The sequence below is a fragment of the Tetrao urogallus genome (genome assembly GCF_951394365.1).
Source record: "Tetrao urogallus genome assembly, chromosome: 10".
Lineage (NCBI taxonomy): Eukaryota > Metazoa > Chordata > Aves > Galliformes > Phasianidae > Tetrao > Tetrao urogallus.
Window position 1 is genome coordinate 11,746,754 of NC_136823.1, and position 224,001 is coordinate 11,970,754.

At 52.8% G+C, this 224,001-nt stretch overlaps 17 protein-coding genes across 23 annotated transcripts; 12 read left to right on the forward strand and 5 right to left on the reverse strand.

The window, feature by feature from the left end:
- Nucleotides 1-1,703: 1,703 nt before the first annotated feature.
- Nucleotides 1,704-19,452, reverse strand: IHO1 (interactor of HORMAD1 1; the record flags this gene model as incomplete). The annotated part of the gene is made up of 7 exons (XM_079540195.1): nt 1,704-2,945; nt 3,447-3,550; nt 8,658-8,745; nt 9,382-9,430; nt 11,230-11,387; nt 12,626-12,782; nt 19,397-19,452. 7 exons carry the CDS (start codon nt 19,450-19,452, stop codon nt 1,704-1,706), a joined length of 1,854 nt encoding a protein of 617 aa, XP_079396321.1.
- Nucleotides 19,453-23,123: 3,671 nt separating this feature from the next.
- KLHDC8B (kelch domain containing 8B) lies at nt 23,124-25,242 on the reverse strand (the record flags this gene model as incomplete). Its single annotated transcript, XM_079540201.1, has 5 exons — nt 23,124-23,419; nt 23,798-23,899; nt 23,975-24,199; nt 24,342-24,506; nt 24,867-25,242. 5 exons carry the CDS (start codon nt 25,240-25,242, stop codon nt 23,223-23,225), a joined length of 1,065 nt encoding a protein of 354 aa, XP_079396327.1. The 3' UTR covers nt 23,124-23,222.
- Nucleotides 25,243-33,115: 7,873 nt separating this feature from the next.
- CCDC71 (coiled-coil domain containing 71) lies at nt 33,116-34,315 on the forward strand (the record flags this gene model as incomplete). The annotated part of the gene is made up of 1 exon (XM_079540203.1): nt 33,116-34,315. The coding sequence occupies exon 1, from the start codon at nt 33,119-33,121 to the stop codon at nt 34,313-34,315; it is 1,197 nt and encodes a 398-aa protein (XP_079396329.1). The 5' UTR covers nt 33,116-33,118.
- Nucleotides 34,316-41,321: 7,006 nt separating this feature from the next.
- On the forward strand, nt 41,322-54,315 carry LOC306950135 (laminin subunit beta-2-like; the record flags this gene model as incomplete). The annotated part of the gene is made up of 36 exons (XM_079540292.1): nt 41,322-41,554; nt 41,699-41,939; nt 42,745-42,790; nt 43,273-43,448; nt 43,528-43,651; nt 43,727-43,800; nt 43,889-44,077; nt 44,148-44,211; nt 44,289-44,491; nt 44,560-44,680; nt 44,797-44,985; nt 45,065-45,244; nt 46,094-46,206; nt 46,323-46,402; nt 46,634-46,790; nt 46,936-47,088; nt 47,166-47,324; nt 47,400-47,521; nt 48,089-48,209; nt 48,490-48,682; nt 48,861-49,004; nt 49,149-49,380; nt 49,818-49,981; nt 50,063-50,287; nt 50,378-50,592; nt 50,668-50,764; nt 51,239-51,614; nt 51,685-51,869; nt 52,175-52,404; nt 52,533-52,736; nt 52,884-53,028; nt 53,112-53,319; nt 53,393-53,534; nt 53,703-53,879; nt 53,951-54,107; nt 54,182-54,315. The coding sequence occupies 36 exons, from the start codon at nt 41,322-41,324 to the stop codon at nt 54,313-54,315; spliced, it is 5,973 nt and encodes a 1,990-aa protein (XP_079396418.1).
- Nucleotides 54,316-54,680: 365 nt separating this feature from the next.
- LAMB2 (laminin subunit beta 2) lies at nt 54,681-63,523 on the forward strand (the record flags this gene model as incomplete). Its single annotated transcript, XM_079540171.1, has 32 exons — nt 54,681-54,753; nt 54,914-55,089; nt 55,162-55,297; nt 55,416-55,489; nt 55,590-55,778; nt 55,852-55,915; nt 56,419-56,621; nt 56,716-56,836; nt 56,953-57,141; nt 57,238-57,417; nt 57,485-57,597; nt 57,673-57,752; nt 57,830-57,965; nt 58,135-58,290; nt 58,378-58,505; nt 58,582-58,699; nt 58,783-58,975; nt 59,043-59,186; nt 59,276-59,507; nt 59,586-59,749; nt 59,824-60,048; nt 60,483-60,697; nt 60,778-60,874; nt 60,940-61,312; nt 61,390-61,574; nt 61,651-61,892; nt 61,957-62,160; nt 62,231-62,375; nt 62,461-62,668; nt 62,741-62,882; nt 62,969-63,305; nt 63,387-63,523. 32 exons carry the CDS (start codon nt 54,681-54,683, stop codon nt 63,521-63,523), a joined length of 5,379 nt encoding a protein of 1,792 aa, XP_079396297.1.
- Nucleotides 63,524-67,091: 3,568 nt separating this feature from the next.
- On the forward strand, nt 67,092-83,396 carry USP19 (ubiquitin specific peptidase 19; the record flags this gene model as incomplete). Its single annotated transcript, XM_079540293.1, has 26 exons — nt 67,092-67,200; nt 68,811-68,867; nt 69,967-70,095; nt 70,660-70,793; nt 71,249-71,656; nt 71,738-72,005; nt 72,134-72,290; nt 72,393-72,464; nt 72,938-73,053; nt 73,342-73,556; nt 73,850-74,051; nt 74,134-74,267; nt 74,417-74,575; nt 74,676-74,786; nt 74,954-75,064; nt 75,214-75,315; nt 75,651-75,791; nt 76,085-76,203; nt 76,440-76,577; nt 76,689-77,053; nt 77,726-77,836; nt 78,325-78,541; nt 78,830-78,982; nt 79,069-79,232; nt 79,305-79,483; nt 83,256-83,396. 26 exons carry the CDS (start codon nt 67,092-67,094, stop codon nt 83,394-83,396), a joined length of 4,212 nt encoding a protein of 1,403 aa, XP_079396419.1.
- Nucleotides 83,397-84,370: 974 nt separating this feature from the next.
- SLC6A8 (solute carrier family 6 member 8) lies at nt 84,371-89,021 on the forward strand (the record flags this gene model as incomplete). 3 transcript variants are annotated; one of them, XM_079540192.1, is made up of 14 exons in its annotated part: nt 84,371-84,490; nt 84,816-85,014; nt 85,241-85,372; nt 85,661-85,934; nt 86,007-86,139; nt 86,289-86,423; nt 86,505-86,608; nt 86,677-86,801; nt 86,873-86,985; nt 87,053-87,190; nt 87,631-87,733; nt 87,807-87,907; nt 88,112-88,282; nt 88,748-89,021. In XM_079540192.1, the coding sequence occupies 14 exons, from the start codon at nt 84,371-84,373 to the stop codon at nt 88,877-88,879; spliced, it is 1,980 nt and encodes a 659-aa protein (XP_079396318.1). In that variant the 3' UTR covers nt 88,880-89,021. The 3 variants fall into 3 exon arrangements, with proteins under 3 accessions (XP_079396318.1, XP_079396319.1, XP_079396320.1); XM_079540193.1 differs by having other exon boundaries at nt 84,371-84,473; nt 84,814-85,014; XM_079540194.1 differs by having other exon boundaries at nt 84,371-84,452; nt 84,814-85,014.
- A 1,180-nt stretch (nt 89,022-90,201) lies between these two features.
- On the forward strand, nt 90,202-91,317 carry LOC306950137 (epidermal differentiation-specific protein-like; the record flags this gene model as incomplete). Its single annotated transcript, XM_079540294.1, has 1 exon — nt 90,202-91,317. One exon carries the CDS (start codon nt 90,202-90,204, stop codon nt 91,315-91,317), a length of 1,116 nt encoding a protein of 371 aa, XP_079396420.1.
- Nucleotides 91,318-92,024: 707 nt separating this feature from the next.
- QARS1 (glutaminyl-tRNA synthetase 1) lies at nt 92,025-96,453 on the forward strand (the record flags this gene model as incomplete). The annotated part of the gene is made up of 23 exons (XM_079540479.1): nt 92,025-92,304; nt 92,401-92,510; nt 92,597-92,672; nt 92,759-92,823; nt 92,912-92,965; nt 93,105-93,162; nt 93,306-93,377; nt 93,465-93,550; nt 93,672-93,758; nt 93,848-93,947; nt 94,060-94,138; nt 94,229-94,337; nt 94,408-94,538; nt 94,659-94,751; nt 94,825-94,962; nt 95,035-95,122; nt 95,199-95,342; nt 95,412-95,516; nt 95,641-95,733; nt 95,804-95,931; nt 96,032-96,098; nt 96,201-96,326; nt 96,403-96,453. The coding sequence occupies 23 exons, from the start codon at nt 92,025-92,027 to the stop codon at nt 96,451-96,453; spliced, it is 2,340 nt and encodes a 779-aa protein (XP_079396605.1).
- Nucleotides 96,454-101,768: 5,315 nt separating this feature from the next.
- QRICH1 (glutamine rich 1) lies at nt 101,769-118,583 on the forward strand (the record flags this gene model as incomplete). Its single annotated transcript, XM_079540608.1, has 9 exons — nt 101,769-102,077; nt 109,429-110,448; nt 113,175-113,352; nt 113,975-114,129; nt 114,916-115,030; nt 116,306-116,414; nt 116,738-116,889; nt 117,530-117,620; nt 118,391-118,583. 9 exons carry the CDS (start codon nt 101,769-101,771, stop codon nt 118,581-118,583), a joined length of 2,322 nt encoding a protein of 773 aa, XP_079396734.1.
- Nucleotides 118,584-124,367: 5,784 nt separating this feature from the next.
- IMPDH2 (inosine monophosphate dehydrogenase 2) lies at nt 124,368-135,543 on the forward strand (the record flags this gene model as incomplete). Of its 4 annotated transcripts, XM_079540337.1 has the most annotated exons (15): nt 124,368-124,465; nt 124,548-124,596; nt 124,667-124,768; nt 125,115-125,189; nt 125,657-125,863; nt 127,815-127,902; nt 128,824-129,023; nt 129,719-129,809; nt 130,632-130,727; nt 132,069-132,140; nt 134,299-134,442; nt 134,642-134,786; nt 134,869-135,012; nt 135,339-135,422; nt 135,522-135,543. In XM_079540337.1, 15 exons carry the CDS (start codon nt 124,368-124,370, stop codon nt 135,541-135,543), a joined length of 1,617 nt encoding a protein of 538 aa, XP_079396463.1. The 4 variants fall into 4 exon arrangements, with proteins under 4 accessions (XP_079396463.1, XP_079396464.1, XP_079396465.1 ...); XM_079540338.1 differs by lacking the exon at nt 132,069-132,140; XM_079540339.1 differs by lacking the exon at nt 125,115-125,189.
- A 5,525-nt stretch (nt 135,544-141,068) lies between these two features.
- Nucleotides 141,069-144,879, forward strand: DALRD3 (DALR anticodon binding domain containing 3; the record flags this gene model as incomplete). Its single annotated transcript, XM_079540472.1, has 13 exons — nt 141,069-141,254; nt 141,329-141,618; nt 141,691-141,965; nt 142,185-142,243; nt 142,323-142,445; nt 142,804-142,874; nt 143,170-143,228; nt 143,399-143,481; nt 143,859-143,982; nt 144,086-144,144; nt 144,243-144,356; nt 144,545-144,613; nt 144,760-144,879. Exons 1-13 carry the CDS (start codon nt 141,084-141,086, stop codon nt 144,877-144,879), a joined length of 1,617 nt encoding a protein of 538 aa, XP_079396598.1. The 5' UTR covers nt 141,069-141,083.
- A 902-nt stretch (nt 144,880-145,781) lies between these two features.
- Nucleotides 145,782-149,677, reverse strand: WDR6 (WD repeat domain 6; the record flags this gene model as incomplete). Its single annotated transcript, XM_079540295.1, has 6 exons — nt 145,782-146,281; nt 146,358-146,476; nt 146,650-146,766; nt 146,886-146,981; nt 147,160-149,515; nt 149,611-149,677. 6 exons carry the CDS (start codon nt 149,675-149,677, stop codon nt 145,782-145,784), a joined length of 3,255 nt encoding a protein of 1,084 aa, XP_079396421.1.
- A 121-nt stretch (nt 149,678-149,798) lies between these two features.
- On the reverse strand, nt 149,799-163,106 carry P4HTM (prolyl 4-hydroxylase, transmembrane; the record flags this gene model as incomplete). The annotated part of the gene is made up of 9 exons (XM_079540454.1): nt 149,799-150,016; nt 151,111-151,234; nt 151,627-151,717; nt 151,894-152,079; nt 153,604-153,766; nt 155,271-155,367; nt 155,857-156,047; nt 162,676-162,757; nt 162,828-163,106. 9 exons carry the CDS (start codon nt 163,104-163,106, stop codon nt 149,799-149,801), a joined length of 1,431 nt encoding a protein of 476 aa, XP_079396580.1.
- On the forward strand, nt 157,858-160,018 carry LOC306950122 (secreted frizzled-related protein 5-like; the record flags this gene model as incomplete). The annotated part of the gene is made up of 4 exons (XM_079540277.1): nt 157,858-158,186; nt 158,410-158,582; nt 159,178-159,267; nt 159,684-160,018. 4 exons carry the CDS (start codon nt 157,858-157,860, stop codon nt 160,016-160,018), a joined length of 927 nt encoding a protein of 308 aa, XP_079396403.1.
- Nucleotides 163,107-166,756: 3,650 nt separating the features above from the next.
- ARIH2 (ariadne RBR E3 ubiquitin protein ligase 2) lies at nt 166,757-190,679 on the reverse strand (the record flags this gene model as incomplete). Of its 2 annotated transcripts, none has more annotated exons than XM_079540343.1 (14): nt 166,757-166,828; nt 167,295-167,378; nt 168,325-168,393; nt 168,595-168,738; nt 169,817-169,968; nt 171,467-171,488; nt 171,583-171,633; nt 172,970-173,087; nt 173,832-173,941; nt 174,840-174,961; nt 175,661-175,808; nt 177,843-177,906; nt 179,259-179,326; nt 190,431-190,679. In XM_079540343.1, 14 exons carry the CDS (start codon nt 190,677-190,679, stop codon nt 166,757-166,759), a joined length of 1,473 nt encoding a protein of 490 aa, XP_079396469.1. The 2 variants fall into 2 exon arrangements, with proteins under 2 accessions (XP_079396469.1, XP_079396468.1); XM_079540342.1 differs by having other exon boundaries at nt 169,817-170,022.
- Nucleotides 190,680-194,864: 4,185 nt separating this feature from the next.
- Nucleotides 194,865-204,422, forward strand: SLC25A20 (solute carrier family 25 member 20; the record flags this gene model as incomplete). The annotated part of the gene is made up of 9 exons (XM_079540492.1): nt 194,865-194,969; nt 195,481-195,573; nt 197,456-197,583; nt 199,773-199,863; nt 200,493-200,610; nt 201,732-201,804; nt 202,285-202,394; nt 203,811-203,935; nt 204,360-204,422. The coding sequence occupies 9 exons, from the start codon at nt 194,865-194,867 to the stop codon at nt 204,420-204,422; spliced, it is 906 nt and encodes a 301-aa protein (XP_079396618.1).
- Nucleotides 204,423-224,001: the final 19,579 nt, after the last annotated feature.

The window sequence follows — 224,001 nt, forward strand, 5'->3', positions numbered from 1 at the left end:
CGGGGCAGTGCCGGCCTCACCCTGCGCACGGGCGGGCTGCGCCCTCCGCCCCCGGTATCTCAGCCGCCGCGGTTCCTCCGGCTCCACGCAGCTCCCGCATCCCCGTGCCGCCGGCGCTCTCCCGCTCTGCCCGGTGCCACCGCACCCCGGCGCATCACCCCCACGTCTCCACGGAGGCCAGCGCGGGGGGAGCACCGCTCACTGCTCTGCATCCCGAAACGCTGCTCACGACCCCTCCGTGCCCGTGGGATCCCCAGCACGACCCCGCTGCACTTAGGCCTGGGGCTGTGCCGTCCTTGGGGCTCGCAGCAGAGGTCCCTCCAAGCTCAGCAGTGTGCTGCCGGGCTGGCAGCAGTGCAGAATGGAGAGCACCAAGCCCTCCTATCCCCAAAACGCAGTGAGAACCTCAGCCCCCCTGCAGCGGGTTTCACCCACCGCAAATTGCTGCACTCTGGGGAGAGCAGCTGCAGAGGTGAAATGTAAAAGGAAGAAGGGCTGCGGGCAGCTGTCACGTTGTCTGTTCACCTGCTGAAATGGGATATCACCTCCCCTGAAAAAAAAACCAACCAGTACAGAGAAATGAGACATTTGCAAAGAAACAACGTGTTTATTAAAGCCAGGCAAACGATCCCAGCCCTCCCCTGCAGGATGAGAGCGCTGCGCCATGTGGGTTCGTGGCAACAGACTGCTCTGTCAATATTGAAACGCTTCTTCCATCAGCAGCAGCTCAGATCAAAGATCAAAAGGGCAAAAACATTTGAAGCTGTGGAAACAGATCCACGGCTGGTGACCCAGCAAGATCTGCTCTGTTTGCTCCTGAGGTTGCCGAGGGCTCGAGCTGCCATTTATCCCAGGCTGGTGCTGAGGTGGTCCCTTCTCACTCAACATCTGCACAGCTGGGATGACCCTGAGCCAAAGAACTACATCTAAAAGATGAGAAATATCCATCAGTTACTGAAGGTGTTGAATTTCGACTTTGCTTCTTTGGGCTTCTGTCCAAAGCCGTCCTTGAAAAGTTTAAGATGGACACGTCCTTTATTCATAGGAGAGACATGAGGCTACTGTGATAGAAACTAAACAACATCCTGAATTTCCTGAAACAAAGTTCGGCCTCAAGGGAGAAGAAGCACAGCAGTCCATGCACCGGGTTGCTGGGACTTTGCTTTCCTCAGCCGAGCCCTTATCCACCAAAGCTCAGAAACAGCTCTTGGGGCAAATCTTAACCTTACCAAAAACAGTCAGAAAAAGACCCCTACTTTCTAGAGAGCCAAAAGTCAGAACTTGCAGACATGCAAACCAAAACAGAGACTACAAGTAAGAGAGGAGTGAAAGCCTCCAGCTACAAAGATGTTATTAGAGGCGTAGGGCTGAAAGTCTCAGCGGAGTGCAGGCACTTCTCTGCTGTGTGAACACAACAGTAAGCAGAGCCCGGGGCACTTCTGGTGGGGGTAAAATAACGCAGACCCACGCAGCTTCCCAAGCCTCAGATCCTAAGCTGTCTCTGAAGATGGATGTGAGCAGGCAGTGACATGCTTGGGGCCAGGCAGGAGCCCTGCCTGTTTTCAAGGGGCTGTGCTCACACTCGGCCCTTCTCAGCAGTCCCAACAGGAGCTCCCAGCATCAGCTGTAGGAGACTAAACAGGAGGAGTAAACAGCAACACAGACAGCCATGTCTGCACTGGAGGCTCTGAAAACAAAACCCCTCAATCTGAATAATCACTATCAAAAACTAAGGAGCAACATTCTGTGCCCTGCACGTTGCCAGGACACGGGTTGGTGGGGCCTGTGGAGCAGCTCGCCTGCTTTTCACCTGTTCTGCACAGGGAGAACAGACTCTCCTGGGGAGAGGAGTCCCAGAAATCTCTTCTCACACTGGCAGCTATGGCTCTTTTTCTGTTTTCCAAACTTCTCTTTCTTTGGTCTGCAAGTTGGAGCATGCTTTTATTGGAGCACGACACTGGGAGGAAACTCTTTGTAAGCCTGGGCTGAGCACTGCTGAGCATCTGTTGATGGGGAGCTGCAGGAATTGGGTTAGAGCTTGCTAAACTGAGAGCAACTGTATATCTGGGAAAGCAATTTTTTCTTGTGCTTCCCAACCCGATAATCCTGTTTGCTCTTACTTGCTTCAGCCCACCATCAGCACACCTGGCGAGCTCCCCTTTTCTCTTGCTGGGCTGTGTTTTCTTCCTCTCCATTACTTTATTCCAGGGGATCCTTCCCAGCTTCAGCTTTGCCTTGTTCCCTACGGCTATGTTCTCCAGCTCCTGGTCCGTGGACGAGCTCCCATCTCTCTGCCCAGACACGTTGCTTTGCACAAAGAGATGGCACGCTCGAGGCTGCCTCTGCTGTGATGGTGTCACGGGTTTAAATCCACTGGTACCTCTGCGGACTGCCTTCCTCAGAGGGGTGACTGGGGATATCTCCTGCAGTACGGGAATGGGCTTTTTCCGACCGCCCCCCAGAAACTGGCTGTTAGCACTGCACGCACACGGATGGTGAGAGCAGCTCTGTGCTACCAAAGCAGATTCCACCTCCCCGCCATACGCAGCTGTAGCAACGGGGCTGACTTTGCTTTCAGAAGGTGTATCGAGGCCACCCCGAGGTGTCACGTCCCCGCTGACGCTGTGCTGCTTCCCCGCAGCAGACAGACCCGAGGAACTGCAGCCCCCTGTACCATGGCAGCACGGCCAGTGTGCTTTCTGCTGACGTGGGGCACAGTCCTGGCACGTGCCAGGCGAGGTCTGGGAGGAGTTATCCACCATCCTGGGGGGGACTTTGGCACTGGTCATGAAGGTCTGCAGCTCAGCTAAGGCACTGGGGAGCTTCAGGGAGCGTAATTCTTCACATAGCTTCAGGTGGTGGTCGCTGAGCTGAGCTGGCAGTGACTCCAGACCCTCCTTCAGCTGCAGGACACTGGATTTCACATCCGAAATATCCACATCTTTCTGGGGGAGCAGTGAGCAGAAGCAGTAAACAATGCATTACAAAGTACAATAATAGGATTCAAAGAGGAAACTTTGGTACCACGCATCAGTGTGACACTTTAAGACCCAATCTTAGCGATTTGTATCACTCTGTGTAAAATGTATTTATTGTGACCCAAAGGTGGGCATGCACTGCACCACCTCCTCCAGCAAAGGCGTGTGACAGAGCAAGAAAGCAGTGCTTCACCGTGCGCCTGCCACCACAGGGCACTGTTGGGCTCCCTTCTCTCTGACCACGATTCCATCAGTGCTGACAGCACTGTGTATGGGCTCCTGGGTAAGCATCAGCCAGTACGTGGCCCAGAATTTGCATTTTAATATGCTTTCCCCATTCAATACAATAGAAACAGTCTGGTTTGTAATCCTCTGTCTGAAGACAATTTAATATTCAGTTAATATTTTGAAGAAATTGGAGAAATTCGGAATGAAGATTCAGAATGAAAGATTAATTTCCCCACTTACAGCCGCCAGTCTCCTCTCCATCTCCAGCAGCGCCTGCTCCATTTGGCTTTTATCTTCCAGGGCTTTCAGCACCACGTCACTGTGACTTTGAAGAGCATCTTGCACTAAACAGGCAAATCAATAAAAGACACATTTGGTCTTTCATTTGTAAATGTGAATGAAGCACTATCAATACTATCGCTGCTTCCGCCACGGCCTGCATGAAATACTTCACTGTGCTGTGCAACCACAGCTGAGCTCTCCCCAAGGACCAAACAATGGACAGTGGGGTACATGCTTAATGCAGAGCATTTGGAATTTATAAGATGCTGAGTGCAGGCCAAATCTCATTTACTGTGCTCTATTAATATGGCAGCTGGAGATGAAAGGCTGCGTGAAGCTGGAACACTTGGTTAGCTCAGTGCAAGGAAGGCTGAGGTGAACAAAGATTGCACTGGGAGAGGGACCACAATGTGCCTGGTTTACAGCTTACGTGGAGGGGGGAAGATCCTTAGCAATCTTACAGAATCATAGAATCATTCAGGTTGGAAAAGACCTCTGTGATCACCCAGTGCAACTGTCCACCCATCACCAACGCTGCCCACTAACCATGTCCTTAAGTAACAATCTCCCCTTTCCTTGAACCCCTCCAGAGACACTGACTTCACCACTCCCTGTGCAGCCTGTGCCAGTGCATCTTTCTGGGAAGAAATTCTTCCTAATATCCAACCTGAAGTCTTCCTTTAGAACCATAAATGATGAAACAGAGGAAGAGATGCTCTCTAGCCATGTCTGCTCTTCCCTTTGAACAGCATAGGAAGGTGTGGATGTGTGGCTGGGGCAGAGCCTTCGGTTCTCCCAAAACAGGATTCAGGGCCCTCCTGAAACAAAGTGTTCCCAAGCCAGCTGGGTGGGATAACCAAAAATCAGGAATGCTGCTGTGTGCCCAAGAGAAAGATCAGTGTAGAGCAATCTTCCAACAAGTGGCTGCAAGAGCTCTGCAGTCAATTAATCCTCTTTTCCTGCAGATCCAATATGTTTGATTGACTGTGGTGTCTGCAGAGCTGAGAGCCCTGCTGAAGAGGCTCCTGCACGTGGTGTATTTATCTCAGCTCCTCAGGGCAGCTCCTCTCACCCCAGGGATGCTGCTCCCCTGCTGCAGCACCGCATGGTTCTCGGCATCACTTCTCCTGCTCTGCTATTTTCATTAAGCTCGCGAGGACTTAATTATCTTGGTGGCTCTGCCCTTCTGTCAAACTCGTGATGGAATTGGCCAGAGTTAAAAACTATTAAGGAGAGACAGGCAGAAGGGATCGTACACGTTTGGGTTCCGTGAAAAAACGGAGACTTTTGAAAAGGTACATTTGGAAGGGAGAAAAGAATGAGATGTGAGCAATTATGGGCTGGCGGGTTTGTTCTCATGCTGCCCAAGGTTTTAACTAGACCTTAAAGGAAAGAGCAGTCAAAGATACAGAGGAAAATGGAACAGAACAGAACAAGACTTCATGAAAGGCAGATTGTGCCTGACTGATGCAATACCCGATGATAAGAGAGGTGAGCAGTTAGACAAAGGCAGTGCAGTGGCCTTTGTGTAGACTCAAACAAAGCTTTTCACTGGAAATCATGTCATATGAAAAAAGCTGAGAAAAACCGTGAGGTGCATAAAGGCTCTGGAGAGTGGTGGCAGGAGGGGACCTGGGTGCAGGCGAGGCAATGGGCAGCCAGCCTGTGACACAAGGCTGTGTGCTGGGGCACGGAGCAGCGAGGTACGGCTTGTGGAATAGGTTTGTAACGATGGAAGAAGTGTTTCAGTGGCTCCTTTCAGAGTCTGCATCTCCCTGGTTAGACCCAAGTGCTACTTGCACTGTTTCTGGGAGGCTGCTGGGCCCCTGCAGGCCTGCAGCCCCACCGAGGAGAGGAAGGCAGCAGCAACTGAGCGAGGAAAGCCCCTCACGTCACTCCATCCCATTCCAGCTGTACACAACGAGGGCTTACCTCGGCTTGCTGCTCTTCCCCATGTGCTTTCTTTTGATTCTGAATTATTTTTAAGGCTTTCTGATTCCCCCGTCTATCTGTTCCTCAACATGGATCCTCGGTTTATAAATAGCGCTGCATCCTCGGGGCTTGTGATCTGCACATACGTTTGACTCAGCACAGCGTGCTGCGGGCAGGCTCCCAGCAGCCTGTGGAACGTGCTCCATTTGTACATGTGGGAGTGCTCTGCAGAAAAACCTCAGTACAGAGGAGGGGCACTTTCCTCCCTCGCTGCCTTCCGCACCAAGGAGCGTTCAGACTTGTCAAACATTATTAAACACAACAGAGATGGGTGTTGATCTACGCCGAGAAAAAACGGCATTGAGATGGCTGAGGTACATCAGATCAAGGATCCTGCTAGTCAAACCTCTTGGCTTTGAAAATGATCAAGAATAGCTGCCTCAGAGAAAGTCTTCTTCAAATAAACCCTGCAGTGGGTGGTTATTGAGTAACTCAATCACAGAGGAAAAACCTTTACTCGGTTAATGAGTGGATTATGCACGGGCTTGTGCCTCTCTTCAGGTATTTCACTCCAAGCCAAGCAGCTTTTTCCAACCTGGAATGTTGCTACGGTTGGGTTTGCTGTACCATTGTCTTTGAATGCTGCTGGTTTCCATTAATAACATAAGGAATGTGAAATCCATCAGGAGAGAGAATGCTGCAGGTCCTCAGGGCCGGCGGTAGGTGAGCTCATCCAGTAAGCCCACCCTGCTGCCCAGTGCTGGGTTCTGTCAGAGATTTGCACTGGCTCGTCCTCTCTAAGAGAAATATTGCCCATCATTCACCATCTTTGCTGGCAGGAGGGGCAGACTGTCAGCAGTGCGCTCGCCGGGAAGATGCTAAGAAGTGTTGCAGAGGATAGGGCTGCTGTGAGTTGTCACAGCTGGAACTGCCAGATACCAGAAAAGCAAGGCAGTTCAGAGAGGGCTGAGCTGTGAATATGAGGATTTATATATATGTGTGTAAGAAAGCTTTGATATAAATGTGAGTATATAAATGAAAATGAGGAAAATAGAAAAAGAAATGAGTTACAGCGGCTGAGACCAGAAAGAGCGAGCAAATGGTAAGCCAGCAAGTCAACCAGAGCAACTCTGAGAACACAGCTCTGCTTCCTTCTTTACATCCCAGTGCACAGCACACTGAGATGTGTTCAAGGAACAGAGCAGCTGTGCTTCTGTGAAAGCTGCTCAGGCAAATGCTATCTCACTGATGGTGCCAGACGCAGCTCTATTCGCTGTGTGTGCACATATGAACAAATGCACACAAGAGAACAGTTTTTATCTCACTGCAAGGAGCGTGCTAGCACAGCAGCATTTGCAAGGATATTTTGAAAAATATTTTCTGTTTTCTTCTCACACTGTGGCTGTGCAGACTCTGCCAAAGGTCCGTGCTGCTCACTGCTGTAAACGAGGCCTGTGACACTCCTGAAACGCTCCTAATGAGAATGGACTTAATTTCAAGTGATTTCTTTACTTTGCAGCATTGTTTGAATGCCCTGTTGTACAACCTGTGTCTCTGAAGAGAGCCTCATCATCTTCTGCATTCAGCTCCTCACGTCAAATCCTCCGCCACCATTTGCTTAACACCTCTACCATGTCACCATGTCACCACATCCCACGGTGCTGCATCATCAACCACTGCCATTCAGTGCTTCCTTGGCTCTGAATTTGGTTCTTTGTCAGCTGAGTTTAGGAATTTTAGATGGCCTTTTTGAAGGAATTACCTCAGCTGGGATCTTTTCAAGGCACAAGTGTGGGCATTTATGTGGTGGGAACTTAATTATCCATCACTGTGACACCAGTCAAATGGCAGTGTTTATCAGCAATTAACCAGTGACAGATGAACCTCCCAGAAATATAAAAAGAACAACATTGTGGAGTGATGATTTTCATTATGTATTCAACATTCTGCAGCATGATACATTACAGAAAGTGCCAATTTCTCTTTTCAATTGCTTTGAAAATCTAGCAGCAGGCACCTCTGGGAGGTTTCTCATTTCATTCAAGGCACAGTTATTTAAAATGGTTACTGAGAAAAAACAGGGCAGATGAGCAAATGGCAGAGAAGGACGAGGGGGACTCATGAACAATAGATTTAATTTTCAGTGCCATGACAACAATTTCTGTGCTAGAGGTGTATGAAATTAGGCAAAGTCCTGCCTCAGAGTGGACAAGCTGACACTGAAGCAACTAGGGATGGGCAAATGCAAATAGGAAGCTTGCTGTGCTGGCCAAAGCAGGCAGATACTTGCTTGCATTGAGGACCCACAAAGAGCACTTGCCAAGCAAGGGAGTGCTCTTGCTACACCACTGATATTTGGAACACACGTGCTACCACAGCCTTGTGAAGAATGCATCAGACTCCACTGCTCTTGCCTGAGAGGGCTGTGTTGATTTAAAGGGCAACTGTCAAAGCTGCGTGTCTCAGAAGCCACATTTTGCTGCACAGATAAGATTCGACTGCTCTTGTGAGGGTCTTTTCCATTGAACTCAGGAGGTGTATCACACATTCTGCACGTGTTTTGAAGCCGGTTCCTTGTTCTTGCACAGAGCACAGTCCTGACACAGTGCTGATAAAAAATAATGACACAATTAAAAACCACTGCACTCTCAAAAGCTCAGATCCAAGTCAAATTAGAAACAACTTCAGCAGTCCCCCTCAATAAAGACTGCTGTGACGAGCTACTTGCTGTTCACAAGAGTTTTACATTATTGGCTCTTCTGGGAGATCATCCTTTCATCACAGTACAAGTGCACCTCATGACCTGCTTTTTACCTCAGAAGAAAAGTACCAGAGATAGAAAACTGCAAACTACTGTGAAAACTTGAGAAATCCTTAAAACCTGGATGTGGAAACATACGATATAAGTATCAACAGTATTTTTAGTGAGTACTTCAGTAGTGTATCAGATACAGCCTAAAAATGAGTGAGAGCACAAAGCATAGAGGTGCCTTTATCTATACACACATAGTGTCTGACCATACAGCACCTAAATTCTTTGACAAAAGAGAGCAGAGAAACGGTAAGTATAACAAGAATGGAAAAACCAAACCCCTGCTGTGACTAAGCCTTTCTTGGCCCTTCACCCTTACGAGGAGCAGCTGTGAATGGCATGAGTCGCCTATTTCAGCCCAGCTTGGAGACTTTCAGTAGTTTGATTGTGCCCTCTACTGTTAACAGAAGCACAGAAAGACTCACGTGTCTTGGAAATGGTCTCCAGGTGAACAGAAATTGATTTGTTTCTTGAATTGAACTCTTTTTCAATGTTGTCCAAGCATGCTTGCAGCTGCAAGAGTGAAGGTAAGTGAGAAAATTAAATGCTGTCTTTCATTTGTTTGCAAAACATAGCCTTAAAAGCTACAGAATAATGGGTAACTTCAGTTTGTCCATCCATTGGTTGCAACCCCAAAAGAGACCTGGAATGGCTCAAAAGACAGCTGAAGGATTGCAGAAGTCTTGAATTACTTTACGATAGAGATATTAATCTGTTTAAGAAACAAAACAAACACTAAGGATAGCAGTTAAATTATTTATAAAAAGTAGGGGGGAGAAGAGACTTTCATCTTCAGACTGCGAGACTACACTGGATTCCTTGTTCCTGAGAGAAAGGTACTGTCTTCAAGCAGAAGGAAAGAAGCCTTTGTATTTGCAGACAGCCATTACAACCTGTTCTTGCTCCCAAGCCCCAGAGAAATTCCATTGCTGACTTTGAGACAAGGCCCTAAGGCCTGTAACCTTAAGGATTGGCCACAAAGAGCATGGTATGTGTAAAAAGCATTGACATTTGGTGGTCTGAGCATTTGTGTGCTCACAGCAAACAGTAAGCTAAGTCAAATATCAGTGAAGAAAGTGAGAGAAGATGAATGTTGGGTAGCATTTCTAATTCTTCCTTCTCCTGAGCTCTGAATTTGAATTAACTTACCCCTTGAAGCCTGTTGTTGATGCTGGAAATAAAGGTGCTTAACACTTCTCTAAAATGAAAAAAACAAAAACAGAACAGTTTATACTTGCTGTGTTTCTGGCTTTTAAGACAGACATGTAAGATACTGAAGTGGTCAGAAATTGAAAATATCACAGTAAAAAAAGTTATATATGTGTGTATATATATATATATATATATATATATATACACACACACACACACACACACACATATACATCACACACATGAATATATATATACATTTTGTGTGTGTGTGTGTGTGTGATTCTCCTGATCCTGGCCCAGCATTTCTGCCTCCTATGGAAGTTCCAGGCATGTTGGCTGCTGGGTGCTGCTGCTGTGCTGTCGGTCCAGAAGGACCCAGTCTGGGTGGAGGTGACGTGCCAGCTGCTGAGGTACATATACAAATACATATTGTATTTGGGCAAAAATAGCTGTGGGGGGAAATAGGGAAAAGCTGCAGCACCAACAAAGGAAGAACATACAGCACAAGTCCTTTTCTCCTGAGATGAAGCCTGTGGTTTCTGTTATCCGTCCTTTGGAGCGGAGTGAAGAAAGGAATCAAGAACCAGGCTATATTCATGATTAACCTATCAAGCCAAAATGCACGGACTGTTGCTAAGCACAGTGCTAGCCTATTTCCTCTCTGGAGTTTTGGGTCATTTTAAATTGATCATTTAGTCATCCGAATTACAGCAATCAGAAAGGTGGAGGCCAGGTAGAGTGTAGCAGTGAGAAGTAGGCAGGGCTGCTGGAATTCTTTTCAGCTTTATGAAAAGAATAAGTTCATTTTGATCATCAAACATGCAGGAGATACAAATGGATAAAGGATATATATATATCCTTTAATATATATATATTTTAGAGATAATACAGTTACTTCTATAAGCATGCTTCAAATCTGAGAATGCATCTGTAGTATGGAAAGAAGCATAATTAATTTAAAGAAGAGATAGAGGATAATTAAGAGTTCTGTCTGAACATTTAAAAATGTATCTTAATTCCTCACAATTTGGTCACAAATACAAAAATCCTCCACTTTTCCAATAAGCACCAGAGCATCACATTTCTGCAGTATCAGAATCACTGGTACTGTTGTAGTGCCTGCTGCAGGAGAGGAAGTGCAGTCTGATCTGATTAAAGGCTTTTAACAAAGATGTGTTTCACTTTGAATGTTACTTTACAAAATGTACAGAATGAAGAATTATTTATGGGTGCACTGGGAAGGTTGCCATCGTTCATTTCTGAGACTGAAAATATTGGCTTAATCCTTAAGTCCTAGAGGTCTGACAGCTACATTTAATTCTTAATGCTTGACAGAGGGCTCATCATCAAATTACACGTCCTATAAAAAAACACAGAAAAATCCTGTACATAAGTAAAATTATAGGGATTTGTGCGGGTTTATGTTACAATCATCACATCTTCCTCTGCACACAAGTGTGCTTGGCGTTCTCCTCACCTGTCTCAAAGGTAAATGTCACACCAGGAGTCCCTTTGATCAGTCCCAATACAGCCTATCAATTTTTTAGAACCACAGGCTTTCACAGAGAATCAACACAGGAGAGAAAAACCAACAAACCCCTGCTGACTAGAGAAAGAAGACAAAGGTAAATTCAGGTTATGGTTTTGTTGTTCCTTGTGGCTTATGGCTGGAAGCGTTACACAACTCTCACTGCAAATAAACCCTATTCTCTTATCCTGCCACTCTTTGCAGTGAGAGATTATCTGAAACCTGAAATATGCAGCTATGCCACGTCTAACTTTTAAAGAGGAGCTGCAGGGAGCGATAACAGACTTCACAGGAAGTTTGCAGTGTGTACATACCGATCGTATTTGTCCTTTATTTTGTTGTTATTTGCTTTAAAGTTTTCCAGGACTCTCTTCCCTTGTCCTGCACCAAAATTAAGCAACCCTTTTTCTCTTGTATCTTCATCGAATAGCTGTGGTTTTGCTTGGTATTTGGTAAAAATACTGGGCTCGCTCTGTTGCACAAAGGAAAGAAAAAATGTTGAGGTATAAAAATAATCAGAATGTTAATTAGCAAAAACCATTTTGCATAGCAAGCACTTTTTAGAGGCATGGTTCACAGTGATTGGATGTTATGCATTGGATGAGGATGTTAAGTATTCTGAGGTTATTGCTCACTGAGCGTGTGCTGTTAGATGGGCTCAATGGGTTGATGGTTGGACTGGATGATCTTAGTGGTCTTTTCCAACCTTAATGGTTTTAGCATTGTTTGGCTCCCAGTGGATCTGAAACCCAGCCTGAATTTCTTCAGATTTGGGCTTTTTCCTCATCCTGACTCCTTTCAGTTGATTGCAGTCATCGGGTGCATTGATATTTTTCCCTTATGTTTAACACATAGACTATAAAACAATTTCAGGGAGCTCCCTGTACATTAACCTACAAAAAATCCTATTGAATTTCCTGTAGGTGACAGCCTTTGCTGCCTACCATCATCAGACTGTAGCTCAGTTTTTCACACGTTTCAATGCTCTTTCATCTTGAAGAGTGAATTTTCTTTCCTGCGTCTGATGAAAAGCTACACAGTTAAAGGACAAGCTCTTCAGCAAAGTGCAGGGGACGGTGGATAGGATCTGGGATTGAATGGCTGCCTAGGGCTATGGAGCTGGCATGACTATTTTTTTCTAATCTTTGCTCCCAGGTGTCTTTATTTGGATCTGGCACTATCTGCTAGTGATGCAGGAGTTATTTTAGTGAGGCTGGTAACATCAGAAGCCACGTGCTACAGGAAGAACATTTTGAGCATAGAAGCTTTTCATCCACAAGCATTCAGGGATCTGCTGCAACAACAGTACTGAAAGGTAACTTTCTGTCAGTGGAACTGAACACCTCTGAATACCTCTGTTGCTCTTGTGGAAAGCTAATCATGATAACACAGAACTGTTGAAAGAACAGATGACTTATTCTGCCTTACCTAGGGAGTCTAAAGACTTTAGCTTGAGACTAACTTCCCGTTATGTTGGTAATCAGAAAGAATCAAAGCAAATAATGCTTATCTCAATAGTGGTCATTGATTAGAAATGATAGGTTTTTTTAGCTAGCCGGGCTGCTGCCTGGTAGCTGTAAATATCTACTCTTCTTACAGTATCAGAAGGTAACTGGGCTTGGCAAACGTTAGCGCCTATTTCAGTATTACCGCTAATTTGGGATGGTGGCTGTGTGCCTGGGCAGGGCTGAAGGGGGGAGCAAAACTCACGTCCTGGGAGTTGTGCTGGCCCAGCTGCATTCCCAGCTCCAGCGGTGCTGCTGACTGCGTGTTCTCTGGGCAGAACTGGGAGCCGAAGAGCACCTGGGAGTCGCTCAGACTCGAGTAGTCGCTCAGAGCGCCGCTGCGGGCAAAGAGCTTGTTCGGCCTGAGATGGAGGAGAGAGCCTTGTGAGTGTGAATAGCAAGTAAGCAGGCAGTGTGTGGCTGGACACGTTGATCTGACTGTTGGAAATACTGCACATGTAATGATGCTACTCAAAAGATGTACTGGTGCTGTTTCTCCCTAGCAGTGGATGAAATCTGTTCTTCCACTCCTTCCAACTGTGTCACTGTGCAAAGACCCCAGCCTGCCCACGAGAACAAAAATCTCACCATATAACATCCCTAAAATGGGTCAAGGACAAACTGCAATGGGTCAAGGACAAACAAACTGAATTAGTTCAAAGCAAAATGCTGATAAATCACAAAGGCTTTCTTCTGATCAAGCCTGGCAAAACAAGGATAAACGAACTGAGAATTACAGATCAAAATTAATGATGTAGGCTCTTAGGCAGGGTTTTCCTTCTATATCAAATTGTATAACCTAAGGAAAAAAAGAACAGGAGACTAAATTTTGTTTCTAACAAAAGATCATCACCCCAGCATTTATTAGCAGTGACGTCTTCAGTTAATCTCCACTTTTGGAAGGATCCCAAACACCATACATACAACAGAAAGAGCGTTAACTGGGAGTCTGCTCAACCTCCTCCATATAGCAGTGTTAGTGACAATATTATCTTAATGCCTTTGGCTTTGAGCTCACTGTGTACTCTGAGCTGCAGGACTTTGGCTGGCAGTGTAAGTATCACATCTCCTGCACTGTTTTTCTAAACATCCATCTTTTAGCCGAAAAAGCTCCTCCTTAGTTTGAGGAAGGGTTTTTATATTCTTTATATATTGACAGTAAAGCACTTAGTTCCATAATCCCCTTTCAAAGTGTCTGGTACAACTGGAGCATGTCACATCCCGTAACCTGCTCCTCTGCTCAGTCCCTTTGCATTACCTAACGTCTGAATTACAAGATTCCAACACAAAGAGTTCTACTGCTGACATTCTGAGGAAGCTCAGAGGACTTTATGAGCCATGTAACTCCCCATGCTCACTCTGTGCTGATGCTATGACCAAAGAAGGCTATTGGCAGCCATGAAGCCTCATTTTTCCGTTTTTAGTCTGCTCTCTTGGTGGTCAGTTTAGGAACGATGACACTTTTTGCAAACTATGGGGGGAGATGAAACAGATGCCTCTTGGAGCACACTCACCCCCCTGAGCAGCGGAGTTCTTTCTCCCCTGCTTAGCACTGCTGGCAATGAATTTACTAACGAGGCCATCTGGACAAGGCATCAGCCTGGCCACACGTGGCCCAGAACTCTCTGTGATGGTAAAATCAGACAGCCACCTGACTGTTTCCTTCAGGATGCCTGAGCTTCATGGATGCATGATCTGCTCTAAATATAAACCCTTCCTTGCAAACAGCAAGAAAACATCCCAGCCATTTAATCCTGGTTAGCAGTCCCTCTTAGGTGATGCAGTAGTTAATCCAGAGAACTTTCAGCCTTCTGCTAAAACGAGCCATTCCTGTGTTGTTCATGCATTTGTGCCAGGAGCTCTCCTAAAGCACTACTGTATGCATTCAAAGGAAGAAAAGATTTAGATGTGTAAGATAGGCACCATCACAAGCTCCTGTCAGCTCCAAAATTGCTCAGTCATACTCTGTTGACCCATGGAATGGTTTCTTCTTCCCACCTAACTTTACGCGAGGTCCTGTGATATTGGCAACCCCGACATTTACTGTAATATGAGCATGACCTAAAAAATCTGCAGCCCTCTGCATAGCTGGGGAGTCAGCTGGTCCTCTGCTGTCTCAGTTTCATTGCCACCTATGGGAATTCCTCCTCCCTGTCCCTCAAGATAAGTTGGATCTTTTTGGACCTTCTTGCTTGTTCCCAAGTTGCAGTTAGCACATCCAGATACTTCAGCATGGCCACACACAAACATATCGCCTTTCGTTTAAAGGTTCTGCCTTGCCCCAAAATAGCTGTCAGATGCAACACACAGAGACATGTAGCGTGCAGTAAATCTTCTCTTCTTGTGTTCTGTAGGTGTTTCTAGAATCACCGTGCCAAATCTTATAAATTGTCCTAGGCCTTATTGGTCTGTGAAAACAATTCTGTTATTGGGTCCAACACCAAATGCTAAGAGTCAGCTGGAAAAGCAAACAGAGTCTTCTACAGTTTCCAAAACAACATTTATTTGTGGTGCTGCTGGGATTGTATTTAGCCCCATCATCCACACCAAACCTGAGCCGATGTCCCTCCTCTTCCACAGCTCTGTGGGTGAAGCTCACTTATGCCTTCCTGACATATTTGAAGTGCAGTGCTTTCCTGAAGAGATCTTTCTCTCCTGGTAGTAATCTCTAGTAGTATCAGTGCAGTACTGTTCCTTTCCTCCTGCTTTCTATCCAAAAACCTCCCTGCCCCTTCTGCTCCCTCTCATTCAGCGGCTAGGACTGCATCACAACAAATCCAGCTGAAGAGCTGCGAGCTGCTTTTCACCTGCCCTTCCTCATAGCTTTAGTCTGCATCTGTAGGAACTGTCTCTACCTCTGCCGTGCTGCTCTTGTCGTTACTTTTTGCTGCCTGCCAAAGTGTTCATCAAACAAGCAAAGATCAGCGTTTGCTTTGGGTGCAGAGGAGGGACATCAGCATCCAGGGAGCTTGGAGGAGCTTAAATCAAGGAGGTTTAGCTGCTATTTCTGCTCCCAGCCATTTACCGTCTCTGTTGGAGACTGCCAAAGCATAACATTATTTTTCTGTTCTCTATCCTTTGGAACTCAGTGACCTGCTTGCTGCAAATCATTTGTTTCATTTCTGCATTCATATCCTAAAAGGAATTTCTACAAAGAGATTTTGGCAGTGGCCCCAACCACAACAGGATCCCTTACAGCCGCCGCCTCCAGTTTCCAGGTATCAGGCTGAAAGTCTTTCTGCTCTTGCTTTAATTCTTCAAGGTCATTTTTACTTTCTATGAGCGACTCCATTATTCATTCCAACGCGATTCAATACCACCCAAACATTCCTCACCTTGGAAACCGTGTCGGCTCTTTTGTCCTGAGCGAGGAGCCAGCAGGCAGAGATTGCTGCGGCACAGCCGCGTTTACTCACGCATTTATCCTTGGCCATATTAGGAATTAGACCTCTGGAGACAGAAACTGTCCCCCGGTCTGAAGCCGTCTTCCAGTCTGCAGAGTCCTGTAAGGCTCAGGATTTGTTTTGAGCCGCTCTCTCAGTCATTGTCTTGTCTGTCTCTGTCACTTTCTGCTAATTCTTGGACCTTGGATTCTTAAAGCATAAGGAATTTGTGGTTCTGCTATATGGAATGGAATGGAATGAAATAACAGGTTGAATGAGGCTGTTAAACTCAAAAGTCTTTTCTCAAAGCAGAAATATGCCACGGAGAATAAGTGGTACAAGTAGACTTCATGTTACAGCATCTTTTTTTAATTTAATATTTCTCTTCAGTATTTTCATCATGTATTGGCCTTACCCACCCTCTGGCAGGCTTTCTGCTCCTGATAGCTTTTGAAATTGGTTTATTAGTAGTTATTATGCCTTTAGCAAGTTACTGCCTTTCACGTGGAACAAGAAAATTATGGTAACTTCAATTTAAAATTGTAATACTTTGCTTCCCATTTTTACATTTTTAATGCTCTTTAATTTCTTAAAGGGTGCCCTCTTGTTTTCTTTACCATGCTATTTAACCGTGTCAGTCTGGTACTGGTCCTGCTCACTCTGCTCTGATGGCTGCTCTGCATTTGTTCTGTGTTTCAGCTCAAGGTCTACATAATCTCTATTCCTCAGGCGAACCTACAGCCCTTTCTGCCACCTCTTTAAATTCCTTTCTAACAAGCTTCTTTATTTCTACGTAAATGTCTTTTTGGAAATTAAACATCTCTGTAGTGGATTTTTGGCTCCCATTTCTCCGCAGAGATGCTGACTCCAGTTCATTACTGTCACTTCTATGGCAGTGCAACAAGAATGATGCAGTAATGCTCCAAACGAGGGCCTTGTGCCCAACCCAGGACCAAAGCAAGATGCGATTCTTCCCTGGGACATCTGTCGCTGAGCAGGTCTTACTGGTGCTGAAAATCTGGTTTCAGCACTGTGAGTTGATAGAAGGCTAATTGAAGCATCGCTGCTTTTGTGACCGCTGTGCTCAGGTGCCCTGTGATCTTCCTCTGTGTGCCCTTCTGGCCGGGCAGGCAGCAGCGCAGCTCTAATGCGACACATTCCCTAATTGTGTCTGGCATTTCAATCCCCCAAAATCGTGTTGTTTGTTGGTACACTTAAATTGACTCTTAGCTTTCTCCACAGCATAGCTGTCACTTTATCAGCATGACCTCTTCTTACCTTCTCAAATAATTGGCAGCCTGATATTACAGTGTCCAACTAGATAATCTTCTTTCTGATGAGTCTGTATGATCTCTGCTATGCCAATATTCATATATAAGAACAGGTGAAGTGGGGACTTTGGCTCCCCCGTCCTATTTCTCAGGCAGCCAGCAGTTGCAGATGAGAACACACATGCTTGATGGATTATGACCCCAAGCCCCCGGTCTGTTCTGAGGCGCAGGTGGAAAGGAAGCACAAGAGGTAATGGAGCAGGGCAACATTGGGCTTCTCTGCTGTGGCCTTATTACATCACTGGAGTCCTGCATTGCTCATGGACCTGGCGGCAGCTGCTCTCAGAAGTAACACTTTTCCTTAAATGTGCAAAGAATGAACACGCTGAGGCACACCTGTCAATATTATGTGCTGATTTTGTTTCATCTTGGAAGCTTTCTGAAAGGCAGCACTATGCAGTCTGTGTATCATATCCTGCTGTAGTGAGAAAAGGATCTAGTAACAGGAGAAGTGAGCTGGGTGAAGTTATTAACAGCTTTTCTCATCTCTCAGTTTTGTGCACACACTCCTAACTTTTTTTTTCCTTTAAAAGAAGTTAATTTGCCTTCTGAGTTCTCCTTTTAACTCCTCTAAAAGCTCAGCTTCATTCTCAGTATTGTTTCATGCCCTACTTGACCCTCTCAACTCATCTGCCAAAAAAGTGGAATGCTGAGGAGCAGGTGATAAAATCTCACCTGTGTTTCAATCGTGTGTTATTAGATTAGTTAAGAGGCAAGGCTTTAATAAAAGCAGAGAAAAAAAATCAAGACAATAGAATGATGCAATGCATATTTATGAAGGCTAAATCGTGACAGGTATAAACATACTTTTCTCTGAATTGGGTCCTCTTTGACCCCTGCATCTGTGCAAAACTCAATTAATTCATACCTATGCGACAAGTACTTTTATAATGGGGAAGGAACCTGCGATTATATTTTCATTATCATCCATCATCATTGTAACATCAGGCCACATCGGAGACACTATGACTAAAACTGTGAATTTGAACAGTTAGTTATGTAAGTGGTTATTTAACTACCAGAGGATCAGAGGACAAAAGTAATCAATTAGCTTCTCCAGAGTTAAATGAGGGATAAATCTGGCACTGTTTTTAAGCCAAGTGATGCAAAGGTTGATACTCTGCTGTTAATTTAAAAAAGAAAAAAAGGAAAAAAAAAGGCATTTTATGTGTTTGTTCTCTAGATGTTCAATACAAATAATATTTGTTATTTCATTATATATTGTAGATGTGGGGAGTTATAGCTGCTCTTTGACTTCTACTGGGGAAAGAAATCATCCATGTGTATAAATGCAGTATATGGAATAATGTTAGAGTTACATAACATGTAATGATATTGCAAATCGTGATTCATTCTATCTATCTTCTACGCAAGGCAAGAAGGGAGCATTTAACTTATCTAATTAGACGTGTTGCATAAGATAGGCCATAGGACTCCTGAATAAATTCCTGCTCAAAGCACAGAATAGCTTTCAGCAGAGCTGCCAGTGTTGATTTTAAAATTCCCTACAATGGTAAATCTATCACAGTACTTAGTAGGCTGAGAGTAATGTAGACAGAAACAGAATCACAGAGTAGGCTAATTAGCCATAATTCAACAGACCATGATTAACCGCAGATTAATTTTAGACATATTTCTTGTCACTCCTGCAGTCATTCCCTGCTTTGGCAGTACAGTGACCATGTAATTATGGCAGTTTCTCCAACAATTTCCAAAAGTAGGGAGCTATAACAAAAAAAATGGTGGTGCCTCCTGTTCCAGGTGACCCTGCTGGATCACCTCCTAGCTTGTATCCCTATCATACAGCTTATAACCTTATACAGGCAAAGTTCCTGCCTGTTCCTATCCTAGGCCAAGCCAAGAGAACAGTCTGAAAGCCACCCAAAAGCTGGGCAGGCACAGCATATTTTCCTCTTTCCATATTTCACTCTATTACACCACATTTACAGGAGTATTCACTCAGGTAATATAACCTGCTGCTCACCACAATCCCTCTGCTTATACATCTTGAATTCAATAAGTGGACCACTAAAATGTTTTTGAGTAAATGCTCTTAAACACTCAGAATGTTGCCAGTTCTAGGAATGCTGTATGTTAGCAGTGCAAGACCTCCCAACTATTTGGTACTCTAACCAACCACACATCAGGAAGGAGCTTTTTGAATTTATAACATCCTCATCATCTCAATTCCTGAGAGAGGCTGTTGCACTTAAAGGCTCTGAGGGCTGCAGTGTGACGGGTGTGAAAACACACGGCACTTACCCAGAGGCTGTGGGAGTGCTGAGCATCTCCTTGATATTCCAGACGTTGAAATTCATTTTTTTTTTCCCCTCAAGATTAACTGTTAGAAAGGAAAAATACAAGAGCTACTGATCCTGCATGCAGCCACCTGTGGGGCTGCTGGCTGCACTGCAATGGCAGCAGCCAACCTGCAGCCTGGTCACCCTGCAGCCTGGTCACCCTGCAGCCACTGTGTTTTTGGGGCTGGGGTGAGGAACGCTTCTGCCAGGCTCTGTCCCCAGGAAACTCATGTACTGCCTGAGCCGGGGGCAGTTTGTGAGCGTTGCAGAGTTAAGGCTCTCTTGGGACACAGCACAGCTGCTGCAAGGGGAGCACGGCCCAGCGTGGGGCCCGGTGAGGCCTGGCCAACATGGCTGCCACAGCCAACATGGCTGCCACGGCCAACATGGCTGCCACGGCCAACATGGCTGCCACGGCCAGTGTGGCTGCCGGAGCTGGGCTTGCAGGCTCCTCACGGAGCTGGGTTCTCTCAGGCTGTCCCCACACAGGCGGGACCAACCCCAGTGCTGTGTGAAGGAGGTGCTTGAGCCTGGGGACCCTTGGCTGTCTATGCAGCACACTGGGGCGCTTTGTGCCCAAGGGCTGTGCAGTCTCCAGTGTCAACAACGCTCTCGGAAATGCAGAACGGCTTAATTTTACTTGCTAGTCTGACAGAAATAACCCATGATCTAAACGTGCCCTGCAGAAATACTCTCAAATATGGTTTCTCTGGAATTTTTATGCTCCTCATCTTCAGGCATGGAAAATGGGCACGCTTGCTTGCCTATTTTTTCCCCCTTTAACTCAAGGCAATTTTAATGCCTGTTAAGCTGTTTGTTTGCAAGTTCTGAAGGTGTTCTGTAAGCAACAAACTGCTGCAGAAATAAAGCTGCTTTTAATTTGAAGATAGATTAGAGGGGTTCATCACATCCCCTTCAAGCCCCTCTTGCCTGGAGGGAAGTTTTAGCATTAATACAGCCTGGAGCTCTGAGGTGTCAAAACAGTAACTATGCTGTGTTTCCTTAACAAATCTTGAAGAACTGAAGGCTTGACCTAAAGAATTACGGACTTTTACCCTTCACAAACAATTTGGAGCAGCTCTGCTGCATTGTTTTTGCTCGTAACAACAAAGCTATGTCTGTATAAATAACTCAATTTTATCTCCATGACTTCTTAACTCTTGCCTGTGCGATGATTCGGTGGTAGGAAGCTTTTCTAAGACTGAAGCAGAGGCTGTGCTCCCACAGATGATAGTAATATGATAGTCAGCCACCTGAGGATGGAAGCCCAACCTTCCTCCAGAGAGCACTGCTGCAGGGATATCCATGGTTATGGCACCATTTGAGTAAAGGAAGGCTTTGGTCTGCTGCTGTGCTCTGTACAGCTTGGGTGTGCAGGCCAATGCCCAGTGCTGCTATTGCTGTATTGAGGTCCAATGTGGTCCTACATCACAAACAGTGTTTTTCCATCCTTTTATTGGAAAATCTAGAACTCCATTCATAGGAGCCCACAGGGCCTTCTACCCATTACAGCACTGTTATTTGGAAAGGATTTCCTGGCACTTTGTGCGTGAGCTATAGGATTCAGGGCGTTATTTTAAGTTATTATGCAGAACTATTCATGTTTCTGATGTGGCTGGAGCTTTCTGGTTTGAATGTCTACTGAATTTGTGGAATATGATAAATGAGATTTTGTATTCCTTCTCTCCTGACAACAGAAAGAAATTCTATAAGAAAACACATTTTTTTAATTATAGGTTTGACAGCTACCTCCAGTCCCAGTCTCCCTCATCCATAACGCAGCTCTGTGGAGATCAGAAGTGTTGCCAGGTGCTGGCTTGTAGAATTCCTTCTATCTGGAGTAACAGACTGTGCTTCTAGCATTAGGGAGTCCAGCCAGACACTTGAAGCCTTTCATTTAGTAAAAATTAGAAGAACATACCAGGAGATAGACAACAATATATCTTGTACGACCCTCAAGTGTTTTTCTTCAATTTGTTAGCATTTAATTAGCAACTCACATGAGCTCTTAAACGAATAATGTGTCAGTCTTATGTGTCAGTCTTAAGCACCGTCAGGGTCATCATTTATTTTGCCCTTTTGCCTGAAGATTTCTCCATCCATCCCAAGACATTCTTGGCTCTTGTCTTTGAGGCTTTCTTCCCCTCATTTGGTTGGGATCCTGCTCCAATGCCCAAAAGTGGAGAGAGAAAAGAATGAGCAATCCAGACTTTTAGGAAAGGTCACAGATACTTCTCAATTGAAACAGTCAAGTGGTGCTGCAGTCAGTGGATGCACCCCAGATTTCCCAGTCACATGCAGGAGACTTGGATGCTAATGAAAGACGCAAGCTGACTGTAGGCAACAAAGAGGCAACAGCTGTAGAGCTGTTGGAAATGTCTCCGCAGTGGGGACACACGACAGCAAGGTGCTGAGGTGCAGCTGGCACGGCCTTGCGTTTGGAAAGGGCAGTTCCAAGCACCAGCACCCACTCTGCAGCCCGCCACGTTGGAAGGGAATGTTGCAGAGGAGTGTCAGCCTGCCGGTGACTCAGTGCCTGATCTATTCTGTCCGTGCCATGCTCCCATGGGATGTGTTCGTTAATCAGGTCTGCGTTTCCAGTGCAACTCTGTGATTTAGGGTTGCGCACGACAAAAGCTGTGGTGAGTGAAGTTCTTAGGAGCCTCGGTGGCTTCTGGAAAGGGCTGGCAGGCTGTAGAGGGGTACCATACCTGTCCCACCAAAGCATTTCAGGGGAGCATTGTGAAAGTGCAGGTTGCTGCAATATTCACAGCAGTGTGCCAGAGCCCTGCATGTGCTGTGCTTGGAGCACAGGATCCCTCTTTCCAGCCCCCTGACCTCTCAGCACAGCACAAGTCACTAATGTCCTGCTGATGGCGAGTCCCTCCAGCTGCTTCACCTCAATTCCCAGTTTGGGGCCCCATGTTGATGCTGGCTCCAGCACAGGAGTGTTTCTATGGCAACTCCAGAGGTGAATGCAAGGATGCTTCAAGCAACAGAGGTACCGCCAGCCCAAGGATCCCAGAATATTCCTCCCAAAATGCAGCAAGTGGCTCTTCTCTGAACCATGCCCAACTTTTTCCATGCAATGCCCTGGCATGTGCAAAGCCTGATGCAGCAGCAGCACACTGGCCACCCTCTCTGAAAGGTCAGATGCTCACGTTTGATATTTACCCCGGCCCATGAGATTTTTTCTAATGTCATCTCATTAAAAGACTGAATCTCTCACCTGCATCTGTTCTGACCTGTCTGTGCTTTAAAGTGTGTGACTTTGCATGAAGCTAAAACCAATAAGGCTCAAGCAAGTGCTAAGCAAGCTGGGGCAACCCTTGTCCCCCCCACAGCAGGATGACATGACTGCAGTAAGCTAAAACTTCACGTTTCATTTATTTGAGGTGCTACATCACCTCCTAGGCACTGGGCTACAGGGCACCTCTGCGCTACATGAGACATCGACTGGGTCTACAACGACACAGCACTCACTGCTACACACACGGCACGGACACGGGGCTGGATGGGGCAGCATGGCCAGCGACAGCCCTACCTCCATGGCTCCCCATGCCAGCAGCCTTGTCCCACCCTGGGCACCAGGTTTTGCCCCTGGACTCCGCTGCTGTGGGAGCCTGGAGGGGTTTCTGGTGCGTTGCAAGAAACCGTGGCTGCTGCAGTACGCTGCTGCAGTACTTGGTATCATGGGACGGCTGCTTCTTGGAGCCCTACACACCCTGTCCCCGTCTTCAGGCACTTGATGCTCTGCTGGGGCTGCTCCCCAGGCTGAAGAGCCATTGTCAGGGTGCATCACGCAGGCAGAGAGCCTCAACAGCTCCACTGGGGCCCTGGGCCACTCCACCGATGACGAAGAGCAGGTCAGGGGCTGGGCAGCTGGAGCAGGAGCAGCGGCCAGTGGGCATGGGGGGCAGCAGCTCCCACCTCTTCCGTGTGAGGCTGAACCCTTCCACTGAGTCCAGCGGGCACGACTGGTTCCCTGCAAGAGATGGCATGGCCTCAGCCCTCTCCATGCACCCTGGGTTCTGCTGTACTGAAGTAACGATGCAGGGGTTCAGCAGGATTAACAGCATCCCCTGGGAGAGGGCTGCTGGCAACAATGCTGCACCATGGTGCTGCCCCTGGCTGGCACTGTGGCATCTCAAGTGTGGCCAGAGCCCACGAGGCTGGGGTGCTGCAGCTGCCCTGGGAGCCCTCTCCACAGTTTTCCTGTTGCTGAGCAGCAGTGCTGACCTTTCCCCAGCTCTCCTGGGAGCAGGTTGCAATGCTGCAGCTCTGTGCAGATGGAGCCCAGGAAGGACAGGTTTTCATGCACTGAGCGCCCATTCCCCACCACAGCCACAGCAGTCAGCATTACCAAGGCCACCCATGGCGACCACGTATCTTCCCAGACAGCCAGCAACGAAGTCAGCTCTCTTCTCCCTCATGCGGATGGCACGGCTGGGCTTGCTCCACGCACCTGCCAGGAAGAGACTGTCAGCATCACCATGGACCTCACAACACAGGCAGCACTCTTTCCCCATCTGGGCCTCACCCTGCGCGGGGTCGAACATCTCCACGGTGTTAACGAAATGTGGTCGGGAGTAGAAGTTGTGTGGCCCTGGCTGCTGCAGCCCCCCTAGGCTGAAGAAGACGCTGTCAGCCATGGCGCAGGAGGCGAAGGCGCGGCGGCTGGGCACACTGGGGTAGCGCGTCCAGCTCTTTGTCTCCAGGTCAAAAGCCTCAAAGGCGGTGACGGGCAGCTTGCCCTGCCGGCCCCCTGTGTGTGGATGAGATGCAAGGGCTGGTGGCACCTGAGAGGCAGCCGGTACCACCAGTGATGCCCAGCAGAAGGGTCCTCATGAAGCAACCCTGGGCCTTGATGCACCCATCGGGGCAGGCTTCTGGGCTCGCCTACCTACCCAAGACGAAGATCTTGTTGCCCTGCAGGAAAGCAGAGGCCCCATAGCATGGTGTGGGCATGGAGGGCAGCGGCTGCCAGTGGTCCTTCGCCGGCTCATAGACGCGAACCAGCGCCTGCGGAGAGGTATCTGCTCCCATTCCCCCCAGAACATAGACGGCACCATCTGTGGAACCAGCAGGGGTGAGGGGAATACAGCTAGCACAGCTGGGCAGTGCCCTGACCCCGCTTGGACCCTCGCCCGCCCCATCCACCCTGTGTGGAGCAGAGCACCAGGGCCATCGGCTCTAATTATTCCCGGCAGCACCATCTCCCTGGAGACACCATGGCAACGCTGCCATGCTGCCAAATCCTGCTCCGCTGCCGGCACCCCTGCCTGCGCCCATCACAGCCCCACCGGCTTCTGCCCCAGGGTGATGCCACCGCATCCCCAGCCCAGAGCAAACGCACGCATCCTCCATGGGACTCCCACACAAAGGCTGTGCTGAGGCTCGGAGGCAAAGTTTGGGCAGGACGTGTCACCTACCTCTCTGCACGGCCGCGATGCCCATGGAGGGCTGTGCCAGCGCTGCCGCCTTCTCCCACCTGCCCTCATCCACATGGTAGATCTCGACAGAGGCGAGGGGGCTCTGCGAGGCATCCACACCGCCCACCGCCAGGATCTGTTTGCCCACAGCAAGGGTGGCAGCACCAGCCCGTGGCGTGGGCAGCGGAGGGAGCGCGGTCCAGCGCTGGGCCTGGAGGTCAAGCACCTCGGCTGCTCCCAGGGCTCTCCCGCTGCCTCCACAGCCACCCAGCACGAAGAGCTGCCCGTCGTGGTGCGCCGCGCTGCAGTACACGCGCCGCGTGGGCATGGAGGGGAAGGAGACCCACGCAAAGGCACCCGCACTTGATGCCGCCATGGGATGGTTCAGCCACCCTGGGGGTCCCCGGGCCCAAGCCCCACCGTGCCACCCATCCGGCCCACGGCAGTGGTGGGACTTGACTCGGCTGCCGCCCAGCTCCTGCAAAGAGAGCAGTAGGGTCAGCACTGGGCACCAACTGCTGCTTCGGTCCCTGCGAGCCACAGCCTCCGGTTCGGCGTGACAGCATGCTGCTGTGCTCCCAATGCAGCACCCGCATCCACTGGGGCTCCCACACCTGGAGGATCCCAGCGGTCATCCCTCACACCCAGCCATCTCACGCCCCTGGGCTCCAGTGCCCAGCCCATCTCCGCAGGGCACCAGCTCCCCGTGGCTCTGCTCGTCCCGTGGGGCATCTGCTCCCGGCTCATCTCCCGCACTCTCTGATGCTCTCGCTCCCCAGGGCTGCCGGTGCACATCTCGGACTCCCAGTGCTCCCTCTCCGCACCCTCTCCTGGCTCCCCGTCCGCATCCCGCACTCCCGGATCTGTCCCGCCCCATACCGGTCCCGCCGCCCGGGAGCGGGACAGGCACCGCACCGCGCTCACCTCGCCGCCCGTTCCGCCGCTCTCCGCTCAGCGCCGCCGCTTCGCTCCGCGCGGGGCCCGCCCGCTGCCGGTGGAGGCGGTGCCGCGCCCGCCCGGCCCCCCCGGATCTGTTCCCGGGCCCCGATTCCCGATGCCCCCGACGTCCTGCGCGGATCACCAGGTGGAGGCACGAGAGGGCAGGGCGTGGAGCCCACCCTGAGCACCGGGGTTCGCCCGCAGGAGACCCGGGGCCGGTGTCGCTCGGCGGCGGCTGGTGCCTGCCGATGCCACGCTGCTCATCCCTTTGCTCCTCGCTTTGCCAAACTCTGAGCAAGTGAACGCGGAGGGCAAGGCACTTCCCCCGTGCTTGCACAGCCCGAGTGAGAGCAGAAAGGGAACTCGCACCGGAAACAAGGTAGAAAGATTTGCTTTAAAACCAGGCGGAAGTGGTATGGAACCAGCTCTGCTAGGGAGCACACCGTACCCATGGTGCCAGCTCTAGGCCGGCTGCCTCTGTGGGATGTGGGAGTGGGAATGGAGACAAACACTGGCATGGCTGCACGTAGCTGCAGGATCAGAGGGCACAGAGAGCCCCAGCCCCATGGCAGGAGCAGGCACAAGGTACAGCTCTGCCTGCTGAGGGGCTCCAGCTCCCTACACTGCTGCTGAGGAAAGGAAAGCGATTTCCTTAGGGGATGCCATCACACAAGCTCCCAGGACAGTTGTGTTTGGGCCTGGCGGCTCTCAGTGGGACAGGGTGGGCACATCGCATGCTGGAGAAGTGACAGCTCAGAGTAAAACCCACTTGGGACTTTTTGTGCAGCAGGAAGGAAGCATTGGGGTACCCTCGTTCTGAGCTCCTTGGCCCCAGCCCAGCCTGCCCAGTGGTATCACTGTCCATCACTCTGCTGGCTCAGAGAGCCGCTCTCCATGCGGGCCAGGTGACCATCATAGTTCTCTTCACACCTCCTCACGCAGCGGAGGAAATAGTCCTCATTGGCGATGGCCTCCAGGAGGTCGGTCTGCACCAGGCAAACATCATACAGCTCCGAGGTAGGAGCACACCTGGGGCTGCTGCTGCCTCGCTCCGAAAACACCTGTGGGAGAAAGCAGAGTATGGAAGCACTCATCCTGTGTGGACAACAGTGCCAGGGCTGTGCCCGGCCCAAGTGCAAAGCCTGGCAGCAGTGCATGCATCCCAGTGTGCATCACAATGCCTCCCTCAGCCAGGTGCTGACAGCTAACTGAGCATCTCCTGCTGAGCGAGCCGATGGCAGCAGGAAAGGGCTCCCATTTTCACTCTAGCGGTAGAAGATTAAGTTTCTCCAGATTTCCCTCCCCTCCCAGACGGCCCCTTTGGATCAGAACCAGCTTGTCACAACGTGTGGCTGGGGCTCCCCTAAGGAAAGGGCCACACTGGGCTGCTGGAAGAAAAACTGTGCTGTGATCAGCCAACCCCAGGAAAACTTCTGCCGCCAGCTCTGCCGTTGCTGCCCCAGCCTGCTGCCAGAACTGGTGCAGCCACACGGCACAGGAAGGGTCAACAGCTTCACCATGCTTTTGCCTAAGGCTGCCTGATAACCTGCTTCCTTCCCAGCACAGCCGTGCAGCACTCTGTCACTGTCACTGACACAGGGGATGGCCCTGCAGAGCTAGTGACACAAAAGAGGAAGATGGTGTCTAAGCGACCTATCCAGGCTACAGAGCGAGGCCAGACAGCAGCACTGAGCCCTGCTGGAAAACTGCTCAGCTGCCATCCAAACCCCTACTGGGTCTGCTGCCAAGACAACTCGATCCCACCTGTCTGATCTGGTGCCAGGGGAACCTTGAGGTTATCTTCACAGCTGTCCCAAGACAAGCTGAGCAGCCCAACTGACCCAGCTGTGCTGGCTACAGATGGTGACAGGCAGAGCTCCTTGATCAGGGAAACAGCCCAGGGCTGAAATGCAGCAAGTGGAGCTGCATGAGTCGTGCTCTGGCTGCTCTAGACATGCAGGGAGCAGCTGCTGCAGAGAAACGTCTGGGTTTTGCTCTGAGCTGCAGAGAAACGTTGGGCTCTCAGCAGAGCCTTCTGCATTCATTCACTTCAATCAGCCCAGGCACAGAGCAAACCTTTCCTGTAGCAGGTCTGCTCTGTGCAGTGACAACTCCTGTCACCAGCTACAAATCTGAGAGTGCTTGTGTAGAAGTGAATATCTTTGCTATGCTCCAGGTGCCCTGCACACCACTGCAGGCTTCTTCATGTGCTGACTCCTCCTGGATGGAACCCAGCCAGGGCTAAGACTCATCTGTGGAGCTGCAGCTCTTGTTTGATCACTGATAGTTTGTCCAGTTGCTGAGTGCATTTCGGTCTGCATCAGTGTTCCCAGGCTCCACCACAAATGCTGCCCTTTAAATACAGTGCCACCGGACGCTGCAGCCACACAGTGAGGCTGGCTGGCTGCCGTGCTGGCAGGGAGCAGGGATGACTCACCCCAGTGGAGCACAGGAGCTTGGCAGCACGCACAGGCATTGAACGCCTGCTGTTCTGTGCTGACAGCCAATTCCAGCCTCCCCACCGACAGCCCCAGTCACCTGGGGACCAGCGACACCAGGACAAAGCCTTGGTCCCTCTCTGCACACTCATGCTGACACAAAGTGAACAGAACATGTCTGCCTAAGCAGGGACACCCCAGCTAGCAGTAGGGGATGTTCGGCCACCTACCTGAGGGTGGACAATGGTGTCTGCATCATCCAGCCGGATGTTGTCGTCAATGAAGATGTGGTGAATGCTGGGATCATGGGGGTCTATCCACAGGGGCTTCCCACCCTGGGAAGAGAATTGATTTCTGGCCCACCTGAAACAAAAGGTGGTGCAATGCATTGTCAGAGAAAGGACAGGGCGATGGCTTGCATGTAAGGGCTGTCGAGTCAGCACCAAATTACTACTAAGAGCCAGGGAAATGGAACAGTAGGCAGAGAGAGTCCTGTCTCTCTTCTTAATATTGCCTCCTATGAAAGAGAAACACTTTGCAGCCAGGAGACAAATTAGAGGGTGTTTAGAAAAAAGCAAGAATTACAGCAGGGGATGGAGATGCAACAGAAAATGCAAGAGTACCATCAGCCTGCCTACAAGCAAAATGGTGAGCACAAAAGCTATTGGAGCCGCAACAATGTAAAGGCATCAAAACTAGGAGCTATCTCAAACCAGGAGAATCACAGAGGAGGATAAAATGCCCAATCTGCTTTCTCAGTGCCCTAGTTCTCACCAGTCAAAGTGGTCTTGGAAGCCTCCAATTCCCTCCAAAGAGCTGAAGTAATCGTACAGCTTTCTTCCATCCTCCCTGGTGGTGAGTCGTTCTGATCCTCGTTTCAGCACAACCTCTCGCTTACTGCAGCGTATTTGGCCAGGAGTGAGGACCACAGGGAGCTGCAGTATTATTGAAAGCAGGAGATGAGAGGTTTCCAAAGCAAGCAGATTGTTTACTGCATTGTAACAGACAACAAACAGCAGGGTGGTAACCTTTCATGACAGTGTGGGAGGACAGCACTAGGGAAAACGAGATGTGAAAGCACTAGGGAAAACGAGATGTGAAACCCACACAACCCAAAAAGCTTTCTGTCTGCTGGGGAATGGAAAAAGAGACCATCTAGCTACACCTTTCCATCCTTTCTGTGCCCAGTTGTTGTCAGCTCACTGAGAAACAATTGAAGTGACTTCTGATGGTTGGACTAGATAATCTTAATGGTCATTTCCAACCTCAGTGACTCTGTGATTCTATGACACTTGCTACTAGTGCTCCTGCCCTGCCTCCTGGTGGGGCCAGCTTTGGGTAAAGGTCCTGTTGTGCTGTAGAGGCCGCTCCATACCCAGCTCAGCCACCCTGCCTGCAGATCCCCCACCAGCACATGGGGACACACTCACCGCCAGGTCCCGCAGGGCAGGGAACTGGGGGTGCTGCCCAGCCAGGGCCGAGCGCAGGGCCAACAGTGTGCGGGGCAAGTCGGTACCAAAGGTCCTAAAGATAATAGTGAAATCCCTGCCATCCCGGTGCAGGGCATCCAGCAGGCGGAAGAAGGAGGGCAGGATGAAGTGGTAGTGCTTGCCGTGCCCATCCTGCACGGAGAGCTCCTGGTGGGGCTCACCCGGCCACTCCAGCAGCCGCAGGTGCTGCGCGTGGAGGCTGCTGAAGCACTGGCCGGGGCCGGATTCGGTGAAGGCCTGGTCACGGCCATAGCGACAGTAGTAGCTGACGGCTCCGGGGCAGGGGGCTCGCAGCGAGGGGCGGTCACTCATCCACTGCCATTCACCTGCAAGAGAGAAAGCCGCTCACTGGCTGCCCACCGACCCCGCGCAGGCACGGCCCGAATTCCCCGGCTCCTGTCCGGCCCCGGCTCCCCGATCCCGGCCCCAGCTCCAGCCCCGACCCCTCAGTTCCGTCCCTGCCCCCGGCCCCCGGCCCTCGAGCCCGGCGCTCACCGTCAGCCCCCTCCCGGCCCCAGGTGGCGGTGCTGAGGAAGATGTTCAGCGCCTCCCGCGGGCCCAGCCCCGACACCGCGTCCGCCGCCACCACCGTGTTGTTCAGGTCCACGTGCAGCACCAACCGCCGCCGCCCCGCCCGCCCGCTCATGGTCCCGCTGTCGGCACCGGAACCGGCGACACGGAGCCCGTTGCCTGGAAACGGCGCCGCTTCCGCCCTCCGCAGCCGCCCCGGCGGCGCCCCCTGCCGAGCCCTCCCGGGGCCGCGGTTGCCGCGCTCAAGGGTCGGGAGGGGCGTGGCCGATAGAGGGGGGGGGCGGGAGCGGCTCGATGTGGTGGGCGTGGCCAAGAAGCCGGAAGCGGAACTAGGCGGTATTTCCGGCGCTCTGCGGGCGGCCATGTTGGAGCGGAGAGTGCGGCGCAGAGGCGGGTGCGGGTCTGGCGGCGGCCGGTAGGTTGGGGCCGGCGGTGCCCGAGTCCCGCGCTCCCGGGCGGGGGCACTGCCGAGCCGCCCCGGCGGGGAGCGCCTTCCGGGTGCTGGAGGCGGAGCCGCAGCTCTGCGGGCCCCGCCCCGGTCTCCGCCCCCTCCGGGTGCCGGGAGCCGGCGCGGGGCCGCACCCGCTGTCTGCACCAATCACCTCCCCGCAGCCCCCCCGGGGAGAGCACCGAGACCCGGCGGGGCTGTCCGCACCGGGCTCCTCCGGTCGGTGGGGCCGAAAGCGCACGGTCCCGGGTCCCGCCAGGCCGAGGGAGGATGTGAGGAAGCGAGGGTCGGGCCCGGGGAAGGGGCATCGTCTCGCTACCGAAGGGAGGCGGCGCCGTGAGCCTGCCCGCCCTATGAACGTTCCCTGGTCGGCCCTGCAGAGCTCCTGGGGCGCAGCCTGGCCTGGTCTTGTCCTACTGACAGCCGCCCCCGGGCTCCTCGAGCCCTCTGGCTTTGCTACCGATCTGCTCCTGGGATAGCAGAGCACCTTGCTTGCAAGGCGGCCACACCAGCAGCTGTGGCCATCGGGCACTTTTGCTAGGACTTGTTCCTGAGTAGGGCACCAGTTGAACAGCCTTGCTTTTGGGTGGGCCTTTGTGCACACTGCAACTTGCACTGCACGAAGCAAGGCTGTGTGTCTGGATGCTGGGATGTTCTGTCCATGTGGCAATGCACACTGGACCACACACTGCTGTTGGACACCAAAATACCTGCCCAGGTGTCCTGGCTGCCCCTGGGCTCTGTGCAGCCTGAAATTCTCAGTGGAAGATTATGAATTTTGCAACCTACTAAGAGTGTGTTGTTAGTTGTGCTTCTCTGCTGGCTTCTCACTCTCTACCACATCAGGATTAAGCTCTCTGTGCTTGCTGGCTTCACAGTGCCCGCTGCTGCTCGATCATTATGGAGATGGCAAACCTGGCTGCTGGGCACGGGCACCAGCCTCAGTCCTGTCCAAGCGCTTCCCTCCTCACCCGTGGGAGGTACCCTGGGTGTTGCAAAGCGACTGCATGATCCTCCTTCAAATCCCTCTTCTGCTGTGACGTCTGCAGAACACTTGACATGGATTAGTCTGTCATGTGGCAGCTCTTAGCCCCTCGCTGACCTGTGCTTCCCTCTGTCTACTTTTGGCTGATATTAAACTGTGGGCTTGTGTATTTTCCCTGTCTGCGGGAGCTGCCCAGCCCTGCGGTGCAGCTGCACTTTGGGAGGAATCCAGGCTATGAGCAGTTCCTCTCTCTGCCGCCTCAAGTGCTCACTTTTCCAGCTCTCTTATCTGCACACTGCCCACTCCTCTGGTGCCTGCCACACCTTCAGCATGTCCCTGAAAAGATTGTTCTTTTGATTCCTCTTCGCTATTTTGAGAACGGTGCTACAGATTTTTGCTTCCAGCTGAGGTGTTGGCTGGGCAGCCAAATCAGCGTGAGAGTTTGAGTTCTCCCAGTCGCACCACGAAATCCCACCCTGCTCTTTGGTATCTTTTTGTTTTTGTTTTGTGAGCCAAAATTGGTGCTCTTGTTGCAGCTGCTTTGTGCCGCTGAGTGAGATCTGAGTGTTGTACTTCTAACCATTGTGCACATGGCCTGCTGATGCCCATTTCCTGCCTGCCACTCCACTTGAACTTCTCACTTCCTCACTTGGCAGCGAACGTCCTTGGATCGACAGCAGTTTGCTGGAACAGCAAGTTGTAGACTGTGGCTGAAACACGGGGACAGCAAGGAGTGGCGTTGTGTTGCCCTGATGTTCAGCATCACTGGAGCATGGCTGAAATAGCCTCCAGTTCTGCTGTCAGTGTTTCAGAAGGATGCTGCAGATGTGGAAAGGACTCGGAATCCTTTTTTGAGCAGAATCAATTCAAAGCTGAAAAAATTGAATGTGACAGAGCAGTAGAATTGAGCTGCTTGAGCTGCTTAGTTCATCAGTGAGAGTGCTGACATGGTGTGATCATGTTGTCCTCAGTATGTGCACAGGGAAAGGCTTAAATGAAATGTTGCTTTGCAAAGGCAAAATGAGATCTGGGTTCCAGATGCTGGGGCCTATCAAACTCAAACCGGAACAAAGCTGTGGATGTCACTAAGTTAACGACTGGAACTGTTCATCCTGGGATGGGTTGGATGGGATTGTCTGAAATCTTTGTTTAGGTCTGAGTGTATTTCTGTGAGGTATGTTTTAGTTTTGCTGCAGAGATAAATCAGTGATGGAGTGTTTGTTTTTTGCTGCTAGCTGGAGTTGTGCACAGATTCCAACCTGATGCCTGTGAGTAGCAAAAGTGTAGGCTTAATGGTTTCAGGTCCCCACTTAAAAATGTGAGATGATTTCAGTTGCTGTAAGCTAACTATCTTCTCTCTCCCTTTGAGGTGCCTAGGGTTGTTTTTCCAGTAATTTTGAAGCACCCGATTGCCTAATGCCATGAATATTGCAGTGAACAATGTGGAAGAAAAAGCTGTCCATTCCTGGTCGAGAATTTACTCTGCAGGACAAAAAGTGCTGGAGGAAGCCCTCCGAGTCTTCAATCCCATGTCGAAGGACCTTTCAGACACAGAAACCCAGCTGGTGGCCTTCATTCAGGGCCTCAAGGAAGAGGGCTTCCAGCCCACAATTCTGAGGAGCAAAGATGTGTATGGGTACAGCTCGTGCACAGCAGACACACCTAGCCAGGCAAAAGGGAGCACGCCGCACAGCTGTGCTGCTGCCACCACCTCCAGCCCCCCTAAGACTCCAGCTAGAAGCACTGCAGCCATGGCGAGGGCATCTGCTTCCCCCACCAGCATTTCTGTGAACTCTTCGAGAGTCCCTCCGCCGGTCTCTAAAGGTGATTCCACAAATCTGCTGCTGAACTCCTTTAAGCAGACCAGGTCGGGGAAGTCCAAGGCCCCAGCAGTGGGCTTTCCTGCAAGCATGTATCCTGATGTGTATCCGGCAGTGAGGCTCTCTGTGGTTCTGGAAGCTCTGGTGCCACTGAAAACCCCCACATCCTGTTTGAAATCCAAGTACGGACGTGGGCCTCTTGGGGTATCACCCTCGGACCTTAAACTCCTTAAGGTTTCAAGCCAGACAAGGCAATTTTCTTCAGGCAAGACCACTAAAATAAGAGAAGGCAAGCGATGTAAGCGTGTGGGAAAGAAAGCACCGGATTCTGCCACCCTCGCTTTAAATCTTCTGAAGGGACTAAAGGGTGGAGTGCTGCAGGAGAGCAATGCTTGCAAAGCCTCAGGAGTCCTGAACGGAAGAATTGCAGGCAGCTCCTCCCAAGGCTGCACCACAGCACCGCAGTCCAAGGCCTTGAAAATCAAAGCTAAGGAAGCTCCGGTGGGGAAAGCGGAGTGGAAAGATAGCAGCACTTACCAGGAGACTGTTGGGAAGAAGAGGAAAAGAGTTGCAGAGGCGAGAGATGCGCCGCAGAGAAAAAAATCAAAATCCATTCCTGTCCAAAATAAGACTCGACGAGCTCGGAGCACTTTGAACCTGCTGAAATTTTGGGCCATCAAGGTGGGCAACTCTTCTTCCGACGATGAAGTGAGAAGAAGAGCACAGAAGATTCTTAGAGTCAACCTGTCCCCTGTGATCCGAATTCAGCCCTTGTCCCACTCTCACAGCGTCCCCTGAGTTTCTTCACTTGGTCACTTTTTGTAAGTAAATATGATCCTGGCACCGGAGCGTGGTGAAGTTTGAGAGCAACTTTGGATTTCTGGTGTCTGGTGACTGTACATCGACTAACCTGCAGACGGAGCGGCCTGCTCTTGTGCTGCTTCTGGCTGTCCACCACCACCACTGTGCAGAACTGGCTGCACGAGTACAGAACCATGTTTAGGAACACGGGATGGTGCCTTTGGCCCACCGTGAGCCGAGCAGGTCAGAGCGCCCGCCTTCTCTGGTCTCTCTTCTAAATGTGGCAGGCTGTGCTCTCACTGCAGGGTCAGAACACATGACTTTCTCATGACATGGATGCACTGTGATATTGCTCTTTTTCAAGCTGTACATTTACTGGTTTTATTTTGATCAAATTTTATAACTTTATATATCCATATATGTGCATATAGCCCAGGAACTGTGGGAAGATGCACTTCCTCCATCCCTCTGGGATTGGGTTCGATAGCTTTTGTTCCCCCTTCCCGTCAGCCAGTCTTTTGTTGAAGGTGCTGGGATTTCGTTGTGTTTCAGTGTTGTGGCAGTCTGATCTGGGTGCTCTTGGAACAGCTCAGAAGCAGGCAGAGTTATAACCACTTGAAAATGCCAAGCAGTCTGGAGAATTACCAGCTGGTAGTTGGTACTATCATGCCTTTTTTATCCTCGAGATCATACTTTTGGTATTGCCTCTGCCTGAAAGTGGGGGAGTGCTACTGCGCTGTCGCTTGCAATTTTGCTGGATGCTTCTGGGTGCTTCCTCTATTAATTGTAACAGGAGCTCTGAACTCATCTAGGGGGTTTGCCTCCAAAGAGCAATCCTACTGGAGCCCAGTGTTGTTCCCCCCTCTCGTACCTCTGTTGCAAAGGTAGAAAATGAGCTGTGACTGTTACAGCCTTAGGGCTGGAGTTGCTGATTGGAGTTGCTTGAAGTGCCCTGCCCATGATGTAGCTGCTGTTGCTGGACACGTCAGGAGCAGGTTCTAGATGTTGGTAGAGAAGATGCCCGCTGAGTCTGAATGTATTAGATAAAGCTCACCTGTCTCAGAGTTCAGTGGCATCTGTGAGTCTGAATCACTGAAGAGATGGATTACTGAAAGGTATATACCAGCACTTACGTGTGGAGAGTTTGTGGGGATGTCTGTCAGTTTGTGGGGATGAAGCAATAGGAGGGGAGAATCACTGCATAATGATGGATAGCAGCTTTGCCAACCTCTGGGATGTTGGGAGAAGGTATGAGGCAGGCGTGACAGCTCAGCAAAGGCTCTGCTGGTCCCCAGGAGCACCACGTGCCACTGCAGCGGGCTGTGCTGCTGCCTGTGCCGGGGCAGGCTTGGGTCGAAGCTGAGTGAGCAGCACACAGCAGCTGTAGGGACGGCACACGGGCATGTACACATGGCTGTGATGGGATGTCAGTGGGGTATGGCAGTCTGGCAGCTTGGGGAGAGGGAGCAGTGCCTGGCTGTTTGCCGTGCTGCGTTCAGGTCTCTGCAGCAGCGGGCTGGTAATCCACTCATTCTCTCACCAGCTCAAAATACTGATTGTCTGACCTAGTAATCTCTGGGGACATTGGTGGAAGGGATGAGCTCTCCAGGGAAGCCACAGCTTCTTACGTGTCAGCTCTTCTCTAGCACCAGTCTGGATTTCAGTGCTTAATAAAAGGGGTTGGTGTCAGATCGCCAGCTCAGAGAGCAAAGCTGAGGTGGGGAGAGGAGAAAGGAGTTTCACTAGGGAGTGAGAGGGCAGAGGAGCTGGTGTTCTGGGGCACAGCTCGGGCTCAGCTCTCACCCTCGGGAGATAATGGCTGGCCCTGCATCACACGCTCTGCTTCTGGGCAGTTTGACTGTGTGCAGCTGACCTGCTGTCAGACATCATAACTTGCAGTGTTCAGGACTGACCTGTGAATGCCGCTGGTTGGCTGCAGAGCAGGAGGAATGTTTTCTTCTCCTGTGTTTTAAAATGCCCTGGCAGAGAATCCCCTTTCCTGACATGTTCTGGATGAACAAGAACCCTCCATCACTGCTAACTGGCCAGAAATTACTTTGTCCCTTTTGTTCCCACCCCTTCAGACCTTTCTCATTCCCACGCTCTCAAATGCCAGGTCTCAAAGTCCTGTGCTGGAGTTTCTCTTTCTGGCAGTGTCCCAGGGAGGGCTCTGTGGTATCGCTGCTCTCGTGGCTCCTCCGTTCCCAGCCCCATATAAGGGCACCAAGAGCTGTCCTGGAGCTTCTTTGTGCAGCACGAGACCTCCCAGCAGTGTGCCTGGGTTCCACTGGGAAAAGCAGTTGCTCATCCACAGGGTTGAATTTAGGGTGACATTGTTTTTCCTCCAGTGTGAGCAGGAAGCTGAGCACCTGAAGCCAGCTGTCTGTTGCATCCCTCACTTTCCTTCTGTTTCTTTGCTGCACTGCTCTCTGCTTCCCTGCTCTTCTGTCACCTCTTATTTCATGCTTTGACTCTGTGCCAGCTGAGGACTTGCCTTGTGCTGCGTTGCACATTGTGCAGAGCACAGTGCCTCAGCTCCACCTTTCCAGGCACTGTGCTGGATAGAGATATTATCTTGCCCAGCATCCTTCCCCGGCCACCAGTGCGAGCTCTGCTCTGATAGAAATGCTTTGTGCTAGGGCTGCATCACAGAATCCTGCAGGAACGGGAGCACCCTGTAATGCTGTGCTCAGGGACCTGCAGGTGGTCAGTCCTGCCTCTGTCAGCATTTCTGTGGCACAGAGCAGCAGGCCTTGAGCTTGCAGGGCCGTGCTGGAGCTCTCAGGCTTGCTTTGCGTTTGCTGAATTCACATTGTTAACACCGGGTCTCTGCCATCCTGACGTCTCCTTTTCCCCATCACAGATGAATTTGGAACCTGGCTGGAAGAATGGCAGCTCATTTTTCATGGAGGGGCTTTGTGGCCTCTGGTGCCAGTGTCAGCCAGTGCAGCCTCGCTGTGACGCCCTGGCAGAGGCGGCGTTGCCTGCAGGCTCTCCACAGCCCGTCTGTGCTTGGTTCTGCCATCCTTTGTCTCACGCTGTTCTCACGGCTGCCTGGAGCTCTGGGAAGGTCGGGGGATATCAAACCCCTTGGCCCTACCAGAGATCTCCTGAGGTCACTTCCACCCTGTTTGTTCAGTGACAGTGTTGGATCGTATGCCTTCCAGGGACTTGCAGCAGCGCTGGCCGCGCAGCGTGTGGAAAACACATTGCCTGCAGTGTCCTGGTCTCTCCTGACATGCCGTATGCAGGTTGCTCAGACCTGCTTCTGTGTTAGTCTCTTTGAATTCATCCAAGTGCCTAACCTGGCCTGTGCTGTTCCTGGGCACCGTGACAGCCAAGGGCTGTGGAGACTCTCTAAGGAATGCTTTTACTGTGTGGGTTTCTGCCACTGTCACTTCTAGTAACAATTCAGGCAGCGGTCAAAGGGCTGTTCTTCAGACTGAGTTTGTGGAAATCATTTTTCTTTTATTCGGCTGCCAAGAAGCAAGAGTTTATGCTTCGCTTCCACCAGACGAGGTCTGTGAGCTTCCTGCATGCTTCAGATGTCTGTCAGTGAGGTCCTTGGGGAGAGCGGCTTGTACAGCGGGGAGCACACATCAGACACCAGGCTGAAATCACAGTGTTAATTGGTAGAAATGTTTTAAAGCTCGTGTGCGCTGTGATCAGATTTCACCTTCTGCTGCTGCTTTCAACTGGAGAAGTTTCTCCTTGGCCTTTTTCCTGCAAGCCATGTAGCATGGCACTGCTGCTTCCAAACTGTTTGCTTTCCCCCCAAGTGCCAGCTGCAGTAGTGTCCTTGTACAGAATTTTGTAAGCACTTTTCTGTGAGATAAGGGATTATTATTATTACAGAACTCCTGTTTTGTAGCCCACTGGTGGTGTTTTAGCATGGAGAGCTGTGCTTGGGAGTCCTTAGAGCTGCACTGGGTTGGATGGGGATGGCCCTTTGCCTTGTCAGCTGTGCAGGCTGGGACCATCTGAGGACAGAGCTCCTGAGCTGTGTGTGCGGCAGTGCTGATGGCTGTCAGCCATGGCTGAGCATCTGTGGATGTGACGTTCTTGCGCTGTACTGCCTGCAGAGCAGTAGTGCTGAGGTTGGACCCCTCAACTTGCCTGGGAAGGCAGAGGATCCCTTAGGCAGAAGCAGAAGCTGGGATTTGGGGAAAACGAAGATCCAGCAGTGCCTGGCCAGCCAGCTTCTGCTGCCAGAAGAGATCTTCAGGGCAAGGGAGCCGCGCATGCAGTGTCCCCAAAGCAGAGCTTCCACTTACCAGCCAGTAGCATGATGCTGGGCACAGGAGCTGTGGTTCTGCAGGACCTTGTGGGGGTGAAACCAGCACTCATCCTTGTCCTTCATGAGCTGCTGAGCTGTGGGGCCACAAGGAAGGCACAGCTGCGCCACAAGTTCCCCTGGCGCCTATTGCCTGCCGCCCTCTGGAAGAACTGGGGAGGAGAGTGAGCATCTGAAATGACTTCCCCCCGTGGGGATGATTAGGCCTTGCCCCCAGGGAGTCCCTTAAAGGCCTTATTATCCTCTGGGACTCTCTCCTTGTCTTAATTAGCCCTTCTGGTTCCTGTTGCTAACGGCAGCCCCTGTGCGAGTTTGGTGATTCCCACGGACAGTGAGGCACGTGGTGCTGCTGTAAAAGTGGGTGCTGCAGAGCTACTGCCAAAACCTGTCATTCCCAGGGCACAGCCTGCAAAGCAGGGCATTGGGAGCGTGCCCCCATCCCCATCAAGGCCTGGGACGGGATGAAGTCAGGGAAGACACTGTGTGGTGTGTAGTGACATTCCCTCCTTGCGGTTCCCAGTGCAGCATTGCTGGGAAACATTGCTCCTGGAGCAGGGCACGGCAGGGATGCGGGGGTCTGTCTCAGCGCAGCCTGGCTGCAGCAGCTCCTTCTCCAGCCATCACCTCTGAGAGAACCACCTCCACAGCTCAGCACGACCACCCTGCCCTGGCCAGGACTGGTGCCACCAGCGCAGCCACCAACGGTCCCCAACATTTGGGAACCCCAAGTGACACTGGGAGCAGCGATGTGCCGTGCCCAGGCTGCCGGTGCCGCTGCCTCGTCCCCATGGCTGGGCACACAACAAACTTTTGTATGGTGAATTCACAACAGCCGACCATCTTGTTCTCGAGTGAACCTTATACTGTTTCATTTGTTTGTGTAGAATGTTTCTGAAGGTATATTTAATGTTTAATATGAGGCTGGGCTGTTCCACACTCAGTGTTGTATATTTTGGAATGGCATTGTTTAGTGAAAAGACAGCGTTAGTATTATTCCACTCTTAGGAGGGAACAGGACGAAAAACAGACTGTCTTTTTTCTTAAATGAAATGAACTTTTGTTATGAAGTCCTAGCAGTTGTCCAGCCCTTCAGTAAATGGTGCTCAGAACCACTCAGCGTGTCCGGCTCTTCTTTAGTCCCTGCCAGACGGTGCTGCAGCTCCGAGCCCGTGGGGATGCTGCATGGGGACTGTGCTGTGCCTGCAGTGTGCCACAGCTGCTCTGTCCCACTCAGGCACACCCGTGCACCCCAGTGAGCTGTGGGGTCGCCCAGCTGCTATGAAGGAATGCCTGGCTCAGGATGGGAGATGCTCCGGACGAGCAGCACTGGTGCCATGCTGGTACAACTGGCACCAATCTGCATTCCAGGTTAGTTCCCGGGTCGGCGCTGCGCTGTTGGCGCTCCGCCAGGCCCCGCTTGCCTGCCCCCCTCCCTCTTCCCTCGGGATCCCTTTCTGCTGGCTAATTCAACAGCAATGCCATTGTTTGCTGCTGTGTGATCTGGCTCCGTTTGTCCTGCCGGGCCATCGGTGCGCTGACCTGGCACTAACAGTGGTGGGACTGCGGCCCCAGCCGAGCGCCTGCTCCTCCCGGTGCACCAGGAACAGCTGGGAACTGCCCCAGAGCGGCAAGCTGCAGCACCCTGGTGAGTCAGCCCCTGTGGCACGCAGGGTGCCCGAGCAAAGTCCTCAGGCAGGAAAGAGGATAAGCAGCTCTGCTTGTTGAGGATGTTCAGGGAAGCGTCAGCCGCCCGCTGGGCGCACTGAAGTTGGTCCAGCAGGGCTGGCCAGGCGTGGGAGGCTGCTCTGCACACCAGCTGCGTGCTGCGGGAGTGGAGCTGAGCCCACTGCCCCCACCTGTGTCATCCGCCAGGCTCAAGCTGCTCTGGGTGGGAAGCCAGCAGCCTTTGGGAGGCAGGGGATGTGGCCTAGGAGCACTGCTGGCTGCTCAGATCCTCAGAAGGATCTGAGGATTCCTCCCTCTTGCTTTTCCAAGGCCAGAGATCCTATTACAGCCACCTTTATCGGGCCACTGGCGATCTCCCCAGAGCAAATAAGATGTGCTTGGCAAGATCCTGTCAGACTTGCTGGCCCGTGCTAATGGCTCTTTATCAGCTCATCTCCTCCCAGCTCTCCCATTACCTCACCAGAGCCAAGGTCGGTGCCCGGTCAGTGCCGTGGGAGCCTTGCTGAGCACGGCCCTTCCCTTCCTCTGGGCTTCCCCTGCACAGTGTCTGGCCACTGAGCTGCACATCCACCCTGCCCTAAGCTCTGGCATCCCTCGCCCAGGGGATGAGCAGCACTGGGACACGCTGAGTGCTGCCGGGCCCTGGGGGCTGCGTTACCTTCCTGCCTCCCTGCTCCGCGGCATGCAGCCAGAGCACGGCCTTGGTGCAAGCACGCGGGTCCTCTTCCTTCCTTCAGCCTTGGCTAATAAAAGGCACCATGTGACAGTGAGGACTTTGTTGGGCTCCAGCATTCTCGGGGATCCCAGGCAGCGCCGGCGGGCACGGGGTGAGTGAGGCCTCTTAGGGCACGGCAGCACCTGCGGAGCAGGGTTTGTGGTGCAGGGAGGCGTGGGGAAGCGTGCCGCCCCAGGGCGCGCGTTGTGCTCCTGGAGACGCGCCCTGTGTAGGCATGGGGTGCCCACGGGCCGCACGGCGACTCGCAGCCATGGCTGATGTGTGCTGACGGTGCCACGCGACCGGCCATGGCTGTGCCGTGCGGGGCAACCACCGCCTGGCACCCGGCCTGCGCCTCACCTTGCTGCACCTCGGCGCAGGCAGGGCCCTCCCTCCCTGGCACAGTGCACGGAGGAGGAGACAGCCGCTGGCCGCCCTCCTCCAGGAACAAGCGGCCGAGCGCAGCGGGGCCGTGCCGGCTCAGCTCGTGGCCCCCAGAGGGCACGGCCACCTGCCCGGCCCGCCGGCCCCACGTGCACAGGTAGGAGCGGCTGCAGGGTCCCGGGGCGCGGCGTGGCCTTACGGCTGGGCGCGGGCAGCCAGCACGGCACAGCGTGTGAGGAACGGGGCCGGGGTCCTCGTGAGGAGGGGCTGCATCCTCCCACGGCCACCGGGTGCTCCCCAGGGTGGGTGCGGGTCGGACGTTGCCCGGCGAGCCCCGTGTGTGCCTGGAGGGCCGCGTGCCTGCCCACACCCAGCACGGCCCCAGTGCTGAGCCCGGGCGGTGCCGCGCGGCATCCCCAGGCGGGGAGGTCATGGGGCCTTGGCTTGGCCCCGTGGAGGATGAGCCGGCGGCCTCTCGAGGCGTCTTTGTTGGCACCGGGGCGTGCCTGGGCTGCCGACGCCTGGCTGGGCCGCACTGCCAGGCCTGGCCCCACAGCCCCACGGGCGGGCGGCGAGGGCCTCCAGGCAGAAGGAATCGGCAGTGACATTCCCGTAGCCTGGAGACCGCCGTCCCATTCAGTGGGCAGCGCATTTGAATAAGAATCGTGTGTGTCTGTGTGTGTGCGGGGGGGCCGGACGGCCGCCCGCTTTCCCATCGCCTCCCATCGCCCCGCTCAGTTCTGCACGCCTGGACTGGGGCGGTGGGCCCTCACCTCCGGCCTCACACATCGCTGCACTACCCAGGTACTGCCGGGCCGGGGTCGGGGCTAGGGAAGCGCTCGGTGTTGCCTCTCCAGCCCATTGGCACTGCGCTGAGCGGGACCGGCGCCGGGCAGAGCGCGGGTGTCCGGCTGGGATGGGCCTGTGGTGTCCTCCAGCCCCGGGTGGCTGCATGCGGGGACAGGAAGGCTGTGCTGGGGCGGCGTGGAGTCAGGCTTTGATCCGGTGATTGCAGGAGGCGGTGATGGCTGAGGAGAGAGCGCAACAGGAGCCTAAATTTAACAGCAGGACCCCGGCCAGCTGCAGGACGTCCTTGCCTGGCCTGCTCCAGCCCTGCTGACTCTTGTCCCCAGGTGTCCTGGTCCAGTGCTTGGACCCAATGGACACTAGTACCAGTGCTGGACACGGAGGCAGGGATGGGTGCTCTCTGACTGCAGGATGGGGTGTGGGGATGCAGCCATGGGGCTGGGGACATGGTTGAGAGATGGGTGATGCGTGTGTGGGGCTGCGAGAGGCCCAGGCAGTGCTGCCCCATGCTGTAGCCCCATCTCTGTGCCCCACAGGTAGGGCCCGTGGCTGCCCATGGATGTCCTGGTCCTCGCTCTCCTCCTGGGTAAGTGCTGCTCCCACAGTTCCCGGGGCTGCAGTGGCCCCAGGACCACTGCCCTGTGCAGGAGCTGTGGGTCGCAGGGCCATATTAATGCGGTGAGGGCCTGGGTACTGCAAATCCCAGCGAGGAATCTGGGCTGCATTGAGCCCTGCAGGATTAGCAAGCACCTGACCTGGCTCCCAGCTCCCCCTGGCACCACTCTATGAGCCGAGTGCTTGCAACACCCACACTCTCCCCCTCCCCATCCCTTCCTGCCAGCAGCCCGCAGCCCAGCGTCCCACTTGCTGGTGCTGCCCTCCCGGCCCTCACCCTTCCCCCCGGTCATGAGGCCACAGCCACACTGCCAGCATCTTTCCGGGTCACGGAGCTTTGTGCTGCATCAGTGGGTCAGGATGTGGGGATGGGGCAGGATGGGGGTAGGGTAGCACAGGGCTATGGGCTGTGGGTTTGTGGCGCAGCCCTCCCAACCCCTGCGCTCTGTGCAGCGGGGGTGCCAGCAGCAGGGAGCCGGGAGGAGCCAGATCCATCCCAGGGCTGTGCCTGTGGCAGCTGCTACCCGGCCACCGGCAACCTGCTGGTGGGGAGAGCTCGGCAGCTCAGCGCCTCGTCCACCTGCGGGCTGCAGGGGCCCCAGGAGTACTGCATCGTCAGCCATCTCCAGGTGAGCCTATGGCACGGCACAGCACAGCATGGCGAAGTGCGCCGGTGCAGCCCCAGAGTGATTGATGCTCCCCGTGCAGGACTCTGAGAAATGCTTCACCTGTGACTCACGAAACCCGGCCCTGCGTGAGAGCCACCGCATCGAGAACGTCATCTACCTGCACGGCCCCCACAGCGAGAGGAGCTGGTGGCAGTCGGAGAATGGTGAGAGCATGGCCACGCCATGCGTGTGTCCCCACGTGGGCTGCATGCCTCAGCCAAGACCATCCGTCCCTGCAGGCGTGGAGCACGTCAGCATCCAGCTGGACCTGGAAGGCGAGTTCCACTTCACACACCTCATCATGAAGTTCAAGGTGGGTGCACGGGGCACAGTGGGATGGTCCCCATGACCTGCCGGTCCCTATCCCACCGTGTGCCCCCATCTGACTGTGTGCCCGGCAGACCTTCCGCCCCGCAGCCATGCTGGTGGAGCGCTCGGCTGACTTTGGCCGCAGCTGGAAGACGTACCGCTACTTTGCCTACAACTGCTCCAAGCTCTTCCCCAGCATCCCCACACATCCCTCGGGGCACATAGGCGAGGTGCTGTGTGAGCAGCGCTACTCTGAGATCGAGCCCTCCAGCCACGGCGAGGTGCGTACAGCTGGGTGGTGTGGGGAGATGGGGCCGGGGAATGCGCTGACATGCTACATCCCACCTCCAGGTCATCTTCAAGGTGCTGGATCCCTCCATCCCAGTGGTGGACCCATACAGTCCCAGCATCCAGGGTGAGCGTCCATAGGGACGGGATGCGGTGCTCTGAGGCAGCGCAGTGAGCACTGACGATGCCACCTGTGCTACCCAGAGCTGCTGCGTGTCACCAACCTGCGTGTGAACCTCACCAAGCTGCACACGCTGGGGGACAACCTGCTCGACTCACGGCAGGAAGTGCTGCACAAATACTACTATGCTGTGGATGAGCTGGTGATGCGTGGGAGCTGCTTCTGCCACGGCCACGCTGCTGAGTGTGCCCCTGCACCTGGTGCTCCGCCATCTGTCCCTGGCATGGTGAGATGCGGCGTGGAACGGCGTGGCACAGGGTGACCGCCTGGGCTGATCCAGATGCTCTCCCCCAGATCCACGGGCGCTGTGTCTGCAAGCACCACACGCAGGGGCTGAACTGTGAGCGCTGCGAGGACTTCTACCACGAGCTGCCCTGGCGCCCGGCTGAGGGCTCCAGCACCAACGCCTGCCGCCGTGAGTGCCACGCGCCCGCAGCCGGCGTGGTGTGGGGCCATGGGGTCCTGCAGCACATGCTGGGGTTTGGGGTCCTGCATGTGGCGGGTCGGGTAGCAGGGGTGCCGTCCTCACAGGGTGCGACTGCAACGAGCACTCACGGCGCTGCCACTTCGACATGGCCGTGTTCCTGGCCACCGGGAACACCAGCGGGGCCGTGTGTGATGGCTGCCAGCACAACACCATGGGGCGCCGCTGCCATCTCTGCAAGCCCTTCTACTACCGGCACCCGCGCTCCGATATCCGCGCTCCCACTGCCTGCATCCGTGAGTGCCCCCAGCTCTGTCGCCCCCAACCCCGTGTCCCCCACTGCCACCTGCCCCAGCTGCCACGATGTCCCCACAGCGTGTGACTGCGACCCTGCGGGATCGCTGGATGGCGGCGCCTGTGATGCACACACGGACGTGGCGCTGGGCATGATCGCGGGGCAGTGCCGCTGCAAGGAGAACGTGGCCGGGCCACGCTGCGACCGCTGCCGGCACGGAGCCTACGGCCTCAGCCAGGGAGACCCTCAGGGCTGCCAGCGTGAGCTGGGGCTGGGGTGGGCATGGGCTGTGGGGATGGAGGGTTTGTGTGGGGACGGAAAGGGAGGAACATGGATGAAGGAGTGGGGATGAAAAGATGGAATGAAGGAATGGGGATGGGGGTGGAGGAATGGGGATGGAAGGATGGGGATGAAGGAATGAGAATGCGGAAAGAGGGATGGGGATGGAGGGATAAAAATGAGGGGATAGGTTTGGGAAAGGAGATGGAGGGCAGAGCTGAATGAGTGAGTGATGAAGCAGTAAGGATGGAGGGATGGGGATGAAGGAATGGAAAAGATGGGGATGGGGATGAAGATGGAGGAATGGGAATGGAGATACAGGGATAGGGAGGGGAGTAGAGGAGTGTGAATGAGAATAGAAGAGTGGGGATGGGGAATGAAGGAAGGGGTATAGAAGGCCTGAGTTGGAGGGTTGAGGCCAGAGATGGAAGTGTGGAGATGGATGGGTTAGGGATGAAGCAATGTAGGAGGAGTGGGGATTGAAGAAGAATGGAAATGAACAGATGAGGTGGGAAGATATGGATGAAGGGACAAGGGATGCAGGGATGGGGATGGAAGGATTAGGCTGGAGGGCAGGGATGGAAGGGTGGAGCTGGATGAGTAGGTGATGAAGCAATGGGAGGGGATGATGGAGATGGAAGTAGGATTGGCATGGAGGGTTGGAGATGGAAAGAGGGAGGGAGGGTAAGGAAAGGTGGGATGAGCAAGTCCCCCATGGGGGACTCAGGGCCGTGGGGCTGCTGTTTGAACATCACAGGGTGCACTGGGGGCTGTGGTGGGTGGCAGTGCTCTGTGGCAGCCCACCATGTGTGTGTTTGTGCACGGGGCAGCGTGCCGGTGTGACCCACGGGGCACGGTGGCGGGCAGCTCCCCCTGTGACCCCATCAGCGGGGACTGCTACTGCAAGCGCTTCGTGGCCGGGCGCTCCTGCAGCCAGTGCGTGGTAAGTGCCCCAGCTCCACACCGTGCTCCATTGCCTTGGCTCTCCCCAGCCCCATGGCATTCCCCAGGGCTGGGCTGGCCCCACACCTACTCCCTATCTCTCCCATCTTACTGCAGCCTGAGTTCTGGGGCCTGAGCTATGATGTAGGGGGCTGCCGGCCCTGCTCCTGTGACTTCGGGGGAGCTTACAGCAACCGGTGAGGACCCACGGTACTGCCCAGCTGGGCACGGGGACACAGGGATGGGTGTGGGGACAGGGTGGAATGGAAGTGGTGGGACCACTGCTGGAGGGATGGGGACAGGGCTTCACAGTGGAGACAGAGTGGTGTGGAAGGAGGGATCTCTGTGCCTGAAGGTGGAGGGCTGGGGACAGGAAGGGATGGGTGAGGCACGGTCGGACAGAAAGATGGACGACGGCCATTCCCCAGGTGCTCCATGGAGGACGGGGCCTGTCCCTGCCGCCCCCACCTCATGGGCCGGCAGTGTGACCAGGTGCAGCCCGGCTTCTTCTGCGCACCCCTTGACCACTACACCTACGAGGCTGAGCAAGCCGTGGGCCACGGGCCCAGCCATCCCCAGCTCCCAGTGAGTGTCCCCATCTGGGCTTCCACAGTGCCCCATACCTTGTGTATGGCCATCCCCGTGCTCCGTGCATGGCTATCTCCACGCATGGCCGTCCCCATGCTCCACGCGTCACCGTCCCCATGCATGGCCATCCCCATCCCTGCAGGGCGCCGTGCGGGCAGAGGTGCCCCAGGACTGCCCCCAGCACCGCAATGGGGACCCAGCGGGGCGGAAGGCACGTGCTCGGCCCCAGCGCAGCCCTCCCCGCTCCCCCCAGCCCCGCGCAGCCCCGCGCCACAGCCTCCAGCAGCCCCCCAAGGTGAGCCCTGGGTTGAGGAGGGGGCACGGCGGGGCACAGCCTTGGGCTGGGGCTGAGCCATGCGGTGCCATGCCCAGCCCGACGTGGAGCCGGTGCTGCGAGATGGGGACGGGCGCATGGTGACGTGGACTGGACTGGGGTTTGCCCGTGTGCGGGATGGAGCTGGGCTGACATTCCATGTAGACAACGTGCCCTACCCCATGGAGTACGAGCTGCTGCTGCGTTACGAGCCTGAGGTGAGTGGCTGCAGGATGGCCCCAGTGTGCACCGTGTGGCACCGCCGGTGCTGATGGCCTCGCATCCCATTGCAGTCAGCCGAGGACTGGGAGGCTGTGGTGAGCATCAGCTCCCGGGCGCTGCCCACCGGACCACGCTGTGGGAACCTGCTGCCCTCAGAGCAGATGTACCACGAAGGCCTGCCCCACAGCCAGAGGTGGGATGGGGTGGGGGTGGATTGGACAAGGATGGAGGTGGAGACAGGGAAAGGGTGGGATGGGATGAGAGGGAATGGGATAGGTGTGGAAAGAAGATGGAGATGGGGATGGGGTAGGATGGGTAGAGGGAGCAGGTTGAGGATATGGATGGGGATGGGAATGAGGACAGGGATGGGGGTGTAGACAGATTGTGCTTGAGAATGGGCATGAGTTTGGGGATAGAGATGGGAATGAGACTGGCATAGAGATGAGAATGGGAATGCAGACAGGATAAAGGTGGAAATGTGCATGAGAGGATGTGGTGGGATGAAATAAAGAGAGAGAATGAAGATGGAACTGGGAATGGGGTGGGATAGGATAGGGATGAGGATGAAGGTAGGATCAGGACAGGGAGATGGACAACACTACCATACTTCTAGAATTGAGGGATGGGCATAGGATGTGGCTGGTATGGGAAGGGGGATAGTCCTACCACACAGGTCGGGGAATCAGGGTGATGAATGTGGCCAGGTCCTGCTACATTCTTCTGGCCATCTCTCTGTGACCTGACGCCTTCCTTTCTGCAGGTATGTGCTGCTGTCCCGGCCCTTCTGCTTCGAGCCCAGTACCCCATACGAGGTAACTGTGCGGCTGCAGAGAGCCAGCGTCACCCAGCGCCACCCCAGTGCCTTCATCCTCATCGACTCAGTAAGGGGATCCCAACACACCCCGGTGGGGAGATGGGCAGGGGTGGGCAAACCACACATAGAGTGGTGGACAGAGATGGGACAGGGTGGAGAGGGAGATGAAAGGGGTATAGATGGAGGCGGCAATGGGACTGGTGTTGCAGCTGGGTCTGGAGCAGAGAATGAGGATGGAGATGTCGGTGGGATGGGGCCACGCATGGGGACATCGGTGGGGCTGGGGATGTTGATGGAGTTGGGACTGGTCCCGGGGACAGCCCCACCACCTCCCCGCTGCCCCACAGCTGGTGCTGCTGCCACGTGTGCCGGAGCTGCCGGGCTTCCACGGGGCAGCAGTGGAAGCGGTGCAGCGGCTGGAGGAGCTGGAGCGCTACCGATGCCTGGAGGCTTTCCATATGGCCCCACCGCACACCCTGGCCGAAGCCTGCGCCCGCCTCATCTGCAGCGTCTCAGCCGTGCTGCACGATGGAGCTCTGCGTGAGTCGGGGGCTGCAGGGATGAGGGGCCATGAGTGGGTGGGTGGGTGAGTGGGCTATGATAGAGCCATGCTCGGCACAGCAAGGCCGGATAGTAGCTGGTGTGGAAGAGGCCAGGGGTTGGTGGCAGTGTGTGGCATGGCATTCCCATCCCCAGCTACAACCCTGTTGCCCCACAGCCTGCCAGTGTGACCCACAAGGCTCCCGCAGCAGCGTGTGCCAGGTGCTGTCAGGGCAGTGTGAGTGCAAGCCCCACGTCCTCGGCCGACGCTGTGACCGCTGCGCACCCGGCAGCTACGGCTTTGGACCCCTGGGGTGCAGCCGTGAGTAACAGGGTCTGCTGGTGTGTCAGGCATGCCAGGATGGGACCCCCCTGTCTGTGTGTCTGTCTGTCTGTCGGTCCATCCCACTGGGATGATTATTCTCTGGTTTGAGGTCACCCTGACGTGAGCTGTGCCATTCCACAGCCTGCGCCTGCTCCCCGGAGGGCTCTGTGTCGCAGCTGTGTGATGCGGGCAGTGGGCAGTGCCGCTGCCAGCCGGGCATTATGGGCCGGCAATGCGACCGCTGCCAGCCGGGACACTGGGGCTTCCCCAGCTGCCGGCCCTGCCAGTGCAACGGGCACGCCGAGGAGTGCGACCTGCGGACGGGCAGCTGCCTGCACTGCCGAGACCACACCACCGGCCGGCACTGCGAGAGGTGAGCATGCTTGGGTGAGACGGTTCGGCACGGCATGGCATGGCATAGCATACTTACAGCACTGATGAGGTGGGGTAGGACGGGATGAATGGGATTGAACAGGTTTAGATTGTATGAGATGGGATGGGACGAGAAAAGATGAGATGGGATGGGATCGGGTGGGGTTAAAATAGATGGATGGGACGAGAAAAGATGAGATGGGATGGGATCGGGTGGGGTTAAAATAGATGGATGGGATGAGATGAGATGAGATGGTGTAGGGTACGGTAGGGTAGCTTGGGATGGGATAGGATGAGGATGGGATAAGAAAAGACGGGATGAGATGGAATAAAACGGGATGGTGGAACTGGATGGGACAGGTTAGGATTAATGGGATGGGATGGGATTTGATGAAATAGATGGGATGGACACCTGAGACCTCACTCCTGCCCTTGCAGATGCCAAGACGGTTATTATGGAGACCCGGTGCTGGGCTCAGGGCAGCAGTGCCGCCCTTGTCCCTGCCCTGGCTACCCCGGCACACGGCACTACCACGGGAGCGCCTGCCATGCCGACGAGGAGACCCACCACATCGTGTGCCTCTGCGCACCTGGATACACCGGTGAGGGGCAGACGGGCACCATGCTGCAGGACCCCAGCAAGAGGGCTGAGATTCCATCAGCCACACCGCACGTCCCCACAGGGCCCCGCTGCGACCGCTGCTCCCCGGGCTACTTTGGGACACCGGAGATGGAGGGAGGAGTGTGCCGGCCCTGCCAGTGCAACAACAACATCGACACCAGCGACCTGGGGGCCTGTGACCCGCACACAGGGCACTGCCGCCGCTGCCTGTACCACACTGCCGGGCCCCGCTGCGCCCAGTGCCAGCCCGGCTATTTCGGCAATGCCCTGCAGCGCAGCTGTCGCCGTGAGTTGGGCCGGGGGCTGTGGGCGTGCGAGGTCTTGGGGTGGCGTGAGGCTGAGCCCCCTGCCCCACATGGCTGCCCACCACCCGTAGGCTGCAGCTGTGACCCGCGGGGAACGCTGTCTGCCCACTGCACCGCTGGCACCTGCAGCTGTGACCGCGCTACGGGAGCCTGCGCCTGCAGAGCCAATGTGGTGGGCAGGAGCTGCGACCGCTGTGCACCCAACTTCTGGAACCTGGGGGGGACGGAGGGCTGCCAGCCTTGTGGATGCCATGCCATGCACGCCACGCACCCCGCTTGCGACGAGGTGAGCATCCCAGTGTGGGTCCTGCGTCCTCTGGGGGTGAGAATGAGTGGGCTGAGCACCTTGCTCTCGCTGCAGGTCACAGGGCAGTGCCACTGCCACCTCGGCTTTGGTGGCCGTGTCTGTTCCCAGTGCCAGGAGAATCACTGGGGAGACCCCGAGCTGCAGTGCCGAGGTGAGAGCTTTACCCACGGACTGGCAGTGGGGTGTATGGGGACATGGGAACCCTGAGAAAAGAGGGGTCTTGGGGATACAGGGTGCCGTTGGGACAAAGGCTGTGCTTTGGGGTACATGGGGGCTCCTGGGAATATGGGAACCTTGGGGAAGGGGGAGTCTTGGGGACACAGGGGGTCCTGGGGACATAGGGTGAGATTTTGGCTACCTGGGGATTCCTGGGAACATGGAGAGAATCCTGTGGATGTGAAGGGCCTCGGGGACATAACGAGCTCCTGAGGATGTGGTGGGACCCTGGTGATAGGGATGAACCATGTGCCACAGCATGATGCTGGGGACATGGGATAGGGACACAGTGAGTCTCCGGGTATGTGATGGGACCCTGGAACCACGGGTGACCCAGGAGACACAGTGCCACTCTGAGGACACAGAGGCCTCTGGAGAGTTCAGGCAGTGACAGTGCTCATCTCCACAGCCTGCGAGTGTGAGCCACTGGGTGCTGAGAGCCCGCAGTGCGACCGAGCCAGTGGACAGTGCCAGTGCCGGCCAGGCTTTGGGGGGCTGCGCTGCGACCGCTGCCAGCGGGGCTACCAGGCCGCCTTCCCTCGCTGCTCTCCATGCCACCCCTGCTTTGGGCACTGGGATGCAGTGCTGGGCAGCCTGCAGGATGGGCTGCAGCACCTTGGGGCACGGGTACGGGCGCTGCGTGAGGGAGGGTCTGCAGCCCCGCTCAGCCCCCGCCTGCGAGCACTGGAGGAGGCCCTGAAGCATGCAGAGCGGCTGCTGGGTGAGGGGAGCAGCCCCAGTAGCCCCCTCCTGCAGGAGCTGGCCGGGCAGCTGGATGGCAGCAGGCAAGTGCACACGGTGGGCTGGGGGGGGCTTTAGGCATCCAGAGGTGTTTGAGAGCTCTCTGCCCCATAGGACAGAGCTGGACAACTTCTGGAAGAGGCTTCAAGAGCTGGAGCAACACGTGGATCAGCTGGAGCAGGCTGATGTGCTGCATCGCAGCCGGCTGGCCAGGCTGAGCCATGAGTTGGGTGGGCTCAACCAAACCACCTCCCGCCTGCAAGCTGTCCTCGGCACCGTGACAGCAGCGGGATTCAGGGGTAAGGGCATCCAGTGAGGGCTTCTGGGGGTATGGGGGCTGGGAGAGCCGTGCCCCAGTGCTGGATATGTAGCTGGGACTGGGAGAACTGTGCCCTAATTCTGAGTGCGTGGTAGAACTCTGGGTTGTGGTGGGGTCCTAGGAACAGAGGGACCTTGGGAAAGTGGTGGGACTCCGAATATAGAGAGACAGTGGATACTTAGGAGATCCTGGGACATGGAAAGACACAAGGGATATGGCTGATCCTGGAGCCATAACAGGATGCTGGGGACATGGTGGGACTCGAGGGACACTCTGTACTCGCAGAGTCATACCAGAGCATCGTGGTGGCAGCACGGGACTCACGGCAGGCAGAGGTGGTGGCCAATGGCACGGCAGGTGAGCTGAGTGCAGCACGGGCCACGCAGTGGGCAGCTGAGCAGGCCCTGCAGCAGCGGGGTGATGCGTTCCGCCGGAGCATGGCTGCACAGCGGAAATCCCTGCGGGAGACACAGAAACGGGTGTCAGGGCTCAGCGTGACCGGGATCAATGAGAAGGTGAGAGTGGGACGGGGGAAAAAGGGCTCGGGGTGATCACATCACAGGTGACACGCAGGTTGCTTGGCTCTTGTGCCAATTGGGATGAGGGTCTGCCCATTCAAACTCCACCTTTTGGATCCCTGCAGATTTGTGGGGCTCCTGGAGACCGGAGCTGTGCAGAATCACTGTGTGGAGGAGCTCTGTGCCGGGACAGCGTGGGGATGAGGCACTGCGGGGGTGTGGGGTGCACAGGGGCCCTGCCCGTGTCAGCTCAAGCCCTGAGCAGTGCCCGCAATGCCTCACAGCAGCTGGAGGTGGCCCTGGGACAGCTGAGTGCTGTGACACAGAAGGTAGGGATGGCGTCCCCATGTGCTGGGTTCTCATGCGAGGCCCTTTGTGCCCACTTGAACACCACACCTGTGCCCACTCCTGGGTCAGTGCCGGCCCCTTGCATATCCCAACTGTAAGCTCCTTGGTGCCCCTTGGTTACACCCCAGATGCAGGAGGTTCAGGACCTGGCACGGGGTGCCCGCAGCCGTGCAGAGGAGGCGTTGGAACGCTCACAGGCTGCCCGCAGCCGCACAGAGAAGGCGACAGCACAGTTGCGGGACTTCATCCGCCGCATCAAAGCCTTCCTGTCGGGTAGGGCCAGCAGTGTGTGGGCACCAGGCATGGTGCGGGGCATGGAGCCCACCCTGAGCCCACCCCGCTCCGATGTCCTGCAGAGGAGGGTGCAGATCCAGGCAGCATCGAGCTGGTGGCGCGGCAGGTGCTGAACATCTCCCTGCCCAGCAGCCCTGCACACATCCAGGAGCTGCTGCGGGAGATGCAGGAGAGCATCAGCCAGCTGGATGGGGTGGACGCGGTGCTCAACGGCACGGCACAGGGGCTGGAGGCTGCACAGGGGCTGCTAGCACAGGGACAGGATGCCAGGTGAGTGGTGACAAGCTGGATGGGGAGGGCGACAGAGCCCTGAGCAGAGCTGGAGATGTCTGCATCGCCACAGGGAGCGAGCAGAGGGCATGAGGGACGAGCTGGCGGGGACGCAGCTCGCACTGCAGATGGCACAGGCACAGGTGATGGCGGCTGGGAGCACCCTGCAGAGAGCCAAGGATGGCATCCGGGCTGCTGAGGGCAAAGCCAGGGAGGTGAGAGGTGATATTGGGGATGGGGACCCTAGCACACCCCTGGGCCCTGTGGGTAATGGAGTGGGGACACATGGGGAGCAAAGCCGATGCTATGGTGTGGTGTGGGCACGCCACGGGTACCCGATGGGCACCCGGTGCCCACCCGCCACCTATGTCCTATGCACCCAGGCGGAGCGCAGGCTGCAGGCGCTGCAGGGGAAGGAGTCACGGCTGCAGCGGCGGCTGCGGGAGCTGGCACAGCGCGTCACCGCCCTGCAGCAGCGCGGACAGGACGCCCGGCGCCTGGCACAGGATGCCAAGGATGGGGCGCAGCGTGCCACCGCCGCCTCGAGGACGCTCAGCCAGGTGAGCCCCGGCCTCGCAGCAGGCGGGGGGCGATGCGGGGAGTTCGGCCTCACCGTGCCGTGTGCCCCCAGGACCTGGCGCAGGTGACTCGGCGCTACGTGGTGCTCAAGGACCGGGTGAGCGGGATGGCGGGGATGGCCGGCGGGGCCCTGCAGCGCGTGACGCGGCTGACGGCCGAGGCCAGGGACCTGCTGGATAAAGCCAACAGCAGCAAGAAGCGGCTGGAAGGTAAGAGGCGGCGTGGGACAGGGGCCGCCCGCTCGGTGCCCGCAGCCCACCCTGCACCCCGTGCCTTCCCGCAGAGCTGGAGCAGCACTTCGGGGCCAACGAGCAGGCGATGGCGGCCAAGGCGACGCGGCTGCAGGCGCTGGAGCGGCAGGTGTCGGGGCTGCTGCAGGAGATCCGCGAGCGGGCCAACGCGTACGCCACCTGCTAGGGAGTCCGACCCGCTCGGGACGCGGCCCCGCGCGGCGAGGAAGAAACCCGCGGGGTGTCTGTAGCGCCTGCAAATAAAGCGCTGAGCAGCGGCTGCCCGTGTCCGGCCTCTCACTGTCACGCGTGGCCGAGTCCCGCGCGTCCCCCCGCGGTACCCCCGGCCTCCGGCGGGGCGGTGCTGGCCCTTCCCGGCCCGGCGTGGGCCGCCGTGCGAAGGGACCGCCCCGCGAGTTCCGCGCAGCCCCGAGCGCCGCCACAACTTTGCGGAGGGGCGGCGAGAGGGAACCCCCCCCCTCGGCAACGCGCGCCTACCCACGCGAGACCGGACCCCACGCGGCGGCACCCCGAGTCCCGCGCGCCGCCGCGATGCGCGGCCCCGCAGCCTTCCTCCCCCCGCTTCTCCTCCTCCTCCTCTCCCTCCTCGTCCCGCTGCCGTCCGGTGAGTGCGCGGCCCCCGCTTGCGGAACGCTCTCGGGTTGGGGTCCGGACCCGCGGGGCATTTCCGGGCGGATCGCGGAAGGGCCCCCGCTTCGGGGCCGTACGGGACGGGGACGGAGCTCCGCGTGGGGTCCGGCCTCATCCACCCGCTGCCCACGCAGGGCCGGGAGGGGCCGCGTGGGCCGTTTCTTCTCCCGACGCCCCCCATGGCTGCGCCCGCGGCAGCTGCTACCCGGCCACCGGGGACCTGCTGGTGGGGAGAGCCTCGCGGCTCAGCGCCTCGTCCACCTGCGGGCTGCGGCGGCCCCAGCCCTACTGCATCGTCAGCCACCTCCAGGTGAGAAGGGGGATGAGGGACGGGGGACGGGGACGTGGTGGGGTGGGGTGACCGTTGAGCCCCCGCCCGCAGGAGGAGAAGAAATGCTTCGTCTGTGACTCGCGGAGACCCTACGATGCCCGCAGCAATACCGACAGCCACCGCATCGAAAATGTGCTGACCACCTTTGCCCCCCGCCCCAAGAAGGCCTGGTGGCAGGCGGAGAACGGTGAGCAATAGAGCGTCCCTGGGGGGCTGCTCTTCCCGTCCTCCCACACTAAGGAAGCCGTGACTCAGCCCTGTGCTGCTGTGGCCAAGGCTGGAGTCACACGGGTGTCCCCCCCCAGGCGTGGAGCACGTCAGCATCCAGCTGGACTTGGAGGCTGAGTTCCACTTCACCCACCTCATCATGACCTTTAAGGTGAGCGCAGCAGGATGGCACAGACCCCATCATCCCGACTGCCATCCTGCCGCGTGTCCCAACCCTGCCGTGTGCCCCCACCCCTCCATGTGCCCCGCAGACCTTCCGCCCCGCAGCCATGCTGGTGGAGCGCTCGGCCGACTTTGGCCGCAGCTGGAAGACGTACCGCTACTTCGCCTACGACTGTGCTGCGTCCTTCCCCCACGTCCCCCGTGGGCCCCCGCGCCGCATTGACGATGTGATCTGTGAGTCGCGCTACTCTGACATCGAGCCCTCCACCGAGGGGGAGGTGAGGCTCCGACAGCACCGAGGGACACTTGGAGGACCCTGCTGTCCCCTCACCGCTCTCCTCCTTCCTGCAGGTGATCTACCGCGTGCTGGACCCCGCCATCCCCATCCGCGACCCCTACAGCCCCGCTATCCAGGGTGAGTCGCCCGCCCGTCTGCCGCCCTGCGGCTCTATTTTGGGTGCCACTATTTTGGCTGCTGTGTCCTCATGCTGAGCCCCACTGTGGGGCTGGATCCAGGAGTTTCCAGACCCATACAGCGGGGTGTGGATGAATGTGGGGCAGCATAGGATGCCAAGCAACGGGAGATGGGACCATGCCAGTGCCTGGTGCAGGGGCTGTAACCCCACAGCATGGAGCTGGTGGTGGGCAGATGAACGGTACAGGATGCAGCGGGTTAACAGCTGAGGCTAAATTTAGGCTGGGAGCAGGAGGGGAGGAATCTGCGGGGCCCGTCGGCTGCTGCTGGGAAGCTGCTGTCCCTGGAGAGCCGTCCTGCTGGCCCCATGTGCCATGCAGCACCGCCAGCACGGAGCAGTACATCCCCAGCCATGGCGCACCATGTGCGATGCGCTGCAGCTGGGCACAGCCGTGTTCAGCAGGTACGGGTGAGCAGAGCCAAGCTGCCAACTTTCTATGCAGAGCTGCTGCGTGTCACCAACCTGCGGGTGAACCTCACCAAGCTGCACACGCTGGGGGACAACCTGCTGGACTCACGGCGGGAGATCCGCGAGAAGTACTACTATGCACTGTATGAGATGGTGCTGCGTGGAAACTGCTTCTGCTACGGGCACGCCTCGGAGTGTGCGCCGCTCAGCGGGGCCACAGCCACTGTGAATGGCATGGTAGGTCCAGCCATAGCACAGACCCCTGTGCTGTACTGCATTGGGGTGACCGCAGCACCCAGTCCCACAGCTCCTCACCATGGCATCCCGGCAGGTGCACGGGCGCTGTGTCTGCAAGCACCACACGCAGGGGCTGAACTGTGAGCGCTGCGAGGACTTCTACCACGAGCTGCCCTGGCGCCCGGCTGAGGGCTCCAGCACCAACGCCTGCCGCCGTGAGTGCCATGCGCCCGCAGCCGGCGTGGTGTGGGGCCATGGGGTCCTGCAGCACATGCTGGGGTTTGGGGTCCTGCATGTGGCGGGTCGGGTAGCAGGGGTGCCGTCCTCGCAGGGTGCGACTGCAACGAGCACTCACGGCGCTGCCACTTCGACATGGCCGTGTTCCTGGCCACCGGGAACACCAGCGGGGCCGTGTGTGATGGCTGCCAGCACAACACCATGGGGCGCCGCTGCCATCTCTGCAAGCCCTTCTACTACAAGGACCCCAGCAAGGACCTGCGGGACCCTGCCGTGTGCCGAGGTCGGTGCTGGGACATGGGGTGGCACAGGGCTGCATCCGGCCCCGGTGCTGTGGGGCTGGCACGAGGGCTTTGGTGCTGACCCTGCCTGTCCCCAGCCTGCAACTGCGACCCTGAGGGCACCGTGGATGGAGGGCTGTGTGACGGTGCCGATGACCCGGAGCGGGGGCTGATCGCGGGGCAGTGCCGCTGCAAGGAGCATGTGCAGGGCCCTCGCTGCGACCGCTGCAAAGCCGGCTTCTTTGGGCTCAGTGCTGCCAACCCGCAGGGCTGCCAGCGTATGTATTGGGGCACTGGGTCACCCAGCGGTGTCGGGCACCACCACAGACCGCTGTCTGTGTGCAGGGTGTCGGTGTGACCCCCGTGGCACGGTGGCCGATGGCAGCCAGTGTGACCCTATCAGCGGTGACTGCCTCTGCAAGCGGCTGGTGACCGGGCGCAGCTGTGACCAGTGCCTGGTGAGTGGGACGTGCACGGTGCTCAGGGCTGTGGCACCACGGCTGGCCGCTCGCTGACCCCATTGCTCTCCACAGCCCGAGCACTGGGCTCTCAGCCACGATCTCCCTGGCTGCCGGCCTTGTGAGTGTGATGTGGGAGGTGCCCGCAACAACCGGTGAGTTTTGTGACAGCTCAGGGTGGAAGGGGCAATCCTTTAGCCCCGGGGGGCTGACGATGTGGTTGGGGTGCCAGGTGTGCTGCAGGAACGGGGCAGTGCCAGTGCCGCAGCCACATCGTGGGACGGCAATGTGAGCAGGTGGAGCCCGGCTTCTACCGCATCAACTTGGACCACTACACCTACGAGGCTGAGGATGCCCGGCTGCACAAGGTGAGGGACAGAGGTGTCCCTGGTGGGGCATGGGCTGAGCAGAGCACCGGGAAGGACATTTGCAGGGTCTCCAAGCCAGCTGGCACCAAGTGAGAGCAGTGAGGCTGAGATGCATGCTGACTGAGGCCTCTTTTGGGGTCCTCCTGCTCACCTCTGCCCCTTTCCCCAGGGCTCGGTGGTGGACCGTGAGCCTCACGCAGGTCACCCGGCCTCCTGGACAGGGTCAGGCTTTGCCCGCATGCAGGAGGGCGGCTGGGTAGAGTTCCACGTGAGCGACGTGCCCTTCTCCATGGAATACGATGTCATCATCCGCTATGAGCCCCAGGTGAGCCCCCTGGTTGGGGTGTTGCACCTCCAGAAGTGGCCTGCAGGACTTTTGGTCCACTGATTTCTGCCTGTTCTTTGCATGCAGCACCCAGAGCCCTGGAAGGAGGTGAGGGTGCAGGTGCTGCGCCCCAGCCTTGTGTCTGCCAGCAGCCCATGTGGGAACACCATCCCGGCCGATGACCAGCTTTCCACCAGCCTCCTGTCTGGCGCCCGGTGAGTGTCCCAGCAGGGCTCAGCTGAACAGGGCTGGCAGGAGGCATCCACTTCCCCTTGCTCCGCTTTGTCCCAGGTATGTGGTGCTGCCCCATCCCATCTGCCTGGAGCGGGGCGTCTCCTACACCATCCGCCTGGAGCTGGGCTGTGCCACAGGGCAGCAGGACCCCACCACCAGCGTGCTCATCGATTCGGTGAGGGGTCTGGGATGGGGCTGCATGCGTCAGGGGGCACAAAGGATGTGGAATTAAGATGACATCCTGCTGACCCCCCACAGCTGGTGCTCCTTCCACGTTACTCCTCCATGGAAATGTTCATTGCGGGTGACCCCGCTGCCATGGGACGTCGGGAGACCTTCGAGCGGTACCGCTGCGCTCAGCATTTCCACACTGTGGTGATGTCACCGGTGGCAGAGCCCTGCTCCCGACTCCTGCACAGCCTCTCAGCCATCCTGCACAACGGGGCACTGCGTGAGTATGGCCTTGCACGCCCCACACCCCATGCTGATGACCGGTGCTCACTGTGTCCTGCCCGCAGCCTGCCTCTGCGACCCACAGGGCTCGCTCAGCGCTGAGTGCCAACCCCAGGGTGGGCAGTGCCGCTGCAAGCCCAACGTCGTGGGACGGCGCTGTCACCGCTGCTCCCCAGGCACCTTCGGCTTCGGGCCCGGCGGGTGCCGACGTGAGTGCCTATCCAGAGCAGCGGATGCAGGGAAAGGTGCTCCCTGTTTGCCAGGGACTTCAACACATAGATTCTTTGATGCCTTGCAGCCTGCCAGTGCAGTGGTGAGGGATCGCTGAGTGCCGTCTGCGACACCGTCACAGGGCAGTGCCCCTGCCGCCAGGGTGCCCACGGCTCACGCTGCGACCGCTGCCAGCCGGGCCACTGGGGCTTCCCGACCTGCCAGCCCTGCCAGTGCAACGGGCACGCTGAGGAGTGCGACCCACAGACGGGCAGCTGCCTGCGCTGCCGCGACCACACGGACGGCGAGAGGTGCCAGCGGTAGGCAGGGTGCTCACTCGCCTGGAACGTGGCAGAGTGCCGCGGTCAGCCCTAACCCCGCTGACTGCCCACCCCCAGGTGTGCCGTCGGGCACTTTGGGAACCCGGCGCTGGGCTCCGGCCAGCACTGCCGGCCCTGCCCCTGCCCTGACGGACCTGGCGGCCCCCGGCACTTCGCTGCCTCCTGCTACCAGGATGGGCGCTCCCGGCAGGTTGTCTGCCACTGCAGCCCCGGGTACACAGGTGAGTGCTTGCTGTGGCTTGCTCGGTGTCCGCAGCCCTGTCCCCAGGCACTGCTCAGTACTTTGTGCCAACAGGTCCCCGCTGTGACGAGTGTGCGCCTGGGTACTACGGAGACCCTCTGCAACCCGGCGGGCGCTGCCTGCCCTGCCAGTGCCACAATAACATCGACATGACAGATCCAGAGGCGTGTGACCGGCGCACGGGGCAGTGCCTGCGCTGCCTCTACAACACGGCAGGGCCACACTGTGCCGAGTGCCAGCCTGGGTACTATGGGGATGCTATGCAACACAGCTGCAGGCGTGAGTATACACAGATGTGCTAGACGTGCCTCCTGCCCCGGCACTTCCAGGGCCCATGTGCACACCACTGTGGGGTCCCTGTCCTGCTGTGGCTGCCTCCTTTGCACAGCCCCAGCACTGCTGCCCTGTCCTGTCCCATCTACATCCTCATCTTGTGCCCATTCCTATCTTCTACCACTCATTCCCACCCTCACAGCCTCCTTGATTCTGTCTTTGACTTGTTCTTACTCCATCTCTATCTTGTCTCCATCCTATCCCTGTCCAGCGTATGTCTCTATTTTGCCCCATCCCATCCCTACCTGTACTCCTAGCCCACCTAACTGTAACCCTTACCCCATCCTAATTCTGATCTCCTCCCTATGCTATCCCTGTCTGCATCTTAACCCCATCTTTTCTGAAGCCTCCATCCCCACTCAGCTTCCCTCTGCTTCCAGGTTGCTCCTGCAATGCACTGGGCACCGACCCCAGCACCTGCGGGCCGCAGCAGTGCCACTGTGACCAGCGCAGTGGGCAGTGCCACTGCCTGCCCTACGTGGAGGGACAGAGCTGCGACCGCTGCAGCCCGAACTTCTGGAACCTGGGCAGTGGGCAGGGCTGCGAGCCCTGCGCCTGCCACCCCCAGCACTCCTTGTCACCTGCATGCAACCAGGTGAGATGCCCCAGGGATAGGGAGGCTGAGGGAATGGCGTGGGGATGGGGTGCCAGCTTTGGCTGCACTGTGTCTTTCAGTTCACAGGGCAGTGCTCGTGCCGGCCGGGCTTTGGGGGCCGGACCTGTGCCAACTGCGAGGAGCAGCACTGGGGTGATCCACGGCTGCAGTGCCGAGGTGAGAGCTGGGTGGGCAGGAGCTGTGCTGTGCCCTGAGGCACCCTAACTGCTTTCTCCCCACAGCCTGCGACTGTGACCCCCGTGGCATCACCAGCGCCCAGTGCCATCATGGCAGTGGGCACTGTGACTGCCGGCCTGGTGTCTCGGGCGTCCGCTGTGACCAATGCGCCCGGGGCTTTTCTGGCACCTTCCCATCCTGCCAGCCTTGCCACCCCTGCTTTGGGGACTGGGACCGCGTGGTGCAGGACCTGGCCTCCCGCACCCGGGCTCTGGCGCAGCGGGCCAGCCTCCTGCATCACACTGGGGCTGCCGGTGCCTTCGAGGGCACCTTCCGACGGCTAGAGGAGAGCCTGGCCACTGTGCGTGATGCAGTGGCCGCCCGCAATGCCACCGCCACCACCGCCACTTTCCTGACACGTGCCACAGAGGGGTTGCGGTGAGCACAGGGCGTGGGGCACAGCTCTGGGGGCATGGGGCAGAGCTCTGTGAGCATGGCACCTCCTTGTTTTGCAGGCAGCAGATTGGGGAAGCCACTGAGAAACTGACACAGCTGGAGAGCAAGCTGACAGCGGCACAGGATGCCAATTTCAATGCTAGCCACGTGCTGGGCATGGTGGACCGCGGAGCCCGCGCCCTCAACCACAGCCTGCAAGAGCTGGGGCAGCGGCTGCATACCCTTAAGACCTCAAATTTTCTTGGTAGGCATCACTGGGGTTCCCACAGCAGTGTTCCATAGTGGCAGACAGGGGTCTCATGTGGCTCCACTGCCTCCAGGTGCCTTCGACAGCATTCGCCAGTCCCACTGGGAATCACAGGATGCTGAGCGCCGAGCGGATTCCTCCACCCGTGTCATACCCAGCCCCGTCAGCGCTTCATCAGCCACACGGCACCACACCGAGCAGCTCCTGGCCAGCAGGAGGGATGCCTTCAACCGGCAGAACGCAGCCAGCCGGCGGGCGCTGACGGAGCTGGCGGCCAGGGCGCAGGAGCTGAGCCTGCACACAGTCAACAAGAAGGTGGGATATGGGATGGGAGTGGGGCATGACAACTGGGGATGGCTCAACTCCACCGGCCTTGCAGGTGTGTGGCGCTGCTGGGGATGTGCCCTGCGCTGAGAGCCCCTGCGGAGGAGCCGGCTGCCGGGATGAGGATGGGACACGACGCTGCGGGGGGCTGAGCTGTGGCGGGGCCGTCTCCACGGCTGACAGTGCGCTGGACCGTGCACGGCACGCACAGGAGGAGCTGCGGCGGGCGGCTGGCGAAGTGGCCCAGCTCTCCCATAGGGTGCGTGATGCAAGTGGAAGTGGGCAGCGTGGCCATGCGTGCTGGTACTGAGGGTCTCTGTTCTTCTCAGGTGGCTGAGGCCAAGGGGAAGGCGGACGAGGCTCGGCTGCAGGCACAAGCAGCCCTGGACAAGGCTAACCAGACCAGGGCCCGCGTGGAACACTCCAACAAGGAGCTGCGGGAGCTCATCAGCCACGTGAAGGCCTTCCTGAGCCGTGAGTACAGCATGCTGGAGGATCTACCCCCGCTGCCCCCTCTGCCCCAAGGCACAGGGGAGATGCTGATGGCTTCCACCTGCAGAGGAGGGGGCTGATCCCGAGAGCATTGAGGTGGTGGCCAGCCGTGTGCTGGAGCTGTCTCTGCCTGCCTCACCGGCCCAGATCCACCGCCTGGCCGAGGAGATCAAGGCACGGGTGCGCAGCCTGGCCAGTGTGGACGCCATCCTGGAGCAGACAGCTGGTGACGTGCGCCAGGCTGGGCAGCTGCTGCAGGATGCCCAGCGGGCCAAGTGAGTCTGAGGACATGGGGACACAGCCTTGCTGCAGTCTGAAGTACTGAGGCCATGCTGATTTGGCTGCAGGGCGCGGGCGGAGGGCGTGCGGGGCACAGCTGAAGCAGTGCAGCAGGCATTGGAGGAGGCACGGCAGGCACAGGGCACGGCCGGGCAGGCACTGCACAGCACTGCTGCTGACATCCAGCACAGCGAGCGCACCATCGGCACGGTAAGGGCACCCTGTGCTGCCATTGCACCCGGCAGCCCTGTTGCTTGTCCCCACCACGGAGACACCCCATCGCCACCTGTCTCCAGATGCGGATGCAGACGCTGGGTGCGGAGCAGCAGCTGGCTGCTGCCATGGAGCGGCTCGGTCTCCTGGAAGGACAGATGGACGCCTTGAAAGTGAAACGTGCCAACAACAGCCTGGCGGCAACACGTGCTCACGAGGCAGCTGGCATCGCGCGGGACCGTGCCAGTGAAGCCAAGCAGGTGCTGGAGGGGCCGCTGAGGGACCGGTACCGGGCCGCCCAGGAGCTGGTGCAGCACCGGGCACAGGGAGCGCAGCAGGCAGGCGGCCGGGCCCAGCAGCTGCGTGAGGAGGCCGCCGGGCTGCTGCAGGATGCCCAGGGCAAGCTGCAGAAGCTGCGAGGTGAGGCCAGGAAGGGTGCCAGGTTTGGGGGACGTGGTGTGGGGCTGTCCTCACCCACTCCTCCCGTCTTCCTCCCTGTAGCACTGGAGGAGGAGTATGAGCGGAACGAGCGGGTGCTGGATGCCAAGGTGGCCCAGCTGGATGGGCTGGAGGCCAGGATGAGGGAGGTGCTGGCCACCATCAACCAGCAGGTCCAGATCTACAACACCTGCCAGTGATGGCCGCCCTGCTGCCCACAGCCCCTCCTGCCCACCTTGCCTCTGCCGGCCCTGGGGGCGGCGGGGGCTCAGAGAGCCCTTGCGATGGGCACCCCGCGTGTGAATAAAGCTACCCAGCAAGATTCTTGTCTCCATATTACGGCTTCCATCCCCACCCTGCTGGTCTCGGGCGGGCTATAGGGCTGGGTCGCCACGCCGGGCCGCCATGGACGGTGACGGGGGCTAGGCCGACATGCTGCAGATGCGTGTGGTGGCCGGCCGGGAGCACAGGCGGAAAGACGGAGCGGTGGAGGCCGAGGGCTGGCCGACAAGGCGGGGCGGGGCGGGGACGGAGCGGAGCTCGGGACGCTGCGGACACACGGAAGGGCCGGGAACACAGCCGGACGAGGCAGGCCCGGCCCGTCGCCACGGAGACGCCCCGCCCGGGGCGCGCCCTTGCCCGCCCTCGGGGGCGGATCGGCGCCGCGGTGACGTCCCGCCGGGCGTCGTTGCCATGGGGACGCCCCGAGCCGGGCGCGGAGAAGAGCGGGGGCCGAACCGGCGGCCGGGCCCGGCTCGCGTCACGTGACCCAACCACGCTCCCGCGTCACGTGGGCCCGTTCGCCGGCTTCCGGAAGTGCGTCACGGGCTCGGGCCTGTCTCCGGAGTGGGCCCGCTCGGAACTTCGGCTCAGACCGGGGCAGCGCGGAGCGGCGGCCGGGCCGTGAGTGCGGGCGGGCGGCGGCCGGGGCCGGGCCGGGCCGGGCTCGGCCCCGGGGGCGCGGGGCGGGCGGCGCCATCTCCCCGCCGCGAGCCGGTCCGAACCGTGGGGCCGCCGGGCACGGCCGGAGGCTGCCGCCGGCACCGCGAGGGGCTGCGCTCCGCTCCGCCTCCTCCTCCCGAGGGCCCTCAGGCGGTGCTCGGTGGGAGAGCGCCGTGCGCGGGGCCGGGGCCGTACGGAGCGGCTCCGGACTCGCCCTGCGGTTGGAGCGCGGGCCGGGCCCGAGCCTAGAGGCTCTGAGCCCGCGGGGATAAGAGCGGCGATACCGAGAGCGTCCGTTCGCACGAGGGGAAACGTTGCTGCCGGCTGGGCTCGGGGTGTGTTGGCGGGGGAGGAAGCAAAGAGATGATGGGGGCGGGCTGCCCCCTCCTCACTGCTCCGTTAAAGGCTTCCGAAGGGCGGGTGCCGGGGGCTGGAGGCAGGGGGTGTTTCCCTGCCGACTGCTGAATGCAGCTCCGGCACCTGGGGCAACCCGCATCCCGTTGTGCACCTCCTGCTGTCGCTGCCCGAACGCTTACTGGCCCTGTGATGAGATGAGGTGGCCGTGCTGCCCAACTGCTTGCTGCTATTTCTGTATTCACACCTTACTGGGGTTGCTACGGACCGTTTGTGCAGCCTCAGGATGAGCTGGACTGTGGAGCTGATTTGGGTTGAAGTAAATTCAGCCATCCGGACTTCAGTCTGTGTGGCTTCTTGGTCTGATGCACCCTGCAGCACGTGGGTGCTCACACTGACACAACACATGAGGGAAGGAGAAGCACCTACTCTTATAACCACACTCTCCGTACTTGAAGCGCTCTGAATTGTGGCTCATGCACCCATCTGGTGCCTCCCAAAGGTTCAGCCCTGGTATTACCTCCCTCAGTATTGACCCCCTGGGAGCAGCAGCACCCAAAATGCTGTGCTCTGGACAGCTGGCTGCTGCCCCATTGCTGCACATTTCCTGCTTGTGGAGAGGGAAAGAGTCCAGGATTAGGATAAACCAGTGAGAGTAACTCGTGTTTATCTTATAGTTGGCTCAAACCCTGAGGCACCCACAATGGCCTGAGGCTGTGATCAGGATTCCGGCAGCCAAAGTCAGGCAGAGTCCCAGCCCTGCTCAGTTCCTGCCAGCTGTTAGGTGTAACCGGTGGCTGCAGACCCACAGAAGCCAAGCCCCAGCAGGCAGGGGAGTGCCCAGCTTCCTTGACAAAGCAGCTGCAAGCATGCCTGCCCTCCTTATTCTGTAGGACCTTACTCAGAGCTCCCTGTCTCCTTTTTCTTGGTGTTGCCCCTTTGGATGCAATGTGGCCTGGCTTGGCCATGCAGTAGAGCAGTATCTGCTTTTAATTTCCTGCTCCTCTGGAGTTTTCCCACTGGAGACAAAAGTAATTCAGCAAGCACAGCTTGCCCACATTGGCCAAGCTTTGCAGCAATGCCCAGTACAGTACATTCAGCAGCTCAGGGCTGGAGCTGCTGTTTTTCCACATCTGCTCTCTTCCCTTTCTGGGAGCTTACTACAGGGTCCTGCTCAGTATTCCCTTCCTGGGTTGGCTGGGGCCTTCCTGGTGTGAGTTCTGAGGGTTCCCGTGCTGGGCAGTCAGAGGCACTTGAGCTTTCCACTCTGTTCTGCTGGTTCTTGGTGACTGAGGCAGGTCAGCCTGATGAGAAGTGGTTTCAGTGTGGGCTTTGCCGTCGGGCTGGGCCTGCTGCTGCTGCACAAAGGGTGCCAGCACTTTTGATATGAGGTCTGCTGCAGTTTGTGGTCATTGGTTGCCATGTGCACTCCTGGAACACAGATGTGCTGGCACTGCTCAGCCCGGACTGGCGCTTTACCTGAAGTTGTCCTGCCCCTGACTGTGTCTGGGCAGAATGTTAGGTCTGTGCTGGTGCAAGGGTGACGGGGTGATGTGTGGCTCCTGCTGCTGGAAAGCCAGGCACAGCTGTGAGGGCTGCGGGGCCAAGATGCCGTTGAGCTCAAGGAAGCCGTTTTCAGCAGGTTGTGCCAGTTGTTCTCTGTTCTGAACATCTCAGGGCAAAACTGAGACCAGCTGCAGCCCTTGGGCCGGCGGTTCCCGGCACTGGCCTGGGTGGCAGTGGGAGGCCATGCCCAGCCTCCCCAGCACTCGGAGCAGGGGTGTCTTGTTTCCAGCCCGGCCCTGCTGGCGCTGTCTGTAAATCAGCGGGAGATGAATATGCAAGGTGCCGCTGTTCTGGTGGGTGGAGGGAGGAGCTTCCCTCGTGCCAGGGAGCTCTGCTGTTTCTGCTGTCACGGGAACCTCTCCCAGGCCTTCTCCTTCTCCTGCTGCTTCCTTCTTAGGGTGTTTCTCTCTTCCATTCCCACCCTCTTACATGGAGTGCTGTTTTGACCTGCCCAGTGCCCTGTGCTGTGGGGCCGGCTTGCGTGGGACAGGGACATCACTTTGCCCCCCTTTGCTCTGCCATTGGATGCCATTAGAGCCAGCAGTGGTTCTGGGTGACGCAGTGGGCGCCATGAGCATGAGAATTGCTTTCCAGGTTTGTGTGTTTTGGGAGCCCATGCTTTTGGTTGTTGTAAGGGGTCTGAGGGTTTCCTATAAAGGCTGCAGAGGAGGACATGTGAGGGCATTGGGAGCCTCGGGGCGGTAGCTCCTGATGCTGTTGGACCTTCTCCATCTACTCCTCCTGCCATGCTTGCTCTCTCCTCTCTTTAGGCCACTAGTTCCTTGCCAGAGAGTTTGAGCACAGAGAGTCGCCAAGATAGCTGGGCCAGGAAGAAAACGTCGCACCCCTGACCCAGACTCCATTACCGACCCTGGTGGGCCGTTTGTGTCGTCCAAACGGCTGAAAATGTCCAGCAGCACCAATGCCCCCGGCCAGAGGAGAGTGTCTCGGGGCTTGGATGATACCACCAACAAGAAGAAGCAGAAGGATCGAGCCAACCAGGAGAGCAAGGAAGGTGAGAGCCCCCAGGCAGTGCCGCACGGAGCAGGCCCAGCAGGATGGTTTCTTGGCTCTGCGGGTGGGAGCCTTGCAGCCATCTGTTGCAGGATAAGCAGATTTAACTAATCGCTTCCTGTGACTGATTGTAAACCATGCAGTGGGATCTTCTTTGGCACAGTGTCCTCCCTGGACCTGTAACCTCCTTTCTTTTGTGCTGCCTCGCCTCAGGGATATGAGGAAGGTCGGGTCCATTCCCTTGTTAGTTTAAGCCTGGCGCTGCTCACAGTGCCTGTTCACTGCTTTCATCTGGGCTGAGCTGCCTCACCCAGGGGGAGTAGGATCAAAGCCTGCAGGTGCTTTTGCACCTGGACTCACTTCTGTCTTTCGGCCTGTGTGCTGCAGGCTGGTACTGGAGGTGCTGACAGCACCCACGGGGTGCAGGGCCTGTGGATGGGGCTGTTGCTTCACGTCTTGTAGCAGGGCGAGGCGTGGCTCGAGTGACACATTGCTCTGTGGTAATTCTCTCCGTGCCGCTGTGTATCTGGTGACAAAAACATTGCTCCAGGTGTGGGCTGCTGTGCTGGGCAGGGAGTACCTGCAGGGAGGAGGCAAACACAACTTCCTGCTTCTGCAGCACAGTGTCCCTGGCAAATTGCTTGATTTCTGTGCCGGCTCTGTGCTGACTGTTGTAACCTCAAAATAACCCAGCCTTTTGTAAGCCAAGGTGAAATAGCATTTACTGATGTCTGCGCTTGAACCATAGGCTGCAACCCCCAATGCAAAACACCAAGGCGCAGAGAGTGTGGGTTTGCTGCACCATTACGCCTGTGACTGCAACACTCAACAGAGATTCCCTGCTGTTCTGTGGCCTGTTGAGGAGGGCTGCCCTGTAAGCTCTCTAGAGTGGAGATCACAGCTCCTTTTACCACTGGTTCTTTGCTTCAGGACAAGGTGCTGTTGCACTGACCCCTTTGCCTAGCGCAGCACATCTCCCTGTGGGGGTGGAGCTGACCCTGAAATGTTTCTGGCTCTTGGAGGTAATCCTGCAGGGAGCAGGGATTAGGTGTCAGGTCAGTTTGGTCCCCTGGTCTGATCTGGGAGGAAGTTTTATCTCTGGCAGGTTGCACAGTGATGGGAATGTTAAAGTGCAGCTGGGCTGCCTGGTTCTCTTGTTACAGCAGAATTGGTTTGAGCACAACCTAACATCATTTTCTCAGTGTAAGATCAAAACAGAGCCTCTCCTATGTGGGTGGAGGCTGGGAGCTAGCAGAGACTTGGCATACTGAGTGGGGCACACAGCCCAGTTACCACAAGCTCCACAGTGATTCAGGCCTTGAAGCAGCACTGTCTTTCTGGTGTATCAGTGTTATTTTGCTTTCACTGCTGAACTGGGGTGAGGAGTACACAGCACCCATCCTGGATTCTGGCTTGTTCTGCTGCTGTGGAAAAGGTCAAGGCAGCAAGGGAGGTGGGAGGAAGCTTGAGGGAAATGAGCAGCTCGTAAAAATGAAAAGGCTGGACAGAAGTTTGGTTTGACGTATAAAATTTTGGGTGTTGGAGCACCAGCCGGTGCTCCGAAGTGACTGAATGAGAGACCCACCTGTGCTCTGCTTCTCTGCCCACCAGTGTCTCGCCCTGAGCTCGAGCAGGCTGAGACCTCCCAGGAGAGGGACTTGGAGGAGGGTAAGTTGAGGTGTGCGCTAGCTGCCAGTGCATGGCCACCGAGCGCCCTCGCAAAGGATTTGAAGCTCTTGCCTTGTCATCCTGTGCTCTGGCAATCAGCGGAACTAACCTGAGTGCTCCCTTGCCCTTGTGCTCCTCTTAACAGGGTGCAGCCTTCCCAGAGAATGTTGCACCTGGTGGGGAACTACCCTCTGCGAGGGAGAGGTTTGAGGCACACAGCAGACTGCTTCTGGCCCAGGTGCACAGTGCCTATGAGCACAGCCCTGGGATATCTTGCCGCTGGCATCCTCCTGCTTGTTTCTTAGCAGGAAACCTGCCAGGCTGGGAAGATCCCAGGCCATGTCACCCATCAGGTGCTGGTTGGTTTCTGCCTTGGCTCCAGGTCCTCATTTTGAGAACAGATAGACAAAAATCCTGACAGTCGAGAAAGTAGAACTAAACCAACTGGAAATTAAGGAAACATCAAGTTTTTTCTGTAGGGATTTTAGGATGCTGCACGGGCAGACCTAGAGCCTGGTGGACACCTGATGGGGTTCTGTCTGCCGTGGCTTGACACCGCTGCTGTGTTTTTTCCCTGGATGAGATGTTCATGCCAGGCTGGCTGGCCCACCTGTTTTTCAGCTGTGTTAACTGTGCTTACCTATCAGGAATACAGTGCTCTTTGTGACTGTAGCTGAGCTATTCGTTTTGCATATGCAAAGGGGAAGTGGCAATTTCTGGTTGTGTTCAGAGTCCACTTGTATCCCCCTGAGTAATTCTGTGGCTTCCTTGTTCGCTGGGAAAGCAGCAATTGCTTTGTAGCTGGCAGGAGCCGCCCCTTCTTTCCAGCCCTGCTGCTGCACGTGACTGGGCCAAGCCTTTCTGCCTCATGATCTCTCTGGTTCCCACTGGGATTCACCTGACCTGCTGCAGCCTGCTCCTTGTCTGTGACCTGATAAGAGTAGATTATAATTGTTTCTCATTCACTGTCATGAGCTGTGTCCTCTGCCCTGATGTCCTCAACCAAATGCGCGTTTGGGCTCACGCTCCCCAGCTTGGGCGTGGGCACTGTGGCTGTGCACCCTGGGCAAATGGCTGACGCTTCCCTTCCTCTTCCTAGAGTTGCTGCTGGACTGGAAGCAGAATGCTGATGAGATCATTGTCAAGTTGAACTTGGGAAGTGGATCTCTGAAGGTGGAGGACGTGGATACTTTTTTCACTGATACTGACTGTGTGATCAAACTACCAGGTACAGGGAATGGAGTGACTGCTGCAAATGTTTCTCCAGCAGGGCTTGGCATGTCTCTGGACTAGATGTGAGCTGATCCAGACGAGCATAAAACCTTTCCTTCAGAGGCAATGCCCCGCTGTCAGCTGGCACAGCTTCAGCCAGCAGGCCAGGCTGATATGAGAGCAGTGTAAAAGAAGAAGGGTGTAGGGTTGGAGAGGACGGGAGCCGGCTTCTCTCTGCCAAGTGAACAGGTGCCCACTGCTGTGCTGGATGCATCTTTGCCCTGCCCTCTGGGATGATTGAGTTGGTGCTGGGTATCCCTTGAAAAAGTGTCCATGCCCCTGAGGGCAGGGAGACCCGGTGCCTTCCCTCTGGGAAGGAGGCCAGCCAGATGTACAAAGCAAACCCAATAAAGCTGGTGTCATCCTGGAGGCTCGTGGGATGTGGTGGCAGCCTGCCTGCAGCCTCTTTGGCTCTCAGACAAGAGCTTTCCTAGCCCCTGAGGCAGGTGAGGGAGGGCTATGGGTAGAGTAGATTGCTGCCTGCTGCACAGCCTGAGGTCCCATCCCTCTTTTCTTGCAGATGGGCGCCAGTGGAGCTGTCAGTTCTATGAGGAGATTGAGGGCTCCTGCAGCAAGATACAGTGCAAGAAGGGAAACTTTCTGCAGCTTGTGCTTCAGAAGAAGATCCCGCTCCACACCTGGTCTTCGCTTCTGGTGAGGGCAAGGGGACCTCTGCCTTTCAGGGGACTGTATGGAGCTTGACAGAGTTGGGTGAGGGTTTCACTCCCTGCTCTTGAGCTGCCCTGACCCAGGGAGCATCTTAGGACACATCCTATATCCCCATGCTGCATGGGGGCTGTTGAGCCAACCACCTCTGTCCAAGGGAGGGCATGTTGTTATGTCCCTGTCCTGCCTGCCACAGCCTCTGGGTTCTGGAATAGAACCCAGTCTCTGGACTCTGGACGTCTCTGGACTAGATGTGAGCTGATCCAGACGAGCATAAAACCTTTCCTTCAGAGGCAATGCCCCGCTGTCAGCTGGCACAGCTTCAGCCAGCAGAAGGGGGAGTTAAGGGGAAGAAAGGGGAGTTAAGGGTGAGGGGCTGGCAGGAAGCAAGACAGGTACTGCTGCCTGGCTGTCTTCTCACTGTGCTGCGCTACTTTTCACAGAAGAGAAAGAAAGATGGATCCAAAGAGCTGGGCAAGGGGGCCACGTGCTGGGAGAACGGGAAGGAGAAGGCTGCTTCTACAGAACTGACCCCTGAAGAGCCACGGACTGAAAGCGCCGAGCTGCCAAGAACCCGCCGAGAGCCCTCCAACCCCAAGCGCGCTCAGGGAAGAAGCGAGACCCTGGGAGGGAAAAGCCCAGCCAGCCCAGGGACGCAGAGTGGCCCCAGCGCCAAGCGGGCGGTATACCTCAAAGTGGCTCCTGCTGAAGAGGAGCCGAATGCCAGAGTCACCGGGAGCGTGGAGCCCAGCAAAGGGCATGGCGGGAGGTCAGGCAGCCGTCGCAACGGCAGAGCCAGCCAGGGCGATGCGCCTACAGCCCTGACTGACCTCGCACCGCCGCTAGAGAAGGTACGTCGCGATGGGGTGTTGCTGAAGAGGCGGCGCGGGGGGTCAAGTTATCTCTTTTTCACTGTCCTTCTGTCTTGAAAGGCTGTGATTATGGCCAAGGAGACTGTTCCTGTGGAGGTACCACCACTTGCTGCTACCACAGAGATGTTCCCCCACCGTGTTGCCACTTGTGTGGAGAAAAGAGTCCTGCAGCCAGGCAGCCCTGTTGAAGCCTCACGGGGTCGGGAGAGTGCACCTGTCCTGGGAGAGAGCTCTAAGACCATCCCATCAGCCACGCGTCCCCTGGGCAGAGACGGAGAGAAGAGGGACTGGTCCAAGGACGATGTGGCTCTGGAAGCAGCAGCTGACAGTGAGTGGCCCAGGGGTCAGTGGACTGGTTGGGAAAGACCCTCTGCTCGGGACCTCTCCTGGGCCAACCTGCAGTGCTGCCTTGGAGTGCAATGAAGGTGATCTCTTTTCATGTCTTTTCCTGTTCAGAGCCAGAGCCTTTTGTGAGCCTGACCTTTGTCAAGAATGACTCATATGAGAAGGGCAATGACCTGGTGGTGGTGCATGTATATGTGAAGGAGATTCATAAGGAGACTTCCAAGGTTTTCTTCCGGGAGCAGGACTTTACACTGGTGTTCCAGACAAGGTATAAATGCATTTTTGGATGGCATCAAACTGATGTGGAGCTTTTGGCTGCTGCCAGGCTACTTTGTTCATCTGTTCTCACTTGTTCTATATTTTTTTGCAGTGATATAAACTTCCTTCGCCTCCATCCTGGCTGCGGGCCCCACACAGTGTTCCGGTGGCAGGTGAAGCTCAGGTATGACTCCCATCCTGCCTGCTTACACTGAGATGAGGGAGCTGAGAGCAGGAGCCAGTTCCAGCTGGCTGGTTTGTGCAGGGCATACTCATATCTGCACCTGAGTGTCTCTATCACGCCATACTGCACTAACACCACGATCCTGGGACAATTGCAGAGAAGAAAACTTCGTTATCTGCAATCTTCGCCCAACCTGATCTAGAGCTCTTGGGGACAGAGCCAGACCAGGCTGCGTGTGCTTTAGCTGAGACATCCCACTAGAGTGGGTATGTGAAGCCAGGCAGAATGGATCCCCCAGAAGGCAGGTCTCCTGTGTGCTCAGTGTGGCTAAGCTTGAGGATGTCTGTTCTGCTTTGTGGAGTCCCCCTCAGGGTTGATGCTAACTGGGAGACTGTGGCCTGCCTTGCAGAATTCAGCATCTCTGAGGCTGCTGGGGGGACTGGGACAATCCTCACTTTCTGTGTGTTTTGCAGGAACCTTATTGAACCAGACCAGTGCACATACACCTTCACAGCGTCTCGCATTGATGTCTGCTTGAAGAAACGCCATAGCCAACGCTGGGGAGGGCTGGAGGCTCCAGCCACACGAGGTCTGCACCCTACCTTCTTTCTGTGTTGACTGCCTGCCTGTACCAAGTGCTTTCCTTGCCACCTGCAGTGGCTGGAAGGAATGGATCTTCTGGCATGGGATCTTGGGGAAGGAGGGGTGTGGGGCCGGCAATCTGGGCACTCGGGGAAAGGCACTGCTGCTCTCCTTCCTGCACTGGAAGGTGGGAGTAGGCAAGAGGCTGTGTGTGAGCATGGGCCGAGCAGCTCAGCCCCCCTGTGGGCAGTGCACGGTGCTGCTAACCACAGGCCCACCCTTCCCCCTTTTTAAGGTGCAGTGGGTGGTGCAAAGGTTGCCATGCCTACAGGCCCTACCCCTCTGGATAAGACCCCTCCAGGCAGTAACCAGCACCCCCTGTCCAGCAAAGAGGAGGCCCGAACCAGTGAGAAAGAGAAGCCACGTGTCGAGGATGGGAGTCTGGATGGCGTGGCAGCCCGTACAACCCAAGAGCATGTGGCAGTGAAGCAAGAGCCACACATCCCCTCAGTGAGTAGAGCTATATTGTGTTTGACCTGGCTGGGGGGAGGTGGGCGTCCACTTGTCCCTCTGGTTGGACTCCATCTCCTTGGTGCTGCTCTGGGGTCTGGCAGACTCTTCCTGGAGGAGGAGTCGGCAACGCTCCTCAGGCATAGCTGGCAGAACTGGGGCAGCGGTTGTCCTGGTGGATAATGGCTCCAGCCCAGTCCCACGTGAGGTGTGGCTTGGATAGTTGGGTTCCTCTGATGTTTCCAGAGACCCCCTAGTGCACAGCATCATCACATCTCGTTCTGCTTTGGCAGCCCAAACCAACCTGCATGGTGCCACCGATGACACACAGCCCAGTGAGTGCTGAGAGTGTGGAAGATGATGAGGATGAAGATGAGAAAAAGAAGGTGTGCCTGCCTGGCTTCACAGGGCTGGTGAATCTGGGCAATACCTGCTTCATGAACAGCGTCATCCAGTCATTGTCCAACACCCGGGAGCTACGTGACTACTTCCATGGTGAGCACATGCCTGGTGCTCAGCAGAGCTCTGCCACTCTGTGCAGCCAGCAGCCACCCTCACTCTCTTTCTTATCTTACAGATCGGTCCTTTGAGTCTGAAATCAACTACAACAACCCCCTAGGGACAGGGGGACGCCTGGCCATCGGCTTTGCCATGCTATTGCGAGCGCTGTGGAAAGGCACGCACCATGCCTTTCAGCCCTCTAAACTGAAGGTAGGTGCCAGTGTTCTGGGAGCTGTTCCACTGTCCTCAGCCATGGGTCTCAGCATTTCTTTGTGCTGCTCTGCTGCTTTGGGTGCAGCCAGGCTTTGGGCATGGGGCAAACAGTGTTGCTGGTGGGCTGATGACTGTGCTCCCCACAGGCAATTGTGGCCAGCAAGGCCAGCCAGTTCACTGGCTATGCCCAGCATGATGCTCAAGAGTTTATGGCCTTTCTGCTTGATGGCCTGCATGAAGATCTCAACCGCATCCAGAACAAACCCTACACAGAAACTGTTGACTCAGATGGGAGGCCTGATGAGGTGAGGATGTCTGTCTCCAAGGCTATTGTGAGCACTGGCTGCTAAAGAGCAGCCCTGGCCCGTGTGATTTAGTGTAGTGCTGAGCCCTTTCTCTCCACAGGTAGTAGCTGAGGAAGCCTGGCAGCGACACAAGATGAGGAATGATTCCTTCATTGTGGACCTATTCCAGGGCCAGTACAAATCCAAGTTGGTGTGCCCAGTCTGTTCCAAGGTAGAGCAGCCCTGGGGGCTGTGCCCCTGTGCTTCTTGTTCCGCAGGCTCCAGCCCCTAGAGCACAACACTCAGGATGTGGCTGGATCTCCAGTCTCACGAGACTGTTGTCTTGTTGATCTCAGACCCAAACAATTCCCAATACTGAGTGGGCTCTCTTGTCTGCAGGTATCCATCACCTTTGACCCCTTCCTGTATCTCCCTGTTCCACTCCCACAAAAGCAGAAGGTGCTTACTGTATACTACTTTGCAAAGGAGCCGCACAAGAAACCCATCAAGGTAAAGGACATTAATTACTCTGGGGAGGTAGCCTGAGAGGGCTCTTGGAGGTGCCACAGGCAGCTGGTCCTGTGCAAGTGGGCTTGTGTTAAGCCAGGGCCTGCGTGTCTTGATGTGGCATTACTAATGTGGCACTTACATTGTGGCAGTTCCTTGTGAGTATCAGCAAGGAGAACTCCAGCGCCATGGAGGTACTCGACTCGGTGGCCCACAGTGTGCATGTGAAACCAGACAACCTGCGCCTAGCAGAGGTGAGAATGCTAAAACTGACCACCAAGCTGTGGGTTGCTGATATGGATGCCCCTGGCTCCACACGTTGCCAGCAGCAGCCACTTGTCCATGGATGGTAGTGTCACGCACGAGGTGCTGCACGGCAGAACCCTGCTCAAGTGGGCTGAGCCTCTGCAGCGGGGCAGGCGGTGCTATCCTGGCAGGATGGCGGGCAGAGCACACAGTCTCTGTGATACTACTGCTGCCACAGCTCACCATGGGGCTCGTGTGGCTTCCTCAGGAGAGAAAGAGTTGGACAGCCCTCTGAGCACGAGGCAGCCCCTCACACAGTCTTGTTCCACTGCTTTCCTGGCAGGTAATTAAGAATCGCTTCCAACGCATGTTCTTGCCGTCCCAGTCTCTGGACACAGTCTCTCCCACAGACCTGCTGCTCTGCTTCGAGGTGCTGTCCCCAGAGCTGGCCAAGGAGCGGGTAGTGGAGCTGCAGGTCCAGCAGGTAAGTAGCAGGGATTGAGACTGCTAGGAGGCTGAACGAGATGAGGAGAGCAGTGCTAGAGCTTGCACAGAAGGGTGACACAAGGCTGGCATACTGGCTGATGTGTGCCCAGCGTATGGCCCTGGCAGCCCTCTGCCTGCAGGAAAGGGCTGCCCATCCTGGTGAGTGACTCCTACCAGCTGCAGCAAGCACAAGGGCTTGACAAGGCTACCTTATCTTGCTCAGGTGCCTTGCCATGCCCAATGATCTTGCTCAGGTGCCTTGCCATGCCCAATGGGTTCTTTCTCCTGCAGCGCCCCCAGGTACCCAGTGTCCCTGTCGCCAAGTGTGCAGCCTGCCAGAAGAAGCAGCTGTCAGAGGAAGAGAAGCTTAGGCGCTGCACAAGGTGCTATCGAGTCGGTTATTGCAACGTGTGAGTTGGCTTGGTGCCTCACAGGGAGGGAGGGTCTCCAGCTGTGGAGGGTTGAGTGGGAGCGCTCAGCCCATTAGCAGGAGGTGGGATGGGCTTGGCCTTTGGGAGGGAGCCAATTTGGCTTGCAGCACTCCTCTTGTTCCAAACACACCCCTTGAGCCCCACCAAACTCCTGCTGAGGTCCTGCCCGTTTGTGAACCCAGGCACTGGGTTCACTGGGGCTCTGTGTGTTACAGGACATGTCAGAAGACACACTGGCCAGACCACAAGGCTTTGTGCCGCCCTGAGAACATCGGTTTCCCCTTCCTCATCAGTGTGCCGGAATCCCGCCTCACTTACGCCCGCCTGGCCCAGCTGCTGGAGGGCTACGCAAGGTGAGTGTGCAGGGATGGGGGGTGCTTCTGTTGCAGCAGCAAGTGCAGCCAGGAGCTGAGCTGAGCCCAGCCCTGTGCCTGGCCTGCTGTGACTGACAACTCCTTGCCCAGGTACTCGGTCAGCGTGTTCCAGCCTCCTTTCCAGCTGGGACGGATGTCACCTGAGCAGGGGCTGCAGCCTCTTCTCCTAGACAAACTGGAGCCCCTGGCCAAAGGCAGCTGTGCTGCTGCCACCCCTGCTCCTGAGCTGGGGGATGGGGACAGGGCTTCTGGCCTCCTGCAGGAGCCTCCCCTCTCACCAGCTGTGCCTGAGCTGCACCCAGAGATGAGCGACACTGGCACTGTTCGGAGCAAGGTTCTGGCTGCCAGGAGTTCCCTGCTGAGCTTGGATTCGGGCTTCTCTGAGCACATGGATTCACAGGGCGACAGCTGTTGTGAGAAAGAGCCGTCCTATGAGAGAGCCCTCAAACCAGAAGGTAGGAGGTGCTGCGGTGCTAACCCTGTCTGTGCCAGGAACCCAGGCAGCCCCCAGGCAAGGCAGGGAGCAGTTTTCCCTCCTTGGCATCGCCTCTCACCACACTCTCTGTTTTCCCCGTGCGGTTTGATCTGGAGACCCCATTGGATATACGGGAAGCTCTGGGAGCCGTGTTTCAGAAGTGCAGCTCCACCTGAAATGCCTAACAGCCCACGCTCTGCCCTGCCCTGGCAGGGCCTGTGCAGCAGAGCAAAGACCTGACTTGGAAAGAGTTTGGGTTGTTGGAGGGTGGGGAGACAGGGTTGGCAGAAGCCTTGAGTCCCGTGGGAGGGCAGAGCCCAGCGTGGAGCCCCTCGGGGCTGTGAGCGCAATGTTTCCCTCACTCTGACTCAGCTGCACGGGAGCAGCCTCTTGCGCTCGGCCGCCCAGCTGTCACGTTTCCAGACACTTGTCTCAGGATGGCAGCAATGTGCAGTGAAGGGGCAATGCAGGCAGAGGAGCGTGGCTTGCCAGGGGCAGGCATCTGCTAAAAATAGTCAAGGACACTGGGCACGTGGTTGTGTCCCTGCAAGGCCGTAGCATGTGAGATGGGGGTGGGGGCACTGCAAATTCTTGGCCCCTACGCAGGGCAAACAGGCAGTGCCACCGAAGATATGTCCCTGCCTGTCCACAGCTGCCATCCCTGGGTACCAGCACACTCCAGACTCGCTGAGCGCCCGTGCCACACAGTTCTACATCAACAAGATCGATGCTGCCAACAAAGAGTATAAGCTGGAAGATAAAGGTGAGCCTGGAGCCCTGGGGAGATCAATTTCATCCCTCGCGGCCTCTAGCAGAGAGTGGATCTACGTGGCCAGGGTGTAAGAGGCTCCTAGGGCCAGAGCAAGCCCAGGTATGCCATTGGCACCAGGCAGAGCAGCAGAAGCTGTGTCTGGCGTGGGAGGGCAGGGCTGCACCATGCAGAGCTTGTGCCTGCTCCCTGGAAGCTCTTCTCAAGCTCCTAATCCCCTGAGCAAATAAACTGGTTCCTTTCAACCTCCCACACTCCTAGAGGAACGGAGATCTGTGTGGCTGGATCACCTCATATCTGAATAGATGCTGATTTTATTCCCCCCTGGGGCGGAGAACCTAGCTTCAGCAGTGAGGGTGCGTGGCAGGACCACTCGCATCCTCTTGGCCGTGCTGTGTTAAAACTGGGCTTGGCAAGACTGCTCCTAGTCCAGTAAGGGTGGACTTGGGGGCCAACTGCCTGAGGTGTGTGCCCCTCTGCAGGTGACACCCCCTTGGAGCTGACAGATGACTGTTCCCTTGCCCTGGTGTGGAAGAACAATGAGCGCCTCAAGGAATTTGTATTGGTGGAGTCCAAGGAGCTGGAGTGTGTGGAGGATCCGAGTTCAGCCAGTGAAGCAGCCCGAGCTGGCCACTTCACCCTGGAGCAGTGCCTCAATCTCTTCACCAAGCCCGAAGTCCTGGCCCCAGAGGAAGCATGGTGAGGAAGGCGACGTGGCGGGTTCCAGCCTGCGGGCGCAGGCAGCAGTGGGGGTTTCCCAGGAGCTGCCTGGTCCTGCCTGACATTTCTCCTGGCAGCCAGGAGCGCTGGGGAAGGAGGCCAGATGCCAGCAGGGAGCAATGCCAGAGCTTTGCGGGGCTGTGCTGTCCCGCCTCTGGCAGGGAGGCTGAGACCTCCTGTCTCTTCTGGCACATCCACACACTGGGGAGCTTAGGGCTGGGCTCAGAAACCCGGGGCTCTCTGATAATGAATACATATTTTTCCCAGGTACTGCCCCAAGTGCAAACAGCACCGTGAGGCCTCCAAGCAGTTGATGCTGTGGCGCCTGCCCAACGTCCTCATCATCCAGCTCAAGCGCTTCTCCTTCCGCAGCTTTATTTGGAGGGACAAGATCAACGATATGGTTGACTTCCCTGTCCGGTGAGAGCTCAGGGGATGGAGTGCTGAGGATAGTACAGCTTGTGCTGCCTTGGCCGTTCCCTGACCATCCCTGTGTCTGTACTCAGGAGCCTGGACCTAAGCAAATTCTGCATCGGCCGGAAGGGTGAGCAGCAGCTGCCCGTGTATGACCTGTACGCTGTAATCAATCACTATGGAGGCATGATTGGCGGGCACTACACGGCATACGCCCGCCTGCCCAACGACAAGAACAGCCAGCGCAGTGACGTGGGTGAGGATCCGCCGCCCTCCCCTCCCCTGCAGCTGTGGACAGTCTCCTTGCTTAACCCTTCTCTCCTCTCAGGCTGGCGGCTCTTCGATGACAGCACAGTCACCACCGTGGACGAGAGCCAGGTGGTAACCAGATACGCGTATGTCCTCTTCTACCGCCGGAGGAACTCTCCTGTGGAGAGACCCCTGCCAGGGCACCCCCCAGACCACCGAGCCGAGCGCACCCCCTCTGCCGAAGCTGCTGCCAGTCAGGTGAGAGCTTGTGTCCCTTCCAGCGTCAGAGCCACAGAGCTTTGAAATACGCGTGTGCCCACCTGCTGGACCCCACGGAGCCCAGCACCGCTGCGGGGCTGTGCCGCCTCTCTTTGAGACTAAGGAGCGTGTGCCAGCTGGGCTTTGGGGTCTGCCTTGCCTTGTTCTGGCTGTGAGCTTGGAACACTCCTGTCCCTAAGATGGTGGTGGAAGAGCGGGTTCCAGCCACTGGGCTGGGAGTGCTGGTGGGAGGGCGCAGAGCTGCTCTGGGGCGCAGGAATGGGCAGCAGGGGGCTGTGCCCTGCTAGGCTCTGTACTGAGGACAATGGAATGGGAGCTGGCTGTGCCAGGAGGTACGGCCTCCTGGGGATAGGGTGGGGATGTTTTCTGCTGTGGCCCAGTATGCAGAAAAGGTGAATGCAAGTACTGAGCCTGTGAGCTTCTGCGGGATGCTGATGGGAAACTCCCCCAGAGCACGTTGTGCTGCAGGAAAGGCGAGGAGGGTGTGCTGGCAGGAAGAGTACTTTCAGCACTCATCAGTAGGCAATGGTTGGACTGATCTTTGCAGAAATATCAGAAAAAAAGGCCTGGGCTGGTGTTGTAGCAAATCACCTGCCTGCCAGGCTCCCCTGAGTCCCCTCTGTGCTGGCCTGGTTGGATCTGAGGACAGTGTTTGGCTGTGGCATAGTTGAACACGTGTGCCCCATAGGGACCTTGTGGTTGGCCATACAAGCTGGCCTGGCTCACGTGGGCTGGGCGTCCTGGCTCTGCCTTCTCTGCTGGGAACTGCGCTGCTCCCATCACAAGGGTGTGTGTGTTAGAGCAGCCACAGCAAGGCTGCTCCGTTTGTCCTGCTCTGGACGTGGGATCCCTGCTGTGCTGGAGATCACTGTTTGCCCTGCAGCACCCGGCCTCACTGGATCCCCTGGGGCTCATCACGACCTCAGCAGCACTGTGTCCCACATGGTGATGGGATGTATTGGATGCCACTGGGGCGGAGTGGTATCCAAGTGCCAGGAATCACCTGCATCCTCCAGAGATCCCGCATCCTGATTGGCTGCCCTGCGTGATCACCGGCACAGGGAAAGGCTGGGCTGTGACTGGTGCCTGCAGATAATCCTCTTGGAAGCTGGGCTGTGATTGGCTCTCAAAGGATCCCAACCCACCAAAGGAGAGCTGGGACTGGTTGTGCTGCGACCGTGCCTCCTGCCATCCAAGCTGCTTCTGAATTGGCCGTCATCTGAACAGTCGCATTGGGATCACCAAACTTGAGCTGTGACGGGCTTACTACCTGCCCCCTCACCTGCATGGATCCGTCAGTGCCACAGAATCGACTCCAGAGGGATCCAGCCGCTGGCTCCTGCAAAGACACTGCTCTCCTGTTGCATCGCCTGAGCCCACCAGAGCAGCCCCGAGGAGCTGTGGGGGCGGGCGCGACCGTGCTGCATGGGGAGGCGGGCTGGTGGGGCACGGGACTGGGCTCGCAGGCAGCCGCCTGCCCCGGGGGATGGCGAGGGGTGTTGCCAGTTGTGTTCTCCAAGTGCTGACGCAGGTTTCCACATCGCAGGCTTCTCTGATCTGGCAGGAACTGGAGGCTGAAGAACAAGAGCTGCAGCTCGAGGCTCCCCAAAGGCCTGTGAGAAACTCCTGGAGGCCCCGTGGCCAGAAGAGGAGTCCGGGTACCCCCCAACACCCAGATGAAGGCTGCGTCAAATACTTCATCCTGGCCACCACGGCCGCAATCGTGGCTCTCTTCCTGAACGTGTTCTACCCGCTCATCTACCAAACCCGCTGGAGATAGGTGTGGGCACACAGCCAGCTGCAGAGCAGGGCTGCCGGGGCACGCGCTGTGCCAGAATGCTGCATGGTGAAGACGTCAGGGCTGCCAGGTGGCCAGACAGCACCCTCTGGGCAGCGGGACAGAACCCTGTGGGAAGGACGCACCTGCTGTGGGCACCAATGCTCTCCAAGGGAAGCGTGGGGCCGTCGGCTCCTGTCTGTCTGCTCTGGCATCTCCTATGCCAGCTGGCAGGGCTGCGTGGCCGGCCCCCAGCGTTGCCAAGGCACAGCCCAGAACCAGCATCCCCTCAGCCCGCCCTCGCCCTGGCTGCCTTCTTGCACCGGGGCTGGCCCCACTGGTACATGCTGCTCGGCAAAGGACAGTGCCACTGGCACTGGGAACATCCTGGGAACAAGCAGAGCTCTGCTCGGAGGCTTTTTTGAGAACAGGATGCCCTGACATGATCATTGGTCCCGCTGCCTCTCCCTGCTTCAGGAGCCTCACATTCTTCAGAGCTGGCACAAGCTGTATCCCTCCAGGCCAGCATCATCTCCTGTGCTGGGGCTGAATGACTTGTCATAGAGTGCTTTGTGCTTCCTTGCTCAGTCAGAGGGCATGGCCACAGCGCTGCTCCTTGCCCCAGGGGGCACCCATAGCGCTCACAGAACTGTGTGGGCTGCCCCTGCCTGTCTGGGGTTCCCAGTTTGCAATGTGTGCAGCTGCCTGGGATGGCTCTGGGGGAGCACGGGGCAGCACCTCTTTGGGGGACTGGCGTGGGCTTGGGGAGCAGCAGGCAGGAGCTAGGCTGCAGGAGGCCAGCGGGAGGCTGTGCTGGGAGCGTGACTTTCCAGCACGTTGTGGGGTGTGCCAATAAAGGCAGGTTTTCCAAAGAGCTGCTGCACCTTCTCCTGTGTGACAGGACGGTGGCAGCAGTCAGGGGCTCTGTACGCGAGGCTGCTCCAGGACAGCTGGATGGAGTGTCCCTCTCCTGCCACCTGAACTGGTCCTACGGGCACAGCCGACACAGGCACTGCCCTGCGCTCAGCTGGGTGCAGCAGGCTGCTCTGCCTGCCTGTGCCGTGGGGCCCCAGCTGTGGGGCAGCAGTTGTGGCACGTGCCGGGTGCCTGGAGGGCCTGGCAGCACGCAGTCCTGTCGGGCTGGGGCAAGGGCTGTAGCGGCAGCGGTGTGTGACATTGAGACGTGTTGCCCTTGGCAGAGCGAGGCTCAGGCTGCTCGGGAGTGTTTGGGTTTGAGAGGTGACTTCAGAGTCCTGTGATTTCCTTTTCCGTCTCCGATGCCGTCCTGCCGGCAGTGCCCTTGGCTGTCTGAGGAAGGATGCTCAGTGGGAATGGCCGGGGCCCTGGCAGCGCTGAGGGGCTTCAGAGAGGAAACGCAACCCCTGGAGCCCCCCCGCCCCCGTCGTGCAGCTGTACGGGCGTCCCCTTGTCCCTGCACACGGGTCCCAGCCCGGTGCTTCCCGCCGTCGGGACGTGCCTGTCCTGGAACAGTCGCCTCATTGTCTGCGGTCTGGGGCCCCCACGCACCCACGGCGCTGCCCTCGTGGGGCTGAGTCAGCGCCCGGCGCCTGCGGGGTGACCTCTGCTCCGCCTGGCGCTGCAGCCCTGGGCGCGGGGCCACGCACCGCTCCCTGCACCTGCCTGCCCTGCAGGTGGGGGTTCCGTTCCCGGAACCTCCCTTCCTCTCCTGTGCCGCTGCTGCCCACCCTGCGGCCCCGCAGCCGTGCCGGGCGCCGTCCCGATCACGGCGGCGCAGGGCAGCGGTGCCGGACGGGGCGAAGCGGCAGCTCCGGGGCTGTGCCGAGCGTGCCGCAGCCTGGCTGCAGCGCTCGGGCAGGTCGGGGCCGTCTGCGGGGCTGCTCTGGGCTCGTTGCCTTCCACCCGCCCCGCTTCTGGGGCCTTTGCCGGGAGCGGAGTGGGAGTTGAGAGGTATGCAGCATCGTGCAGTGTCTCACGGCCGCCTTCTGCTTGCAGGGACTGACTCCGGTGCCGTTTGGATCCGGCCTGGCCCCCGAAGGAACCCCGCCGCTGGCCGCGGAAGGCCTCCCCGAGCGCTTCGCCAGCCCCGCCGAGCGTCCGGCCCCGTCCTACAGCAGCATGGAAGAAGTCGATTAGGGCAGCGCGGGCACCCGCCCTGGGGGTGCGGGCCGGGCTGGGCACCGGGAGGGTGGGGGGCGGGCAGGGGTCGGGGTTTGTCCTGCTCTCATTAAACTCGCTGAACTCCACTCGCCTCCGCTACCTGCCGGCTGCCCCGGGCCTCTCGCTGCCCCCGAGCCGGGTGCGCTCTGACTGCTGCGTGCCCACTGCGCTGCCTCTGCTCCGGGTCCCCGGTGCTCCTTGCAGTCCTCGGTGCCGGGCGTGCCCCGTGTCACGCAGCGTCCCGGCGCTGTCGTCTGCCGTCTCGGTGCCTCGTGGCAGTGCTGTCGGGAAACACCCGGTGTGCTCTCGTGCCCCGCAGTGCCCCGTGTCCTCGGGTGCACCCAGGTGTCCTCCGCTGTGCCCTATGGCCCCGAGCACCGCGGCGGATGTGGCGCTTGGGGACGGGGTTCGATAGGCGCGGTGGGAGTGGGCTGAAGTTAACTGGAATCGGAATCACATTAGGTGATCTCAGAGGTCTTTTCCGACCTGAATTTCGTACCGGCCAACATTCACCGGTGTGCCCGGGGCGTCCCGCGTTCCCCGGTGCGCCCTCCTGCACCGAACACCCCATGTTCACCCCGCGTTCTCCCCCGTCACCCGCTGCGTCCCGTTGCCCGGTGCCCGCGTCCCGGTGCCCGTGGGGCGGACTGCAAGTCCCGGCAAGCCGCGGGCGGGCGGCGCGGCCAATGGCTCTCGAGGGGCGGTGCGGCCCGGCTCTGCCTCCGCCGCCGCCCGGTGCCGCGGCGCAGAGAGCCCCGGAGCGGCCGCGCGGCGCCGGCCCCGCAGCCCGGCTCTGAGCCGCCCGCCCGGCCCGGCCCGCCCCGCCGCGCCCCGCCGCCCTCAATGAGGTTCTTCCGACTCACCTTCAAGTGCTTCGTGGATTGCTTCTGAGCTCCCCCCCGGGCACGGAGCCGCCCCCGAGCCGCCCCCGGTCCCCGGCCCCCCGCGCCATGCCCCCCGTCCCCGCCGACACGGCCGCCCCGCAGCCGCCCGCCGCCCCGAGCCGCGACGCCGCCGCCCCGACGGGCTCCGGTAAGCGCGGGGCTGAAGCGGGCCGGGGAGGGATGCGGTGCGTGGGGAGGGGGGGGGGGGGGGGGGAACCGGGGGGGGTCGGGGTGGCGGCCCACGGCCACGCGCGACCGCGGCGCGCCCCCTCCCGTCCCGCCGCGGGGTGAGTCACCGCTCTGCATTGTGACGTCACGCGCCGGGCTGACATCTGACGTCACGCCCCCACGCGCGGAGCGAGGGCCGCGGGGTGCGGGGGGATCGCGCGAGGAAACCCCCCCCCCCCCCCCCCCCAACCCCCGCGCGCTCCCCCTTTCTCCCCACCCGGGGCGGAACCCGTGTGCGCTGGTGACGGCGGCGCGGCCCCCCCCCGTCCCTGTCCCGGCAGAGGGCACCGAGCCCCCCGCGGCGGGCGAGGAGCGGACGGTGACTGCGCCGCTGGTGGGGGCCCCCGGCCCCCCAAAAACGGCCGCCCCAGAGCGGGAGACGTGGACCCGGCAGATGGACTTCATCATGTCCTGCGTGGGCTTCGCCGTGGGGCTGGGCAACGTGTGGCGCTTCCCCTATCTGTGCTACAAGAACGGCGGAGGTGAGCACCGGCGCGGGGTCGGGGGGACGGCCCCTGGGGCTGCCCTTGTGGCTCGCGGGGTGGGGGTCCGCCACCTGCCCGCCCTGACCTACATCGGCGCGCGGCGAGGGGGAGTGCGCGGAGTGCCGCTCGCCATTCGCTGCGCCCAGCGGGCGGCGCGGGGGGGACCGGCGAGGGGGGGACGGCACGGCTGAGCCGTACCCTGAATGTCTGCGTCCCCCCCCAGGCGTCTTCCTCATCCCCTATCTGCTCATCGTCTTCGTGGGCGGCATCCCTGTCTTCTTCCTGGAGGTGGCCCTGGGGCAGTTCATGAAGCAGGGGGGTATCGCCGCATGGAATATCGCTCCGCTCTTCAAAGGTATTCACCGTTCCCCCCCCTTGGTGCCCTGCGCAGGGCCCCTGCAGCTTCCTGCCCACACCCCGTGTCCCGCAGCCAAGGATGGCAGCTCCCTGCCCTGCCCTGCAGCTCCCCATTACCGTCCCCGAGAGCCACGAGTCGTCACCGTGCCCATGGCCGACCCCGTGCCATCCCCCCACCCATTGTCCCACTTCTACACATCCCATCCCCACCGTCATCCCACATCCTGCCCCCCGGCTCACCGTGGGTGTGCGGAGCCCCGTGCCAACCCCGCTGCCGTTGTTCCAGGTCTGGGCTTGGCCTCCATGGTGATCGTCTTCTTCTGTAACTCCTACTACATCATGATCCTGGTGTGGGGGCTCTTCTACCTGGTGCACTCGCTGACCGACACGCTGCCCTGGGCCACCTGCGGCCACGCGTGGAACACAGAGCGGTGCACGGAGTTCTTCCACCTGGAACTGTGCCGCAACGCCAGTGCCAACGCCAGCGCCGCCGTCACCGCCCTCAACGTCAGCTGCGTCGACATGGCCGACAAGCGCTCACCTGTCATCGAGTTCTGGGAGTGAGTGTGGGGACGGCGTGGGGGCAGAGGGGACGGGGATGTGCGGGTGCTCAGTGCCACCCTGCCGTGCAGGAACAAAGTGCTGCGGCTGTCGGGGGACCTGAGCGAGCCGGGGGAGATGAACTGGCAGATGATCCTGTGCCTGGTCACCACCTGGATCATCGTCTACTTCTGCATCTGGAAGGGCGTCAAGTCAACCGGGAAGGTAACGTGGTCCCACATCTGTACGGCACGTTGCCACCCGTGCTTGGGGTCATCCAAGACCCGGCCCTGATGGGGACACGTGTGGCACGGGGTGTCCTGTCCCATAGCACCCCCTGCCCCACGGGGGTCTGACCAGCTCCCCATGCGCAGATCGTCTACTTCACGGCGCTGTTCCCCTATGTGGTCCTCATCCTGCTGCTGGTGCACGGCGTGACGCTGCCCGGCGCGCTGGGCGGCATCGTCTACTACCTGAAGCCCGATTGGTCCAAGCTGGCCGAGGCGCAGGTGAGGGCAGGGGGGGGCAGTGAGGCAACGGGGAGGGACACATGGTGCCCCTAAAATCCCAGCGCCATCCCCGTGCCCCAGGTCTGGATCGACGCCGGCACTCAGATCTTCTTCTCTTACGCCATTGGGTTGGGTGCGCTGACGGCGCTGGGCAGCTACAACCGCTTCCACAACAACTGCTACAGGTAGGGCTGCGCCGCCGCTGGGACCCCGCAGAGCCCCCGCAGCAGCCCATAACCCGCTGTGCCCGCAGGGACGCCTACATCCTGGCCGTCATCAACAGCTCCACCAGCTTCTTTGCCGGCTTCGTCGTCTTTTCCGTGCTGGGCTTCATGGCTTCGGAGCAGGGCGTGGATATCTCCAAAGTGGCCGAATCGGGTGAGTGGTGCGTGCTGTGAGCCCTGTGTATCCTACAGGGGGTGGCACCTCTCACCCTACTGTCCCCACAGGCCCTGGGTTGGCCTTCATCGCCTACCCCAAAGCCGTGACTCTGATGCCCCTGTCCCCGCTGTGGGCCACGCTCTTCTTCTTCATGCTCCTGGTGCTGGGGCTGGACAGCCAGGTACGGCGATGGGGATGGGGACGGGGACAGGATGCCGTGCCTCTGCTGACCCCGCTGTGTGCCACAGTTTGTCGGTGTGGAGGGTTTCATCACGGGCATCCTGGACCTGTTCCCCCAGCCGGGGGCCGGCTCACTGCGCCGCGAGCTCACCGCCGCGCTCTGCTGCCTCGTCTGCTGCCTCATCGACCTCTCCATGGTGACACAGGTGGGGACGCGCAGGGACACGGGCCGGGGCCGGGTTGTGCCTTTCCATGGCGTGGGCTGCCTGTGCCATCTGGGGGGGGGTGTGGCATTGGAGTGCCCTTGGCGTTGGGGATGTCTGTGACATTTGAGGTGTCCGTGCTGTGTGGGGTGTCTGTGCCTTTTGGGATGTCTGTCACACCATTGGAGTGCCCGTGGCATTGGGCTGTCCGTGCCATTTCGAGAATCCACACCGTTTGGGGTGTTGTCTGTGCCATTTGGGACGTTTGTGCCATTGTAAGTGTCCATGGCACTGCAGGGGTCTACGTGCCATTGGGGGTCCCCGTGCCATTTGGAATGCCAGTGCCATCTGTGGTCTCTGTGCTTGAGGTCCCTGTGCCATTCGGGTGCCCGTGCAGCAGGGACACACAGCACAGCCCGGTGACATGCTGTGCTGTCCCGCAGGGCGGCATGTACGTGTTCCAGCTGTTTGACAACTACTCGGCCAGCGGGATCACGCTGCTGTGGCAGGCCTTCTGGGAGTGCGTGGTCATCGCCTGGGTGTACGGTGAGGCCGTGGGATGGGGAGGGATGCGGGGACGGGCGCCCATGGGACCCCGCTGACAACCCCATCCCCGCAGGCGCTGACCGCTTCATGGACGACGTGGCCCGCATGATCGGCTACCGGCCGCTGCCCCTCATGAAGTGGTGCTGGGCCGTGGTGACGCCGCTGGTCTGCGTGGTGAGCGGGGACGCGGTCGCGCGTGGCTCGGGGGCCACTCGGGCGCCCTCTCGTGGCCGCGTGCGCGATGCCCCGGGCGGCGCTCCGCGGGCTCCGGGCTCCCCCCGGCGGCGGCTGCGGGCACGGCGGTGTGGTGAGGGTGGGAGGCTGGAGCGGGGAACACGCGTGAGGACGGCCGTGGGAGCTCGCTGCCGCTCCGCACAGGGCATCTTCTTGTTCCACGTGGTGAACTACAAACCGCTGACGTACAACAAGACCTACGTGTACCCGTGGTGGGGCGATGCCATCGGCTGGGTCCTGGCACTCTCCTCCATGCTCTGCATCCCCTGCACCGTCATCTACAAGCTCCTGCGCTGCAAAGGCTCCTTGCGCGAGGTGGGACAGCACTGGCGACCCTTGTCCCTGTCCCCATCCGGATCTGAATCCATTCCCTGTCCTCTCTGGCATCTCCATCTCATCGCCTCACCTTGCCGTCTCAGTCCAATCCTGAGCTGAATCCCATCCTCATCCCCGTTGCCTTCTCCCCATCTCATCCCTGTCCCCATTGCCATCTCACACAAAGCCCACCTCATCCGAATCTCATCCCTGCTCTATGCTTTTCTCTGTTCAAATCCCATCCTTGCCCCCATCCTTCTCTCTCTCTCAGCACCATCTCAGACCCCATCCCCACCCTGTGCCCCGCTACCGTGTCCCTCCCTCAGTCCCATCTCAATCCCTTCCCCAGCCCAATCCAAATTCTATTCCTACCCTATGCCCATCCAAACTCCATCCGTGTCCCCATCCTCACCCACGTGCCATGTCCCGTGCCACGTCCCCGCTGCTGACCCCATGTCCCTGCAGCGCTGGCAGCTGCTGACCACGCCGATCTGGGGCCACCACCACCTGGAGTACCTGACGCCCGAGGCCGAAGCCAAACTGCTGGCCCCGGAGCCCCCCAAGGAGAAGACGACGCTCTTCGAGACTGTGATCTGAGCGTGGGGAGGGTCGCGCTGCTCCCGCCCGCCATAGCAATAATGCCAGCACCGCCTCCCACCCACGCAGCCCTGCCCCCGGGCCCCCCCTGCCGCGCTGCCCCAGCCTCGATGCAGGGAGCAGGGGGTGGTGGGAACCGCTCGGGGACACGGGGACGGGGCGGCCATGGGGGTCCCCAGCACTGGGAGGGGGGTGTGGGACATGGGCAGTGGGTGGTGGGAGGGGGGGAAGCGAGTAGGACAGCCCCTCCCCGGCCTCCGTCCCTGTGCCCCGCTGTCCCCCCCCAACCCGGCCGGCCCGGCCAGTGGCACCTCGCTCACTAACCGCTTCTGTAGCGTTTGTCTGGTGTAACCCCAACCGCCCCGACATCTGGCAATAAACTGGGAGACCCTGGCACACCCCGGCTTGGGATTGCAGCACCTGGTTGGGAGGAGCTGGATGGGTGTGGTGGCACTGAGGGGCTGCGGAGAACCTCTCATTGCAGGGTTATAGGGGCAGCTGCTGCCCTGAGCCCAGCTGGCTGTGGGAGGGTTGTGGGGCTGAGAGTTGCCCAAACCCATGTCTGATGTGTGGCTGGGGGTGTCAGCGGTGTATGCTGCCCCAGGAGGTCCGTGGGCATCCTGCTCTGCAGTGAAGTTAGGGATGTCCTCACCGTGAGGGACAAGGAGGGAACAGTGGCACTGTCTGCCCAAGCCATCCCTGCGTCATGCCTTGTCACACCACCACACCGTGTCATATGTCTCTGTTGTAACACCCTGTGCAGTGCCATGGTGGGTGATATGCCGTGCCATCCATGTGGCCGTGCCGTGCCAAGTGGCCGTGCTGTGCCAAGTGGCCGTGCTGTGCCAGGTGGCCGTGCTGTGCTGTGCCAGGGGCTGCGCTGAGCTCCAGTGGGACTGGAGTGCAGTGGGGTCTCAGCCGGGGAGACCGGTTGGTGCCACCGCTGCACCCTCTCACCCCACCACGGTGATCCAGCCGTTCCGGCCCCACCGCCATCTCACACCATAATTAGTGCAGGCAGGGCGGAAGCACCCCTACTAATTGCCGGTGACTCGTTAGCGCTGGAGCGCCATGTGCTTGGGGTGCGGCAGGACTATCCGGCAGGGCTGGTCTGCGGGCATCCCGCTGCGCCGTGCGGGTCTGCGGGGCCGTGGCAGGGCCCTCGTGTCACGGCATGTCACAGCCCTGCGATAAAAGCGACGGCTGCGGGGCGGCGTTGGGGCACGGCGGCAGAGACGGTGAGAGCAGAGGCAGCGGGACGGGGCAGGGAAGGGAACGGAACCGGGGAGAGGAGGAACCGGGGCTCTCGGCCACACAGCGCCATGAACAAGATCACGGTGTACGAGCGTGCTGACTTCGAGGGGTTGAGTCGTGAGTTCACCTGCGACGTGCCCGACCTGCATGAACTGGATTTCGGCGACTGCATCGCCTCGCTGAAGGTGGTGGGGCAGCCCTGGATCGCTTACACTCAGCCCAAGTACGAGGGCGAGCCGCACGTCTTCGAGGAGGGTGAGTACACGGCTGTGGAGCGGCCCAACAGCTTCTCGGCGCTGCGCCTGGTGCACCACGACCTGCTGGACCCACAGATCACCCTCTACGAGCGGCCCTACCTGCAGGGCGCCTGCAAGGTGGTCAGCGAGGAGACCAACTTGGCGTACGGATACTTCAATGACCGCGTGGCCTCGCACGTGGTGCAGCGCGGGGTCTGGCTGCTCTACCAGCACCCCAACCGCGGTGGCTGGCACTGCTTGGCGTGGCCCGGGGAGCGCGTGGACGACTATGGGGCGCAGCTGCACTTCCAGGCCCGGCTGTCCCATCTGCGCCCGCTGCGGCCCGGCCGCCCCACGGTCACCGCGCAGCTCCTGTGGGACCAGAAACGCATAGAGGCGGAGCGGGAGGTGCTGGTGGATGAGATCGTGGGGGTGAACGAGACCGAATCGGAGCAGGCGCTGGCGGCCGGCAGCACGCGGGAGTACAGCACGACGCTGTGGCAGAGCTTCCACTTCAGCAACGCCACCAGCCTGCGGGCCGGGCTCTCCTTCACGCTGGCCGTGGAGGCCAGCAACGTTTTCACGGTGCAGAAGGGCCGCAGCGAATCATGCACACGGAGGGAGCGCAGCGAGGTGGCCCTGCCCGCCAAGGTCCCCCCGCGCACGCAGCTCACCGTCCACGTGCTGCGCAAGGAGGTGACGCTGTCGGTGCCCGTGCTGCTCACCATCACACAGAATGAGGCGGTGCGCACCGAGATGGGGGAGTATCGCAGTGTGTCAGGCACCAACGTCTGCGCGCGGTTCAGCATGAGGCCGCTGCCCGCCGCGGGCACCAGTAAGGAGGAGCAGTCGGGGGCTGCGGTGGGCACTGAGCAGGGGATGGGGCGGGTGGCGGCCATAGGGACAGAGCCAGGGGACGACGTGGAGCAGGTACCCACCAGGTGCTGAGAGTGGCCGTGCCAATAAAGCCCTTTCTGAATTGCAGTGTTGGCAGCGGTGTTGAGGATGGGAGTGGGTATCCTGGGGTGCCGCAGCCTGAGCACGGCGCTGTGGGGCAGCTACAGTGGATGGGTTTGGGCATAGAGGTCAGCTGGATGGTGCTGGGGTGCGGGAGCGGACGTGGAAAGGGACGCGGGTGGCTGTGGGAACACAATGAGGGGGGACATGGGTGGCTGTGAGGGCATAAGACGGGTGCAAAGAAGAGAGAAGCGGTTGCGGGGACACAATGTAGAGGTCACAGGGGGCAGGGGTGTACGTGGGGGGACAATCTGGGGATGAAGGGAGAAGACGGGTGGCCGTCTGAGGCATAAGGTGGACATGCGGGGCCGCAATATGCGCGCCCGCCGACGACAAAAGAGACCGAGCGCCGTCCTCAAGGGTCCGCCCGCCACCGCCCCCCGCAGCCCCGGGGCCGGCCCTGCCAGCCCCCTGCCCCGCCCCGGGCCTGCCCCCCACGTGTCATCCGCGGGCAGCGGTCCCTTTAAATGATGCAACCGTCCTTCCGCCTGGCCACGCCCCCCTGCTCTCCGATTCGCGAAGCTTGCAAGGAGTTTCCTCACTCCATTGGCCGAAGGGAGGGACACTCTCCACTGATTGGCTCGTCGGGGAGAGCGGAGCGGCGCGAGGCCCCGCCCCCGCAGGCGGGCAGCGGCAGCATGGCGGCGATGGCGGCGGAGGAGACGGAGGTGCTGAATTTGTTCACCGGCATCGGGCTGACCGAGGCCAAGGCCCGCGAGACGCTGCGCAACGCCGCGTTGAGCGCGCAGCTCCGCCAGGCCGTGCTTCAGGCCCGCGCCGCGCTGGGCTCAGGCCTGGATAAAGCCACCGGTGCTCTGCTGTACAATGCGGCCGCCCGGCTCCGCGACCCTGACCGCTTGGCCTTCGTGGTGGGGTACATCGGGCGGAGGGAGATCCGCACCGACCAGCAGTTGGGCGGTACGGAGCGGCCTGGGGGGGGGGGGGAGAAGAGGGGGGGGATGGGGAAGCGGGGCAAGGTGCCGGGGGCCGGTGCTGAGCGCGCTGTGGCCGCAGCCGCCCTGCAGTACCTCCGCAGTCACCCGCTGGATCCGCTGGAAGCGGCCGACTTCGAGCGGGCGTGCGGCGTGGGGGTGCGGGTCAGCCCCGAGCAGATCGAGGAGGCGGTGAGTGGGGCCGTGGGGGGCGCGGAGCGGGACTGGAGGAACTGGGGGGTCGGGCTGTGCTCCCCGCTCAGCTCCCGGGTCCGCAGGTGGAGGCCGTGGTCAGCCGGCACCGGGAGGAGCTCCTGGCGGAGCGGTACCGCTTCAACACGGGGCTGCTGATGGGTGAGTGCGGGGCAGGGGGATGGAGTCGGGCCTGGGGGTCTTCTTGAAGCCCCCTGGGCCGCGCCCCATGCTGCATGCCCCAACAGCGGAGGCGCGGAGCCGGCTGCAGTGGGCAGATGGGAAGAGCATCAAGAACGAGGTGGATCTGCAGGTGGGTGCTGGGCTCTGCAGCACAACATGCGTGCCCTGGGCTGCCCCGGGCATGGGACACCCTGTCAGACCGCCTTCATTCCACTCAGGTGCTGCATTTGCTGGGACCAAAGACAGAAGCTGATCTGGAAAAGAAACCAAAGGTGATGCGGAAGGGCCGCGTGGTGATTCCTGAGTGGCTGCAGCTGCCATCACAGGACAGCTCTATTGCTGGGGAGTGGGCAGGGCTGGAGAGAGGTGTGTGCGCAGTGGGTGCTCAGGCTGCTGTGCTCGTCCCCATAGGCTGCCAAGGCCCGGCCAGCCCCAGTGGAGAAGCAGAAGGTGCTGGTGGTGGAGAATGGTGAGCGGCTCCGTGGGAGCTTCCCCAGCCCTTTGGGCCCAGCAACCCCTGGGCTGTGGTCGGGCATCACCGCAATCAGTGCAAGTACAGGCTGTCCTCTGGCCCACTGGGCAGTGCTGGCTCAGCCCTGTCTCTCCCCATAGGTGAGGTGAGCACAGAGACGAAGTCGCTGCTGGAGCAGCTGCGAGGAGAAGCTCTGAAATTCCACAAGCCGGGTGAGGGCGAGCAGGCACTGCCTGCAGGCTGCCAGGCTGTGCCAGGCTTGGAACACTGCTGCAGCACTGACCACACCGTCCTCACAGGAGAGAACTACAAGACGGAGGGCTATGTGGTGACACCAAACACCATGGCTCTGCTGAAGCAGCACCTGGCAGTCACGGGTGGGCAGGTGAGGTCGGGTCTCCGAGCACAGCGACTCCCTTGTGGGTAACATCGTTGTGTAAGGCTGCAGTGGGCGCTGGGGAGGCACAAGGTATGAGGGTTGTGACAGTGCCTTCTCTTTTCCCCAGGTGCGGACACGGTTCCCTCCTGAGCCCAATGGCATCCTGCACATTGGCCATGCCAAGGCCATCAACTTCAACTTTGGTTACGCCAAGGTGGGCGCAGCCTGCTCCCATCTCCCCGCATCCTCTGGTTGTGTCCAGGCCCTGTGAGGAGCAGCTGCTTACTCTCCTTACTTTCCCAGGCGAATGGGGGAATCTGCTTTCTGCGCTATGATGACACCAACCCTGAGAAGGAGGAAGAGAAGTACTTTACGGCCATCCGAGAGATGGTGGAGTGGCTTGGTAGGGCTTGTACTGGGGAGAGCGGGATGGGGCTGGGTTGCTGATGGGAACATTCCTGCATGTAGCTCCTGCTGCCAAGCCCTAGTGCTGGCTCAAACCTGTCTACCCCCAGGCTACCAGCCCTATGCTGTGACCCACGCCTCAGACTACTTTGACCAGCTCTACACCTGGGCTCTGGAGCTCATCCGCAGGTGAGTGTGCTGCAGCGGTGCCCAGAGATGGCTGCCCTTTGTCCGGGGGTGGGCTGCTTATGTCCACTTGGCCATGTGTCCTCTCTGCAGGGGACAGGCCTACGTCTGCCATCAGAAGGTTGAAGAGATCAAGGGCCACAACCCACCACCATCACCGTGGCGGGACCGGCCTGTGGAGGAGTCACTAGTGCTCTTTGAGGTACTCTCAGCCAGGGACTGTGTGCCTATGGGGTGCAGGGCCCAGCTGATGGCCTTTGCCTGCCCTGCAGGACATGCGAAAGGGGAAGTTTGGGGAGGGGGAGGCCACGCTGCGAATGAAGCTGGTGATGGAGGATGGGAAGATGGACCCCGTTGCCTACCGTGTCAAGTTCACTCCGCACCACCGCACTGGGGACAAGTGGTATGGAGAGCTCACAGCGTCCCACAAGATGTGTCAGGGACGGGTCTGTGTGTGCTTGGAGCAGGGGGGGGTCTTGGGAGAGGAATGGAGAGGCTGGGGCAAAGTTCACACGCCCTGTAGGTGCATCTACCCGACGTATGACTACACACATTGCCTCTGCGACTCCATCGAGCACATCACGCACTCCCTCTGCACCAAGGAGTTCCAGGCCAGGTGAGCATCATGCACAGCCCTGAGCAGGGGTCACCATGTCCTTGTGGCTGAGCTGGGCTGTGCTTCTTCGCAGGCGCTCCTCCTACTTCTGGCTGTGCAATGCGCTGGACGTGTACTGCCCTGTGCAGTGGGAATATGGCCGTCTCAACCTGCTCTACACCGTTGTCTCCAAGAGGAAGATCATCCGCCTGGTGGAGACTGGGGCTGTGCGGTAGGGGTGGACCAGCAGACAGAGTGGCTGTCGCTCAGGGCATGCTGGATTGTCACAGCAGTGTCTTCTCAGGGACTGGGATGACCCGCGGCTCTTCACGCTGACTGCCCTGCGCCGGCGAGGCTTCCCTCCTGAGGCCATCAATAACTTCTGTGCACGGGTAGGCACTACAGGATTAGGCATGTGGAAGTGTTCCCCTAGCCAGCAGGGTGACAGCAGTGCATTCCATCCCACAGGTTGGTGTGACAGTGGCCCAGGCAACGATGGAACCGCACTTGCTGGAGGCGTGCGTGAGGGATGTGCTGAATGAGCAGGCCCCCCGCGCCATGGCTGTGCTGGAGCCCCTCAAGGTCACCATCACCAACTTCCCGGCCCCCCAGGTGAGGCTGCTGTGGTCTGGGCTGGGTGCAGCGGTCCTGGGGCAGCGTTCACCCTCTCTTGTCCCCCAGACAATCGACGTCCTCGTGCCCAACTTTCCTGCTGATGAGAGCCGGGGCTTCCACAAAGTGCCCTTCCAGTCTGTCGTCTACATCGAGGAGACCGACTTCAAGGAGGTGAGTTGGGCACAGTGCCACTGAGCACGGCAGCAGAACGGGGAAGGGGACACAGTCATGGGGACTGAGCTGGAGGGGGGGATATGTGCTGCACCCCCTCCTGCAGCAGTGCATCCTCTCACAGGAGGCGGACAGGGGCTACAAGCGCCTGGCCCTCGGGCAGCCTGTGGGGCTGCGGCACACCGGCTACGTCATCGCTGTGCAGAACGTCATCAAGGTGCGTGGCCCTGAGCAGGGGGGCTGTGGGCCAGAGCTGCCCCCTGATGGCTCCTCTCCCCCCCCCCCAGGATGCCCATGGGCGTGTCATTGAGCTGGAGGTGACCTGCACCAAGTCGGATGCAGCGGAGAAGCCCAAAGCCTTCATCCATTGGGTGTCAGAGCCGCGGGTGTGCGAAGTGCGGCTGTATGAGCGGCTGTGAGTACCAGGGCAGCACGGCAGTGGTGTCACCTGGCCACTGTCACCCCACCACAGGGTGCTGCTGCCCCACAGCTCCTTTGGCTGAGTCTCATTACAGGTTTTTGCACAAAAATCCTGAGGACCCTTTGGAGGTGCCGGGTGGATTCCTGAGTGACCTCAACCCAGTGAGTGCCAACGGCGATTTGTTGCAGCCCTCATGTCCTCAGCATTGGCACAGAGAGGGGCTGAGGTGCTGACAGTGCTGTTCCCTTACCCACCCTGCCCAGGACTCCCTCCACGTGGTGGACAATGCCCTGGTTGACAGCTCTGTCCTCGGGGCCCAGCCCTTTGATAAGTTCCAGTTCGAGCGCCTGGGCTACTTCTCAGTGGATCCTGACAGCACTGACAGCAAGGTGAGCCCTGGGGCAGGGAACAGCACACCAGGCCCCCTTGGGAGGCTGCAGTGCTCTGAGCCTTGCCTGTCCCCAGCTGGTGTTCAACCGGACTGTGACGCTGAAGGAGGACCCCGGCAAAGCCTGAGCTCTGCTGCCACGCTGCTGCCTGTGTGCCCTCAGCCAGGGGAAGGCTCCTGGGGGGGGGCAGGATGGAGCCCAGCCCCACGCCCTCTCACCAAGAGCCGCAGCTGCCTTAGCACAGCCCCGCGGGGACGTGCCGGTGTCACCTCAATAAAGTGGAGCATCGCAGCCTGGTCCCTGTGTTCAGCCCTGGGGTCAATGGCAGTGGAGGGGGGGGACACACCTATCCTGTGGGCCGGCTGGTGTTGCAGCACGGTGTGCCGCTGCGTGGGGATAACGGACTGCAGCGCCGACGGGAGGTGCGCGCTGGGGATGTGTACAAACAGCAGCCGCCGACCCGCATTAAGGTGGACTCGAGTGGGGCGAGCTCTGCCCGGCCCTGGGCTAGAAGTCCCCGGGGAGCCCCCGCGGTCTCGGTTCGTCCCTTCGCGGCTCTGCATCCCCAGCCCCCTCGGGGCTGGCCGTAGGTTGTGGGAGTCTGTGCCCGTCCCCGTGGGCCACCTTAAGCAGCCGTGGGGCCGCACCGCGCACACGGACGCCTTAAAGCAGCCTCAGGCCGCGTTCTCCTCCCGATCCCGGCGCGGAAACAGCGGGGCTGGGACAGCCGCACGGCCCGCGGCCGGCACCGACACCCGCCCGTGGGCGCCCCGTGGGTTGGAGCCTGCCTGCAGCCTCGCGGGTCGGCCCGCAGCCCCGTGGTCTGACCCGGCCAGACAGCAGGCGCCGCATCCCCAGCCCAGCAATGCCGCCAGCCGCGGTGCCGGAGCCGTCCCGGCCGCAACCCACGCGCCTCCCGGCTCCGAGCGCGCCCCTCCCGCCGCGCAGCGCGCCCCCCGCCGGCCGCCCCCACCTCGGGACCGCGGCCCCTTTAAGGCGAGGGGCGGGCCCGAGCGCCGAGTTCTCGCGGGAGTTGGGGGCCGCGCTCTCGCGAGGCCGAGGTAGCGCGCTGATTGGCTGCGGGGGGTTGAATGTAAGATGGCGCCCAGGGAGCTGTGAGGGGAAAAGACTCGGGGCCGAGGCGGCGGCGGCGCGAGTCGGCGGCGGCAGCGGGGCCGGGGTGAGGCGGGGCCGGGCCGCGGCGCGGCGCAGCGGGGCCGTCGGGCCGGGGAGAGCGGGGGGGGGCGACGCGAGGCGGGGGACGGCGGGGCCGGGCGGGGCCTACCGTCGTGCGCAGGGGGGGAGGCGGCGGCGGCGGTTCCGGGGGCGGCGCGGGCCCGGCGGGGAGGGGGAAGGGAGGGGCGGCCCCGCCCGGCGGGAGCGCGCGCGGCTTCACCGTGCCCGCGCGGGGCGCGCCCCCCTCCGCGCCCCCCCTTCCCTCCGCCTCGCTCGGGCGGCGGCAGCGCGCACCGGAAGGCTGCGGCCTCCGCCTTCCCACCGAGCCCAAACGTGGCTCCTGCGGTGGGGCGGCGGCGGGGGCTGCCCGGGGCCCGCGGGGAACAAAGGAGGGCCCCGGCGCCCCGCCGCAGGTGGAGGGAGGCCGGGCCGGCGGTGGGGCCGGGCGCGGTGACGGGGCGGTTTGTGCCAGGGGACCTCTGGGCTCCGTCAGCGCTGTTGCCGCTGCTGCCTTGTGCTGCTGCCTTGTTCTCAGCTCTGCCTTCCCACCGTGACGGGTGCGGAGGGAGGGGTCCCATCGCCGCCTTCCCCGGAGCCCGGCGATCTCTTCCCGTTCATATTAAGAGGCAAAGCCTATTGAACGTAAAATGGCTTTAATAAAGAAAAAAAGGAACCGGGGATGGAAAGGGCTTCTTTGTTCTGTCTTCTCCAGAACGTTACAAGTCTAAGAGCTCAGGACAAGAGCAGCAGAAATACATGCACCATGGTGACTGGTGAGTCCGGATCGTCCACATGCTGCGAGTCGTGTGTGTGTTCTCAGTAACCTCGGGCTGAGTTTACGAACTAACTGTGTGTGCTTGCGGTCCTCAGAGGGTTTTGTGCCCTCATTTCCCGGAAGACAGGGTCGTACTGAGCAGGGAGGGCTTACATCCACTTAGCGAAGGAAGCGTTCTGCCTGGGTGCTCTTTTGGCTTAAAAATGTGCTGCTGAGGCCTAAGAAGGAGTTTGCTGTTTCTAACATGTGTCTAATGGTTCAAGGGATCATATCTTGGTGAAAGTGGCAGCTGCAGCAGTGAGCTGTGTGCTGCAGAACCTCGGCCTGTTGAATGCACTGAAAGGTTTCTGTCTGTTCAGAAACGTGGGTGAGTTTAGTTGTAACAGCTGTGGTTTCTGTGGTTACAGTGTTACTTTCCTGAATCTTCGCCTAACTCTGGTACCTGTGCTGCTGTGTGTAGCTGTGAAGCACAGCCTGAGCCGTTCAGTGCTCTTAAATATATTTAACCAAGCAGCCTTCAGGTAGATGGGAACGATCTGATTCTGAGAGATCCCAAGCTGTTCTGTTACCTGTGGTGCCTTCGACTCTTTTCTTTTGGCTGGAGTTTAAAGGAAGGTCCTGTTGTTGTCTGGGAGAAGGAACGATGCTCTCAGTACCACGTGGCACAGCGGGGTTCTGCTCCATGCTTGGGACTTCACATGTTGCAGAGGCTCACAGAAGCAGCTTGGTGCTTTATGTGTTAGTGACTCTTGCTGTAGTAATTTTATGCCAATAACTACAAGGGTTTTTCTGTGTTAGGTGAGATGTTCCTTGTGGCAGGGGAAGATTCACAAGACCAGAATGGTAGGCTGACTGTGGTGCTGATTAGGATGGAGCAGCTGAGCAGGGTCAAGAATCTGTGTGTAAGAAATTCATGTTATTTGTTCTGCTTTCTAGTGGTCAGAAGAGGTAGGTGGTGATTTGGTGGTGGATCTCCTGCTGATCTTTGAGCCTGTTGCTTCTGTAACTGGGTTTCTGTAGCTTCTGGCCTCTGCTGTGGAGGAGCATGATGTGTGTATGAGCAGCTCTTAGGAGAAGGGTTGGAGTTCCAAAAGCAGTGTATGAGCCCTAATGGGGTGTAGTTCCATGACGTAACTTTATCTGTTTGGGCTAATGGATAACTACTGACATCCCTTGACAAAATTAACAGAAAGTAAATAATCTCCTAAGACACAATTGATTCCCTGAGCCCTTTCAGTGTAACAAGTGCCAGTGCAGCAGTAAAGAAGGTCTTTGCCAGGGGCTGAGCCCTCCCAGCTCTGCGACAGCTGGCTGTCACATCAACAGCACTAAAGTCAGAGAGCAGCTGTTAGTGTTTGCTGCTGGGCTCCTGGCGTGGCATCCTTGAGGCTTCCTTCCCAGAAGTCTCCCCTCTGCAGGCTGTGTCTGCTAATGCACCTCCAGGTGGCTGTGCACTGTGATTGTGCTGATCTAAAAGCTTCACCATGGTACTTAAGTAGAAAATGTGCAAGTTCTAAATAGAAACGTGAGACAAGTTAATAACTCAAAATGTGTTTACCTGCTTGAGAGCGTCTACCAGAGCTTCTTACAGTTAGGTGCAAGATGAGTTGTGTGCTGAGTGTAGCTCCTGTCCAAGTCCCTGAAGATGCATTAGTAACTTTAATCTCCATTGGTGTCACCTTGGACATTCAGGTGTCCAATGACTGCGATAGGGTTGATGGGGGGGAAAAAAGGAGCAAAGTATCAGCTGAGCCTCTTCAGTGGGAAAAGCTGAGCATCAAGCTTAGATGTGCTTAGCTTTTCCTTGAGTGGCTCCTGGAGGAAACCTTGCTGAGTCAGCATCTGAGTGAGTAGTTTTATTGGCTCTGTCATGCAGACCTGAGAACTTGTCAGAGCAGAGTCACTGACAGGTAGGAGAACAGCTGTCCAGCTCTGCGCTCTGTGGGAGCTTCTGTATGCTGATTTCTACAGAATTGTCGTATTTAGCAAGTGGGCACTGTTCTGCTTTGTATTGCTGAAGACTGATGCGTGTTTTAAGTAGTAATTCCAGAAACTGTACATTCAGCAAGTTGCCTCGTGTTCCCTTACCTGTGATGTTCGTTCTTGTTCACGTGGGCCTGGTCAAATGTGCTAGCTGTGAACCTCCTCCATGTAAACAACCCTGTGTGCTTAGAGTGCTGTCACATAACGGTGAAGAGCGGTTAGAGAGCACCGTAGGGCTTGCTGGTATTGGTGGGAGCTGGGCTCGGACTTGGCAATGCGGTTACGCCACTGACAGCCTTGAACTTGCTTCCATCTTCACACGGTTGTTGCGGTCTTCTGTTCAGTCAGAAGCCTCTGTCCTGGTTCTGCTTGGTTAAAGCACTGTGAAATGTTGCAGAGCTCTGCTTTTTGTACTTCTGGTAAGGACTGCAGTCAGTATGTGCATGCAGTGATGTTGTCCCTTTTTCTACTTCTCCACCAGTAATCCCAGATCTCCTCTTCTAGTCTGAATGCTGTGCTGTTTCATGTCTTTTCGCAGCCATCTCAGCAGCTGGTGGTGTTAGAGCTCAGATCTATTTACCCTTTATTGGGACTAATGAGTACCTTAGAAACAAGCAGTATGCTCGCTGCTGAAACAATTTGTGGGCTCAAACAAGTTAAGTCAATAAGAGAAGAACGCTGCCAATGTGTACCCTAGAGCTTTCTAATGTTCTCAGGTGTAGTCATCTTTTGTTTTTTTTCCTCCTTGCGCTCGCTTTCTCAAATCATCTGACTGCTTCTGTCTCTCTTCTGTCTTCACACATTTCTCGTTAACCTCTTCCTGTATTGAAAAGATATCAGGAACCAGTGCTGCTGTTGGCTGCTTAATTTCCAGAGCCCTGCTTCTCTGTGTTGTAGTTCTACTTGAGGAATCTCCTGATTCCAACGCTCTCCTTTCACTTGCTGTGTTCAAATCGATAGGGCTGTGCTAGTCCTAATAGCAGAGGGATGAATGCTGCGTCTGCTGCTCTTCTGTTCTGCTTCCTAGAGTAGAGCTGCATGGCCTGACAGAGCACACTGCTCAGTTCTCCCACCTCCATGCCTGTGAAGCAGGGCCATGTGTATTGATTTCTGAGCTTCTCTTGCTAGCGTTGCATGCTGCAAACGAATGAGATCTGTGATTTGATTTATTCTGTGATGAGATTTGCTTGGTGTGGGTGAAGTATAATTCTGGAAGGTGTTACATGGCAGTGAGCTCTCTGAAATAGGTGTCATGGTTGTACCTGGTGTCGTTCAGACTTCCTTGAATTGCTGAGGGTTAGTTTGAGAGGAGTGTAGCACTGCGAGGTGCCTCACAAAGCTGAAGCATCTGTCTCAGGGCATCTGGCCCTGCATGTTTGCTCGATTTCACATGGTGCTCAGTACGAGAAACTAATTACTGGAGTTGGGAATATCCTTGCACCAGAGGAGCACTGTAGTTAAGAGTTTTCACTTTCTCTTTCCTTAAGGAACCCTCAGGACCTTACAATATGAATAATTCTCTGGAGAACACCATTTCCTTTGAAGAATACATCCGTGTGAAGGCACGAACGATCCCCCAGCACAGGATGAAGGAGTTCCTGGACTCCCTGGCTTCCAAGGGGCCAGAAGCTCTGCAGGAGTTTCAGCAGACGGCCACCACCACGATGGTGTACCAGCAGGGTGGCAACTGCATTTACACGGACAGCACAGAGGTGGCCGGGTCTTTGCTTGAACTTGCTTGCCCTGTGACAACCAGTGTCCAGCAACAAACTCAGCAAGAGCAGCAGATACAGGTTCAGCAACCCCAGCAAGTCCAGGTAAGCATCTGAAATCATCTTTGAAGGTACATGTGACTTGTTAACCCACAGAATAGTGTTCAGAGCCAGCTACTGGCTAACCTGAAACCGGAGGCAAACGTTTAAGAAGCAGGGCCAATCAACTTCATATAGAACAGCGTTTCCCTCTTGTTTAAGGAATTTGGTAGTAAATTTGTCTTGCTCTGCCTCCATTGAGCCCTGCTGTAGGAGGAGTAACATACATAGCAATGTAGTGGTGTAACCTATTTGAGAAATGGTTGACAGTTTTGGCATGTACACCGCTCCCTGAAGCCTTGCACTCTGTGAAGCAGCTATAAATACCCTTCCTCCTCTGCTGGTCTTGCTTTTTCTCGTTGTTTAGAGTGGCAGTGGGATCTAACTCTTGTCGCTTTAATTTTATTTTATTTTTTTTTTTAAAGGAAATCAGTACTCTTCAAATTTTACTTGAACTAAAGTTCTAAAAGTTTCAGTTCTTGAACTGGCTTTTAAAGCTGGAGAGAAATGCACAGAAGTTGACATAAGTTGTGAACCAGGGTAAGATGCTTTTCATGACAAGGTGTTCTGAAAGGTGCCCATGTGCTAAGGAAGCTGGCTCCTTTGCACAGTGGTAGGAGTCTTCTGCAGCTCTTTTAACAGATATTAAAATAATTTGTATTAAGTATTAAATGAGAAAAATCCAGCATCAAGAAAAAATATGTAACTGAGGACCACCAACTGCCTTGGTCCTCAGACACTCCTTACAGAGCTCATAGGTGGCAGGGTGTTACCAAGGTTCTCTTACAGTGCATCTCCCAGCAGCTGAACTCTGGCTGCGGCTGTGATTTTGATATGCTTCAGATGGAAAAGTTGCTTCTTTTGCAACAGATGAGGTAGCATTGCTGCAGTGCAGACTTGTGCCAACATCTCACTTGTGTGCTCTTATCCTATAGTAAAGACAAACTTTCCTCTTTCGTTGGGTAACTTGTCTCCAATCACTCTTCCTACTGAGTAACTGAATGTTCAGCTAGCACTGCCATAAGCTGTTGCCCCACAGTAACCTGTGACACGAGGCTTTTGAAGAATAAAAGCCTCTATTCTCACAGAGAGATGCATTAGATCTCTGCATGAGTCTATTAGAAGTGGTCAGGGGTGGCTTTGGTTCTGCCAGCTAGCACGTTTTGGCGGAGAAGTTTTGCTTTTCAGTTCAGCAGAAGAACTATTAGAAGGATTAGGGCTTTTTCAGTGCCTCAGCCTTGAAGATGTTAAAGGCCCTGTACCAATCTTAAAACCACCAAGGAGTACGTATGTATGCGTGTGCTTCTGACTACTGCTTCCCTTTGGAACTCCTCAAAGTTCAGGCTTGACCCTTGCAAGCCTCCTGGTAACAGAGACAGGGAGGGAGGTCAAATATCATACACTCCAGAGAAAAATAAGCTCCTGACCTTCTTGAAAATAACCATAGAGTTGCTGCCAGAGTTATGTTCCTATTTTGTAAACTAAATGGTTTGCATATTATGGAGAATGAAAAAAATCTGACAAAAGTCAAGCTCTCAAAAAGCTTTCCTAAAAAGCATTGTGTACTCTTCTCCTTTGTTTTTGATGCGACTGCTTTAGAATACCTGCTTTCACATCTGTCAGTACACACAGCAGTGCTTGTATTGCCTCCTGTGTGGCTCTCTTCAGCCTGTTACCACCTCCCAGCACAGTCTGGTGGCACATCTTGTACCTGATGTAGCTGCAGCTTTTGTGCACCAGCAGTGCCACTGATTTGTCCATATTTGAGCATCTGGCTCAGAACTGTCTTTGAATTACCCTTATTTTTTTTCTCAGAAATTAGGTGGAGGAATGTCTTTACCCATCTGTGAGAGTTCTTCAGTGTTCTTTCAAGATTTCTTGTCAAGATGCAGTTAAGGTTAAACCTGTGATGTAGTCTGCAGACATTTCATGACTGTCTTTGTGGCAGCACTGGCAAAGCCTGGTGGCTTTGTGTGAACAAACCCCCAGATTATGCTGGGGCTCAGTGTTCCACCAGAGCAGTGTGTCTGATTCCTCTGCCTCATTTTGCTGTTCTACAATAATTTTTGGTCATCCTCTGAGATCTTAATCAAACTTAAATCATCCCAGTTCTTGACTTGATAATCCTTCTAATTCTCGCTAATCCAATTGCGAATCAGTGAAGACCCTCTGAATGGCTGCGCTTCTATCTGGCAGTGCAGCAGTGTTGCTGAAGGTGACTAATAATATCACAGGTCAGATGACCTGATGGCTGCAAGTGCTGATGGCAGCCCTATGATCATAAAGATAGGCAGTGCTCAGGTTTCATCCTCTGTCTTCGTTGCTGAAGACAAAGACAGTGCGTGACTGCTGCTGCTTTTATTTGTTCTGGCAAAGCATGCTTCCTGTTTTGAAGGAGAAGTTGCCACCTTAGGGTTTTCTTGCCTAAAAGATTCAACAAACTGTTGCCTAACGCTTATTTCGAAGTAGATGCAACTGTTCAGTTAGGTTATATAGTAGTTGGTGCTCCAGTGCAAGTGTCCTGGAGCTCCTTCCATGCTCAGTGTCACAGCGATGACGTTATATCTTAATAAATGGTTTAGCATGTCAAGCTGTCAGATCACGTGCAGTGTTGGGCTGGGTGAGAAAGGCTGTGTTTTGCTCCAGTCAAGTAAGAGTTTTATCAGCTTGGCCTCTGAGATTCTGCTAGCTGGTTTTGGCCATTGAGGGCACAGAACTGATGACACCAGCAAGAAGAGGTGTTAACACTGACTTCCTTAGAGAACACTACTTGTGCAGTAGTGAAACCCTTCCTCCTTTCATTTCTCATATTCACCTGCAAGATGTAGCTGAAAAGATATCAGTGAAGAGTCAGTATCTGTGCAGGGAAGTTCATCTGTTCTCACCTTTCTTAGGACAGTCTGATGGCAAGGTTGTAGGAGCTCCTTGGGCTGGGGATGAGGTGAAGATGGTACAGGTGAGCTAGATTGCTGAACTATATAGGGAATGGTTAAATGACTGCATAAACTGTGAAGGCTTCTGTCCTTCTAATTCCCCAGTTCCTTGGGAATGTGAAATGTGTTCATTTCTTACTGCTTAGACTTCCTCTGATCTGTTCTCTGACTTCAGACCAGTGTAGGCATTGTTTGTAACATAAAGCAGGAAAAGGTGAGCTTCCGAAGATCTTCTCCTTGGCTCTGCAGGGGACAGACCTTTCCTTTACTTCAGGTGGAGATGGCTGTCCCCTTGTCTCTGTCTTGGTTCTGGGTTCAGCCTGTTCTTCTGACACGAGCTAGGGCTCCTGTTTGCTTATCATTGAAAAACATTCTAATAAGAGATATCAGTGTAGCAGCTAGTATTAATTAACATTTGCTAGGGTGGACTGTGCCACTTCAAAGAATGGTTGTAATAGAGAGTGGTGTTTTAAAGATAGCTCCTTCTTGTATTTGGAAATAGGCACCTCTGCAGGAAAGGGAAGCTGTTTGTTTTCTTTGCTTCATGTGTTCTGATTTAGATCTAAATCCTGCCTCAGAGTGCAGCTTGACAACATAATCTTGATATGGTAACTGTTGAAACATGCAAAATACCTCTGTGGTCTGTGGCATTGTCTCAGTGATGATGAATGAGCAGAGGAAAAAACCTGGACTGAGTGTCTGGTAGTCATTCTGAAAAGTTGACTTGTATGTTCCCTGTAGACGTTGTTTACTTTGATAGGTAGCAAAGGACTTCCTGTAAGGCAGTCAAATAACAAGTTCACCACTTCCTGCTAGTTCAGTGATCAGCCTTTTCACCTGTTTTGGACTTGTCTGTATGCTGTAGGTACCTTCTGACCTAATGTTAGAAGGAGCCCTTCATTACGGAGTTGGTTCTAAGTGCTGGAGTCACTGGTTTTGAGGGAAGTGCATTTTAAGCCTTAAATGGGGCTAAGAATAGTTAGGAAACTGCAGTTCTGCTTGTCAGTGTTTTTGACCAGGTGGTTTATTTCCATTAGTTTGCTCAGGTGTGGAAGTTAGGGTGCACCTGTGTTGCTCTTGCTGGGTTTTGGAGTATACTTCTGCAGCGCGTTTGCTGCTTGTTCCCTCTCGCCTGTCCTGGGCTTTGAGCCTCATTTTTGGGATCACCTTCAGAATGAAACTAAGGCGTCAGCTGTAGTCTTGTTTTGGCTCAATGTTACTGAGTGGCTACTGATCTTGTCTTTGTATGTGCTCAGTTCAGACAAAATGTGTGTGCCTTTTTTATTTGTCCTTAAAATGGCACAAGGTTCCCCCTTCATGGGATTGAAGCTTGGTTTTACTCTGCTATTACAAGACAGGGCGGGCATCTAATGCTTTTGCTTCTCTAGTCTGCGAGTATTTGGCCCAACTTCTAGCTATTTTATGGTAAAAATGCATTTCTCTCTAATTGCAGCCTGCTGGGAAGTGATTATTTTCATGCTGTTGCATCCAAACTTATGACAATATGCAGCCTTCTGGTATTGGTGACTTGGTGTGTTATTCTGTTGCACCAGTGCAATCCAGGCATTCCCAGCATAACATTCTTCCTTCACCTTGGTGCGGAACATTGCTGTCTGTGTTGGTCTTTGCACAATTAAAACACTTCTTTCTGTACAGAGTATTTTAGAAAGTCAATCACTGATGCTGTTTAATTCTTTGTCCTTTTGTCTCAAACGAGTTAAGTCTTTAATTCTGAAGTGTAGGCTTGTAGCACTCCTGGGTGCAAGCTACTTGAAAATGGAGAGGGAGTTGCTGCAAAATATGGTTGATAAAAATAGATATGTAATTCACAAGGGATGTGTAATGTGTAGTAGGTAGGGCTTCAATATTCCTTTAAATAGGAGCAACCTCTACTCGGGAATGTGATGTCAACAGTTGGCGGTATGAAGAACTTGCAGTGGTTCTGGAGTCTGACTTTTGCAACATATTTGGGTCTGGGCTTATTCTCTAGATGTTTAAAAATAAAAAAATAAATAATAATAAAAAAAAAAAGACAAAAAAAACCCCTCACCTCTGAAAGGGAAGCTGCCCATGGCTTTTAGAGATGTGAGCTTAGGCTGTAAAAGCAGAGAAGAAAGTACTGATCTTAGGCTGTGCCTCTTGGTTAAGCCCATTTCACAGCCTAACTGCACTTAACACTGTGAAATTGTCTCCTTGCAGGAGTAAGCTTTCAAGTCTTTCCACTAGTAACAGAAATGCTGATTTCATACATACAAAGAGAAGAGGGTAACAAACTCTAATGTAAAATTGTGTATATAGTGAAGGTGGGGGAACTTGTGAGGTATTCTCAGTCAACCTGTGCCTGTTCTTAAAATGCACTGCAGAAGTACAGCATCAATGACACACTTCTTCCAGACATGATTCTAAATGCCAGGAGACAAAGCAAGTGTTTCTCACATTAAACTGAAAATCTACAGTGTGATAATCCATTTTAGATTGACCCATCTTGTGCCTCTTCTTGCAGGTAGTGTTTTGAACAAGGGCTTGTATTGGCATTAAAGACTACATTAATGATTACTATTAGGAGTGATTAGTGTTATTTTGGGGAATAATTGCCTTAGAGGTATAATTGCAGTCGACTTTATTAAACTGAAGTCAGGATAGGGACCTGTGCTTGGGCCTGCTTGCTGGGCACTGCTGGTAGTGTGGGGCAGCATGGTCTGAGTATCAGGTGGAACTGAAGAGCTGTCCCGTAGGTGACTTCATCTTTTTCAATTAACTCCTGAGCAAATCACTCGCTGATGCAGCTTCTTAAGCTGCCATGCTGGTGCAAGGTCGTATGCGTCTTGTTACCTTGCAGGAAATTATATAAAGTCCACATCGTTTGGATCACAGTATACTGCATACAGCTGTCAGCAGGAGCCTCTAAAATTCACTGTTCTTCCCAGGAACAGAATGAGTTGCTAACAGGAGGTGGCTTAAACAATTGGTTTGCAGATGGTGTATTTTGAAACCCCATTTACTACTTAGCAATTCTTAATTGGCTGCAAATGAGTCCTTAGTGTTGGGGTTGTTGTGTTGTTTGTTTGTTTTTTTTTTTTTTTTTTTTAAGACATTTAGAGGTGACTGTAGGAAGTGGGGTGGAGATTTTGTATAACTGCAGCATAAAGTGAGTGTAGAGTCTGTTTGGATGTTTCGTTTACTTGTCTGGCGTTGATAAGTGAGATGGAAAAGGCTGAGGGAATGTGAGCAGGGAGACACAGTTTTATGGCTAAATAAATCAGTGCTGGGTTCAAACATTACGTGGCTCTTGTAGGTGCCGCTAAAGCTCTTGTATTTGCAAGGAAAAGCTGAGTGATTAATGCCCCCTTCAAGATCAAGCTTTAAGGAAGCCTGGAGAAGCTGGTGATGGTGGAAGGCTGGGATGCTACTTCTGAGAACAGGGCAAATGCAGCAAATTGTTTGGGGAGGAGAGCAGACATCTCTTAGTGTCCTGGGAGTGAGGACATCAGCTGGGTTGGGCATAGGAATGTTTATTTCCCTTGGAGTTTGAACAATTCGTTTTAGTTTAAATACTAATGTATTTTGTCCATGGTGTTCAGCATTGAGTTAAATGCATGAGATAGAAAATACAGCTGAATGGCTTGGGCAATAAATGGAATTAAATGGAATAAGTAAATAATAAAAAGCTAACTGGTTTTAATTATCCTTGCCAAATAAATACTTGTAACGTTGAGAAGGGCAAATGCTGTAGTGGTGTCCTTTAGCTCAAGACAAGATTTAGCTGAAAATTGCACCGTTTCCTGTGTTAACACCTGGTTATGTAGTGCTACAGTTAACAGTTGGTTTCAAAGTAATAATTCTCTGCCCTGTTTGGAAGGAGCCAAGTGCTGTTTTCAGCTTCCCCTCATTTCCTGCTGCCTGTCCCAGGCTCCTGCAGCCATTTAGGGGCTGGCAGTGGGAGCAGTAAAATTGGTCTTTAGGGCATAGTAAGAATGAGGCAAAAACCTGTGCATCTTGTGGCAAGATGCACAAATTACAATTCTGATGTTGAGTTTGACCTAAAAATCTCTCTATAGCAAGGCCTGTGCTGAAATAACACTTTGCAATGGAAGTAGCTCTGAAGACCAAAGTGCTGCAATCTGTTGGCTTGAGCCAGCAGCACTTTGAGGATGGAGATGCAGCTCACGTGTTGTTCTGTCTGCTCACGCAATGCCATGTAAGCACAGCACCTGCCCTGCTTCTGTCAGCCGGGCACTTCTGCAGTAGCTCTGGTTTAATTTTCCTGAGATCTTTAGTAGCAGTTCATAACTCCGTGTATTAAAACCGAATGTAAAAGATGTGGAGCACAGCCAGACATGCAGTGACGCGCCGTCTCTGCCGGCGGCCCTGCTGCTGGGAGCTGCTGCTCAGCATCACTAACGGCCCGCTTGGTGTCCTTGCAGGTTCAGGTCCAGGTCCAGCAGTCACCGCAGCAGGTCTCCGCCCAGCAGCTCTCTCCGCAGCTCACTGTCCATCAAGCTTCCGAGCAGCCCATACAGGTCCAGGTGCAGATCCAAGGCCAGGGGCAGCAGCAGGCGTCCCAGACAATACAGAGTCAGTGTCTTCAGAGCCCCAGCCCGTCTCAGCTGCAGGCAGCTCAAATCCAAGTGCAGCACGTGCAGACTGCCCAGCAGATCCAGGCCGCGGAGATACAGGAGGAGCACATACAGCACCAGCAGATCCAGGCACAGCTTGTGGCAGGACAGGCCATTACTGGTGGTCAGCAGATCCAGATCCAGACAGTGGGGGCGTTGTCACCTCCACCTTCTCAGCAAGGCTCTCCACGAGAGGGAGAGAGGAGGATCAGCACCGCCAGCGTCCTTCAGCCCGTGAAGAAACGCAAGGTGGATATGCCTATTACTGTGTCGTATGCTATTTCAGGGCAGCCAGTTGCCACAGTGTTGGCCATTCCTCAGGGCCAGCAGCAAAGTTATGTCTCTCTAAGGCCAGACTTGCTAACAGTGGACAGTGCCCACCTGTACAGTGCCACTGGGACCATTACTAGCCCCACGGGAGAGACTTGGACCATCCCTGTTTACTCTGCTCAGCCACGTGGTGACCTTCAGCAGCAAAACATAACCCACATCGCCATCCCTCAGGAGGCCTACAATGCTGTCCATGTCAGTGGCTCCCCAACGACACTGACCACAGTGAAGCTGGAAGATGACAAGGATAAGATGGTGGGAAGTACTTCAGTAGTGAAGAACTCTCATGAGGAAGTGGTGCAGACTCTTGCTAATTCACTCTTTCCAGCGCAGTTTATGAATGGCAACATCCACATTCCAGTGGCAGTGCAGGCTGTGGCCGGGACGTACCAGAACACAGCACAGACAGTGCACATATGGGACCCGCAGCAGCAACAGCAGCAGCCCACACCCCAAGAGCAGGGGCAGCAGCAGCAGCAACTACAAGTCACTTGCTCAGTAAGTTTAACTTGCTTGGGTCTTGATCCTCAATTAACAACTTGCAAATGTTCTGGGGAGAGGGAATGTGAGCAGACAGCTTGTATCAAGGAAGCAGAGGTGCCTCTCTTCCTCTGGTCTGGGTGTGACATACAGCATTTGTCTCCTGTTGTAGGACTGCCACATGTTAATACTGGTACATAGAGTACAAAACTTCCCGAAAGAAAGTTCTGCGTTAATCTCTGTGACAGAAATGAATAAATAAGTGCATATTGCTGGCTTCCCCATAGCAGTTATTACAGGGTCTGCAGTCTTTTCCTGAACAGTTCAAAGAAAAGACTGGGACAACAACAACAAAGTCAGCCCCATCAATGCTCTAGTGGCCTAGTGGTGGCTACTTTGCATTATGTAGCATTTGGAGTTCCCAGCAGATCCAGTGCCCAGGTAAAATGTCAAAATCTGGCTAGTTGTCAGAGCAGACTTCGTGGATCAGATGTGCCCATCTGTAGCACCAACCTGTTTCCAGTAAATGCCTGGTGTGCAAGAACACCACGGTGACCAATGGCAAGTAACTATCTCTTTGTCCTGACAAACATAGCAGCCAAATTGCTGATCTTCTTTTTTTAAAAGGGTTTTTAATTGGGTTTTAGAGCTTAAATGAATAGGGCAATTAATGACCTGTCTTACATCTGCAAATGAATGTAGTTTTGTGGTTTTTTTTTTTTTTTTTTTTTTTTTAAATCAGAATGCATAGAGATTGATCTGTGTCAGAGCCCGTTCTTGCTGAATGGAATGAGAGCAAAAATACCCACGTCTGCTAGCACAAGTGTTGTTACAAATTCCTTCCAGTTTATAAATAACACTTTTGGCTTTATAAAGACACACGTGCCCTCTACTTCATCAGTAAGCAGTGGGACAAGGAGGATTGCTTTTTGGTTGTCATATCTGTGTTTCTGAATCGAGTCATAACCCTGGTGGGCTGCAGCATGTCTTCAATGAAAAGGGTTCCCTACATCTCTGGATGAAGTGTCAGTTGCTGGGTGCATTCTTCTATAAGCTCTACTTTAACCTACAGCCTGTAGGTCATGTAATACATCCCATTGTTTTCTTTTGTTGTTGTCTGTTGTTTGTTTTGTTGATTTTTAAAGAGCTTTCAGTATCTTATTTTTTCCCCTGTATTGGTATATTAGAGAACTTTATTCCTTCCAATTACTCAAAATAAGTTGACTGAACTTCTTGCCTTTCTGCTGAACAGGTTTTTTCTTGGGGTGTGGGAGGGAGGGCTTATTTCAAGGGTCTTTTGAGAGTACATTCACAGAATCCTCTCCAAAGTATAAACTCCATAATGTCTCTAATGATTTCTTGTAAAGCTTCTACCAATGCCTTGTATTCCTGTATGTAGTGGTCCACAGTACTTGCGTATCAAGACAGTGTTCCTATTAAAAGTCTTTGGAGCTCTGGGTACTGCATAACCCCCTAAACATGGAGGCAGTCCTGGAAGGTATGTGCTGTTCCTCTGGGAAGGATGATAAAGCTGCTGTAGATGAGCATCTCACTTTTGGGTGTTGTCTGTCTCACAGCTGTGAGACTGTGGTACTCCCTGTCAGTCTCAACTTAGCTGGGGCAAGCCACAGCTATTTTGTTCTGTTTTTGAAAGAATGTCATTTAAAAAGCAACTTCCAGTGACTCTGGCCTGTGTGTTGCCTTCACACCAGATGAGACAGCTGTGAGGTCAGGGCAGCAGATCCCCCATCTAGCTGGGGCTGGCAGAGGTGGCTGCCTCTGAGGGCTCTCTGTTGCTCGGAGGCTGATGGGGCAGCACCCTGGGGGGAGTGGGGGCGAAATCCTGGCTCCTAAGGAGATGGGAGTGTCAGTTCTCACCCTTGGGCTCCTGTTCTCTTTACAACAGAGGTTTGATTGACAGCTTCAACTTTATTGCCATCTGCCTCCATAAAAGCTGAGGCCTTTCAGTGATAGTCTCCCTCTGCAGCTGTGGTGATGGAGGGGCTGATACACAAACAGTTGTGAGCTGATGCAAAAACAAACAAAGCAGCAACAGGAGCACAACAAATCAGAGGTAGACAGTCTGAGAGCTCCAGTCTGAGGCTCTTACAGGCATCGCCTGTCTTGTGGTGGTGGCTTTCTTTTTTTTTTTTTTTTTTGGTGGTGTTTTGTTTTTGGTTACATTAAATTACAGGTATTGCTGACATCTACAGTGTTTTCATCACGGACTCTAATAGTGCTGGAGCAATTGGGCCTGTCTTGCTGTAGTGAGGTGGTGGTCTTTTGTGGTGGCTCAGCATGGCAAGTTGAGTAACGTCAAGAAAATCAGTAGTTCATTTTGCTGTTGGAGAAGAGGCCAGAAGTCAGTTTGTGAGGGGATTTCAGCTGCGTGAAGCTTCTTGTCAGTGAACTAGCTTTTTTGTGACACTGCCACAAGAACTGCTCATGGCTGCTAGGTCTCCTGTGATGTTCTGCAGGACTTTTGAATGCATCAATCAGCAAGTAGTGTGGATTTGCTGAAGGGATTTTAGATATGTCCATTAAAAAAACAAACAAACTTGGAGAGGCAAATGTTCTTTCATGAGCCGTACGTTAGACAGCAAAGATTACGTGCCTTGGACTAAACCAGAGTGGGTGTTGCAAAAGACTGATATCCTGGGGCTAGAGGTAGCACTGCAGTTAATTGTTCTGTGTGTGACTATTGTATTTAAAAGTATCTACAACTGAAATATTTTCTTTCATAGGCTCAAACTGTTCAGGTTGCTGAAGTAGAACAGCAGCAGCAGCCACAGACTTCACCTGAACTTCTACTTCCAAACTCTCTGAAGCCAGAAGAAGGGCTTGAAGTGTGGAAAAGCTGGGCACAGACCAAGAATGCAGAGCTGGAGAAAGAAGCCCAAAATAGGCTAGCACCTATTGGAAGTATGTGTCGTGACAAGAGCTTTCTTTTCTTTCGGTCATTGCCTAATCTCTACTTGAAATAGGAACCGTTTGCCGTTCCTCTTGGAAAGCACCTTTTTGTCAGTGATTATTTTTAAGTTTGAACAATTATTTACTTAGCGCAGTGCTAATTACTGCATGATCCAAATGCCAAAGGACGTGTTCCAAGGGAAATATTACAGGTCTGTGCTGAGCCGACTTGAGCAACTAGTCTAGTGGCTGTAGAAAAGGATGTTGTATGGCTGTGATGTGTGGCCGAACAAAATGGCTGCATGTGCCAGCCAGTCTGGTGGAGCAGTCGTGGAGCTGCTGTTTTCCTGTTGCTGCAGGGCAGCGTTTCATTGTACGTGGTAAAAGAAGGCAGTCATCATGCAGTTGGCAGGGCACAGTTTTCCTCTTGGATTCCTGCCCACTTATCTTTTTGGTAGATCTGACAGCTTAGAGTCTTGATTTATTTTGGTTTTCTTTATTGTACTGGGAGAATGTGGTACTACTAGGACTGCCAGATAGACAGCAGAGCTGGAGATGTGGGAAATCATTCCTGAAAGGTCAGAAATAATATGGCTTTATGACTTCAATAATACGGCTTTGTTTTGTTTTCCAGGACGTCAGCTGCTGAGGTTCCAGGAAGATCTCATATCTTCAGCTGTGGCTGAGCTGAATTATGGTCTATGTTTAATGACACGAGAAGCGCGGAATGGTGATGGGGAACCATATGATCCAGATGTGCTCTACTATATCTTCCTGTGTATTCAGAAGGTAGGGGGAGGACGGCTCTGTGTGCAGCAGAGCTGTGTGTGCTTTCAGAATATATATATAGGGAGGATTCTCCTTTATAGAAAGGGAGACTTGCTTCTAATGAGCTTCCCAAAGATTTCATAGGAAAAAGGTCTTTGCTTCTTCAGTGTAAGAAGGAAAAAAAGATGCACTGACTAAATGTAATTGATAAGCAGCAATGTGTTTCTTTTTTTCCCTGAAGTGATTTATGAATTGTTAGTATGCGTTTGGTGTCACAATGAGCGTAAGAAATCCTTTTAAGTTTGTCTTCTGGGGGGAGGGAGGAGCAGAGGGATGATGTTTGAGAAATCTATGAAGACTTGATCTAACTAAAGCTTTAGCAGGCAAAAATTTAGCTTTTTATGGTGTGGGAAGTTAAACTGGTAATGTCAGTGCGCTTCCTGGAAGAACTGCAGGAACAGAACTAAACTGATAGGAGAACTAGCATCTCCCTCCTTACCTGAAAGAGCCCGGAGTTCGCAGGACAGTCGTGTGAATTAATTTCTGATGGTCACATCTAAAAGAAGAGGTGAAATCCAACCAACTTTGCTGGCTGTCTCTCCTTCCTGTCTTTGTATTTCCCTTGATAGTAACTGAGATTATTTGTTCTCGGTGCAACGGTCCTCGCTTCCCTAGGTGGTTTCTATTAGTTTTCAGTGCTATGCTGTGAAGCGTTTGAGTAACCAGGTGTGTGGGCTCTTAGGATAACATCTTGTTTGAGAGGAACGTGCTATCACTGTACTGGACTGTGTTGTGAATCTTTTGCAGTATCTCTTTGAAAATGGGCGAGTAGATGACATCTTCTCGGATCTCTACTATATTCGCTTCACTGAATGGCTGCATGAGGTTCTCAAGGATGTACAGCCTCGTGTTTCCCCGCTTGGTAAAAACTTTTAAGAACTTAAAAACTTTCTGGAGTTTGGAATGGTTAACTGCAAGCTACAGCAGGAGTGTAGTGTGAATAGAAAACCTTTCAAAAGAAATAAGTGTCTAAGACAAATCATGCTGATCAGGTAAAAGACTGTTCCATCTATAGGCTGTAGGCCCGGTTGAGGACTGCTTGCCTATTCCTTGTCACCCATCAGAAAGCAGGTAGTGGAGACTTTGTGATTTTATGAGGTTGGCTTACTTGGAGATCCTTGATCCCAGTTGAGTTTCCTCAGCTGAAGTGCTAATACATCTTGCTTTGTTGCTTTGGGAGATGATGCAATGCTATCATGTTGCCATACAGTCAGATGGATATGGTCTTTCCATATCCAGACCCACTAAGTGTAGGGTTTGTTGGTTTTTTCTTTTTAAATAAAAGCACAGATAGAGCCTCTGCTGCTCCAATCAAAAGCAGCTCGTCTCCACGCTGTGTTTAGAAGATGATGGTGATAGGGGTGAGAGGACACTTTGAGATAAGGCAGGTTTTGTGTACAAAAACTAGAATAAGCATTTTGTTTTTACAGCACAGAAATGTTTTATTGTGACTTCACTGCCTTTGATCTGGTTAGAAGTCAGTGAAGAAGCTATTGCTTGTGTTCAGATAGGCAGCTGATGTTACAGGCTAGGTGGCTACGTAGCAGTGCGAGTTTTGGAATCCTTTTGTTTTCGCTCAGGCTGTTTGATCTGTGCTTTGTCATTCCACAAGCCCTGGAGTTTATAGAGCTGTCTGTTTTTTCTGTTTATCTGTGTATTTGGAGTATAGTATTTCCTCTTCTACACAAAGGGGAAAAAATCTGAGAATCAAAGGATTACTCATGTGTCCAAATACATCACTTGGCGCTGTGTACTGACTGAGGCTGTGCACAGGGCCAAGAGCTGACTTGTTACACTGGCCTGCCTGCTCTCACATATTATTGGATTAGGAGCATCTGCATTGGAGTTGGGCCATTAATTAGAAGCTGTTTAAGCACGTATTTACTTCTGTCTGACTGGAATATCTAGACATATTGCAGGAGTATATTCTCTGCAATTTGAGGTTGATGTGTATATATACAATTGTTTTCCTAACTGTGCCTATTAAAGTTATTTCTGTGTAATTAATCTTGACATCATTAAGAATGTCCTCCTTCCCTTAGAGAGCACAAATCTTTGTACTTATGGACCAGAAAATGCTGCCTTTGTTCCTGTTGGAACTGTCTCGTGGCATGATGCTGATTTTTGATTGTTACAGGTTATGTCCTCTCCAGTCATGTAACGGAAGAGATGCTGTGGGAGTGTAAGCAGCTGGGAGCTCACTCCCCTTCCACCTTGCTCACTACACTGATGTTTTTTAATACAAAGTAAGTACTTGTGCCTGCGAGACTTCTGCAGCATGAAAACTTCACTGTCAGGGTTGTTGGGAAGCTGCTGTGCTGGATGAAGGCACGGTTGTGAATTTTAAATGGTTGCAGACAGGGCCTTCCTGCAACTCCATCAGGAGAAGAAGATGCAGTGCAACAAGGAAGGAGCTAGCAGAGGGGAAACTAAACTTTTGCGTGCTTTGCTGGAATAGGCTTTATCTCAGTGTTGATTTGAGCTTCGACTGGCTCATGATGAATGGAGATACCTGTGTTGCTGTAGAGGCTGTATCCTCTGAGTATCCCTTATTCTCTTTTCTGATCAGATACTTCCTGTTGAAGACAGTAGACCAGCACATGAAGCTGGCCTTCTCCAAGGTATTGAGGCAGACCAAGAAGAACCCTTCCAATCCCAAGGATAAAAGCACGAGTATCCGCTATCTGAAGGCTCACGGTGCACACCAGACAGGCCAGAAAGGTAGTGTCTAGAATTTTCTTTGGATACAGTTTACTTTTGGGGCTTGAAGAGACATGGCGATATCTGCAGATGGGACTGTGAGAACCCCAGGTTCTATCAGTTATTATCAGCCTAAGAGAATGAAACGTGTGCTCCCTCTGACAGAGATAGTACCTTTTATAATAAGTATGTTCTGGAGGCAAACCTAACCTGAGGCGGTCAGGACCTGAGGATTACTTGCTTGTTCTGTTTTTGTGGACAAGGGGGCAACTGTTAGTGTTTAAGAGCAGGGGGAGAAACTTCTTTGGAAAGGCTTCTCTTTTTCAGAGAAAACTGTGTAGAATTCCTACATAATTGTGGTCTGGCGCCTTAAAAGCGTGATCCTGGAATTTGGCTCAGACATTGTCTGTCTATCTGGTGCAGATAGAAGTGGAGAAATGGTTATGGGCTGGTGGTATTGTTCAGTATGTCTGGGTTAAAGCAAGCTCTCCATGTGATACTTTGAGTACTTGAAACCAGGCAGCTTTGTCCTGGAACAGCCCTGTCTCTGACTGACTGCTGCGTGGTGACCAAATGCTTCAGACGCTCTGTGGCACTGCTCAGTTTGTTGTTATGCTTCTCATGCAGAGTATCTGACTGACTTCTTGGGGTTGGTTTCTAGTTACAGATGACATGTATGCAGAGCAGACTGAGAATCCGGAGAACCCCCTGAGGTGTCCGATAAAGCTGTATGACTTCTACCTCTTCAAATGGTGAGAGCCTCCATTCCATGCCTAGCACTGCTTGTCTTCACTGACTGGGTTGTACAGCATTTTGTAGCTGGCCTAGGTTTTGGGGCAGCATTTTACTCCTGGCACAGATTCTGCATTTGCATAAATGTACATAGATGGGGAAGGGTATTGATTAAGGGAGGGTGGGATTTTGCTATATGGTCACCTAACTTAACGTGGAACTTTTTATCATATTTAAAGAGACAAATTGTAATTTGTGAACTGGCTGCTTTTAATCTCATACTTGCTCCGAAGGTTTGTTGCACTGGCATGAGCTCATTGTTCTGCCTGTGACTTGCAAGCAAGTGAACTGGAAGCATCTGCTGCTTGAGATTAGGGCCCTATTCAGATTGGCTTCTGAACAAAAATGAGGACTAAAAATTGGAGGGAGCATCAAAGGACTTGCCTCTAAATTATTACGATTCTGATAACTAAAGTATTTGTTCCTCTTAATGGTATCCTAATTTTGCTTCACTTTGATCTTTAAGGCAAGTGTTTGTTACGCTTACCAGTGGGAAATAAAAATTCTTACTGGCAGTTGCGGCCATGGCTTTCTAACCTTGTCATGGCTTAAACATTTGGGACCACCGTTGTCCCTAAGAGTAACTCCATGCCTACAGAACAAGAGCCTTCGTGTCTCCTCAGCCAGATGTTCACTGTCAGGATTTGTGAGGCCTGGGATGAGGACGGGGGAGGTCTCTCCCTCCTAGCACATTCCGTTAGTCTGGTTATTTCTGATCTTCCTCATGCAGCCCCCAGAGTGTGAAAGGCCGGAATGACACGTTTTACTTGACTCCGGAGCCAGTGGTGGCCCCCAACAGCCCTATCTGGTATTCCATCCAGCCGATCAGCAGAGAGCAGATGGAGCAGATGCTCACCCGGATCCTGGTGATACGAGAGATTCAGGAAGCTATTGCCGTAGCTAATGCCAGCACCATGCACTAAGGCATCCTTCTTGGCTCAGAAGGGGTGGGGTGGGGTGACGGGGGAGGGACAAGCAAAGAATTGTACAGACTTTTACACTAAAGGAGATGCCTAAGTTTTTGGTTTTTTATTGGTGTAGCTATGAAGCCCTTTTAGGCTTCTTCTCTTTAAAAGAATCTAAAGGAAACCTACCCATTGTGTATCCTACCCAACACACCAAACTGTTGGAATCATTGGAGGCTGCATATCCCCCTGCAAGCTGGGAGCTGTGGAAAGCTGCTGGTTGACTCTGATTTTTTTTATGATGTAGAAAATATGAACTACAGGATTGGCCTGGATGACTGGGGCCTCTGTCTCCTTGGAGCACGTGCAGCCTAGAGGGCACAGAATGATGGATGGACCTGCTCAGCCAGTGGAAGAGAGGCAGGCATCTTCTTTTCTTGTGCTTGGACATTAATTTGCTGTTATCTTGGAAGGAAGAGGAGAGAGTGAACTACAATTGTCATTTATACAAAGAAAAAAAAAAAACAATGATTTCTATTCAGACCTTTAAGTGACATTTTTAGATGTTAAAAGTACAAACTTTACCACACTCTTCTTTTTTGGCCTAATACTGAGGCCTTAAACCTTGAGGCTCCTGTGCCTGATGGAATTCTTGTAACATACACTTGTGTATCATATAAAGATACCACCCTGTTTCTCTTATGTATTCTTACTCTAGTTGTTTATTAAGAATGATGAGCACGTCTTTTCAACATGCCATTGAACAATGTGTCTTTATTTGGGGAAGAGTGAGCTGTGAGGGTGGGGGGGTCGTTAAACAAAGATCAGTATGCAAACTGGTTGTTTTCATCCCTGTTTGTGCTTTCCAGCTTCAGTCTGCTGGACTTCTTCCACCCTGACAAATGAGGAAGGTAGAAGGGGATTACATTCTGTTAAAGAACCTGGCTATCTGCTTGCTGATGGAAGCTTGGTGTCAGGCTAGGAACATGGATCTGTGAGACCAGATCAGGCTGTCAGTCTGTCCTAAATGTTCTGTGGCCGGCCTGTGAGGCTTCACTCCTAGGCAAATCCCCCTCTCCCCTTTACAAACACACCATACCAACTGTGTCGGAGGGAAAAGGGCCTTCCAGGGCCTTCTGGGAGCAGCTTGTGGCTTACTCCTGCCATGTAACAGCTTTTTCAGAGTTTAACACAGCTGTGTAGCTTCTGGCATCATTCATGATCATAAACCCCAACCATGTAGCCTTGCCTTCCTGCATCTTAAATAGTCGCTGTATTCTGTATTATTAACAAATAGTCTGCTCTTCTGAAGCCAGTGGATAGCCAACTGTGCTTGAAATGGGAGATCACTCTAGCCAGGCTCGTGATTTGTGCCACCAGCTTCTTGGATGCAGAGAGGTGACTCTGTTTCTTGAACTTGTCTTCCCTGCTTTTCCATCTCATGTCCCTTCCCTGTTCCAAGATACATAGATAGATATATACTTATATATATATTACAATAAAAGAACTTGTTTACAGGCAAGCAACTTTTTTGAAGCTTCTGTTGGCCAACACTTGTCTGTACTGAGAAGGAAGATTTGCCGTCTCCGTTGGTTGCGCACAGTGTAAATCTGCACATAGGATGAGAATAGGAATAATGTTGTCTGCTTCTGTGCTCTTGATCCTTGTAGAGGTGTGTGGGCCTAGCAAGACTTCAAGCCTCTGATGCTTCATGTTGACAGTGTTCAGAGAAAGCAGATGTGCTTGGATTGGTGGTATGATTAGTTTGTTCCCTGTATAGGACTCTGTGCTTAAGTAAGCGCAGAGAGGTGAGGTAGCAACTCACTGTTATTACTGATACCTGCACTCTAACATAGACTTATAGCTTAGTTTCCCACCTCAGAGTTATGCAAGGGGAAAATAACATTGGGTTGGTGTCCACATCCCGGTGGGTAAGTTGAGAAGATGGTGTCTGGGTGGTGTGCCATGTTGACAGCTACACCTTCAGTGGAATTCAGCCCTTGGGAGCCAGCAGCTGCCTCCTGGCAGGGCAGCTGTCAGGACTGCTAGTGCCATTTCAGCCATCAGAAGCCTATAATCCCTTTACCATACTGTTGTTACTGGCCCTAACTTAAGCATTTAAGGATGTGGTGAGGGACCAGCTCCCACTGTTTCAAACAGTTGGGTGTGGTGGTTGTTCAGGATGCTGCACAGGCTTGCACAGAGCAGGCTTCCCATTCTTCTGGGCAGCTTGCCCTATGTTCAGAAGAGAGACACAGTGATGTGAGAGAACTGCAGACTGACTGCTTGTGCTCCAGTCCCAGTGTGTGCTCTGCAATACTGCATGTGAAACTAGCTCCAGCATGCCTGCACTCATGTGAGCCTGCTGCTTTCTCCATCTCCATCAGAAATGCAGTGGGTATTCAAGTCATCTGCCAGGTGCTAAGTGTACGAGCCACTCCATTAAGTGGCTTTGGAAGTCACCTTACTCTAAAAATTGCCAGAAGCTGGAATAACTTAAAAGAGTATTAGGGCAATTTCAAGTTAGGGCTGAACAAAATATTCAGCTGAAGTTTCAGGAGAAACAAAATTCCACATTACCTAAAAAAACTAGACAGTGTGTTCTCCTTACTGCCCTTCACAGGATGGTGATGTAAAGTCTTTGTAAGAGAAGAGTTCTCCTTGGTCTTGGGCTATACAGCCTAAGAGTGGAGGAACTTGGCCTATACTTAGCTCTGGAGATCTCCTCGTGATTGGCTGTGTTCTGACAGACTGAAGTGTTTCCATTACCTTCTCATTGTTTGGACATACATGAGATGAACTTGCTGACTGGGAAGTGGGCTGCTGTACTGTTCTGTACCATCCCATCAGAATGTCCACCGTGTTAATTCATTCCCTATTTTTAGAGACAATCGATATACTGTGACTTAAGGATTATTTTTCTGGGCCTGGCTTCTAGTCTGGCTCTCTGGAGCTAGTTTAAAAGGTACAGTATTTCTAGAATATAAATACTACGTTCTTTGATAGTAAAGAACAGGATCTGCTCCCTTTTAGGGGCTCATAGGAAGACGTGCACAGAGTAGCATGGGAGAGTGCTGTGGCTTGGGGTTGCTATCCGAGTTGTGGGAGATGTTCCCAGTCAAACATGTAAAATAGCTTTTTAACACTTTCCTATAACCAGCTTGTTTGCTGCTTCAAGGGCATTCCACCTAGGCTCTGAGAGTGCCAAATTGCTAGCTCTTGTATGCGTGTATATATTAAATGAGAACTCTCCATGCCCTATGCCTTGTTTGAGACAGGCTGAAAATGCATCGATCTTTAAATAACTAAAGCTGAGGAAGTCAAGCTAGAAGACCCTGCCTTGTTGGTTTTGAATCATGCCCATCTTGTCTCTCCGATATGAAAGGAACTGTAGAAGGCAGAGTATGACTGACTATTGTAAGGCACCTCACACTGACATTAGACTCGTGTATTGTCCTACCTCTTGACACTAATAGCGTTGCTTTCTTACAGAACACTGTAGCCTCTCTTACACACTTGTCTGTGGCAGCATTAGATTTTCATTTACTTTCAAGACTTCAAGTATTTCATTTAAGTGGTAATGGCTGAAACGGCAGAGAGCAGACTAGAGAGAGGTTCTTTGCCTCAAGTGGTGAGTGAAAGGAACGGTCTAAGAGTGGCCTAAAATGGCACTTGGCTGATGGCTGCTTCAGAGATCTCCTTAGTTTCCGACACCAGGCAAGGTCTGAAGTAGATCCTGCTTTGGGCCGATGAAAAAGACTTAATCTGATACCTAAGTAAGAATCCACTTCTGCACTGTTGCTCTTAGGGCAGAAATGAAGTCTTTTTCTCTGCTGCATCAGGGCTACTTAGGCCATCTTCAGGCCTCCCACACAGTGATAAGAACAGCTTCAGAAATGGCAGAAATGAGCTCTCTGAGCACAGGTGGAGTGGAGGCCTTCCTGATACTGCAGTTGCTCATCTTCTTGCTGGTCTGAGTGCTGCTAGATGCTAATGGACTCTGCACAGTCTAACCGAACTGCATTGTCATCCAGTTTTAATAGTGACTTACTTGCAATTAGTGTTTGGGCTCTTAAATCACTGTTAAAGAGGGATATAAACTGTCTTCCACCCTATATGGGACTTTTCTTCCCATCTTCTTGCTGGAGCTGCTCCTCTCAAGTACTACAGGGAACGGACCTTATCCAGCTGTTTCAGCCTGTTCTGTCTCACTCGTGCCAATGCATAGGAAACAACCCTCCTCAACTGCTGGCAGTGCTAAGTTGAGCATCTTCCTACCCTAACAAGCATCTTAAATTTTCTTCCAGAAGTTTCACAGACATGCTGCCTCCAATCTGTGCAGCGATTGCTGTGTTCCCTGTCGCTCCCCTTATGTTGTGTGGCTGAAGCTCAGCTCTCAGTACTGCGGCCACTTTATGCCCTCTACAACCTCGTGCATGGCAGCGAGTTTGCCTGCTTCTCTGTTCTTGTTTGAGCTCATCGGGATGGGGAGGCAGATTGAATCCACTTACAGCAGCAATAAACTGTGTCTAGATCTCAAGAGGGAGCTGCAGGAGAGAACAAGGTGGAGAGGATGTCTCGGAAAGGCAGGGTCCAGTTGCAGCCCAGAGCCTTGCTTGATAATGAGTGTGCAGCCTATATGCAAAATACGTATTGTCTGTCCCTCCCATGTTGACCCTGATCTAAACAGCACATGTGATTGGCATCCTGCAAAGTGACCTTCAGAACTCTCCAGTAGCTTTGCCCCGTGAGTAACTCACACTACAAATCATTTTAAAGAGATGCACTCAACTATTTTTTTAATTTAATTTTACTCTTATATTCTCTGCTCTTTGTAATCTGCTTGGAAATAAAATGTTTTTCCCTGCAGCCTTTGTCGTAGTCTCTTTGAGAACCATTCATCTTTGCCTGGCATTTCTTTTGGAACGTGAGGCTGACTTAACCTACTTACGGCTGTGCCTGTGCTGTAGTGGAGCACTTGAGATCAGCGGGTGCCTCCTAGGTAGGCTTAGTAAACCTTTGCTAGCACCATCCTTTATTTAAAATCAGAATCACAGAATGGCTCAGGTTGGAGGGGCTCTAAAGACCACAGAGCTCCCACCCCGTGCCATGGGCTGGCTGCCCTCACCACCAGCTCAGGCTGCCCAGGGCCCCATGGCCTTGAGCACCTCCAGGGATGGGCGCCCACAGCTCTGGGTCACTGCCTCACCGCCCTCTGATACAGAATTTCTCCCTAACAGCTAACCTGAATCTCCCCTCTTCTATTTTAAAGCCATTCCCCACCGTCCTGTCACTCTGTGTCCCTGTAAGAAGCCGGTCCCCCTCCCGCTTGTAAGCTCCCTTCGGGTGCTGGAAGGCCACAATGAGGTCTCTCCACAGCCTTCTCTTCTCCCGGCTGCAGAAGCCCAGCTCCCTCAGCCTGCCTTCAGAGCAGAGGAGCTCCAGCGCTCCGAGCAGCTCCAAGCCCTCCTCTAATGGACGGCTCACGAGCCGCTCTCCCTCTGGCCCGGCGCCTGCGGTTACGGGACCAGCGGAGCAGATAACGCCGTGCCCCTGGGAGCAGCGCTGCGGGCTCGGCGGACTCCCGTCGGTGCTCAGCAGTGACCGCTTCAGGCGGGGCGAGCCGGGCGGCTCGGCTTCCCGCGCCGCGTTACGTCACGGCATGCGGCGTTACGTCACATGACGTGACGTCACGCCGGGCAGGCCGCGCTCTCGCTGCGGTGGAGGCGGCGCCGCGCGATCCCCGCCGGCCGCCGTAGGGCCGCGTGTGCGGGTGGGGCGGAGCGGGCGGCGCGGGGCGGCATGGCGGACTACCTCATCAGCGGCGGCACCGGCTACGTGCCCGACGACGGGCTGACGGCGCAGCAACTCTTCAGCTGCGGGGATGGGCTCACCTACAAGTGAGGGAGCGGGGCCGCGAGGCGGGGGGCGCGGGGCGGGCGTCGGGCCCGGAGCTGAGGCCTCTCCTTTTCGTTCCCGCAGCGATTTTCTCATCCTGCCCGGGTATATCGACTTCACGGCGGACCAGGTGGTGAGTGCCGGGGGGCGGGATGGGGGCCGGGGGGGCCCGCGCCGCTCACCGCCGCTCTCCCGGCACGCAGGACCTGACCTCGGCGCTGACCAAGCGGATCACCCTGAAGACTCCGCTCGTCTCCTCGCCCATGGACACGGTGACCGAGGCCGGCATGGCCATCGCTATGGCGGTGAGTGCCCGCCCTGCCCGCACTGCGCCGCGCCGCCGCCCCGGGGGATGCTGGGGGCAGCATGGCGTGGGCCTCTCGGGCACCTGGAGAGCCCTCTGGAGCTCCTGCGAGCAATCTGCTTCGCCCCGTCGCCCTCTAGAGCAGCGGGGAGGGGCCGATCCTGTGCTCATCCCCAGGCTGCTGTGCCCCAGGCAGCGCTGCGCATCCTCCTATCGGTCCCATAAGGAAGGGCCTCTCTGCATCCGTCAGTCCCCTAGGGAGGGTCCTCTCTGCATCCATCCGTCGGTCCCCTAGGGAAGGGCCATGCCCCTTCACCCGCAGCTCTCATCTGCCCCTGTGTCTTCAGCTCACAGGGGGAATCGGCTTCATCCACCATAACTGCACCCCTGAGTTCCAGGCCAACGAGGTGCGGAAGGTGAAGGTGAGCAGCAGAGTGTTTGGGGCGGGTGGTGGAACAAGGGTTGCCCCGACGCATTGCAGCACCTTGCACGTGGCCATACAGACCTGTAGGATGGTTTAGGTCTGGAGCCCTTCCAGCCTGCTGGAGAGCTGGGAGAGGAGCTGCAGCTGCAAGATGAGATTGCAGTGTGTGCTGGCTCTTTTCAGAGGGGTGGTGTTGGTGTGGTTGCCTGCACAAACCTCCTGCTTTTGTTGTACATTATGTCGAGCTCAGTGTGGGTTTTAAAATGTGGGTGGGGATGTTGCCCTTAATTTCAACCAGGAGGTCGGGCTGGGAACTCCTTCAAATCTAATGTGTAAGTGAGCTTTAGTGCTGTTTTGCATCCTGGTGATGAGCATCTGGCCAGGCTGGGAGGCTGCAGACCTTTGTGCCTGGACACTGTCTGCCAGGTGTTGCTCAGCCTATCTGCTGAGCCTCTCTCTTTTCAGAAATACGAGCAAGGATTCATCACAGACCCTGTAGTGCTGAGCCCCAACGACAGAGTGCGAGATGTGTTTGAAGCCAAAGCTCGTCATGGATTCTGTGGGATTCCCATTACAGACAACGGGAAGATGGGGGGCAAGCTGGTTGGCATCATCTCATCTCGAGACATCGACTTCCTAAAGGAGTCAGAGCACGACTTGCCCCTGGGCGAGGTGAGCACCTGCTAGATGTGTTATGCTAGGAAGCCCTTGTGCAAAGGGGAGGGATCAGAGCTTGGCTGTGAGAGGCTGTGTCAGAAGGAGGTAGCAGGCTCTGTGTTAGTTCTGCCAAGTCAGTCTTGTCTAGGGCTGAGCATCTCCTCCATTTACTTCCTCTGTATTGTGGAAACCATCCTCTCTGCAGCTGGTGCTTTCCGTTGGTGCAGGAGTTCCCAGTGTTCTTGCTTGCTGCTGCTGTCCCATTCTGGTGTGGGCTGGGGTTGCAACAACTGTGCCCAGCAAGCCTGCCAGCCTTCCTTTCCTGGTCTGCCTTTCTCTTCACGCCTCATCTTGACTACTCACTTTTTTAGAATAACACTCTGAGCATGAAGATGAATAAGTTGCCTTTTATAACGCTGCACTCTCAGACTCCCTTCTTGCAGGAGCACATTCTCTGCAATGCTGGTGTTGATTCCTGTTAGGTTGGCTGTTTGTGTCACTTGAGCTGTGTAACTGTACACCACGGTGGGTTACACCAGCGGTGCCTCGGGGCCATCCGCTGCTCCTGGCTCAGGACTATTATTAGCTCTCGGTGAACAAACTTGTTGTCACATGCTCATCCTTGTTAGCTTTTAAATCTCCTATAAATACCCGTAGCAAGAGTCCTGCAACAGGAGCAGGCTCTAAAAGCGTGCCTGGCCCTTTGATGCAATGCTGACTCATTCAGAAGAACCTGAAGAGAACCTCTGCTTATGCTTTGTGTGGCTCATTGAGCACTGTGCAGTTGGAAGCTCACTGCTGTTGGTGAAGGCAATGAATGATCTCCTAGATCTTGCCATGTTTGCAGCCCAGCAGTGGTCTTGCCAGCCCATTTGTTGCTATCAGATAAACACAGTGGTCTCTTGTGGGTCCCACAGGATGCTTCTGTGATGTTTCGGGCTTTTTCTGAGAGGTGAATTTTGTCAGAGACAGGATTTTAGGTGAATGTAGGCAGGGTGAATATCTTCCCTGATGCAAAATGTCTGTTCTTATGGTACGAATAGCTAAAGTATTTTATCATTTCTTTCGCATGCAACTAATTGACCTTCCTCGAGGTTCAGTCTTCCTTTTCAGCTTTACCTGGCCTTCCCGAGTAACCGTTTGTGAGAACATCACATGTGAACTTTGGGATCACTGGGGTGGGAAGGGGCCGGGTGGTCTCCCCAGCCCTCTGCTTGTTGTTCAGCTGCTGCAGGTTGCTCGGGGCTGTCTGTCTCCAAGGGACGGAGGTCTGACTGCTTCTCAGCTGCTCTTCTGGTGTTTGGCCACAGTCACGGTGAAAGCTGTTTTCCATGTCCCACATCAAATATGCCTGCGTTCCAGCTGTGCCCGTTGCCCCTTGCTTTTCTGCTGCTGTGTTTTGATGTTTGTTTGTCATAGTGAGTGTGGGTGAACGTGTTTGTTTGGATTCGAGTGACTCCTTTGCCCCAGCGACCTTCCCAGCAGCTCGCTATTCTGAGCAGAGCCCTCGCAGAGCTGTGTGCTGGGGCTGCTGGCTGCACGCAGGGCTGGGCACAGCATTTCTGCCAGAGCAGCAAGCAGTTCTGGAAGCATCTCCAGCCCTTATTTGCCTGTGCCCTTAAAGAGGAGGCTGTTGGTTTGGGTGACATCTTATTGAGGGTCACCTGAGAGTTGTTGCTTGCAGGTGCTCTCCCTTGGCTTGCTGAGGCCCTCTGCCAACTCTTGTATTCACTGCACCGATGGGTTTGGGGGCTGAGTGACAGATCCCATCTGGCTGCTGCTCACATGGGGAGCATTGGAGGCTGTTCCTGGGTGTTGCTGGAGGTGTGTTGCTGTGCTGTGGGATCCTTTGTCTGCAGAGCACTCCCACTGCGCTGTGGAGCATTTAACGTGGGCAGAAGGGCTCAGTATTTTCAGATCCGTGCGAAGGAGTTCTGATGACTTTCTGTCTTCTCCCTCCCACCAGATCATGACAAAGCGGGAGGATCTGGTAGTGGCCCCAGATGGTGTCATGTTGAAAGAAGCAAATGAAATTCTGCAAAGAAGTAAAAAAGGTACATGTGAATGTCTGTGATGCAGCAGAGCGGTGGGAGCGCAGGTCTGGGAGGAGCAGGGGGGGAATGTGAGCAGATCATCTGTGAGTGGGTGGACCATGGAAAGGCCACGTGCCACAAGGAGAGGACAGCAGGGAGAGTGCCCTGAGCCCTGTGCCAGGGTGGGGAGTTCACGTGTGTTCATCCCAGATCTGTTTGAAGCTGGGGGATTCTTGGCAACCAGGAGAGTGCCTGGCTGTCCTGCCACACCTCTTCTGTTTTGTATCCTAGCCTTTGTGTTTTGGCAACCAGTTCAGCTCCTTTAGGGTTTGATAGTTTGACTTGAACTCCTAGAATTCTCTGTTATACAGATTTTTCATCGTTTCGACCCTCTGCAGATCAGGTCAAGTTCAGTAGTTGTAATCCAGACTCAGACTGTACTTAAAAGAACATGAACCACTTGTTCCTCTGAGGAAGCAGCTGATGGTGGAAAATATCCCTGGCCCCTGGGAAGGAAACAGTGGGGTTTGCTATCCAGCTGCAGTTCTGGCCCACTTAGGGTGTGCTGCTGCTTGATTTTATAGATGTGATCCCACTGCCACTGCGGGTATCAGTGCATCCTGGCAGCCCAGCAGCTGGGCTTTGATAATGCTGATGGCCATGATCACCCTGTTAATGGGTGTTCCTGCACCCGGGCACCAGAGAGGAGGAGGAAGGAGGGAAGTTGATACTGAGCAGCCTGCTTACATACTTTGGATATTTGCCTTATCATTGGTTGTGCTAGCCACATTGCCAGGAAGCAGGGAGTATCTGTTGTAAGCCAAGACAGGTTTGATAATGCAGCTCTGGGTCAGCACCTTGTACCAGGGCCTTCTGCTGCTGCCCTGCCACGTGGCTTCAGGCTGCTGTCTGTCTGCAGGAATGTTCTCTGTTTCTCTCAAGGCAAGCTGCCAATTGTTAACGAGGATGACGAGCTGGTGGCAATAATTGCCCGCACCGATCTCAAGAAGAACCGCGACTACCCTCTGGCTTCTAAGGACTCCAAGAAGCAGCTGCTGTGTGGTGCTGCTATCGGGACACACGAAGACGACAAGTACCGGCTGGACCTCCTTGTGCAGGCTGGTGTGGATGCAGTTGTGCTGGTGAGCTGCTGCAGGCTGGAGAGACTGGGGTGGGTGAGATCTGATCTGAAGATCCCCTGGCAGTGGAACAGCAGCATGGCAGATACTGCCAAGGTGCTCCACCTCTGCTCTTACAGCTTTCAGGCACAATGGTCAGTGCTGGTGTTTCCAGGTTTTTTTCTCATCGATTGTTAGCCTGCAAGTCTGCTGTGCTCTGAGGGCATGGCTGAGCTGTGCTGCAGCTGGAAATGTTTAACCAGCACTGCCAGGTGCCTGGATCACTGACGGTCAGCATGGCCTGATCGTGAGGTGGTTGACATCTGGTATTTGGGCTGTTCTGCTGCATAATAGAGAGAGATGCATGCCTCCTGCCTTTCTGTTTCACCTGCAGTCTGAGACAAGGCAAACCGTGTCCTGTTGGTAGAGCAGCTGGTTCTTATGTGCAGCAGATGTGCTGCTTGTTGCCTACTGGTGATAAGTAGGGGAGCTGTGGGATTGAAGTGGGAAGGATATTACTGATGTCTTTATGATAAACTGCCTTGCACAGGGAGGTACGTTACTGCTCTGGTTCTGTGCACAGTTTGGGTGTTATTCTGCCTACTTAGCAAGTTCTCAGAGATCTCTGTTAGCAGAGCGAAGATCTGAGTTTCTTCCAGAGCTGTACTTACAATCTTTTACAGAAATTCCAGTTGAAATTGTTTTTCTTCTTGTTGCAGGATTCCTCTCAGGGGAACTCCATCTTCCAGATCAATATGATTAAATATATTAAGGAGAAATACCCCAGCCTACAAGTTATTGGAGGAAATGGTAGGCATGTATTGAAGAGTTCTTGTTTCTAAAGTATGTTTGCTCCCTTAGACATAGAGGGAGCTGCAAGAGTGTGAATGAAATCATGGAATCATAGAATAGTCTGAGTTAGAAGGGACCTGCAAGGATCATCAGATCCAACTCCTGGCCCTACACAGGACTAGCCAATATTTAAATCCCATGTCTGAGAGCAATGTGAAGTGAACCTGTTGGTAAATGTTTGAACTTAATGGTTTCCTCTGACTTGTGGAACAGAGCAGCAGCACTCCGCAGGTGCTGAGCAGTATCCTGCTGCTGCCACTGTTGCAGGTATTTCTGAAACCTTTGTTCTGCAGCGCAGTGCACTGCAGTACTTGGTAGCCCATTACACATTATTCTCTTTTGCACACAAATTTTTGGTTAATAATAATGAATATTGCTTTATGTGACAGTCCAGTGGGGACTTTCTCTGCCTTTTGATTGCAAAGTACAGCAGTCCCTGTCGTTACCTGGTTAGAGTGTTATTGGTGCTGCTCTTAACCTGTGCTCTGCCCTCACTGCTCGGTGTGGCCCAGAGAGTGTTTGGCATTACGTAGTGTCCTCTGCTACCTCGGCCCGTGGGTGTGACGACCTGGTGAACCAATGTCATCTCATCTACTGAGCATGGCTGGGACCCTTAACTCCTGCTTTTGCAGGTAGCAGTGGGCAGGTGGCTCTGGCATAAGTGTCCAGCTGGAGCTCTGGGTAGGGGAAGTTTGCAGCCACAGAGGCAAGCACCAGGGCAGAGCAGCATCATGCACAAATCTGCTTCTCTCTTTTCAAACCAGTTTCTGCTCCCCACAGTTGTGACCGCTGCTCAGGCCAAGAACCTCATTGACGCAGGGGTCGATGCCCTGAGAGTCGGGATGGGCAGTGGCTCCATCTGCATCACGCAGGAAGGTGAGAGAGATCAGCTGTCTCCCAAATAGACTGAAGACATCTGGTCAGTAGAGGTACTCTGCTAAAAGCAGTGCAGCCGGGACAAACTTCTCCCATCGTAACAGCTGTGTCTCACAGCAAGCAGTCTTCCACCTCCTTTGCCCAGGACATCTCATCACTGGGGTCAAACCTTTGAGGTTGCAGCAGCAGCAAAGGCATTTCCCAGTACTGACTGAGACTGAGTAGAGCAGGTGTGGCACGCGCGGCTTTGCCCAAGGGAGCCACTGGCGTGGGGCAGGGTGGGCTTGGCAGGCAGCCCTGCGGCGAGAGGGGCTTCCCTGCTCTTTGTTCCGTGCTGACAGAAGCAGCAGTGACAGTGGGTTAATGCACCAGGCTGCCCGTGCTCCCTTTCCCTCTGGCACTAGTGTGTGTGGTGGTTGAGTTCTGGTCTGCTGGGCTCCGTGCCTTTCTGCAATTTCCAGGCTGAAGAAAGGTTTCTGGCTGTTGTCTCTGCAGTTAGAGGGAGCTTGTGCTGGGCAGAGGCAGCGTCACCCTTAGCTAAGAGGCGCAGAGGGAGCGTCCCTAACGCCTGCTTTGTGGCCAGGCTCAGTCCTCATGTTCTGATTTTGACAGATGAGGTGCAGAGGGGGTTTTGCGGCACTGTGGCACTGCAGCCTGCGAGCACAGCCTCTCTGCTCTGCTCCTCAGTCCTTGCCGTGGGAGATGGCAGACAGATGGAGATGTTGTGTTAGTGCTCTGCCAGTTCCAGTGTGGAACATCTGAGCTGCCCTGGACCTGGACTGTCTTTGCTTTGCCTGCTGGGGAGCTGTGGCTGCGGGGATTCTGTGCCTCACAGCCAGCATTGGGCTGATGCTCCCACAGCAGGAGCGGAACTGAGATGTGCGTGTCCTGCTCTGCCCCAAGGCAGAGAACTGAGCAAGGCACACTGCTCTGCAGCGTGGTGAATGTCTCTGGGGGTGCTGCAGGAGGTCGGGTCGGGTGCTGGCTTGGGGGAAGGAGCAGAGCAGAGCTAGAACATGCCACTTTGTGCAGCAGACAGGGTTGCTGAGCTCTTCAAGCACAGCTCCCCAGGCTTTTGGCCCTGTTATGGCAAGAACTATGGTTCTGGGGATTGATGGGTTTACCTTCCTGGATGACTGCTGGGGTAGGGTGAGCACGCACTGTGCACAGCCAGCCTGGCTGGCTTGGAACTGGCTTGTGGCTTGGCTCAGAGTAGGCAGGATTTGCAAGGTCAGCTCTGTCCCACACCGTATGCTCTGCCTAGTAGCAGGTCACTGCTGGGGTCCTTTGTTCTGCTGCTGTTCTTCTGTCTCTAAAATATATGTGTTTGTTTTTGTTTAGCTGCTCCAAAGATCCCTCCAGACCTAAAGTCCCACAGCCCCAAATGCCCTTCTACTGTCACGGGCACCTATAGTAAGTCACTTGCCCTGTTCCCAACCCTAATTATGTGTCTTGAAGCAGGACCCTTATTTGGCTGCACATGGCCCTACTGCTTGTTTGAGAATAATTTAGCTGTAGATGCACTTGGGGTTTTGTGGCTTTGGATACTGGTTTCGAATCTGAAATTGAAGCGGAGAAGCCTTTCTGAATTCCTAAAGCAGGGTCTGAACTGTCAAAAACAAGGGGCATTCAGGCCAAAAGCCAGTTCAGGAGCCTGGCTGAGCTTCCTGGCTGGATCCCTAGCCAGGCAAGCACCTGGTAGTCCAACCCTGGGAGATGATCCCTGAGCAGTCCTCAGTCCTGCTCCAAATCTGGGCTCGGCTGTGGGGAAGTTATGCACTGGCTGAGCTTGACTTGAAGCTGACTCCCCCAGGTTACAAAGGGACGTAACAGCGTGTTACAGCTGTGTACCAGAAGCACATCTCTCCCCACGAATGCCTGATTCTTGTGGGGAGAGAAGGGGCTCACTCCTGCCCAGCACAGGGTGCAGCTTGGCTCTGTACTTCTCTGATACTATTGGATTGAGCAGACAGCCATGGTAACCCTTGGTTTTTGCCCTTTCTGTTTTGAAACACCTCGATGGGAAAGAGGTTTCTGTTGAAGATCCTGGAAGGTTTTCTCTAGCGGTTGATCTTTTAGGGCCACCTTTTGCAGAAACACTAAAAAGACAAACCCTCACCCTGACTACTTGGTGTGTGTGTGCTCTGAACCCTGCTTTGGAAGCCTTACACTTGGAATCTGTGGTGCTGGGCTCTGGGACATTGGGAACGGCGTGATGCTCCCAGGAGCCCCGAGCCAAGTGGTTCCTTAAAGGGCTGGTCTCTGGTTGCTGGTGGGAAGTTTTTGCAGGCCCTTTTTCCTGGCACGATCCTGTAGGTGTCAGGCTTTAGGCCCTCCCAAGTGACTTGCTTCTCTCCATTGAGCTCTTCCCTTGCAGCCTCAACGTGGCCTTTAGCGGCGTGCTACCAAGTGAGACCACCTCTTTAAGACTAACGGCGTTCATGTTGGACCTGGCAGACCTCCCTGGCTGGCTGAGCCCTAGCTTAATGCAGAGTTTTGTTCCGTTCAAATCAGTTCTTTCATGACCTCTACCTGGCTTCCCTCTCTCAGCAGCTGCTGCTGAGCCCTGGGAACAGAGCGATCACAGCCTCTCGGCCTTGGCAGATCTGCCAGGGAGGTGTGCTGCCAGTGCTGCTGCCAGCAGGCTAAACCACACCTGGAGTTTGCACTCTGAAGTACTAATCCTGCATGTCCATAATCTTATCTGCTGTATCAGACTAACTGTGATTGGCGAAAAGGCTTCCGGTTAATTGTGGGGAAGTCTTGGTGAAAGAAGCTTATTGGCATACTTGCATGCCTGACAAATGTGTTACAAGACATGCCCTGTGCTGATCTTCCTTCAAGCCTTCCAAGCTCAGTGGGAAGCCTCTAACTGCTAGCAACTGGGAAGTGCAGGTAAATCTGGAGCTAATAACTTCCCTCCTGTGGGGCAGCTAAAAGTGACAGAATTCTGGCTGCATTGCAGGGCAGGAACAGAAATTATTTCCTGTGAGCCATCTGATCATCCTGCCCACTTCCTTTTCCGCTGCATGTTTGTGTGTGTGTGTGTGTGTGTGTGTGCAGGCGTGTGTATATCTAACAATATATCTATACATAGCTACGCATATTGACTGTCTTCCAGCCAGCTGCCTCTGCATGCAGGAGGCACAGTGGGCAGCTGCTGGGTATACAGAGAAGGGGTCTGGCACTGCTAGAAAGGGGCGAGCGGTGGGACATGGCCCATGCTAGGGATGCTCAAGAGAGGAGCATTTGCAGTCCACTCCGCTTCCTTCCCAAGCTCCCTGTCCATCCTCTATGAGCCTCGAGCATTGGCTCAGCCCAGGCGTTCCATCAAAGGGCCCAGTCCCAAGATCATCCCCAGCCTGCAGAGCTGAGGGCCGCGAGGATGTCCCAGCAGGTATCTCCCAGACGTGTGCTCCTTTGGAACTCGGCCCAGGGAAGGAGCCCCCAGGGATTTGTGGGTTCCTGAGTACTGGGGCATGTGTGTGCTGGAAGCCTACAGGGCCTGCTGGGGTGGGGAAGCGGTGCTGTGTGGGAGCTGACGCTCTTCCTGCTCTCTCCCCACCTGTAGTGCTGGCATGCGGCCGCCCCCAGGCCACGGCTGTGTACAAGGTGTCCGAATATGCCAGGAGGTTTGGTGTCCCGGTGATTGCAGACGGAGGGATTCAGACAGTTGGACACATCGCCAAGGCCCTCGCACTCGGTGCTTCCACAGGTGAGCAGAGCGCAGAGCAGCTGAGTTGTGCACGGGGTGCCACGGGAGGCTCCATATGGCATCAGACTTGGCACAAGAGCAGGAGGCTGTGAGCACAAGGGACCAGCACGGTTTAGGAGCTGCGTGCTGTCACTGAGGATTTTGGCAGCCACAGCCTTCCTGCTGCTGACCTGCTGCCCTTGGTGATCTCTTGCACTAGTGATGATGGGCTCTCTCCTGGCTGCCACCACGGAGGCCCCAGGCGAGTACTTCTTCTCGGATGGAATTAGGCTGAAGAAATACCGTGGCATGGGCTCACTAGATGCCATGGACAAGAACTTGGGTAGCCAGAACCGGTATTTCAGGTAAGAGATGGTGCTTTGGGGCAGCAGATCAAGTTCTTGGGATCTCTAATTCACAGATTTTCTTGTTTCTGCTCCCATGCAGCGAGACAGACAAAATCAAAGTGGCCCAGGGGGTCTCTGGCGCAGTGCAGGACAAAGGCTCTATCCACAAGTTCATTCCATACCTGATTGCTGGGATCCAGCATTCCTGTCAGGATATTGGTGCCAAGAGCCTGACCCAAGTCCGGTGAGTGCTCACCTGCACCTGTGCTTGGGTTAGGCCACGGTGCTGCCCTTTTGGGTCTCTGGGCAGGCTGTGCACAAACTGCTGCCTTGCTGTAGCCCTTGTCTCCATTAGGCACTGGGTGGTACATCTGCCAGCTCCAGAGGTGCAGGAGCGTGGCTTCTCATGAACTTGTTGGCTGGGCCTGAAGCATCGTGGGGTTACCTGGCTCTGAGGAGCGCAGCTGAAGGAATCGCTGCCTGCCTCATCCCAGCTGCTCTGGCTGAACTCGTCAGAGCACTCTGCCCTGGGCTCTGGCTGGCACGTGACTTCCTGTCCTTCCTCCTCAGAGCCATGATGTACTCGGGAGAGCTGAAGTTTGAGAAGAGGACAACATCTGCCCAGGTGGAAGGAGGGGTTCACGGCCTCCATTCGTAAGTGCTCCTGGCTGGCAGCTGCTCCTAGCTGCTTTGTGGCCCCTTTCCGTGGTCAGATGCGTCAGTAAAAGGGCTGTTTTGCTTTTGTCCTCGCAGGTATGAGAAACGTCTCTTCTGAAAGAGGCCCCTCTGTGTCTGTCGTTGTGCCACTTGGCCTCACGCTACCCCCGATGGGAGCTGCTCTTGCTGCAGAAGTGCCATTTCTCTGTGGGCTGCCTGGAGCTCCCTGTATCTGTTGGCTGCTTTATCCCTACCTTCGAGGGTCCACGAGCCACCCAGGAACCGTGCTCCTGGGCTGGTGCCTGAAGCCTCGTATGTGTTGGCTGTGTTTTACAATAAAAGAGGAAAAGATGTGTAGTTGGTGTGTCCAGTCAGCCCTTCCCTCTGTCCTGCCCTCTTACTCTCATCTTTTGCTGCTGTCCTCTGCCTGCATGTTTTCAAGAGTGCAGGAACGGGGGCTGAGCAGAAGAGGTGAAGACAGAGGAAGGGAGCAGAGTGCAGAAATGTTTTGTTTTGCTTTTTTTTTTTTTTTTTTTTTTTTAATTAAAAAAAAAATAGTGTTTGGAAGTCCTGGGGCCTATCACAGCTCCAGGAGCGTTCTACTGAGGTGCTGGATCTTACACCATGTTACACGGCCGCCAGGGGAGCTGTGATGGCCCCAAAAGGGCCGGTGTGTCAGGGAAAGTGGGGAAGGGACAGCCCCTTCAGTGAGTGCTTTATGGCTGAGGTAGCTCGTGTGAGCAAACCAATCTGGCTCGAGCAGAAAATGAGTGGCCCCTGGGCAGGAAAAACAAATGTGCATCACCATCGGCCACTGTGAGGAGCTGCCAGAGCTAGCAGCCAGGCAGCAGCTTGCTGGTGCAGCGACAAACATGTAGGTGCTCGTGCACATGTATGCAGACAGGCATGCACCTGAGCAAGCACACTGAGCTGCCCTGTGTTTGCATGCTTGGTGTTCTCCACAACGCAGTATTTCTCCTCTCTGTGGCCTCCCCTAAACATCCCAGAACACCTCCCACCTGCAGGCACTCTGCCTGCACCCCAAGCAGCAGCCCAGGCTGGAGGCTGCCATGGGAGCCTGCGGCACTGGAGTGCTTACAGGGGCATAACGAGCCACTTGTTTCCTGGAAGGCACGTGGACAATGAACTCAAACACGGGCTCACAATCAAACAACAGCTTGTGGGCTTATGAATGCTGCAGAAGTTTGCTTTTCTGCATGACTGCCCACATAAACAACCCTTGCCTGGTCAGGATAGCTTGCAGCACAGCACTGGGTGCTGGAGGTATTTTACACCTAGATCAACACCCTGCCCCCAGCTAAAGATGAGCACTGCTCCTGCATATAGGTGTGTAGTGAACAACAGCGCTTCTGTTGCTAACGCTGCCTGAAAGCACACCTCTGTAGCACGGTCATGTCGAATTAGATTTGCATATGCTAAAACCAGAACCTGGAATTACATGGCAGCCAAGCACCCATTCACCTGCAGGGAAGAGGGCAAGCACCACAGTGTCCTGCAGCAGCTCAGGTCTCAGCAGGGAGCCACAAACCCCAGAGCAGAGCTCGGGGCAGGTGAGGTGCTGCTGCCAGGAGGCAGCCCTGACACCTCGCACCTAACCCAAGGAGCTGCTGCCCTCGATCCACAGCCCCTGGCCAGCTCTGCAGGGTGGTGAGCACACCAAGCCTAATAGCTCATCACAGCCCACCTTTGCTGAGCGTTAACCACTCCGTAATTGCTTTGTACTTCTTATTTATGTGTATTCTCCTTGTGCAGCCCCCAAGCACGGCCGTACAGTGCTCCACAGCCGAGAGGCAGCACTCAGCCACCAGCTGGGCTCCGACTGCCCATCCTGCAGCGTTTCTCCGCCCGGCGCTCGGTGTGGGGCAGCCCGGGGGTTGCCGGTGGGAGAGGACAGAGGCACTCAGTCCGTCGCAAAGGGCAGCGCCGGGAGCTCCGTCAAGGTGCCCCGCGGGGGGATGAGGCCGGCGGCTGTCAGGCGCTTCTCGCTTGTCAGGAAGTTGAAGGTGGCACACGCGTTGGGCTGCGAAAGGAGAGGGACGGTGCAACGGGTCACTGCGTGGAGAGGGACGGCGGCCACGGGGCGGGACCCCTCCTCACCGTGTCCTGCACCTCCACGGCGATCCCGCACAGCCGCATCTGCTTCAGCACGTCGGGATGGAGCTGCTCTACTCTGTCCCCCGTGCCCAGAACCAGGATCTCTGCAACGAGGCGCAGAGGTAGCACAGAGGCAGGCAGGCTGCTGCGCTGCCGCGGTGCCCGGAGGGAGCCCCGAGCGGGGGTCCCATCCCCATCTCCGCCCCGTGTCGTGCCGTACCTATTCTCGGCTCCAGCAGGCGGAACAGCGACAGGCTCTGCAGCGAGATGTCTCGGTGTGATCCGACCTGCAAGCACAGCGCGGCGCTCAGCGGGGCGGCCGGGCCCCCAACCCATCCCTGCCCGCTCCCGCACTCACGTTCCACTGGAGGATGGCGCGGGGCAGCACGGCACAGGGGCCGACCACCACGGTGCCGCTGATGCTGAACCCGCGGCTGCTGTAGCCCTCGATGAAGGCGGTGTTGGGGCTCTCGGGCTGCAGCACCGTCACCCGCGTCCGCTGGTACATCTCGTCGTCCGACGGCGTCAGGCGGTGCCCACGGCGCGGCGCCCTACGGGACGGGCGGCTCAGCCCGGTGTGCCCGTGCCGGGGCCACCCCGCCCACGGAGCCCCACGGCCCGCACCACCCCGCACCCTGTGATGACCCGGGGAACCGCACGGCCCAACCGCCGCAGCGCCGCCGCCGCCATGGCTCCGCCGCTCCCGGAAGCGTCGCGCAGCCCTGCAGGGCGCCCCCTCGCGGCCGCCGCCGATGCTGCCGACGCACCCCGGCTCCACGCGCGGGTTCGGGGCCGCGGGGAGCTCGCGGAGGCGGCGCGAGGGCGGCGGGACCGTGCCCCGCTCCATCCGATGCGACCGGCACCTGCGGGGCGCGCTCGGTGCGCCCCGAGCCAGGGTGGAGGGACGCGGAGGGCGCACGCGGAGGGCTCGGCGGGCGGCGCGGCCCCGCACCGCGGCGTGGGTCGGGGTCCCGCGGGGTCTGCCCCGCGCCGGGCTGCGGGGGGTTCCCGGAGCGGCGGGAGGCTCCGCCGGTGCTGGGTCCGCCCGGGGCGGGCTTTGGCCCCGGCTGCGGAGCAAAAGCGAAACCGGCAGCGTCGGGAAGGGGAAGCGGGCGGCACCGCCGCGAAGGGGTGGACGCGGAGTCCCGCTCCGTCCGGGGGTCCCCGAGCCCCGCGCCGCCGGGGACACCACGGAGCGGCCGCGCCGGAGCTGCGGGTGCCGCCGTGCGGAGGTGAGCGGCGTCGGGGCGGCCCCGCGGTGGTCCCTCGTGGGCGGCCGAAAATCCGCGGCGCTTCGCCACGGGGCCGCGGGATCGCAGGAACGGGGCAGTGCCGCCGGGCTGCAGCCGTGCGAGCAGAGCCGTGCCCACGCGTGGGCTGGGGGAACCCCGCATCGCCCCCGCGGCGCTGACCGCGCACTGCCGCGGGCTCCACGGTTCCCTCCTCTGTTTGGGCTGAGCGGGGGACGGGGGCATTGGGTGACTCGGAGGGACACCCACACTGTGCCAGCCCCGGGCAGGTGCCACGAGCTGTGCCGCTGTCGGTCACCGAGCCGCTCTGCCGCGGGGCCTCACGCACCCCGGGTGGGATTCCCCGCTTGGCAGCGCACGGTTTCGATTCCCCGGGCGCTCTGCGCTGAGCGGTGACACAGAGCGGGCAGCAGCGGGGGCTGCGCCGTGCCCATCTCCGGCACCCCCAGCGCAGGTGTCCTCCCTCGGGGCCAGCTCGGGTTTCCGGGGCTGCTCCGGTGGCACCACACGCCATAGCCCCACCGGGGCTTTGCTGGGAGCCATTTCCTCACGGCCCTCCCCACGGCACCCGGGTAAGTCGCCCTCTCTCCCTCGTCCTGTAGGTGGGCAGCAACGGCCCCTGCGTCCGTCCCTCTGCAGCGCCGGCACGGGCAACGGAATCCCAAAAGCAGCTGTCCCCGCTGCGCCCAGCTGCCCTGGGATTTCGTTACCCGTGCCTCCGCCTCAGCCGCCGCTGCCGTGCACTGGAACGGAGCCGCTGCTCCGGGCCCTGCGCGATGGGGCACAGCAGGCAGCATCGTGGCTCAGCCCCACGCACCACAGCCGGGGGTTCCCCATGTTCTCATGCTCCTAAAGACAGCAGCTTGCTTCCTGGGGATGAGCCGCCTGTCTGAGGGGCCCTGGCTGGCTGCGGGGATGTGGCTGCCCGCACTGGGCCACAGAATGCTGCACCAGCTGTGTGCCACCACCCGCCCATGCAGCCCAGTGCTGATGGGCAGCGGGAGAGCAGGATCCGGCCCTTGGAGAGAGACAGCTTTGGAATGACACGATCACTCCCGCTGAGCACGCAGCCAGAGAGCCATCGGGGATGTCGTGTCTGTCCTAAGCTCTTTCTGCACTTCCGAGTCCCCCTGGGCTGTTCCAGGAGCCCTCTGCCCCTGCTTCAAGGAGCCAGGCAGGGACAGTGCAACCACGTGCTGGGCCACAGTGAGGGAGCCAGCCCCAACCCAGCTTTGCCAGCCCCAGCAAATGGCTCTGAGGGCTGCAACCTCCCGGGCAGGGGTCCCCGGTGGCTCCTGCCCTGCGGACAGTCAGCAGTTGGTCTGTGTGAGCAGCAGTTCTCAGATCACCTCTTGGCTGTGGGTGGTGCAGGGAGCACCCCACCTCGGGGACTGCCCGGGGCTCCATCCACACAGCACTCTGGCTCTCAGCCCCTTGGAAAGCAATGAGGAGCCGCCAGGTCCCCGAGGGCGCCCGCAACGAGGGAAACAGAGGAACGTGAGCCCTGGAGGAACCGGTTTGGGCCTGCGGGCAGAACGGCCCCCCCGCAGGGAGGGAAGGAGGGGGGACACGCGCCGCCAAAGGGGCTTGGGTGCTTCCTGGATACCAGCAAAACAGCCCTGTGGGCCCTGCGGGGTGGCACGCGGCCCCGGCGGGAGGGAAGTGAGACTGAGCCCGGAGCAACGCAGCGGGACACCGCGATCCAACGGCCGCCATCGCCCTGCGCCACGGGGCCCGGCCACAGCCGCTCACGAGGCGCGGCTTCCCCCGGGCAGCCACGTGCGCCGCGCCCCCGTCCCGTCCCGGCCCCGCCATCCCCGCCGTGCCGCAGCAGTGGGGCGGCGCTGCCGGGCCGCGCTTCGCCCTCGCGTCGCCCCGCGGCTCGGGCTGAGCGTCGGGCACGGCGCGGCCCCGGGATGCGCTGCCGTGTTTCCCTGAGGGCACAGCACGGCTCTGGGCCGAGGGCGGCCCAGGGTACGACGACATCGACACGACGCTCCGCCGTGACGGTGCAGCGGTGACACCGGCTCGGTGACGCGGCACGGAGCGCCTCGCGGAGCGCGGCTGTAGCCGGCACGTGCGCCCACCCCCCGCTCAGACACGGGCGGCCCCTCGCTCGCCACACCCAGCATGGCGGCTCCTCCAAGATGGCCGCCCGCGCCCAAGATGGCGGCCCGGGGGCGCCGCGCGCCGCGCTCAACATGGCGGCTGCGCTCCTCCGGCCGCACCCACGTGGGCGACGCGTCGGTGACGTCACCTCTTCCCTCTCACCGGAAGCGGCGACCGGGCTGCTATGGAGACGGGCGAGGAGCGGCCGGGGCTGGCGGCGACGCTCCGGGCGCTGAACGTGGCGCTGGGGCGGCCCGCGTCTCTCTGGGTGAAGGAGAGCAGCGCCCGCAACCTGCGGCACCGCGACTTCCTGGCGCCGCGGGCTGCGCTCGGGGCCGCCTTCGCCGGGGGGCAGGTCGGTAGGCCGGCAGCAGGCCGCGGCGGGGGGGCGGGGCCGGGCGGTGTGCTGACCACCGCTCCAACTCGTAGGTGCCCTCCGATGTCGTCGCGGCCGTGACGGCGCTGGGCGGCCCGGGGGTGCTGGCGGTGCGCGGCTGCCGGCAAACGGCGGCGGGGCTGGAGGTGCGGCTGCGGCGCTGCGAGGCCTTCCGGCGTTTGCTGGGCCCCCAGCCCGGCCCTGGTCCCGCCCCCCTACCCGGCCCGCAGGCGGCGGTGGTGCTGCACTGTCCGGCCCTGCGGTGCCCCGGAGGCCTGACGCCCCGCCGCCTGCGCCCCGTGCTGCTCGCTGACCACTTGGCCCAGCTGCTGCGTGCCCAAGGGTGAGCGCCCTGCCCTCGCCTCCTGCCCGGCCCGCGCTCCCCGGCCCGTGCCCACATCTCACACTCCCGCAGGCTCAGCACGTTCCTGGTGCCTGCTGTCACCGACAAGCGGAGCCGGGAGGTCCTGCAGCAGCTCCGTGTGGAATGGCCTTCCAGCAGCACAGCCAGCCCTGAGACTCTGTCAGCCTTGAAGCAATCTCTCAGCCAGTGCCACTATGCCACACATTCTGAAAGGGGGTCAGGTGTGGCCTCGCCGCCAGAGGACATCATTTGTAAAGTACACCTGAAGAGCTATGTGGAGCAGCATGGCCTGGAAGGCTATGACCCCAACCTGGGAGTCCTCCTTGGTGAGTCACACATGGAGTATTGCTGATGATAGCAGGGGAGAAAGGCTGCAAGTGGGCCGGGTTCTTTGTTCCCCGTTGTTTTTACGGAGAGTAAGGGACAGAAGCAAATTGCTTCCTCCTTCTCCTCTGGTTTGAGCCATAAATGGAGGCAGCCTGGGGACAGATCCATATGGTATGGAATAAGCCCCTTGTCCCACTGAGTGCCCTCCCTTCTTTCAGTGACAGAGGAGAAACTGCAGTCCCTGGCTGAACTGCAGCAAGCTGTGCTGCAGGGCATGGTGAGTGACCCCCTGGTGCCGCCTGCTGCTTTCTCTCTCTCCTGTCAGTGTTGGAACTTGTTGCTGTGCTGTGCTGCAGGCAGGGTGCCAGGGGAGCTGCTGCAGTGTGGTGCACATAGTGAGCTGCGAGGAGGAATTCCAGCAGCAGCAAATGGATCTGTTATGGAGGATTTTGGATCCAGGAGCCAGCATGGATTTGCAGGTGAGGAACTCCTACACTCTGCACTGTGGTTCATGCGTCAGCCCATCTTTAGCACCTGTAGTGAATGCTGAGGCCCAGCCTTGTGCCTTTATGAGTCTTCCCTTTCCTTTGGCATCCAATTTCCTTGGGATTTTAGCATTAAAGAAGGAGGGATAGGAGAAAACTGCAGGACACAGCTAGAAAACGACAGTCTTTAACTAATGCAGTGCTGTTTTAGCAGCCTCTAACTCTGGGTTCCTCTTTTCCTGTGGTACCCATTCCCAGGATGTGAACAGTTTCCTGGTAGCTCTGTAGGCACAGTTCTTCCTGCACTACATTACAAAGGAGCTTCTTTCACCTAGCACTTCCTCTCTTTCAGAAGCACCTTGTCTGTGGACCAGTGAAGGTGACAAACCCTTTATCCCCCATCAGTGCAGACCATTACTTTCAGTAAGTTGGTACTGAGCAAGGAGCCTGCCTTGCCATGCCATGCTGCATGTCTTGCCTGTGCTCTGTTTGGCCCTACAGGCAGCAGTGCTAGTGTGTCTCTCTCTTCTGCTTCTCTAAACCTTGGGGCTTTTTCTAGAGGACTTCAACAATGCTTCTTCATTACTGCCAGCAGCAGTGTTGCTGTCTCTGTCCTGCTCCAGGCAGGATTTGTGTGCCCTTGGTTGGCCAGCTTTCTGTTGTAGAAGGAATGATGCCCCATGCAGCCTGCTTAGCAGTGACTGTGTGTTCCTCCCAGGCTCAGGAAACGCCAGATGTATGAAGCCTCTGTCATGAAATATGGGGAGCTTGCACAAGGTGAGGGTTTGCTCTGCAGGCTGTGGAGGGGGGAGGTCGGGGCTGGGGAGGTGCCCATACACCAGCTTCAGCAGAGCCCCCTCACTGCAATGGGTTTTCCTACCTGGGGCTTTGGAAATGGCAGGCACACGGTACCACACAGCTTCCTCCATCCTGTGTTCTCTCTGCAGACGAGGCCTGGACTGAGGTTATTGATATCCTGACGGTGGCTGCCATCAGGTTTGAGATGCTGAGCACTGCCCACCGGAGCCAGGTAGAACAGCCCAGAGCTGCAGCGTAGTGGGAGGCAGGCAAGCAGTACTGCTCAGGGAGTTGTGGATCATGGCATGGTTGGGAGATCAGTGGGAGCAGAGGGACAAGTAGCACTGGGTGTGAGGAGGCACTGAATGGACTTCGGCTACACCAAGCCCAGTCTGGGAGTGGTTTTTCTCAGGGTAAATCACATACAGTGTCTGGGCTGATATCCTGGTAGGCTGTGCCTGTCAGCCCCAGCAGGGCACGGTGCTCAGCATGCTGGTGGCCACACTTCACCTGATGGGAAGGTACTGCTCCCCCAGCAGGAGACACAGGGATGCACCAGGAATGGCCCTGGGCCAAGCAGCCTGGACTGCAAGTTGTCTCTGCCTTCAGATCACCCTGGACCTGGAGGACAGCAGCATTTCTACAAAGGGAACCAAGAGTGGTGCCTTTGTGATGTACAACTGTGCCCGGCTGGCCACGCTCTTTGACACATACCAGCGGGCTGTAGAGCGAGGTGAGCACTGGCCCTGCCTGTCTTCCACCTCTAACAGCTGTTCCTCGTACCTGCAGTCACAAAGGCTTCCCTGGCTGCAACCACAGTCTCACCACTTTTGCAGGCACATACCCACCTCTGCCACCAGCATCAGAACTGAACTTCTCCTGCCTCCGGGAAGAAGTGAGTGCTGAGGGACAGGGTCTGTGGAAAGCAGTGTGCCCTTGGCTCTGGTGGATGGATGCTTCTGGCCCTCTCTGACAGGCTTGATCCTTTCACAGGGTGAATGGCTCCTCCTCTTCAACTACCTCTTGCCCTTCCCAGAAGTCTTGCAGCAAGCAGCACAGCTGCCCCCACCCAGCAAGGGGCTCCGGGTCACAGCCAACACAGAGGCAGTAAGTGCTGTGTGCCAAAGCACCTGTAGCACCAACAGTGCTAGCCCAGAGCAGGGCTGCTCTTCTGCAGAGTGCTGAGGGGCGTTCCTGGGAAGGGATGGTAATGCCCTCGCTGCTATTCCTGCTGTGTAGGATGGCCCCAGACTGGCCAGACCATGCAGCATCAGCCCAAGCTGTCTGTGTTGCAGGTGTGCAAGTTCCTGATCCAGCTCAGCATGGATTTCAGCTCCTACTACAACCGGGTTCACATTCTTGGGGTGAGTCAAATGTTCCAGGCCATTTATTGGGGGGCTGCTCCTGGATTCTGGTAAGATGCCAGCTTTGCAACAACAGGATATGAAGGAGGGCAGAAACAATAAGGTCAAGAAATAGAACTGCCACCTCACCGCCTTTCTCCTTGCAGGAGCCATTCCCTCACCTCTTTGACCAGATGTTTGCACGCCTCCAGCTGCTGGGAGCAGTGAGGGACATGTTCCATACTGCCCTGGCAACTCTGCACCTCCCTCCTCTCAGCCAGATCTGAGCCACCGAGGACTGTTGCCACGGAGTGACAAACAGCAGTGCTACAAGGGGCAGAACAGGGTACTTCCTCCCAGGCCAGGCACTGGGCTGCTTGTTGGTCAGAGACTGGGAGTTGGGGTCCATCTGAATCTGACTGTGGGGCTCCTCCTCCTCAGTGCCCACAAAGGAAGGAAGCACAAGGGACTGAGGCACCCATAAAGCCAGGCACCAATCTGTTCCCTCAAAGCTGTTTATTGAAGGGGAGCTCTGTGCTGGCAGAGAGCTCCTGAGCCTCAAGGGCTGCTGTCCTGCCTTGTGCCAAGTCCTAACATTAGGGCTGAATACATTTATTGCTGGACAAACGCTGTGTCTGACCTAGCAGTGATAACTGAGGAGGGGGAGGGAAAGATGGGTAGAAGAAAGGTCTGTGCTGTGCACAGGAGTGGGAGTACCTTGCTGCAGGAGCAAGGTTAAGCAGTGCTTGCAAGCAGCCCCATGTTCCAATAGCACAGTCTAGCCTTTCTAGCCAAAGGCTGTGTACAGCTTCTTATCCTTACTGTGCCTTGGCTGCCTGCAGGTCTGCTGCTGCACAGGAACAACCCTGCCAGCCTGAGGAAGGCACTGAAGGACTGCTCTGATAGGGCTGGTCTGGCCTGGGGGGCACAACAAACAGACTGTGTGCTGCAGCCCTCTTTGTTCCCCAGCAGCTCTGTACCTTTCTTGGCCTCCTGCTGCCCTCAATCCTCCCAGCATGTGGAGAGCCCTGGCTCTCCCTGTGGGACAGAGGGATGTCCATCCTCCTCGAGGAGGACAGCACAGCTACATCACTGCACACACACAGGGCACCTGGAGCAGTGTGCTGGGACGTTCCTTTGCTCTCGTTGTCCCCATGCAGATGGGGAGCAGGGATTTTACTACACCCCTTTACTGGACAGCACCCTGTGACTGGAGCTTACAGTGGGTGTCCAGGGCAGCACAGCGCAGGAGCTCCAGGCCCTGCCCACAGAGCACGCAATACCAGCACCGCTCCCCACCTGCCTCTACCACCTCCCAGCAGTCCAGCTCTGCCAGGTCGGGCACGTAGAAGAAGGTGGTGCTCAGCTCCTCCAGGCTGTCCCAGCTCAGCCGCCACAGTGTCAGCCGCTGGTCCACGGAGGCAGAGAGCACCAGGTCCGGCCGCAGCACTCTGATCCCCGTCACGTGAGCGGCGTGGCTGCACGGCCTCGCCACCCGTTCCAGGATGCGCAAGCAGGTCTCTGGTTCGGCCTCATCACCGTCCCGTGTCACCTCCAGCAGGCAGACGTGGATGGAGCCATCATCACTGCCACTGGCCACCAGGAACTGTCCCTTGGGCAGCTCCTGGATGTGCAGGCTGTTCACCCCGCAGCTGTGAGCCACGACAGTGAGCAGCGGGGTGGCCAGGGCTGGAAGGAGAGGCTCGGTCAGGACAGCAGTGCATAGAGCTGCTGGCACAGCCTCCCTGCCCATGGCTGTACCCACCCAATGGCTGCATCTCTCCCTCTGAGTGCTGCAGGGCATCTGTTGCATCTGCGATAGTACCGGTGATGTCCCAGAAGGCAACGCTGCCGTCAGTGGCCGCACTACACAGGAAGTGCTTCCTGGAAGGAAGATGTTGGGCAGCCTCCAGCCCCATGCTGATACCCAGGGCAAGCAGAAAGGATGGCCCCAACTTCCTCCCTCCCTTCACCAGCTCCACTGCCATCACCCTTTCTTGTTGCGCAGGCATCACAAGGATGAATGCTTCCCTCCCAGTACCCTGCCCAGGGCTCACCTCTCCTCCTCTGCCCACGTATGCAGGAATGCCTCCACTTTCAGCACACAGCGCTGGTGGTGGAACGACTCTGCCACGAGCAGCAGCTTCTGGGCAGCCTCCAGCAGCACAAAGAGCCTGGGCAGAGGGAGATGCAACTGATCCTGGGAGAAAGAGGTGCCTTGCTGCAAGGTACCACCCTACTCCTGCTCGCAGCTGGCACCTCTAGGCAGCTAAGCCCCATGCTGACTGCTCACCGGACTGATCCATCGCTGCATGCAGCTACCAGGAACGTACAGGGCACGGGCAGTTGCTTGCTGTTGGTTCCGCATACGACTGAGAGGGACATGTACCTGGGCAAACATAGAATGCTTGCTGCATGCCCCCCCCGGCACCTGCTGTCGTGTAGGAGGACGGGGGGGGCAGCAGCATGAACTCAGCACAGGACACAGCTCTGAACACTCTGGGGGTTCTGAGAGGAAGGACTGAGTCAAAATCCCCTCAAAGGCTCAGGCAGCCATCGAGCTTCACCTTGTCTCCGGGTCCATCTTGACAAGCTTGTGCCTGTTCTTCATGCGGTCCCAGTGCTCATCCAGCCGGTGGGAGGCCACGTGAGTGACCTGGCAGCTCACCATGCCCTCAGCCTCCAGATCCGCAGCGCACTGCAGCCGATAGCACTCAATCTGTGCACGGCCGCCGGCTGAGAACAGCAAGGAGCAGAGCTGGGTGCCGTTATGCAGCGCAGCGCTGGCCAAGGCCAGCGCCCTGACACTGGAGATGTGGTCACTGAGCCTGGTGAGGGGCACCGCCGCACGCGTCAGCTCACTGAGTGTCAGCACGCACGCCGTGGTGTCCTCGCTGCCGGTGATGAAGACATTAATGGGGTGGCATCCGGGCGCCCGCACGGCCCCCAGGTGCCGCACACAGGTGATCTCGCGGCCATGCAGTGACGCCAGCAGCACCCGCTGCTCGCAGGGCTCGGCCTCGCTGTGGTACAGCATCACGTCCCCACGCTTGATGAAAGCGAAGGCATCGGCCTCAGGGCTGCTGTGGTAGCTCCAGGAGCGGTGCCCTCCGCCGCAGGGCACGCAGTGCAGGTTCACCCCGCTCCTTGTGCTCCACACCACAAAGTTGTCGGCGTGGAAGCCCAGCACCAGCAGGTCCCCGCCAGACGTGAAACGCAGCTCCTCAATCCACTGCAGCCCTTTGCGGGGCCGGTGCTTCTGCAGCACCTCCAGCTGCTGGTCCCGCAGGCAGAGCTGCCGGTAGCAGCCGTCCCGGCCTGTGCTATAGATGTAGTCCCCACGGCAGGTCACTGAGGTGACCCCTGTCTTGCCATGCAGCCCAAATAGCACGGACAGAGGGTTCTCGATGGGCACAGCCTCGCTGTGTAACAAGCAGGAGGGCTCCGACGGGCTCGCAGTGCCCTCGCTGCCCGGGGTACCTGTGTCGGTGCCATCAGAGCTGCTGCTGCCACAGGGGAAGAGGAGCAGGGAGCCGCGGCGGTCCCCACACAGCAGCAGCCCTCCCTGGGGCAGGAAGGCGGCACAGGTGTGCCAGCGCTGCTTGCAGGGTGGCAGCCGGTAGCGCCCCATAAGCCGCACCGCAGGCACCTGCCCGGGGCTGCAGGTAACATCCATCCAGAGCACGGTCCCGCCGGGGCCGGAGACCACGAGGGCGGCGGGGCCGAGGGACGGCCCGGGCCGGGCGGCCCAGCTGAGCCCCAGCACGGGTCCCTCGAACGGCCTCAGCCTGGCTGGGCGCTCGGGGCCGCTCAGGGCGAACACGAGCAGCCGCCCGTCGCCGCCGCCCAGCGCGCAGAGCGGCTCCTCCCCGCCGGGCATCGGGGCGGCCGCCAGCAGCCCGCGGGGTCCGCAGGAGGCGGCGGGGCCGAGCAGCGGCACCCAGCGCCCCGCCGCCGCCTCGTAGGCCGCCAGCCCGCCCGCCTCGCCCAGCGCCAGCACCCGCCGCGGCCCCACCAGCAGCACCGCCCGCGGCCGCTCCGGGGCCCCCAGCGTCTCCGCTTCCGCCGGAGCCTCCTTCCGCGGCCGCCACAGCCGCGCTCCCCCGTCGGACCCGCCGGTAGCGAGGCAGCCGCCGGCGGGCCGCAGAGCCAGGGCGCGCAACGCCCCGCGGTGCCCGCGCCGGACGCTCCGCACGCCGCCGCCGCCGTCCCACTCTAGGCAGGCTCCGTCCTCCCCGGCGCTGACCGGACGCGGCCCGCGCAGCCCCACGGCGGCCACGCGCGAGCCGTGCCCGTAGCACACCAGCAGACAGACGGCCTCGCCGCCGCCCCCTAGTTCGCCCACGGCCCAGAGCCGCACGGCGCGGTCCTCGGAGGCGGAAGCCAACAGCCCCCGCGGCTCCGCGTAGCTCAGAGCCAGCACCGCGCCCCGGTGCCCCGGCAGGGTCCTCCGCGGCGTCTCCGCCTGCGCCGCCCTCCACACCGCCACGGTCCCCGCCGCCGTGCCCGCCGCCAGCGCCAGCCGCTCCCAGCCCGCCCCCGCCAGCACGGCGCAGCGCAGCGCCCCGGCCCCGCCGCACCGCGCGCTCCGCAGCCAGCTGCCGCCGGCGCGCCACTCGTACAGCGCCACGGTCCCGCCGCCCAGCGCCAGCGCCAGCCGCCCCCCCGCCGCCCAGCGCGCCTCCCACACCCGCGCCCCCAGCCGCCGCGCCGCCCCCCCGCCGCACGCCGCCAGCCGCGGTCCCCCGCCGCCCGGCCCGCCTCGCCTCACGGCCAGCACGGCCAGCCAGCCGCCGCCGAACGCCGCCACGCGCCCGCCCGGCTCGGCCCGCAGTCCCCGCACGGTGGCCTCACGCAGCGCTCTCCGCCTGCCCGCCGCCGCGCCGCCGCTCAGCAGGAACGCCGCCACCTCCGGGCCCGTGCCTGCCGGTGCCGGACAGCGCGTCAGCCGCCGCCCCCGCCGTGTCCCTCGGCCACCCCTCGCCCCGCGCCCGCCCCCTCCCCGGCCCGCCGCTCACCCGCCAGCAGCACGTCCCCCGCGAACTCCAACGCCGTTACCGGCGCCACCAACGCTACCGACTCCATCTCGACGCGGAGCGCCGCCCCGCCCCGCACGCTTTATTGGCGCGCCGCGTGGCCCCGCCCCCTCCAGCGCGGGAAAAGGCCACGTGCGCCCGCGAGGTTCCGCGGCACCCCGGAGCGCGGCCTACAGCTCCACGTGCACCCCGCTGTACGCTTTGTCCACGGTCCATTCGCCCGGGGCTCCGGCCCCGCTCCCCGCGTAACGCTCCATCTCCTGCTGGAAGCGCTGCTGCCGCCGGCGATTGGGGTCCACGTTGATCCAGTTGTTGGCGATCCACTTGGTGCCCTGGGTGACCAGGCAGCCCCCGTGCAGGGCGAAGTCATCCAGCTCCCCCACCCAGCCTGCGGGAGCAAAGCACGGCTTGCTGCAGGCTGCTGGACACAGCCCGGGCAGCACCGCTGAGTGTTGACACCCAATTTTAGCTTGGGGGCTTCTCCCAACGGTCCCTCCCGACATCCCCCCTCACCCCACCCTGTCTAAGCACAGGGGGTTCCCTGGTTGCAGAACAGGCACTGCCTCTGTGCCTCTTCAGCATTTCACATCACAGCTGCCCTTTTCCTCAACTCTTCCCCAAAGGAGAGGATGGAAGCCAGAGGTTTGAGGCCATACCATACATTATGCGTCACCAGTTTCAACCCTTTATAGAGATCTCAGCTTTCCTGTGACAGATTTCAGCAGCTTTTTTCCATTTGGGAAGAATTTGGCCATAAAAATTCAACGAGGCTCCTCTGACAGGACAGCAGTGGCCCCGATATTATCATCCCACAGCCCAAGCAGAGGCCTCGTGACCTCCTCTGTAGCTTTTCTCGAGATGGAAACTCTTGGGCTACTCTCAGGAGACCTGGGACACTACATAACTTCATCAGCAGCCGGGAAGGCTGAAGTTAATGCCCCAGCCTGGCTGCCAGGGAAAACCACACAGCACTCTGAGAAGTGCAGCCCGAGGACATCTGTCACAGAGCTGCAGTTGCCCCATAGTGCGGCCTCGGCCCCACGTGGGGCACAGTACAGCGCAGGGCAGGGAGGACCGCGCCTCCCCACACCGCAGAGCTTGCAGCCATGCTTTTGTCTGCCTCCCCTTTCCAGCCCTGTGGGCAACGCCACATCAGTGAAGCATTTTGAATTGCGGCCCAAGCTCCAGCAGAACTTTCAGCTCACACAGCAGGGCGGAAGGCAGCTGGCGATGGCTCAGCGCAGCCAAGGGCTTTGTTTGCTGGCTAGTCCTGTCCCCCAAAGACACCAGGAGCCACTGACCCACTGCCTGAGAACAAAGGCCTCCGAGAGCCAGGAAGCTCCTGCTCAGCTGGTGACAGGGAGGCTCTGCACATCCCACTAGCAGGCAGCTACCCCCTTAAGGTCTCTTCTGAGCCACAGAACCCCTGGAAGATGGTTGTCACCTTCTGCAATGCTAGCAAGACTCGGCCTGGAGCCGTACCTTCTCCGTCCGACAGGTAGTTGTACCAGAAGACAGCGGTGCCTTGCTGAGGTTTCACTCGCAAATTGCCCTTGTCACAGTTTTTCCGAGTATCTCGCAGATCAACATCATTCTGGATCAAAGACTAACCAAAATCAACAACAACACAGAAGGTGTCATAAAGGGCCTGGAACAAAGCACAGGGGCTGTGCTGTGCGTCCTTTTGCCCTGTGCTGAGTCCCTTAATGCATCACCAGACAGCATGCCTACAGTTATCTTAGTCTGAAGAAAAGTGCCCAGATTAAAGCGAGCACAGCCTGTGTCAAGGCAGCAAGGTCCAAAGGCTGCCCCTCACGCACTGGAGTGGGGAACTGCCAAAGCCCTGCACCTCCTCCCTTGGCCTCTGAGTGAAATCACTCTGTGAAGCTCAGCCTTCCCACACGCCAGCTCAGAAGGCTCACATCTCCAAACCCCCCTTCTACAGTGAATACAGTCACAGTGGGACCCAGAACCCCCAAGAAGGACAGAGCCACTCACCATCTCTTCGTACGTCCTGTTATCAGCTATAGGAAAGACAGTTTCTCCTCCACCCGTGACATTGTTCAGGTAGAACAGCACTGTCACATACCTGCAGGACAGGACAGAGCAGCTGTCGGGACACAGCTGGAGCAGGAGGAGCTGCATGGGGCTGCCCATCCCCTGCTGTATGTACAGCACTCCTCCAGGACACCATGAGACACGCAGTTTACCTTGGGTTTTTTTTTTTCCAAAGGCAACAGAGAGTTGCACCAAAGCAGCCCTTACCGGCATGAGGTCTCAAAGGGAGCGCTTTCGTTGGCAACCAGCTTGGTGTGGCTGCAGGCAGTCTCAGGGAAGACGGGGCCGCTGTCCATGTGGGCATGGTAGTGCCCCCCCTGGTCATAGCGCACGACCTGCAGGGGCTCACTGTGCTCCACAATCTCTGGGGGCAAGCGAGTCAGGCGCATTACCCTGGGGAGACAGCACTGCAGGTGAGGGGAAGACACATGCACCAGGACAGCCGCTACTCCCAAGCACAGAATACATCCAGAGAAAGAGAACCCCCTTCCCCAAAAGACCGGAGAGACGGATGGGCTGCAGCAAGCATGCCAAGAGATAACTAGGTTCCTTACAGATCTGTCAGACCATCAGCTCAGAAACTCCTCCTCAAGGTTAATAAAAAAACAAAAACGAAGGGCGCATCTCCAGCAGGACTGCTCTCATGAAGACCTTGCTTGCTCAGAAAGATCCCTCCTGTGTGTGTCCCTGGAGCCTTCATGTGCCATCTCAGCGCTTCTCTGGACTCCTGCACACCAGCTACAGACCTCGGGGACAGTTAGCAAAGCACAGGGCCCCTGCTGAGAGTGAACGAGAGACTAGCTCTAGGGATATTCTCATCACCTAACTCACCTTTCCCTGTTGCCTTGAACAGCCTCCCCCCGGCGCAGAGGGCCACGGAGGGCTCTGGGTTTTTTTCCACTGCTACATCTGAGCTCATCCCCAAGGCAAGCAGGTACCTCTCAAGACCTGCCAAAGAACACTCAGTGCTCTGGGAATTCTGAGCTGTGAAGCCTTAGGGGAATGTGGCACCAAGGCAGGGTGGCCGAGCTCCTCCAGGCCCCACAAGATCCCACTGGGGATCGCAGCCTCCTTCAGCACCACGCCTCCAGGTCTGCAGGGGCTTTCTAACGCTGGCAAACTGAAGAGCATAAATGCGATGTGCCGATGCCTGCGTGCGCCAGAGAGCTGGCACAGAGAAAGTGGCAGCCACAGTCTGCTCTAATTAAGGCAATATGCGACCCCATTCTCCCTCTGGAATGTGCTGAAGAAAAGGAGTGGCCAGCAGCCGTTCTGCAGCCTCGGGACAGATTTTCCCCACCCATGTCCTGGGTGAGGACCAGCACCACAAGAACGAGGAGTCTCCAGCCAATTATCTGAAACTCACCACGGCTAAGCCATTTGGCCTGCGAGCTGGGTTAACTCTTCCCAGAACCAAAACCAAGGTGAAGGGAAAGACAGGAGGTTCTCCCATCTGCTGGGACAGGCCCCGTGGTCATGCGCTCCGATGACTGAACTACCTCGGTGTGCTTGAGATAACGTCGTGCTTATTATGAAGTTAGCTCTGAACAGCTACGACAGATCTCAGTGAAATGCATGAGTAACTCAAGCAATTGACAGTAACTACTGGCACCCAGACAGGGTTGGAAATGGGCAGTTTCTCCCAGTAAGCTCATTTACTAATTAGAATGAATTATTTCATATAATGCCAAGTCTTCTTGGTTTCATAGGGCTGTTCCCAAAAGTGAATGGCTATGCTGAAAGGGGACAATACAAATCCTTGCTCTAACGAAAACCTCCTCTTCCCATTTCACGACTGTGCTCATTGCTCTTCATACTCCACACTTCCACACAATTAGAAAGTGTGAATATTAGCATGTCTGCATCTGCATCTCCCAGCACAGGTGGCCCACGTGCCCACACCCCCTGAGCCCTCACCTCTGCCGTATGGCTCTCATGACCTGGTGTGCGCCCTCGCCCTGGTACAGCCACGTGTGCTGGCTGTTGCGCACCGCGTCACTCGTCTTCACTTTCTGGCTGCCTATGTACTTGTGGAAGTCACGGATGTTCAGCCTCTTGAACTCCTCCAAACTCAGCACGCCTGTGGAAGAGAGCAGGAGCAGGCTGACCTGGGCACCCCACGTGCACGAGGTGATAGAGAACCTTCAGTTGCAGCTCAAGATCAGAACCAGAACAGGCAAAACACAATCAACTTGATACTTACATGTTTAAATGGAGCAGAGTGGGACACCTCAGGCCACCTTCCTACAAGACCTTGCAGGGCAATTTAAAAAAAACAAGCCTCAAACAACAAGCAGTACATTCTTCTGCTTTTGCTGCTTTTGTGCAATTTCAAAACATGAAAGAGATACACAACACAGTACAATCCGATGTAAATAGAAGACAGAAAAACAAAAGGTAAAAAGAGGTTTCTACTAGAACAGATATTTCTTGTTTGCACTCAGCTGAGCTTGGCAAGGGATGGATTTTTGCCTCTGTTAGCTTCAGAGAAATCCTTACCGTTTGTTTTGTTCCCTTTCTGGAGAAGCAGGGAAGCAGCACATGCCCAGCAGCCAGCACACACCAGGGACAGAGAGAGGAGCTCAGGGAGGCAGCAAACACACTGCTGTTTGCGGCCAGGGGGAAAGGCCCAGCCACCAGGGTCAGCCCAGGGCAGCTCCCCAGGTGCTGGTTGTTGTCAGCAAATCACCCACGTCACTATTTCTCATGCCCTGCTCACATCTCCCAGTCCCCACTTCCCCTTATTTGACGCTGTCTTTGATAACACAGTGCCACATCCAGGTCGTGACCTGGTCCCTCAGCGGCACGCACCGATGTGACAATGGAGGAAAGCAGCACTCTGGAAGCAAGGTCCTGCCAAAAGCACTTTAACAGGACTTTTCATTCGTAAACATCCGGAACGGTGGAAAAGCCATTGGCAACTCAGTCATACGCTCCTACCCCTGCCAAAAATGTCACCAGCGTGGGTGCTCGGGGTGTCCTCCGGATAGTTAGGCATTCACATGGGTACTGTGCCTACTTCATCTCCAAAGCAGCTCCTCTATGGCACTCTCAATGCCAGGTCACTGGAAGAGAGCATGCACAGCCTGTGCATTCACTTAATTTGATTAGGAAATGGAGAGTTGCTTAATTGAGGACACTCTAATTAGAGCAGCAAAGGTTAGAGTGCACGTCCAGGCCAGAGGGAGACCAGGGTAAGGGGAGTAACACAGAGAACAGAGCAGTGGCAGAGATGGAATCAGCACTAAAAGCTGACCAAGACCACCCTGAGTCCACCGATGCTGCACTCCTCTGCCAGTGAAGCAGCTCTCTCAGACAGCTGTAAAAGTCCCTTTGAAAGCAGGGGGGAACGCCTTAAGAGCTGCAGCCCACACGATGAGAGCTACATGGTCAGAGCCAGAGCAGCTTCTGAGAGGTCTACACCAATTTTACTTTCTGCTAAGTCTCTAAAGCAGTGTTATTTTCCTTGGAAGACCATCTAGTACAACAGGCCTGGGCAGGGACATGGCATTTGCTTCTCCCTGCATGGCTGTGTGCGGCGTCCCACGCTGAGGACATGGGGATTCCTGAGGAGCTGCTCTTACCATTCCCATCAGGATCAGCCTTGACTGCAGTGTACATCTCTCGGATGTTTTCAGGGGTCATCCACCTGCCGTTCCCAAGGCGGGTGTGAGTCAGCACCTGAAATTCAGAAGCAGATTAACACTGGGCACTGGTTTCCAGTACTAATGCAACCCTCACAGTTTCCTGCTTGAGGCCTGGCCAGCTCTCCTCTGCAGTGCATCAGTCAGCCAGGCATCAGCACATCTCTGCACACGGATTTGAATGGAGATCATCGGGCAGCCACGCTGTGTGGCTGATCTGCATTTTCATTTCCAGTTTAGGTGGTGGCAAATGACTGCTGAAGCTCAGTTAACCAATCCTTAGGTGGATGCGGTACAGCTCTCAGCAAGCTGTGAACTTCAGAAGCGACATCCTTCTACCTACTCCAATGCATGCTGCCTTGCAGGACAAGGCTGCTGAAGAGCTGTGGACAAGGTGCTCCTTATTCCCCTCCCAGGTTTGTTACTGTGGATGATTCTGAAGCCCCATCAGCTGCAGGAGGGCACAGCCAGCGCTGCTGCACAAACTCAGCGTGCTGGGACACACACAAGAAGAAATGCACTCTACCTCTTTGAGCTGCAGCTGCCCATCCTGATTGTGGTCCAGCAGATTGAAGAAATCCATCTGGCTGATTTCTATCATTTCCATGGCTTCCTCGTAGTCATCCGTTGGTAGGATCTGGCTCTTCTGCAGCCCCTTCAGCTGTGCCAGATGGATGATGAGTTTGCACTCCTCCTCTGTCAGGAAGTCTGGAATTTCTGCAGGAAAATGCGAGCAGTAACAGAGTCTGAGGAACTGTTACATTAGGACAAATACTAACAGCAGGCCACTGAAAAGAGAGGAAAATAGGAAAATTTAGAAACTTCCTACCAAGCCAGGGGGGTAGGACAGTCAAATATATATATCTTTCTACCCGAAGAGCTCTACAACAGCACACACCTCACACCTGAGCTCCAGGAGATGGGTATTTTTACAGCAGCCATTCCTCAATGTTTGGATCCCGAGGTCAAGCCCCTTATTTTCTTGCAAATCACCACAATGGACAAAGGAGCGAACAAACACAGGCATATCACTGCGTTTTATCACTTCAAAGGTTACATGTGGATCACAGTCTAGAACTGCTGTTTTACAGGAAGGGAGGCCAGAAGTCCTTACAGGGGAAGCGAGGATGGCTAGGGTTTCATGCTCCTTTGCTCTGCAGCAGAGCAGGCAGCACCTCCCAAACAACCAAACTCCTTCTGGGGGTACCTAGCACACTGCTCTACTGGGAAACTCAAACAACTTCCTGACTTATTCTCATTCATTCCCTTAAATGAAGGGGGAGGAAGTACAGCCATCGGAGCAGGACAGGCTTAAGTGAATATGGCCGTGATGGGCTGGATTAGGTGACTTTAAAAGTATTTTCCAGTCTTAATGATTCTGTGAGTGCTTGCAGACACAAAGTCCTGCTCTCTAAACTGCAGCCCTGCAGGTGTGTGCTGAGGACACATCACATCCCAGCTGCAGCAGCAATCCTCAAAGGGGGAAAGAAAAAATAAAAGTTAATTACTTCCACGACCTTAAATCAACCCTATCAGCTCCGACTGTCAGTAAGCAGTTGGCCTCTTAAGTGCATACCAGAACTGGCCCCGTAGAAAATGCGATGCTCCTGGGAAGCCCCGGGGACACAATGCAGCTGTATCCCTCTGAGGACACAATTTCTGCCACCAGCAAAACAATGTCCTTGTAACAGAGGGGGCTTTGGGGCCAGAGCTTCCGCTGTCCTGAGCGTCACGGCCTCACATCAGGTCAGAGCCAACCATACCCACTGGCAAGCAACAGTCCCAGGATCTCCAGTTCCTCAAACCGGGCTCAAATAATGACAGCTTCTGGAATCTTAATTACGTGCTGGAGGAAGGACAATCCCTCTCTTCAGTGGTGGTAATGGCATTTTGTAACGAGGTAGAAATTGCATTAGCAGGAAGCGCTTTCTGCCAGGCAGGTTGCAAGGTGAGGGGCTTTCCAGCTAAGAGCTGGCAATCCGCAGTGCAAACAGCCTTCCTTCCCAGCTGCAAATTGGTTCCTGTGCCCACTGCTCTCCCAAACAGTTAACTTTGGCTGTGAGACCATCCTATCTCTCATCCCGCTCAACAATGGGTCCAGCTAAACAAATGCCTTCTAATTGACTTTGAGCAACACTTGATTGCTTTCAGAAGAAAAAAAAAAAAAACAAAAGAGAGGAAAACATTGGGATTTATGAAATAATGACTAATCCTGGAGCAAGAGAAAGGGGCTGGGTTGGAGCACTGGTGTCAAACAGAGAGCCCCAAGACACAGGGCCAAGGCATTCACTCCTCCCCAGCTGCCCTCATTTCCACACCTGCTGATCTAAGCCAAACCCCTGCTAAAATCCAAACAATCGGGGCCGCTGGCAAACGAAAATTGGAGCATTGTCTTCCCCAAGAGGGCTCTGAAAGGGCCGCACTTAATGAGGATGGATTGCCACGGAGGTGGCTCGCAGGCTATAAAAGGCGTTCTGCGGGCTGGAGCAGCTCAGTCTGGGTGTGCTGCGAGCCCACTCCGAGCACCATGAGGGCTGTGAGCACAGAGACGGCGTCCCGCAGGCGGGGAGCCCCGTGGCTGCCAGGCCTGCTGCTGCGCCTGCTGCTGTGGGGCGGCCCGGGGGGGCGGGCCAGCTACCTGCGCAGGTCCTCCAGCTGCACCGCCATCCCGCGCGGCATGGCCCTGTGCTACGACATCGGCTACTCGGAGATGAGGATCCCCAACCTGCTGGAGCACGAGACCATGCCGGAGGTGATCCAGCAGTCTTCCAGCTGGCTGCCCTTGCTGGCCAGGGAGTGCCATCCCGACGCCAGGATTTTCCTCTGCTCCCTCTTCGCGCCCATCTGCTTGGACAGGTAAGGCATTTGCATGAGTTCGTTCCGCATCGCTCCCCAGCAGCGATGGCATTCGCCTCCTGAGAGAAAAGACGTGCAATCTGATCACAGCCACTTTCAGGCAGCACAGTGAGGGGACATGGGATTACCCAGCAGGGACTCTCCCCCCTTCTGAGGGAGAACAGAACTCCCGTCCAATTTCCAGAACAGCCTTTTGTTGTTTGCTTCCCTGCTCCCCCCCCAGGCTCATCTACCCGTGCCGCAGCCTGTGCGAGGCCGTCAAGAGGAGCTGTGCACCCGTCATGGCTTGTTATGGCTACCCCTGGCCTGAAATCCTCAACTGCAACAAGTTCCCTGCAGACCACGAGCTGTGCATCGCTGCCGTCTCCACGGATGAAAGTTCCTCCAGCAGGAGAAGTAAGGGCTTTTTTTCTCATATGTTTTCCCATGTATAATGCTCACTCACAGGGATGAGCCTATGCCTTGCCTGTGTTCATAGAATGGCTTGGGTTAGAAGGGACCTCAAGGATCATAAAGTTCCAGCCTAGTTCCTAGAGCTTCTGGCTTTAAGCTATATTTAAAAAGAAAAGTGGAAATTCTAGTTTTTCCTCTATGGGAACTGCACTGTAACTAGAAAAGGAGTGTGACATTGGCTGAAGCTTGTTCCCCCAGCTCTGCTCATCACTACCTGGGTGCCCTCAGACAGTGGTGCTTGGGGTAGGGGAGAAGTCTAAAAGACATGGGAGCTCACAGTGCGCCTGTCCAGGAGGTGAAAAGCAGCAGACATTCATTAAGCAACGTCACGGCAACATGCAGCAATGAACACAGCCTCCACAAAGCACAGCGAGCAGTGCCTGTCCCACCGTGGGACCGGGAGCTTAACATTCCTATCCTGGAGCTGGCTAGCTCAGGAGGAAGCACCATTTCAAAACTACAAGCCACCACTCGCAGATGTCAAAACCGTACGATGCCTTTTCCAGCAACGGGCGTTCTAACCAGCTTTCTGTTGCAGCAGTGCCTCGAGCCAGTTGCAAGGACTGCGAGCTGGAAGAGGCCAGCACCACCAGGGAGATCCTGGACAGCCTCTGTGCCAACGATTTCAGTGAGTACACCCACCTGCCCTCCCTGCAGCCGGCACAGCCTCCAGCAGTGAAGCTGTGACACGCACAAGAATGGCTTGGCCATAAGAACTGACTTGGAGGAATCACGTCTTCTATAAGCAGGTTGCAGAGATGATCAGTTCTCAGCATACCTGTTAAGTAACAGGACTTGCTGCTCGTGGTATTGCTCCTTGGAGGCACTCTGCCCGTGCCACAGTGCTGCTATGCCTTCTGCGCTCATGAGAAAAGCAGGGTGGAAAGAACAGTGCTCAGTGCTGGAAGCGTTCAGCTCAGCTGAGAACTTTTCCACAATCACTGCAATTGCACGGGTTTGGGAGGACGTGTCACCACGTTAGAGGAGCAGCACAAAAGCTATGGTGTGTAAACAGAACTAACAGCTCTTTTTCCCCCACTCCAGCAGTGAAAATCCGAATCCTCAGGAAGAACACGACCACAACCGTCTCCGACTTCGACCTGGACCCCTCCAGGGTGGAGGTGCTGAAGCACGGCCCGCTCCTCAGAACTGAAATCCCAGGCAGGCTGCAGCAGTGGCTGGACATCGATGCTACCTGCGCCCACAACATCATGAGAGGCACTCACGCGGGGGTCTTTGTCATCAGCGGGGAAGTGCAGAGCGACAAAGTGGTGGTGAACAAGGCCTACGCTTGGCAGAAGAAGAACAGGAACCTGCACCAGGCCGTGCGGAGATGGAAACATCACCGCTGCCCCGAGCAGGCCGGCAGGAAGGTCTGAGATCTTGATCCTAATGCTAAGAAATGGCTCCCTTCCCCACAGCTAGAAAACTCCTTCCCCGGGCAGCTGGTGTTTTGGAGATGTACATTCAGTATTTTTAGGTGAATCAAAGCAGTCATAGTCAGCAGGTAGGGCCTCACTACAGATCCCTGAGATAACTAAAACCCTTCTCCCGAGGCAGAGCTTAGAGATGCAGACTTAACATATTCCTACGGCAAGGTCCTGCCAATCCAGGACTTACAATGGATGGCTTTGTGCAGCATCAGTGCCTTGAAATCTGCAGGCGAGCAGACTAGAAGACACCTTTAATAACATGGGCATTTGCACAGGTGAAAGGAAACAACCCCTCTTGAGCACACAGCAGACAGCTGAGGATTTCTGCATAACTGGGAATGACCGCTTTTTGACTTCAGGCATTCAGTTTGGGTCAGAACGTTCTGGTAACCGTGGAGCTACTGAAGATACCCGCAGAGCCTTGAGAGAGGTGGCAACAACACTGGGAATCGCTCTCACCAGTGAATACAGCCACAGCTCAACATGAGCAGAAAGCAGAAAACTGCAAATCCCCGAGTGAGAAAATGAGTTGGATTTCTACTGTCTAACAAAGCACTGCCCATGGAAAGTTTTCTACACTGGATTAAACTTGAGAATGAAATAAAAATGACAGAAAAAATAAAAAAACCACACAGCTCTGGGGATAAATACGTTCTTCCCTGTGCTCAAAGCCTGCAGCCTCAGTTGTGGAGACAACCGCCAGCTTTGATGGAGACACATTGCCTCCCTGTGCTCGTAAAGCAAAGCAACAACCCAGCCAAGACTGTCTCTTCAGATTTAATATGGGCTGAGATTAGCACTCACGGCACTCGCACTGCAATTCAGCTGCGCTCTGACATTTGTGTAGCAATTACTTCTTTTTCCCTGAGGCTCAGAAGAAAAACAGAGAGATTTCCTATTTTTATTCCTCCCCGCTGCCTCGTCTCGCAAACTGCCGCCCGACCCGCAGGGCCTGCTGCCAGGTGGTCCCTGTGATGGCAGCATCCTCTGAACAGACTGCGTTTTGAAAACACAACAAGTAAAAGCTCTGAAGGTTGAAAAAGGCTTTGTCTGATATTTGTTTTCCATTAATGGGATTATTTGATTACTGGTGTTTCCCAACTAAGCAGCGCACAGATGGTCTGACTTACAAGCTTAGAAATGATGTCTCATAACCAGAGGGGGGGAGGGGATGGGGAAATAGGGCAGGGACTTTTTGAGAGCTCCATGAAATACGCTCGGGTTCAATGCAGATGACTTACCCACATTTAAAACAACAAACTGTGCGCTCCCTGTGGTGCCCAGCCCCAAAGCGCAGAGCTCCCATTAGGCCATCAGCCAGCTGCCCACAGCCCCACAGCACCCTGCTTTGCTGAAAGCAAAGATCACAGCGCAGCCACTTCTCCCTACAGCGGCTCTCGTTCAGCAAAATCCCCTTCAGGACTTCAAGAGCTCTGCCAGCGACTTCTGGCTTTGTCTAACACCACCCCATTAAATACACACCTCTGCCAATTTAAACAACAGAGACGTAATAATTGGATTTTAAAACACTTAATTTAGGTCGGTGCTGTTTGCGTAGATAGAGAGGTCTCTGGAATTCTTTTTAAGTCACAGCTGGCTCCTGGCAGGTCTATCTGGGAGATAAGAGCTGTCTTACGAGTCAAGGTTTCTAAATTAGGGCTTCCCTATCAGAGGATAAAGGAGAGCAGTCTGGGTGGAATCTGAAATGCTGCCTGCCCAGGGCTGTCCCCAGAGCCAGCATCAGAAGGCACAGCCTGCCCCAGAAGCTGACAGAGGTGCCTGAGTCATATCAGGGGCTGTGGGATCACTGCTGCCTGTGGGTGCCCTCCTGGAGGCCAGCATCAGTCCAGCAGAGCAGCACTGGCAGGGCACAGAATGTTGCAACTGGAACAGGAAAAACCACTGCCCAGCCTGTGTCATGGGTCTCACAACCAGTATGCGCTCCAGGGCTGAGTTCAATGAATGTCTGATGGAGAACCTGCTAGAAATGAGCCACGAACACTGCATATGTAGAAATGACAAAACAAATCTGTATATTTCTTGCAGGTACTTACGGCACTAAAGGAATTTAGTAAGAAAATGCTCTGACCTGTGGCCAGGTTTTCAGTTTGTATAATCGATTCCGAGTCAGAGAAAAGCTCAGGTACTGGCAAAGCATCTCAAGGCCCCCAGCATCACCAGCTCAGAGCCAACAGGTCTGCTCTGCCTTTGCAGTAATACGAGCTCCATCACCAAAATTAACCGGTGCATTCCCAGCGGACTTGCGCAGCACGGGGTGCGGGGCTGGGGCTGCAGGGGCTGCAGGGGCTGCAGGGGCTGCAGGGGCTGCAGGGGCTGCGCTCACCCTAGGGAGCGTCGCAGCGACGCGGGGAAGGCTGCAAACCATCAAGAGGGAAACGCGGTGCGGCCGCGCTGCAGAGCAAACCCAGAGGAGGGCACAAAGCCGGCGGGCACCGGGCACCGACGCCGCCCCGCTTTACCACCGCTTACCGCCCCGCGCTCCCGTCCCACCCTCGCGCCCCGCGGTCTCCACGGGGTCCTCGGCCGCCCGTCCCGCTCTCGGCACGCGGCAGGGACGCGGGCTCCGATCCGCGGGCACTCACCGAAGAGCGGCGGCTTGAGGCTGAGGGTGCGCACGGCGCGGGTCCGGCCGGGCCCCAGCTCCACCCGCTGCGTGTGGCCCACCTGCGGGGAGAGCGGCGGTGAGCCGGGGCCCGCCCCGCCCCGAGCCCCGCGCCCGGCCCCGCGGCCTTGCCTTGATGCCCTCGAGGCGCGGCAGGGAGCGGGCGGGCGGCGGCGGAGGCGGCGGAGAAGCGGCGGCGGAGGCGGGGGGGCCGCCGCCGGCGTCGCCGGCGCTGAGGTGGACGAAGAGCAGCAGCCCCAGCACGTTGAGGACGTAGAGGTGAGCGAAGACCATGAGCACGAGGAAGTAGGGCCGCGAGCACACGGGCCGCGGGCGGCCCCCCGGCGGGCCGGGCAACGGGGGACTCTCCGCCCGCGCCGCCGCCGCCGCCGCCGCCGCCGCAGCCGCCATCGCGCCCCGGCCCGCCAGGCCCCGCGCGTCACCACGGCAACCGCGCGGCGCGTTACGTCATCGCGGCGGGGGCGTGGCCGGCGCGCGCGCGCGGCGGGAAAGAGACACGTGCGGCGCGAGGGGGGGCGGCGCGTCTCCAGGGCCAAGGAAGAGCCGGGACGCGTCCGAAGTGAAAAAGTCACAATTTATTGCAAATAAACCGAGGGAGCGCGTCTGGCAACCGGCTCCCGGGCGGTTTCCACCGCCCCCACCCGGTGCCCGCAAAGAGAAGAGAGGAGGAAAGAGATTCGCAGCCCTCCTGCGGCGTTTGCGGCTACGCGGCAGCCTCCTCCGGCACTGTCCCGCGACCTCAACCGGAGCGGGGCGAGGAAAGGAACTCCCAGAACCAGTGCCTCATTTAAAAATAAAGTTCTATTTTTCACCTGCTTAAAAAGTCTAAAATGTAGAGTGCGAGGCTACAGTACAGAAACCTCCTGCTGCCCCCGGCCCTACGCGAGGACAGAGCAGCAGTCATGCAGTTTATGTTATCAGTAAAAAAGTTTTTGTTACAGTCTGGGAAGCCTGAGGACCATCAGAGGTGAGGCAGCCAAAGCATAACACGAGCAAAGCTGAAACGAAGAGCGCCGGATGCACCGATGGAGAGACGGCAGGCGGGCAGGGGGAGACAAACGCAGAAAGGAAAAGAGCAAACATTCCACAGCTGTAGCAGTAATGCATCAAAGGGAATTTTATACCTCTGAATGAATGGCTCCTGAGCCACTGAGCACCTATGGTCACATAACCCTGCTGACTCAAATAGGGCTGCCTACCCGTTAGAAGGGAAAAAAACTTAGCCTTGTCTATCGGTACTGCAACTCCTTCCTGTTGTTGCCTTTCAAGCAGCGCCACTTTACACAAAGAGCCAACGCTCCCTGTGCTCTGCAGGTTCTGTCCTGGAGTTTGTAACTCTGCATGACATCGATACAGCAGTCACCCTGCCTGGGCTGCAACAGCAACAAAGTGCTGTTGTTTTCCCAGAGAGCATGGAAATGGGATTTGTGTGTGCAAACCAGGACAACCACCACCCTAAGAAAGGGTGTGATTTGTTTGAAAGCAAACAGTACTGCTGGCTAAAGCTTCAGAAATTCTGAAAGAATTAAGGGCACTCAGTGCAACATGTAGCACCGTTCCTCAGCCAACATCTCAGCAGTCTGTTCAGCACATTTGGCCACTGCTGCATAGTCCAGTTTTTCTACAAACAAGGATTCATGGCAAAGCATTTTGTGGGGGCAATGGAGAGAGGCAAAGAGGAGGTGGAGAGAGACAAAACCCCATTCTAGTATAGCTCAAAGCCTGGCAATTACGTAAGAAAGTGAGAGCTCTTTGGGATTAGGAAACACCAAGTATCTGTTCTGCAGAGACCGGGCATTATGCTAGTTACATTTAGACAACAAGAACACCAGCTTTTATCCCAGATCATTACTTTGCAGGCTAAAATCTTCAAAGAACAGTTTAAACGTTAGCTCAACACACTGCAAACTGCTGGGTCTCTGCAAGCTCTCCCCTGAGCTACTTCTTGCTCTGTGTCCCAAATTTTGAGAAGCATTTAGGAGGAGGACAGAAAGGTACATTTGACCAATCTCTGGAATATATTCTGAGCAGGGCACCAAGATGCTGCTGCTGGGAGCAGAGGAGGGAATGAAGAATTCAGGAGGCAGTAGCTGGAGCAAGGGCATACCTACCCCATGGCTTCAGCCCAGATGGGAGTCAAAACAGCCCAGAGCAGAAACATAAGAGACCTTGTACAGGTGCTGCTTCTGTTCCTATCCCTGCTCCACTGCCAGCAGCTCTTTGGCGGCACGTTCCTGAGGAGACATCCTACAGCAGGGAGGGGAGATGGAAAGAGCAAGGCCTCTCAGATGGAAATTTTCCACCACGAGCAAGCATGGCCACAGGATTAGCTTCGGTGGCAGCTATTTTCTTAAACCAAGCATCTCTTGTTCAAATCCATCTGCCCAATTACACATGCTGCAAAAACTTGGCTCACACATCTCAGGTACATGAGAAAGGCTCCAACAGCAGTTAGCTTATTTGGACATGCACAGATTTAGTACTTTTTCCCCTTCAGTTTAACCTTTGTCAAGTGAAATTGTATAACAACAACACACAGGGATGCATCAAAGGTTACGCTTCCACATACAGCATGGAAGAGAACCCCACAAGTCCCCCACAGAAGTGATTTCCTCAAATCAGACACTCCAGCTTCACCTTCACTGGCTGTGTACAGCGTGCTCCTGGTGCAGGTGACATACATGCTTGTGAAATCCTAACACGTGGCCTGCTTCCTATAGCAAAGAGGCAAGCATCAGCATTTAATTAACCTTTTTCATGTTAACCTCTACTAAGATGAACTAGGCTTTCATAATTTTATTTTAGTGTATATTTTACATTAGAAAAAAGAATGTTAATAAAAAAGCTCCACATGCTCCTAGCAATCAATTTTCCGATAAGTTCCCACCAGTATTGATACTAATATACAAATAAATTAATTTTGCAAGTTAATTGTCTGCCTGGCTTGGTGCAGACTCTGCACAACCAGTGCATCTGTATTTTAGTGCCTGTCCAACACGTGCCAGGGAGTTGTACATAATATTTGCTCCTCATAAAGTAGCGGAGTTCAGTTTCATATCAATTAATGGGATCAAATTTTTCTCAACCATGTCACCCAGCAGGCACAAATATTCTTTACCAGATTGCATGGCACTGTTATGACATGGATTGTTTCACTCTGCAAAAGCCCCAAGCCTTGATAACATCTGTATGCTACTATTCCCTCATCACTCACTTTGGCAATACAACACCCTCCCCACAAAAACAAGTAAAGCAAAAAATCTATATGGAAGACCTAAAATTTATCAAATGCAGAATCTGACCTGGCTTAGCGATAACCTGCTCTCTCCTCTGCTTGTTTTTGTTTGTGTAGCAAGATTTTGCACAGCTGATATTCAAGAAGAGACGTCACATGTAATCAGACTAAGTCACAGACACTGCTGGTACTGCCAGATCAGACACAGCAGCAGCCATTCTTAGCACCAGCCACTCTCCTCATGCAATGCCAATGCTACAATGTCCTGGCTAAAGGAGCATCAGGAAATCTACGTGAGTTATTTTGTAACCTCCTTCAGCGCCTAGGAGGATTTTTGGTTCAAAGGAAGGAAGGAGGAGAGAGGGAAAAGCCCATTAAATTTACAAGCAGATTAAGGAAAAACACTCCACTGCCAATTTATTTTTAAAAAGGGTTGTGTGTTATTCTAAGGTTTGTCTGTATAATTGTACAACCGTTGAAAATTACATAAATTGTATTGATCTAATACTATTAACAGCCATTCAGAGAAAAACTCCCTTCCCTTCTGAAACCATTCAGCGCAGGAGGGAAATGTCCCAGGAAATACGCCAATCTGAGCTCTGGCCTCTAGCATGGCAGAAACAAACAGAAAGATAAGAGAACAAACTGGACTAAGATGTGATGTTTGCATGTGTCTGACTCGCAAGGGGAGGGGTGGCTCTGTCCTTGGCCGTGTTCTCCCAGAGGCAGTGCCTGCTTATCCCGGTGAAGCTGCCATCACTTCACTTGCTGCTCTCACCCCTGCACTTCGTCATTTTCGCCTGTTTTATGTGTCATGGAAGTCTTTCAGCAGGGTCCTCCGTCTCTGCTCTGCTATGTGCATCTGATTCTCTAAGTCCTGGTAGAACAGAAGGCAGAAATAGTTAGTGTGAGATCTCCAGAGATGAGTTAATTTTTTTGCTCAGGGATTCAAATAATCTGACAATCACCAACCTTCATACTTCATATATGTTCTGAATCACAAGACTGCAGACCTCATTCCTTTTAACATGGGCTCACTCTGCAGTTATCTGGCTCTTGCTTTATCTAAAAAGCTACACACTTCAGGAACCCATACTTAACCAGAGGTCTATTATGGGCAGCTTCCTCCAAAGCTTTGTTGGTTCTGTTTCCAGCCCTGCCTCCTCTCCCAAGAAGCAGTGAGCGCTCCACCTCCACAACATCCACCAGCAAGAGGAAGAAAAGTGAGATTCTGGATCTAGTATGTCAGCACTCTCACTTAACCGCCTTAGCTCTCCCACAGAGGTGCTAAGCCTGATATTAACAAAATCTGGCCAGCAGGCTCAAGCAAGCTGAACACTCACCCCTCTGTCATAGCTGTCTGCTCGCTCCACCTTCCATGAGAGATTTTCAATTTCAGCCTCCAGCTGGGCCTGCTGGTATTCAAACTGCAAGCAGCAAAATTAGAGTTAGCATCAAGAAACTAGCTTAGTGGAACAGCTTTGTTCAACCTGCTACGTTTGAGGAGCAAACAAACGAGTTCTGCTGACAGCAGTGCAGGAAGAGCAGGTTTGTGCCTCCTCCCTATCCATCTTTAGCTTTACATGCCTTGCAGGAGGTTCCTGGTGTGAATACTCCCCAATCTGCATCACTCAAAGTTAATCATATCAGTTCAGAAACACTCAAAGTGACAGATATCTGCCAACTCAGCTCACTTTGCCAATAAGCGGGTCAGGAAATGCTCTTGTGAGCAGCTCTGCAGGCAGAATGAAGGGACTACTAACCACTGCTGGGAGCAGTAGCTTGTTCTACCAGCACAGTGAGACAGAAAATAAAATGTGGTCAAAGCCTGAGAGAATACACAAGCTATAGGAAGAGATTGGAGAACAAGTTTTACTTGACTACTGAGTCAAAGAATCAACACATTCAATGAATTCAAGACTATTTTGGGACATATCCAGCCCGTAAAAAGTTCCAGCTTGCCAAGAACTTGCAGTGGGAATCAAAGGCAGGGCTACACACCGATTCCAGGCTGGAAAACCTATGCTCCAGCAGCAATTTGTGGGAAATACAGTCCACAGCCCTGTGATAGTCCCACCAAAGAACAAACTCACATCTTCCAGCTTCAAAATTTTTTGGATAAAGTGCTTATTAGTTAAAATGCAGTGTTGCCAAAGGAAAATACCAATTGAGCAGCAGATCAATTTGAAGCAAAGAAGAAAAGTGCAAAAGCACACAGTCTTGTCCTGTGCTTTCCTCAAACTCAGTACTTGTATTTCAGATGCACAAGCTCTGGAATTAAATGCGGATGCTTGGCTATTCATTCAGCCCAGCATGCTGCCAGCTAAACACCCCCAGACAAACAGTAAGTGAAAAAAGTGCAAAACACCTTACCAGTTTCTTCCTGGGACCAGACTCCATGTAGTAGGCATATGGATATGTGTACTGCAGAGTGTAACGACACTGTTGGGGTCCAGGGAAAAGAGAGAGAAAACAAGAAGAGTCTCAGATTCCAGGTGATTTTTGCCTAGTTCACAGCCTATACTAGAGGTACAGTTTCACATACCCATAACCCCCAAGTTCCCTTCCTCTCACTATGCACTGTGAAATTAGCATTCATGTGCATGGATTCTCTTCTCTGCTAAACAAGCCACAGCTACCCACCTTTGCAAGTAGCTTTGCAGCATTTTGTAGGTATTGCCAGTCTATCCACGTTCCCAAGTTGTTCATAACTCTTTCCTGAATTTTCTCCTGGATTCGTTGGTATGTCTGTGCCTCCAGCTGCAAACTTTTATTGTGATTCTCCCACTGCAAAGGGTGGGGAGAAGGGAAAAGAAAAAATGGTATGAGACCAGAATACTTTGCTATAAAAGCATAAGCTCTAGCAAGCGGAAACTGAAGTGGGGCAGGAGTCCAGCAAGGCAAGACATGCTGTGGGAAAGAACAGCAGGGCAGCAGCTCCAATAGCAAGGAGTGGAAGCTGTACAGAACAGACTGACAGCAGGAAAGAGCAAGAGGCAAACCCAGCTCCTCAGAGTAGGAATGCTCTCTGCACAAAGACTATGAGTACAACAGGATAGATAGTAATGGTGATTCCTCTACTTAAACAATTTCTATAGAAAGGGCAAGAGTTGAAATCAACACTTAAATGCGGGTTCAGTGAACTCCAACATCCACATGCACACTGTGAACATGACCACGTCCCAAAGCCTGTTTGGTCTAGTGAGCCAAGAATGAACTCGTTTATTTTAACACAGGAGTTGGCTCATGGAATGAAAAAGAATAAATCCATTTTAATGGGGAAACAAGTGCACTGACGGGCAGCAGCACTGCACCTCTGTCACATTCTCCTGCAGGGATGCTGTTCTAGAAATACATTGTATGTCCAGGTGCTTTGAAACATCTGTGTGCATACAGATTATGTAATCACACTTTTAAAAAGTTGCACCCAGCACTCTGGGTCCTTTAGGAAAATTTTGCTATAGCCAAAGGAATTTGAACATAACAGTTTGTTTATTCTTTGTCTCAGTGAAAATATGCTGCAAGTAACAAAAGTTCTGCAGTCCTGAAAGGAAATGATTGGAGTAATATTAATCTACTGCAGGCACTCAGCCTGCAGGAAAACAGTATAGTGGCACACAGGTAATATCAATTTTCTCTAGCACGAGGAAACACAAGAGCAAGTATAATTTGCTTTAGGGATGACACTACTGGTTTGAACAGGACCCACAGGGCAGGACATAGAGTAAGAAAGAACGGGGCCTGAAAATTCAGCACAGATTCTCTTTGGGCAGTTTCTTGCATGGAGATTGCTGGCAGTGACCTTTGCACCAGGCAGGGAGCATTAAAAAGCTACAGCAGCTCTGGCCAAAGAGATGTCTCCTACCCTCTCAAAATAGAACAAGTACTTCTTAAGGGCCTCCCTGGCCTGTGCTTGCTGACTCTGGTTTACAATATCAGGATTCTCTTTGTACCGACTGCATTCGTAGTACTCGCTGCCGTGAGTCTTCCAGTCTCCCAGACACATCCAGCAGAAGTCTGCAGAAAACAATGAAATTCCACTATGATGCACAGAATAAAAAAAACACAAGGCTGAGAAAGAAAAGATTCAGGAGACATAGCTCATCTGTTCTCATTATTTCTGCTAAGCCAAGAAACATACATTTTGTATCATCTTGCAAAACAGAACACAACAGTGAGCCAAAAATACCAGCCTGTCTGGAAGATTTTCGTTGTACAGCCTCCTGTGCAACTACACAAAGTAAACCTTGAAGTGCTGTATTCTGTACATCAAGACCAATGCACAGAACTTGTGCTCTGCATAGGCTGTCACTCCAGGTTAAAGAAGAGGAAGGCTGTTGTCTTATTTGTGAATTGCATCCACCCCATTCTGGCATACGGCACCATGAGAATCTCTGGTTGAATAAAATATGAACAATCAAATACAAGAGTGAATTAATTCATGCAAATAAAATCTGCCTTCAGCTCTCTCCAAGAGAAAACTACCTGCATGACTTCAGATATCAGTGGTCAATGACACTTGAAGTTAGGAGCCACTGAACTGGGAAGAAAGTGGAAGAAAGAGAACAATAGCAAAACCCACATAACAGTTTCCTGGTTTCAGAGCGAGGCTGTGAGTGTTTTGCTGGAAAGGAAAAAAGATGGAGATTAAGTTGCTAAAATAATAATCACTTTGTGTCGCTCATTTTAAGGGACTGAAATTGGCATTTCCAGAGTTCACCAGCCTTCTTGAATGCTAGTCACCATGGTACCTTGGCACTTGCTTGCTCACTCTTGTCACAGAGCTCCATCAAATCACATCCAGTGCTGCTGAGGACCCCAAAGCAAAGGAAATGAGAGAGGACAGCAGTCTTTAATCATCATCCAAATAAGGTTCTGATAATATAATATTTCCTAGCAGCACACGTAATATAGAGGGCCTGAACACAAACTATTTTGCTCCAAGGCAACAGGAATTATTTCTGCCATGAAAAGATCTACAAAAGAACAGGCTGTTGTTTTAGAGGAGCACACAATGGTCCACAGACATCTGGCTGCTCAATGCACAGCGGTGGACTAAGCAGTCCAATAGAGAATGTTATGCAGAACAATTCACAGCTCCTGCAGTTTCATCTGGGTTGGGTCTCATTATCTGCATCGGAGACCAGAAGGACCTAAGCTGATCTGAGAAGATAGCCAGTATCTTCAATTGATAATCAGTAGATTTACAGGGAAAGCATTTCATGTTCTCCTCTGGGACGTTTTCCACTCTTGGTATTACGGCAGAGACAGAGATTTTCCTATACAATGGATGTCAGGGAGAAGGAGTTAAACTAGCACTGAATCAGAAGCTAATCAAAATTACAGCCAGTGAGGGGGAAAAAAGGCTATCACAAGTCTGTAATTTAATGCCCTGTCCACATTTTATGAGGGGAAAAATATTGCAGTCAGCGTTCACAATTCACCTTCATTACACACAAAAAGAGAACATCTCTGAAACACATTGCTGGGAAAACTGTTTCCAAACTCTACTTACCATGCTTGCATTTGGAGCATTGCTGAAAGAGAAGACAGGAGGCACTGGTTAGTGGAAAGTGGAAAAAAATTCTGCTTAGAGAAAGAAAGATCTGGTGTGTTCAGAGAACTGCTCACCATGTGATTGCAGCCTCCATTCTTTTCAATACAGATATTGCACTTCGGACACTGGGGAAACATAAGCATTTGTTAGACTCAACTTTGTCTCCAGCAGACCTTCTGAGAATGACAATGTTTGCATGACAATTCTACCTGTGTTCTTTATTTTATTTTTGTATGCATGTATGAAAAGATTTAGAAAGGGGGCAGAAAGCCAGGGATGTTACACAGCAGCACCAGACTGCTTGCTCAAGAAAACAGGTTTGCTGCTGTTACACCTCGTAAAACTAAAAATCTCACCGTGTTACCAATTAGCAGTTGATGAGGCACAGAGACATAAATGAGATCACATATGACAGTAGCTTCCACAGCTACTTAAACTACAAGATAACTAGCTCTGTATCCTGACACTATCAGACGACAACAAGCAGAGGAGAATCTGTAGGACCACAGTGAGAGCTGCACACTTATTTGCTGCAGCAGTGGTTCTCTGATACTCTTGAGTGTTGAGTTCAGAGCATTGTTTTGATTGCACAAGTACAAAGAAAGAAGTGAGTTTGTTGCTTCTTACAAATTTCAACGACAGGTAAAATGCTGAATATAAAAGAGCCTTATATTTCCAAAGATGCATAGCAGAAAGACTGCCACCACATGCTAACACCTCTCTAAAGAAAAAATGGTATTTAGGATCTCTAGACGAAGTACTCACTTTCCTAGCACAACTGAAGCTGGTGCCTAATGAGCACTGTCACTATTATTACCATTTATAGTAAAAACAAATGCCAGTCAACTAAGAACTGACACAAAATCCTCCAAAAGACGTTAAAAACCCCAGTCTGCACACAGCTAATCTAAAAGAAATACATCTGTGACCTTTAAAGATATTTCCAAGATAGAGTACACAGTATGTAACAGTTTCTCTTTCTCAGGTTTAAACCTACCAGAAGTACTTCAGAATACAATTTATCCATTTCATCCACCCCCTTTTGTTATTGCCAAATCAGGACCTTATCTCCCTCACCTTCCCCCACACAGATGTTGAGACTAGAGCACCACTAGAGTTCACTAACTGCATTTACTACACCCTCTCCCCCCATTTGAAATACACCTTCGCTGTGTATTCCAAGCAGTCACAATTCTGCCTTTTGCCCGTGGGAGGGCAGCACAGCTGGCTTCCAAAGACATTCACACAAGACCTGGAATAGGAACCAAGACCACCATCCTGTCCTTACTGCAGGAGGTCAGCTGGACTGTCTGCATTCCCAGTGCATTCAGTTTGTAGTAACACAGTCCCCAGAGAGCTGTGAGAATTTAGAGCCTGTGAAAATGCTACATATATAAAGAATTGTAGGATTCCCAGGTAGGACTAGAGGACGTGAAAAGACACGCCAGTACTTGTTCTTACATCTTTAGTGTGAGCACTGATGTAGTTGGCTGTTTCGGAGTCATCTGCACATTTGGTGAGCCATTTCCGGATGGTAGCACAGTCTGTGGGTGCATGGTACATCTGCCGACACTTAAAGCTTAACAGGAGACAAAAAAAAGGCATGACATATCCATTTCCACAGAAATGACTCAAGAACTGAGGTATTCCTGATGACCAAAGTCTGTGAAGCAGAGCAAGGGGAAGGGATGCCAATGTATTCACAGCGTATTAGCAGAATGCAGAAATAAAGGCTGAGGGCTGCACAGTGAGAGCTCTAATAAACCACCACTCTGATGTGCAGAAACCAGCATCAGGATGAATGAAGAGGCCTTCTCTGACATAAACGTGACCAAGGACACTTCATAGCCAACAGGGAACATTAATGTTCCTATTTAGTAAAAATTTATTCTCACTCTAGCCTCAAAACACACCAGATACTCCGGTAATCAAATCCTTGTAAAAAGCCTAAAACCACCAGACCAGCAGATAACTTAAAAATCTCTACATCCATTACCAGAATCTCTATCATTCACTCTGGCTTTACCCGAATTTGTAACCTAGCCAACAAAGGACAAAAGATTTTTAACTCCTTCATTACTCAAGATCAGTGTTGCCTGACTGTCGTAACACCCAGCTCCCAAGGAGTTTTGGGAGCAAGGGGAAGGCGGACCACCTGCAGAAGTCAGACACTACGTGTCCAGTTACTCAAGTTAACTCAGGTTACAAACAACTTTAGCAGAGCATTTGAGATGCTTTCACACACTGAACCTATTGGCAAGCAAACGGAGTAGCTCTGAGGACAGCAATTTCCCCGTGATCTTTAACCTTTTCTGTTTCTTACCAGAAGACCTCATTGCAACGATTGCACTGCACTCGCCGGGCTTTTGGCTCCTGTACCTGTATGACCATAGGGCAATCTGCACCAGGACACAGCTGCAGCTGGTAATGGCTCTGTGAACACACCAATGTGGTAAAATCAGCAAAGGGTGCAGAAGAGCATTTATCTGTTCAAGTCTAATTGCTCCTATCCATAAAAACACACAAGACAAGTGTGTTTTCTTACTGGAAAAGATATTGAAAACTGTTACCAGATCTTGGCTAACAGAGCAGCCGAACCTTTCCCACATTAGGAAAGGTGATGTTAGCCACTTGTCACAACAGGGAGTTCAAATGGAGGACTACAGACCAAGTAAGCACAGCAACACATGTGGCTGTGAGCACACGAAGATACTGAACACTTTTATTACTCTATTTGAGCTCTTTCCCCATGCTTATTTTATAACCTAAATTGTACTCAGCTGCTTTTTTGTGGTGGCTGTTTCCTTCTACGTATTGAAGAGAGGTGACACTATTCTTTCATACTGTTCCCATTTCTTTGAGCTCTCATCACCAGAATACTTTCTACAAATTTAATCTTATATGTCTGCCTTAATTTCAATAAATCTCTAATGAAATGTTATTAAGCAAACCAATCCAGTAGGGCTTCACTGCAGTATGAGACTTATTTGCCAGAACCTAAAATATCTACATAAAAGTAAGGAGGAGACCAAAACTCAGATGGAAGCTTGAGATTCTCAGTTGAAACATTCTGAGAATTCTACTTCAGGAAAAGAGTCCAGCACCAGCCAACAAGTTCCTGGGTGACCTTAGAGAAGAATTTACTTTGGCAACCTGCTAGAGCATTTCGCCAGTGAGGCCGCCCTACAGAAGCGGCCACATCATGCTTATGAAGGACGACTCCACTGTAGTCACTGCATCTCTAATCAGAGATGCAAGACACTTCAAACAAGATTTCTGCAAGTCATTGGTGAATTGATCCAGGGTATTTTAACTGTGAAAAAGACAGTACCTCCACATAGTCCCTGAAGAGGTAGCGCCTGTATTTGTCTTTCAGCTCTTCACTAGGCAGCAATGGAAAAACAAAGTCTTCTGGTGTCCGAAGTAGGCAGTCCTGAGCCATGCAGGAGACCCCTGAGAAAAGAAGGCAACATTTCAGCACAGTGCAACGTGTACTAAATAGCAGAGACACAGAGACAGCATTCAACACAGTTTCCTAGGTGCCATCTGTTGTTGTAGCAAGAGGGACACAACTGTGAAACAGATCAATTGAATGCATCAGGGCCGTTGAAAAGCTGAAGCCCAACTGTCTTCACTGAAAGATGATAGGGCACAAATGTATTCAGGAGCAGTAAGTGTTTCAACCAGGATTCAACTGCATGTTACTGTCATATCAGCAAGAATAACAGGCCAGGAGAAGCCCAAACCAAGCCCAGCAACTACTGGCTTCTGCTCAACACAAATGGAACAGGTGTTTGTATCCACAAGAACTTCCAGGGCAACAAAACAACGCATCACAGAGATGCAATCTCAACATACAGCAGATTTTTGACTTCTCATTTGTTACAATCATGCTCTTGAGATCAGAAGGGGGAGAAGAGCAGCAAATGGATCTGTAGAATTGCAGGTTTTGTTAGGCAGGAGTAGGGCTTTCCAGGCGGTATGCTAACACCAACGAGGGATTCGGGTAAAACAGCTCATTGAAGTGAAATTTATCACAAATATCCATTCCATGCTGCATTTTCTCATTACTGAGAAACAATTCAGACCATTGCCTGCAGAGCAACCAAGATGTCAAACACAGATCCACTGCCAAATCCGCCTTGAACTTACCAACTCCAACACCATCCTTGACAAGCACTGTACAATGCTGCTCCCAGCAGCTGCGACAGAACTGGTGCTGACAAGCCAGAGAAAGCAAGTTCTCCTTCCGGACAAACTGCATGCACACAGCGCAGTGATGGGAGGAATGTACCATTGCCTGGGAGAGACAAACCAGCATCACAGTGAAATCAACTGCAGCTCTGAGTATCTCACCTCATCCACAGATACCTGCAGCACTTTCCTTGCGACAGCAGTCTCGGATGAGCTCCAAGCCAGAACAGGCTCCTAAGTGACCGGCGTGCTGCCCTGCCCCCGCTATCAGCCCTTCTCATGAACCTCATCAAGCTCACGGAGCGCAGCGGATGAACAGCCGCTGAATAGCTCCTGTCTTTCATCTAGTGCTACCCAAAGTTCACCTTTGTTTTTCTGGTTCTATCGTCTTCCTTGTTTGAAAAATGAGTAAATACATCACTGTGCATGTCCTTTTTGTTCAGTTCTTCCCTGAATTTACTGGGACTTGTTGTTAGCTGGGTTGGGCTCAATAGCTGTTCCACAGGCCTGGGAGAGCAGCTCTAGCTGGAAGCAGGCTTAGCAGTGTCTTTTTACTTGATTGTAATTTTGGGTATCATATTGGACACACAAACGAAGGTACTGCATGCCAAATGTTTATAAAGAGAAAAGACTGTTTATGGACCATCAGAAAGTTCAGGGACTTTCTTGCATCACTTCTGCCTATACTACATTTGGCAGAATAGCTTCATCTCTTAAACTGAAAAAGATGTGAGGGTTTGTTTCAAGTCAGACACAGTTCTGCTACTCTTTCACTGGAAAGCTGCCTGGTCTCCCTGTGGGTAGAGCAGAACTAACCCCCAGAAAACAGATAGAGCCTCTCACACATTTTGGCTCACCCTTGGGACCTGAAAGACTGTCTAGCACAGCATTACCAAAAGTGAGGTTCTACAATGCTGTTAGCAGGAGCTTGAGCTCCTATTTCCCCTTTCACAGAGAAGTCACCTAATCACTTTTCATCTACTTAAACGTGTGTTACTCTCTGAGAAGCTAGCGAGACAGCAGTGAGCTTTCATGAGTAGCTCTCTGTGCCAGGGATGCAGCAGCATCAGCACCCACCCAGCCACATGACCAGTAGAGCTTGTTTTGTAGCATGACCACATGAAAAAGAAATAGAGCGACTTTGTTCTAAGCAGACCAAAACAAGATTCATTAAGTTGGCAATCGTGTTGATGGCCAGATCAACTGCTCAACTTGAATAGCAACTCAAACTCCTCAAAACTTTGGAAGCTGTCTCTCTGAGCTTACCATGATAGTTTCTCTCTACAAGGCCAGATGCTCCATAGTATGAGCATACACAAAGAACTCCCCAGAAATATCAGTATTTTGCATTAGCAGCTGAACCACAGAGCAACATGCCATAGCACATACAAATAGATCTCAATGTATTGCATATCAAGCCAAGTTTGCCAAACTTAAATTAACCTCTGACCTGTAACTTCATTCCTCCAAAAATGAAATCACCATTGCAATGAAGGGTACTTAAATGACAAATTATTCAGACAAATCTCAAAATACACGTACTCCTTTGAGGTATGTCAAATAACAAAGATTTTTTTCTGGACTCTAGACAGATAATTTGAGTCCATGAAGCTTACTGCTGCCAGCTGCATTAGTGTTTGACTCTACGTCAGCTACAAGTCAGCTCAGATGCCAAAGCAGGCTTTCAGGTCCTTAAAAATCCCTCTTTCCCACAGCCTAAACTGTGTTTCTCAGATGTAACATTTTATCACTCAAAATGCAACACATTGCAATGTGTTCCTGGAGTACTGGACCACACTCTGGGAACGAATTCTGTAAACAAGTAACAGAGCATTTCTATTTAAAGGAGAAAAAAAAAAAGTATCCAAGGACCCCACAGCCCCGGCTGCAAAAGGCAAGCATTTGTTTCAAGTATTGCTACTGCTGGCCCAAGCCAGAACACCACTGGGAGATCAGCTTAAGCATTGCTAGGCAGAGCAGCACCCTTTAAAAAGTCAACCCCGAGCAGATTTAGGGTGTAGGACCTTGAGTTTGCAAAGAGTTAACATGGGACAGGCCCATCAGTAATGCAGGCCTCCAATGAGGTGGGTCAGAGGTTTCTCTGCCAAGAGGAACAGACCCAAACAGTGAGCATACTTACATGTTTGGATGAGGTGGGCTGAACTCGTGCTTCTACTAGCAATTGGGCAGCATTTGACCTGTGCCTGAAAAGACAATTAAAAAAATGATCAAATCCACTTCTGAATATATTTTGCATTGTTCCATCACCATGATAACATGCTCTGCTGAGGCTCCTGCCCGTCTCCTATTCCTTTGCAAAATCAAGCTCTCCTGTGTAGGTCTTGCTTTGGCTCCAGTCTGCTATATAGCTAAATATTTACTTTATGACAGATTATCACCTTTTAGATATACGAAGCTGTCTGTCAGCAGCCTTAGAGGTAAACACATCTTGCTGTTAGTGATTGCTATCATAGAGCAATCTCCAGTAAAAAAAAACCACCAGCGAATTCAAGGATACAAAGCTGCACTGGGGGTATGACCAGGCTGTAATTTGATAATGCTGCTTCATACCAAGACAGAAGTTTGAGGACCAGATCAACAGGAGAACAACTTGCAAAGTCACTGTTGCAGAATTAAGCCCTTTCCTGTGCTTTCTCCTGACTAAATCCTGTTAGTCAACCTGCACAATCACCCTGCCTGCTGTGCAGGAATCTCACCCTCCACACTCCCCAGAGAAAAGCTCTCACAGGATGCATAGCAACAGACAAGTCAGTTACCAGAGATGCTGCAACAGTACCCATACATGAGGTGCATTTCCCATATGTTCTCTGGATGAAGTTGGTGGCTAACGGGGCCAAAAATGGCACAGCAGAATGAGTCAGCCTGATGTGCTCTCTATTTTCAGACAATGCTCAGCTCTGAGCCAGTACTTTCAGGAGGGGCTGCCAGACAGCAGTGCCTCCTGACACACTTCCCATGTATATCTGGGCAGAGTCTGAACTCTCCTTTTGAAATCAGCTAGAGGACTTCACTGCAGTGTGATGCTGCCCAAGCAACAGAGGGGCTGCACTCAGCAGTTCTCTCACAGCATCTGCTCTTGCTCTCCAAACGCTATTCAGCTTGGAAAAAAACATCACTTATGTTCAGAAGGAACAAAAACCTCAAAGCAAATGTATTAATAAATTGTACATTCAGCGCTGCTTTATGATTTACAGATCATATGTTCAAAACAGACCATATGTTATCTCTATGCGTTATAAATAAATATAGCAGCACTCTTGGTCCTGTTGTTTAAGCTCAGCATATCAGCGCAGTTTCCAGCATGTCAATAATTCCTTGGACTGAAAGACATTTGCTGACACTGCCATCTCCTTATTCACAAATTCTTTGCAGGCAGCACAGCCTCAGCAAACAGCATTCCTCCTCTGCTCCCTGACATGCCGTGCGTCCTGCTTTCAGGTTCAAAGGCACTTGTCAAAATACACTACAGGACACCCTAAGCATTCTTGCAGAGAGAGGGAAAAGCATGAAGCACAGAATAAATAAGGTTACTTACCTTTCCAAAATCTCTGAGATTTGCCAGTGGAAACTAACTAACACAAGCTTTGCAACAGCATGCGATACCTAGGAGAAAAAAACAAAAAGTGAAGCATATTTTGAGGACAAACTTTTGCTTAAGGCCACAATTTTCTTGTAAGACTAATAAATTGTGCAGACAGCAAAACAGTGATACTCAATTCCCATTAAACTACTAGACATAATTTTTACAGCCAGTGTACCTGTGGTGTAGAAGTTGGAATGAAGCACAGATGTACCTAAAGTAACTCACACACTTAGCCACAACAGCACCAGAAGAAAGGAATCAAGGAAAGGCAGGATGAACTGAACAGCTGCCCTGGTTGCAGCCACCCCTCGCTAGGACCAGGCCAGCTGGGGTCAGGTCCTCGCTCCGCACAGCGCAGCTGACACCGCTCACAGGGCTGGGGAAGCAGCAGCAAGCTGCAAGCACGCATGTGCTGTGATAGCGATGGGTAGGGGAAAAAGTTCTCTCTCTCTCTCTCTCTCCACAATCTTTTTTTCCCCAAACTTTCATTGTAGAAAAAGTCGTTATACACCAGAACAGAGCAGGAAGATGGAAACGTCCTCTGGTAGGGACTATTGCCATGCAGACTGGCTTACATCATACAGGCTCCTGGTAAGCGTTAGCACAGACCGTGCCAGCCAGAAGCACCTGAGCATTCTGAAATACTGCAACACAACACGAGAAGTCATGTTACAAGGGTACAAGTGAACAAGTTCTACTTTGGTTCTATGTATTAGCTTATTCCAGAAGAAAATTGGTCTTTGGACCCTTTGTGCCTCAATGACCCTCCTGGAGCTCTGCCTCTCCTGCTCCAAGAAAAGCTGTCACCACAGCATCCATCTGCTGCACATACAGAAACACCACTTCTTCTGACCCAGCTGCAGGAAGAGATTATTTTAATTTTCATTTTTGACAAGCTGTCATTCCCAATCACCAGCTGAGAAGCCATGAGCCATCTCGAATCCCAGTTCAGGTGAATCACGGAATCTGACACGTTGGTAACACAGCCACAAATGATCCTGCACAGCCCCGGAAGAAAAACAAGTTCACTCCTATAAAACAGGCTCTGCTCACTACTGCAACATATCCATTACCCTTTTAAAAGCAGCCCTTCAAAGAGGTGCAGCACAACACAACTGACCTATTGCTGCCATCAGATATGGCCCCGACCCTGCACTGCCATCTGTCAATGTCAGAAGGTTGGAGGGGGAGCGTCCTGAGGAGGCAGCTGGGTGCTGCTGTGAGGAGAGTGGGGCAGCTAGGCACCTTTCTGCAGCCAGCAGGCTAGCTCTGCTCAGTGGAAAGCATCAGCAATGTGGTCTCTACAAGACAGGCTTCCTGCAAATGCAAACCACATGCTAACGAATCACTCCCTAATAGTAACTGAATTATTTCCCAGTAGCAGTAAGAAAACCACCCTGACAAAAGCAAACAAACAAACAAGAGCACCAGACTTAAATGGGAAGTTCATCTGTAACACATGAAAATGAGTTCTTCAGTTGCATTTTCACAGCCTGAGGTGCATCATCACAGCTCCATGAACAAGGGGGCAGAGCTGTCTGTTCCCAGAAGACGTGGTAATTAACAAGTTCTTCTGAGAATGAGAAATTATAAATACAGACACTAGCATTCACTCCTTACATCTAACAAACTAGCCTAACAGTGAAATGGTTTTGAATCAAATCGTTTAGCAAGACACAGAATTAATGTTCTAGAAGGATGCCAGGTTAACAGATCCAGAGGCAGTCTATCTCTGAAGAAACTTGAAATCAAGAGCAAGGATTCTGCAGAGCTATTTCTTTTTGTTCTAGAACATGTTTCAGAGAAATCCTATCACAAAGAAATTCCCTTTTGGCCCTGCCTGTGAACCCAACTCCTCCCAGCAGCCAAAGTCCGCTCCCCAGCCATGCATCCATTTGTTCGTGGTAGCAGACAAAGAATAAAGCTTCTGTGACCATTCCAAATTTGCTCTGCCTACAAGCCCTGATGGGACCAGCTGTAACGCTCATTTTATTGCTTGTGTCATAAAAGCACTCAAGAGTAAAAGTCATGTTTGTGATGTGAGTCCAGTTTCACAAAAGCCCCAACACACAGGATTTTGGTACTTTCCCTCTGAAGCACACGAGGTCTTGCAAACAGTAAGTCCCAGAGCCAGTCTGTTTGGCATGGAAGGATTTGTTCTTACGCACTACAGAGAGGGAACAGGAACAGGTAACATAAGAGGCTGGGCTCTGCCTGTTGATTACAGCAGGTGGAGTCTCACCACAAGACAGCCCACGTCCTGCTCACCAACAAGGCTGGTAATTCAGGCTGCAGATGTGGAAACCACTGGGGGCCAATACTACTGGAGATACTGAAGAAAACAAGCATAAGACAAGCAGGTTTTCAACAGCAAAGCATTTTCTGGACAGTCAGAAATTTTATACAATGAAAGACCTCAAACCTATGAAATATTTCAGAAAGAGCTGTGATCCCCTATTAGCAGCTGGGTGGCACAAGAGTTTTACATTATCCAAGAACAGTAATGCCTCATCTCAGGCACAAAACAAACTGAAAAAGTTATCTTTGAAAAACTCCACTTTGTTTACACTTCTCTCTTTTCAGAAGACACAAAGAAGCTGTGGGATGGCCCACTCAATGTGCTGCTGGCAGCAGGCCATCACAGAAAAGCACTTCTGTGGACCACAGTGTAGAAAGCAATGCATTCGAGATGCTGCACTTCTATTTTAGCTTTTGTCGGTGATAGCAAAACTGTGCCAACGCTTCTACTTAAGTACTCCAGAACATTTTGAAATCAGACAACAATAATCATGCTGTTGTTATTTAGAATCATGTAATCATATAATCTTTTACATTTGCAAAGATCTTCAGGATCACCAAGCCCCATCAGTGCCCCACACCCCCTAGTGCCACATCCACACAGCTATTAAGCACCTCCTGCCATGAGGACTCCACCACTTCCCCATGCAGCACGTCCCAATGCTTGACCACGATCTCCACAAAGAGAAATTATCCTCCCATCGTTCAGCATTCCCCCATTTTCTCACTATTACAGATAGCAAGCTGATCACAGATCAGCTCAGACAAAAACTGAACTTGGAGAAAATTCAAGACCAGGCTTCTTTCTCTGCATCCAGGGTGGGCAGAAATTTGAAACTGAGACTGGCTGGGACCAGTTTCACCTTCCAAGAGGAACATGGTCATTTCAGAAGCCTCTTGCATCAGCTTAACTCTGTCATCCTAGTGACAGAGGATTGCAGGTTGTCAGAAATGGGCCAAACGTGACCAATGCTCATGTTTAGTGCTGCAATGGAAAAGCAGCACAGTGTTAATAATGATAGCAAGAGTGCCAAGAGGAAACTGCTCTGCCTTAAGAGGAAGTCTTCCAGAGTTATAAAAGAAGAATTTACCTTGAGCTGGATAAAATTAGATTCTGAAGGTAGGACAAAGAAGAAACATCATCACATTAAACACGTCCATTTGTTTTTTTTTTGAAGTAGAGAATAGTGATTTCTCTGTCTCAAGGAGAACCTCCTGGGGTCTCACTCTCCAAGATAAGCAAAATTCACACTTCAGAAGTATGAGAAACAGCACAGCACTCTTGGACAAGACAACATCAAAAGGATTTGCAAAGAAGCTCTGCAGGTACCTTGCTGGGACTGGAAAGCACAAAGATAACTACGCCTCAACCTGCTTCCCTGATAAGCTATGTTATTTGAAGAGCTGAAGTTTCATCTCTCTACAGAAGAAAAGCTTTTCAAACACGCCACTTTGACAGTCACTCCTTCAGACAGAAATGCTTCCTAAACGCTAAAAAAACACCATCTTTTGTAGAGCTTATATTCTACAGAAATCGCTCATGCATATTGATGTAGCATGCATATCTTATGAGCTCGTTTCAATTTTCTCTAAGGAACGGCCCGTTTTTTTAATTTTTTTTTTGGAGTCTGTTTCAATCCACACTTCTGCAGAGATCTGGTATCAGGAACTTTAAAACAAAAAAAATCCTCACATGATTCTCATAGAGTCGTGTCAGAACGAGTTGGTGTACGAAGAGCTGCTGGAGCTGACACCCCCTGGCTTTGCATCAAGCTGACAGTTCGTCTTAAACCAGGGCTGCCCTGAAATGCCTGGCCATGATGAACACTACCTTGGCATAAAGAAATTTCTATTTCTATTTCTCATGTTTCCCCTTGCCAAAGGTTTTTATACAAATACAGCTAAGCAAATAGGATTAATCTTGAGAGGCTTTTCTTCTAATCCAGAAATAGTTTTCTCTTAGGTCTACAAGAAAAGGAAGAAATTATGAAAATATTGGTTTGTGTGTCAGAACTTCTAAAAGCACACCCGAGTCTACAGAAAAGCGAGAACAGAGCAAGAGCTTCTGAAATTGTTGCTTTTGGTGAGCAGTGATGGGAAAAATAGAGGAAACTCAACTGAGCAGACAGGGAGGAGAACAGTAACACCTCAGAAAGAAACTGTACTTTGAATGGAATATTGTTGAGGAAAAAAAATGCCTTCACACTTTATGATACTGAAGCAAAAAAAATGACCCACAAAATGGAAAAAGTACTATTTGATACTCATTCCTTGTGTGGAAAGGAGATCTGACTCCCTTCATGCTGAGCTGGAAAAAACTGTTTGACTGCCCTGTTTTTATTGGAGGATTTCTCAGAAAATTGCAGAACTATTAGGAATCAAGAAGAAACAAAAAGGGCCAACCAAAGAGCTTTCTTTTAGAGCACATTTTCATCCTTGCTTTATCTAATGCTCTTTTAAGTAGGCTTCCAACACGCAATCCTGGTAGGAAAGTCCCACGGCTGCAGGGCTTGGGCTGCCACAGCCACCAGCTGCTGTAAGCACTCGTCGTGTTCAAAGGCTTGTAGCAAAGTCCCTTCTAACCGTCACAGGTTTCTGGCATTAGAAGCTGCTTTCAAAACAGAACTCAAATTAGTACACAGGAAAAAAGACAAAGTCACAACAAAACAATCGTATACCCTGCCCAAAGATTTGCGTGTTCAGTCACGGTCAAAAAACAAGAGAAAAAGTCATTTCTCTTTAAATGTCACTCACAGCATTGCTTAGAATTTGTCTGACACTTCAGTCCCTCTGCTGACCGCAGATGGCAGGCTGCACTGGTGGAAGAGATGCAATTTGGAGATCCTGGCAGCACGGTACCACAGGGCGGCCCTGATGCACAGCAACACACCAGCCCTGCTTACTGCAGGCCTGAGTCTGCACCATCACTCACCCTCAGGCATACAGAGGCATTGTGCTGTGACCACTGGAGTCACGTTTAGGAGGCAGAGAGCAGTTTTGGAAAAGAGAAATGCCACCACTGTTACTGCGTAAGGTTCATGATGCTGTCGGTGCACGACATACTGAAGAGAGGAGATCTCAGGTTAAACTCCAAGTCCTGCTCCACAGTAACACATGGCTCTAATCCATCTGTTCTCCTACGGAGGACAGCGAGAATTTCAGCTGCCAGCAAGTGGGATCAGTAGGACTCTGCGAGGAAATCTCTACATACGTATTTCTCAAGCTGTTAGGCTATTCTTCCTGAGGAGATTCAGAAGTAAATTAAAGATTTAAGCAAGACAGCATGCCAGAAGGCATTATTACAAAATAGCTACGAGATTTCTTTGAAAGATTTAGAGTGAAGGAAATGTAGCAAGAAAGCTGTAGGACAGCCCATGCGGTTCAGACTGACACGAGACTCCCAGCTGCTCTTTCCAGGCAAAGCCCCAGCGATGCGCCACACCATGCACCACCTCAGCCCTTCTCTGGGGGCTTTCCAACAAAATACAGGAGGAGTGGAAAATCCTTTCTGGCCACACAGAGATCACACAAGTAATAAATAACCTGAATCCATGCGAGCTTGAGCAGTGGCTGAGGGTATGGCCCGTGGGGCAGCTAACTCAAGCTGTAGTGTGCTGGTGTGCACGGACACAGCAGCACACACATGGTGAGAACACGGAGGGGTAACTGGAGTAAGCCTGGTTGGCCTCCAAGTAACACAGCCCTCTATGGAGTAATCCTAGCTTCCAAGGGCACTTCTTTTCTTTTGCTATAAGACGAAGAAGAGGAACATCTGCTTTGTGAAACTGTTTCACGGTACACAAACTGGCTCATTTCTGCTGTGCCATCTGTAATAGCCACAGCACACAGATTTGGCAATGAACCGAGCTGCTTTGTGCCACTCCCTGCAATCACGTTGTCCAGCTGAATGATTGCAACATGAAGTAGTTACTGAAAGGTTGTTTGGACATACTTAGTGACTCTACCTCCCACCAGGATCAGACTCACTAGCAGCTGTGTGGAGCTTTCCTGCTCCCTGCAGCGCCATGCAGGCTGTAAGACACTCTTTACGTGTGAATCACAAAGAAACATGAGGGCTATAATCACCCTCCACATTTTCAGCTCATTTTTCCAATCAAGTTGAGAATTTTAGCACATCTAAGCAACAGGGAACAAAACTAATTTCTCTCCTCAAAAGACTGCATGAAGTTGTGACAGCCCCAGGCCCTCCAGCCCTCCTTATCTTGCCAACCAGAAGGAAACTTACTGTGCTTTTAGAAAAACTGCTTGGGACCAAAAACAAAGTACACACTGAGGACAGTTACCAACATCTTCACATCCTCTTGATGTTTTACTACATGACCAAAACACGGACATTGTGAAACTGACAGCTAATAACACAGCTTTTGTACAGCAGAACTTCCAGGATCTTTCTGAGAACAGAAACACTTCTCAGCCACGTGTTCCTCAGGGTGAACACCCCACACAACACTCTCTCAATATCAAAACACAGAATATAGTACAGGCAGAAACCCAGCTAATCTAGGCCTTACCAGTACTCAGACAGTGCGTTATCATTGCCACACACCACCCCATGGCTTTGGTGGAGAAGTCACATTTGCCCGTCTGGATCTACCACTGATAATATTTAAATATTGACCAACTTTTCTACTTGTATATATCAATATTTATCAATTTTGGTCAACCCCACATCTCCTTAGGTCTTAAGGGCATTAATCAAAGGCGTATTTTCTGCTCCTAAGAGCATACATTTGAATATCTCAGCTTTAACACATCTCATGTACTTAGGCAGGGCTTAGTCTCTAGCGATTGCCATTTTTCATTGCCTATTAAGCGCCATTAAGTCATTATGGTGTCAAAACGACAACCCCACAACATCGCAGGCTGTCAGCTGAGCACCCTGCACAGCACACACAGCTCTGGTTCGCACCGTGACACGGGGAGGCAGAAATTACTCATCTGACATCTTGCTCTTCGCAGACTTTTTGCAATCACATCACACAGGCGTTCGGAGAGCGCCAGCTCCTCTGGGTAGAGCTGCTCGTACCGGCTGCCAGTCTGCGCGCACATGACTCTGGCTCTGCTAAAGATGGTATTTGAGAGGGATGGCTGCCAGCATTCACCAAGCAGCTCCACAAACTAACTGCTCGGTGTCAGCACAATCTGAGTGCGTGGAAGAGTTTGAAAGGACTGTGTTTTTATGAGCCAATGCTAGTTTGGTTGTATTTAAAAAGTACAGCGTCAATAAGGTGAGCAAGAACACGCGGAAAGGCAAGTTTAATGCTGAAAGATCAGCAGTGATAACGCAGATTGGTAGATCCAGTGCTGTGTCATGACATGGAATACTTTTTCCTATCTGTCAGTTTTATTCTTTAGAGGACAGGGTTCAGACAAATGCCTCACAAGTGTTTATTTTGAGAATCAAGTGAAATAAACGTTTTGCTGCCTGATAAATATGAACAGATTACCCACATTAATTAACTGAAAATGTTAAGTTCCTCAGTTTTACAATTCCTTCACTTTTAGCGGAAAGACAACATCAGTATCAACTGCCTGTAAAACAACACTACTTGCTTTCAGTCTGCAAAGTTCTCTTAGCCTTGTGACTGACAACCAGCTTCTCAAAGCTCCTGAAGTAACATTTTTTTCATAAACTGTAATACCACTGTGTTACCTGGTGGTTTCAATGACCACTGTGAAGAAGCTGGTAGAAAAAAAAGAAAAACAACAACAGAAAGATTCATTTCATCACCAAAACAGAAAAACTACCACCGGTTATTTGGAACATCACAGAAATTCCAGGCTTGTACAAAGACTCTCAGCAGCACCAGGGGGTGTCACTCACCAACAAAAACAATATGACATCATCACACACTTAACTGCTTGCCAGTGATGGTGTCAGCTTTGTTTGTACAACAGTTGAGCACCGTATCATTCGTGTGCATCTTCTGCTTCTGCCAGTCTAGAACCCATAATCACTTCATGTGGATGCGACAGAGTGTCCTGAAAACAAGATCACTACTATGCAATGTTACGTTTTATTTTTTGAAAGATACTGGATTTTACAAATACACCTACTTCTTAAAAAGGACTGCTACGATTCCTTTGCTGGTCTGCAGGCAGTAGATGCTGCTCTGCTTTCAAACGCACTGTCCTTAACAGGAGCTGATGGTTGGATTAACTGACCTTGTGGGGAACTGACGCAGGCCTTCCTGCTTTCATTCACAGGCTTTTGGTCAGAGAACCAGTTTTGGATAATATTACTTGGAGATTTCTTCAAGCATGGCTCAGCAAATACTCTATTCTAATTTACTCGGGTTATTAATTGAATCCCCACAACAGATCTGATTCAACAGCACTCCCCAAAGAGAAAACATTTTCTCTCCTTTCCTCAGAAAACAAGGATCTGCTCATAGTTCTCCCTAAAACAAACAGAAGAAGAAATTTTTAAACATATGCTGAGTATTCCCAACTGACCTGCCAATGCTGGGGTTAGCTTCATTAGCAGCAAGAACAAGTTCTGCTGTAACACACAAGCAGTGAAAAAAGAGTAGTCCAGAAGGTTTCCAAGGAAAAACACCCTTTAGCTCTATGCTTTAAGAAAATGAGTTGACAGAGCCAACTTACAACTGCTGAACAAAGGAATTAAAAAAAAATAAACCTAAGTTTAATGAGCAGAGTAAATGAAATACTTCTCAGATAGTTATTAGCTAATAACAGCAGAGATTGCATGTGTGAGGGTGTAAAGCTCTGAATACCTGGTTTTGGTCTTAGAGCGTAGACAAAATGCCATGGAAGAAACACACAAGTCCCTTCAGTTTAAGCTTCAGAGCATGAATCATCTAATGGCAGTGTATAGCAGAACATTCAAGCACGGCTCTGAGCTCATTCGTGGTATTCATTTGTTCCTTTGCTTTAGGGAATTGTATTAGTCTAAACGTTTCTTGGGATAACAAGTTGCTCAAATTTCATGAAACAAATTGCCTTTAACACTGTTCCTCCAGAAAAGTCTTAAATTTACCTTTTTCTTTCCCTGTCAGGGGTGAGCACTCTGTCTTAAGTATAAGCTAATGCTGAAAAGCAGTACGTAACCACTAGACACAGTGTACAACCCTGGAAACATAAGGAGGCAAAATCATCACAGTGAAGTACAGTGCTCCAGAAGAACAGTCACAAACACACAACAAATCCCCAATTATTATGATTGGTATTATGAATGATTCCATTCAAAAAGAAAAAAAGTTTTTATTGCTCAAGAAAATTAGAGGAAAAAAGTTAATACAGTTCTGACAAAAAAATAAAAAATCAGCCCCTATTTATGCTTTGCCATTAAGAAAATGATTACAAATAGGTCCCATTCCACCCAATTTCCTTAGCCTCTATCCTTGCTAATGTAACCCAAATTCTTCCCCCTCCTGCTTATTTAAGGAAAGTAACAAAATCACAGGTTTCCCTAAGAAAGAGGGGGGAAGGAAGAAACGGTTGCTCAAGTATTGTAAGAAAGGATGTCAGGAAAGCAGAAGCACATGCTACCCATGCACAGCACATTTCCAAGTTGAGGAGCGTGCAATTCTTGCACCACCACTGCCAGAAAACGGTGTGAACGTGGCACCTGTAGAGCTAAAGAAGCTTACAACATCACTTTTCCAGGTTCCCACTCAGATTTAATTTTATCTTCTCATGCAGAAACCAAAATGCATAGCACTTCATTTTTAAGGAAATATACAGGCATACTCTTGATGTAAAATGAATCTAAAATGGGCCCAGAAGAGACAGGTTTGGGACCAGAATCTATCTAGCAGGTTAGTATTATCTGGTAGACTACAGTCTTTGCTGTTGTAACAGAAATGACACCTTCAGAATCCTTGGGGGAGGGAAAAGGAAAAAAAAAAAGATTTTAACTTCAAAAGCCTGATTTTACTAAGTATTGCTTTTGTTAATTTAATTCACAAGAACAAGATGGCAGGCATCGTCCTTCTGAAGGGTGCTTCACCTGAAGGCAAACAGTAAGGAGGAGGAGAAAAGCATTTCTAAATCATTACTTAATTGCTGGGAACCAAGAGCAACTGGCAGCTGGCTGAGAAGTACTGACCAGCTACTCTCTCATCTGCTCTTTTATTTGGCTCCCAACCTGCAGGGAACAGCCAGCATTCAGAATCTGAAATGCACATTCTGAAGAAATCTGTCAAGAATTTGACAGCTAAGAAAGAGTAAAACATCTCACTTTATAGACAGACTAAAGGCTTTAGTCTTCAGGCCTCATGTTTACACTATTTCTGTAAGAATCTGGTGTGCAATTAAGAATCAAGATCTCTCTGATCAACATAGGTTCAGATCTAATTTATGGAAATCAAAACTAATCCCACGTGGTTTTCATGTGCTGTTGTTACCTCTGTCCTGCTTTCAGGAGCTGCTCCAGAGAACAATCACTCCTAGACCTGCTACAAGGTCAGCACATCACTCATTTCAGCCAAGTGCCACCATCTTGCAGCTTAGGAAACTCAGCTTTCCCCTGAGCAGCGCTGGGACCAAAGCAGCCTGACAAGGCAGAAAGGGAACTGCCTCCTATTACTGGTAAACACTAGAGTCATCACTTGCACAAAGAGATACAACACACAGTGTGAGAGATTTTCAGGCCCAAGCATCAGTATGCAGCAACTGTAAACCTTTGAGTCAGTTTTGAACAAGCGATCTGCAGTAACATCCACCAAGCTCCCCAAAACAGTAACATAGCCACAGCTTTTATTCCAAACCGTGTGTTTGGCATTTGCCTTTTCAATCCCAGACTTACTTCGCCACTGTGTGAATGCGGAAGCCTTTCCTCACCTTTAACGTGGCAGCCAAGCTGGCCATGTGTTCATTCAGAGTGCTCTCCGACTCCTTGTAAGTCAGGCAGGTGAACTGATATTCCTCTGGATCAAAGGCATCTGCTCCCTGCTGCTCCACGTCGTTAGCTACCCCATCATAATAATCCTCAATATCCCCCGGATCCTCATCCTCTTCCTCCTCCTCGCAATTAGGGTCATAATCCTCTTCATTGCTGTCAGAGCCCTGGCTGTTCATGTCCACGGACATCTTAATGCCCTGCCAAACTGCAGACCAGGAAAGCAATTGCAGCGTCTTGTTCTCCTCCACACTTTATCGTTCTTTTGATTTCATCTGAGCTCTGTCTCCTAAAGAGGGAAAAACAATTTTTTTCTTTTGCCTAAGAAATGGTAAGAGGCCACGTCAACATCACACAGGTGACCCAACAGACAGGAAAAGAGCAACCCAAGATCAAAGATGGTGCTGCACAGGTCCCTGGTTGGGATCTGCTGCAACAACTCACGCACTTGCAAGGCCAGGGCTGCTCTGACAGGCGATGTCTAAGACCTCAGAGAGGCGTTTACTACATGGCTGCATCAGCATCCATGAGGGTCCCAGGATTTCATCATTTGGAAAGGGGCTCCATAACCTTCATCACATATCTTTTCAGAAATACATCTCGATTTACAACATTATCTTTTTAGCAACAACCTGCAGCAATGCAGGAAAACATCATCTGCATTTTCTCAACAGAAAAAACCAAACCTCTTAGCTATGATCACTGGAGCGAGGAAGGCAACCTGTGGTGCCCTGTACAAGTCCATATTGCTTCAGAAACACAGAATTCAGTGGGACTTTGGAAAACACAACAGGCAAATATACTTATCTTATGCACCCAATTTAACAGTCTCCAATACCATCTCAAAGAAACAGTGAAATTAGTTAATCCCCTTAACGAGGTTTTGCTTGTCGTGATGCGCCTCGGGCCTGACATCTGAGCGGGGGAGTAAAACAAGTGCTCTCACCTTATTACCTTACACATGTACTTACACGTCACCTTCTGAATATAAAAACTGATATGCTCAAGTGGTGGCAGCTACTGCTCGAGAGGAATAGGAGCAACCAAGCTCGTTGTTACAGTGCTCACCAGTACTGGAAAATTCACACATTTGACTTTACTTATCTGAACTCCACCAGCAGAAGATTTGTAACTAAAACAGCAAGAATGGAGTTCTGAGAGTGTCAGCAGGTAGAGCACTTATCAGCCTTAGATTGTGGTCATCTCACATTTAGTCACAAATTTCCACTTTACCAATTGATTTAATTTCTATAGAGAATATATTAAATAAATAAAGACAATTAAAACACAATGCTACAATTTTTTATGTACAAAAATTCATATATGAAAGTTGTGTTTTCTACAGGCAGCATATGTTCAGTTTCTTTTATATATATATGTACATGGCATTTCACATCATTACGTTGTTAACTCCGATCCTGGCACACATACACCCACAGTTTCACAATTTGTAGCTGCCAGGGAAACCATAATGAAGCTCTGACACTCCTGACTTTAGAGCACAGGAAATCTCTACCGTCAGTTTCCACTACTTTCCCTCAACTCACTTGTTTTCTGGTTGCACTAAACTGAGCAAGCAGCACAAATACACCATGAAGAGATGTGATGTACCTTCCAGCTGAGAAGCTGCAGCGACTTCAGCAGACAGAAACCTCCTCCACTGAGTGAGGCTGAAAGCCAGGAGCTAATTATATTATCCCAAGAATTCTGGTTTCTAATTCCTTTGCCTCTTGATTTCTGAGCTCACAACAGAACATACAGATAATTTATATCACTGCCTCCTGCAGAAGTCCAAAGGAGCCGAAGCACCGTGTCTCCATGTTGGAAGGCTCCAGATGTGAAACCTGATTTTGCAGACACAAGGCAAACCGGTACTGTCCCTCTGTCCATCCTGCTAGGATTCACAGTTCAGCTCTGGGTTTAACCTGCATCAACACAGACCTCTTGCATAAAAGATGCAATGGATCTTTGCTGTTAAATCCAACGTTAAAGGAGTTACTCACGTGAGAACCTAAAACCACTCTACGGAGGTAACAGTAGCTAAACGTGTGACAGTTCTGCTCAGCAAACCTCAAAGCATCACAAAGTCCAAGCTTGTCTCTCCAGTCAGAAAAGTTAGACTTGATCAGATCATCCCACACTTCACAGACAGAAGAAAACCACCACATTTAAACCACAGCCCTCAGTATACAGCAATACATCTCAGAGCAACAAGGTGCCCTGGCAAGACAAGGGGCACACAGGCACCTGAGCAGTTACACACCAGCCCCAATGGAGGCACAAGCAGAGTCCTTTCTCTGTGCCACATTTACTTGAACAAACGGAGGAACTGTTTGCATGGGCAAATCAGACACGTCATGCAGAAAACAGCCTGCAGGCTGGACGTCTTTTGTGAGCCCTGTCACAACATTCTGGGAAAGAGTTCACTTCCAACATAACTTACTGACAGACGGATGTGTGTGAATGACAGAAGACGACTAAAGCTTCTGAGGAGAAAACAAAGGAAAGAAAACAAGCAGCGTAACTCGCCCCACTCAGCCTAACGCCCTCAGATCCAAACATAAGCTCTCTGAATACAAACTAAAACAAGACACAGCTAATACTGATAGCACTAGTTGAAGACAGTAAAAACGATAAACTCAAAAGAGAGGGTCAAAAGAACAAAGAGAAGTTGGAGTAATTTAATTAATATCATAATCGTAAAGATCAGGTTATAAAATTCTAAACAGTATTTGGGTTACTTTTCTATGCAGAACATGAGGTCCTAATGTCACCTCCATCCAAAGCACTCCTCACCCTCTTTAACACCGATGTAATCACCCAACCTCCCCTTGCCTTGCTCCAGGGGCACCCACAGCCCCAACTCAGCACCGATCAGCCCCCACAGGATGCCCCATGCTGAGCTCTGATTTGAAACGTGCTTCTTCTTTAGCAAGATCTCTAGAAATAAACACTTTCGGCTGTGCTACCAGCAGTCTCTAACCTCTCCACGAATGGGCAGTGAATTACCACATCCCACTGTGCATCTCACCTCACTGAATCACTCTTCTCTGATTTACACCCTCTATATCTACCCTTACGGGATTCCTCTAACAAGTCCTTTGGAAGATGCTTCTTTTTCCAGACCTATTTCACAAGGTCCACATATTTCTGCGGATATTTCTTCTCTCATTTCCTCAATAATCATTCTGAAGCAAAGAGCTACCCTGGCTTGCCTCCCGCACCACCTCTCTGTGTAACTTCACCTTCTTTCTTCCGAACTCCAGCACAGCCCCAGCTGCCGCTTCGATGTTAATCACATCCCTGTCTGTGTCACCCCAGCCCGTAATCCCGGGATCATCTTCAGCCGCTTCCTCGCACACACGGCGGGCACAGCTCTCTGCTTCTTTCCCCGCCGAGATTTCCGACGGGATTTTTTCATCCCAAGAGTGAGAAAGCAGGACGGCAGCCCCCAGTTTCCTTGTACAGCAGACAGCAGGGGTCTCCCCGCAGCCACACCGCATCCCCGGGAATCCGCCCGCCCCCCAAACGCCCCAGGCTTTGTTCGTTCCCCCGCGCCGGCCCTAACGCGAGGGCTTCCCTCCTTCCCGGCCTACTATCCCTCGTACCAAGTTACCTCACGCGTGCCCACACGAGCCTGCCTCCCTCCCCCCGCTCACAGCGCCCTATGAGGGAGCAGAGCGCAGTTTAAGCCTCCCCAGCCCCTCGCCGCGGGTGCAGGAACGGCCCCGCACGCCGCCGTCGGGACGTCGCGGCCACCCCACCGTCACCCCCCGCCCGGGGCAGCGCCGAGGCGACAGCGGCCCTCCGCCCAGCTCGGTTCCGCCCGGCAGCGGCAGCCGCTCCCCGCTCACCACCCCCCGCCGGTCCCGCGGGCCGGGCGGCACACTGCGGGCGCTCCGCTCCCCGCGGCTCGGCGGCCCCGCACTTACCGGCGGCGCGGCGGGCGGGGGAGGCAGGGAGCGGCACCCCGGGCTCCTCCTGCCGGGCCGCCGCCGCCTGCGCGCCGGAAGCTCCGACCTCCACTCTCCGTCACTTCCGCCGGGCGGGGCCGCGGTCTCCGGGCCGCACCACTGCCGCGGGCCGCGGGAGGTGGGGACGGCGGAACCGCCGGGGCGGGGAAGCGGGAGCGAGGCGGGGGGCTTCCGCTCGGCGCCCTCGCGAGCCGGTGACGCGCGGCGGCCGCGTCGGTGCCGGCGCCGGATGGGACGCCCGCCCCGCGCCCGCCTCTCTCCCGCCCGCCCCGCGTCCCCCCCGCGTCCCAGGGTGCCGCGCGGCCCGGCACTGGGGTAAAGGTCGCGGCGCGGAGGGGCGGCGCTCTCTCGGTGTGGACGCTGCTCCCCGGTTCTGTTTCGCGCCCCTCGTCGACTGTCGCCATGGCGGAACAGCCGCAGCCCATCAGCCCCGTGAAGAACTTCTTCGCCGGCGGCTTCGGGGGCGTGTGCCTGGTGTTCGTGGGACACCCGCTGGACACCATCAAGGTGAGGGACGGCGCGGAGTCGCCGGCCGTGCGGCGGGAGCGGGCGGGGAAGTGGCAGGAGGAACTACATTTCCCGGCGGGCACCGCGCCGGGCGGCAGCACGGTGGCGCGGGAGAACTACGCTTCCCGACGGGAGCTGCGGGGCCGCCGAGGACCACGACTCCCGGCGTGCCTCGCGGAGGGGCCGTGCGGGCCTTGAGCGCCCCCTGCCGACATGGAGGCCCCGCAGTCGGCGCTCAGCGAGCGTTACCGAAGCGCGGCGTTAATTCCGGAGCGTTCGCGTGAGGTTGTTACCTGATATCGTCTCAGCAGTTAATTAGCTGAATACATTAGCTATTAAAGAAGTTAACTCTCGTTCTCTTAACTCCTGTAGAGAATAAATGTTGCTAATGCTCTGCAGGCAAAAACAAAGTCAGCTTGTGCTGCCCAGCGGTCGCAGTGAAGCGCTCTCCCAGTCAAAGGTGGGGCAGCAGTACTCAATAAAGCAATGCCTTCTTGTTCCCTGCCGGCAGGTCAGACTGCAGACCCAGCCCCTGCCGCAGCCCGGCCAGCCGCCGCTCTATTCTGGGACCTTTGACTGCTTCAGGAAGACTCTGACTGGAGAGGTACCGCCACACTAATGTGCCATTTGCACCCCTGCCAAAAGCGTCACTTGTTCTGTACGTCACAGGAATGGAATGGTGTGGGAGTGCCCCCTGGAGACTGTCAAAGTCCCGGGTTATCGGTTGGGTTGACTCTAATAAAAATTTTCATCAGTTTACGCAGCTTGAAGGGAGATCTCGTTATATCCACTCGTCCCAAATCTCTCTTGTGGTTCAAAACAACGCAGTGTTAATGTCTGTGGAGTTCAGGACTAGACTTAATATTGGCTTTGTTGTAGGCAGTGGGCTCGTGCTGTCTTCAGTATTTGGAGTTGGCAGTGGAAGTTCTAAAATAGGCAGTGACTTCTGTTGGTTCAAGCAGTGCTTTTACTTCTGCGATGTGTTATGCCATGTGTGAGAAGGCAGAGGAGTGTTCATTTGAGTTAATAGATACGTGTATGTATATTTTTAGTGGAGCACTTACAGTAGTTTTGTTTAGCCTTTCAAAGGTAAACAATGGCTTTCAGTCCTGAATCAGTTGAATCATGTGATTGAACCGCAGTCTATTTTGTTTTTAGAAAGGCACGCAGCCCTGGTTTAGAGACATAAAGTGACATGGAGTCCACTTAACTGCTTCCTAAGATTTTCCAGCAGCTATTTACCATTGGGAAATAATGACCTGAAAGCCCCTGGTGTTCACTTACTTGTGTTAAGTCTGATTTCTGACCACTGGATCTTGCTAGGTAACTCTCCATGAAATGAACAATCTGTCTCCTATCTGAAATCTTCTTTTGTGGCGGTATTTCACGGGTTGTTATATAACCAAAACAAGCCTTACTTCCGTGGTCTCTCCCACAAAGCAGAGATGCTTTGCTAGCTCTGAGTTCCACGCAGTTTTTAACACCCCTGCTGAAGCACGGACGTCAGAGCTGAGCTGTAATAATAGCCTTCTGATGTCGAGTTCAGTTGAGTAAAGCTGCCTCTACTCCTACTCAGTGCTCATCTGTTTCTGCATGGAAGACTGCTGAACCTCTGTGCCTTTTGTTTCCAGTTGTTCATGGGAAGACTGAGCAGAAGAATCTGATCTTCATCAGCCAGGCTGGATTTCATTGCAGTCGGCTGTGTCTCTACACATACAAGCACCCATTGGGACATACTGACTTACTGTGGGGAGGGGAGAGGATAAATGGAACTAGCAAATATTTAACTTGTGCATGTAGCTTTTATCTAGAAAGATAAGTCCTTTTTATAAGAAAAATATTCAGTTCAAAGGTAAGATGAAGTAAATACTGCTGCTGGGATCTGCATTAGAATTTTTCTGTACGTGTAGCGTGGTGAAGAGAAACATCAAGGATGTAAATATTTATGGTGAAAAATTTTTAACTTACGGAAGGAAAAGAAAAAGGTTGCTCTTGAACTCATTCTAAATTGAATTATTGTGGGGAGTGAAGTAGTTCACATCAATGTCCCTGGCTCTTCCCTTGCCATGGATTTGATCCAGCACTCTCGGACTCAGCAATTCACTGAGTTCACACTACTGCATTTGATGTCTTACTGATAAAATACATCTATATTTTTTGTATGTATCTGAAAGGGAGGACTTCCAACACAAACCAATGGGGCTGTCATTGAGATGGCTTTTAACTTAACTTCCTTGTACTTGAGATGTAACTACAGGATGAGTAGCATTGGAACAGAAAGGTGTTGAAGATTACAGTGTTTCCTGGGAAGGATAGCTTTCCTCTGACACAGTTAAACAGGTATAATCATAAATGAGCAATAGATCCTGTTATTGTGATTAGTATGACTGACTTGCTGATACTATCCTATACTGTAGCATTTTGCTTGGAAATGTGCACAAGGCTTATGCAAAAACAAGTAATTCTTGCAATAATGTTTCCTGCAGGGAGTCCGAGGCTTGTACAAAGGAATGGCAGCCCCTATTATCGGGGTGACACCCATGTTTGCTGTGTGCTTCTTTGGATTTGGCTTGGGAAAAAGACTCCAACAGAAAAAACCTGATGACATTTTGACGTGAGTTCCTCAGTTAAGTGGACAGTTGGGAAAGGCACCGCAAGGCTCCTACGGCTTCCTGCATTGCCGTGCTTTGAATTGTGGTGTAAACTTGTCTTTTCTCCTAGGCTATAAATATAGTTCTAAAAAATAAAACACTCGTGTGTTTTAGTGCTTCTGGAAGCGTGGGACTGATGGCACGGGCTAAAAACAGACACCAAGTAGGCAGGTGCCACGCAGTTCCCCTTCTACGCAAGAAAGAGCCATTAAGGAACAATTTTAGATGAGTACAGTGTGAGTTATATAACAGTTGCTTTCGAACACTCACTATTAATGGAAACTATAGAATAAATAAATTCATGGCCAGGCAGTCTTGACAAAATTGACATTTCTGAATCCCATTCCTTTTCCCTGCTGGTTTTGACTTTTGCTGCTTTAGTTTATGGTAAAACAGTAGCCATAGAAATGCTTTGTTATTAATTTCTGAAAAGCAGTGTTTATGAGCAGCCCTCCTCTTAGGCACATCTGAGAGAAGGGAAGCAGAGAAAACTTCATATTGCTCTCTCCAGGTGAACTTAGGCTTGAGGAAAGCCCTCACCCATAACGTCCTCCCTTAACTCCTTTGCTGTATTGTGATTTATAGCTGTCCAGAATAGGACTGTAGCTTAGCAACGTTTTATTCTATTATTTGACAATACATGGGAGCCCTGTGAGAACACAGGAGTTCAGTGTGTTGAGCCAAGCGTGGCAGGGTGGGGAGGAATGGTTTGTGTTGGAGCCTTGGCTGGGCAGGGCTGTTGCTGGGTGCACCTGGTGCTGTGATGGCCAGGAGCGAGCAGGAGCTGCCTTGGCCTGCATCACCCTGAGGAGGCAGGGCAGGGGCGCTTGGTGCTGCTTGCTCTCCTTGCTGTCAGGTTTACCAACTTTGCAGACAAGGCTGAAGGGTGAAAACGGGAGTGTGGGTAAGGAACTGAGAATACGGGGAAACAAAGGGGCTGTGGGCTTACTGCCAGCAGCCCAGCCATCTCTAGAGCTTTATGTTTTGTACACATTGTATCAAAGGGAAGTTCTAATGGAGAAGGTGAAGTGCCACGTAGTCTTTGGACTGTTCGTGTAGAGCTCTTCCCAGGCAGAGCAGCAGGAGAGAGAAAACAAAGGTCAGCAGATAAGAGGTGGATCTGTCATTGTGTACAACTGTGCTGCACCTTTGGTGCTGCCTTTGCACAGTGAGATACTGCATGCTAAGGATGGCCGGGCCAAACAGAAAAGTCAGGCTCTTAGCACTGTGTTGTGGTTCTGAGGCAGGCAGGATGGCAATATTGATTTTGAAGGGAGGTTTCGGAAGGAAGGAGATTGAAAAAACCTGATGAGCCTGTTCTGTCTTTTCAGGGGCTGAATAATCTCAAGGTGAGTAAGAAAGCTCAAAGCTCAGTCTAAATAAGAGATACGTGTAGTGTGGCAGGTAAAGTTCTGAAAGGTCTGGAAGATGGGAATGGAGAAAATGTAATGGGAATTTAGGAGTAAAGAAAGGTGTGAGGATTGGAAAGCCTGAACAGAATGCCATCTCTTGGGCAAATGAAGGGAAGCAAAAGGTGTGGAATTTAAATTAAGATGTTAGATCTTTTTACTAGGGAAGAAAACAGGAGATTGGATGTCAAAATAGAGACAAAAGGAGAAAATCAGCCTCTGTAAGGGATTTCTATAACAGACTTATGAAAGTAAATGCAGTGTGTGTGGGGATGATGGCAGGTTGGTAGGGCAGACTTGACTGCAGCACAGGCTGAAGGACTGAGGTTATGGAAGTGAGGCTGCTGGCTGTACAAGCAGGGATAAATGTGGAAGCTGAGATAATTAAGCAGAATGTGGGAGACTGCAAGAAGAAGAGAGTATTGAGAATAAAAACCAGTGCAGAATGCTGTAGCAAAAAATGCAAGTGCAAGGAATATTAGCAAATACGATAGATGTGCAGACCTGAATTAATGGTTGCTGTGGGAACCAGGGCTTTGAATCCCAGAGACCTTACATGTTTAGTTCTAATTATGCATTGATGAGGTACTTCTGCGCTGATCAAAAGCACAAGATGCATATCTATCTAGTTCCACTACCAGCCTTCTATAAAGAGAATAACTTTGTGATTCAGGGGTCTTTCTGCCCTTCGTTCCCTATGTACTGTGTTGTGTTAGTGTCTCACTTCTGTTTTTTCTGCACAGATATCCTCAGCTGTTTGCAGCCGGCATGTTGTCAGGAGTGTTCACAACAGCAATCATGGCTCCGGGAGAGAGAATCAAGTGCCTTTTACAGGTAAGGCATTGGATATGGTGACAAGAATTTAATTTTAGTGGTCTTTCCTGAGGAAAGTATTTCAGAATCCATGGAACGGGTTTTTAATGTTTGGGTGACTGCTGGCTGTACACCTCCTGAAGGATTTTTAAAGCATTAGAGGAAAACGTAAAGCTGAACAAATGAAAACACTGTCTTCAGCAGAGATGAGAAGGTTTGCTTATGTCAGGCTCTCTTGAACTCCATTAGCATGGTGATGGGCGTTCACATTAGTTCTGACAGATGTGATATTATCATGAAAGTTTTATACATAGACAAATTGTTTGAACTTTACTGAATTATTTAGAGGCCACTTTTTGTCTGTGTGAGTGAAAGATTACCTAACTGTCTTCAGTTGCTTTAAACTTAGAGTGGTGAAAAATAAGGAAGAATCTAGCTACTGCATGGCACAGTAAACATATCCTCAGCTTGAATGAGAGAGTGCTTTTTGAGGAAACGATGCAGAGGCTTCATATGTAGGAGTGCCTGAAGAATGAGTATGTGCTCTTTCCTCTCTGGAAACATGCACGTGGCTTTCTAATTATTAGCTGAATGATTGTTCACCAGCCAGAAACCTTCACAAGCCAGAAACTGTCACTTTAATCCTTCAGATCCAGGCAGCTACAGGTGAAACTAAATACAGTGGCTCTTTGGACTGTGCAAAACAGCTGTACCGCGAGGCTGGGATTCGCGGCGTGTACAAGGGGACAGTGCTCACCCTCATGAGAGGTAACTGATGGAAACGTTCTGATGCTGTTTCAGCTTGGGGTACTTGAAGATAAGAAGCCTGACATAGGTCTTGCTGTCACTTCAGCCAGTTGGAGATGCTTTCTGTCACTCTTTTATCCTTTTCTGCAGTCCGCAGTTACTCCAGTGCCTCAAAGGGACTGAGAAATAAACATGAGATTTTCAGTGAGCGAGGAAGAGATTAGATGACAAAGATCAGAGGGATGTAGGAAGTAATTAAGATCTGAGAAGCCAAGAGGAATTACAGCCCTCAGGAGCTGAGAACAAAAATAAAAATGCAGAAGTGAGCTTGTTTTTCCTTTCTTGGAAGAAGAACTGTGACTTTTGTCTGTGACTGCTCTAAGAGCTGCTTGATTTAAAAGACATGATGGTAGCGGTTTCCTTTCTAACCTCTTGAGTATGGATTAGACTTTTAGACTAGGATGTCGTGACCCCTCTCACAAAAACAGCCACAAAGTAGCTATGCCAGACAGGGAATCTTCCGGCGCTTACTCCTGTTGAACCAGGTTAGACTGTTCCCTGTATTGGGTCAGTGCTTTCCAAGTACAAGGTGAAATTTTTGTGTTCTCATATCTCAGTTGAGGAACTGTCATCTGCTTTTCACAGTATTAGGAAAGCTAGCAGCTCTGTCAGAGGCCATACCTGAGACTAATTGCCCTGTTTAGGTACAAGCTCAGAATGGGCTATGGAAGTATCTGAAATAAAGCAATATCAAACCCACCAAGAACAGAAACATCTGGCTTCATCAGAACAAATAGTGTGCTAAACTGCTGAGGTTTCTGAACTGATCTAGTCTGCTGTGGAGCAGTTAAGAAAGCTTGGAGCTCATGGATTAATGGCTAAGTTACAATCTTATTTGAAGGGCTGCTGACAGAAATGCTCAAGAACAGGTATTTTCCCAGTTCTTGCCTTTTAGCACCTGCTCTCTTTGGGAAAGTTCGGGTTCCTCTGTCTAAAATGACAGAAATTTTTTGGTTTTAGAGAATGCTCAGAAGAGCAATCTGGATTTATTCAGCGTTGATGTTGAGCTGGCATGGGGCTCCTGTGTCTCCAGGCTTCATTTTGTTTTCCACCACTCACAGATTTTGTTGTTTACCCTCTAGATGTCCCAGCCACTGGAATGTACTTCATGACATATGAATGGCTGAAGAACATTCTGACCCCTGAGGGGAAGAGGTTAGTAAAATCCTAAAGTCAGTGTTTCCTGGACTTGCTATTTAATTTCCCTAGTTAAGAAGAGATTTAGTCACCCTGTGTGATTAGAGCTGTTTTGGTCTGGAGTTAAGAGACAGAACGATATTCTGAGTTTCGTGCAGAATTTTAGCCCTGGATTTTATTAGCCAAGTAAAGAATACTTGCAGTAGGTCTGTTTGCTCTTCCACCCCTGTGTGTGCAGAAGTCTATTCTGTTTTTTGTTCTGCGTTCCTGTCCCTGTCTTCACCACCACTGCAGAGCGTTTTTTGTTCGTGCTGCTGAATGAAAGGATTCAAACTTCTGGGCTGGAGTTAGCACATTTTGCACAGAGTGCTCTGATTCTTGGTCATCTTGTTCATATTACTGCATCTTGTCTGCAGCGTTTTGCAGCCTTCTGGCTATCAGCCAGGTTTGTTGGTTGTCACATTAGTCAAAATATGCATTGTTTTTTCCTTGCCACAGTGTGAGTGACCTCAGTGCGCCGAGAATTCTCTTTGCTGGGGGCTTGGCTGGAATCTTCAACTGGGCAGTTGCCATTCCACCAGATGTGCTGAAATCGCGTTTCCAGACCGGTGAGTAGCATGCCAGATTGTCATGGCCACACTCAGCACAGTGCCCCTGGGAATGGGGTGGGCAGTGATGGAAGATGCCACTCGAGCATCTTCTCTGCTGGGAAGTAGTGTGTGCTGAGTGCTGCTTGAGACAAATACACAAAAAAACAGAGCGTGTTTCTAGCTTTTTAGTTGGTTTCCTTGCAAACTGTTGTCAAATCTGGCTCTAATTCTTTCTCTCTGCACCCCTACTAATATAATGATCCCCATTTTAGATACCTGTTTTGAAACGTAAGCATGGAAATCATCATAATAGAACCAAGTGTTTTATTACAAATGTAAGTCTTTGAAGGGCTTTGCTATTTCACTTCAGACATGGTTGTGTAAATCCTAGTCTGCGCTGTGTAAAATTTACAGTAACAGTGTCTGCCTTGCTGAGAGTATTGCTTTTGGACTAACAGATCTGCTCTTATGCATCTGTGGCTCAGTTATAGCAAGGATGGCCCCAGCCTTTCCAGCAGTTTAACAATTTTTTTGCTGATTTCTCTGTGTTTTTCAGTGCATACTTTTACTAAAGCTCTCCCATAGTCTCTGTCTGCAGGCCTAGCTCTTTACAAGACATCTCTTGTGAATTACAGATCATGGTGATCCAGTGCACAAATTTTTTTTTCCTTTTTTCTGTGAATAATGGCTGTGGTCATTGGCTATCATGGAAGGCTGTGTGTGAAATACGTCTCAGCTTTAGGTCCTTGTTCCACAGAGCTCATCTACAGTGCTGCTTTACAGATGGTGTGCTTTATGGTGGCTCTGTGTGACTGAGTTGCTTAGTGGAGTACTTGTTCAGAGGGCTGGTAGAGGGAGTGCTTTCCAGAGAAGTGCAAGGTGAAGGAAGAACCAGTTCCTTGAATGGATCTTTTGTTTTTTTAAACACCTTAGCAAATCTGTATGACATCAACATTAAAATACCCAGTGGTTTGTTGTGCTTCTTGGCTGGGGCATGAGAGAAGATCATTTTCCGTTTCTTACAAAGTAGCTTCATCAGTTTTTGCTGATGACCTTCCTATCTCTCCTAATTGTGGCTTTGTGAGAGGTGTCCTCAACAGGAACAGCTCCCAGATCCAATCCTGACAAAACGTGTTCTTCCTTTGATTCTTCTCCTCCTCCATCCAAGATGTCTTCATTATGTAGATTTTTTTTGTGTTGATGGTGAGCACGTAGCTTCTTTTACTGAGCTGGTGGTTTGGTTTATTTGCTTTTGACTGAAAAAGGTCATTTTCCCAAGCAGATGTTTTCACAACATAGCTTCAAGCAGTGCTTGGATTCAGATGTTGTTTAGATCATCTAGCAGTATGAACCTGATGAAAATCTTCGGCTATCACTTATGCCTTAAGTTATTTCTGATTGCTGCATATCTAATGTGTTTTGTATCATTTGCAGCTCCTCCAGGAAAATACCCAAATGGCTTTAGAGATGTGCTGAGAGAACTTATTAGAGAGGAAGGAGTTGCATCTCTCTATAAGGGCTTCACAGCTGTCATGATCAGGGCATTTCCTGCTAATGCAGTAAGTAAACTGCACTTCCACATGGATTTTGGGGACATGGCCACCCATAATGAGTGTTTGTAGTTTGCAGAGGAGATGCCAAGCTTATTATTTTACCATCTCAGTGAGATTCTCATATCTAGGTGCTTTTGGCTGTTCTAAAACGTACCTTAATCTAGGGGGAGCACCAACTGAATCTTCCTTCTAAGCTGTGCATTAAAGCACAGTATTTCTGTCTGCTGGTATGTCCACCAGTAGAATACAGAAATGCATGGATAAATGTGGTCTGGCTTCTCCTTCAATAAGTAATGAACCTAAAGGATTAGATGTTCTATCTATGTATGAGGAGATATAGACACCAAGTGTTTTATACTGCTGCATTATAAAGCCTTGTATGTAATAGGTTAGGAGAATCCTTATTTGTTCTGTCCATTCTCTTTTCCAGGCATGTTTTCTTGGTTTTGAAGTTGCTATGAAGTTTCTTAATTGGATTGTACCAGGTCTATGAAGATTACGAAGCCTCTGGAAATTTGAGAGGAGAGGGAAGAGAGTGCAAGTCTGCCTCAAAGGAATAAATGAATGATCACTTGAAGTTTCAGGAATGATTGCTTGCCTAATACCTTTTTGCCTTCCTCACATTCTTTAGGTGGTGCTATGTGCCATTCAGAAATATAAGGCATGACTCTGAAATAGAGTTGATGAAGAGCTAGAGGTGATACACCTGTATTCTGAGCCAATGTACCACAGCAGTAATGCTGCTAACACACACTACACCTTGAGTACTTCCTTATGGAAGAAGGGGAGACTTCCAAAACAAATTCTTTGTTTACTGAAGAGACATGTAGCTATTAATGCTAAGTTGCTTGAAATAATTGTTAGCAGTGTGTGCTTTACTCGCAGTGCCTAAGTTAGCAGCTGCACATACTAGTATCTACAAGCAGTGTCAAGTAGCGTTCTCATCTTATGCAGTGTTGTCAGTTGTGGATGTTTGCATGATGACAGCCATTTTAATGTTATGTGCACATGATGCAGCAAATAAAGAACAAAGCAGGTGAGATTAGAGTTATGTTTTGGTGGGTTGATAGGTATTACAGATACTTAACAGGGTACTACACACTGATCTTCTCTATAGAACTAGGGAAAAAGGAATTACTCTCAGACACTTATTTAAACTTGACTAAGGTAGCCAGTGGAGAAATGTTTGACTCACCTGAGCTTTTCTCTGAAACCCCTTTGTAACTTTCCACTAAACATATCCCAAGTGTAGGTTCACAAGTACAGCATGATTCATAGCAACCCATGGTGTGCCTGATTCATCAAATGCTGCATCCTGGAGGTTCGATCCCTCACCTAAGAAATTTTAACAGGACTTCTAGGAACTCAATTACTCTGACACTAGGGGGAAATATGAAGGTGACACTGGCTCTGCAATCTTGTCTAATGTTATTCTAACTTCTGTTCCTCCGTTTTCTTGTAATATTATTGAACATTATCACATTTTAATTTGAGAAATTACTAATGCTAAGAGGCAAAAAAAAAAGCACCTTTATTTTCTCCTGATTTTGTTGCAGTGTTACCAGAACTCAATAAAGCTGGCTCCTGCTTGGCTTGAATGTGTGCTTTGGTTTATTTTTGTCTGGTCATGCATGGTTAGTTTGGCAAAAATTTTCCAATTCTTAATTCTTAGATGTCAGTGGGAAATAAGCTGTGCCTTACTGCTTTTAATCTTTATCTGCTTGCCTTTTAGCTTTCGGGGTTTTTGTTCTTTAAGTGATACTGGAAAATGAATGTTCTGCACTTAGCAGGACTCGAAAGGCAAACATGAGGTGCTGTTATAGCGGAAGCTCTTTAACTACAAAGCCAGATGCTAAATAAAACCTCTTGTCTGTGGAAAGGATTTGATGTTTTTCAGGAAAAGGCCCGGACATGGATGTGGGGCTGTTTAGGGAAAGAATCTGTACTGTTGCCACACAGAAAGGGCAGCTGAGAGGTTGTTCTTGATTTGCTGTGACCTGTTTGTCTATGCTGTAAAGAAACAATCTCACCTTGGCTTTCGACAAATGAGTTGTTCCTGAATACACCCCACCCAGTGCTGCTTCAGAAGCCCTGAATCGTGTTCTCCTTCCCAGTTCTTTGGAAGAGAGTCTGCCTTCCCCAAAGCCCACCTTCATGATTTACAGGGAAAAGGTGGGAGGTGTGAAAGCAATGAGGAAGCCCCTCGTATGGGAAAAGCCAGTTGCTTGGAGCTGCCCCAAATTCTCCCTGCTTTGTTAGCAGTGGCAGACCCTCCCCGTTCCTTGCTGCCTAGGAACCTGCTGCTGCTCCTGCTTCTCAAAGTCGCTGCTGTGCATGAATGAATTATGTAACGCTGAGTTAATGCTAGTTCAGAGAGAAAGTAATTAAAGGATGTTAATCTATGAAACTGTTTTAAACACAGCTCTCTAGGTTTGTTGAGGCTAAATTCAAACTAATGTCAAGAGGACTAAGTCTGCTTTTATGGATGTATGTTTCCTAACCACCAAATGCTCTCCCTGGCTTTGATTCTCTAGTAATTCTGATTGCCTCTCTGACCTTTGTGTGGGAGCTGTGATGCCTAGAAGCAATTTGTCTCAGCTTTACGAAGTGTCATCAAGCTTCAATGTTTTATTCCTCTTTACTGAAGTGTTACAGAAATCGCGACGTTCCTTGGGAGGGACAGAAGTGTGCAAACCATGCATCTCCTTTCAAAATTCCAAATACTGATCTTGAACACTGTTTGTTCCACCTGTCCTGTCAAGTAATGAATGGTTTGTGTTCAGCTTCTGATCTCATAGGAAACTAGAAAGAACTGAACTACAGTCTTGGCTGTAAGTGCTGTTCTAGATTGTTGTCTGGGGTTTTTTTACGCAATTGCCCAGCAGATGGCTGTCTGGGGCTGTCAGCAAGATGGACAAAGCAGATCTAAAGGCAAGGTCAGAGGCAAGTTAGCAAGAGCACCAGCTGGTGCCTAGTGTTTCCACTCGTGGCAGCTTTCTGTGTCAGGCTTCAGAGGCTTTATGTCTCTAGCAGGGCAGACAGGCAGCTGGAAGGTAGGAGCCTCTTCTGCCCATCTACCCTTTTGAGGAGGACTGTCATTCTTTCATCTTATGGTGAGGAGGAACAGGAGACTTTCTGTGAGCTGGGCTCTGTGAAGCCTTCTCTTAACCTATGAGTTGGCCTGCAGTTGAACCTTGGCTGCGCTGGAACCAGCTCAGTCTCACCTGCCTATAGCCTGAAGCAGGACTTGTTCTGAAAGACTGAGACTTGCAGCACTCTCTAATACTTCAGCTGCTACTAGTAACTATAAACTATCTCCCTTCTACCAAGCCATCCCTTTCTTTAATACCTACCTTTTAAATGTAACTTCATGTTTTTTAAGAACTTCAGATCCTTTTTCCAATTTCAGTTATCCTAATTGTATTATCCCCACCCTGATGATTTTACAGAGCTTTGTATTTTGCATGAAGAAATATTGTTTGTTTAATATGATCGACTCCATTTGGTACTTCTAGTGAAGTTAAATACAGAAGAAAGAGAACAAGAATGAAGGGTTGCTTTGCAACAACAGCTGTGGGAGGAGAAATGTTTAAAGTAGGCTGATCAGACACATCTGCTTGTTTGTTCAAAAGCTCGAGATCTACTGAAAACTGATACAGCTATCCATCACTTCTTGCACAAGAAATTCCTGAGTTGCAGGTTGTTAAGAACTGGGAGTGTTCTACTAGGGAAGTCACACAGAGTGCTTTACTTCTTGTGTTCTTTCCAGAAGTATCTGCTGTTGGCCACTGTCAGGTGCTTGTTGGGAAAGAATAGACAGACCTCAGATGCGACTGTTGAAAGTTGGGCTGGGTCCAACCCTCCCAAACTAGGGAGGATTGCTCAGGACTGCCTCTGGTTGGCTTATGAATATACCCAAGGATGGTGGCTGTGCACCTCTCTGGACAACACTGCTTCAGTGTTAATCACCTTCACAGCAAAATACATTTCTCGTACATAAAGACAGCATTTCCCATTGCTGCTAGGAAGAGTCTGCCTCTGCCATCCATTGAGTCAGTCATTTCATCAACAAAAGCTGCTAGGCTGAGCAGGCTTGAAATCCCCACATCCAGATCCATGCCGACAGTTCTCTCACTCACCTTCTTGGCCTTCCAAGGAAATAACTTCCTGGAGGATCTGCTCCATCACTTTCCCAGGGATTGAGGTAGGGTTTACCAGGCTGTACTTCCCCAGATTGTTCTTGCTTTTCTTGAATTTTAGGCTCACATGTACTTTCTTCCAGTCTTCAGAAACCTTCCCTGATTACTGCAACTTTTCAAAGACACCAAGAGTGACCTTGCAGTGACTTCAGCCAATTCACTCAGCAGTTGTGAATGTATCCCATGGGGTCTCGTGCACTTGTGTATATTACATTATTATGTTTTTAATGTTACCTAACTCAATCCCTTGTATCGTGAAAGAATAAGTCCACGTTACTCCTGACTTTCACACTGGTCTCAGGGACTTGGGTTTGCAGAGGACATTCTTGCCATCAGCTGTGGAACAACAACCAGAATAAACTGGTAGCTGGTATTTTGGGACTGGTCCTAGAGCAAGTAATCTTTCACCATGGCCAAAATAGTCTCTTCCGGTGCTTCACAGCCACTGGGCAGGAATGTACCACATTTGTGCTGTGTGAGAAGGTTCTTCTCATGACACCTGGGTTCCAGCCATAATGCTGCTTCCTTTTACAGACCGCAAACAAAAAAGCCTGCTGGCTCAACAGCAAGAGGCTGCTGCTGCCATTGGATACGCTCTGCACTGAAGAACTTCAACAATGTTGCTCGATTGCTCCCATTTGAAAATAGGCCCAGCTCCCTCTGCAGCTGCTTCACAGGGACTTTTGCTTCTGACGTAGAGAACTGCTAGGAGCTACTTCCCTCACAGTGTGAGTTCCCCCCATAGGCTGGGAAGCAAAGCTGTAAGGATCCCAGCCTCAGCCCCGGTCCCTGGGACACAGTACTGGTAGTCCTACCTGTGCAGACGGGCTGACTGCCTGCTCAAAGGCCCTGTAAGTGATTCTGGCTGAACCTTTTTGATGTCCTGGTTTTAGGCCACGCTTCGTCCTTCTGTCCAGTAGACTCTTGATTAATCCTTGATTAAGCAGCCCAGTGAAGGAATGGGCTGCAGGGCAGAACACACTGCCTAACGCTGCAGTCTTAAAAAAAAAAAACCAAAAACATTTCTAGTGCAGAAACTTTTGTGCATAACTGAGGACATTTTGCTCTGGCTCAGCGTGTTAGAACAATATAATTTGGCAATTACATCTCCAAACCTGGTAAAAATGTAAACCTTTATTAGTGGACAGATAGTGCTTTTACTAACGTCTCCACATCTAGTTTAGTTTAAGCAGTCTATAATTCATAGCTTCTCTTACTGGAAGAATGGCTATAAAGATCAGTATCAAAGTTACTGCAAAAGGCTACAGATAAGCTTTACTTCCCTTTGTAGATAACAGTTTGAATGTAAATTTGCTAAAGTACATGATGCTATTGCTAACTGTAGGTATTACTGACTGGAAAGCTGAAATGTTCTGTTCTGTAATGACTGCTTCTCTGTCAGAGTGCTGAGTGCTGGTTTCTCTTATAGTGCTGCTGCTCTGCGTTTGAGAGAATTTGCGCACAAGCTGTTGATATCTAAATAAATGTTGAGCTGCCTGGCTATGGATACTCCAATGCTGAAAGCAGATCCTAGCAGCAGCACTTCTTTATAGCAGTATTTCCTAATACAGTTTCCTAACAGTTATTTATTACTGGCAGGTGTTTGCTCCTTCCTCTCCATTTTGTATAGTCAAAAAAATTCTAAAATTTCATTTAGCCTTGAGTACTTTTTTTCTGTCCTGGCTGAAGGTAGGAAAATCAATTTTCTTTCCCTTCTCATCTTTAACCTCCATATAGATTTCAGGAGAACCAGCTGAAATGCTGAAAAGGTATAACATTACAATGAGTCCTTCTCCTCAAGTTTAAGCTGATGTGATGGAGAAAAGCCCCCAACTGCCTGCACAGACAAATGCTAAGCAAAAATACACCTCTCTGAAACACAACCCTCCCCGCTCGTTCTTCCCCACTCACCCTTGACTTTGTATCAATCGCTGCCAGGCAATTATCTCCTTTGCTGACTGCCTCCCGAGCCAAAGTTCAGGAACTGGCAACTGGTGGGAGATCACTCCAAAGAAGGGAACTGGCTGTTCTCAGAGTCCTTTCCTTCACTTCCCAGCAGCTGCAGGCACATTTAGTTGCAAGACACCCCAGGCTTTTGTAATGCAGCTCAATTCAGGCTGTAACAGCAGAGGTTTCTCTTAGAAAGGAGGCTGAAGCTGCCCCAGGAAGTAGGTAGGAAAGAAGGGACCTGGTTCTACTCCTGCTTTGTCAGTGGCAGCACCCCAGAGAAATGGGCTGGCTACTGCTGCTGCTGAGATGGGAAAGGCGTGAAGACAGAAACTACTGTGCAGCTTTCCTAGCAGCAAGTCTCTGTATTTACCCACCAGGCCCTAGCAAACATAGGCACTGAAGGAAGAACTTTCCAAGTCTTTTTCCCAAGTACACACTGTTTCCATTCAGCAAAAGCTGTGTTGGGTCTGCAAGATTGAGTTTCATCTGTAAGGAGCTGGAGGTGGCTTCTTCAGGAAGTGTCATGGGTGAGGCACAGCATAACAGTACCAATGCAAAACCTGTGTGTCTCTTTTGAGAGGAGCAATACCTTGTGGTACAGACAAATTACTTCCTGCGCTGATGAAAAGTTTCTTTTTTTCCCCCTCCATTTTCCTACTTATCAGGATGGCTGTAGGAATGAACCACTACCATGTCACAAGTACTGCTTGTTCCAAAAGCAGAGTCACTGCTGGTATTTCATTCAGCAACAATCACAAAATGAACTAACACGTTCCATTTTCTATCAGTACTGTGTCTATGCAGTTAAGGACACTGATGGAATGGAGGGTATCTGCATTTTTCACCGTCATGGGAATTGCAGCAGCAATCACTAAAGCAGCACAACAAACACAGATCCAAGGTGAACCGTTCCTGGAAAGGTCAGAGCCAAAGGTTTCCTCCTCCTGGGAGGCAGTGCTGATGTTGATGGGGCAAATGAGGGGATTTCTCACCAGGTCTCCTGCAGTTCAGCAGTTGTGCACTGGTGGTGCAGTCCTGTGCAGAAGCCACTGCGTGCGCAAGCAGCTGTCAGTTGCCAGTAAACATTTTGTCTTATGATTTAGAAGCAAGAGTTCATAGAGATGTGTGGGGGGGAAAGTCCTGGAGAGAGTTAGATCACAAAGCCTGGCTCATTCACCACTCCATGAAAGAGCAGCTCAGGCGCAAGCAAAACAGGCAGGGGGCAGAGCCATTCGATGGACTGAGCAACTATCTTCAGGACATGTTGAATCACTTGAGGAAAGTGAGGCCACAGTGCCTCTTTTCCGTATCAAAGTATGTTTTTCCTGCATAATCTGTCTACATTTTCCAACGGTACAGTCTGAAGACATTCTTTTCTTGAGAAATCTGCAAACAAAAGGAAAATTTGTCTTTTTAGTTTTGTTTCCTAGTGAACTAGAATTTATTATGGCTAATATTACTCTTTCTGGAAAATATAAAAGCGTATTGTGTCACTGGAACTGCCTTACTTAATCAGACGAGAGATCTCTTGGCCCAAAGCGCAGCCTGCAGTCAGCTAGAGGAGGAGCAGGAGAGCAGTGCGCAGCCTGCACCTCCACTTCTGCCAAGCCACGTCCACGTGGAGGGATGTACTGAGCTAGACACTGCAGCTGTGCCTTTTCATTCTGGTACTCTAGGCCTCATTTCCAGCTTAACCACCTTTTGGGCACCTTTCTGCTTTTGGTCTCTACAGTATCCAATAACAGCGAGTTGTGTGTTTCATTGTGTGCTGCTTTTGGATTGGCTGAATGCTGGTTTCACTGATGTCCCATAAATCTTGTATCATAAGAAATAATAACATGTTTTTCCTTCATCTTTTCTGAAATAGTTTGTGATTTTCTGGGCCTTTCTCCTCAGGGCTTTCTTTCCAAACCAACAACTTTTTTCTTTAACTTATCCTTGTACAAAGCCACAATCTTCCCCTCTCTCTCTTTCTTTTTTTTGTATTTCTTGTGCAAGGTGTATTCCAGATCACAGTTTCTATACAGCCACATTGACATTTTCTATTTTGTTCTGTAATATTTTCCCTTGGGAACTGACCAAGTTGATTAATTAAAATTGGTATTGATTTTTAAATATGCTTTAAAAGATTTCTGATTGAGTACGTGGCCAACATTCTGTCTTCTACAAGTTCTTCTGTAATGAAAACTTCCTGGTCCATCATTTCTGATAAATTTAAATTATCTGGTAAGAAGTACTCTTACTAAATGGACGGAGTATTCTTTGCTGAAGGTAACCTAGCAACATTTACACCATCAATAAACAACTGGTGTTTTTCTGAGCAAAAGAATGCCCCACACATTGTTCTTTATTCTGACTCCATTGTAGTAATGGCACTATTTACAATGCCCAGCCCACTGTGTTTAGAGTATTTTTCTTAATTCACATTCCTTTGAATCACTCTTCAGCTCACCCGCTAAAGCTTTATGCAGAATAATTATAAGATTTTGAAGTAAGATACCCGTGGAAAATACTCACCTTGATTTTTCAGTTTAGTTTCCCTTTTTGTAGTTAAAGGTGTGGCTCACCATATGTCATATGGCTGCTCCAGATTCTCTGACATTCAACTGCTAGGAAATGTGAGATCTGCTAACTGTTTGATCATGAGTATTTTCTGGTGGAAGTACTGTGGTAACCATGGAACTTTTGAAATTTGCCAAAATTTACTTTGAAAAGAGGATGTTTTCAAAATCAACGGTTTCCTGTGATGTTTAAGAAGATGTGAGGGTTAACTGCAGTACAAACCCCACCTCGATGAGCATGGAGATAAAAACAGGAAATCCATTTCCATTAGGTACATAGATGCTTTCAAGTTGTCACAGGTAGTGAGCTCATAGACTCACAGATGGCTTTCCGTGGCCCCAGGACAGCTTTGTCTGGGCTTTGTTTATATCATTTAATCATTGAAAGGACAGAGCAGAAAGGTTCACCTGGGAGAGGACTTTGTACAGGAAGTTCTGTTCCAGTCCTTTACAGACTTTTCTGTGTCAAATGATAAGAGAAACCTTTCTCTGTGATCTGGCACCATGAATGACTGCAAGTACTTTATGGGCATTACCTGGCATCTGCCAAGCCTCAACGAATTCAATTTGATCTCTGTTTAAACCCAGTTAAAAGATTACAGCTCTGGATATAGTGTGGACAGAAAGAAATACAAACATCTCAGGATTCAGCAGTGGGATCTGGCTCTGCCAGAGTATGAGACTATCTAAGATGCCACAGAGGGGAACGGGAGAGCAGAGCAAAGTACCTCCATTTCACATGGCAGCACACTGCACACAGGATGAGAACACAGCTACCCCTCAAAGGATTTTAAATACTCGTGAGAATGCAGCTAGGAAGCCGTAATCCCTTGTGGTCACTAGATCTTACATTTGTAAACCACAACACATTAACATCTACTGCTCTTGTTTTACTTATTCCTTATGACCTTTTTTTCCCAAGACCTTCTTTGCACTCAGTATTGTTTAAATGATGTCTTTTTGTAAATACAGAATCTACAACAAAATTTCCATTTTTGCTGGAAGCACTGAGCAATCTTCGTCAATTTCTGTGACTTTTTCCAGCAGCCAAAGTATTAACTTTCAAGAGAGTGCTCTTGAGACTTCTAGCTATCAAATGCTGCTCCTAAGGTTCAGTCATCATTTTCCTCCTGTTCTAGTTGCTCTTCCCAAATTTATTTCAACACAAATTTAGAGAAATCTGTTATTCAATATATATGATGAGGGTGCAAGCAAAATGGAACTTCATTTCTCTGAGGACAGTTCTCAGTAGCCTGAAAATCTGAATTGCCAGTACAGAGGGTGCTTGTTTTCTTATCCATTTTACCTTATTTGTTGGGCCTTTTCCTGTAAAAATACAGACAGTTGAAGATGCCATTAAGATTTCTACCATACCTGAGGTACCAGAATATTTTAAAATATATTTAACAGTTAATTTACATTTAACTATTTGCTTTTGGTTGTGAGAAGAAGCCAAACACTGTGATACGAATAACTCAGCAAGCTACTGTGTCCTTTAAAACGAAAACCCTTCGCTTCTTCTTATATTCAGCTTCAGTCTGAAAAGATGCATATTTAATTTAGACTGCACTGCTCCCCCTTTGCTTTAGGTGAAGAAAATAGCTGCTAAAACAGGCCTTTCATGTCTAGCACTTGATCCCTTGCTTTCTTGAAGTGAAATAACAGAGGTAGATTGTTTTTATTTTTGTCATTTCTGCCTTTCGTTGTTTAGTCCTTTGATCTTCAAATGTCTCCATTTAGAGGAAATGAATAATTATTTTGTTTCTCAAAAGGCTGCAGATGTGTTACTTGTGCTGCTGGCAGTGCCAGGCCCTGTGCAGAGGGGCTGCCCTTTCCCCAGGGCTGCAGGGATCTCCTCAGCTGTGGCAGCCTGGGCTCTGGTCTCAGCTCCTCGTCCCCCAAGCAGCAGCAGCTGTCCTCCGGTCCTGGAAACATTTCTCATTGCACCGACTCGGCTCATTCCTGAGAGCTTTGTGAGGCTCAGTTATTCCTCCTTACCTTTCCTGCCAGCTTATCTTCTCCGTATCTCTTCTCCATTCTTTTAAATAAACAGAAAACAACCACTGTGGAAATAAGCATTTTCCAACTGAACCAAGCTTCACGCAGCTTTCTTTCTAAGCGCCAACACTGCCACTGTGCAGTGATTCACACTTGCTATCTCCCAAGAAAACCTCACTCTCATGCAACCTTTTGGGTTGTTCCTCACATATTCAAATCATCTACTTTGGCTGTACTTCTACTAATGCAATTACATTTTCCAGTCTTTTGTCCTTTTCTTCCCCTCCACTTTTCACTTTGCCGTGCTTTCTTTTTTTCATCAGTTAATTGTTGGCTTCTCTATCTGGACCATTCTTTGGTCTGAGACTTTTGGGTTTTGATCCCAATCAGCCAGAAAACATTTTTCCCTTGCTTAAATTCTCTAACCGGGTAAAACAAATTCTGAAAATTGAAAGATAATTTTCAACACTGCTCTCTCTGTAGGAGATTCCTCCCTTCCTGAGAATCACTTTGTTTCCACAGTGTTTCTTTTAAAGTTAAGCAGCAAGGTCTTGAGGAAACAGCAGCGCATTCTTTTGAGATAAACTCTTCTCTCTTTTTTTTACAATTTCATATCCCCATCACTAGGTGGAAAATTTCACAGTCTGTCTTTGTGTCTGTTATGCAGCCCAGGAAGTAGCAATAACAGCCTACACTGCCAGTTCCTAGGACAACTCACATTAAACAACTTCGCAGTTAAAGAGTTGATATACTACAATGCCTTTCCTCCCTGCTTAATTTGAGCAATTTCATCAATGAACTGTTTTCTCACTGATTTGTGTTTCTGTACCTTCCTAGCACTGCCCTGCAGTTCAGGCTCACTAAGATTGCTCCTTGCTCTGCCCTAACAGCTCAGTGATACTTTCACTGTTGGTAGCCCTGAGTTGCCTCCAAAAGGCGCCAGCTCAAGCCTTCTTCCTCAGTGTCAGGCAGCTCAACTGATCCTTTTTGCATATTCCACTCCTTCTTGCCTTTGCTCTTTCTTATGCCTTCATTTTAGTCTCCAGCCAACCAAATGGTGAGCTTGAAACACTCTTTCTATAAAATGTTTTCAGTTTTCAGAAATCTTTGGCAGCAAATCTCATGTAACCCTGTGCTGTGCTTTAAAAGGGGATGAGAGTAAAAGTGAAGCGAGTTCACTTTGCTGTACAAAGCTGAACAGAAAACAAATAGCTAAATAGAAATAGCTGTTCTCTGAGCCAAACCTCATTTTAACATCACATCCTTAAGTCTAGTAGCATGCTTAAGAGTGATTTCAGACAAGGAGAAATTAGGCAGCTGTTCATGGGAAAAAGTGAAGCTAGCACTATCTGACTGGGTTGACAAGTACACAAAGAAAACAAACAGAAAACATTGTGCTTCTAACATTGATAATGTTTCGGTACTCAAAATACTGTTGGTGACGGCCACGATCCTCTACATGAAAGATGGCTCAGCAGGAAGCTGCTGTCGGATGGAAACTGCACAGTGCTGAATGATCTGGGCAGAACCACTGCTCATCTGCCTCGGGGATGCTCTCAACCGCCAGAAAAAGCTGCATTATCACTTGCTTTTATTTCAAAGAGCTCAAATACTTAGAGATAGGGAAGAGATCGAGCGAGACAGAGCATAATTACATTCTTGTTTCTCATACCATTAAGTACGAACGGAACAATTACAATGCATATCCCTTGCACTCAGATTCTCCTGTAAACACAAACGAAGAGCCGAATTTTGCCTCTGATTTTGCTGTTTCGTTAACAAATCAGTGCTCTGTACATTGAAGATGGCTGTGGGCAGCAAGGGAAATGAACTCTACAAAATCTGAAGAAGGACTTGACCCACAGGGTGCTTATTTTAAGAACACACACCAATAGTGCAAACACCAAACAATCTCTTAGGTTTCTCTAAGCCACAGGATAGGTTTAGGTTTAGGCTGTATCTTTTTCAGATGGCTTACATTAGCTGTGACTCAGAAAAGTCACCTTTAAAAGGGTGTGAAGAAAGATAAGAAACAGCCTTTTTTGTCTGCATGTTGCCTCTAGTTTCCTGCTGACTGCAAATTAAAGAGCAGGGAACGACATCACTGCAGTGTGTTTGAAAGGGAACTCTTTTGCTAACAGCAATAAAGTGGAGGAACATCAGTGTGGGGACAAAGCAGCTTTGAGGTGACATTAGAATCACAAATGCATACATTTGGGATGCACTGCTAGCAGTGCAGTTTAGGGAGCTCTCATTTTTCAGTGCCCTGGGAAGAACAAAAGACGAGACTCCTCTCTGAGGCTTTCTAAGTTTAGGAATATGGCACAAGAAAGATGAATACCCCAGACAGGTGGGAGCGCACAGTCAGTGAGGCATGTCGGCCTCTGAAGGTGCTTCAGGAGAGCACTGACCAGCTGTGATGGGGAGAAATGGCTGTTGGGAATGGTGATGGTGGAAGACTCTGGATAAACCACTACTGACAGACTGCGAACGATCAGCTGAACAGAGGTCAGGAAGGATTTTGATATGAAATGTGTTTGATGCAGAGAGAGAAGAGAAAAGACAGAGAAAATCAGTGCAAAGTACGTGAAATGATGAGCCAGAAAAATGAACTTTGTGGCAGAGTTTATTTTGGACAAGAGTGAAATAAGTTTGCATTCACAGGAGCTAAAAGCTGGTACGGCTGAGCCAGAGAAGGCTCGCAAAAGAGGGGACTATGTGATTCAGCTGGGAGGGGGTAAGTAAAGGTTGGATCTTTCCTGTATGTGAAAGGAAAATGTGAATCCCAAAACTACTGATGCAATTACCAGAGTCACTGAGAAAAAACAGCAAGAGGTCAGGGAAAACTGCACCCTTTCAAGGCTAAATGATGCAAAACCACACTCACTGAGAAACACTTCTCACAGTTCAGGAAGCCTTTGTAAACACAATTAAGCATAGTTTTCATTGTGAGAATAAAGGCAGCTAATGTATTGCAGAGAATGTACAAAGAGGGGTGCAGAGGTTAGAGCTAAATATCAGAAATACAAGGCTACATCAAGCAGGAAGGCTACAGTGATAAATACAGAAAGTGTTTACTTTTAAACATGTAAGTTAATACAGCTGAGACATTATGCTACAGCATATAGTGATGTTTCTAGAAGCTAAAAGAAACACTAGACCCCTTAAAGCAAGCTCCTCTGAAAGAATCAGTGCAAGCATTAAAAGAACAACCAATCAAACAAATCAAACCCTAATTATAGCTAACACACAAAAACAGGACACAGAGGCTTGTGTTCAAAATATGCTGTTTATTCAAGAGCTAATTACAGTAGGCAAGAGGCTTCTCAAACCAACAGTGTGAAGGGAGAAAAGATTCCTACAAGAAAAGATAAGTGATAAGGAAATTACTTGTCTTTCTGTGCAAATTCTTCTGTCCTTTACCATCTTCTTGTTTTTCAAATTGCTCTTCAAATGCCATGGATAACTGATGTCTGTCTATGCATCAGACTTCAAACCCTTTCTCTTATTAGCAGTTACACAGGTGGCTCCAGTGAAATCCATAGAATGAATTCTGGTGCTGATCACAGCTGTGATAAAGGACCTCTGGGCTCTTGGAAACCCATCACCATTTTTCTACCAGTTGGCTCTGACTGCTGCACTGCCTACAATCACCTGGGTGGGAGGTTTTATGTCTAACAATCTTAACAGAGGTATTTGCCTTTGTAAATCGATATTTAATCCTCTGCCTACAAGACACTTTGCAATGTTTATCCACCGTAATGCAATGCTTGACTATTCTAGAATGAATGTACATGATTACCTCCATTCATAGATGCATCGTGTAACAAGAGACATTGCTCTCCAATTATTGCTGATGTTGCATTACATTAGCAGGTCCTCATCATATAAACCAAGAACGATGGCCTCAGCACTTGCTCCCTTTGGCTAATTCCCTCCTGCTGACATTGTCCTTCCTGCTGTCTTATCTTAACACATTAAACAGTAAGCTCCTTTTGGCAGTAGCCCTGTGTCACCATCTGCAAGGAAATGCACACCGCTCAGACTCCTCATCCAAAACCAGGCTGTGAACAGTTGCACAGAGGGGCACCCATCCCTGCTCACTGACCCTTCTCCCCTAAAGGCCAAGGCTGCCCCGCTTTTGGGGGGTAGCTGCCTTGAGACAATTTGCTCTGGCAGCATCTGCCCACCTGGTGTCACCAAGGCAACGTGGTCCCTGGGGGGGTGATGTGTTGCTGCAGCAACGTGATGCTTCCAGCTGCAGCCACCGATGTCTTCCACAGCCAGCATGGAGCCAGGATCTGGCCTTGCTGGCAGGGCTAAGAAGGTAGGGTGGCTGATGGATCATAACAAGGATAGATACAGACGTGTATTTGTAATTCTCACTATAAAGCAGCTTCAGATTAAAGCCTTTGTCAGTACCCACAGCTCTGAATGAAATCATTGTCACATTCCTTTACTGCTCCTGATCACATAAAGGTAAATTATGAGTAACCTAAGTAGGATATATTTTAATAAGGCTGTCACTCTTCCTCTGGACCTATTGATTCAGCAGGTAATTTTAGTACAGATTCTCCGATAATTGGGCCAAAGTAACAAGTAATTATCTTAATACAACACTGAAAGGAAGAAGAGAATAAATATTTGACACTGATCCACAGAAACTGATAAAAAGTACTTTTCCAGAAAGTGTGGGAAATATTTTATCACCCTCCTCTGCCTTTCACAGAAAAGGTTAAAGGCTGTTCCAGCTCTGTTTCAGCAGAAGTTTCCCATTTCTGCAAGGCAAACTTCATTATTTGTACATCAGAAATGTCCTGTTGTGCCAGGGCATATCACCAAAAACAAGAGAGAGCTCTTCTGAAGTTTAAGAGATACTGAGGCAAGGCTGGCCAGAGGGTTAAACACAAAACCAGCCGAGAAACAATGGAGCCCACACGTCCTTTAGAGCCACCCAGTCAGTCTTAGCCAGGAGCTGCTCCCAGTGCACACCTTGGACTCATCCTGCCTTTCTCCTGAAGCTCCAACACTACAAGAAGAGGTTTCTTCCTTTTTAGTTAACTGAAATTTTCAGATCACTTTCCTCAACAAACATTTCTTTCCAAATCCAGCTGGCTCTAATAAGGCTGCTGCACTATTCTTAATGATTTGGAAGCAGTGTTAATGGCTGTCACCTGCTATGCTTCAGACTGTCAATAAAGACAAATTAACCACCAAATTTTGTTGGTTGAAAGACTGGAGGACTTTCCTATCACAGCCTGTCAGAGTACTGCAGCTACTAGAGGGCTTGCTGCTGAGAAACAGAAAGCATTTCCCCGCTCAGAGGGTGAGATCTGTGCTGTAAGCTAGTCTTGGAGGGAGAACGATGGTGTTGTAACTTTATCATTTACAAAACCAACAAAATACAGATATGGTTAAGAAATCCTAGCCACGAACTCGCTCTGGTATCATTATAAAAAGGCAGAGCAAGTCCAAGGCTCTTGCAGATTTCAGCCCTCCGCTGCTCTGAAAGTAAAAATCAATGATCCACCATACGAGTTTGCTAATTAAATCTGCAGCTGGTGCCTATACATGAATGTTACAAATTCTGATAGCAAGTTCTTAATAGGATGAATTTTCTTCGCTTGATTGAAGAGATAATGTATGAAATGTTACTTTTCAAGCTTTTGTAAAGTAATATATTTCAAATAACTTTTTTTGAAAATGGATCCTGATGATAGAAATGCTTAAAATACGAACCTGCAGGGAGTTTTCAGAATTGGAAATGGCTTTTCCACGTTGGCCTAGGGTCTGGCACGGTGGATCTAGGATTCCAGTTGTGTGTGCTATCCCAATGCAAGCACCTAATGCTGACTGAAAGAGTAGGAAGTATTGTGAAGCTGGAGTTCCTTTTGAAGCAAAGTGTACAGCAGCAGCACAACTAATTGCTTGCTGCTACTGTTCAACATTTTGCATAAGCAAATTCTTTTGTAGCAGCTTTGAAGTTTTACCACGTTCTGGATAAACAGCAAAATAACTTGTTATCACTGTGACGATAAGAATAGATAAGGAGAGTTCTTTGTTAAACAGCTCTTAGGGATACGATGGAGTTTAATGAAGACAGGGCCTAACAGAGCCTCTATCAGTGAAAGAAACTCTTGCTTAATGAAGGAAAGAGTAATATCTGATTGCAGACTCATACAATCTGTACTGAATACTGATTCACAATTGCTGTATGCTCTGAGAGAAGATAACAGACTAAAACTATTTTGCAGATGTTCACAAGATATCTTTGAAAAGGATTGTATTTTTATGGGTTTGTGGAGAACTTTGGAACACAGAAGTGTATGGATGTCACTGCATAACACAGAATGTGAAGTGTAGGAGGATTCTTGTTTTCCCCATTGGTATCACTTCCTGGCTGACCTGGTATTAAGACTTACAATATTATTAATTAACAACAACTACATGGAGAAACCTTAACAAGTTTAGAGATAAATATTGCCAATATGGCTGTGAGTAATCTAAAGATCTTTCTGCATGGAAGCTAGATGTCAATGCAGAGACACGTCAAACCAGATTTAATAAAGCACTGCCTCGTTGCATTCCCTAAAACCACATTCTTCTCCACATTCTTCTCTTCATCTTTTTCAAACACAACTCTCTTGGGCTGAAAACTTAGGGATGAAAATCAGAAAAAGATGCAGGAGAAGCATTCTACAAGTAACACCCATCAAATTAGCTTCTGCTACAGGCAGGATTTGACTCCAATTGTTGAAGCAGCAAGCATTTTCAGGTCTAAAAACCCATCAGTTTTTTACTGAGATTCACAAAAAGGGGCTTAACATGGTGAGGCAGCTTTACAGTCCTGTGGCTTGGAAGCTGAGGTTACCTGCTCCTTTAATGCAGACACTGAAAATGCAGTCAAGCATCAAACACATTTTTAAAACTCAGAAACCTAAACTAAACTGGAAAAAAAATCAACAGCCTAGAAGAGATGTTTCACATTGCCATTATCTTCCCTGGAGACGTATAATCCTCTATCACCATTTTTACAATGTATGCTCACACACAGCGTGTGAAGGACGACAGATAAACGCGATTGGAAGTGCTTCCTAACTTACTTAAAACTGAATGGAGCTCTGGAGCACTGGTTAACTAACCTGCATGCTGTGCTATGAGTTTAATTAAAATAAGTGCTATCGTGTAAAAGGGTTCGTAAAAGGATTTTCAGAGTAAATACAAAATGCTGGGGATCTGACGGATAAAGACTCATTTATTACTGTTGTAACTTACGTTTAATACAGCAGTTTTAATACCTGGAATTAGTAAATATGCTGTACTGAGCTGGAAGGGCTGACAAAATGCACCCTTCACATACTGTGCAACATAGTACTATACCATCTTCATGTACTGCAGTTGTATGCATGGTGCGGATCTGGGGGCACAAAACAGAAGGAACAGTGAAATTTGTTAATTGCTTTCCTCTTGCAGACAACATAAAATGAGGCTAAAGAGCAGAGGTGTTGAGACTCCTAACTGAAGAAGGGGGAAAGAGCCCCAGGCTCATCCTGAATGAAGGCTCAACCTGCCACGTACGAGCAGCTGAGCAGAAGGGGCAAGAGATGGGCTATGTATTTGGGGCCTACCTGGCAGATGAGGTTTTAGAAATGGCAACTGGCAAGAAAGTAGTGTAGAAAGATGATGAATAGGAAAATGCAAAGGTATCTGTGTAGCAGAGAAATGGTTAATCATGCTTAATGGACAAAAGTGACAATGGATAGTATGAGAATAGCAACAGTGACAGACAGAAACCTGTCTGAAGTACCATGCTGTTTATGGAAATGCTGGTAAAGTGCACTGTGCAAGGTAGAAATGTGAGAAGATGAGGGATGGGACAAGAATTTCAGGTTGGTAAGCAAAGGCTCAAGGATGAAACAAATTGTAGAGCTCTTTTGTAGGGACACACTCCTGTATCCCAACAAAACTGTTTGAGGAGGGTTTGCTGACAAACGCTGATAGAAGCCAATACTTCAGATTCAGTTTTTGAATAAAATACAGGCCAGCTAATTAGCTGTCTTCTCTTAAAACAATCTACAAATCTTTTACCTCTATTCGGTAGCAATGTCTGTGTATGCTAACACTGCAGAACCGTTGCAGCAGGGTCAGGGCTACCTTGTGACTGACTGCTATTTCCACTCTGCACAGAATTTATACCAACTTCACTGGAGAGTTCTGCATGTAATGTTTTCATTGCTAGGAACAGGAACTAAAGTACAACCAAAGTGGGTGCAGTTTTCACTTTGTATTCAGGACAACCAAAAGATAAGCTAAGTTCTTTCTTACATGTTTGCTGTTTGCAGATCGGAGTACAGTTGCTCAAAACTTCTGTCATATGGAAATCACCCACTTTACAACTGCTAAGTAGTGTTGTTCAGAGTACTTCAAACAACGAGGTTGTCTCCCTGTCTTCTGTCCCAGAGTACTTTTATCTCCACCCGTACATCTGGCATTTCTATCTTATGTATGACAGATCGATACTCAGAGGCATTTCTTTCTACATCAAGGTAATGTCAGGGAGAAATGTTTTACAAAATCAGGTATTCTGAAACTGCTTTTTTCTACTACCTGAATTGTTACCACCAGAATCAGTGTTACCAGTGCACAGAAACCAAATTTTGTCAGTGAAAATCCAGAAACTTATACAGGTGCTTCTCCTACCTTTGAGATCCTTTGAGAACTACCAATGGATGCAGCAAATTGTCTTCCCAAGAATGATCCAAAACATGTTTGTTTGATTAAAGTTAGTAGCAAAGTAATATATTTTAGCTGAAACAAATGTTTATATACACTTATTCCAACGGCTGATTTTTTCTCTCCTGCCATGATAGTGATAGACAGTTTTGTCTCATTTATTTGACTACACAGCACTCATTCTACTCACTTTAGAAGCCAACAAGAAAAAATGTGCACTGAATCTCGCTTCCTGCCACAAACTGGCTCATTAGAGTATCAGAGCTCTGCTTCCTTAGCTTTAGTACTTTCCTCAGAACAAAACCAAACAGACGCAGGAGAAGCTGGTTTTTCTTGTGTGTTGTTTTGAAGGATCTCTGCATCCTGGTAGCTAAGCCCAGAATTGCTCTTCTGTTTGCATTAGATCCTGTGCTAAGATGACAGCTCAGTATTGTGTACATTATGCACAATTAATGTATACTCACATTTACAGTGACTGCAGAAAGCAGTGGGTAGAGCACTTTAAAAAAACAACCAACCAAGGCTTGAATATTAAACATACAGAATATAAAAGGGAAACCTACTTGCACGTTTTTTAAAAATAGGTTGACAAACCACTTGAGAAACACACCGAAGTAAGAGGGAATTTTAT